The sequence below is a fragment of the Microchirus variegatus genome (genome assembly GCF_963457635.1).
Source record: "Microchirus variegatus genome assembly, chromosome: 20".
NCBI classification, from domain to species: domain Eukaryota; kingdom Metazoa; phylum Chordata; class Actinopteri; order Pleuronectiformes; family Soleidae; genus Microchirus; species Microchirus variegatus.
The window spans coordinates 1,353,840-1,617,285 of record NC_139821.1 but is presented as its reverse complement, the minus strand read 5'-3'; the positions used below and the strand labels follow the sequence as shown (position 1 = coordinate 1,617,285).

The 263,446-nt window shown below is 47.4% G+C and overlaps 4 protein-coding genes across 19 annotated transcripts in view; all 4 read left to right on the top strand.

Moving 5' to 3' along the window:
• LOC310942093 (thrombospondin-type laminin G domain and EAR repeat-containing protein-like) overlaps nucleotides 1-7,682 on the top strand; it is a gene marked incomplete at its 3' end in the record, with an annotated part of 13,390 nt that extends 5,708 nt beyond the window's left edge. The window contains exons 9-15 of the mRNA XM_083907380.1: nucleotides 2,695-2,809; nucleotides 3,429-3,609; nucleotides 3,780-3,838; nucleotides 4,491-4,667; nucleotides 6,318-6,496; nucleotides 7,323-7,424; nucleotides 7,529-7,682. Coding sequence (XP_083763506.1) covers nucleotides 2,695-2,809; nucleotides 3,429-3,609; nucleotides 3,780-3,838; nucleotides 4,491-4,667; nucleotides 6,318-6,496; nucleotides 7,323-7,424; nucleotides 7,529-7,682 — 967 coding nt within the window. The remainder of the gene's footprint in view (nucleotides 1-2,694; nucleotides 2,810-3,428; nucleotides 3,610-3,779; nucleotides 3,839-4,490; nucleotides 4,668-6,317; nucleotides 6,497-7,322; nucleotides 7,425-7,528) is intronic.
• A 12,694-nt stretch (nucleotides 7,683-20,376) lies between these two features.
• LOC310941523 (uncharacterized protein) lies at nucleotides 20,377-34,242 on the top strand (the record flags this gene model as incomplete). Its single annotated transcript, XM_083906710.1, has 23 exons — nucleotides 20,377-20,505; nucleotides 20,590-20,724; nucleotides 21,447-21,524; nucleotides 21,620-21,690; nucleotides 21,760-21,925; nucleotides 22,041-22,147; nucleotides 22,698-22,931; nucleotides 23,010-23,136; nucleotides 23,214-23,330; nucleotides 23,408-23,556; nucleotides 25,310-25,388; nucleotides 25,491-25,568; nucleotides 26,421-26,567; nucleotides 26,655-26,764; nucleotides 27,223-27,312; nucleotides 27,867-27,994; nucleotides 28,758-30,121; nucleotides 30,260-31,957; nucleotides 32,249-32,509; nucleotides 32,579-32,698; nucleotides 32,859-33,011; nucleotides 33,848-33,910; nucleotides 34,018-34,242. The coding sequence occupies 23 exons, from the start codon at nucleotides 20,377-20,379 to the stop codon at nucleotides 34,240-34,242; spliced, it is 5,829 nt and encodes a 1,942-aa protein (XP_083762836.1).
• Nucleotides 34,243-35,764: 1,522 nt separating this feature from the next.
• Nucleotides 35,765-51,479, top strand: ccdc141 (coiled-coil domain containing 141). 2 transcript variants are annotated; one of them, XM_083907162.1, is made up of 26 exons: nucleotides 35,765-35,873; nucleotides 37,180-37,447; nucleotides 38,214-38,336; nucleotides 38,464-38,676; nucleotides 39,957-40,053; nucleotides 40,123-40,259; nucleotides 40,335-40,487; nucleotides 40,573-41,693; nucleotides 41,773-41,875; nucleotides 42,867-42,986; nucleotides 43,071-43,379; nucleotides 43,459-43,611; nucleotides 43,693-43,845; nucleotides 43,918-44,040; nucleotides 44,229-44,429; nucleotides 44,506-44,637; nucleotides 44,818-44,946; nucleotides 46,817-47,146; nucleotides 47,241-47,424; nucleotides 48,026-48,138; nucleotides 48,219-48,350; nucleotides 48,432-48,583; nucleotides 48,666-48,717; nucleotides 48,832-49,121; nucleotides 49,217-50,311; nucleotides 51,087-51,479. In XM_083907162.1, exons 2-26 carry the CDS (start codon nucleotides 37,364-37,366, stop codon nucleotides 51,325-51,327), a joined length of 5,940 nt encoding a protein of 1,979 aa, XP_083763288.1. In that variant the 5' UTR covers nucleotides 35,765-35,873; nucleotides 37,180-37,363; the 3' UTR covers nucleotides 51,328-51,479. The 2 variants fall into 2 exon arrangements, with proteins under 2 accessions (XP_083763288.1, XP_083763287.1); XM_083907161.1 differs by having other exon boundaries at nucleotides 40,123-40,487.
• A 3,790-nt stretch (nucleotides 51,480-55,269) lies between these two features.
• Nucleotides 55,270-235,576, top strand: ttn.2 (titin, tandem duplicate 2). Of its 15 annotated transcripts, none has more exons than XM_083907401.1 (247): nucleotides 55,270-55,516; nucleotides 58,108-58,210; nucleotides 58,347-58,550; nucleotides 59,024-59,311; nucleotides 59,409-59,491; nucleotides 60,539-60,774; nucleotides 60,864-60,939; nucleotides 61,023-61,178; nucleotides 64,032-64,091; nucleotides 64,191-64,449; nucleotides 64,533-64,593; nucleotides 64,682-64,882; nucleotides 65,270-65,412; nucleotides 65,502-65,650; nucleotides 65,732-65,959; nucleotides 66,300-66,541; nucleotides 67,262-67,494; nucleotides 67,580-67,744; nucleotides 67,836-68,004; nucleotides 68,979-70,672; nucleotides 70,758-71,039; nucleotides 71,128-71,394; nucleotides 71,477-71,749; nucleotides 71,826-72,089; nucleotides 72,186-72,446; nucleotides 72,530-72,790; nucleotides 72,889-73,152; nucleotides 73,232-73,492; nucleotides 73,579-73,839; nucleotides 73,959-74,219; nucleotides 74,314-74,458; nucleotides 74,543-74,711; nucleotides 74,798-75,029; nucleotides 75,112-75,396; nucleotides 75,488-75,613; nucleotides 75,692-75,880; nucleotides 75,989-76,369; nucleotides 77,251-77,301; nucleotides 94,980-95,261; nucleotides 95,537-96,100; nucleotides 96,290-96,571; nucleotides 96,668-96,946; nucleotides 97,018-97,299; nucleotides 97,388-97,666; nucleotides 98,577-98,864; nucleotides 98,960-99,238; nucleotides 99,333-99,614; nucleotides 100,354-100,632; nucleotides 100,726-101,004; nucleotides 101,641-101,919; nucleotides 102,009-102,296; nucleotides 102,391-102,669; nucleotides 103,016-103,297; nucleotides 103,376-103,654; nucleotides 103,740-104,018; nucleotides 104,110-104,388; nucleotides 104,681-104,968; nucleotides 105,064-105,342; nucleotides 105,556-105,837; nucleotides 106,898-107,176; nucleotides 107,274-107,555; nucleotides 107,656-107,934; nucleotides 108,409-108,696; nucleotides 109,199-109,477; nucleotides 109,570-109,851; nucleotides 109,978-110,256; nucleotides 110,351-110,638; nucleotides 110,738-111,025; nucleotides 111,120-111,410; nucleotides 111,510-111,797; nucleotides 111,887-111,997; nucleotides 112,424-112,709; nucleotides 112,791-112,977; nucleotides 113,062-113,145; nucleotides 113,916-114,183; nucleotides 115,689-115,724; nucleotides 116,977-117,186; nucleotides 117,295-117,372; nucleotides 117,478-117,504; nucleotides 119,193-119,249; nucleotides 119,423-119,464; nucleotides 120,059-120,097; nucleotides 120,736-120,795; nucleotides 121,933-122,007; nucleotides 122,179-122,250; nucleotides 122,420-122,500; nucleotides 122,595-122,675; nucleotides 122,880-123,068; nucleotides 123,180-123,449; nucleotides 123,648-123,752; nucleotides 123,932-124,030; nucleotides 124,321-124,707; nucleotides 125,863-125,940; nucleotides 135,131-135,202; nucleotides 136,440-136,484; nucleotides 138,785-138,841; nucleotides 138,924-139,319; nucleotides 139,403-139,681; nucleotides 139,782-140,051; nucleotides 140,354-140,493; nucleotides 140,582-140,708; nucleotides 141,275-141,541; nucleotides 141,637-141,903; nucleotides 142,071-142,334; nucleotides 144,024-144,163; nucleotides 144,271-144,397; nucleotides 144,529-144,795; nucleotides 144,968-145,234; nucleotides 145,571-145,837; nucleotides 146,880-147,019; nucleotides 147,113-147,239; nucleotides 149,610-149,752; nucleotides 152,523-152,646; nucleotides 152,742-153,008; nucleotides 153,580-153,677; nucleotides 153,771-153,939; nucleotides 154,028-154,297; nucleotides 154,381-154,647; nucleotides 155,357-155,635; nucleotides 155,748-156,156; nucleotides 156,237-156,361; nucleotides 156,459-156,725; nucleotides 156,824-157,093; nucleotides 157,214-157,513; nucleotides 158,063-158,365; nucleotides 158,447-158,634; nucleotides 159,377-159,491; nucleotides 159,583-159,870; nucleotides 159,963-160,114; nucleotides 160,203-160,350; nucleotides 160,434-160,733; nucleotides 160,809-161,096; nucleotides 161,168-161,464; nucleotides 161,559-161,745; nucleotides 161,829-161,944; nucleotides 162,031-162,330; nucleotides 162,409-162,708; nucleotides 163,253-163,358; nucleotides 163,447-163,643; nucleotides 163,721-164,026; nucleotides 164,115-164,268; nucleotides 164,361-164,485; nucleotides 164,574-164,692; nucleotides 165,479-165,659; nucleotides 165,744-166,046; nucleotides 166,129-166,629; nucleotides 166,718-167,020; nucleotides 167,116-167,272; nucleotides 167,362-167,504; nucleotides 167,623-167,741; nucleotides 167,931-168,108; nucleotides 168,200-168,484; nucleotides 168,564-168,857; nucleotides 168,944-169,243; nucleotides 169,319-169,627; nucleotides 169,715-169,920; nucleotides 170,012-170,326; nucleotides 170,608-170,722; nucleotides 170,810-171,118; nucleotides 171,201-171,382; nucleotides 171,482-171,611; nucleotides 171,703-171,854; nucleotides 172,559-172,706; nucleotides 172,811-173,031; nucleotides 173,113-173,209; nucleotides 173,286-173,582; nucleotides 173,676-173,975; nucleotides 174,053-174,367; nucleotides 174,459-174,679; nucleotides 174,763-174,913; nucleotides 175,001-175,282; nucleotides 175,365-175,667; nucleotides 175,754-176,059; nucleotides 176,141-176,422; nucleotides 176,515-176,702; nucleotides 176,915-177,026; nucleotides 177,121-177,259; nucleotides 177,343-177,506; nucleotides 177,596-177,747; nucleotides 177,838-177,994; nucleotides 178,083-178,364; nucleotides 178,451-178,750; nucleotides 178,839-179,132; nucleotides 179,224-181,225; nucleotides 181,305-181,992; nucleotides 182,091-182,355; nucleotides 182,451-182,777; nucleotides 182,874-183,158; nucleotides 183,236-183,535; nucleotides 183,617-183,919; nucleotides 184,006-184,281; nucleotides 184,375-184,674; nucleotides 184,752-185,054; nucleotides 185,147-185,446; nucleotides 185,535-185,822; nucleotides 185,906-186,208; nucleotides 186,297-186,599; nucleotides 186,689-186,994; nucleotides 187,084-187,371; nucleotides 187,503-187,793; nucleotides 187,882-188,169; nucleotides 188,257-188,844; nucleotides 188,933-189,037; nucleotides 189,143-189,340; nucleotides 189,416-189,712; nucleotides 189,796-190,383; nucleotides 190,465-190,767; nucleotides 190,862-207,955; nucleotides 208,043-208,339; nucleotides 208,454-209,041; nucleotides 209,137-209,439; nucleotides 209,532-209,828; nucleotides 209,966-210,253; nucleotides 210,344-210,643; nucleotides 210,732-210,883; nucleotides 210,975-211,125; nucleotides 211,218-211,517; nucleotides 211,737-213,503; nucleotides 213,612-213,905; nucleotides 213,993-214,280; nucleotides 214,371-214,670; nucleotides 215,385-215,719; nucleotides 215,815-217,546; nucleotides 217,645-217,947; nucleotides 218,087-218,398; nucleotides 218,489-218,779; nucleotides 218,860-219,159; nucleotides 219,271-219,412; nucleotides 219,638-219,801; nucleotides 219,898-220,200; nucleotides 220,289-220,570; nucleotides 220,655-221,248; nucleotides 221,338-221,628; nucleotides 221,714-222,013; nucleotides 222,698-223,000; nucleotides 223,089-223,391; nucleotides 223,487-223,755; nucleotides 223,846-224,161; nucleotides 224,244-224,549; nucleotides 224,642-224,941; nucleotides 225,050-225,625; nucleotides 225,708-226,013; nucleotides 226,107-226,489; nucleotides 226,579-226,789; nucleotides 226,877-232,741; nucleotides 232,827-233,117; nucleotides 234,212-235,576. In XM_083907401.1, exons 2-247 carry the CDS (start codon nucleotides 58,120-58,122, stop codon nucleotides 234,502-234,504), a joined length of 87,879 nt encoding a protein of 29,292 aa, XP_083763527.1. In that variant the 5' UTR covers nucleotides 55,270-55,516; nucleotides 58,108-58,119; the 3' UTR covers nucleotides 234,505-235,576. The 15 variants fall into 15 exon arrangements, with proteins under 15 accessions (XP_083763527.1, XP_083763522.1, XP_083763523.1 ...); XM_083907396.1 differs by having other exon boundaries at nucleotides 115,689-115,949; nucleotides 122,598-122,675; XM_083907397.1 differs by having other exon boundaries at nucleotides 115,689-115,949; nucleotides 123,654-123,752.
• The last annotated feature ends 27,870 nt before the right edge of the window (nucleotides 235,577-263,446 follow it).

Here is a 263,446-nt window from a genome sequence, read left to right as displayed (position 1 = left end):
TCCTCTGTCTCCATGGTGACCCTCCTAATGTCCTCTGTCTCCATGGTGACCCTCCTTGTGTCCTCTGTCTCCATGGTGACCCTCCTCATGTCCTCTGTCTCCATGGTGACCCTCTTCATGTCCTCTGTCTCCATGGTGACCCTCTTCATGTCCTCTGTCTCAATGGTGACCCTCCTTGTGTCCTTTGTCTCCATGGTGACCATCCTCGTGTCTTCCGTCTCCACGGTGACCCTCCTCATGTCCTCTGTCTCCATGGTGACCCTCCTTGTGTCCTCTGTCTCCATGGTGACCCTTCTTGTGTCCTCTGTCTCCATGGTGAACCTCCTTGTGTCCTCTGTGTCTCCATGGTGACCCTCCTCTGTCTCCATGGTGACCCTCCTCTGTGTCTCCATGGTGACCCTCCTCTGTCTCCATGGTGACCCTCCTTATGTCCTCTGTCTCCATGGTGACCCTCCTTATGTCCTCTGTCTCCATGGTGACCCTCCTCATGTCCTCTGTCTCCATGGTGACCCTCCTCGTGTCTTCTGTCTCCATGGTGACCCTCCTCGTGTCTTCTGTCTCCATGGTGACCCTCCTCTGTCTCCATGGTGACCCTCCTAATGTCCTCTGTCTCCATGGTGACCCTCCTTGTGTCCTCTGTCTCCATGGTGACCCTCCTCATGTCCTCTGTCTCCACGGTGACCCTCCTCGTGTCCTCTGTCTCCATGGTGACCCTCCTCATGTCCTCTGTCTCCATGGTGACCCTCCTCGTGTCCTCTGTCTCCATGGTGACCCTCCTTGTGTCCTCTGTCTCCATGGTGACCCTCCTTGTGTCCTCTGTCTCCATGGTGACCCTCCTTATGTCCTCTGTCTCCATGGTGACCCTCCTTATGTCCTCTGTCTCCATGGTGACCCTCCTAATGTCCTCTGTCTCCATGGTGACCCTCCTTGTGTCCTCTGTCTCCATGGTGACCCTCCTCATGTCCTCTGTCTCCATGGTGACCCTCCTCGTGTCCTCTGTCTCCATGGTGACCCTCCTTGTGTCCTCTGTCTCCATGGTGACCCTCCTTGTGTCCTCTGTCTCCATGGTGACCCTCCTCGTGTCCTCTGTCTCCATGGTGACCCTCCTTGTGTCCTCTGTCTCCATGGTGACCCTCCTCATGTCCTCTGTGTCTCCATGGTGACCCTCCTCGTGTCCTCTGTCTCCATGGTGACCCTCCTTGTGTCCTCTGTCTCCATGGTGACCCTCCTCGTGTCCTCTGTCTCCATGGTGACCCTCCTTGTGTCCTCTGTCTCCATGGTGACCCTCCTCATGTCCTCTGTGTCTCCATGGTGACCCTCCTCGTGTCCTCTGTCTCCATGGTGACCCTCCTCATGTCCTCTGTGTCTCCATGGTGACCCTCCTCATGTCCTCTGTCTCCATGGTGACCCTCCTCGTGTCCTCTGTCTCCATGGTGACCCTCCTTGTGTCCTCTGTCTCCATGGTGACCCTCCTCGTGTCCTCTGTCTCCATGGTGACCCTCCTTGTGTCCTCTGTCTCCATGGTGACCCTCCTCGTGTCCTCTGTCTCCATGGTGACCCTCCTTGTGTCCTCTGTCTCCATGGTGACCCTCCTCATGTCCTCTGTCTCCATGGTGACCCTCCTCATGTCCTCTGTCTCCATGGTGACCCTCCTCATGTCCTCTGTCTCCATGGTGACCCTCCTCATGTCCTCTGTCTCCATGGTGACCCTCCTCTGTCTCCATGGTGACCCTCCTCATGTCCTCTGTGTCTCCATGGTGACCCTCCTCATGTCATCTGTCTCCATGGTGACCCTCCTCGTGTCCTCTGTCTCCATGGTGACCCTCCTCGTGTCCTCTGTCTCCATGGTGACCTCCTCGTGTCCTCCGTCTCCATGGTGACCCTCCTCATGTCCTCTCTGTCTCCATGGTGACCCTCCTCGTGTCCTCTGTCTCCATGGTGACCCTCCTCATGTCCTCTCTGTCTCCATGGTGACCCTCCTCGTGTCCTCTGTCTCCATGGTGACCCTCCTCGTGTCCTCTGTCTCCATGGTGACCCTCCTCGTGTCTTCTGTCTCCATGGTGACCCTCCTCGTGTCTTCTGTCTCCATGGTGACCCTCCTCGTGTCCTCTGTCTCCATGGTGACCCTCCTCGTGTCTTCTGTCTCCATGGTGACCCTCCTCGTGTCCTCTGTCTCCATGGTGACCCTCCTCGTGTCTTCTGTCTCCATGGTGACCCTCCTCGTGTCCTCTGTCTCCATGGTGACCCTCCTCGTGTCCTCTGTCTCCATGGTGACCCTCCTCGTGTCTTCTGTCTCCATGGTGACCCTCCTCGTGTCCTCTGTCTCCATGGTGACCCTCCTTGTGTCCTCTGTCTCCATGGTGACCCTTCTTGTGTCCTCTGTCTCCATGGTGACCCTCCTTGTGTCCTCTGTCTCCATGGTGACCCTCCTCATGTCCTCTGTCTCCATGGTGACCCTCCTCATGTCCTCTGTGTCTCCATGGTGACCCTCCTCATGTCCTCTGTCTCCATGGTGACCCTCCTCATGTCCTCTGTGTCTCCATGGTGACCCTCCTCGTGTCCTCTGTCTCCATGGTGACCCTCCTCATGTCCTCTGTGTCTCCATGGTGACCCTCCTTGTGTCCTCTGTCTCCATGGTGACCCTCCTCATGTCCTCTGTGTCTCCATGGTGACCCTCCTCATGTCCTCTCTCAGGGACTCTCTGTCAGGTTCAGGTCTTTACAAGTGGACAAACGGTTCGTTCCGGCTTTACCAGAACATCAGCACTCAGGAGGCTCGAGCCTGGAGACACTTCACCATCGACAAGAAGGTGAGGACCACAAGGTTCCTGACCTTTGACCTTTGAAAAGGAAGGATCTGCTGGTTAGCTAGCTGAAAGTTTGCTAATCTGATTTAACATGTGACCTCTGGTTGACCTGTGAACACGTGACCTCTGGTTGACCTGTGAACATGTGACCTTTGGTTGACCTCTGAACACGTGACCTCTGGTTGACCTGTGAACATGTGACCTTTGGTTGACCTCTGAACATGTGACCTCTGGTTGACCTGTGAACATGTGACCTTTGGTTGACCTCTGAACATGTGACCTCTGGTTGACCTCTGAACATGTGACCTTTGGTTGACCTCTGAACATGTGACCTCTGGTTGACCTCTGAACATGTGACCTCTGGTTGACCTCTGAACACGTGACCTCTGGTTGACCTCTGGGCTGTGGTTGACTTTTAAACTCGTCTCTGAAAGAAGAACAAAGAGTTTGAAGTCTTTTGAGTTCATTGTGTTGGTTTTGTTTGTACAACACACACACACACACACACACACACACACACACACACACACACACACACACACACACACACACACACACACACACACACACACACACACACACAGCTGCATGTATTCACTCTTCTCTGAACTCCTCTGAACAGATTTTCCTGGTGGTGGCTAACTCCAGGGAGGCGGAGCCTGAGCTGTCCGTCATCTATCGCTGGAGTCGTCGCCGGCGGCGTTTCCTGCGTCATCAGAGTCTGGAGACTCATGGAGCTCTGGACTGGGAGGCTTTTCACATACACAACCACAGCTTCCTGGTGGTGGCCAATCACAGACGAGGTAAACGGAACCCTACGATGTCACGTGATCACGTGATCACGTCTACGATGTCACGTGATCACGTCTACGATGTCACGTGATCACGTCTACGATGTCACGTGATCACGTCTACGATGTCACGTGATCACGTCTACGATGTCACGTGTCTTTATCTCTCACTGTTTTCTCAGCTCAAGACTCGAATCACAACATCCAGAGTGTGATCTACAGGTGGAATCATCTGACTAAGGTAAAGATGTCTGTCTGTCCACCTGACTGTCTGTCTGTCTGTCTGTCTGTCTGTCCACCTGTCTGTCTGTCTGTCTGTCCACCTGACTGTCTGTCTGTCTGTCTGTCTGTCTGTCCACCTGTCTGTCTGTCTGTCTGTCCACCTGACTGTCTGTCTGTCTGTCTGTCTGTCTGTCCACCTGTCTGTCTGTCTGTCTGTCCACCTGACTGTCTGTCCACCTGACTTCCTGTCCACCTGTCTGTCTGTCCACCTGTCTGTCTGTCTGTCTGTCTGTCCACCTGTCTGTCTGTCTGTCTGTCCACCTGTCTGTCTGTCTGTCTGTCCACCTGTCTGTCTGTCTGTCTGTCTGTCCACCTGACTGTCTGTCCACCTGACTGTCTGTCCACCTGACTTCCTGTCCACCTGTCTGTCTGTCTGTCTGTCTGTCCACCTGTCTGCTTGTCCACCTGACTTCCTGTCCACCTGACTTCCTGTCCACCTGACTGTCTGTCCACCTGACTTCCTGTCCACCTGACTTCCTGTCCACCCGACCGTCTGTCCACCCGACCATCTGTCCACCTGTCTGTCTGTCTGTCCACCTGACTTCCTGTCCACCTGACTTCCTGTCCACCTGACTGTCTGTCCACCTGTCTGTCCTCTCTTGTCCTATCAGCTGTTTGAGGTCAACCAGACCCTGTTGACGTCCGGAGCGTACGACTGGGAGTCCTTCTCCGTTGGTCCGTACCACTTCTTAGTTGTCGCCAACACCTTTGACGGTCAGAGCACGACCATCAGCTCCACCGTCTACGTTTGGTTGGACGGATGTTTCCAGACCTTCCAGAACATTCCGGTCAGTACGAGAAATGATCCACTGAGATTAAGCTAGCTTTAGCTTTAGCTGAGGCTACTTTTCGTAAATGAATCAAGACACTAAAATATCCACAATTGTTGTCGCAATCCTGTTCACATCCTTCCGTTCACGTCCCGTTCACGTCTTGCTGTTCACGTCTTTCTGTTCACGTTCTCCTGTTCACTTCCTCCCGTTCACGTCCTGTTCACGTCTTTCCGTTCACGTCCTTCCGTTCACGTCCTGTTCACGTCCTGTTCACGTCCTGTTCACGTCCTGTTCTCGTCTTTCCGTTCACGTCCTTCCGTTCACGTCCGTCTGTTCACTTCCTTCTGTTCACTTCCTCCCGTTCACGTCCTGTTCACGTCCTGTTCACGTCCTTCCGTTCACGTCCTGTTCACGTCCTGTTCACGTCCTGTTCACGTCCTGTTCACGTCCTTCCGTTCACGTCCTGTTCACGTCCTGTTCACGTCCTTCCGTTCACGTCCTGTTCACGTCCTGTTCACGTCCTGTTCACGTCCTGTTCACGTCCTTCTGTTCACTTCCTCCCGTTCACGTCCTGTTCACGTCTTTCCGTTCACGTCTTTCCGTTCACGTCCTTCCGTTCACGTCCTGTTCACGTCCTGTTCACGTCCTGTTCACGTCCTGTTCACGTCCTGTTCACGTCCTGTTCACGTCCTGTTCACGTCCTGTTCACGTCCTGTTCACGTCCTTCCGTTCACGTCCTGTTCACGTCCGTCTGTTCACTTCCTTCTGTTCACTTCCTCCCGTTCACGTCCTGTTCACGTCTTTCCGTTCACGTCTTTCCGTTCACGTCTTTCCGTTCACGTCTTTCCGTTCACGTCTTTCCGTTCACGTCCTTCCGTTCACGTCCTGTTCACGTCCTGTTCACGTCCTGTTCACGTCCTGTTCACGTCCTGTTCACGTCCTGTTCACGTCCGTCTGTTCACTTCCTTCTGTTCATGTCTTTCCGTTCACGTCATCCCTTCTTCACTGCGATGTTTTGTCTTGAGCTGGACTCGTCTTGAACTCTGGACTAAGTCTAAACTCCTGCAGCAGAGTCAGTGAACTTCATCTTCGTCATCATCCTCATCATCAGCAGGTGTTCACTCACGTCCTCACAGAGTAAACGTTAATTTGACATGAAAGTAAATCGTGTTTCTGTTTGTGTTTCATCAAAAGTCATCAAACGCTCGAGTAAAGCCTCCAATTAACACGCAGGAAACCAGAGCTGTCATTAGTGTGTGTGTGTGTCTCTGTGGGTGTGTGTGTCTCTGTGTGTGTGTGTGTGTGTGAGGGGTTTTCCAACTGCTGCTGTTTGGACTCGTTGTTCGTGGCAAAGTGAAGACGATTTATTGGATTTAAAAACCACAGAAAACTCATGAAAAACATGTCGACCTTTAATTTAACACACACACACGCACACACACACGCACACACACACACACACACACACACACGCACACACGCACACACACACCTGTTCTCTGATCACTGACTGTAGTTTGTACATTTACAAAACACTGATCTGTTTATGAAGACGATCACTGATGATCAATAACCCTGGCCCCTCCCCTATCCTCTTTCTGGCTCCTCCCCTCTCCTCCCGGTGACTCCTCCCCTCTCATCTGGCCCCTCCCCCTCCCCGTACAGACGGTGGGAGCCACAGACTGGGAGACGTTTGCGATCGACGGCAGGTTCTTCATGGTCGTAGCGAACAGTCAGAGAGTTTCTGTGTCTGACGCTAACGTTTACAGCATCAACTCCACTGTTTATGAGCTCAGTTCACTCACTCACTCATTCATACGCTTCCAGGACATCCTCACTCACAGGTGAGGCTCCGCCCCCTCTCTGCTAGCTTAGGTTAACATGACTGTAGACCAGGTTTATCTGAGGATTAACTAAACCTGACTGTGGACCTGAGGTTTAACATGACTGTAGACCAGGTTTATCTGAGGATTAACTAAACCTGACTGTACCAGGTTTATCTTAGGTTTAACTAAACCTGACTTTAGACCAGGTTTATCTTAGGTTTAACTAAACCTGACTGTACCATGTTTATCTTAGGTTTACCTAAACCTGACTTTAGACCAGGTTTATCTTAGGTTTAACTAAACCTGACTGTACCAGGTTTATCTTAGGTTTAACTAAACCTGACTGTAGACCAGGTTTATCTGAGGTTTAGCTAAACCTGACTTTAGACCTGGTTTATCTTAGGTTTAACGTGACTGTAGACCAGGTTTATCTTAGGTTTAACTAAACCTGACTGTAGACCAGGTTTATCTGAGGTTTAGCTAAACCTGACTTTAGACCTGGTTTATCTTAGGTTTAACGTGACTGTAGACCAGGTTTATCTTAGGTTTAACTAAACCTGACTGTAGACCAGGTTTATCTGAGGTTTAACTAAACCTATCAGGTTAATCTTAGGTTTAACTAAACCCTGCTGTAGATCAGGTTTATCTTAGGTTTAACAAAACCTAACTGTGGACCTGAGGTTTAACATGACTGTAGACCAGGTTTATCTTAGGTTTAACTAAACCTAACTGTGGACCAGGTTTATCTGTTGCTGTTGTTGGTGATGATGATGATGTTGTTGTTGTTGTTGTTGTTGTTGATGATGATGATGATGATGTTGTTGTTGTTGTTGTTGTTGTTCAGTGCGGTGGACTGGGAGTTCTTCACCATCGGAGACGAGAAGTTCCTGGTGGTCGCTAACTCTTACGACGGCAGCTCGTACTCTCTGAACAGCGTCATCTACAGGTCGGTGGTGGATGTTGTTGTCGTTGTTGTCGTTGTTGTCGTTGTTGTCGTTGTTGTTGTCGTTGTTGTCGTCGTCGTCATCATCTCTCTGTGTTGTCGATCAGGTGGCAGGGATACGAGGGCTTCGTTCCGGTCCACAGTTTGCCGACGTTCGGCTGCAGAGACTGGGAACACTTCAGCACCGACGAAGGCTCCTTCCTCGTCTACTCTAGCGCCACCACCAGGCTGAGCAAGGTCTTCAAACTGAGGACCTACTGACTCTGTGTGGAGCTCCGTGCATCTATAAACTTCAATAGTAATATACTTGATTTATTTATTTTCTGAATCATGATAAGCTCTGCTGACACGGACAGCGCCCCCCAGTGGGGGAAGGAAGACATGACGTGTCCCGACTCATCGTCATGTGACTGACAGCTGCTACGTTTGAACTCTTCAAAGACGTCAACACTTGATCCCGCCCCCACGTTCACCTCAGCCAATCAGAGACCAGGACGAGGGTTAACACACACACACACACACACACATAATATAAGAAGATAAAATAAAGTTATTTTAAAATAAATGTAAATGAAGAAAGTGTTGAGTCTTTTTTTTTTTTAGTCCGTGTACAGAAATGATTAGAATGATTATTGTTAGAAGATAAAAGGACGAAAACGTGGATCAAAGAGGATCAAAGCGACTGAATGTGAAGGAGAGAAGAAGAAGGAACGAGCTGCTGTTGACGTCCGACGCTAAGAGCTAACGATGCTGAGGGCGATTAAACGATTTGAGACGACCAAACTCCAGTGGCAGCACAGGTGAGGATCTCACGGGATCTCACGGGATCTCACCGGATCTCACCGGATCTCACCGGATCTCACGGGATCTCACAGAACAAAGAAAATAAAGAAAATCGAAAGAGTTGTGCTACTCGGTGACGTTGCCTCTGAGTTTATCGCGTTTTATTTAAGATGTCGGCAAAACCCACGGATGCAAACAAATTTCCTCCTCGCCACTGTTATTCATTGTCAGCAGTTGTTAGCCACTGTTAGCCATAGTTAGTTGTTAGCCACTGTCATTTATTGGTATCCATTATTATTTATTATTAGCATTTGTTAGCCAGTGTTAGCTATTCTTAACCATTATTATTCATTGTTAGCCATAGTTAGTGTCATTATTAATCAGTGATCGCTATTATTATTAATTGTTAGCCAGTGTTAGCTATTATTAATAAGTGTTAGCATAATTATAAGCCAGCGTTAGCCATTGTTAGTTATTGTTATCGATTATTATTCAGTGTAAGCCAGTGTTAGCTATTATTATTCATTGTTAACCAGTGTTAGCTATTGTTGGCTATTATTATTCAGTGTTAGCCAGTGTTAGTATACTTATTAGCCAGTGTTAGCTGTTGGCCATTGTTAATATCGTTATTAACCAATGTTAGCTATTGTTATCCATGATTATTCAATGTTAACCAGTGTTAGCTATTATTATTCATTATTAACCAGTGTTAGCTATTTTTGGCTATTATTATTATTCAGTGTTAGCCAGTGTTAGTATACCTATTAGCCAATGTTAGCTGTTGTTAGCCAGTGTTATCGATTATTATTCAGTGTTGGCCATTGTTAATATCATTATTAACCAATGTTAGCTATTGCTATCCATGAATATTCAGTATTAGCCAGTGTTAGCTATTGTTATCCATGAATATTCAGTGTTAGCCAGTGTTAGCTATTGTTATTATTATTCAGTCTTAGCCAGTGTTAGCGATAGCCGTCTTGGAAACCCGTTGTTGTTTCCAAGATGGCTGCCACTCACTTCTCTGGAGGTTTTTTTTGTTGTATATCCTGACTCTCGACTCACTTAAAGGGACATGACGTCGTCCTCTGCTCTGCAGGATGGAGACTGAGGTGCTGGTTGACTGGCAGGTGGAGAAGGCGGGGCTTACGCGGGAGGTGTGTCGTCTGCAGGAGGAGCTGGCGGAGAGTCGAGCGGAGAGGGAGGAGCTAGAGTCCAGGGTGAGGACGGGGAGGGAGAAGGAGGCCAGACACTCGCTGATCGTCCACCGACTGCAGAACAAGGTTCAGATTCTGTTTATGACGTCATCTCGTCTTCTTGTGTCTCACCTGGTCTCACCTGGTCTCACCTGGTCTCACCTGGTCTCGTCCCTCTCAGGTGGGGGAGTACAGAGAACGATGTCAGCGTCTGGAGCTTCAGCTTCAGGAGGAAAACACACAACTGATCAACACTGAGGTCACAAACCTCATCAGACTGGAGGAGGAACAGCAGAGGTCAGCACATGTGTATGTATGTCCTCACATGTACAGAGAGACGGGTTTGTGTGTGTGTGTGTCCTCACATGTACAGAGAGAGACAGTTGTGTGTGTGTGTGTGTGTCCTCACATGTACAGAGAGACAGGTGTGTGTGTGTGTCCTCACATGTACAGAGAGACAGATGTGTGTGTGTGTGTGTGTCCTCACAGGTACAGAGAGACAGGTGTGTGTGTATCCTCACATGTACAGAGAGACAGGTGTGTGTGTGTGTCCTCACATGTACAGAGAGACAGATGTGTGTGTGTGTCCTCACATGTACAGAGAGACAGGTGTGTGTGTGTGTCCTCACAGGTACAGAGAGACAGATGTGTGTGTCCTCACATGTACAGAGAGACAGGTGTGTGTGTGTGTGTGTCCTGACATATCACATGTACAGAGAGACAGGTGTGTGTGTGTGTGTCCTCACATATACAGAGTGACGTGTGTGTGTCCTCACATGTACAGAGAGACAGGTGTGTGTGTGTGTCCTCACATGTACATAGAGACAGTTGTGTGTGTGTGTGTGTGTGTGTGTGTGTGTGTGTGTGTGTGTGTGTGTGTGTGTGTGTGTGTGTGTGTGTGTGTGTGTGTGTGTGTGTTCAGGTCTGGTGGTCTAGTGGAGACCAACAGCTTCCTGTGTGAGAAGCTCAGAAGATCAGATCAGAGTAACCAGGTCCTGAGGGAGGAGCTTCAGAAGCTGAAGTCTGTGGAGGAAGTGAAGAACAGAGACTGTGATTGGCTGAGAGAGAAGGAGGTTTGTGATGTCACTGCTGTGAACCAATGTCTGTTCATCTAACTGAATTATATTTGTTATTATTGAATATCATTACATTTCTCTCTCAGCAACAAACTCCATGTTCTGTCTGGAGATCTGAGGTTTCTTTAAAGAGACAATGTTACCCTCACAAGACTGACAGGTAACACTCACTCATTCACTCACATTCATTCACTCACTCACTCACTCATTCACATTCACTCACATTCATTCACCCACTCACTCACTCACTCACTCACTCACTCACTCACTCACATTCACTCACTCACTCACTCACTCACTCACTCACTCACTCACTCACTCACTCACTCACATTCATTCACTCACATTCACTCACTCATTCACTCACTCACTCACATTCTTTCATTCACTCACTCACTCACTCACATTCACTCACTCACTCACTCACTCACTCATTCACTCACTCATTCACATTCACTCACATTCATTCACCCACTCACTCACTCACTCAGTCACATTCACTCACTCACTCACTCACTCACTCATTCACATTCACTCACTCACTCACTCACTCACTCACTCACATTCACTCACTCACTCACTCACTCATTCACTCACTCATTCACATTCACTCACATTCATTCACCCACTCACTCACTCACTCACTCACTCACATTCACTCACTCACTCACTCACTCACTCACTCACTCACTCACATTCATTCACTCACATTCACTCACTCATTCACTCACTCACATTCTTTCATTCACTCACTCACTCACTCACATTCACTCACTCACTCACTCACTCATTCACTCACATTCACTCACTCACATTCATTCACTCACATTCACCCACTCACTCACTCACTCACTCACTCACTCATTCACATTCACTCACTCACTCACTCACTCACTCACTCACTCACTCACTCACTCACTCACTCACATTCATTCACTCACTAACATTCACTCACTCACTCACTCACTCACTCATTCACTCACATTCACTCACTCACTCACTCACTCACATTCATTCACTCACATTCACCGACTCACTCACATTCATTCACTCATTCACATTCACTCACTCACTCACTCACTCACTCACTCACTCACATTCATTCACTCACTAACATTCACTCACTCACTCATTCACATTCACTCACTCACTCACTCACTCACTCACTCACTCACATTCATTCACTCACTAACATTCACTCACTCACTCACTCACTCACTCACTCATTCACTCACATTCACTCACTCACTCACTCACATTCATTCACTCACATTCACCCACTCACTCACTCACTCACTCATTCACATTCACCCACTCACTCACTCACTCACTCATTCACATTCACTCACTCACTCACTCACTCACTCACTCACTCACTCACTCACTCACCCACTCACTCATTCACATTCATTCACTCACTCACATTCACTCACTCATTCATTCATTCACTCACTCACTCACTCGCTCATTCACTCACTCACTCACTCACTCACTCACTCACTCACTCACCCTTTCATCTGGTGTCTCCTCCTCTCTTAGGTTCAGAGCTCTTCCTCCTCCTCCTCTCTGCTCCACGTTGCTCCTCCCTCCTCCTAACTCCCCCTCCTCAGAACACCCCCTCGCCTCCTCCTCCTCCCTGGGAACCTTCTGTGTGGACGACCTTGAGTCCAGGAGGGAGGAGCAGGAGGTGTCTCAGCTGAAGGAGCAGTAAGTTAGTTTCTCCGCTCTGTTGTTTCTGCTGCACCTCCTCCTCCTCCTCCTCCTCCTCCTCACCCTGTCACCTCCCTCTGTCAGGGTCGTGGAGCTCTCTCTCTCCCTGCAGGAGGAGCGCGGTCGGGGGGAGGAGCGAGAGAGAGAGGTGGAGAGACACAGAGACGCAGAGAGAAAGCTGCAGTCTGTGATCAGAGCTGTGATCAGACTGGTGAGGTCATCAATAATCAATAATCAATAATCAATAATCAATGATTGATAATCAATACTGATCTGATATTCACTGTGTGTGTGTGTGTGTGTGTGTGTGTGTGTGTGTGTGTGTGTGTGTGTGTGTAGCTGGAGTGTGAACTGTCTCACAGTCAACCAAAGCTTCATGCTCTGAGGTCAGAGGTCAACTTTCTACAGAATAAGGTCAAGACGTTCAGGTGAGTTCATAAGGAACCAGGAAATGAATTTTTGAAATTCAGGAAATTGTCAATTTCTTCAAAAAAACAAAAAGTATCTCGGAATGACTTGAAATTGTACACGCTAATAGTTGGCATCGCCCTGAACAAGGATGTGTTGAAAATATTTGCAAATCTCTTAAGGAATAATTTTCACGAATTTTTGAAAATCAGGAAATGATCCATTTGCCCTGATGCACTTTGACAGTGAGCTGAGTTTCTTCAAAAAAACAAAAAGTATCTCAGAATTACTTGAAATTTACCATCATAATAGTCGACATCGCTCTGAACAAGGATCTGTTAAAAATATTTGCATATCTCTTAAGGAATAATTGTAATGATTTTTTGAAAATCAGGAAATTAGTCATTTGCACTGATGCACTTTGACAGTGAGCTGACTTTAAAAAAAAAAAAAAAAAGTATCTCGGAATGACTTGAAATTCACCATCATAATAGTCGGCATCACCCTGAACAAGGATCTGTTGAAAATATTTGCAAATCTCTTAAGGAATAATTTTAATGAATTTTTGAAAATCATGAAATGATCCATTTGCCCTGATGCACTTTGACAGTGAGCTGACTTTCCAAAAAAAAAAAAAAAGTATCTCGGAATGACTTTAAATTTACCATCATAATAGTTGGTATCGCCCTGAACAAGGATCCGTTGAAAATATTTGTAAACCTCTTAAGGAATATTTTTAATGAATTTTTGAAATTCTTGAAATGATCGATTTGCCCTGATACACTTTGACAGTGAGCTGACTTAAAAAAAAAAAAAAAAAAAAGTATCTCGGAATGACTTGAAATTCACCATCATAATAGTCGGCATCGCCCTGAACAAGTATCCGGTGAAAATATTTGCAAAACTCTTAAGGAATATTTTTCATGATTTTTTGAAAATCAGGAAATTAGTCATTTGCCCTGATGCACTTTGACAGTGAGCTGACTTTCTTCAAAAAAACAAAAAGTATCTCAGAATGACTTGAAATTCACCATCATAATAGTCGGCATCGCCCTGAACAAGGATCCGTTGAAAATATTTGCAAATCTCTTAAGGAATAATTTTAATGAATTTTTGAAAATCATGAAATGATCCATTTGCCCTGATGCACTTTGACAGTGAGCTGAGTTTCTTCTCAAAAACAAAAAGTATCTCAGAATGACTTGAAATTTACCATCATAATAGTCATTATCGCCCTGAACAAGGATCCGTTAAAAAATATTTGCAAAACTCTTAAGGAATATTTTTAATGAATTTTTGAAAATCAGGAAATGAAAATACTCTAATCCTGGATTTAACGTCTTTAATCCTGACTTTCAGAGAACATGAGATGGAGGCGTCGTTGTCCTCCTCACAGGAGCAGAGACAGAGAGGAGGACGTCAGGAGGAGGACAAGAGAGTGAGTGACATGTGATCATGTTTACATTTAAATATGTGAATGAATGAATGATGTCATGGTGATGTCATCACTGTCTCCTCAGTGTGAAGCTGCTGCACGTGAGGAGCTGGAGAAGGTGAGGAGGAGGAAGGAGGAGGAGCAAAGGACGGAGCAAAGAGAAGAGGAGGAGGGCCAGAGGGAGCAACACAGAGAAGAGCAAAGGGAGGAAGAGGAGGAGGAAGAGCAGGAGCTGGAGGAGGTGAGGAGGAGCGAGAGGCAACAGAGGAGGAGCAAGATGCTGCTGAAGGAGGAGAAGAGGAGGAAGAAGCAGCACAGGGAGAGCAGGAGGCAGAAGGTCGAGCATCAGAGGCAAGAGCAGCAGCAGAGGGAGGAACAGGAGGTGAAGATGGAGGAGGAGACGCAGAAGGACAGAGAGAGGGAGGCGCTCTGTGAGAGGATGGAGAGATTAGAAAGATCGAAAAAGCAGACGGAGGAGGAGGTGGAGAGATGGAGAACCAGAGCGGAGGAGGTGGAGAAGGAGAAGGAGGAGCAGAGGAAACAGAACGAGAGACTGCAGGAGGAAAAGGAGGAGGTTGTAGGGCAAATCGAGGAGGTGGAGAAGGAGAAGGTGCAGGAGGTGGAGAGATGGAGAACCAGAGTGGAGGAGGTGGAGAAGGAGAAGGAGGAGCAGAGGAAACAGAACGAGAGACTGCAGGAGGAAAAGGAGGAGATTGTAGGACACATGGAGGAGGTGGACAAGGAGAAGGTGCAGGAGGTGGAGAAATGGAGAACCAGAGTGGAGGAGGTGGAGAAGGAGAAGGAGGAGCACAGGAGACAGAAAGAGAGACTGCAGGAGGAAAAGGAGGAGGCTGTAGGACAAATGGAGGAGGTGAAGGAGAAGGTGCAGGAGGTGGAGAGATGGAAAACCAGAGTGGAGGAGGTGGAGAAGGAGAAGGTGCAGGAGGTGGAGCTCCTGATGGTGAGGCTGAACGTGGCACAGGAGCAGTGTGAGGAGATGAAGGAGGAGGTGCAGCAGAAGGAGCACAGCCTGGAGCATCAGATGAGCGCTGTGAGGGAGAGGGAGGAGCAGGTGGAGGAGCTGAAGGAGCATCTGAGGCTGGTGGAGGAGCAGGAAGCTGAAGGAGTATGGGAGGTCCAGGAGGTGAAGGAGAAACTGAAGCAGACAGAGGAGAGGGAGGAGCAGCTGGAGGAGCTGCTGAGGGAAACCCAGGGTCTCCTGGAGAAAGAGAGGAGCGAGGGAGGCGACAAAGACCAGAACATCTCCAGACTGACCAGGGAGCTGCAGGAGGAGCAGACTGAGAGTGAGGAGGTGAGGAGGAGAGCCCAGCAGAATGAGGAGGACAACAACAGGCTGAAGGAGGAGGTGAAGGAGTGGCAGGAAAACGTGGAGCTCGGCACAAAAGAAGGGACCAAGCTCAGTCGTCTCCTGAAGGAGCGAGAGGAGGAGGTGCAACAGCTGAAAGACTTGTTAGAGAGAGAGGAGGAGAAGAGGCAGGAGGCGGAGGAGCTGAGGAGAATGGAGGAGGACAGGAGGAAGAAGCTCGATGTCAAACTGATGGAGGTGAAGGAGCAAAATGAAATGCTGGAGGAGAAAGTGAGGGAGGTACAGGAGGAGCTGAAAGTTTTTGAAGAGGAGAAAGAAGGAGAGGAGGAGGAGCTTAGAAGGATGAGGGAGGAGAAGAGGAGGCTGGAGAGTGAGCTGACAGAGAAGGTCAAAGAAATAGAGGAGCAGAAGGAGGTGCTGAGGAGCAAAGAGGAGGAGGAGAGGAAACTAGAAGATGAACTGAGGAAGGCCAAAGAGGAGCGAGAGGAGTTAATGATGACCCAGAGAGAGCAGCACCTCCTGGGGGAGGAGAGAGGGAGGGCCAGGGAGAGAGAGCTGGAGGAGGAGAAGGAGGGACTCCTGGTGGAGCAGAGGAGCAGAGAGCAGGAGGTGACATCTCTGAGGGAGGAGCTGCAAAGAGGGAGAGATGAGGTACAGGAGGAGCAGAGAAGGAGAGAGCAGGAGGTGACGTCTCTGAGGGAGGAGCTTCAAAGAGAGAGGGATGAGGTACAGGAGGAGCAGAGGAGGAGAGAGCAGGAGGTGACATCTCTGAGGGAGGAGCTGCAAAGAGGGAGAGATGAGACACAGGAGGAGCAGAGGAGGAGAGAGCAGGAGGTGACATCTCTGAGGGAGGAGCTGCAAAAAGGGAGAGATGAGGTAAAGGAGGAGCAGAGGAGGAGAGAGCAGGAGGTGTCGTCTCTGAGGGAGGAGGTGCAAAGAGGGAGAGAGGAGGTACAGGAGGAGCAGAGGAGGAGAGAGCAGGAGGTGACGTCTCTGAGGGAGGTGCTTCAAAGAGATAGGGATGAGGTACAGGAGGAGCAGAGGAGGAGAGAGCAGGAGTTGGCGTCTCTGAGGGAGGAGCTGCAAAAAGGGAAAGATGAGTTACAGGAGGAGCAGAGGAGCAGCAGAGATGAGTTAACAAAGGAAACAACAGCTAAAGAGGAGGTGCAGGAGAAGCTGAGGAGGACTGAGGAGGAGGTGACAAATCTTAAGCAGGAGATCCAGACGGAGCAAACGAGGAACGAGGAGGTTCAGCTAGAGCTGAAGATGGAGGTGTCTGCTCTCAGAGAGGAGGTACAGAAGGAGCAAAGGGAGAAGAAGGAGGTCCAGGAACAGCTGGAGACGATCAAGGAGGAGGTAAAGGTCATGACAGAGGAGGTGCAGAAGGAGCAAAGGGAGAAGGAGCAGATGCAGGAAGAACTGCAGAAGGAATATGGGAGGACTAAGGAGGAGGCCCTGAAGAAGGAGGACCAGAGGCAGCCGAGGAGGAGCAGGGAGGTTCAGATGGAGCTGAAGATAAAGGAGGAGGAGCAGAGTGAGGAGGTGCAGAGTCAGGTATGAACAATCGCCCCCTACAGGCAAAACTGAGTCATTACACAATTCCAAAAAATGATGTTTATTGTCCGACAAACTATGCTAACGTTTTTAGCTTTATAGCCTAGGTTTTTTAAGCTAAAATTAGCTAAGCTAGCTTACTTCCTCTTTTTTAAACGTTATGTTGTTTAAAAAAGTTTCTTTATAGATTAGTCTCACAAATGTAAGCTAGCTTGTTCTTTATGCTAACCGTTAGCTGGAGCTAATGTTCCTTCTTTGTTTAAAGCTAAGCTAACCAGCGGTTCTTATGCTAACCACATTAGCATGTTGTCGTGTCATTCAGGAGAGCGTTCTGGAGGAGGAGGTGCAGCGCGTCAGAGGGGAGAAACAGAGGAGGAGGAGGGAGGAGGTGCTGCGACAGAGAGGAGACGTGGAGGAGGAGGAGGAGGAGGAGGAGGAGGAGGGGAGAAAGGAGGCGAAGCTGAACATCGTGTTGGGAGAAAACCGGACGCTGGAGGAGATGAGGAGGTCCGGAGTGAACGAGGCGAGGAGGGAGGTGAAGGAGAGCAGGGAGGAGATCAGAGTCACGGTGGCCATGTTGGAGGAGCAGAAAACACAGATGGTCTATGTGCAGGAGGAGAACGAGGAGATGAGGAGGCAGGTGAGACCAGAGTGTGTGTGTGTGTGTGTGTGTTCTTGTCTGTGTGTCTTTGTGAGGACCAATGGAACATAAACAGGTGGTGAGGACATTTTTGTTCGGAAAATGTACGTTTTCAGTTCAGGATTAAGATTAGGATTAAGTGTGCGTGTGTGTGTGTGTGTGTGTGTGTGTGTGTGTGTGTGTGTGTGTGTGTGTGTGTGTGTCCAGGTGTTTGCTCTCACTCAGAGGACAGAGGAACTGGAAGGCGACAGGAATCGGGTTCGATTGGCTCTGGAGAGAACTGAGGCCATGTTAGTCGGCCACGAGGGGAGAACCAGCCAATGGGAGCAGAGCGCGGGGGCGGAGTCTAATCCCGAGGAGGTGCATGTGTCACACAGACTGACTTCTCTTCATCATCACGTCGCTGAACTGGAGCTGGAGAAAACTCAACAGAGCAAGAAGATCTGTAATCTGGAAAATCAGAGAGAGAAACTGAAGAGAGAGAGGAAGACGCTGAGAGACACACTGAGAGAGGTACACACACACACACACACACACACACACACACACACACACACACACACACACACACACACACACTCACACACACACACACACACACACACTCACAGTTGATGATGTTTCAGGTGGAGAAGGAGCGGCTGAAGCTCAGGCAGCAGATGATGGACAGCAGCAGATCTCTGGTCAGATTTTAAATTCAACGTGTCGATGATGATGATGATGATGATGATGAAGATGATGAAGATGGACGTCATGAGTGTGTGTGTGTGTGCAGGTGCTGATGGACACCACAGAAGAAGAACACCTGAGGAGCAGAGTGATGGAGCTAGAGGACCAGGTGAGCTTTAGCACTCAGGAAACAGCCTGAGGTGTTTTTTTGAGTTGCCATGGCGACACTGACGATGCTGTTGTCTCCGCCCCCCCCCCCCTCCCCCTCAGGTCAGTCAGCTGCATCTCTTATTGGCCGTGGACCAGCAGCAGAGGGCGGAGTTTATCCACAAGTTGGTCGGGAACAGCGAGTGGCTGCTGTCGCTCCGGCACGAGCTCAGCGATTCGCTGGCCGTCGTCTCTCACCGTCCAATCGCGTCCGTCCTGGAGGCGGAGGCGGGGCGACTGGACCGCAGCCTGAGGGAGGAGGAGCTAAGGCTGACCCTCATCAAAAAATAACAGCTGGAGTAAAGTTCACAGAATATGAGCCTGGATGGAGATGTTTACATCATCTCCACACTGTTCATCTCAACACCTTCTCCAGAGGAACCTGTGGAGGTTTCATCACGTCCTGGTTCAGGATAACTGTGACTGAGACCTTCAAACAGTAGAGGGCAGCATTGCACTTCTGAGTGCGGAGCTTCAGCTGCACAACAAACATCTGAATGAGACTCAATATGATGGATCAGCTCGTGTCGGAGTTCTCTACCTCCAGAAGGTGGCAGTAATGAGACCTCATGGTTTGTTTGTAATTATATATTTTTTTATAAAATTTAACAAAACTGAAGAAATGACGATAAAAGTCTTTATTTTTCTATCTTTTGTTCATATTTATTATTTTATAATGTCAATGTTTCCCCAACACTAATGAAAATGGAACAAAAAAACGGTTTATTTTTGCAAATAAAAGTTAACGAACCAATTATTTCGGTGCTGTTTGATGTTAAAGTTGCGTTAAAAGTCATTTACGTTTTAAATTCAGTGTTTAATGTTCAGGACACTAGTGTTTATTTGGTTTCCACAGTGACAGTGTTGCACCGAGCACCTCCGGCCGACAGGCGTCGCTGTGTGGACTGTGAGCACTGCAGCGTCGTGTGTTTCCGGGGTCATAGCTCAGGTGTCCCGGTTTGAAATCGCGGACTCGCTCGTCTCTGGTGTAAACGCTGCTCTGAAGTTTGGTCTCAAACTGTGTTTTTATTCGTTTTATTCGTGTTTTTCGTTCCGCCGGTGACGTCATCACTGGCGCTCGCGCTGCAGCTTCAGGTAAACACAATGTTCACGTCGCCGTTTCCCCTGTTAGCGTGCTAACGGGTTAGCCTCTCAGTGTTGTTTATGTTGTTGTTGCTGCTGCTGCGGATTAACAGCGGGATTAACAGTGGGGATTACAGCGGCTCGTGTGTTAATTAACCCGGGTCACTTTCAGCGGGTCAGCCACTGAAAGTGACCCGGGTTAAATCACAGCGTTAGCAGAAGAGTTAGCAACTGAAGACGCAGACATAAACAGAAAGTTTGTTGATGAACTCCGCGGCTTCCGTACTTTTCTGTTCTTCACTTTCTCACATTAGTCTTTATTTAATTTTCATATTATCATATTTGTATATATATATATGTTCATATTCTTTCGTATATATTTGTTTGTAACTACACTTTAATGTTTATTTACCGCAAATATTTACATAGTTTTTGCTCTTGTTTTTTTTTTTTTACTTTGAAACTACTGATTCAGAGATGACTGTGGTTCATTGCAAATGCTGAGTCAGCATATTATTATTGTTAATTATTATTATTATTATTTTCTCTTCTCATTATTACAGTACAATAAAAAAAAAAGACAGTGTGTGATTGTTGTCTCCAATTTCTTATGTTGGCTTCTTCCTTTAGGGGGCGCCACAGCCGATCATCTGCCCAGGCTGTTGGTGGATGTTATTAAGCATAGCTCACTATTTGGCAGCCAGTCTCTTCCTCCTTCTGTCACAGCAGAGCAGCCATGTTGTTGTCCTCTTTCTGTCCATCACTACTCTGTCTCTCCATCATCCACAGATCAAAATGTTTGTCTTTTTCAGGACTTCAATCCATGACTCGGCGTCTCGGGGGACATGACGACGTCCTCTGCTCTGCAGGATGGACGCTGAGCCGCGGGACCAGAGGGCGGGGCTTATGAGGGAGGTGTGTCGTCTGCAGGAGGAGCTGGCGCAGAGTCGAGCCGAGAGGGAGGAGCTAGAGTCCAGGAACAGAGCTCTGAATGACAGGGTGAGGAGGAGGAGGAGGAGGAGGAGGAGGAGGAGGGTCATGTGACCGTCAGACTGAATCACAGCTCTCTCTCTCTTTCTGCAGCTGTGTCGGTCAGTTTGTCCCTCGGCCACACTCTCTTTACACGAGGAGGAGCAGAGGGAGTGGAGGAGGCGCCTGAGGGAGGGGAGAGAGAGGGAGGCCAGACAGTCTCTGCTCGTCCACCGACTGCAGAACAAGGTGTGTGTGTGTGGTCTCACCTGGTTTTACCTGTTCTCACCTGGTTTTACCTGTTCTCACCTGGTCTCACCTGGTTTTACCTGTTCTCACCTGGTCTCACCTGGTTTTACCTGTTCTCACCTGGTTTTACCTGTTCTCACCTGGTCTCACCTGGTTTTACCTGTTCTCACCTGGTCTCACCTGGTTTTACCTGTTCTCACCTGGTCTCACCTGGTTTTACCTGTTCTCACCTGGTCTCACCTGGTCTCATATGGTCTCACCTGGTCTCACCTTGTCTTACCTGGTCTCACCTGGTCTCACCTGTCTCACTTGTCTCACTTGGTCTTACCTGGTCTCACCTGGCCTCACCTGGCCTTACCTGGTCTCACCTGGCCTTACCTGGTCTCATCTGGTCTCATATGGTCTCATATGGTCTCACCTGGTCTCACCTGGTGTCCTACCTGGTTGTACCCTGTCTTACCTGGTCTTACCTGGTCTTACCTGGTCTCACCTGGTCTCACCTGGTCTCACCTGGTCTCACCTGGTCTTACCTGGGGTCTTACCTGGTTGTACCCTGTCTCACCTGGTCTCACCTGGTCTCACCTGGTCTCACCGGTCTCACCTGGTGTCTTACCTGGTTGTACCCTGTCTCACCTGGTCTCACCTGGTCTCACCTGGTCTCACCTGGTCTCACCTGGTCTCGTCCGGTCTCACCTGGTCTCACCTGGTCTCGTCCCTCTCAGGTGGTGGAGTACAGAGAACGATGTCAGCGTCTGGAGCTTCAGCTTCAGGAGGAAAACACACAACTGATCAATACTGAGGTCACAAACTACTACTACTACACACACTCACTCTGTAGTATTACTGCAGTAGTACACAGTTTAAAGTACTCGCCATGCGTTTGGTGTCTTTGCAGCAGAGGATCAGAGGCGAGTGCAGCGACTCCCTGGAGAGCGCCCTCATCAGGCTGGAGGAGGAACAGCAGAGGTACACGCCCATTAACACCTGACCGTGTCATGTGACCACACGTGTCTTCACGTGTGTGTGTGTGTGCAGGTCCGTTGGTTTAGTGGAGACCAACACGTTCTTGCGGGACCAGCTCGTCCAATCGGATCAGACCAACCACTTCCTGGGGGAGGAGCTCCAGAAGCTGAAAGCTGATTGGCTGAAGTATGTGGAGGAAATGAAGGACAGAGAGTGTGATTGGCTGAGAGAGAAGGAGGTTTGTAGACTTCACTGTTCTGAATTATTCTCTGTTCTTTTCACTGAGAGACTTAATTCTGTCTCTGTCCATCTGTCCTCTTTGTCCTCTGTGTCCTCTCTATCTCTGTCTCTAGTGTAGCTCAGGAGTTGTGGGTCAACACCAGACTCAGTTGTGGTCTCTGTGGAGATCTGTTGTGTCTCTGCAGACACACTGTCACTCTGTGAGGACTGCAGCTGACAGGTGACACACGCACACACACACACACACACACACACACACACACACACACACACACACACACACACACACACACACACACACAGAGAGACACACACAGGTCACACACACACACATAGACACACACACAGGTGATACACACACACAGAGACACGCACACAGGTCACACACACACACACACACACACACACACAGGTGATACACACACACACACACACACACACACACACACACACATACATACCTACAGGAGACACACACACACAGAGACAGAGGTGACACACACACACACACAAAGGTCACACACACACACACACACACACACACACACATACCTACAGGAGACACACACACAGACACACAGAGACAGAGGTGACACACACACACAGGTCACACACACACACACACACAGGTCACACACACACATACATGCCTACAGGAGACACACACAGAGACACAGGACACACACACACACAGACAAAGGACACACACAGAGAGAGAGAGACACACACATGTAACGCTCCTCTTTGTGTGTGTGTGTGTGTGTTTGTAGGGACCTGTTGCAGTTGAGGACGGACTTTTCCCGTTTCTCCTCCTCGCTCCTCTCCAGCTGTGTCTCCGTCTCCTCCTCCCTCAGGCTGAGTACTGCTGCTGCACCTCCTCCTCCTCCTCTGACCTCCCTTCCCTCAGAACACCCCCTCACCTCCTCCTCCTCCCTGGGAACCTTCTGTGTGGACGACCTTGAGTCCAGGAGGGAGGAGCAGGAGGTGTCTCAGCTGAAGGAGCAGTAAGTTAGTTTCTCCTGTCTGTTGTTTCTGTTGCACCTCCTCCTCCTCCTCCTCACCCTGTCACCTCCCTCTGTCAGGGTCGTGGAGCTCTCTCTCTCCCTGCAGGAGGAGCGCGGTCGGGGGGAGGAGCGAGAGAGAGAGGTGGAGAGACACAGAGACGCAGAGAGAAAGCTGCAGTCTGTGATCAGAGCTGTGATCAGACTGGTGAGGTCATCGTCATTCGTGGACTTTGGTGTGGGAGAGTGAGTGAGTGCTTCACCAAAGTCTGTCTTTGTCTTCAGTCCAGAGTCCTGAGCAGCGGTGGACTCTCTGTGTGCGTCTCCTCAGACCTGTCCTCCCTGCTGTCTGTCCTGTCTCAGTCCGAGAGCGCCCTCCAGAGGAGACACGAGGAGCTGCAGGTCGGCCTCAGCCACACTGAACCGCAGAGTTCAAAGGTCATTTATGAAGTGCTGATCAGTGTGTCTGTGTGTTAAAGGGGGCGGAGCTATCGTTGCGACGCCTCGGCGAGGAGAAGGCGGAGCTACAGCTGCGGCTGAAGCAGCTGGAGGACGACGTGCAGCGGCTGCACGCGCACACGCAACACACACAGCAGGAGCTCACGCACGCCGTGGACTCGCTGAGCAGGTACACGCCCACACACACCTGAGCAGGTACACGCCCACAAACACTTGAGCAGGTACACGCCCACAAACACCTGAGCAGGTACACGCCCACAAACACTTGAGCAGGTACACGCCCACAAACACCTGAGCGGGTGCACGCCCACAAACACCTGAGCGGGTACACGCCCACAAACACCTGAGCAGGTACACACGCCCACAAACACCTGAGCAGGTACACGCCCACAAACACCTGAGCAGGTACACGCCCACAAACACATGAGCGGGTACACGCCCACACACACCTGAGCAGGTACATGCCCACAAACACCTGAGCAGGTACACGCCCACAAACACCTGAGCGGGTACACGCCCACAAACACCTGAGCGGGTACACGCCCACAAACACCTGAGCGGGTACACGCCCGCAAACACCTGAGCAGGTACACACGCCCACAAACACCTGAGCAGGTACACGCCCACAAACACCTGAGCAGGTACACGCCCACAAACACCTGAGCGGGTACACGCCCACAAACACCTGAGCGGGTACACGCCCGCAAACACCTGAGCAGGTACACGCCCACAAACACCTGAGCGGGTACACACGCCCACAAACACCTGAGCAGGTACACGCCTACAATCACCTGAGCGGGTACACACCCACAAACACCTGAGCAGGTACACGCCCACAAACGCCTTAGCTGGTACAAGCCCACAAACACCTGAGCAGGTACACGCCCACACACGCCTGAGCAGGTACACGCCTACAAACACCTGAGCAGGTACACGCCCACAAACACATGAGCGGGTACACGCCCACACACACCTGAGCAGGTACACGCCCACAAACACCTGAGCAGGTACACGCCCACAAACACCTGAGCGGGTACACGCCCACAAACACCTGAGCGGGTACACGCCCACAAACACCTGAGCGGGTACACGCCCACAAACACCTGAGCAGGTACACGCCTACAAACACCTGAGCAGGTACACGCCTACAATCACCTGAGCGGGTACACACCCACAAACACCTGAGCAGGTACACGCCCACAAACACTTGAGCAGGTGCACGCCCACAAACACTTGAGCGGGTCATGTGACCGCAGTACCTGTGTGACACCTGTGTGTGTGTGTGTGTGTGTGTGTGTGTGTGTGTGTGTGTGTGTGTGTGTGTGCGTGCAGGGAGAGAGAGGCGGCGTCCTCGCTGCGTCTGCAGGTGGACGAGGTGAAGAGAGACAACGACAGACTGAGGAGAGAGAGGGAAAGACGGGAGGACAGGGAGAGACAGCTGGAGACGGAGACACACAGACGGTACTTTACTGTGTCCTTCTACGTCCTATTGTGTCCTATCGAGTCCTACTGCGTCTTTCTGTGTCCTACTGTTTCCTACTGCGTCCTACTGTGTCCTACTGTGTCCTACTGAGTCCTTCTGTGTCCTACTGCGCCTACTGTGTCCTACTGCGTCCTACTGAGTCCTTCTGTGTCCTACTGTGTCCTACTGTTTCCTACTGCGTTCTCCTGTGTTCTACTGAGTCCTACTGCGTCCTACTGTGTCTTACTGTGTCCTACTGCGTCCTACTGTGTCTTACTGTGTCCTACTGCGTCCTACTGTGTCTTACTGTGTCCTACTGCGTCCTACTGAGTCCTTCTGTGTCCTACTGTGTCCTACTGTTTACTACTGTGTCCTTCTGTTTACTACTGTGTCCTACACACACATGACGTAAACATGTCGCACACAGACGTCGTAGCTAACTAGCGTTGTGTTGTTACAGAGTGGAGACGGAGCTGCTGGAGAACGTTCAGCTGACAGAGAGAGACGTCCTGCATCGTCTGGAGATTCACTCTCTGAAGGTGATGAATGGACGAACTTCACTGTCGCACTGTATCTGTAGCTTTGTTTACCTGTGTGTGTGTGTGTGTGTGTGTGTGTGCTGTTCCCCTGTTGGCCTGCAGGTGGCGTTAGAGAGAGAGCAGCTGGACAGACAGAGAGCAGAAGAAGAAGCTGCAGACGCCAGAGACGCTCTGCAGAAGGTTTGTCCTCTCACTGATTCAGAGACGTCTGTGGCTGAATCAGATGTTCTCTCCATGTTCTTCATCGTCATGTTCTCTTCACGTTCTCTTCACTTTCTCTTCATCTTCTCTTCACGTTCTCTTCACGTTCTCTTCACGTTCTCTTCATGTTCTCGTCTTGTTCTCTTCGCGTTCTCTTCCTGTTCTCTTCACGTTCTCTTCACCTTCTCTTCATGTTCCCTTCACCTTTTCTTCACGTTCTCTTCATGTTCTCTTCATCTTCTCTTCACGTTCTCTTCATCTTTTCTTCACGTTCTCTTCACCTTTTCTTCACGTTCTCTTCATGTTCTCTTCATCTCGTCATCTTCTCTTCACGTTCTCTTCACGTTCTCTTCATCTCGTCATCTTCTCTTCACGTTCTCTTCATTTTCTCTTAACGTTCTCTTCACGTTCTCTTCATCTTCTCGTCATGTTCTCGTCTCGTTCTCTTCACGTTCTCTTCAAGTTCTCTTCATCTTCTCGTCATGTTCTCGTCTTGTTCTCTCCATCCTCTCTTCACTTTCTCTTCACGTTCTCTTCATGTTCTCTTCACAGTCTCTTCAAGTTCTCTTCACGTTCTCTTCATCTTCTCGTTCTCTTCATCTTCTTGTCATCTTCTCCTCATGTTCTCTTCATGTTCTTGTCATCTTCTCCTCATGTTCTCTTCATGTTCTTGTCACCTTCTCCTCATGTTCTCTTCATGTTCTTGTCATCTTCTCATCATGTTCTCTTCATATTCTCTTCACGTTCTCTTCCCGTTCTCTTCATCTTCTCATCATGTTCTCTTCATGTTCTCTTCACGTTCTCTTCACGTTCTCTTCACGTTCTCTTCAGTCCAGAGAGAGTGTTCTGCGTCTCTCGTCCTCTGAGTGTTCTCTGAAGCGCGACCTGGACGAGGGGCGGGACTCTCTGCTCAAAATGGCCGCCCTGAACTCAGCGGTGTCTTCGGACAAGAGAGAACTGAACAATCAGCTGCTGCAGGTAAAACTATCGTCATGACACTTTAAATATAAACAATAATAAACACAACAGATCCTTTAATAACTCTGTGTGTGTGTGTGTGTGCAGCTGGACTGTGAGCTGTCAAACAGCCAATCACAGCTGCAGGCTCTGAGGTCAGAGGTCACCTCTCTGCAGCGTCAGGTTAAGACACTCAGCGCTGACTGTGACCAGCTCAGGTGAGTTTCTACCTGAAGTTAAGCTCCGCCCCCTAAATCCTTCAGTATTAACGGTTTTATTTAGGTGACAACATTCGTCTGAATAACCGTAATCCTGACTGTAATCCCTGTAATCCCTATTATCAACCGAATTAAATCTTAAATCCTAAATGTGAACCCCTTAATTCCAAACCCTTTACTGAATCAGAACTCTTAAATTCTTAATGTAATCCCTTTAATCCTGACTTTAATCCCTTTAATCCTGACTGTAATCCCTTTAGTTAACTGAATTAAATCTTAAATCCTAAATCCTAAATTTGAATCCTTTAATCCTGATTCAAACCCTTTACTGAATTAGAACTATTAAATTCTTCATGTCATCCCCGTAATCCTGACTTTAATCCTGACAGTAATCCCTTTAATCCCGACCGCAATCCCTTTAATCCTGACTGTAATCCCTTTAATCCCTCCCTGCTCAGAGCTCAGAGGGAGGTGGAGGCCACCGTCGTCCACCAGCTGAGAGAACGAGAGCGAGAGATGGAGAGAACGATGGAGGAGAAGGAGAGAGAGTTGACCTCTGTGGAGGAGGAGAGAGAGAGAGCTGAACGACAGCAGGAGGAGGTAGAGAGAGAGAGAGGGAGGGGGCGTGGCCTGTGGTCATGTGACCACACCTTCACCTATACGCTCACACACTCACACGGTGTTTTCTCCTCAGCTGTTTTCGCAGTGTGCAGCAGCTCGTGAGGAGCTGCAGGAGGTCAGGAGGCACCAGGAGGAGCAGGAGGAGGAGCAGAAGAAGACCAGGAGGCAGGAGGAGAAGGAGAAGGAGCTGGAACAGCAGCTGGAGGAGGAGCAGGAGAACAGCCAGAGGCAGGAGGAGCAGCAGTTGGAGGAGCTGGAGGAGGCGAGGAGGAGAGAGAGGCAGCAGGAGGAGGAGGAGGAGGAGGAGGAGCTGCACCAGCTCAGGTACTGGACTCACCTGAGATCTTTATTTAAGTTTGATGATCAACATTGAACATTAAGTTGACGCCTCTGTCTGTCTGTCTGTCTGTCTGTCTCACTCTCTCCCTGCCTGTCTGTCTCTCTCTCGCTGTCTCTCTCTCTCTGTCTGTCTGTCTCTCAGGTGTCTGTCTGTCTCCCTGCAGCATCAGTTGTCTCATCAGAACAGACAGTTGTCTCAGACTGAGGTGGACAGATGTCAGCTGATCACACACATACACACTCTACAGCAGGCCAAGCTCACCTTACACGGTCAGTGTGTGTGTGTGTGTGTGTGTGTGTGTGAGAATTTAATCCTGAATTTCAAACCTTAATCCTGAATTTCAACCCTTAATCCTAAATGTCAACTCTTAATCCCGAATTTCAACTCTTCATCCTGAAATTAATCCTGAATTTTAACCCTTATTCCCAAATTTAATCCCAAATTTCAACCCTTAATCCTGAATTTAATCCCGAATTTCAACCCTTAACCCTGAATTTAATCCTGAATGTCAACCCTTAAACCTGAATTTAATCCTGAATTTCAAACCTTAATCCCGAATTTCAGCCCTTAATCCTTAATGTCAACCCTTAATCCTGAAGTTAATCCTCAATTTCAACCCTTAATCCTGAAATTTACCCTGAATTTCAACCCTTAATCCTGAATTTAAATAATTTAAACCCTTAATCCTGAATTTAACCCTGAATTTCAACCCTTAATCCTGAATTTAATCCTTAATTTCAACCCTCAATCCTGAATTTAACCCTGAATTTCAAGCCTTAAACCTGAATTTAATCCTTAATTTTACCCTGAATTTCAAACCTTAGTGCCAGAATTGAACCCTGAATTTCAACCCTTAATCCTGATTTTTTTAATCCCTTAATGTTTGATGTGAATTTAGAAGTAGAGAAAATCCTCATGCAGGAGAAGAGGAGGTGCAGAGAAGTAAACCTGGAGGAGGAGGAGGAGGAGGAGGAGGAGGAGGAAAGATGGTTAGAAGAAGGAGAATAACTTGTTTTTTTGGTTTTTTTCTAGGAGAAATCGAGTGTCTGAAAGAGGAGGTGGAGCAAGTGACCACCAGGAGTGAGGAGGAGAGGGAGGTGCTGAAAGAGCAGCTGGAGATGTTGACCACAGAGGTGGAGGAGCTGAGGACGACGAGGAGGGAGGAGCAGGAGGAGAGGAAGAAGGAGAAAGAAGCCTGGCAAAGAGAGAGGGAGGCTCTGAGCGAGGAGCTGGGGGTGAGGGACGGAGAGGTGGAAGTCCTGAGGAGGCGCAAAGAAGGACTGACTGAGGAGATGGAGGAGAGACAGAGGGAGGTGGAGAGACTGAGGGTGGAGCTGACGGAGGAGGAGGTGCACATCAGCCTCGTGATGGAGAGATTCAAGCATTTGGAAGGAGAGAAGGAGAAGCTGGAAGATGAGGTGAAGAGGGCGGCGCTCAGGTCGAGAGAGGAGGAGGTGAAGATGGAGGAAAGGAGGGAGGAGGAGAGGCAGAGGGACAGGGAGACGGAGGCGCTCTGTGACCGGATGGAGAGATTAGAAAGGGAGAAAAAGGAGAGGGAGGAGGAGGTGGAGAAGGAGTTCAACAGACTGACAAATAATATCTCTCAACTGGAGGAGGAGGTGAAGGAGGTGGAGCAACTGAGGGGAGCAGCAAGGACGGCTGAGGAGGAGGTGGAGAGATGGAGAGCCAGACTGGAGGAGGTGAAGGAGGAGCAGAGGAGACATAAAGAGAGACTGCAGGAGGAAAAGGAGGAGATGAAGAAGGAGAAGGTGCAGGAGGTGGAGCTCCTGATGGTGAGGCTGAATGTGGCACAGGAGCAGTGTGAGGAGATGAAGGAGGAGGTGCAGCAGAAGGAGCGCAGCCTGGAGCATCAGATGAGCGCTGTGAGGGAGAGAGAGGAGCAGGTGGAGGAGCTGAAGGAGCGCCTGAGGCTGGTGGAGGAGCAGGAAGATGATGCAACAAGGGAGGTCCAGGAGGTGAAGGAGAAACTGAAGCAGACAGAGGAGAGGGAGGAGCAGCTGGAGGAGCTGCTGAGGGAAACCCAGGGTCTCCTGGAGAAAGAGAGGAGCGAGGGAGGAGACAAAGACCAGAACATCTCCAGACTGACCAGGGAGCTGCAGGAGGAGCAGACTGAGAGTGAGGAGGTGAGGAGGAGAGCCCAGCAGAATGAGGAGGACAACAACAGGCTGAAGGAGGAGGTGAAGGAGTGGCAGGAAAACGTGGAGCTCGGCACAAAAGAAGGGACCAAGCTCAGTCGTCTCCTGAAGGAGCGCGAGGAGGAGGTGCAACAGCTGAAAGACTTGTTAGAGAGAGAGGAGGAGAAGAGGCAGGAGGCGGAGGAGCTGAGGAGAATGGAGGAGGACAGGAGGAAGAGGCTCGACGTCAAACTGATGGAGGTGAAGGAGCAAAATAGAAGGCTGGAGGAGAAAGAGAGGGAGTCACAGGAGGAGCTGGAGGAAGAGAGGGAGGTGCTCAGGAGGACAAAGGAGGAGAAGAGGAGACTGGAGAACAAACTGAAAGTTCTGGATGAGAAGAGAAAAGGAGAGGAGGAGGAGCTTAGAGGAGTGACGGAGGAGAAGAGGAGGCTGGAGAGTGAGCTGACAGAGAAGGTCAAAGAAATGGAGGCACAGAAGGAGGTGCTGAGGAGCAAAGAGGAGGAGGAGAGGAAACTCGAAGATGAACTGAGGAAGGCCAAAGAGGAGCGTGAAAAAATAACAAATATACAGAGACATCAGCACCTCCTGGGGGAGGAGAGAGGGAGGGCCAGGGAGAGAGAGCTGGAGGAGGAGAAGGTGGGACTCCTGGTGGAGCTGAGAAGGAGACAGCAGGAGGTGACGTCTCTGAGGGAGGAGCTGCAAAGAAGGAGAGATGAGGTACAGGAGGAGCAAAGGAGGAGCGAGAAGGAGGTGACATCTCTGAGGGAGGAGCTACAAAGAAGAAAAGATGAGGTACAGGAGGAGCAAAGGAGGAGAGAGCAGGAGGTTACGTCTCTGAGGGAGGAGCTACAAAGAAGGAGAGATGAGGTACAGGAGGAGCAAAGAAGGAGCGTGAAAGAGGTGACATCTCTGAGGGAGGAGCTACAAAGAGAGAGAGATGAGGAGCAGAGGAGGAGAGAGCAGGAGGTGACATCTTTGAAGGAGGAGCTACAAAGAGGGAAAGATGAGGTACAGGAGGAGCAAAGGAGGAGAGAGAAGGAGGCGACATCTCTGAGGGATGAGCTGCAAAGAGAGAGAGATGAGGTACAGGAGGAGCAAAGGAGGAGTAGAGATGAGGTAACAACAGCTAAGGAGGAGATCCAGGAGAAGCTGAGGAGGACTGAGGAGGAGTTGACCACTCTTAGGCAGGAGATCCAGATGGAGCAAAGGAGGAGGGAGCAGGTAAAGATGGAGATATCTGCTCTCAGAGAGGAGGTGCAGGAGGAACAAAGGGAGAAGAAGGAGGTGCAGAAGCGGCTGGAGAAGATCAAGGAGGAAGCAACGGCGATTACAGAGGAGGTGCACAAGGAACGAAGAGCGAAGAAGCAGATGCAGGAGGAGGTAGTGAAGATGAAGGAGGAGCGTGGGAAGAGGGAGGAGGTGCAGGTGGAGGTGTCTGCTCTCAGAGAGGAGGTGCACAAGGAACAAAGGGAGAAGGAGGAGGTTCAGGAGCAGCTGGAGAAGATCAAGGAGAAAGCAACGGCCATTACAGAGGAGGTGCACAAGGAACGAATAGAGAAGGAGGAGGTTCAGGAGCAGCTGGTGAGGAGCAAGAAGGAGGTGATGGTCATCACAGACAAGGGTCGCAGGGAGAAGGAGCAGTTGCAGGAGGAGGTAGTGAAGATGAAGGAGGAGCGTGGGAAGAGGGAGGAGGTGCAGGTGGAGCTGAAGATGGAGGTGTCTGCTCTCAAAGAGGAGGTGCACAAGGAACAAAGGGAGAAGGAGGAGGTGCAGAAGCGGCTAGAGAAGATCAAGGAGAAAGCAACGGCCATGACAGAGGAGGTGCACAAGGAACGAAGAGAGAAGGAGGAGGTTCAGGAGCAGCTGGTGAGGAGCAAGGAGGAGGTGATGGTCATCACAGACAAGGGTCGCAGGGAGAAGGAGCAGTTGCAGGGGGAGCTCGTGAAAATGAAGGCGGAGCTTCAGAAGGAGCTGAGAAGAGAGGAGCAGATTGAGGAGGCGCAGGAGAAGCAGCAGATGAAGCAGGGACTGAGGGCTGCACTGGAGGAGATGACCAACCTCAAAGTCCTCCTGCAGGTACAGCACCTCCTGCTGGACACCAAGCAGTTCAGTCCTTATCCTCTGTTTACAGGCTTTATGCTAAGCTAACATCACAGTTCCCTGGGTTAATGGTGTTAATGTTTCCAGTCATGATGCTAAGCTCAGCTAGCCTTTTTTGTTCTGCTAAGCTAATGTATACTTTTTATACTAAGATCGGCCAAGTTATGCCACGCTAACACTAGCTGTTTGTAGCCTTTGAGCTAATGTACGTATAGCTAATGTAACAGTTTTTATGCTAACTCATTAGCATGTTGTTGTGTCGTTCAGGAGAGCCACACAGAGGGGGAGCGTCTCAGGAGCATTCTGACGGAGAAGAAGGGGGAGGTGCAGCAGGTCAGAGAGGAGAACCAGAGGAGCGTCGGGGAGGAGGTGCTGCAATGGAGAGGAGAAGTGGAGGAGCTGAGAGCGAGGGTGACTGTCCTGGAGAGGAGGAAACAGCAGGTGCTGGAGGAGCTGGAGGAGGCGCGACGCGAGGAGGCGACTGCAGAGGAGCAAAGAAGGGAGGCCGAGGAGCAGTGGAGGAGCAGAGTGGAGAAGATGGAGGAGGAGCAGGAGGCGAAGCTGAGCGCTCTGCTGGGAGAAAACCTGACACTGAAGGAGGAGCTGGAGGAGGCGCAGAGGGCGGTGAAGGAGATCGGAGATACGGCGGCCATGTTGGAGGAGCAGAAAACACAGATGGTCTCTGTGCAGGAGGAGAAGGAGGAGCTGAGGAGGGAGGTGAGACCAGAGTGTGTGAGAGTTCTTGTTTGTGTGTCTTTGTGAGGACCAAAGGAACATAAACAGGAAGTGAGGACATTTTGGGTTGGGATTATGTTAGGTTAGGGTTCAGGATTAAGATTAGGATTAAGAGCGTGTGTGTGTGTGTGTGTGTGTCCAGGTGTTTGCTCTCACTCAGAGGACAGAGGAACTGGAAGGCGACAGGAATCGGGTTCGATTGGCTCTGGAGAGAACTGAGGCCACCATCATTGGCTACGAGGGGAGAACCAGCCAATGGGAGCAGAGCACGGGGGCGGAGTCTAATCCCGAGGAGGTGCATGTGTCACACAGACTGACTTCTCTTCATCATCACGTCGCTGAACTGGAGCTGGAGAAAACTCAACAGAGCAAGAAGATCTGTAATCTGGAAAATCAGAGAGAGAAACTGAAGAGAGAGAGGAAGACGCTGAGAGACACACTGAGAGAGGTACACACACACACACACACACACACTGAGAGAGGTACACACAGAGACACACAGAGACACACACACACACAGTCAATCACACACACACGCATACTCTCACACTCACACGCATTCTCACACACACTCTCACACACACTCACACACACACTCACACACACACACACATACAATCACACTCACACACACATACACACACACACACTCTCACACACAGTCACACACACACACACACACATACACACATACAATCACACACACTCACACACACATACACACTCTCACACACACTCACACACACACACACACTCACACACACACACACATACACACACACACGCACTCTCACACACACACACACTCACACATACACACATACAATCACACACACTCACACACACACACACTCACACTCTCACACACTCTCACACACTCTCACACTCACACACACACACATACAATCACACACACACACACACACACACACACACACTCACAGTTGATGATGTTTCAGGTGGAGAAGGAGCGGCTGAAGCTCAGGCAGCAGATGATGGACAGCAGCAGATCTCTGGTCAGATTTTAAATTCAACGCGTTGATGATGATGATGATGATGATGATGATGATGAAGATGAAGATGGACGTCATGAGAGTGTGTGTGTGTGTGTGTGTGTGTGTGTGTGTGCAGGTGCTGATGGACACCACAGAAGAAGAACACCTGAGGAGCAGAGTGATGGAGCTGGAGGACCAGGTGAGCTTCAACACTCAGGAAACAGTCTGAGGTGTTTTTTTTAGTTGCCATGGTGACGATGACAATGACGATGCTGATGTTGTCTCCGCCCCCCTCCTCCTCCTCAGGTCAGTCAGCTGCGACTCCTATTGGCTGCAGACCAGCAGCAGAGGGCGGAGTTTATCGAGCAGTCGACCAGGAACAGCGAGCGGCTGCTGTCGCTCCGACACGAGCTCAGAGATTCGCTGGCCGTCGTCTCTCACCGTCCAATCCCGTCCGTCCTGGAGGCGGAGGCGGGGCGACTGGACCGCAGCCTGAGGGAGGAGGAGCTAAGGATGTCCCTCAGCCAATAGTAACGTCTTAGGTAAAGCTTCGAACCAACAGACACTTTTGGTCACTTTTGTTATTTATTGGTTCACAAACATGAATTCACTCATCTGTTACTGATGTTATTTATATTTCTCTCTTTATTGTTGACGTGCAAATATGTTTCCCATGATCCTTCAGTCTGAGAGAAGACTCACAGGTCACACGTGCGTTTGTGTAAATTTTAATAAAGTATTTTTTTATTCAAAATCACTTTTTGTTTGTCGCTTTTTGGGTGTAATACCACCTGTGGCCTGTGGGAGGGGGGTCACTAATCACGAGTTCAAGTCGAGTGACGGAGATTAAAAACTGAGATGATGCTCGTCCTCGCTAACGTCGGTCTGTAAACACCTTTGTTAAGCTAACATGCTAAATTAGCCTGAGTAGCTAGTTCAGAAGTCAGTTAGCAAATTAAAATGTTTATTAGCTAACAAATATGTCATGTGACGTCTTTTTTCGCCACCCATCTGGACTGGTCTGTACTGGTCTGAACCAATTTGAACCAGTCTGAACTGATCTGGACTGGACTGAACCAATCTGGATTGGTCTGAATCAATTTATTTGAACCAATCTGAACTGGTCTGAACCAATCTGGACTGGTCTGAACCAGTCTGAACTGGTCTGAACCAATCTGGACTGGTCTGAATCTATCTGAACCGATCTGGACTGGCCTGAACCAATCTGGACTGGCCTGAACCAATCTGGACTGGTCTGAACCAATCTGGACTGGTCTGAATCTATCTGAACCGATCTGGACTGGCCTGAACCAATCTGGACTGGCCTGAACCAATCTGGACTGGTCTGAACCAATCTGGACTGGTCTGAATCTATCTGAACCAATCTGAACTGGTCTGAACCAATCTGGACTGGTCTGATTCTATCTGAACCAATCTGAACCAATCTGAACTGGTCTGAACCATTCTGAACCAATCTGGACTGGTCTGAACCAATCTGCTGTGCTGAACTGGTCTACACCAGTTTGGACCAGTTGAAACTGGTGTGAACTGGTCTTAGCTGGTCTTTATCAGTCTGCATTCTAGTTCTAGAAGTCGGAGAAAAAAAACAAGTGTACGCAAATTAACCTTAGGGGCTAGCTAGCGTTAGCAATAGCTAACGTGTTCTACGCGGTATTTCACTCACAAACATCGTAGAAACATGTCCGTGGTTAAAACTCGGGACAGTTCTACATGTACGAAGAATTTCGACTACAAATGCAACGCAACGATGAGGAGGACGTCGTGCAGGCGTCGTGTTCTTCACGCTTTAAAGGTACAGTACGTCAAATTCAAGCTAATGTGAAACGTGTTCTTTTTGTGTATAATATGAATAATACCGTGAATAATACTGCGTTATCGCCGCTTGTTGCCGTTGTTTGCGTGCGACGGATGTTTCCGTTTGTTCACCTGTGTTTTGTCGATAAAGTTGTGACACACACCCACACACACACACACACACACAGAGAGAGAGAGAGTGTTTGTTTACGGACGACAGCTTCAGCTGACTGATAATCTCACTGGAAACATGTCGTCTATTTTTACCTCCTCTCCGTCAGCTCTGCTCTCTGTCGGCTTCAGACGCAGCAGCAGAAACTCTGTGATCGACTGAAACTCCGGCTCAGGTAAAATAAACTCTTCTTTACTCTCTGCACACACTCTGATATTTATTTAAATCACTGATTCGTGTTAAAGGGACAGTTCAGGGTCTTTTTTAGACTGTAAAAACAAACATGCTCAGTGAAAACAGCAGGAAAAACAGATTTTAACAAAAGCTAACGTTAGCTTAAGTTTCTACGTCACTTAATATCAACTTGTACTGAGTTTAGAGCTGAAACTTCATGTTTAAAACACGATTTCTGACTGTTTTAGCTTCTTAAAGGTGAATTAGACTCAGGAATAATGTTCATATAACAAACTGAACTCAGCAACAACAACAGTACGAACAAAATATTTGCGTTTAAATCAATATATTTTTGCAGACTGCAAATCATGTTTATGTTTTGAAATCGTGTTTTTGGCGTCAGGTGGCGCCACCTACCGCCGTCTACCGATCATTGCAGCCGGTAGAGTCTCAGCTGCCGAGCAACCACGGGTTGAACCAGTTTACGTCAGAAAACGAAAACCTGAAAAGACCGCGGTGTTTTGAATTTGAGTGTAGTAACCGTTTTTGGCCACATTCTTACATATGGCGCCTTTAAATGCGAATATTTAACAAATAAATCGTTAAAACGGAATCATTTTTGTTTTTTTTCATCATTTTATGGAACAAACGATTCATCGATTGCAAAAATAATCCTTAGTTGCAGCTCCGAATGAGTTATTTACGTATGTTTTTATGCTCCGCGCTCGACGAGCGACGCGGAGCATATGGCGTTCGTTGAATTTTTCGTGATTTTTACGCGTGTTTTTTTTGCGGCGGAACTGTGAGAAACGTGTAAACGGCACTTTACGAACTTCTCGAAGCGATAACTTGACAAATATTCGACATGTTGATGTCAAACTGCCACTGTCCACGCCTCTTACAAGTATCTTGGATAAATTCGACGATGGGTGACCTTGACCTACTTTCCAAGGTCACCGCTGCCTTCATTGCCTATGCAAATTTTGCTTTAAAATTGGCATAAAAATGTGGCCGCATGGAGCATTAGTAGTCGTCGACTATCACCCCTCTAGTTTATTACTATATTAAATTTGCATCATAAATACGTTTATATAGTCAACTTTTTTTCCCCGTTCCATGTCAAAACGATCACTTTTAATGTGAAATTATGGGAAATAGCATCATAAATATGATTATTTACACGTCTTTTTCCTCAAAAGTTAGTTTAAGAGCCCTGTTTTACGTCATGGTGGTTTTTCAAACTTGGTTTTAAAAGACTAGAACAGTGTTTTGATGTTGTCTTCATGTGTCGTCCTGATGTTCTGCAGAGGAGGTGGAGCCGTCACGTGGACTCACCTGGAAACTAAACCCTGAAACGCTAATAAAATAAAGAGCAATATAAGAAGAAACTGCAGGATTGTTGTCATAAACAACAACAACAACAACAACAACAATAGAAGAAGAACATCGGGGTCATGAGAGGACGCTGACGAGAAGAAGAAGAAGAACAACATGAAGTGTCCTCCATCTTTCACCACCATCAGCACCATCGCCGTCCAGGCCGGCCAATCACAGCTGGTCGTCTCTGTCCTGCAGGTACGTCAACAACAGACACTGATGACTGTGCTGAGAGCGCCCCCTGCAGCTGAGAACCAGCCCGAGACACGGAGAACGCAAGTTAAAAGCTGATTTTAGCCGTTTAACGAAAGACTTGTGTCATTAAATCTACGTCAGTTTAAGTCTACGACGTCTTAAGAACACGATCACGTCTTTATTTCACTGTTAGACAGACTTTAACAACAGGAAACTGAAGTTTGTAAACCACTCACTCTCCCACACCAAACCCCATAGAGAAAATCATTTTCCTGTTGTTAAAGTCTGTCTAACAGTGAAATAAAGACGTAAACATGTTCTTAAGACGTCGTAGACTTAAACTGACATATATTTTATGAGCTAATTCTTTAATTAAGTGGCTAAAATTAGGTTTCTTTTCCCCCTCGTGTCCCTGCTAAAATTAGCGTTAGCCTCTGCGTCCATCTTTAACTTGTGTTAATGAGGTGTTAGCCGCTAACATCTCACTAAACCTGAAGCTAAGGCACAGTTAGCATCTTTGAGTTGTGTTTTCTTTTTATGTTTGTTGTGTTTGTTTTTGCTAGCTGCGTTAGCTTTGACACTTTAGAAAAGGCTGAGACTGTGTGTGTGTGTGTGTGTGTGTGTGTGTGTGTGTTTGTGTGTGTGTGTGTGTGTGTGAGTGTGTGTGACATGTCACAGATACAGTATCTTGCTGAGGAATGTTGCCTCACATGTGCAGATACATGCAGTCACTGTGTGTGTGTGTGTGTGTGTGTGTGTGTGTGTGCAGAGCGGCTCTCTGGTCCACCTCCAGCTGGTCCAGGTCCAGCCCGGTCTCTGTGAGGTGGGTTCAGACCAGGACCAGAACCGGACCCTGATCCAGGAGCTGCAGCAGCTGAAGGACAAACTCCAGGTCGATCACATGACCACACACACACACACACACACACACACACACAAGCACACACACACACACACTGAGTGAGTGACCTCTGGAGGTCAACATGAAACACTGCGTTTACACTGTGTGTGTGTTGCAGAAACATGAGAGGGAGGTGCTGGCGGTGGTGGAAAATGGCCGACTGACGGAGCAGAGGAGGAGGAGGTGCAGGAAGGAGGAGCAGGAGAAGGAGGAGGTGCACAAAGCCATGAAAGCTTCTCTGGCTGAAGGATGGTCTCTGCTCCTTCATCTGCTCCACAGACGACAGGAAGTCCTCATGTTAGCTTCAGACTTTTACTGCAGAGCTCTGGAGGTACTTTACTGTGTTTATTGTGATTTAACCTGGGTTTAACCAACTTAAACTGGTTTAAACTGGGTTTATAGTGATTTAACCTGGGTTTAACCAACTTAAACTGGTTTAAACTGTGTTTACAGTGATTTAACCCGGGTTTAAACCAACTTAAACTGGTTTAAACTGGGTTTACAGTGATTTAACCTGGGTTTATAGTGATTTAACCTGGGTTTAAACCAACTTAAACTGGTTTAAACTGGGTTTACAGTGATTTAACCTGGGTTTACAGTGATTTAACCTGGGTTTATAGTGATTTAACCTGGGATTATAGTGATTTAAACTGGTTAAAACTGGGGTTATAGTGATTTAACCTGGGTTTAAACCAAATTAAACTGGTTTAAACTGGGGTTATAGTGATTTAACCTGGGTTTAAACCAACAAACTGGTTAAAACTGGGGTTATAGTGATTTGACCTGAGTTTAAATCAACTTAAACTGGTTAAAATGGGTTTATAGTGATTTAACCTGGGTTTAAACTAACTTAAACTGGTTAAAACTGGGTTTATATTGATTTAACCTGGGTTTAAACCAACTTAAACTGGGGTTATAGTGATTTAACCTGAGTTTAAACCAACAAACTGGTTAAAACTGGGGTTATAGTGATTTGACCTGAGTTTAAATCAACTTAAACTGGTTAAAATGGGTTTATAGTGATTTAACCTGGGTTTAAACTAACTTAAACTGGTTAAAACTGGGTTTATATTGATTTAACCTGGGTTTAAACCAACTTAAACTGGGGTTATAGTGATTTAACCTGGGTTTAAACCAACTTAAACTGGGGTTATAGTGATTTAACCTGGGTTTAAACCAACTTAAACTGGTTTAAACTGGGGTTATAGTGATTTAACCTCGGTTTAAACCAACAAACTGGTTAAAACTGGGGTTATAGTGATTTAACCTGGGTTTAAACCAACTTAAACTGGGGTTATAGTGATTTAACCTGGGTTTAAACCAACTTAAACTGGGGTTATAGTGATTTAACCTGGGTTTAAACCAACTTAAACTGGTTTAAACTGGGTTTATTTACAGTTTATAACAAGCCAAACCAGTAAATTTAAACTGGGTTTTTGACTCTGACAAAGATTGTGTGAGCGAACAGACGTCTCACTCTTCTTTCCCTTCTTCTGTGCTCATGTGGACTTTGGCGCCACCTGCTGCTTCTCTTATTAAACTCAGTCCCACAGGTTAACCAGATTAACTGCTGCAGGTTAATCTGATCTCGTTAACTCTGTGTGTCTGCAGTTTGTCGTCAGTTTGGACGGAGCAGAGAGTTTTCACATCAGCGCAGACGCCGACAGACTGACTGAGCTGCAGCTCACCAGCGCCACCATGAGGAGAGGTGAGGTAACAGCTTCATTGTGTGATTTAAACCAGGCTGATGTCACGTTAACGACGTGTTTGTGTCCAGATCTTCTGCTTAAATCCATGAAGGTTCTGAGCAGCAGCAGCGTCCTGCTGCAGAAGCTCCGGCAGCTGCAGAGGACAGAGGCCCTCCAGAGGAGAGGGGAGGTACTGCAGGACCAGGACTGGGAACCTGAAGACGAGGTGAAACAGACTCAACGTCGAAACATAAACCAGGACCTAGCGCGGTTTAAACGTCTCGCTGCGTCGTCTTCCCAGAGTTCCCAGGGCAGTCGGGGGGCGGTGCTTAAGCTGGAGGAGCTGGTGGAGACGCTGCAGGACCGGAGGAGGACCCTGGACCAGGTCTTCAGACTGAAGCTCCAACAGCTGCAGGACCAGGTCCTGAAGGAAGACCACGAGTCCAGACCTGAGGTAAGAGAATCTGGTTCTGGAGCTTCAGCACACAGAGGATGGATGGTTAAGTTCTTCCTGAAACCTTTTAACTCCCTCAACCCAGGTCTGGACCCCCATCCTGGACCAGAACCTGTCACCTGAGTCCACATCGAGTGTTGACCTGCAGTCAGATTCCAAAACTGAAAAACCCAGGGACCTTGGATCTGGATCCAGAGCAGATGTGAGGCCTGGACCTGTCGTACAGAAGACGACAGTAAAACCCAACGTGAAGTCCGGATCTAGATCACAGCAAACCAGAGACCTGAATCCTGAATCCAGAACAGACGTTCCATCTGGATTTAAGACAGTGAAGTTCAGAAACCTGCAGTCCAGGTTCAGATTAGACCTGAATTCAGATTCCAAATCATTGCAGACCTGTGACGGTCAGTCTGCATCCATTTCAGGTCTGAGACCTGGTTCCTCATCAGATATGAAATCCGAGTCCAGAAACAGGCAGACAGAATCCAGATTGAACCAGAAAAGCAAAGACCTGCAGTCTGAACCCAGTTTAGAAGAGAGTCTGGAGCTCCATTTAGGGTCCGAGTCAGATCCAGACCCTGAATCTAAGTCAGATATGAAACCTGGATCCTTCTCAAAAAAGTCCACGGATCAGCAGCCTGGATCCAGATCAGAGAGGATCAGAAACCTGCAATCCAGATTAAGATTAAACCAGACATCTCAATTTAGACCCACTTCCGGTTTGATGCCTGGTTCCAGACCACAGGAGACCAGTTACCTGCAGCCTGAGTCCACATCGGATACGAAGTCTGAATCTGGAACAGAGCAGTCCAGAAACATGGAGCCAGAATCTGGATTAGACCAGATGCCCAGACCGAGACCACAACAAACCAAAGATGTCGAGATCAGATCAATATCTGCGAAAAACAAAGACCAAGAGTCTGAATCCAGTTCAGAGGAGATTGTGCAGGTCCACGATTGTGGTGATCCTCCTGAATCCAGGTCAGATACGAATCCTGGATCCGCATCAGGAAAGCTCAGAAACCTGCTGTCTGGATCCAGGTCAGACCTGCAGACTAGAGCCACTTCAGAGGAGACCAGAACCTTTGAGTCCAGACCCAGATCTGAGAGGATGACAGAGCGCAAAGACCTGCTGTCTGAAACTGATCTAAAGCCTGGATCTGGATCAGGATCAGGATCAGGATCTGGATCAGACAGAACCACCAGGTAGGCCGACGCCCTACTGTCACACATGTTTAAACGTGGGGAGGAGCCACAGTTTCTGTCTCTTCTTCTTCTTTGGTAGATTAAAGGTGCAGGAGGCGTTTGATGGAGAAAGCCACGCCCACAAAGTCCTCCCGGCCAATCAGCAGCAGCTGTTGACCTCCTGTGAACTCCTCATAGACAAGGTGACGTTTTTCATTTTTTAATTCTTATAAATGACGTAAAAAGAAGAAGCTGGTACACACTCACCGTGTGTGTGTGTGCGTGTGCATACTGGGGACCAGTATGAGTGATTGGACCATCATTTTTTTTTCATATTTTGGACCCAATTTTGGACCCAATTTTTTTTTTTCAAATTTTGGATCAATTTTTTTTTTTCAAATTTTGGAGCAAATTTTTTTTTTCAAATTTTGCACCAAAATTATTTTTTTAAATTTTGGACCAAATTTTTTTTTTTTCAAATTTTGGACCAAATTTTTTTTTTCAAATCTTGGACCAAAAGTATTTTTTTAAATTTTGGACCAAATTTTTTTTTTTTCAAATTTTGGACCAAATTTTTTTTTTCAAATTTTGGACCAAAATTATTTTTTTACATTTTGGACCAAATTTTTTTTTTTTCAAATTTTGGACCAAATTTTTTTTTTCAAATTTTGGACCAAAAATTTTTTTTTAAATTTTGGACCAAAATAATTTTTTTGAATTTTGGACCAAATTTTTTTTTTCAAATTTTGGACCAAAAATTTTGGGTCAAATTTTTTTCTCAAGTTTTGGACGACATAGTATAGAATGACGTTTTTGTCAAATGTTGGACCAAATATTTTGGATCAAATTTTTTTTTTCAAATTTTGGTTAAAAAAATTGTTACAAATTTTGGGTCAATTTTCTTTTTTAAATTTTGGGTCAAATTTTTTTTCGAATTTTGGAAGACATAGTATAGTATGACGTTTTTGTAAAATGTTGGACCAAAAATTTAAAAAGTAAAATAAAATCGAAAAAGTTTTCCAGCCCTTTTTGCTCTGGGGCTCCACCTGCAGACATTTTATGGTACTGCAAACCGTAGTTCTTTGTAGATGTCATTCATGAAGTAGATATTTGTAATTGTGTTGATTTATAAAGTGGAAATGCTGGTCCTCAGTATGCAGCAAGTACAAGAATGTGTGTGTGTGTGTGTTGCAGGTGTGTAGCTGTGTGCAGCAGAGCAGCAGTGTGTTGTCGAACTGTTCAGACGCAGGACGACGACTCTGTGACGCAGAAGACGCTTTGAACACACACATGAAGCTGTGCACACAGGCTGAGGTACACACACACACACACACACACACACACCCACACACACACACCTCGTCGTCTCTGGATCTGTGTTTTCTCTCGTGTCTCCAGTCCGCTCGTCATGACGCAGAGACCCTGAAGCAGATCCTGGATCAGGTCGGAGCTCCACCCACAGGCCTGTCCTCCAGACCTGGTCCCTGTCCTCACAGTGACGTGGACAGTGGACCGCCGTCCGTCCTGAAGACCCTGACTTGGCAGCTGAAGACGGGTGGAACGGCAGAACCAACTAGAACTCTGAGTCCTGACCTGGCCGCTCGAGCTGATGTGGTTCTGAAGGATCTGGAGAGTCTGGACCAGAAGATCGAGTCCAACCTGCGGCTGCTGCGGCCGTATGTCTCCTTCCTCAGGACGGTCCGGCAGGTCAGGTTCTCCTCAGGTCTCTGAAGTTCAACATCTCAAATTTCTCAGATTCAATCCTGGCGGTGCTGTTGTTTTCCAGGTGGACGAGGAGATGGAGGAACTGAGAGGGAGCTTCAGGAGGAGGAGGAGGAGGTCAGAGGAGAACATCAAGGAGGAGCACGTTGACATCATGCTCCAGAAGCTCCTCACTGCTCAGGAACTGGGAAACAACTGCGTCCAAACCATCGTCACGGTAACATCAGGAGTCCATGTTTATGATGTGATGAGAAGAAGCTGAGATCTTTGGACGATCGAAGGTCACTGTGTGTTTCAGGTGCTGGGATCAGGTCTGGACCTGCAGTCTCTGGTGTCCGTGGTCCAGCAGACGATGGACAAGCTCAACAGAACCGAACAGGAAGTGAAGGAGCTGTGGAGGCACCAGGAGGACGTGAAGGTCTACAGGAGGTTCCAGGACAGACTGCTCAAGGTTAGCAGCTGCACTGAGGACAACAGTGTCCTCCTGAACCACATGACCACTGACTGGACTCTGTGTCTTCAGAACCTGCAGGACTTGTCCTCTGTCTCTGAGCTGCTGGACTCGTGCACCTCGGTGGACCTGGGTTCAGACGTTCAGACCTCCAGGCTGATGGAGCGCTTCAAACTGGCCAGACCTCATTTCACTGTGAGTCCAGATCTTTGGGTCTACTGGGGATTATGACGGTCAGAATCGTTGGGTTTTATGGGAAAACAGGGGACTGTGAGGATTCCTGGTTTGGACTTCAGGGTCTGGGACTATGAAGTGGTCTTCACTTGATGTTTGTCAGGACTTTTTCTCCACAATGATCAGATCCACTGTCTTCTTCTGTCCAGCAACTGGACACAGAGGTGGACGACATGAAGAAGAGCTGGGAGACTGTGAGAGTGGAGGTGGAGGTGGAGGAGGAGGTGAAGGAGGAGGTGAAGGAGGAGGTGGAGGAGCTGCTGAAGCTCCATGAGAAGGTGAAGAAGAAGATCGAGCAGAGTGAGCTGATCCTGGACCTGACGAGCAGCTTCCACCTCGCCGTCCAACAGGTCGGTCCACTTCAGTCTGACGGGTATGAAGAAAGGTGGGGGCGGAGTCACTGACGCTGTTTCCCTCTGTGTCCAGCTGGAGGCGCTGTTACGCTCTCAGCCGGCAGCCGAGCTGAGTCGAGTCAGCGGAGAACAAGAGCTGATCCAGAGTCTGTTTGAGAAGGTTTCAACGCTGAAGACGGACATCTGTGCTGCTGCTGCACACACTGTATGTACACACACAAACACACACACACACACACACACACACACACACACACACACACACACACACACACACACACACACACACACACACACACTGTAGGTACACACACACACACACACACACACACTGTATGTACACACACACACACACACACTGTATCAGTCCTGGTTCTGGTCTCAGGTGTCAGGTTTCAGCGTGGACCTGCTGCAGCGCCGCCTTGTGTCTCTCGAGTGCGACTGCGCGTCGTGGCTGAACGAAGCCGCTCGTCGCGAGGAGATGCTCCGCCTCCTCAACGATGACATCATCCAGGTGAGGTCACACGAGCTAACGTGATGTTGCTAACAACTGGAAAACAACAACGTTAGCTGTTAGCTTAGCAACAACAGATTTATAATGTTTCTGTTGTTTAATTTAATTTGTTATATAGTTTATTATTTTCTGCTCCGGTCAAAGATGTCGTGTGATAAGACGTTAGCGCCCCCTGCAGGTGAAAGTGTGTCGTCACTGGTTTCTGTGCTGAGTCACTGAACTGCAGCAGCTGCTGCAGAGGCTAAATAAAGGTGGTGGGTATTTCCCATCATGCACCTGGTGCTGCGTGTCAACAGCATATGAAAATCCTGGACTTCAGAGACTCACACATCCAGCTCTGAAGAAAAAGCAGCCATTTTGTTTTAACTTAGCATCACGATAATCTGGATTAATTTAGATTTTATAGCTGTAGATTTCTGCTTTTTGTCAAACGCTGATCAATATTTTTACACGTTTTCTGCGCTCGTCCAGGGCCTGAGGATCATGGTGACCTTTGACCCTCACAGCTGCTGCAGCAGTAGATTCAGTGTCGGGTGTTTGTTGTTCGTCAGGACGACTCAGGATCTTCACAGACGTGAACAGGGATTAAGGATTAACTGTTCCTGCTCACAGGAGCGTGTTTGTGCTGAGTCACCGGACCGTTTAAGACCTGACCTGATGTCAGGATCTGGTTCTGATCGTCAGATCATCATCATCCAGCAGCTGAACTCCACTGAGTCTGTAAACAAAACACTCAGACCACCACAGTTATCTTTATTCTACTCCTGAAAGAGTTCTTCAGACGTTCCTGTCTCTGCAGGGTTCTTCTGAGGTCTTTCTCAATCATCTTCTGTACTTCCTGTCATAGGGTGTCCCTACTTCCTGTTTTACCCTGCTACATTTGGGTAACCTTTGCTACTTTCACTATCCTCTTTCTCTCTGGCCCCTTGTCCCGGGTTTCCCCCCGACGACCCGGGGGTCTGAGGCCCCGCCTCCTCTGAGGTGAGGCCCCGCCCCCTCTGACCTCACACCCCACTGTGTCTGCCTGCGTCTCTCAGCTGTCTTTAGCTGACAGATCAGTCACCTGACACCGTCCACAAATGTCCCACTGGATTTAGAACCTCCTGCTCTAAATATAACTCCCTCTGCAGAGACCACATGCAGCTGCGCCGACGCCGTGCTGAAGCTCGGCTAATGATCAGCTAAAACTTAGCTAAAGTTCAGTTGAAGCTCGGCTAAAACTTAACTAAAGATCGGTTGAAGCTAGGCTAAAGCTCGGCTAAAGATCGGCTAAAGATCAGCTAAAGTTCAGCTGAAGCTTGGCAAAAGATCAGCTAAAGTTAGGCTAAAGATCAGCTAAAGTTCGGCTAAAGTTCAGCTGAAGCTCGGCTAAAGATCAGCTAAAGATCAGCTGAAGCTCGGCTAATAATCAGCTAAAGTTCAGCTGAAGCTCGGCTAATAATCAGCTAAAGTTCAGCTGAAGCTCAGCTAAAGCTTGGCTAAAGTTCGGCTAAAGTTCAGCTAAAGCTCCGCTGAAGCTCGGCTAAAGATAAGCTAAAGTTCGGCTAAAGATCAGCTAAAGATCAGCTAACACAGCTCTGACCTAAGATGTAAATAAGATGAATAATGGTTTCAATGGTGTTGGTAGCATTAGCATGGCTTTAGTGCTGGAATCTGATGACCATGAGCTAGCGCTGAGCTAATTTGATACTTTCCAAAAAATCACTTCATACAACTTTATGACCAGAGAAATGTTAAATTTACAACATGTCTGCCACGCCAAAAATCAGTCGGGTCCATCCTCTGTGGACCCTGAACCTTCTTCTTCTTTTTCTTCTTCTGTGTTTTCCAGTTCTCCGCTGACTGACTTCCTGTTTGGTCTCTTTCTCAGCTGCGCGACTCCTTTAAGGAGCTGAAGAAGAGGTTCAGCAACCTGAAGTTTAACTACCTGAAGAGGAACGACCGAGGCAGGAACCTGAAGGCCGCGAGGAACCAGCTGCAGCAGGTGGAGATGAACGAGGACAAGCTGCAGGTTCTCAGGAAGCGACTTCAGGGCGTGATGGCGCGGCTGGGGTCGGAGGTCAAGGAGGGGGGCGTGGCCCGGGAGGTGGACGACGCGGTGAACCAGCTGCAGAGGCAGATGGCCGAGTTTGAGCGAAGCGTCCGCGAACACCAGAAAACCCTGGACATGAGCTGCAGGCTGCAGGAGGCCATGGAGGAGGTGAGCTGTCGCTCCACGCCGTCAGTTCACGCGTGATCACGTCGGAGGTCGTCACGTTCACGCGGCGCTTCCTTCTTCTTCTTCCCGTCCACAGTATCAGTTCTGGTGCGAGGAGGCGAGCGCCACCATCGCTCGCGTGGGCAAGTTCTCGTCCGAGTGTCGCAGCACGGAGGCGGTGGCCGTTCTTTACCGACAGTTTGAGAAGTTTGTGTGGCCCACGGTTCCTCAGCAGGAGGAGAGGATCGGTCAGATGACGGAGCTCGCCGTCCGGCTGCACGGTGGGCGGAGTTTCAGCAGATTTAGCCGCTAGCTAGGGGACTGTAACCTATGTTCCCCGGGTCCTATGTACCCCGATCGGGGAGGAAAATCGGACCCTTTTTTCTTTTAAAAAAAAGGTCAGATGTTCCCCGTTTTTCCCAAAAAAGGTCCTATGTTCCCAACTTTGTGGAAGCCTGGGTGTGCAGCTCCAGGTGAGGGTTAGGGTTAGGGTTAGGGTCCTATGTTCCCCGGGTCCTTTTGGGTGAAAACCGGGAACCCTTTTTTAGAGAAAGGGTCCTATGTTCCCTGGTCACATACAAAGAGGGGAACATAGTACCCGGTGAACATAGGACCCAGGGAACATAGGACCCGGGGAACATAGGACCCGGGGAACATAGGATCCTAACCCTAACCCTAATCCGCTTCCATAGAAAGCGGGGAACATAGGACCCGGAGAACATAAGACCCTAACACTAACCCTAGCCCTAGCCCGATCGGGGAACATAGGACTCGGGGAACATAGGACCCAGGGAACATAGGACCCGCGGAACATAGGTACGACCCCTTAGCTAGCTAGCTACACACATCTGTATGTAATGTGTGTGTGTGTGTGTGTTTCAGGGGCGGAGGAGGGGCGGAGGTTCACGGAGAAGACGGTCAGCAAACACTCAGAGATGGTGGCGTCCATCAAAGAGCTGAGCGACGACCTGATGAAGCTGGAGGTCAAACTGAAGGTGAACGTGAACCCGCCTCTCGCAGGTCCTCGAAATCCTGGAAAGTTTGCGAACGTTCTGCTCCTCGTTGTGTTTTTCAGTTACAAAACGACGCGGAGAAAGACGTAAACGCGGAGAAAGAGAACAAGATGAAGGAAAACAGGAAGAAGAAGAAGAAGGAGGAGGAGGAGGAGCAGAGTGAGAACATCAGCTCACAGGAGGCTGTCGACATGGTAACGGTCATCACATCATGTGTGGATTAACATGAAAAACTAAAATGAGGTGACGTTTCTCTTACTCCTCTGCTCCCTCAGCATGAACTGAAGGAGACAGGCCACACCCCCGAGCTGACCGCCGAGCATGATGGGAGGGAGGTTCCCGTGAAGAGGCCGACCAATCGGAAGCCTCCGCTCCAGAAGAGCCGCAGTCGGGAGTTTGACCGAGAGACGCCGGTGTCAGGGAACAGGTTGTTAAATCTCTCTGGACTTTGGTGCGGGAGAGTGAGTGGTTTGCAAACTCCTCCTAACAGGGATTCGATCTGGTTTCAGGTTCACCTCCTCCTGCAGCGCCTCCTTCCCCCTGGTGGACACAGACAGAACGGTCAGTTCGTCCTCTGACCCTCAGAGACACAATCAGGCCAAGGAAATCTACGAGACTCTGGTAGTGATCACTTCAGCGTCTCTTATTTATTTACTTATTTATTATTTTACCCAGGTTGCATCAGGAGGCGACCCGTTGGAGGCGGAGCTTTGTTTGTCAGAGGATTTGTTCTTCGCCGACGAGTACGAGTGCCCGTCGCCCGACGACATCTCGCTGCCGCCGCTGGCGGAGACGCCAGAGTCCGGGACGATCCAGTCGGACGTCGAGGACGGCTTTTGTTTTAGTTTCCACGGCAACCGACAGAACCAGGTCCAGTCGGAGCCGGGCGGGTCTGGTTCTGCTGCTGCTGTCCAACAACACGGAGAGTCCTGCTGGACGGAGGGTCGTCCAACTCCACCTGTCAGGTCTGTTCAGGACCGTGAAGATCCCTCATCAGGGATGTGGCTCCAGGTTTGTCCGTGGATTTCAGACTAGTTCTTTCCTGTCTTGTGTGTTCCAGGTTCAGATCAGAGTCCAGTTCGGCCGACCGATCCCTGACCGGCGCTGAACCAGACCCACTTCGCAAGGCTAACGCTACAGGTCGCAGTTCCAACAAAGACCAGGTTTTGCCGGAAACGGAGCCTGAGATGATTCAAGGTAACCAGGCTAATGGCGCCATGAAGGTCTCCATCGAAGCACTCGGTCAGATCCACATCCCTCCCAGGTCCACTCATGGTCTAGTCCAAACCTTAAAGGCCCCATCACAAACCTTGACTGTTTGTCAAGACCAAAGATTCTGCAGTCCAGACACCCATCAGACCTTTAAGGTTCAAACCTCCCCATCAGACCATGAAAGACCTTCATCCCAGACTAAGACTTTTGTAAAGACCAGAGGATCTGCTCCCCACAACGTTGTCAATCTTCTGCAAGATTCTGGGCTCCTCGTGTCCTTGAAAACCAGCACAACCCTGACTCAAGACGGTCAGTCCTTCACCGACTGTAGGAGTGGTCTTGATCAGAGAGAACCTTCTTCATGGACCAGCGAGGACACACCCACAGTGGACCACCTGTCCTCGTCTTCAGAGAACATGAGGAACCCTCCACAGAGTAGCGTATCTTCTCGATCCATCTCCTGTGGTGGCAGCATCCACGGCCAAGATCCTCCAGAACCGAGCAGCGTCAGAAGAACCATCACCAGCAGTGAACAGATCCACCAGACCCTTCACTCCCATCATGATCCTGTGACCTCCACCTGTGTGCATGACCCTGGCATGACCTCCGAGGCCTCGGAGCACACCAACGCTTTAGCTCAGCAAGCTAACCCGCATGTCACAACCCCTCCCCCTCCCTCTCCATCTCCATCTCCATCTCCATCTCATCTACTAACTTCAGACCAAGACCCAGACATTTGTTTGCCCCTGTCCATCCGAGAGGAGATCAGACTCACTCCTCAGATCCAAGGGCCTCCCATTCCTGCGCCTCCTCCCCAGGGAAACGCCTCTAAAGCCGGCCCCTCTTGCTTCACCAGGCCCCTGTCGAGAGCCACCGTCATGGAGGGCTCTCCGGTGACGCTAGAGGTGGAGGTGACGAGACACCCAGAGCCCACGCTCACCTGGTGGGTAGCATACAACCAGCTCCACGCTAACACACACTAGCTCCATGCTAACACACACCAGTTCCACGCTAACACACAACCAGCTCCACGCTAACACACAACCAGCTCCACGCTAACGCACACCAGCTCCACGCTAACGCACACCAGCTCCACGCTAACACACACTAGCTCCATGCTAACACACACCAGTTCCACGCTAACACACAACCAGCTCCACGCTAACACACAACCAGCTCCACGCTAACGCACACCAGTTCCACGCTAACACACACCAGTTCCACGCTAACACACAACCAGCTCCACGCTAACACACAACCAGCTCCACGCTAACACACAACCAGCTCCACGCTAACACACACTAGCTCCATGCTAACACACACCAGTTCCACGCTAACACACAACCAGCTCCACGCTAACACACAACCAGCTCCACGCTAACGCACACCAGTTCCACGCTAACGCACACCAGCTCCACGCTAACACACACTAGTTCCACGCTAACACACACCGTTTATGAGATTATTTAAGAGTTTCAGTCAGTCATCATGCTAACAAGCTAACGTCACGTTAGATCGTTAGCTGCTACTAATGTTAGCTTGTCACGTTATCATTAGCATTTATTTTTAAGTTGTGTTAAGTAGCGTTAATGTTGTGTTGCTAACACTCTGCTGCCCCCTACCTTCACGTTCATTCATTAACATTGAGTTCTGGTTCTGGTTCTGGTTCTGACTGTGGCTCTGTGACCTCTGACCTCCTGTCATCGTGGTTGCTCCAGGTGTAAAGACGGAGGCCCGGGCCGAGCTCTGCTCTGCGAGGACGGGAAACACTTCCTGTTCCTCGCGGGGGCGTCGCGCTCGGGGGGCGGGGCCGGCGAGAAGGGGGCGGAGACTCGGCGAGAGTCGTCAGGCGACAGGTGGCCGCTGTCGGACGTGTTTGACGTGATGAGCGAGGACTGGACGACGTGGTTCGGGTCACTGTGCGTCCTCCTGTGGCTCCTGGTCCTCGTCCTTCTCTAGTGGCTCACATTCACCACAAGGACCGGAACCTGGAGTCCAAAACCTGGAGCGGAACGAGTCCAAAACCTGGACCTTTTAATCTGGAGAAAGTGAAGTTTGTGGGTCGTTTGGACACACACACACACACACACACACACACACACACACACACTTCTTCCATTACATTATAGCATATATATATATGTATGTATATGTGTATATATATATATGTATGTATATATATATGTGTATATATATGTATGTATATATATATGTATATGTGTATATATATATATATGTATATGTATATGTATGTATATGTGTGTATATATATGTATATATGTATATATATGTATATGTATATATATGTATAAATATGTATATATATGTATATGTATATATATGTATAAATATGTATATATATATATGTATGTATATATATGTATATGTATATATATATATGTATATATATGTATATATATATGTATATGTATATATATATGTATATGTATATATGTATATATGTATGTATATATGTATGTATATGTATATGTATATGTATGTATATATATATGTATATGTATATATATATGTATATGTATGTATATATATGTATATATACACATATATATACGTATATACATATAAATGTATGCATGAATATATATATATACGTACATACATAAATGTATATGTATATATATATATATGTATATATATATATATGTATATGTATATATATACATACATACATACATAGAGACATATACATATATACATATGTTTATATACACATATACGTACATACATATACATACATGTATATATATATATATATATATATAAACATATATATATATTTATATATTCCTGAGTGTTGATTATGTGAATAAAAAGTTTAAAGATAAAAAATTGTGTTTTTTTTTTCTTTTCTTTACATTTTAAAGTGATTTAAATTCATTTTTTTCATTATTTCAGTGTTAAAGTCACTTTTAAATCGTTCACTAAAATTCCAGAGGGTTTGGTGTTAATTGTGTGTTTTGTTGTGTTATTTTAACACAAAAAAACCACACACACAAGTCCTGGAATGATGATTGTTTTGTCTAAAGAGGCAGAATTTGAACATTAAAAACATTTAAAGTGTGTTTAAATAAACTATAACAGTGAAGCAGTTAATGTTAAATCTACATCAGTTAGTTCATGTGTGAGTGAACGTGACCTCGATGACCTCAGGAAACACCTGATGACGCTCTGAAGACGAAGATGGTGAGTTTATGAAATCACGTTTTTATGAGACTCACGTTCGTTCTGTTAAAGCTCCACTACGTAATTACTGTATTTAAGTGATTTAAACAAGAACAAATGTATAAAATGTGTTTTATTTCACTTTAACAACAGGAAACTGACGTTTGTAAAACCACTCACTCTCCCAGACCAAAGCCCATAGAGAAAACCAGTGATTTTAGCTCACGGTGGACACAGGAGCTGCTGGTCTACTGCTGCCTCGTGTGGTCACTTTGTGTCACTGATTTAAGTCTAAATGAAATATTTCTAAAGCCGAATTCACTAAAATCAGTCATTGTAAGTTAGTGATGGAGGCAGCAGTGGATCAACAACTCCTGTGAACTCCTGTGTCTCTGTGATGTTAAAATCACTGGTTTTCTCTATGGACTTTGGTGTGGGAGAGTGAGTTGTTTACAAACTGCAGTTTCCTGAGGTTTTACTTTGCTGAATCTAAGTCAATTCAAGTCTACGACGTCTTAAGAACATGTTTCACGTCTTTATGTCACTTTAACAACAGGAAACAGATGTTTGTAAACCACTCACTCTCCCACACCAAAGCCCATAGAGAAAACCAGTGATTTTAGCTCACGGTGGACACAGGAGCTGCTGGTCTACTGCTGCCTCGTGTGGTCACTTTGCGTCACTATAGTACATCCAAATTAAAGATTTTAAAAGCCGAATTCATTAAAATCAGTCATTGTAAGTTAGTGATGGAGGCAGCAGTGGATCAACAACTCCTGTGAACTCCTGTGTCTCTGTGATGTTAAAATGACTGGTTTTCTCTATGGGCTTTGGTGTGGGAGAGTGAGTGACTTTGGTGTGGGAGAGTGAGTGACTTTGGTGTGGGAGAGTGAGTCGTTTACAAACGTCAGTTTCCTGAGGTTTTACTTTGCTGAATCCAAGTCAATTTAAGTCCACGATGTCTTAAGAACACGTTTCACGTCTTTATGTCACTTTAACAACAGGAAACAGATGTTTGTAAAACCACTCACTCTCCCACACCAAAGCCCATAGAGAAAATCAGTGATTTTAGCTCACGGTGGACACAGGAGCTGCTGGTCCTCTGCTGCCTCATGTGGTCACTTTGTGTCACTGATTTAAGTCTAAATTAAATACTTTTAAAGCCGAATTCATTAAAATAAGTCATAAGTTAGTGATGGAGGCAGCAGTGGATCAACAACTCCTGTGTCTCTGTGATGTTAAAATCACTGGTTTACTCTATGGACTTTGGTGTGGGAGAGTGAGTGGTTTACAAACTTCTGTTTCCTGTTGGAAAAGTCTGTCTAACAGTGAAATAAAGTGACAAACAATGTTTTTTTTAAGACATTTAAGAACATATATCTTTGTTTTTTTTAACTGATAACAAGTTTGTAAACCACTCACTCTCCCACACCAAACCCCATAGAGAAAACCAGTGATTTTAGCTCACGGTGGACACAGGAGCTGCTGGTCTACTGCTGCCTCGTGTGGTCACTTTGTGACACTACATTACATCCAAATGAAGGAATTTAAAAGCCGAATTCATTAAAATCAGTCATTGTAAGTTAGTGATGGAGGCAGCAGTGGATCAACAACTCCTGTGAACTCCTGTGTCTCTGTGATGTTAAAATCACTGGTTTTCTCTATGGACTTTGGTGTGGGAGAGTGAGTTGTTTACAAACTGCAGTTTCCTGAGGTTTTACTTTGCTGAATCTAAGTCAATTCAAGTCTACGACGTCTTAAGAACATGTTTCACGTCTTTATGTCACTTTAACAACAGGAAACAGATGTTTGTAAACCACTCACTCTCCCACACCAAAGCCCATAGAGAAAACCAGTGATTTTAGCTCACAGGGACACAGGAGCTGCTGGTCTACTGCTGCCTCATGTGGTCACTTTGTGTCACTGATTTAAGTCTAAATTAAATACTTTTAAAGCCGAATTCATTAAAATAAGTCATAAGTTAGTGATGGAGGCAGCAGTGGATCAACAACTCCTGTGAACTCCTGTGTCTCTGTGATGTTAAAATCACTGGTTTTCTCTATGGACTTTGGTGTGGGAGAGTGAGTGGTTTTACAAACGTCAGTTTCCTGTTGGAAAAGTCTGTCCAACAGTGAAATAAAGTGACACACAATGTTTTTCAAGACTTTTAAGAACATATATCTTTGTTTTTTATCTGAAAACTGAAGTGCTGGTCCTCTGCTGCCTCGTGTGGTCACTTTGTGTCACTGATTTAAGTCTAAATTAAATATTTTAAAAGCCGAATTTTACAGAATAAGTCATTGTAAGTTAGTGATGGAGGCAGCAGTGGATCAACAACTCCTGTGAACTCCTGTGTCTCTGTGATGTTAAAATCACTGGTTTACTCTATGGACTTTGGTGTGGGAGAGTGAGTGGTTTTAACAAACGTCAGTTTCCTGACGAACAAACAAACTTAAACGTCTTAAATGATGTGTCTCTCGTTGACAGGGTGGTGTGGGGGGGGGGGGGGGGGGACCGGGGGACGTAAAATGGCTGCCCTCCTCTCCCATGGTGCCCTGCTGGCCCCTCCTCCCACACAGGAGCGACCCCCCCCCCCCCCCCCCCCCCCGGGCCAATGGCGCGGCCCGTGGCCCCGTGACATCACAGCGCGGTATAAAGCCCCCCTGCGAGCAGCTGCCGTCTCTGAGCAGAGTCAGCGTTCCCGGGCCTGGACGCCTCGGCTGGTGGAACTGCTGCTGTCTGTCAGGTGGAGCAACTACTGCAACAAAACCACGGCTGGTAGTTTTGTTTTTCCCCTGCTGCTGCTGCTGCGCGTCAGTTCCCCCCCCCCCCCCCCGGGGCTCGGCTCTTTCTCCTCTTTGGATTTTGTCAAAAAACTTTTTTTTTTCCGGGTGGACTCGGAGGCGAGGTGTGTCAGCTGACGCCCGCCCTCGCCGGGGCAGCACGGGCATCACTGCTCTGACAAGTGAGTGAGCGTCTCCTCATTTAAAGGTTATTTTTTAGCGCTCGGGTGATTGACAGCTGCAGCTGATGCTGCTTTATGTCTGTATCCTCACTCTGTGGAAGTGTTGGTTAGATGTTGGTTAGGTTTTGGTTAGATTTTGGTTGTGTTGTGTGGAGCTGAAGGTTAGCGGCGGCGGCGGCGTCCCAGAATAGCCCGTGATAGCATCAGAGCGGCCGATGGCTTTTTAAGGGAATCGGCAGCACTGATATCAGTTGCTCCTCCAGTTATGTGACACATGGTGGCTGTCAATCAAACTGAGGTGTGTGTGTGTGTGTGTGTGTGTGTTATTTTTAGGTGTCAGATAAGCCCCTCCCCCCTCCCCTCCCCTGAGGAAGTGTCTCACAGGAGAGACTTTTATTTTACAGCTGTTGCTTTACTTTGAAGGCGTGACCTCATCGTTCATCCATGTTTGTTTGACTTCTTATATCTAATATATATATATTATATATTAGATATAAGATTCTGTTCAAAAGTTATTTTTATTTACATTTTAAAGTGATTTAAATCCATTTGTTTGAATTATTTCAGTATTGAAGTCACTTTTAAACTAAACTCTGAAACTGTTTTAAAATTTTAAAATCTATTGACTTGATTTAAACATCGTTTCACAGGGTTTTGTGTTAAATTGTGTGTTTTTTTGTGTGTTATTTTTTACTTAAAGTACTTCACCCTTTAAACGTGACGCTGAGTCAGCACTTTTAATTTAACACAGCAACAAAACATGCCTTAAATAACAGACAAAAGGCCTTAATTATGAATAAATATACCTTAAATTGCAAAAGTATTTCAATGTTAACAAAGTTAAAAAAAAACACCCTTAAATGACAAAAGGCCTTTAAATACTAATACCTTAAATTAAAGTAATGAAAATGTAAAACTCCTTAAATCAAAAATACCTTAAATTATGAAAGCAGTTATATGTAAAATGTGATTTAATGACAAATAATTCCTTAAATTAAGTCCTTTAATGATAAAATAAAAAAATAAAAAAACACCTTAAAAAAGACATTCAGTGTCCTGAGAAGTCCTTAAATAAAAAAAGGTCCTTAAATAAAAAAGTCCTTAAATTAAAAAAGTCCTTAAACAAAAAAAAGGTCCTTAAATTTAAAAACTCTTTAAATAAAAAAGTCCTTAAATTAAAAGTCATTAAATTAAAAAAGTCCTTAAAAAAAGTAATACAATTAAAAAAGTCCTTAAATAAAAAAGTCCTTAAATAAAAAAAGTCCTTAAATAAAAAAAAATCCTTAAACAAAAAAGTCCTTAAATAAAAAAGTCCTTAAATAAAAAAGTCCTTAAACATAGTCAGAGTCTGAACCAGGACTGGAGACAAATTGAGACACTTGAGGACAAAAAACCCTTCACTTCACTCCAGTGTAACGAGGTCAAAGGTCAAACCATAAAATCAGCTCATTACTGTCTCCTAGTGGACAAAGTGAAAACTGGTCTCTGATCAGCTGTTGATCAACTTTCTACTTCATTAAAGGAAACTGAAGCTGGTTCTGGATCAGGTTCTGGTTCAGTGTTTGATCTGAAGATGAAACTGTTTGTTTTTGTGATTATTTATGTCATCTGTGTTTGTTTGTTGTTGTTTTTAAACTGATACAGTTTATCATCTGACACTGATACTACAATAAATAAACCATATTTCATATTTTCTGTGCAAACTAAATAATTATAATTAATAATAAACGTTTAAATCATTGTCATTTATTAGAATCTTATTATACAATATATAAATAAACAAATAAAAACTAAATTAAAAAAAGTTATCAGTTACTGGATCAGCCTAAAAATAGACCCCGCCCCTTTTAGTCACATGTGACGTCAGACAGGAAGTAAAACTGTTTATTCTGTCGTTTAAATAAATGATTTGTCAAAAAATGATGATATAAATATATGATAAATATGAAAATAAGAAAATATAATATATGACATTTGAACATTTACTTGTTTTTGTGATTCTTGAAAAACATTTAAATATTTGAACTAAATTTAAAATATTCATGAATGCATTTAAAAAAAAATTATATTTGTTATATGAAATATTTCAAACGTCTAGAAATTATTCAAATAATGTATCTTCGTAGTCTAATAAATATGTATTTTAACATTTTAAAATATATTTCTTTAATTTTCTTTCTTTCTTTCTTTCTTTCTTCATAAATCACATGACAAACCTCTCAACATCTGAGCTACTGCTACTGCTAGCATGCTAATGGCTGTCGCTAATAAACGGAAACGACGGCACGTTAGCGTTTGCTTCCAGTTTCTACCGAACAAAAGTCGCGTAATGTCGGTTAATGTGAGCGTAAGCGAGGTTTTGCTAACTAGCATGCTAATTTCAGGCAGATTTCACTGCATTGTTGATGTTGGTGGCAGCCATTTTGAAGTGTGAACTCTGGGCAGGAGGAGTTTGAAAGGGTTGATGAGCTTGGATCACAGCTAGCAAATTAGCACCAGAACAACTAGCTAACTATGTTTCGTGTCGACGTGTTATTTACGTGATTTGTTTTTTGTTTTTTTGACCGAGTTTCTTGTCTCCGCCCCCACAGGGTGCCGACACCATGTCAACACAAGCGCCCACATTCACACAGCCGCTGCAGAGCGTCGTGGCACTTGAGGGTAGTGCCGCGACGTTCCAGGCTCAAGTTAGTGGTAAGAGAACCTCGACGTTTCCTCTCAAATTTTTCTGACAAAGCTACGCTAGCTCTTGCTAAGCTAGGCTACGTCCTAGTCCTGGATTTAATCACCGACGTTGCACGTTGACCGTCTCCTCTGGTTCCTCCCGCAGGTTCTCCAGCTCCTGAGGTGAGCTGGTTCCGTGATGGTCAGGTTCTCTCCGCCGCCGCTTTGCCCGGCGCTCAGATCTCGTTCAGCGATGGCCGCGCTGTTCTGAAGATCGCCGCCGCGAGCGCCGCGCACAGCGGGAGGTTTTCCATCAGAGCCACCAACGGTGCCGGACAAGCCACGAGCACCGCTGAGCTCCTCGTTACAGGTGAGACTCAGGTGGACCTGGACCTGGTCCTGGACCTGGACCTGGTCCTGGTGTTGTGTCGCAGTTTAATATCAATGCTAACTTCCGGTCAGATGAAGTCCTGACCGGTGTTTGGCCGCAGTCAGGTTATATTTATCTCCGTCAGCTGTTACTTCACAGATTAAACTCTTATAGAAGCAGCTGCTGCGGCATAACTTCCCTAAATAGGACCTCAGGATTATCAGAACCTGGTCCAGGGAGGATCTGGTGTCAGAGTCCGCGGTTACCAACATTCACAAGGGACCAGAATGTGTGTGTGTGTGTTGTGGTAGAAATGGTGGACTTTACACAAACGTCTCACGTTCACCTTTAATGTTCGTCTGTTTGCTGACGACATGATTCCCTCAGATTTTAACTCTCTTTAAACTTGACAGAGCATTAGCATTAGCATGCTACACAGTGACAACGAGCTTCGTTTTCTCTTCTGTCCACAGTGGAGACAGCGCCCCCTAACTTCGTACAGAGACTACAGAGTTCCACGGTGAGACAGGGCAGCCAGGTGAGGCTGGACGTGCGCGTCGCAGGAATCCCGACACCCGTGGTCAAGTTCTACAGAGAAGGAGCTGAGATCCAGAGCTCGGCCGACTTCAGGATCCTGCAGGAGGGCGACCTCTACAGTCTGCTGATCGCCGAGGCCTTCCCAGAGGATTCTGGGACATATTCTGTGACCGCCACCAACAGCAGCGGACGGGCCACGTCCACCGCCGAGCTGCTGGTCCAGGGTGAGGACGTAGGACTCGCGACGGGGTTCTGTTTTAAGGTCGCGCGTCGATCTTGGTTTGGTATCTAAACTAAATCACGTGGTGTGTTTGTGCTCAGGTGAAGAAGCTGTTCCTGCTAAGAAGACCAAGACCATCGTGTCCACGTCACAGATCACGTCTTCTCAGGCTAAAGTGCAGAGGGTGAGACAGACCATAATATAGATGAATGAGTTTAGTTTAGTCCACATGAGTTCTGGATCTGGGAACCTGAGCTTCTCTTGGAGAACCAGTCCAGCTACACTCTTAGAAGTAAGGGTTCCAAAAGTGTTCTTCTACAAGGGCTGAGGAAGAAAGACCCGAAGAAAGGGTTTTTCAAGGGTTCTTGGTGGAACCCTCCAAAAGGGTTCTAAGTAGAACCTTTTTTATAAAGGTTCCACCTGGAACAAAAAGGGTTCTCCTATGAGGACAAGCAGAAGAACCTTATATGGTTAGGGTTAGGAAAGACAATCTCCAGAAGATTCCAGCTCCACCCATCCACTGTACACTCTTAGAAATAAGGGTTCCAAAAGGGTTCTTCTACAAGGGCTGAGGTTCTACCTGGAACCATTTGCTTCTGAAAAACCCTTTCCCGAAGAAAGGGTTCTTGGTAACACTAATGGTTCCAGTAAGAACCATTTTGATCCAAAGAACCCTTTCCTGAATAAAGGGTTTTAAAAGGGTTCTTGGTGGAACCTTTATAAAAAGCTTCTACCTGGAGCCAAAAAGGGTTCTCCTATGAGGACAAGCCGAAGAACCTTATATGGTTCTACCTAGCACTTTTATTTCTAAGAGTGTATTTAGTCATACACTCTTAGAAATAAGGGTTCCAAAAGGGTTCTTCAAAAGGGCTGAGGCTCTACCTGGAACCTTTTGCTTCTGAAAAACCCTTTCCCAAAGATTCCACCAAAGGTTCTTGGTGGAACCCTCCAAAAGGAGGTTCTACTTTCTAAGAGTGTATCGGTGGTAACAAGGTTATGGATCACATGGTCTTTCAAGATAACTCACCTTGGAACCCGACACCAATGATTCAATCCGAAATAAAACGAGGGTCCACAGTGGTTTGTGTACCTGATCCTGCATTCCATTAAACTCCATACCAGTAGGGGGCAGTGGTGGCACAATATCAGGTTGTTCCCAATGTGGGAAGCATTTACCAGCTTTTAGATTCTCTTAAAACCTAACGATGAAGTTCTGATGTTTCCTGGTCAGAGGGTGGAGTCGGGCTTCCAGGCCACCACCATGATGGAGATGCACATGGAGGGCGGAGTGATGACTCAGCACGGCGTGATGACTCAGCACGCCGTGGCTCACAAGACTCCGCCCCGGATTCCCCCGAAGCCGGCGTCCAAGTCCCCGCCCTCCTTTGTGTCCAAAGTGGCGGGCGGACGCCAACAGTCGCCTTCGCCCGTCAGACACGTCAAAGGGCCGACGCCCGCAGCCGTCAGGTACGAACGCCGCCGCCGAGTCGGCGAGTCGCTAGCGGTCAAAGCTAGCGATTAGCGAGTTGATCGGCGTTTTTTTTAAATGTCCGCAGATCGGTGTCTCCGTCCACCAGACTGTCCGTGTCGCCCATCAGACCCGTCAAGTCGCCCATCATGAGCCGCAAACAGGTGAGGACTCGACAATAATGTGAACACAAATCGAGCGCAGCTCCACCTGGTGGTCGTCGCTAACCCCTCGCGTGGTCTCGCAGTTGTCCGGCGGCGCTGAAGTCCTTCCGCCCTGGAAACAGGGCGACTACGTGGCCGAGGCCGGTTACACCACCATGACGACCATGACCAGAGTCAGCGGCGCCACACAGATGCACGTGGAGAAGCACTGGGAGCAGCAGGTGACCGCCACCAGAGAGGTGAGGGGGCGGAGCCAAAGTGACCACTTATATCACCTGTGTGTGTGTGTGTGTGAATGGATGAATATATTGATTTACATGTTTGTTTATGTTTGAGTTCTGCTCCTCAGAGGATGAACCTCCTGCACTCACCTCCACATTTCTTCTTCTTCTTCTTCTTTCCCACGGTCCTTGAACGGATCACGTGTGATGTCACTTCCTCCGCGATTAGCGTCTCATTCAAGAGTTACAATGTGTGAAAATATGTGAAGCACCGCGGCTAAACTAGCAACAAGTTGATAAACAAAGAAAAAATGTTTGTAAGATGCGGCTATGCTAGCTGACGTTATGCTAATGCGTTAGCATAAAAGTTAGCAGACTTTGTCGCAAACATTCATAAGTATTGCTACTTAGCATGCTAACACTAATTACTGTGGTATTTTCTGCATAAATTATATGCTAAAGATAGCATTTCTGCTAAAGTCGGGAGTGGAAATGACTTTGGAAGCTATTAGTCCCATTGGTCACTGGTTAGTCAATGGTTGACTTTAGCATTAGAGCTACGTTTGCTACTTAGCATGCTAACACATTACTGTGGTATTTTCTGCATAAAAGTGTCGTGGCAAAAATGTACAGCTTTCACTCTGTTGATGTCCGGAGCGCCTGCCATCTTGAATTGTCTTCCTGGCGCCTTGTCAGTTCTTCAGAGTGATGCTAATAGCGCCATATGTTTGCAGCCACACATTTAGCCGCAACGACTGCTAACCTGTAGTCACCAAGGACGCTACATGTTACGTTAGCAGCAGAAGCTAACGAACGTTTCAAGACTTTTCTATTCACTTCACTTCTATCTACAGTTTTACACTTTCTTCAATCTTTCCCACCTTTGACGTCTGGAGAGTGAACACCGCATCGCTAAGTCAAGTTAGCCGCGCTAACTGCATACGTTGCATACGTCCACCATCGATATATTTTGCTGCTTGTGTTTCCAGGAGGAGGGAGGTAAAAGAGCAGGGGCGGTGGCCACGGTGGTGGCCGCTGTCGACCTCGCTCGCGTCCGTCAGCCGGTGCATGCGGACGGTGGGCGGGCTGAAGAGGAGGAGCCTGTAGAGGTGGAGGAGGAGCCTGTAGAGGTGGAGGTGAAGCAGCAGCAGGTGGTGGTGGTTTCTGCTGCTGCTGAAGCCGAAGCTGAAACTGAAACTGAAACTGAAGCTGCTGCGTCTGCGTCTGCGACGTCAGAGCAGCACAGAGTCCAGGTGTCCCGGGTGTCCCAGGTGTCCCGGGTGTCCCAGGTGTCCCAGGTGTCCCAGGTGTCCCAGGTGTCCCAGGTGTGAGGCGTTCGCTGACACTTTGACCTCTGATAACTGTTAGCGCAGTAATAACACGATCACTGTTGGTTGCTCCAGATTCAGAGAACGACAGAAATCTCCGCCCTCGTGGACGCCGGCGTCTCCTCGTCCACAGTTCCACATTTCACTGTTTCTAAAGTTTCTGTCCCCAAACATGAACCTAGTCACGAGGTAAGGACAGCGGCCGAAAACCCCCCCCACCCACCCCGAAAACCTCCATCACCATCTTTAACTCACACACATGTTAACACACACTTTGTGTTGTGGTGTGATTCACCATTTTCACCCGATTTAACGTCAAATCTGAGAAAATAAAGAAGCGTGGTTGTAATAACCTCACCGTGACCTCACCGTGACCTCTAACTCATCGTGAATTCCCACCTCTAACACCATGACGCCCGTGGAGGAGGGGGGCGGAGCTTTGTTTGCCGCCCGTCCAGCTAACGCTAATGCTCTCATTGGCTCGGTCAGGTGTCCATCGCCGGCTCGGCCATCGCGACTCTGCAGAAAGAGTTGCGCTCGCCCGTCGCCCCCCGACACGTCGTCATCAAGCCCGTCAAGTCGCCCAGCCCGGCTCGCAGGGCGGTGGCGCTGTCGACGCCGGAGCCCCTCCCACCGCCGTTCAAAGACGCCAGATATCAGAGTCGCGTTGACTTTAAGGCGGGCGGGGCTTACGCGGCCAGTGAGGAGGAGTTTGAGGACTGGGAGCCTCAGGTTGGTCCGACGCCCCCCGTCATTGCCGTCATCCTCACTTACCCCCCCCCCCCCCTCCCAAGTAAATGTAAACTTAACAAAGGTAGAGGCGGCTATGCTAGCGGACGTTATGCTAAGGTGTTTTGCCGTGGCTAGCCACATATTAAAACATGAAAATATGAAAAGATGACTCACAAAGATGTTACATCGTCATGTTGGTTGACTTTAGCATTAGAGCTAAGTTTGCTACTTAGCATGCTAACACATTACTGTGGTATTTTCTGCATAAAGCTGTCGTAGCAAAAACTACAGCTTTCCCTCTGTTGATGTCCGGAGCGGCTGCCATCTTGAATTGTTTTCCTGACGCTTTGGGATCCCTGAAGGGGGCGCTACAATTGAAATTGCGACAGTAACACACTGTCAGAAGTTCTTCAGAATGATGCTAACTGTGTCATGCGTTTGTAGCCACACATTTAGCCATAACGAGTGCTAACCTGTAGTCACCAAGGACGCTACATGTTACGTTAGCAGCAGAAGCTAACAAACTTCTACAGCTTTACACTTACAAAGTAAGCCCAATCGTTCCCACCTTGATGTCTGGAGAGTGAACAATGCAGTGCTAAGTCAAGTTAGCAGCGCTAAGTCAAGTTTTAACCCCGCCTCCTTACTGCAGCCAATCACACGCTGACCTCCTGAAGAACCTTCTTCTTCTTCCTGTCTTCACCTTGTGACCCTTCCATCTTCTCTGCAGGGTTTTAACTCCTCCCCCCCCTCCATTATCGCAGATCGCCTCAGCTGTGTTTGACTTGTTGTGTTGTTGTCTGTCCACCAGGAGGCGGCAGCAGTGGCCACAGTTGCCCGCGAACCTGTCGTTCCTCCCGCTCTCGTCGCCGTAAGTTCTTCTTCATTCTCGTTGGTTCTCGTTGTTCTTCGGTAAAACGCCGCGCTGGTGTCTGAAGGTCGTTGTTGTTGTTGTTGTTGTGTCGAGCAGGGCCTGAAGAACGTGACGGTGACGGAGGGCGAGTCGGTGACCCTGGAGTGTCAGATCGGCGGTCAGCCCGCCCCCACCGTCATGTGGTTCAGAGAGGACTACAGGATCGAGAGCTCCATCGACTTCCAGCTCGGCTACGAGGGCGGGTTCGCCCGCATGGTGATCCGCGAGGCGTTCGCCGAAGACAGCGGCCGCTTCACGTGCACCGCCACCAACGAGGCGGGGACCGTTAGCACGTCGTGCTACCTGCTCGTCAAAGGTAACGGCCCGAGTCCGCAGGTAAACGTTGTTGAGAGATGTTTCTCCAGAGAACAATCCTGTTGATTCCCTTGTGTGTTGCAGTGTCCGAGGAGATCGAGAGCAGAGAGGAAATCACCGAAGTCGGTGTCGCGCAAGAGACAACGTAAGTGAAAAGTTGAAACGTGAACTATATTGATAAGTCGCGCGGCGAAGTCCACGCGTGAGTTTGATCGAATTCCTCGCTTCTTCAGCGTCTCCGTGGAGATGAAGGGTCAGGTGGTGACGACGGAGGTGACCACGGGAGAGGCCGTCGCTCCCTTCTTCGTCAAGAAACCCAGCGTCCAGAAGCTGGTGGAGGGAGGCAGCGTGGTCTTCGAATGTCAGGTCGGAGGAAACCCCAAACCCCACGTGGTCTGGAAGAAGAGCGGCGTGCCGCTAATGACTGGATACAGGTACGTTAGCATTAGCATGTACAGTACACCTGTGGGGGGGTCGTACCTATGTTCCCCGGGTCCTATGTTCCCCCGTTTTTACCAAAAAAGGTCCTATGTTCCCCACTTTGTGGAAGCCTGGGTGTGGAGCTCCAGGGTAAAGGGTTGGGGTTGAGGTTGGGGTTGGGGTTGGGGTTAGGGTTGGGGTTGGGGTTGGGTTTGGGTTTGGGGTTAGGGTTTGGGTTGGGGTTTGGATTGGGGTTGGGGTAGGGTCCTATGTTCCCCGGGTTCTTTTGGGTGAAAGCGGGGACATAGGACCTGGGGAACATAGATACGTTCCCCTCCTGTGACTCTGTAAGGTTAAAAATCACAACTATAATAAGTATCGTGTGTTTTCCCCCCCGTCAGATACAAAGTCTCCTACAAGAAGGAGACCGGAGAATGCAGGCTGGAGATCTCCATGACCTTCGCCGACGACGCCGGAGAATACGCCGTCTTTGTGAAGAATTCTCACGGTGAAGCCTCGGCCTCGGCCGGTCTGCTGGAGGAAGGTAAGTCGACGCTTCCTTTGGTACGTTCCTCAGAGGACGCGTGAGCAGAAGAAGAAGTTCACCGTGTTCCCGTGTGTCCGTGTTCACAGAGGCTTACGACGCTTACATGAAGCAGTTTGACGTGACGTATAAAACCGAAGTGACCACGAAGGTGATTCAGGAGCCGTCGGTGGTCGTGACTCAGTACGAGCTGGAGCACAGGAGGGTGACCACGCCCATGAGCTACGTCTCAGAAACCGTACGTTTCCTCCCTAAAGATCTGAGCGAACGTGACAAACAGTCAAAGTGATTCCATGTTGATGTTTGCGTTTTCTTTCAGGAATTCTTCATTTCAGCTTTTGAAGAGCGAATCATACACGAGATCGAAATCCGCATCATGAGAATCACGTACAGCGAGCTGGTGATGCAGGACGCAGAGACGATGGTGACTGTGGCCGAGGATGAGGCCGTGCAGCCGGCCTTCGACACGCCGGTCAAAAACTACAGGATCGTGGACGGAATGGGAGTCACCTTCCACTGCAAGATGTCCGGACACCCACTACCAAAGGTACAGAGCTGGAAAATGGGATTTTTCCAGGTTTGTTTATTATAGATTTGGGAACAAATGGGATTTTTCATCCTTAAAGATCACATAGAGTGGTCACATATATGTTAGTTATGGAGGTCTACTTACATATATTAACTTGTTTTTATGGTCAAAAACCTACTAGAGATACACACTAGAAAACAGCCTTAATTGGAACTTCCGTTCTAGGTCCGCTTTAAATTTATCAACCGCCCCCATCTGCCCTCAGTTTTGGGGTCTTGAACCTTAAAGAAATCCCTCTGGTTCCTCTAAGTTATTCTCAGATGCCGCTAAACCAAAGGATCTTCTGTCTGATTGTCAGATTGCTTGGTACAAAGACGGCCAGCGCATCAGACCCGGCGGCCGTTACCACATGGAGATTCTCCAGGACGGACGAGCCACCCTGCGCCTGGCCGTGGTCCAGCCGGAGGACGAGGGCGTGTACACCGCCTTCGCCAGCAACATGAAAGGAAACTGCGTCAGCTCCGGGAAACTCTACATCGAGCCGTCCGGAGTCGTGACGCCGCAGAGACACACACCGCAGCCGTCACCGCAGAGGTTCAGGTGAGACTTTGCGTCCTCGTATTTCATGTTAACCTCTTCTTCGCGGTTGCCCCCCGGGGACCGGTGGGCAGCGTTGGGAACAAATCCCGGTCTGATTGATCTAATGAAGTGATTCTCACGCATTTGGAGACCGGGGTCAGATTCTACCGGTTTAGAGTTTTAAAACGAGGTGTCAATCACCCTAATTGTCCAACGTAAGCCAGAGCTATGGCGCTGCGTGACTGAAGACGTTGCAGAGTCACAGAGTTGTTATTACGCACCGCACAGGGAGCATCCCTTTACAGCCAGTTATCATACTTTCTTTCTTTTTAGATCTGTAGTGACATGTAAATAAAATTAAATGGGTTTTTAATAATTTGGTACCTAAGAAATCTCAAATGGCACAGATGGTGCCAAGCTGTGCCAAACTGTGCCAAACGTGAGAACGCCTAGCCATCTCTTTACTAAAACCTCTGTAATTTCACTCTGCTTCACTTCAGCAGCATCAGACTTTGCACAGCTCATGTCCACATGTTGTTACATGACCTCCATGTGTTTTTAAGCTCCTACTGCATATTTTAAAGGTGACATTTGCTTTAAAATGCACTTTTTTTAGGCGAGAGAAAAAAAAATCCTTCAGTTATGTTGTGTTCCATGCAAAAAGAGGGTCAGGGAAGAAGTGGTTAATACACAACCACGACCATATCTCCTTGACACTAATAACCAAACTCCTCGTTTCAGATCCACCTCTCCTCGCTCCGTGAGCCGCTCGCCCGCTCGCTCACCCAGTCGCTCTCCCGGACGTTCGCCCGCCCGCCGCCTCGAAGAGACCGACGAGGCTCAGCTGGAAAGACTCTACAAACCCGTGTTTGTCCTGAAACCCTCGTCCATCAAATGCTCTGAGGGCCAAACGGCCCGGTTCGACCTGAAGGTCGTGGGGAGACCCATGCCGGACACTTACTGGTTCCACAACGGTGAGTGTTTCAGCGTCTTCCACGGATGTAAATCTCACCCGTCGATCGTCCACCTTTTGATAAACACGTTCGTCCTTTTCTTCAGAACGGCAAGTCGTCAACGACTACACCCACAAGATCGTGATTAAAGAGGACGGAGTTCAGTCCCTGATCATCGTCCCAGCTTTGCCACAGGACTCTGGAGAGTGGACGGTGATCGCTCAGAACAGAGCCGGACGCACTTCTGTTTCTGTAACTCTCACCGTGGAAGGTAAGAGTTCACCGGACACCAGAGACGAGACGACGTTCGTTCACTTTGCAGCTGTTTTTAAACCCTTTACTGTCTTTTTTGTCACCTGCAGCTCGGGAAAGCGTCGCGAGGCCTCAGTTTGTGGAGAAGCTGAGGAACCTGACTGTGAAGCAGGGCACTCTGGTTGAACTGGCCGTCAGAGCCATTGGAAATCCTCTGCCTGACATTGTGTGGCTGAGAAACAGCGACATCATCACGCCACAAAAACACCCACAGATCAAGTAAGTCGACGATTCTCTCAAGTAAAACCTTAAAATCTTAACCCTCAATCTTAACTGGTCCTCAAAACCAAGTGTTGAGGGTTATTTTGTCCCTTAGAAATGGGACACCCCTTAAATGCAGATACGTCTTCAGACTGTAGGGGGCAGAATAACGTGAAAGCTGCGTCCAGTCTGTCAACTCCAAAAAAGAAGAAGAAGAAGAACACATTTACGTTTGTCAGTCGAGTTATTAGGTTGATAATACGATGGTTTTCATCATTTTTATATCTCTGTTACCAAAGAAAATACTACAATGCATTCTGGGTAGCCCTTGCTCCCAAGGGTGGTCTCGGAAAATCTCAATATTGAGGGCGATACAGCCCTTAAACTTGGGACAGCACTTGCACTAGAGCATTGGTTCTCAAAGTGCGGCCCGGGGGCCAATGGCGGCCCGCAGAAACATTTCTGGCGGCCCCGAAGTGAATTACAGTTGATAGTTTTAATCCAGGAGCGACTAAGCTTGTTAAATGTTTATTGGACATTACTGGATACAGACCAATATGTGTAAACAAAAATACTGGGTATTTACCTGTGTAATATTGGGTTATAAGCTGGTAATAAGCAGGTAGCTACAGCCCCCAATTAGCTATTTACCCAGTAAATATATGGTAACAGAAATGTGCTACTTGGTATTAACCTGTAATTAGAAGGTAAGAACAATGGCCAAAATATATTATATGTTATATTACTTAACGCTAAACTGTAGAACTGCAATCTAGTCATTAAAATTATTACAAATGGGATTTCTTTGTGGGTTTTTTTTAATTTTTTTCCTTTGGCGGCCCTCAGTCCAATGTTGGGTTCCTAAATTGGCCCTCAGGTATCAAAACTTTGAGAACCCCTGCACTAGAGGGAGCGCACATTTTTGAGATTGAGGGTTAAGCAAGGAATTGAAATTCACCCTTAACGTCCTTTCAATGCCGACTTGTTTTCAGGATCGAAGGCACAAAAGGAGAGGCCAAATTCCACATCCCGTCTGCTTCAGGCTCAGACAGCGCCTGGTACACCGCGACAGCCATCAACAAGGCCGGTAGAGACACCACCCGCTGCAGGGTCAACGTCGAGGTGGACTTCATGGCCCCTCAGGCCGAGAGGAAGCTCATCATTCCCAAAGGAACCTACAAGGCCAAAGAGATCGCTGCTCCAGAGCTGGAGCCGCTTCACATGCGCTACGGTCAGGAGCAGTGGGAGGAGGGCGACCTTTACGACAAGGAGAAGCAGCAGAAACCGCTGTTCAAGAAGAAGCTGACGTCCATCAGAATGAAGCGCTTCGGTCCGGCTCACTTTGAGTGCCGACTGACTCCCATCGGCGACCCCACCATGGCGGTGGAGTGGCTGCACGACGGCAAACCGCTAGCAGCCGCTAACAGGCTGCGCATGGTCCACGAGTTTGGCTACTGCAGCCTTGACTATGAAGTGGCCTACGCCAGAGACAGCGGCGTCATCACCTGCAGAGCCGCCAACAAGTTCGGAGTTGACCAGACCTCGGCCACCCTGATCGTCAAGGATGAGAAAGGCCTTGTGGAGGAATCGCAGCTTCCTGAAGGCAGGAAGGGGATTCACAGAATGGAGGAGATTGAGCGCATGGCTCACGAAGGTCCTACAGGAGTCACTGTTGACGACGAAATCGAAAAGTCCAAACCTGAAATCGTCCTCGTTCCCGAACCGGCCAGAGCGCTGGAGGGCGACATTGCCCGATTCCGCTGCAGAGTCACCGGTTACCCAGCACCGAAGGTTAACTGGTACCTCAATGGACAACTTATCCGCAAGAGCAAGAGATACAGACTGAGATACGATGGTATTTACTACTTGGAAATCGTAGACGTCAAGTCGTACGACTCGGGAGAGGTGAGGCTGGTTGCGGACAATCCTCTGGGCACGACGGAGCACACGGTGAAGCTGGAGATCCAACAGAGAGAGGACTTCAGATCGGTCCTGCGCCGCGCTCCAGATTCAAAGGCCGCAGAGGCCGCACACGAAACCGGCAGAATCGGATTCGACGTCGTGAAAGTCGACCGACCCAGCGACGCCGCACAGGACAGAGAAGTTGTCAGACTTCGCAAGGCCCCGAGAATCGTCCACGAGAAAACGTCCGAGGAGTCGGACGAGCTGAAGAGCAAGTTCAAGCGTAGGACGGAGGAAGGATTCTACGAGTCCATCTCCGCCGTGGAGTTCAAGTCTCGCAGGAGGGACGAGTCTTACGAGGATCTTCTGAAGAAGACCAAGGAGGACCTGCTTCATCACCTGAAGGAGAAAGAGGAGGCCGAGCGGCGGAGGCTGGAGGAACAGGGTCAGGTCACCATCCCCACATTCAAACCAGACAGGATCCAGCTGTCCCCCAGCATGGAAGCACCCAAGGTCCTGGAACGCATCACCAGCCAGACCGTCGTGCCGATGGACGAGGTCCGCTTCAGGATCAGAGTCGTGGGCAGACCTGAGCCAGAGTGCCAGTGGTTCAAGAACGGGGTTCTGCTGGAGAAGTCCGACCGTATCTACTGGTTCTGGCCCGAGGACAACGTGTGCGAGCTGGTGATCAGAGACGTCATGGTAGAGGATTCCGCTAGCATCATGGTGAAAGCCATGAACGTCGCCGGGGAAGCTTCGAGCCACGCCTTCCTGCTCGTGCAAGGTATCAGCGCTTTCACGTCCTTTAACGTCATTGTGTTGTCTTTGTCTGAGTTTAAAGTCTCACCTCGTATTTTTTGTCGTTGCAGCCAAGGTGGCGATTAACTTCACCCAGAACCTGGAGGACGCCACGGCCAACGAGAAGGACACCATGGTGACCTTTGAGTGCGAGACCAACGAGCCTTTCGTCAAAGTCAAGTGGCTGAAGAACAACATGGAGATCTTCTCCGGAGACAAATACAGAATGCACTCGGACAGAAAGGTCCACTTCCTGTCCGTGCTGGTGATCGAGATGTCCGACGACGCCGAGTACACGTGCGCGCTCATAGACGACGAGAACATCAGGACGACCTCGAGGCTCCACGTGGAAGGTAATCCTGGTCGACTCCAATAATCCCATATAATCTGAGTTGCGTAGGTTGGTTTATAACGCGGTTCATGACGTTGTTCTTTATCCAGGTGCTCCTCTGGAGATCATCACGCACATGGAGAACATCGAGGTGCCAGAGTCCTACTCCGGAGAGTTCGAGGTGGAGCTGTCTCGCGAGGACGCTGAAGGCAGCTGGTTCTTTGGAGGCAAGGAGCTCTCGCCCGGCAGCAAATACCTCATGGGTTCCCGCCGCGGGAGGCACACCCTGTCCGTGAAGGACGTCCGTAAAGAAGACATGGGCAAATACACGTTTGTGTGCGGAGATCTGAAGAGCAGCGCCTCGCTGAAGATGAAACGTAAGCATCTGTAACTCGCAGAGCAACTGCATCGTCGTACGAATCTTCTCGTTTGTAATCACGAGCTTTCTCTTGTCTCCAGTGAGGCCCGTGACTCTGATGCAGCCTCTGGCCGATCTCACCGTCTGCGAGGGCGACATCGCTCAGCTCGAGGTCAAGTTCTCCCAGGAGAACGTCGAGGGAACCTGGATGAAGAACGGCCAGGCCGTCTCCGCCTCGGACCGCGTCCACATCGTCATCGACAAAGTGGTCCACAAACTGCTGGTGGAGAACGTCAGCAGAGAAGATGCTGCTTCCTACTCTTTCGTGGTTCCTGCCCAGGAGATCTCCACGTCGTGCAAACTCAGCGTACAAAGTAAGGTCTTGAATTAAAGAGTAATAAACCACGTCGCGTTAGAACGTCTCTGATCGTGTGATGTTTTTCCTCACAGCTATTGACATCACGGTGCCTCTGAAGGACGTGTCCTCGGTTGAGGGCACCAAAGCCGTTCTCGAGGCCAAGATCTCGGCTCAAGACGTCAGTTCGGTCAAATGGTACCAAAACGACAAACTGGTGACGCCCAGTGACCGAATCCAGATGGTGGCTAAGGGAACCAAGCAGCGTTTGGTCTTCACCAGGACCTACGCTTCTGACGAAGGACGCTACAAACTGGTGGTCGGCAAGGTCGACACCAGCTGCAACCTGACTGTGGAGCGTAAGACTGAGTTCATTCTCCCGCGATCCTGGTTTTAGTTTCCACGCGTTTCATTGTTCTAACACCAGACTGTTGTTGTTGTTGTTGTTGTTACAGAGGTCCACATCGTGAAGCACATGCAGGACAAGGTGTGCTCCGAGTCCCAGAACGTCACCTTCAACGTTGAGGTTTCTCACTCTGGCATCGACCCGGTCTGGATGTTCCGGAACCAGCAGCTGAAACCTGGACCCAAATACAAGTTGGAGACTAAGGACAAGGCTCACTCTCTGACGGTCCTGGACACTATGAAGGACGAGGAGGGCCAGTACGCGTTCCACGCCGGCGAGAAGACATCCAGCGCCACGCTCTCCGTCTCCGGTATGTCTTTGTCCCCTTTGTCTTGGATGACCAGCGTCCTCCATGGTGCAAAAACTCAATAAATTCCTTCGTTTCACCACCAGGCGGCGCCATCACACGCCCGCTGCACGACGTGACCGTGGCGGAGTCTCAGACGGCCGAGCTGGAGTGTGAAGTGGCCAACGCCGAGGCCGAGGGGAGGTGGCTGAAGGACGGCCAACACGTGGACTTCAGCGAGAACGTGGTGAGCGAGGTGAACGGAGCCGTCCGGCGCCTCGTCATCGCCATCACCAGACCACAAGACATCGGAGAGTACACCTACCAGGTGGCCAACTCCAAGACCTCCGCTAACCTCCGAGTGGAAGGTAAACACGGACTCCGCGCCGTACGTACTCTGTGACCCTGTGGTGTTGGGTCCAAACAGCCGCGTTGACCGTTGTGTTTGCTTTGTTTTTGTTCGCAGCGGTGAAGATCAAGAAGACTCTCAGAAACCAGACGGTGACGGAAACCCAGGAGGCGGTGTTCTCGCTGGAGCTCACCCACCCCGACGTGAAGGGGTCCCAGTGGATCAAGAACGGCGTGGAGCTGGAGAGCAGCGACAAGTACGAGATCACCCGAGAGGGAACGGTCCAGACGCTGAAGGTCAAAGACTGCAACACGCAGGACGAGTGCGTTTACTCCTTCAAACTGGGGAAGCTGTCGGCCAACGCCAGACTCAACGTGGAGAGTGAGTCCTTCAAACTGTGCATTTAATCTTTTCAAACGTAGCTTTTATTAACTTTTACTCGTCCGTTTGTTTTCCGCAGCGATCAAGATCGTGAAGAAGATGAAGGACGTGACATCGCTGGTGGAGAGCACCGCCTCCTTCGAGATGAGCCTGTCGCACGACAACATCCCCGTCAGGTGGATGTTCAAAGGGGCGGAGCTGAAGCCCAGCGACAAGTGCAAGATTCTGGCGGAGAGGAAAGCTCACAAGCTGATCCTGCAGAACATCGAGAGCGGCGACGCCGGCGAGTACACGGCCGTGGTCGGACACCTGCAGTGCAGCGGCGTCCTCACCGTGGAGGGTACGTGGATTGAAACTAGAACTAGATTTATGGTTTTTGCACATGTTTGATAATTCCCTAACTCTTCTAATGTTCGTGCACTCCAGCTCTGAAAGTCACCAAACCCATGAAGAACGTGACGGTGCCCGAGACTCAGGCGGCCTCGTTCGAGTGCGAAGTCTCTCACTTCAACGTCCCGGCCACGTGGCTCAAGGACGGCGTGGAGATCGAGATGAGCGAGAAGTTCCGCATCGTGGTCCAGGGGAAACTGCACCAGCTGAAGATCATGAACACGAGCAGGAGCGACTCGGCGGAGTACACCTTCATCTGCGGCAACGACCGCGTCTCTGCCACGCTCACCGTCAGCCGTAAGATCGCCGCTCGTTTCGTGAATATTGATCCCCAGACTTCCTGTTTGGTCAGAGTTGCAGGCTAAATAGTGGACACAGGAAGTGTTTGACGTGGCGTGTGTGTTCTTCCTCCACAGCCGTCCTGATCACGTCCATGCTGAAGGACCTGAACGCTCAGGAGCGAGACACCATCACCTTCGAGGTCACCGTCAACCACGAGGGCATCACGTACAAGTGGCTGAAGAACGGCGTGGAGATCAAGTCGTCGGAAAGGTGTCAGGTTCGCAGCCGGCAGCTCACGCACTCGCTCACCATACGAAACGTTCACTTCGGCGACGGAGGAGAATACCAGTTTGTGGCCGGGTCGGCCGCCTCCGCCGCTAACCTGTTTGTGGAAGGTAAACGCGCGAGTTTAATGTAATTAAAGAAGTAAAAAAAAAACAGCAAAAAAGAGGCGGAGAAAACTTGATTGTTTTTTTTGTCGTTTTTCAGCTCGCGTGGTCGAGTTCACAAAGAAAATCAAGGACATAAAGATCACAGAGAAGAAGAAGGCCATTTTCGAGTGCGAGGTTTCTGAGCCGAACATCCAGGTGATGTGGATGAAGGACGGACAGGAGTTGGACATGTCTGAGGAACGGTACGCCAGGCTCCGCCTCCAACTGTAACATGTGACCTTGTCGCTCTTTCCGATGCTAAACGCTAATTTCTTCTTTCTCCTCAGGTACACGGTGACGGCTGAGAAGTACGTTCACCGCCTGATGATCCAGACCGTACGCATGTCCGACGCTGGCGAGTACTCGGTGGTGGCCGGATCCAGCGTCTCCAAGGCCCAGCTGACGGTGGAGGGTCGCGACATCCGCATCTCGGAACCCGCCGAGAGGACAATTGTGGTAAGTTTAGCTCCGAAGAAAATGTATGAACTCGTGAGAAAACAAAACATTGGATTTGAGATTCACGCCGGAATCCGATCGCAAAGGTTCTGGAGAAACACCGAGCGACCTTCGAGTTCGAGGTGAACGAGGACGACGTGGAGGGCCGCTGGCTGAGGAACGGGGTGGAGATCCAGTTCTCGGTGGAGGAGCGATTCAACTACGTGGCCATCAGGAAGATTCACCGTCTCACCATCTCGGAGACGTACAGGAGCGACGCCGGCGAGTACACCTTCATCGCCGGGAAGAACCGGAGCACCATGCACCTGCGGGTCAACAGTAAGTCCAGCTGCCGTGAGACGTTTGTGTGGCGCAGATTTTACCATGTCCCACACATTACAACCATGTGTTTTCCCTTCAGTCCCAGAACCTCCTCAGATCCTCCGCCACATGGAGCCTCAGTCGGTGGAGTCCGGTAAACCGGCCCGCTTCTCGGTGCAGGTGAGCGGCGTCCCGCAGCCTCAGGTCTTCTGGTACAAGAACTCCCAGGCTCTGTCTCCGGGATTCAAGTGCAAGTTCCTGCACGACGCCCACGAACACACACTGCTGCTGATCGAAGTCTTCCCCGAGGACGCCGCCGTCTACAACTGCGAGGCCAAGAACGACTACGGCACCGCCACGAGCACCGCGTCGCTCAACGTTGAAGGTACGTCGGCGAACGACCGCCGCTCGACAATCACGAGCAGGGGGAAAAAGGAGCAGAGTCTTGATGGGTGGGTTTTGTTTTTGTGTCGTAGTCTCAGAGGTGGTTTCTCCAGAATCTGCTGCTGCCGTTGCTCCTCCTGTCGTCATCTCACCCATCGCCAGCATCACCGTCCGCGAGGGAGAACCTGCTCGCTTCTTGGGCAGAGTCCGCGGAGACGGTAAGAAAATCTTGAGAAGCCCTCGTTAATGTTAATGTTTTCTCCTCCGCCGCTAACGCTCCTCTGTCCTCCGTCCAGACGTGACCATCAGCTGGTTCCACAAGGACAAGGAGATCAAGCAGTCGGACTTCTTCAGGATGTCTCAGTTTGACGACAGCTGTCAGCTGGAGATCTCCAGGGTTTACTCGGAGGACCAGGGCGAGTACTCGTGCGTGGCCACCAACAGCGCCGGCACCGCGTCCTGCTCTGCAACGCTATCACTGGACGGTAAGTTGGTGTCCTCTTTGTGTGCTTCAACTCTCTCCCAGGAGAACCAGGTGGTTCCACTCTGTCCAAACACGAGACAAATGTGTCAACACGGACGCTTCGTTTCAGGTCAAAAGCAAACCCCGGATCGTCCTGCCGAGACACGCGTCTCCACCAGCATCACCGCTCTTAAGAAGCCGTCCCTCGGCCGAAAGCCGGTTTTCGTCCGGCCGATCGCGAGCTGCGCGGTGTCTCACGGCGAGGTGGCTCGCTTCCACGCCTACGTGTCCGGCACGCCCAGACCGGAGATCAGCTGGCTGCACAACCGTCAGCCGGTCCGACCCACCAAGAACCTGGTGTTCCACTTTGACGAGGCGACCAACGTGGCCACGCTCATCATCGTCGACGCCTTCGCCGAGCACGCCGGGCAGTACACCTGCAGGGCGGCGAATAGCGCCGGAGAGGCCACGTGCACAGCCACCCTGACCATCAACACAGTAGAAGAAGAAGGTAACGTCCGGGTCCGTCGACCGTCATCTCCTGAGATTCACTCCCTCCTCCTCACAACGTCTTTATTCACCTAATACGAAAATGAGTAGAAACAAGAAAACATCCCTCAGCCTCACCTCCAGACCTGACTAACTCCACCTCTCCAAGAGATGAACCACCTCATTCCTTCCTTCTTTCATTCATTCATTCATTCATTCATGAATGGCTCTTCACTCATCACTCTTCACTCTTCACAGGAACAAACTCCTCACCCTCTTATCACCTTCCTTCCTTCCTCTTTGTCGTAGCTCCTCCCTCCTGGAAACCTAAACCCTCTGATTTGTCGTTTCTGTAACCTCAAAAACGAATGATTTAAAGTTAAATGAACTTGTGTTGTTGGATCTGATCCGTGTGTTGACCTTGTGTTGACTATGCATTGACCTTGTGTTGACTGTGCGTCGAACGTGCGTTGACCGTGCGTTGACCTTGTGTTGTCTATGCATTGACCTTGTGTTGACTGTGCGTCGAACGTGCGTTGACCTTGTGTTGACCGTGTGTTGACTATGCATTGACCTTGTGTTGACCGTGTGTTGACCTTGTGTTGACTATGCATTGACCTTGTGTTGACCTTGCGTTGTTCTTGTGTTGACTGTGTGTTGACCTTGTGTTGACCTTGTGCTGACCGTGTGTTGACCTTGTGTTGACTATGCATTGACCTTGTGTTGACTGTGCGTTGACCTTGTGTTGACTGTGTGTTGACCTTGTGTTGACTGTGCGTTGACTGTGTGTTGATCTTGCGTTTATTGTGCGTTGACTGTGTTGACCTTGCGTTGATCATGCGTTGATCATGCGTTGATCATGTGTTGACCTTGCGTTGACCGTGTGTTCTCTCTCGTTCACAGTGACTCACGTGACGGAGCAGATCGAGACCAAGGTGGAGGAAGAAGTCAAAGGTAAGGTCACCTGACCCCTCCTGACCTCTCACGTATCAGCAGGTTTCTCGTGGTCATGTGATGGCGTTAAAGGGACAGTTTGACCGGCGTCTTTTTGTCCTGTGTCCACGGCCCGACTTTGATCCCTGCTGTGACTCGGGGAACAAACAGAGTGGTGTTTGAGTGCATGTGTTGTGGATTATTTGGATCACAGTTGGCTCGCGCACACTTTAAACTACAATGTCATGATGTTGAACTGTCCCTTTCTAAGTTGGTCCTTGATGTTCCACAGTTGCATGTTATCCAGACAGACAAAGTTCTTCTTCTCCACTGTGGTCCTCTTCTGGTCCTCTGGGTTTTTTTGACACTAGCGGTTTGCATCCGAGCGTTCGTTTCTCTTTGGCATGACGGTTCCTCTGATCGGTTGCAGGATGTGTATCTTTTAAAGCTCCCAATGGACTTGAACTGCCCTTTAAAAGATATGGAGCTTTCACTGCATCTGGAACTGATTCTTTTCCTCCTGCCAAACATTTCTTAGCCTGGCTTGCAGATAGTGGGATGTGATTCCTGTGGCTTGCGTTCCAAATAACAAACTATATTAGTTCGAATAAACGCCTTCTCACCCAATTTTACAGCTTCATTTGGTTAAGTTTTGGATTAGAAATTTGCTTCTCATTTGTACTTGAGCATCATTTATTTCCTCTTAAGCTTAAGGATTAGAAAGGGCGTTTATTCTCCTGTCTGCAAGTCAGGTAAGGAATGTTCTAGTCTGAAGCCAAAGCAATTATCAATAAAATAATCCAGCGAATGTAAAGCAGCACATCTTGGAAATATGCATTCTCTTTAATATTGATAAAATAATTTATGTTTTGAAGAAATTTCCACAGACGAAGGATCAAAACTTCCTGCAGGTTTCTAATAAACAGAATCAAGTCTTGCGTTTATTCGAACAAATATGGTGAGTGAAACTATTTCTTATGGCATTGTGACTCCCAGCATGCATTTAATATTTCCATTAATGATTCATTCATATTTTTCTCCCTCTTTACCACTGGGGGCAGATGAGTTCTGACAGGTTTCTCTCTTCTTGCAGAGACCTTTCGTGACGTCGGCGGCGTCCGACAGCTCAGAGGAGCCTTCTCCGACACCGAGGACTTCCTGGATCACGGCCTGGTGTCGGCCAATCGCTGCTCCAGCAGAACCTCGTCCATCAGCTCGTGGACCGACAACATTAAACCTTCTTTCACTAAGAAACTCAAGTTCCAGTCGGTCGTGGAGGGCGAGCCGGTCGAGTTAAAGTGTAAACTAGTTGCTCACCCTCCACCAAACATCCTGTGGTTTCACAACAACAGATCTATCCCCAAAGAGCGTAGACGTAAGATCCGCACTGACGGTAAAACGCACGTGCACACCAGCAGCCTCACTATCGACTGCATCAAAGACAGAGACTCGGGCAGCTACAAGGTCATGGCGATAAACTCGGAGGGTTCCGCCGAATCCACGGCGTCACTTTTGGTGTCGCTGAGGGAAGAGCAGTCCGCGAATTACCTGGGCTTCGTTCGCCGCTCGGCCAAAGCCCACGAGAGCGTAGACAGGATGGCAGAGCAGCGTAAAGAGAAGAAGATCAGGGTGGAGCTCAGGTGCGTCGGCTCTCCGTTTGACAAGATGTCCAAAGTCCATCAGGGACGGTCGCGATCTAAGAGCTCGCTGGTGCGTACCGTTTATTTCCGCTCCGGTTCTCATTCGAAAGAAAAAGAGCCGGAGAAAGAGTCTAAGCGTCTGGAAACGGCCTCCGAGCGCGCCCCGTCACCTCCCCCCATGTTCGACAGGTCTGAGCGTTTCAACGACAGATACAGCGACATCTACTGCGACCGGCGCACGGGCGCCAGGTTCAGCGACAAGTTCAGCGACCGCTGCAGCGACCGGTACAGCGAGAGGTTCAGCGACACCGAGAGCCTTCACAGCGAGGTAAGAACCAAACTGGCCACGCTCCAGAAAGCCGTCAAGCAGAAGAAGAGACTCTCCATCTCCACCATGTCGTCCTCCGAGTTCGAGTTAGAATCCGTCACCAGCGAGCCGAGCTACGCCGATTACGTCGAGAGGCTGCGGGTGAAGCCGGCCTCGCTGCCCGACGTCCAGAACTTTAACCGACCCTTCGATCAGGGCGAGAGTCAAGGTAAGATCTCAGGCGGCGACTCGTCTCACCGTCGCGCGAGGCATTTGTTTGAGCCTCAGTCCAGAACCAGAGCGATTCAGATCATGAGAGGTGAGCTGGTCGATACGCTGGTGTCTCACGCTGAAGGGAAATCGGACGAAATGTATTCGCAGACTCTGGAGGATACAAATATTTATGGTTTTGCTGATTCTCAGGCAGATGTCGGCATGGAGATGATGGTCAGTGATGCAAAGATAGAGCGTACTGAAAACAGAGAGTCTGCTGAGGAGCAGATGTTCCTCACAGAGTCCAGCAGACCGAAGCTCTTCACATCGACCAGGGAGAGAGTCCTTGGGATGTCTGAAAACATAGCAGCAACTGGAAAAGGTGAAGCACATGAAGAGGATGAGGCTCTGAGGGCTCTGGAGTCTGAACAGATGCAGCGTGAGGAGAATCTCCAGGATCTGCAGATCAGGAAGTGGGCGCGAGATGGTAGCACGTCAGAGATGGAGATCTTTCATCCTGAAACCGATCTGCCCATGACGGCACAGACTCACTACATGGAGCCTGAGGGTCACATTTACACCCAACAGAAGTCGCCCAGGATGAAGGGAAGGTTAATGGATCAAAAGGTTGCAATTCAGTATCTTCCCAGATCACATACGGTAAAAAAGAGAAGTGAAGAAGTGGAAACATCTGCCTCCTCGCGTCAAATGTCAGGTGCAATGGAAGTGGGGTTAAATGTGGAAAGTGCAGCTCCTGTCGCACAGAAATCCCCCAGAACTAAAGCAAGAGCTGAAGCAGAACCGTCACCTGGTGTGAAAGTCAGAGCAGAGGCCGGACCTGGACACTCACCCAGACGAAGATCTGTCAAAGACCGGGAAGCTGTGACGCCGTACGACAAAGCAGCAGAAACATCTGAGCCACATGAAAAGGATTCTTTGAGAGCTCAGTATGAGAAAGATCTGGAGGCTGAACGGATGGAGTGTGAAGAGAAACTCCTGGCCTTGCGGATCAGGAAGTGGCAGCAAGGCATGCCGATGGGAGGAGAGGAGCAATTCCACCCTGAAACTGATCCTCCTATTGTTTCAAAGGAACAATACATGGATCCTAAAGGGCATATTTACACCCAGCAGGAGGAGGAGATGATGGCGAAAGAAGCAATTGCCGAGATGGAGGCCATGCCCCCGCCATTCCCTAAATCACCCAGGATGAAGGAAAGGGTGGTTGATAAAGAGGTTGTAACAGAGGCACAAAGATCATCTACGGTAAGAGCCAGAAGTGAAGAAGTGGAAGCATCTGCATCATCACATGAGAAGTCAGTTGCAAGAGGAGGTGCATCACCAGGCACACTTGTACAACAATCCCCAAGAAGTAAAGCAAGAACTGCAGAAGTGGAACTGTCACCCGGAACAAGGCCTAGACCTACAGAAGACAGACTCGGACAGTCACCAAGACCAAGACGTGACAGATCTGTCAAAGATAGGTTCACTGGTGAAGCTGTAACACCACACAGCAAATCAACAGAAGCTGCTGAACCACATGAAGAGGATTATGCAAGGGAGTCTTTGAGAGCTCAGTACGAGAAAGATCTGGAAGCTGAACGGATGGAGTGTGAAGAGAAACTCCTGGCCCTGAGGATCAGGAAGTGGCAACAAGGCATGCAGATGGGAGAGGAGGAGCAATTCCACCCTGAAACTGATCTTCCTACGCTTTCAAAGGAACAGCACGTGGAGTCTAAAGAGCATATTTACGCCCAGGAGGAGCTGACGGAGAAGAAAGCAACTGCAGAAATGGAGGCCATGCCCCCTTTGTTCCATAAATCACCCAGGATGAAGGAAATGGTTGTAGATCTAGATGTTGCAACAGAATCACAACCAAGATCACCTACAGTAAGAGCCAGAAGTGAAGACCTGGAAACATCTGCCTCCTCACCTGAGAAGTCGGTAGCAAGAGGAGTGAGATCAGAAATGGAAAGTGCATCATCAGACACACTCGCACAAAAATCAGCAAGAACTGCAGAAGTGGAACTGGCACCCGGAACAAGGCCTCGACCTACAGAAGACAGACTTGGACAGTCACCAAGACCAAGACATGACAGATCTGTCAAAGACAGGTTCACCGGTGAAGCTGTAACACCACACATCAAAGCAACAGAAGCTGCTGAACCACATGAAGTGGATTATGCAAGGGAGTCTTTGAGAGCTCAGTATGAGAAAGACTTGGAGGCTGAACGATTGGAGTGTGAAGAGAAACTCCTGGCCCTGCGGATCAGGAAATGGCAACAAGGCATGCCGACATCAGATGTGGAGCAATTCCACCCTGAAACTGACCTCCCAATGCTGTCAAAGGAACAGCACATGGAGCCTAAAGAGCATATTTACGCCCAGGAGGAGCTGACGGAGAAGAAAGCAACTGCAGAAATGGAGGCCATGCCCCCTTTGTTCCATAAATCATCCAGGATGAAGGAAATGGTTGTCGATCTAGATGTTGCAACAGAATCACAACCAAGATCAACTACAGTAAGAGCCAGAAGTGAAGATGTGGAAACATCTGCCTCCTCACATGAGAAGTCACTGACAAGAGGAGCGAGATCAGAAATGGAAAGTGCATCACCAGACACACTCGCACAAAAATCAGCAAGAACTCCAGAAGTGGAACTGGCACCCGGAACAAGGCCTCGACCTACAGAAGACAGACTTGGACAGTCACCAAGACCAAGACATGACAGATCTGTCAAAGACAGGTTCACCGCTGAAGCTGTAACACCACACAGCAAAGCAACAGAAGCTGCTGAACCACATGAAGTGGATTATGCAAGGGAGTCTTTGAGAGCTCAGTATGAGAAAGACTTGGAGGCTGAACGATTGGAGTGTGAAGAGAAACTCCTGGCCCTGAGAATCAGGAAATGGCAACAAGGCATGCAGACATCAGATGTGGAGCAATTCCACCCTGAAACTGATCTTCCTACGCTTTCAAAGGATCAGTACATGAATCCTAAAGGGCATATTTACGCCCAGGAGGAGCTGACAGAGAAGAAAGCAACTGCAGAAATGGAGGCCATACCCCCTTCGTTCCATAAATCACCCAGGATGAAGGGAATGGTTGTAGATCTAGATGTTGCAACAGAATCACAACCAAGATCACCTACAGTAAGAGCCAGAAGTGAAGACCTGGAAACATCTGCCTCCTCACATGAGAAGTCGGTGGCAAGAGGAGTGAGATTAGAAATGGTAAGTGCATCACCAGACACACTCGCACAAAAATCAGCAAGAACTGCAGAAGTGGAACTGTCACCCGGAACAAGGCCTAGACCTACAGAAGACAGACTCGGACATTCACCAAGACCAAGACATGACAGATCTGTCAAAGACGGGTTCACCGGTGAAGCTGTAACACCACACAGCAAAGCAACAGAAGCTGCTGAACCACATGAAGAGGATTATGCAAGGGAGTCTTTGAGAGCTCAGTACGAGAAAGATCTGGAAGCTGAACGATTGGAGTGTGAAGAGAAACTCCTGGCCCTGAGGATCAGGAAATGGCAACAAGGCATGCCGACATCAGATGTGGAGCAATTCCACCCTGAAACTGATCTCCCAATGCTGTCAAAGGAACAGTACGTGGAGCCTAAAGAGCATATTTACACCCAGCAGGAGGTGATGGAGGGAAGAGCAACTGCAGGCCATGCCATGCCAACGCCTCAGCCACCTACAGTACCAGCCCGAGTGGAACAGGGTGAAACCTGTCCACCTGTTCCTAAAGCCAGAACAAAAGCCCGACAAGCAGAACTGCAAACAGAGTCATCAGCTCAAAAATCACCCAAAATAAAAGGAAAATCCGGAGAGGTGGAAGCTGAATCAGTGCTTAGAGCAAAATCCAGACCAGAAAAGATGTTGTTTGAGAAGACGAGTGAAGAACGTGAGCTGACGCTGTCCAGGGAGAACATCTCTGAACTGAAGACCGAGAGCGAGAGGTTTGCCAACGAAGAGGAGGCCTTGGCTCAGAGGATCATGAAATGGCAACAGGGAATTCTGATGGAACAAGAACAAGGTGGGAAACTAGATTCTGACTGGGTGGAGGGTTACTCATCACTCCAGGCAAAGGAGACCACTGAGGTCAGGAAAACTGAGGCAGAGGCTTCTGCTTCACAATCAAGTCCACAACCTGATGTGGTCCGCAGCAAAGAAACTCCCTCAGTACAAACAACCAAAGAGAAATCCCTTCTGAGTGAGTCAGTTCCTGCTGGTTCTCAACAACAGCAGAGCTCACAGTGGCCCCCTGCTGGTGATCTGCCCCCAGAGGGCCGCGAGACCAGGTTACAAAGAGACAGTGAGTACTTTGTCAGCGAGGAGGAAGCGCTGGCTCAGCGCATCCTGAAATGGCAACAGGACGCTGTTGAACAAGAGGAAGTCGCTGAACTGGAGACTGAGTGGACTTTGGACGGTCAGGGCAAACCATCTGCCTCCAGGCTGCCGTTTGACTCCATCGTCCCACCAATAGATGACAAACTACAGAAAGGTGGCAACCCTCACGGAAGCGATCCCTCCGACCGTCCGTCTCAAAGTGCAACCTCATATCAACGTGCCGCTGGATATGAACGAGCTCCCCTCCCAGATCCTGGTTTACCACATCATGCAGCCGTGGGTTTTGAAGGTTCACTGGATTCAAGGACTTCTGCTCCACAGAAAACAGTGGATCACAGAGTCCCACTGGTTCATGGATCTCAACCTTCTAATGTGCCTCCTGAGAGTCGTAAACTTGCTCCTCAACACTCCCCGAGACGCTCACCATCCCAGAGTCCACAGGAGTCTCTGGTAAAAGAACCAGAGACGAGGAGGAGGAGCAGGAGCAGGGAGGAGGAGTCTGTTACGACGGTTTCCAGCAATCCTCACATCCAGCCAGGAACAAGAGAAGAGAGGGTGATGAGAGAGGAACAAGGAACTGTGAGTGAGAGCGGTGAGAGAAGACAACCCAAAAGTTTGGTAGGTGTGAAGACAGAAGGTAGAAGTGAAGATGTGACCGGATCGAAGCAGCGAAGTGAAATAAGAGCAGAACTCCTCGATCCTGTAGCAGCGAAGAAGGACGAGTCACGAGAGTTTGAAACGTTAAAGGAAGTCGATGCAAAATCAGGAGGTTCTTGTCCAGTATTTGTGAAAGAAATCGCTTCAGTCAAAGTAAAAATAGGCGAGATGTCGGAGTTTACCTGCCACTTCAGTGGCGACCCTCTACCCACGGTCACCTGGCTTAAAGATGGCCACCCGTTAGCCCATAACCCCGACTACGATATCGTCAGCAAATCTGACAAATCGCAGCTCACCATCTACTATCCTACGACGCACCACCAGGGCACGTATGATTGTGTCGTCGCTAACAAGCTCGGCAAAGCTATCTGCAGCGCCACCCTCGAGATATCGGACAAGAAGGTGTCGAGAACGTCGGGCGGCGCCAAGAAGGTGGTCGTCGCAGAGGAACCAGAGAACAGAGAAGGAAACCAGGAAGAGGAGCTTCAGACATGCGTGGGTTCAGGAAAGGCAACGCTGCAGGTGCCTGAAGCTGTGGTCCACAGACGCCACCGCTCAGAAGAACCTCTCAGCTCCTCACCAGTGGAAATCCGGATCACTGCTGCCACTCCAGTCCCTGAGATGATGGAGGAAATCGGCCAGACGACCAAAGCTCGGGTTTATACGGAGAAAACATCAGACGAGCAACCAAACGATGAGGCAGCACTCAAACACAAGTTCACCTTCTCCTTTGATGCTGCTGCTGAAGCTCCTAGCGAAGCTCCTCGTGAAGCTCCTCGAGTCATCACGGAGTTGGAGAACATCTCCTGTCCTGAAGGCGTCTGTGACGTGTCGTTTAAAGTCGCAGAGCTAAAGGGTGGTGACGCTGCAGAGGAGGATGGTTTTACTCCGTCTGGGAGAGCGTGGACATCTCCCGTTAGCTCTGCCGAGGACGATAAGAAACCTAGCATTAGCCACGGTGATGACCGTAGCATTCATACAAAATATATGAGCTCCAAAGCTCCATCGGTACCGACTAAATCCCCCAAATCCCGATCTGGAGTCTCAAGGGAGCCTGCAGCTATATCTGGGTGTGGTCTTCAGGCGTCTGCTGCTGTGATCAAAGTATCTCAGATTAAACAAGCTTTTGAGTCAGACTCTCCTGTTATGTCAATGACTCCGCCCTCTCCTGGCGAGCAGAGGCAAGAAACCATCTTCCCCGAAGAGTTTATTCCCCCAGTGGCAATTCCCCCTGAACAACAGGAAGCGGTCACTGCACCTAAACCTGACTCCACCCGTGCTGAAGGTGGCAGTGTTGCTGAGCCGTGGTCTCCCAAACCCGTCTCTTCTGTCGTCACGCAGGCCACTTCCTTCCTGGAGGAAGAAGAAGAAGACGTGGGTGGAGCAGTTTTAAAACACATTTGTGCACTTAAGGAGTTTGTAGAGGAAGTCCAGGAGTCTCCGGAATTGGTGAGGCCAAAGCCGCAGAGACCGGTTTGTCTTCCTGCACAAATAGAGGCCGGTAAAGCGGAGATCCCGAGGGAGGACGCTGTGCATACGTTTGACCGAACAGGAAGCTTCTTTCCTTTCCAGTCTGAAAGAGTTCCTGCCGTCAAACGTTCAGTCAGGACGTCGACTCTGTCCGAAGACGCCGTTAAGCCCAAAAGAGTCGCTGAGCTGGTCAAACCTGAGCGACAAAGTGCAGCTGCAGGGTCTTTACACGAGAAGGCTGAAGTAAGTGAGACGGGTTTGGCTGAAGTGGAACAACCAGAAGTTAAAGGAAGTACTGAGGGACGAGCTCTCATGGTAAAGCCTGTAGGTGAGGATGAGGAACTTGTTGAGGAACTCAGTTCAGTCCTGGAACCGTCTGTTGACAAACACGTCGGCAGTGAACTGGTTTCCGTTCCAGAGCCTTCTATGGACAGCGGTGTCTTCCTCAGTTTGACCGACTCTCACACGGATGAAGCAGAGGAAATGGTGGACGAGTTTCATGCACCCGTCTGTGGCAAAACTGAGAACGTTGTTGTCCATGGGACAGCAGAACCCAACCCACATACTGTCCAGCCTGACATGGAGAGCAGAGTTAAACCACTCGGCCTCCCTGTGGTCGCTCCTGCACAGGGTCAGGACAGAAGTCCTTCAGATGGAGCCTTGGCACCTGATCTTGGTGGACCAGGACCAGGAGCAGCAGCAGCAGCAGTTGTTGGCTCCATGGAGGAAGAGGAGGTGACCTTTGGGGCTGTTTACGACTACTATAACCCCCCTACAGACTGGGGAAGACCACTGTCTCCTGAGTCTGAAATGTCCATCGAGATCGGCAGCACTGTGAGCGAGGAGATACCCGATGTCGCCGAGAGGTTCTACACTCCAGGATCATCTACTGAAGTCTCTCAGCCCATCGCAGAATCGCCCAAGTCTCCCATGTCCTTCCATACACCCAGTTCTGGTACAGTAGGCGGGTTCATGACCCCTCAGGAATATCCCTTCTCCCCTGAGGGACATCACAGACCCTCAACAGGAGGCTGCAGCGAGAGGTTCTTTTCACCGCTGCAGTTCCTGAGCTCTCCTGCGGATGACGGCGTTAAAACGAGGCCTCCTGGTGTTGAAAATGTTGATGAAAATCAGTTTGTCGGCGGAGGCGGAGCCTCTTTGGGTCTGGCAACCCTTCAGGAGAAAGTACAGGGGATCCCCCCCGCCTTCCTCAAACCTCTCATCAAGAAAAGAGTGTTTGAAAACGAGGCGCTGACATTCAGCGCCGAGGTGTTCGGGCTGCCCTCTCCTGACGTCAAGTGGTTCTGCAACAAAACCCTGCTCGTAGCGGACGACAGGGTCAAAACGGAGAGAGACGGCGATAGCATTTCGCTAACGATACTCGGCGTGACTAAAGCAGACCAGGGCGAGTACATCTGCGAGGCGGTGAACTACGTGGGCGAAGCCAGGAGTGTCGCTTTGGTGGTGGTCGTATCGCAGGAAGTGAGGTTCATGCCCGCGCCGCCCGCCGTCACTCACCAGCACGTGATGGAGTTCGACGTGGAGAAAGACGACGACTCGTCTCGTTCGCCGTCGCCTCAGGAGATCCTGCTCGAGGTGGAGCTGGACGAGGACCAGCTGAAGGAGTTCGAGAAGCAGGTGAAGATCATCACCATTCCCGAGTACACGGCCGACAACAAGAGCATGATCATATCGCTGGACGTGTTGCCGAGCATCTACGAGGAGAGCGCGGTGGACTTCGTCACGCAGGAGCACGACGGCTTGAAAATAGCCTTCGAAGTCACCGAAATGCCGCCGAGGTTCATCAACCCCATCTGCGACATGGAAACTCCCGAAGGAACCACGGTCATGTTTGAGTGTTCGCTGATGGGAATTCCGTCTCCCATCGTGTCCTGGTTCAAAGGCGACAACAAGATCCCTCACGACGCCAAAAAATACTCGCACTCGTCTGACGGAGACAACCACTTCCTGAAGATCTGCAAAGTGTCGTCTCAGGATAGCGGGGTGTACATGTGCAGGGCCATCAACGTTGTCGGGGAGACGCTGTGTCGAGCGTCTCTGGTTGTGATTAACGCTAAGGTTTTCTTGGGGAAGACCAGAGGCCGCGAGCTAACCGCGGTGTCTCTCGGCAGCGCAAAAGTCCAACCGCAGAAGTTCGACCTGGTGGTCGGCAACACGTCGTTCGACGGCGAGCAGGTGTCGGAAATAGAGCTCGAGTTTGAGTTTGAGCGAGAGGTCGACGAATCGCAGCGGGCGGTGCGGCTCGTGGCTAACACCGACAACGAACTGAGCGAACGGGGAGAGAAATACGTCAGCATCAACTTCGACGTGTTCGCCGAGCCGGCGAAAGACGACAAGGTCGAGTTCAGGGGGAAGTCGTCGGACGTTTGCAGCTTCCGCTTCCAGGTTACCGAGACGGCGCCCAAATGCGTCATCCCGCTAACGGACGTCACCGCGGCGCTGGGGACGCCCGTCATCCTCCAGTGTCTGGTCAGCGGCAAACCCAACCCCAGCGCCGCGTGGTTCAAAGACGGAGACCCCGTCGCCGACGGCCGCTGTATCATCCAGGAGAAAACCGCCGGTCATTTCAATCTGCTCATCACCAACGTGACGGCGAGCGACGCGGGCGAATACAAGTGCGTGATCCGAAACGTCGTGGGCGCTATCGAAACCTCGGCGCTGCTGAAAGTGTTTTAGAGGTTAGACGTTCTGAGGCGCGAGAGTTCTGTTTTACGATCCGTTTCTCGCGTAAATCGGTCGCGAAGAAGTGTGCGAAACAAAACAGAAGTTGTTTTTTTTCCAGTTTCTTTTTACAATAGCTGGGGTTTATGGGGTTTTATTCGGAGTTAATTTTATATTTGTTAGTCATTATTTGCGTTTTTGAGTTTTTTTCTAAATATATTGCTAATTATTTACACAAATTGAACATTAAAAATCCCCACGACCGATGTTGAGAACCACAGCTCGGAATTACGTCGTCAGTGCTGCTGTAGAAAACGTTAATTTACGCTAATTTACACTAATTCACGTTAATTTACGCCAATTTACGTCAATTTACGTCAGAAATGAGTGTGTAAAAACACACAGGGTTTGGGTTAGTGTTCAGTTTTTATTTATTTATTGTCAGTTGTGTAAAATGTCACACAGACACTGATTTGTTTGATTTTTTTTTCGGTAGAAAAAGGGTTTTGTGTTTTTTTTTTTTTAAATACAGTGACAACATTTTAAAGTCACGTCTTTACAATTTAAGGAAAGTAAACTAATCTCTATTTTAATAAATTTAAACTACAACTACATCATAATGATTCTAATCAGTAAGTTAAACCCGTCAGTGTTGGGTACGAACATTTGGAATAAATTAAAACATCATCAACAAAGAAAATGGCTTCTCAATATTTGTGAGATCTTATTTTGAAGAGTTGTTCATTGAAAATGTTCAAAAACTATTTAAATTTAAACATTAAATAAAAATATTTTTAGGATCGTAGAGATTTTTTTTTCAGGATAAAACTGTGAAACTTTTTTTTTTAACTCTAAATCATAGTTTTGATGTTTTGTAAATATGTGTAATTTTAGGTCACGTATGAGTAGATTGTGTTGTTAAAAAGTCAAAAAAACAGATTATTTGTACAGTCAGGATTTTGCTTTGATTGTATAATAAAAGAATTGATGATCTAACGTCAGACGTCTGAGTTTGGTTTTTGTTTCAAAGTTTTTAGAGTCATGTGACCGGCGTGTGTCACGGGTTTAAACACAACCTGCTACTACTCACCGAGGGCTAATGCTAAAGCTAAAGCTAACTATGTTGATCGTAAAGTGTTGACCAACAGCATGAAGTTTTTGTTTGGATTTGTTCTCATAAATTGTCTCTTGTGTAAACAGATTTTAACTTTTGCAGTTGCAGCGCCCCCTCAAGGTGTAATTCCAACTCCTGCCCTGAGTTCACAATTCAAAATGTCCACTCCCTCCGAGCATTAGCGATGTCCAAGTTTTTTTTATCTCTTTTTTTTAATCTCTTTTTTGTGGGCAGCCCATGGCCTAGTAGTGTAAAGGGAACTTGGCTTGTAACCAGAGGGTTGCTGGTTCGAATCCCAACAGGCAATTCCATTGCTCCCCATGCTAAGTGCTAAGCCCGGATAAATGGGAGGGATTTCTCAGGAAGAGAATCGGTTCGCTCTTTTTTTTTTAGCGCACAGTTTTTATGTATGCGTTTACTAAATGGACAAGATTAGCTCGTTAGCTGTTAGCATAACAACACGCGTACAATTACATGGTCTCTTTTTTTTAGCACACCGTTTTTATGTATGCGTTTTTACTAAAAGGCCGAGATTAGCTCATTAGCTGTTAGCATAGCAACACGCGTACAATTACATGGTCTCTTTTTTTTTAGCGCACAGTTTTTTTGTATGCGTTTACTAAAAGGACAAGATTAGCTCATTAGCTTTTAGCATAACAACACGCGTACAATTACATGGTCTCTTTTTTTCCAACGCTATAACTTCCTGTTTCCTGCCTGTTGAATATGATTTCAGATTCTTTGCTTTACATTCACTAATATCTTAGCATTTGTGTTGTGGATATTGTTTTCCTCACAGAACGTTCTAGCACCACCATCACCACAGTGGAGGAACAAGAGGAAACCTACTACACTGGTGTCCAATTACCACAGAAAACCAAAACACTTGAACTCAAGCCAGAATCCAAACGTTACTCTTCCACTTTAGAGAAGAAAAAAGAAAAGCCAGTTTTCCTCAGCCAACTTTCCCCGGCCGCTGTAACCAGCGGCGAAACGGCCACGTTCACCATCAGAGTGTCGGGCTTTCCGAAGCCGACGGTGCAGTGGTCGCATAACGGGACGGTGATCAAGAGCTCGTCCGTATACAAGCTGATAGAGGAGAGGGAGGAGTACTCATTAATTATCACCAAAGTCACCTCTGAATATGAGGGCGAGTACTCGTGCACGGCCACCAACAGGTTTGGAAAAACCACGAGCACCGCGTACCTCGAGGTGAAAACGCCCGACGTTAGCCAAGCTGAGAAGTGGGTGGAGAAGATGTTTAAGGTCACAGGTCAACCTCCCACTTTTACCGTTCTGATCCAACCGGTGAGGTGTTCAGAGGGAGGAGAGGTTCAGTTTAACTACAAGGCCCGTGGTGACCCACAGCCTGACGTGAAGTGGTTTAAAGGCGCTTTTCAGGTCCAGTCCAGCAGGAACTGCGTCATTACAGCTAATCCGGACGGATCGGGCTCCGTCAACATTAAGAGCGTCAAACAGGAAGACGGCGGCTTGTACTCGTGCAAAGCCTCCAACGTCTTCGGCGAAGCGTCGTGCAGCGCCGAGCTCGTGGTTTTCAGAGAATCGGTGTCTCACAAACAGGAGCAGCTTACGGTGGTTCAGAAGAAAGGTTATAAGGTCTCAGTGACAGAGCAGGCAACCGAGTCCCGTTTGTACCAGGTCAGCCTCCCGGGTCAGGACAGAACCAGGTCAGATCAGATGATTTACACCATCGGCACCGAAGACCGGCAGATCATCCCCAGCGAGCAGGTGGCCTCTCTTAGAGAGCTGGACATCTCTGCGGCGACCGTTCACCGCGAGCAGCTGACCCACCGGGCAGCGGTGCTTCAGTCTCATGAGGTCGAGGAGAGGGTGTCCGTGGTTCCCACTCCCCCGCCGCGGGTTTCCGCCGTCACCGCGAAACAGCTTCACACGGCAAAGTTCACGTCGTCCGTCGAAGAGAGTCAAGACTTCACGGAGCAGCACTGCGATCGCATTCAGAGCCCCGAGGTTATCGAGCTCCAGGCAGCTCAAGAGAAGAGGACGAAGCTGATGACGGCCGTCGCCGAGGAGCTCAACCCGCTCCAGACTGTTGGCACGGGGCCTCTCGCCGATAGGAAGTCTGCGACGGTCAAGCCCACCGCAGAACCCAAACACCTGGTCAGCGGTCATCAGGTGGAGTCGCAACTGTCCATCCTGAAAGAGCAGTCTCAGGTCATCCCCCCACCACAGCCGGAGAAGGGTTACAAGGTCAAGGAAGGTGTTAAGATCTTATACACGGCCCAGACGGCGGAAGAACGGGTTCTCGCAGAGGGCCACACAACCGAGCTAGCAACAGCAGATTCTGCTCTTAAGTCCTCTAGTAGTAAAGAACAGGCCCGGCCTGTCCTGGCTTCAATCAGTGAGTCCAAACACACCCTGTCCAAGGAGACTGAGTTGTCCATGCAGAGGCCTGCAGAGGAGACGGCTCAGCGCTCCAAGGACAAAGTCATGAAGGCAGCGCTAACGACGGAAGAGAAGCGTCTGCTGCAGGCCGAGTCCACGCAGCATCTGCCGAGTCTGTCGAGCGCCATGTCCATTCAGTCGCAGGTGGAGGGTGAGCAGCTGCTACACTTGCAGGTTATCACAGACCAGGACCTCCTTCCCTCTGAGGGGAGCTTCACCTGTGAGAGACCAGAACCAGAGCAGGCCGAGACCAGGAAGAGTCCAACTCTGCTGCACACGGTCAGTCAGGACGAGCAGAGGACGGTGGTCTGCGAGGACACGTCCGAGTTCGAGTCCAAGACCACCACTACTACCGTTCAGCCCCAAAAACAGGCCCCAGCTCTGCTGCATCTCCAGTCAACGCAGCCCGTCGAGGTGCTGCCCAAAGAGGGCATCCTCGTAATCGAGAAGCCGAGCCAGCAGGTGGCGGCGCAGAAACAAGAAAAGACGAGACGGCACGCGGCCACTTCGGAGGAGAGACGGGAGCTCACGGCGAATTATCACACAGAGTTAGATCTGTCTGTGGCCGGAGTTCAGGGTCAGCTCCGCACGGAGCCCAGGCCTCAGAACGTCCTCCAGCTCTCCTACCAACCCCTGCAGCTGCCCAAAGAGACGCCCGTCACCAGCGACGTCAAGCAGCAGAGGGCTCTGGTGCAGAGGGAGGATCGCTGGAACGTGATTCACGTCACCAGCGTGGCGGACAGTCAGGCCTTAGAGGAGGGTCACACCGACGCTCTGACGGCGGTCGATAAATTCACCTGTCAAACGGCTCTGGAGCCGAAACTCCCAACCGAGCCGGTTCAGGTCGAGGAGAAGGAGATCTCCACGGAGAGCAGCGTCCTTCTGGACGCAGCAGAACAGGACTTTGCAGTCCAGATCCAGGAGGGCCAGTCGGTCAGGCAGTCCATCGTGATGGACGAGAAGCAAGTGCTGACGGGTGAGCTTTCTCAGGAGATCACCAAGTCGGCGTCTTCTAAGGTAGCCGTCACCACGCAGCCCAGACTGTCCCTGATGGCGTCCGAGTCCAAAGACACCACGCCTCTTCCTAAGGAGATGACGTTTGTCATTCAGGTCCCAAAACCGTCCAGCGTGAATATACGGCGTCAGCTCCGAGACGCCCTTCAGTCCGCTGTGGCCAGTGAACAGCCCGTGTTGCTGGCTGATGTCGTAGACCGGCTACAGCCTGTAGAAGTGCAGGAAGTCAAGGTTCAGAGGGAACCCAAACGGGCCATGTTCACTTACCTTATAACAACAGCCGGTGCTCCCATGGAGATCACTCTGGCTTTTGAGGGTAAATACCCGCAGTCCGCTGACCTGAGGACTGAGCTCCAGGCGGCGCTCCACTCCATCGTGTCCCAGGAAGCCCATGTTCTGACTTCAGAGCAGCCGGGCACCATGAGGCTAGACAAACCTCAGAGGGCACAGGTCACCTCGGCTAGGTCTAAGCAAGTAATGTCGTCCACCGTAGAGACGGTGAGCGTGGCAGAGAGCGCGGTGGGTTTCACTGCCGTCAAATCTCAGGCCGCTTTACTCAAGACCGAGTCTAAAATGGCGGTGGAGTGCACTGCGGCCGAGCAGCGGCTGGTGATGCACGAATCCAAGGCCGCAAAGATGGAGCAGTTCACGTCGAAGCAGGTCGAGATCTCCACCGAGACTCACGTGGCCTTCGAGCAGTCGGTGCAGGTGTCGAGGCAGGAAGTGAGGTCAGTGGAGCGGAGAAGCCGAGAAAGAGATGTAGGCGCCGCGATCGTGACCTCTGAACTTCCTCCCACTCCCGTCCCCACTGAGCTGGTGTTAGACGCCGGCGTTCAGAGGGAGCACAGGGAGGAGGTCTTCACCGAGGAGGTCACAGTGTCCAGGCCAGAGCAGAGAGAATACCCCGAAATAATCACCTCCCTCCACGACCTATCTATCGACGAAGACTGCGAGGTCTCGTTTAGCGCCACCATTAAATACGTGACAAAGGTGAACTGGTTTTTCAACGGCGATTTGGTGAAATCTGGCAAAGAGTTCAAGTGTTCGACAGACCGCGACACACACACACTGGTTATCACCAAGGTTGTCAAGGAGAGACACCAAGGAGAATATGTTTGCGAGGCCGAGAACGAAGCCGGCCGGACGACCACGTCTTCACGACTCACGGTGGTCGCAAGAGGTTTGACGCCAGGAAAAAAGTCAATGTTACCATTCATTCACCCATTCACTCATTTTCCCCTCAGAACAAACTAATTCATCCACTCAAACTGGTTCATTCAAAACCCTTTTGTCTTCATATCAAACGATGTATTTTGTTTTCATTCGTGGCTCAGCATGAGCTCTGGTCACTGGATGGTCACTAACTCACCACGTCATCTTTGTTCCATGTGTCACGGCCTCAAGACCAGAACCAGCACAGTCATGCAAATCCAGCTAAAGCCTCGGGGTTAGGGTTAGCCTAAACCTAACCCTGTAGATGAGGAGCAACTTTAAAGGCTGTCGTGACTCTGGTCTTCAGGCAACTTTCCATGTTCACTCCGGCATGTCATTAGCTACAGGTTCCCGTGTGTCACGTATGTTTTGGTTCCTTCCTTCTTTTCCTCTGCATGCATTCAGGACTTCACCTTTTCTGCATTTCTTCATCTTCCTCCAATCCTCTTGTTTTGAACAATAGCCCCATGAGAACCATCTTTGGGGTTAATGTTCTCACCGTTTTTTTTCCTCCTCATCCACAGTCACTTCATTTTCATTCCACCTGTCAGTTTTCCAATCGGGTGACTCCGCCGCACGTCTAACTTCCTTCTTCTCTTGGCCACAGCGCCACCTGTCTTCAGGCAGAAAATCGTACCCCTGGAGATCAACGTGGGCGACCGCGACGCCAAGCTGGAGTGCGAGGTGGAGGACGCGCCGAGCGTCACCTTCAAATGGTTCAGGTCCGGCATCGAGATCCGACAGAGCGAGAAGTATCGGATCGTCAGCAGCCACGTCGCTTCCTCCATGGAGCTCCTGAACCCGGTCAAAGTGGACAGCGGTGAATACACCTGCAAAGCCTCCAACCAGCACGGCTCCGACAGCTGCACGGCCGCACTCATCGTCACCGGTAAGACCCCAGTGGGGCCTTTTTATTTATCAAAGCAACAGCGTTCTCATGTTTGTGTTTGAGAGAGAGAGAGAGAATTATAATCACATGTTTTACCCTGATCATCATGTGACTTGTGATTTGTTTAAAACCCGGATCTGGAGTCACGTTTAGCAATGATGATGATGTTGAGGAGCATATGTGTTTTTAAATCAACTGTGATCATCAGCAGGTTTGGGATCTTAGCTTTATCCTTTGTTTTTAAATGTCTTGTATGTTCTACCTGCTCTCCATAGAGATGTACCCGCCGGTATTTGTTTCAAAACCAGAACCAATGACTTTATTTGTGGGCAAACAAGCTGCGTTCCAGTGCTCGCTCACTGGCTCCTCGCCCATGGAAGTTGTCTGGCACAAGGACAACATAGCCGTCTCGTCCGAAGGCAACTATGTCACGAAATGTGAAAAGAACAAATATTCCCTTCACATTAAAACTCTTGAGCTGACCGACCAGGGAGTGTACCTGTGCAAGGCCTCCAACAGCGTCGGCACCGCCACCGTCACCGCAGAACTCAAGGTCGTCAACAAGCCCAGCTTTGTTAAGACCTTTGATTCGGTGTCGGCCGCCGTCAACGACCCGCTGAGGCTGGAGTGCCAGGTGGACGAGGACACTGGCGTGACCGTCACCTGGACCAGGGACGGCAAAAAAGTCCACCAGAGCATGGAGTCCAAACTGTCTTTTGAGGACAAGGTGGCGGTTCTTGAGATACCCAAGTCTAAAGTGAAGGACTCTGGGAAATATGTGTGCTCAGCTGCTAACGAGGCTGGCAGCTCGTCATGCGAGGCTGTGGTGACAGTTCAAGGTAAGATCTTAACGACGATCTTTCCGTTAGCTTTGACGCTAAAGGTTTGCGGGTGGTTATTGCTGACCCCTGCAGGCTGATACTAACACTGTGCACTTGTTGTCCTGTTGTCTTTGTTTTTACTGTGATTTTCAATTGACAATGTTTTGAAAATCTTGGTGTTTTGTCAACTAAAAAAACTCCTTTCAGAGCCGCCTACTTTTGTCAAGAAAATGGAATCTAAGTTTACGTGGAAACAGGGTATCGCCGCTCGGCTTCAGTGCTCGGTTAAAGGATCGCCCGAGCTTCACATCCACTGGTTCTGGAACGAGCGAGAGCTCAGTGACGGAGACAAATATAAAATCTCTTTAAAGAATGGCGTCGCCATTTTAGAGATAACAAACGTTCTGGTCACAGACAGTGGCAGTTACACCTGTGAGGTGTCGAACAATGCCGGCAGCGAGAGCTGCAACACCCTGGTATCTGTCAAAGGTTTGTTCAATCTTGCATTTCCTTGTTCACTCACTGTTCCGTGCAGAAAAAACATTTGCTGTTAACTCCTGCTGTACTTACTCCTTTGACTCTCAGAGCCGCCTTCCGTTAGAAAAGAGCTGCAGACGCTCGAGGCGGTGAAGGGAGCTCCGGCTCAGCTGGAGTGCGAGGTCACGGGAACGGCTCCGTTTGAAATCACCTGGTTGAAAAATAGGAAAACCATCAGCGGCGATCAGAAGCATAAAATCGTTTCACAGGATTCAATTTCGAGGCTTGAAATCCAGACATTTGAGAGCGCAGATATCGGAGATTATCAGTGCGTCATCTCCAATGATGTGGGCAAAGTCACCACTAAGGCTGTAGCTAAACTTAAAGGTTAGTAAATCTGGGGTTTGATAAAACGTGTCTTTGATCGAGGTCCAGTTTTAACCCGTGATGTTTTGCAGAGCCTCCGATCTTCTTGAAAAGAGTTGAGAGTGCGACCGCAGTGTTGGGAAATGCCCTCAAACTCCAGGGCACGGTTAAGGGCTCGGCCCCCATCGCCGTCAAATGGACGAAAGACTCTGAAATACTGAGAGACGACGATCCGAACATCAAGACCGTGTTTGAGAATAACGTCGTGAGTTTGACCATAACCACGGTCGCCATCGCCCACGGTGGCAAGTACACGTGTCAGGCCGAGAACGAGGCCGGGCAACAGAAGTGCGAAGCCACCCTGACTGTGCAAGGTCAGACCACGTCAGGCGCGCGGTAGATTCTGAAGCTCCGATTATATTCTTTGTTCTCTCAATAACAAACGAGTTTGTTTTGTCCCAGAGCCGGCCAGAATCGTAGAACCCGCAGAGTCCATTAGCGTGACCGCGGGGGATTCGGCCACGCTGGAGTGCAAGGTCTCCGGAAGCCCTGAGCTGAAAGTGAAGTGGCTCAAAGACGGCAAAGAGATGACCAGTGGGCGGAAATATAAGATGACGCTGAAGGACAACGTCGCCACCATGAAGATCCTCGTGGCCGAGAAAGGAGACACTTCGGAGTACAAGATGGAAGTGTCCAATAAAGTCGGGAAAGATCAGTGCAACTGTTCAGTCACCGTCTTAGGTCAGGACATCAGTCTGCTCTGAAAACAAACCCTGCTCTTCATACGTTAACGAGGGTTTGAGGTGTGGTTGTACGAGGTATTCTTACACTGAAGTGATGAACTTAACCACTTCTTCCTTGACCCTCTTTTTGGAGTCCCTGCTCGAAAATGACATGCCCAAACTAAATAGAGTAAACCTCTGCAGTTACAAGCTCTATGTGGATTATCTTGGTATCAAACTACAGATAACACGTGAGATTCCACCAGAGGTGTAAGTTTCACTGTCGATGCCACTGTATCAGAGTAAATGTACATGGAACACAGCATAACTGAAGGATTTTTTTTTTTCTCTCGCCTAAAAAAATATTGCATTTTAAAGCATATATCACCTTTAAAATATGCAGTAGGAGCTTAAAAACACATGGAGGTCATGTAACAATATGTGGACATGAGCTGTGCAAAGTCTGATGCTGCTGAAATGAAGCAGAGTGAAATTACAGAGGTTTTAGTAAAGAGATGTCTGGGCGTTCTCTCTGTTGGCACAGTTTGGCACCATCTGTGCCATTTGAGATTTCTTAGATACCAAATTATTAAAAACACATGTCACTATTGGTCTAAAAATAACTTGTTTAAAAAAAATAAAATAAAAAAAATAAGTAAGATAACTGACTGTAAATCGATGCTCCCTGTGCGGTGCGTAATAACAACTCTGTGACTCTGCAGCGTCTTCAGTTACGCAGCGACATAGTTCTGGCTTACCTTGGTCAATTAGGGTGATTGACAGATCGTTTTCAACCTCTAAGAAGAAGAGGTTTATCTAACTCAGACTATGGCAGCAGCTGCAGTACCTCATTCAACCACACTTCAAAAACCTACAACTAAGGTTGTCAAAGAAACTGTATAAAACGGTTTGTAATGTCTTTCCTTCAGATCGGATTATGCCTCCGACGTTCACCAAGACCCTGAAAAGAGTCGACGGTAATTTCGCTAACGACGTCACCATGGAGTGTAAAGTGTCCGGGTCTCAGCCCATGACCATCGTCTGGTTCAAAGACGATCAGGAGGTCACGCCCGGCTCTAAGATCCAGCCGGTGTTCAAAGACGGCTCTGCGACGCTGAAAATCACGCGTCTGGAAAAAGCCGACTCTGGAGTTTACAAATGCAGAGCCACCAACTCGGCGGGATTTAAGGAAACCAGCGGCACGCTCTATGTCAAAGGTCATCAACGCTCTTTATTCTCTGTGTGTGTGTGTGTGTGTGTGCAATCCTTGAACGAGATCATGCTAACATGAACTTCTGTTCACGGCCTCCAGAGCCCCCGGTGTTCACTGCGACACCAGACAACCAGGAAGTTATACCGGGCACCACCGTGTCCCTCAGAGCTGCCTTCACTGGAACAGCTCCTCTGGCCGTGAAGTGGTTCAGAGAGGATAAGGAGCTCGTGAGTGGAGGCACATGTTTCATAAAGAAAGATTCCACCTCCAGCTCTTTGGAGCTCAACTCTGTGAAACCCAGCGATTCCGATAAATACACGTGTCAAGTGTCCAACGACGCCGGGAAGGTGGACTGCACCGCCGTCCTCTTCGTCAAAGGTGCCGTCTTTAACGTCGCCCCCGACTTGGAAAACGTTTACTAACGTGATTTTTTTTCCCGTCCTGTAACGAGTGTTTTGACCTCTTCTCTCAGAACCTCCCGCGTTTGTGACCAAGCTCGAGACGACCAAGCTGGTCACCAGCGGCGACACCTGCAGGCTGGAGTGCAAAGCGACGGGCAGCCCCGTTATCGCGTTCAAGTGGTTCAAAGACGAGATGGAGATCGGCTCCGGCCCTAAGTACGCGATGGCCGCGACGGACTCGGCGGCGTCCGTGGAAATGCTCCGTTGTACCGTAGAGGACAGCGGCGAGTATTTGTGCGTGGCGTCCAGCGAGGCCGGCAGTGACCGCTGCAGCAGCACGGTCACGGTCAAAGGTCGGTTTTTACTCCAAAACTTTAGCTTTTCCTCAGTTCAAATGACGGATGAGTCAATCGCAGAATTCTTTATCCACAATTTCCCGAAATGTACGTCATCTTAACTGAAGAAGCGTTCAGAAAAAGCACGTAGGGCCAATTCCAATTCCTATCTTAACCCTCAAGCTCAACCCTTAATCTTAACTGGCCTCAAAACCACCAAGTGTTGAGGGTTATTTTGTCACTAAGAAATGGGAGACCCCTTAAATGCAGATACGTCTTCAGACTGTAGGGGGCAGAATAACGGCAAAGCTGCGTCCAGTCTGTCAACTCCAAAAAAGAAGAAGAAGAAGAACAGATTTACGTCAGGATTATTTATTACGATCCGTTTGTCGGTCAAGTTTTTATATATGTCGGTTTTATATCTCTATTAACAAAGAAAATACTTCATTTGTATCGTACTCATTTCGCTGCTTTCGGCGCCATCTTTGTTATGTGAAAACACGCAATGCATTCTGGGTAGCCCTTGCTCCCAAGGATGGTCTCGGAAAATCTCAATATTGAGGGCGATACAGCCCTTAAACTTGCCCCTCAACTTAATTTTTCTGAGAATCGGGACGGAACTTGGACTAGAGGGAGTGTGGATTTTTGAGAATGAGGGTTAAGCAAGGAATTGGAATTCCCCCGTAGACTCCAGTCAACTCTTTCTTTATTTCGCCGTTTCACCTTCATCACCCTCGTCTCTGCTGTTTCCTCCCAGAACCGCCGTTGTTTGTCCGTAGCTTGGAGCCCAAAGACGTGGTGAAAGGGTCCGAGCTGACGCTGGAAGCACAAGTGTCCGGCTCCGCCCCGTTCACCGTGTCCTTCTATAAAAACACAAAGCCCGTCAGGAACGACAAGAGACACAGGATCACGGTGAAAGACGAGCAGGTGGCGCTGCAGGTGCACTCGGTGGAGGCCGGCGACGTCGGCTCGTACCAGTGCGTCGTCGAGAACGAAGTGGGCAGGGCTTCCTGCGACAGTCAGGTTACGCTCAAAGGTCGGTTTGGATTCGTGGAGGGCGAACCGTACGAGGCTAACGCAGAGGCTAACGCTTCATCAGTAACGTGAATCTGATTTTTCTTCCTCGCAGAACCGCCGTCATTTGTGCGAAAGCTGGAGAACCTCAGCTCGCTGGTGGGCGACGAGGTTTCTCTGACGTGCACCCTGAAGGGCTCCGAGCCCATGACCGTGACCTGGCTCAAAGACAACCATGAGCTCAAGGAGGCGGAGAACGTTCAGATTACGCACGAGAACCAAACGGCCGCGCTGCACATCAGCAACTTACAGAGCACGCACGGCGGCAAATACTCCTGCCAGGCTCAGAATCAGGCCGGCAGCCAAACGTGCTCCGCCGTGTTGACAGTTAAAGGTTTGTTTGAATACGATACGGTCTTTATCAAATCATAAAGTCACGCATTTCTACCAAACTTTGGATTTAAGGTCCAATATGCAACGAGTGTGATGTTGACCGCTAACGCCTGTAAGCTAACACGGCGGTTCAAGCTGCTCACCCATGAAAACAGACTTGTAATTTTAGCTAGCTCCTGTCGCAGCTCTTCATCGCAGAAAAGACCAATTTTAACCCTGGTCTTATCTCTCGAGTTGTTTGACGCATTTTAGCCAAAGACGTAACTTTCTTTGAGAGTAAATCCAGAGATTAAAAGCCAGATTCTCTTCCTGGCCACTAGGAGTCCAATTACTGAATCAATGTGGTTTGATGGGGATTGGGTACCTTGCTTAGAAGTACCCTCGGCCCTCGACTGTCCAGGATTCAAACCGGCAATCCTCTGGTTACAAGCTAATTTCCCTATTTGACCAGTGGCCGTACTTTTCTGTATATTTGATGCATATTGGACCTTTGAACCTTTCATTGAATCATAGAAATCCAGATCCATCAAAACCATGGATTTCGATCACATGTTGAATTTTATGACGTTGATAAAGACCAAACTCCTCAAGGTTTGCCCCCGAGATTATTCGCTAATGGTTTCATTTGACGTCTCAGAGCCAGCTAAGGTCACAGAGGAGCCCAAGTCCATCAGTGTGACTCAGGGGGATCCGGCCACGCTGGAGGCCAGGTTCTCTGGCACCAAACCCCTGAAAGCCAAATGGCTGAAGGCGGGAAAGGAGATCGCGTCAGGCCTGAGATATAAAGTCCAGAGCACGGACACCAGCTCCGTGCTCAAGATTAACAAAACGGACAAAGGCGACGGCGGCGAATACGTCTTTGAAGTTTCAAACGACGTCGGCAGAGGTTCTAGCGAGGCCTCGCTCACCATCCTCGGTCAGTTCTCGTCGTCTGCATCGTAGAATATATAGTTTGCTTTGAACGTTGTTTTACGACTTTTCCCCCCCCTCTTCTACCAACGTCAGATCAAATCATTCCGCCTTCGTTCACGAGAAAACTGAAGCGAACGGAAGGAATCAAAGGTTCCTTCGCTCACCTGGAGTGCCTCGTCTCTGGCTCGCTGCCCATAACCATACAGTGGTACAAAGACGAGAAAGAGGTCCAGACCGACGACAAACGCAAATGCACCTTCTTTGAGAACGTGGCTTTTCTGGAAATCTCCGATCTGGACGGCAAAGACGGCGGCAGCTACACCTGCATCGCCAAAAACAAGGCGGGGACGGTGCAGTGCTCGGCCATTCTGTTCGTTAAAGGTTTGAGTCCAGTTTATTTTTGTAGAGTTAGAAAGTGGACTGGTCTGCAGCCGGTGCAGCTTTCACAGGCTTTTGGTTTGTCTTTCTTTTTCAGAACCACCGTTTATTCTTGAAAAACCCGAATCCATGAACGTTCTGCCTGGATCGAAGGTCCAGTTTAACGTCCTGGTCTCTGGCACGCCGCCGCTGACCATCAAATGGTTCAAAAACCAGAAAGAGATCGTGTCCAGCACCGACTGCTCGGTGGTCAAAGACAACACGTCCAGCTCGCTGCAGCTCTTCTTTGCCAAAACCACAGATTCTGGAGACTACGTCTGCGAAATACACAACGACGTGGGCTCCACTTCCTGTCAGACGACGCTCTTCGTCAAAGGTTTTTGAGGAGTTGATTTGTTTGTTTCCATCCATCTGCTCTCGTATCTGCCGTCGTCAGGATCTTTATTCAAACTCAAAATTAAAACTCAGGATCTTTCCACCTTTAAAAGGCTCCGCCCACATTTACTTTAGACTCCCGTTGGTTTTTTTACGGTTGTTTTGGATGTTTGGTAGATCAGCCACCAGGAGGCGCCCTCTATCTCGAAACAGCAAATACAAACTCGTCAATTATGGGTTATTTTATCTTCAGAAAAAACGACTTTTGGATGGAAACAAACTGCGCAGATAAAAAGTTTCCCTCTCGTCTCGTGGTCAAATCTGAGCTTGTTCATTTCATTCCTCAGAACCTCCGAAGTTCACGCGAACTCCGGCCCGTTTGTCCGTGGTCCGTCCCGGTCAGAGCAAAGTGTTTGAGTGTCACGTGACCGGAACACCCGAGATTGACATCTACTGGTTTAAAGAAGGCTCAGAGATCGTAAACAGCGATCGCCATAAGGTGGCGTTTGTTAGCTCCGTGGCTACGCTGGAGCTCTGTGGGCCCGACACCAAAGACAGCGGCATTTATTACTGCGAGGCTCGCAATGAAGCCGGCAGTGAGAGCTGCAGTATGGAGCTCAAGGTCAAAGGTCAGTGATCTACTCCGGGAGGCCACCGACGGGTTCGGCTTTGTGATTCGTCGTTAATCTGTTTTCTTTTTATCTCAGAACCTCCGTTATTTATCCGAGAGTTGGCTCCGGCCGACGTGGTTAAAGGCTCCAGTGCCGGTTTGGAGGCTCAGGTGTCTGGCACGGGTCCGTTTGAAATAACATGGCACAAAGACGCTAAAGAGCTCAAACCCAGTGCTAAACACAGCTTCTCGCAGACGAGCGGAACTGTGGGCCTGGACGTGAACAAATGTGACAACGTTGACGTCGGTGAATATCAGTGTACCGTTGCTAACGAGGTGGGCAGCTGCACGTGTAAGGCGATGCTAAACCTCAAAGGTCAGTCTCATCAGAATCACAAAAACACGGTTTCTATCTTGTTGATCGACGTCGGCGTAAACATTTCACTGGGTTTCTCCATCAGAACCTCCCACGTTTACCAGGAAGCTGGAGAACACGGTCACTGTTCTGGGCAAAATGGCCGAGTTTCAGTGCGTTGTCCAGGGTTCTCCCACTCTCTCTGTGCAATGGCAAAAAGATGACCACTGGATTTTGGAGGATGCAAAGATTGAGAGAACGTTTGAGAACAACGTGGCCTCTCTCAGGATTCCTGCATGTGAGGTGACACACGGTGGAAAATACACCTGCCAGGTGGCAAACGAGGCCGGGCAGCAGAAATGCTTTGCTAGCCTCACAGTGCAAGGTACAACTGTTCATAACCATAACCAATGAAATCTCTCCCTAACCACGAAAAAGACTCTTTATGAACGTTTGACTTTGCTCTGCGTTCGTAGAACCTCCTCAGATCACTGAGAAACCCAAGGTGATAAAAGTCACGGCTGGAGATCCGGTCAGTCTTGAATGTAAGGTCACGGGTTCTCCCGAGCTCAAGGTCAAGTGGATGAAAGACGGCAAAGAGCTGCAGTCCATCAGGCAGCACAAGCTGATCTTTGAGAACAACACCAGCAGCTTAAAGGTTCAGTCTGCTCAGAGAGAGGACGAAGGAGAGTACGTCTTTGAGGTGGCAAACCACATCAGCAGCTGCACCTGCAGAGTCAAAGTGGTCGTACTAGGTTTGTGTGAAAGCTCATGAACTTCCTGTGGTACCAGTCGTCCTCGGAGGTCATAATTTACCCTGAGAACTCCAAAGATCTCTTTGTACGCAGATGATTTGTTACTATATCTTGACGAATTCTCAATTGGTTTCGATTCTCAACTCTAAACTATAGACTTGGCTAACAATGCCAACATGAACTTGTTGACTTACCTCAGGTGTCCAAATTATGACTTCCGTGGCGACTGAAATGCTCTCTCAGGGCCGTGTCGAACACAGTTTTCACCATGTCATTATTCCCCTGATAACAGAACAAGTCATTCCTCCGAGTTTCATCAAACCACTTGTAGACATGCAGGAGATTTTGGGCTCCTTTGTTCAAATCTGTTGCAAAATCTCCGGTTCCCTCCCCATCGGTGTGGAGTGGCAAAAAGACGGAGGCAAAATCTCTAGTGGTGTAAAACACAAACTCATCCAGCAGGACAACGCTGTGTTTATTGAGATCGAGCACCTCGAGGTGTCCGACGCAGGAGCCTACTCTTGCAAACTGACCAATCCCGCGGGGACTTGTCAATGCAGTGGATCCCTGATGGTCAAAGGTCAGACGGTCTCTTAAGTGTGACTGACTCAGGTAAACCCTAAACAAACACAGGTGAGTTGTTCTTTAACCTGGTTCCGTTCTTGTTCTCTTCAGAACCTCCAAGTTTTGTGACCGTGCCCGAGTCACAGGTGGCTCTGCCCAACGCCACCGTTCGGTACAAAAGCTCATTTAACGGAACCCCACCGTTCATGGTGAAATGGTTCAAGGACAACACGGAGCTCATGACCGGGCCCACTTGTTTCACGGGGCTCGAGGGGCAGTCGTGCTTCTTAGAGCTCTATTCAGTGGGCGTCACCAACAGTGGAGTTTACTCTTGCCAAGTCAGCAATGACGCTGGCTCTGTACGCTGCAGTGCAGACTTGACGGTCAAAGGTTTGACATTTTGTCTTTTAACGTCACTCTTGTTTGTGTCGCTGTTCAAAGCTGTTGTCTCTCTGTGATGTATCTGTGTTTTCTTTCTCTGCCTCTGCTGCTGCTAACTCCTACGCTTTATTCCACGTGCTCCGCCTCTTCATAACCTGTCTGTTTGTGGCGTCTACTTCCTAGCTTCCCGTTGGCTAACGCGTCTGTGTTTTGGCTTTCCAGAACCACCCGAGTTTGTGCTGAAACTCCCTGCCACTAAGTTTGTGAAGCAGGGAGCTGCGCTCCGTCTGGAGTGTAAAGTCAGTGGCACGGCTCCTCTGAAAGTGACCTGGTACAAACAGGATACCAAGGTCACGGACGAGGGCAACTACAGGACGTCCTTTGTTGACTCAGTAGCAGTCCTGGAACTGCTCTCCGCCAGCTTTGATGATGATGGAGTTTTCACCTGTGAAGCTCAGAATGATGCTGGCAGCGTGAGCTGCAGCAGCACACTTTCTGTCAAAGGTTAGCTTCTCCTTGATTTCATCATTCCATCATGTTTGGTCTTTGAAGCGCTGGCTTCTCAGTGTGTGGTTGAGGTTCTGGTTCTGCTTAAAGCTGGTGTCCGTAACATTTCTTTTAAAAGGCGAGTATCTTAACATGCTCAAACTGATTCCTTAACATATTAACAGCTCCACTTACTTTGTATGCAAAACAAAAACTGACTTTAAAAAACTGACTTTACCATCATCCTTCAACGACTTCATCTCATCAGTAGTAAACTTAACAAGTCCCATAACTCATTAATCCTAAATCTAATTCCATCTACTACTTCTCCACCATTCTTTTCCAACAAACAGCTTCTTCCCAAACAAAAACCCTGTTGTTCCAACAACTGCCCACAACTTCACCACGTTAGAAAATCATACAACCATCCATTTAACTGTTAGTACCAACGAACACTAGGTAGAAATACATTGCCCTTCCACATCTGGTTGTTGTGGGAATTCTCTGCTGCTGGTGAAGATCTTCACAGGAGTGAATCCTAGCTGGAGAAAGACCCAGAGCAAAGTGAGCCCTCCACATTTATACCTGAGCAACTCCCCTTTTGTAATCCTCCAATAGACAAAGTGTCTGCCATTCAAGGCGGTGTTTTCCCAGGACCTGGTAGTCTGTACTGGGCAGGTATAGGGTGAGAAATTGAATTTACCATTACCCTACCATTAGGAAAAACCTCCGGCAGAGCCAAAGATTAATCCCTCTTCCAGGACAATCACAGGTTTGGCAGATTACCGATAACATCAAATTTACAAAGAGTAGAAACGTATAAATCACAGAAATGTAGAACAGTTCCAAACATCTTTCACAACAAGTCCACGACTGTAGGTCAAGGTACCGCCGCCATTTTAGCTCCACTTCCAACAACTGCCAACAAAACTTAATTTGACGTCGTCAAACTCTCCATCGTACATTTGGTCCTTTGGTCACTGAACTGTGACAGTGTTACGGGTCTCAGCTTTAAGACTTTACCATGGCGTCCTCTCCACGTGTTCCGTCATTAACAGTCGTCCCGATCTCTTTGTAGAGCCCCCGTCGTTTGTCAAAGTGCCTCAGCCTGTTGAGGCGCTGAAGGGCAAGGACGCGAGTCTGTACTGCGAGATGAGCGGTACGGCTCCGTTCCAGATCACCTGGTTTAAAGACAAGAAGCCGTTGATGGAGAGCAGGAAGTATAAGATGGTGAGCGAGGGCAGCTCGGCGACGCTGCACGTCATTGGGATAGAAGCTTTGGACGCCGGCGAGTACGAGTGCAAGGCGTCAAACAGTGTAGGAAGTGACGCCTGCCAGACGCCGGTTAAACTCAGAGGTCAGTAGTAGAAATTGCGCTAGTTTCAAATGAAAATCATTAGTATGAGATTTTCTTTTGCCAACCCTGCTGAATTTGCGCTTTCTCCTCTCTTCAGAGCCACCGTCGTTTGTGAAGAAACTGTCAAACGCGACAGTGATACTGGGAGAGGAAGTGACCCTAGTGGCCACTGTTAAAGGCTCTGAACCCATTACTGTGTCCTGGGTTCAAGACAAGGATCACATTCTCAGGGACGGTGACAACTGGAAAATCACCTTTGAGAACAACCAGGTCGCTCTTAAGGTCTTTAAGGCCGACGCAACCACGGCGGGCAAATACACGTGCCAACTCAGAAACGATGCCGGGAGCGTGGAGTGTTTCGCTAACGTGACTGTTCTAGGTTCGTAAAAAAATAAATAATTCTCTCTTTCTCTTGCCGCCGTTGCCGCCTGCATGTGTGAGTAAAAACAATGTTCTGCTCCGTCTCTGTTTTGTTCCAGAACCGGCAAAGATCATAGACAAGCCGGATTCTCTGAGCGTGACGGCGGGCGACATCGCCGCCCTGGAGGTCAAAGTGTGCGGAACGCCGGAACTCGTGCCCAAGTGGTTCAAGGACGGCATGGAGCTCACCTCTGGAAGAAAGTACAAGATCTCGTTTTCCCGCATGATTTCCAGCCTGAACGTTCTCTCCGCGGAGAAAGTGGACTCTGGAGAGTACACCTTCCAGGTCATGAACGAGGTCGGGAAGGACCTGAGCAAAATCAACCTCACCGTCTTAGGTTGGTGTCTTCTCTGCACGTGGTTGGGTCATTAGTAGAAGTAGTAACAAAGACAGGTTTTCTAAATGATTTGATGATTCAGGTCTTAACCAGATTTCAGTTCAGAGCTTCTCCAGAGCTTGTTCAGAGGGAGAAGTTCCTCAGGACATTCTCCAGAGATTCTCCTGCCAGCTTCCAAAGTGAGCTCATGTGAAAATGCATGAATGTCCTGCCTTCTGAATCAAGCCAGGCTCCGCCCCCAGCATAGATCTTCTGAAGGTCCTTTGGTTGCAGTGCACATTCACTGAATCTCTTGCGATTGTCAAATGCAAACTCTTGAAAATATCTGGACCAAATGATGCTCACATTATTCTAGTTCAGGTCATTTTAGTCAAGAGACCAGATATTTAATGTGAGTTTGTCCATTTTAAACCTCATCCTGATATGTTCTCGTCACATTTGTCCTCCTATCACCTGCTTCCCCATCCACATCAGATAAGATCGTACCTCCGAGCTTCACCAGGAAGCTGAAGGACTGTAACACGGTCGTTAGCGAAGCCGGCGAGATGGAGTGCAAAGTCTCGGGCTCGCCGCCTTTCACCGTCTCGTGGTTCCACGACGGGGAGGAGATCCAGAGCGGCCCCAATTACGAGATTTCCTTCAGCGAGAACAGCTGCGCGCTCAAGGTGCCCACGCTGAAGCTGACGGACTCCGGGGTCTACAAATGCAGAGCTGCCAACAAGGCGGGATCCAGCGAAACCACGGCCGCCCTGGTGGTCAAAGGTCAGTGACGGATGGAGGTCGCTCGTGTGATTTAAATGTATGAATGTTTGGATATTTAGCTGCGATGATGATACGATACTGAACGAGTCAACAGGTCCATTTCAGCTCCTCCTCACAACTTAGACCAAGTCTGACGACATGGTATTAGTCCACTTAGAGCACCACCTAGTGGATGTAATTGGGTAACCAAGTCAAGGACGTCATACTAGGTCATTTGGAACATCTGGAACCTCCAATGGCATCTAAACAGAAGCTAGGATGAGTTAGGGTTTAGGGTTTTGCATTCGATCACTCCCTAACCCTAACCCAGACCAAGAAAGAATACTTATTTAAAAAAATACATGTCCTTGGTGTTGTTGTAACACATTAGTCCTTGGCGTGCAATGGAAACATCCACTTGTTGGATCCTTCATTGGTCTGAAATGGAAGGGGTAGGAGCTTTTAGAATGGTACAGCCGAGTCATGGCTCAGGGAGAATTCACGGTGTTTGATCTCCACCCAGAACCTCCATCGTTCGTGGTGCCACCGCAGCCCGTGGACGCCATGCCCGGCTCCAACGTGACTTTCTCGGCGATGGTGAAAGGCAGCTCGCCTCTGAAGCTCAAGTGGTTCAGAGGAGCCAAGGAGATCGTGGCGGGACGCGACTGCGTCTTCGCCCTAAAGGAGAACCAGGTCACGCTGGAGCTCTTCAACGTGGACAGATCTCACGCCGGAGAGTACACGTGTCAGATCAGCAACGATGCAGGGAAGGAAAGTTGTCCTGTTCTTCTCACTGTCAAAGGTCAGTTTTTTAAATTAGCTGTGACACACACACACATACCTACTGAGTAATATGTCGATCTAACTGGACGTTGTGTTTGATGCGTCCCTCAGAACCTGCTGCCTTCTCCAAGAAGCTGAAGGACGTCTCGGTGGAGAAAGGGAAACCGTTGACTCTGGAGTGCACGTACACGGGAACGCCAAAGATCACCGTGAGCTGGTACAAGGACGGCCAGCAGATCTTTGCGTCTTATAAATACAACATCACCACGACCGAGAGCTCCTGCATCCTGGAGTGTCTCAGCACGGACGACAAGGAGGCCGCGGGACAATACAGCTGCCAGGTGTCCAACGACGCTGGACAGGACACGTGCAAGGCAGCCGTGTCCATCCTGGGTCAGTTCCACAAACTAAGCTAGGCTAATCACAACGGATGTCATAGAGATGCAGTAAAAGAGCTAAGCTAGGCTAACTTTGAAATACTTTAGATGTTTTGACATCTTACTGGTTTTGTCACCGCAGAGCCACCGTACTTCGTGGAGCCTCTGGAGCCCATGGAGGTGACCACCGGAGACGCCGTGTGCCTGAAGTGTCAGGTCGCAGGAACCCCTGAGATCAAAGTGTCCTGGTACAAAGGGGAAGGCAAAGTGCGCTCCAGCCCCACCTGCAGGCTGGAGTTCTCTAAAGGTGTCGCCTGCCTGAAGCTCAGCAAAGCCACAAAGGCCGACATCGGGGAGTACAGCTGCAAGGCGGAGAACCGCATTGGCTCCGCCTCGTCCACCGGCAAACTCAACGTGCTGGGTAAGAACGCCGAGTCTTTTCGATAAAGTACTTATACTGCACTGCAGTACTCGTGTAGTACTTCATTTCACGTTCCTGTCTCAATCCTCCGCAGAGGCCAAAACGCCTCCGACCTTCCCCAAGAAAATCACCAGCCTGCAGCAGACCGAGGGTCAGGCGGTCAGGTTCGAGTGCCGCGTCGCCGGCTCCTCGCCGATCGAGGTGTCGTGGATGAAAGACGGCGAGACGCTCAGAGACGGAGACGAGTTCTCCACGCTGTACGACGACAACACCGCCGTGCTGCAGATCGGCCGCGGCGAGATGAGGCACTCGGGCGAGTACACGTGCGTGGCCACCAACAGCGTGGGCTCGGCCTCCTGCAGAGCCAAGCTCACTCTACAAGGTGCGTGAAGTCCGTGTGTTTGAAGCAGATTTTCTCAACTTTCTTCATTCACATTAATTCTTCTAAACGTCTGTTTGTCGTCGTCGTCTTCTTCTGCAGAACCGCGGTACCCTCCGGTGTTTGACAGGAAGTTGTCGCCGCAGGACGTGACGGTGGGCGACAGCGTCGAGCTGGAATGTCACATGACCGGCTCCGCCCCCATCAAAGTCACGTGGTCCAAAGACCACAAAGACATCCGCTCGGGCGGGAATTATAAGATGACCTGTGTGGAGAACACGCCCCACCTGACCATCGTGAAGGCCGATAAAGCCGACACCGGCAGATATTTCTGCCACGCCTCTAACGACATGGGGAAGGACTCGTGTTCCTCTGACGTCACGGTCAAAGGTATTTTAACCGGGGCCACGCCCCCCCCCCCCCCACACACCGTTGAATCCTCAGCTTCCTCTTCTCACCGCTGCCCCCCCGTCTGCTTTTTCAGAGCGCAAAAACCCGCCGATGTTCACCAAGAAGCCGTCGGAGAACATCGAGGACACCGAGGGCAAACTGGTGAAGGTGGAGGGCCGACTGAGCGGCTCGCAGCCCATGTCCATCAGCTGGTTCAAGGACGACGCCGAGATCCTCGGCTCCGACAAGTACGACATCAGCTTCAAGAGCAACGTGGCCGTGCTGTGCATCAAGAGCTGCCGCCTGGACGACAGCGGCAGGTACACGTGCCACGCCTCCAACGAAGCTGGAAAAACGTCCTGCGACGTCACCGTGGGAATCTCAGGTGGGCGTCGACGAGGTGAAAATTCATCCACGGATGAAGATACAGTTTTTGATCCATGATGTTGTGCTTTGCCCCTCCCCCCCTCTTTCTCTTCTGCAGAAGCTAAGAAACCGCCGGTCTTCGACGTTCCGCTCAAACCGCTGACGGTGGACGAGGGCGAGAAGCTGAGCCTCAGGTGTCACGTCTGTGGCTCCGCCCCTCTGAAGATCCAGTGGATGAAAGACAGGAAGGACCTGACGTCGGCCGGCAGCACCAGGATCAGCTTCTCCGACGGTACCGCCTGCCTGGAGATTAGCCCCGCCTCCAGACACGACGCCGGCGATTATCTCTGCAAGGCCACCAACGACATGGGCAGCGAGTTCTGCAAAGCCAAAGTCACGGTGAAAGGTGAGGAAACGTCACGAGTCACTTTGAAGGTTCCCGGGTCTTCAGATCAGAGCAGTTTGTCAGTGATCGCATGATATTTGTGTTTACAGCGAAACCAGGAGCGGCTCCGCCTCCCGCCGAGGCTCCGGCAGCAGCTCCAGCCAAAAAACTGGACAACCTGTTCTTCATCGAGGAGCCAAAACCTGCACACGTCACTGAGAGTGAGACAACACACACAACTCACACATCACACCAGAGCCGTGCTATATGCGGCTGCATAGGGCCCCACAGCCACCAGGGGGCCCCCAAGCTGCAAGTTCAGACTCATATTTTATAATATTTTTGAGAATTAAAAGTACATGCTACATGCTTGTTATGCCACCTTGTTATGCTACCTTGTTATGCTACCTTATGCTACCTTGTTATGCTACCTTGTTATGCTACCTTGTTACCTGCTGCATCATCACAGGATATATGAAAAAGTTAGGAATCTTTACCTGGAGTTTGAAAAAATAGGGGCCCCCAAATAGTATCTCGCATAGGGCCCCCAAACAGCTAGAAACGGCCCTGCATCACACACTCACACCACATACACTTTACTCTGTAACGCTCTCACCTGAACCCTCCTCCACCTGTTCCTCCTCCAGAGGGAACCGCCACCTTCATCGCCAAAGTGGGCGGCGACCCCATCCCGAACGTGAAGTGGATGAAGGGGAAGTGGAGGCAGATCACGCACGGCGGCCGGATCTCCATCGAGCAGAAGGGTCAGGAGGCCAAGCTGGAGATCAGGGAGGTCACCAAGTCGGACTCGGGTCAGTACAGGTGCGTCGCCTCCAACAAGCACGGGGAGATCGAGTCCAGCGCCGACATGAACGTGGACGAAAAGAAAGGGGCGGCGCTTCTGGAGGGCGACCTGCGCGCCAAACTGAAGAAGTGAGTCCACCTGACGACGTTGATGCGAACGCTGACACAGTCACACGAGGTCCGATCCCTTAACTTTGCTTTCGTCCTCAGAACCCCATCGAAGCAGAAGAGTCCAAAGGAGGAGAAGGACATCGACATCGTCGAGCTGTTGAGGAACGTGGACCCCAAAGAGTACGAGAAGTACGCCCGCATGTACGGCATCACGGACTACCGCGGCCTGCTGCAGGCCATCGAGCAGCTGAAGAAGGAGAAAGCCGAAGAAAGTGGAGCGAGACCGGTAAAGTTCTTTCTGCGCGGTCTGAAACTCTCTGCTGTGTTTGTCTGCGGACGTTGTTCTCAACGAAAATGTTGTCGTCGACAGGAACTGGAACGTGGAGACAGAGAGTCGGACGAGGACATGGCCCGACTGGTGGCCGACCTGCAGAAGAGGATGGAGCGCACAGAGGTCAGGAGGCTTTTCTCTGAGGGCTTATGTGTATCTGCGTCATTACCTTGTTTACGAAGCCCTGAAGGTTCTAAACAAACAGTTCAGCCACTGCTGAGAACTTTGTGTTTTATTGTAATCTCGGGCTCAGCGAGATCTCTGAAAAAACCCGGTCCGGTTACGTAAACAGCGGTTCTCCTGAACAGCAACATCCTCCTGCTCCGGGCACTAGTCCGGGCACATCCGGTTGCGTACATTGAACCGCAGAAGAAGAATAACGTCCGTTGTGGAGGTGTTTCACGAGGGACAGTGTCTTCTGACTCTGGGTCTGACTCCGGGTCAAAGGTCGTCAAAGGGACTGCGGCGGGGAGTCGTGAAGAAGCTATTTTTAAACACTGTTAAAACAATGTTTTGATAATGAGGAGCAGTGCATCCACCGTTCCAGCGCTTCTGAGAGCGGCTGTGCTGATTATGTCACTTCCGGGTACTGGCCAATCACAAGACAGTCTGTCTTATGGGGGTGAGATTTATGTCTGAAATATCGCAGCTGGGGAACAGTGTCAGAAAAGAGGATTTTTACAGCAACTAGGAGGTTTTTGAGCATAAAAACAAGTTAATGTATGTAAGTAGACCTCCATGACTAACATATATGTGCAACAGGACCACTCTATGTGACCTTTAAACTTTGGCACCACAAACTTAGTGTAATACGCGTTCCGTACCTCGCCCTACAGCGTGAATCTGAAAGCTCTGCTGCATCCGTCGCTAACCGTCTTCGTTTGTTCCCGCAGCCCGTCACGGTGGTGAAGGACATCGCCGATCAGACCGTCTTCGCCGACAAGGACGTGACGTTTGAGTGCGAGGTCAAGATCAACTACCCGGAGATCACGCTGTCCTGGTACAAGGGCACGCAGAAGCTGGACACCAGCGACAAGTACGACATCAGCATCAGCGGCGACCGACACCTGCTCAAGATCAGGAAGTGCAAGTCGTCCGATCAGGGCAACTACCGGGTGGTCTGTGGGCCGCACATCTCCAGTGCCAAGCTCACCGTCATGGGTCAGTACCAAAACACGGTCACATGGTGGCGACAGTGGGTTTTAAACAGTGTGCGAAATACCCATTAATAATCGGGGGGGGGGGTCCCATCTCCCATTTGTTGCGCAATGCTGTTTCACCAGCCCAGGTGCCACCCTGCAGTATTGGCTATTTTCCCTGTCAGATGTGGGCTTGTGTGTCGGCCTTTTCCACAGCGACATTTGGAAAGCAATTCATTAAAACATTAAAAATACAAAATTACAAATACAGTTTTACATTTTAAAATTGACATTTTGTCTGGTTATAAGGGATAAGAAAGCATGCAAAGTGTATTATGTATGTAGATCATATGTAAAACTGAAATGACAAAGATCTTTAGGGAAAAAAACATGTTTTGCAATGACACTGTAACATGTTTAAACTCGGGCTGGACCATTATCGCAAAAAATATTCTATATATATATTTTTTTTTTAAATGTAGAGTTTCAAAGTCGAGATCTCGAGTTTCCAAAAAAATATGAATTTTTTTTTTCGAGTTTCCTAAAAATTAAGATTTTTTTTTTTCAACATTTTTTATTTTTCATATTTTTTTGGAAAATCGAGATCTCGACTTTCCAAAATAATATGTAATTTTTTTTTTTTTTTTTTTTTTTTTTAAATCTTAATTTTTAGGAAACTCGAGATCTCGACTTTCCCCCCAAAAAAAACAAACATTTTTTTTGAAAAAAAAAAATCATAATTTTTAGGAAACTCGAGATCTCGACTTTCCCAAAAAAAAAAGAAAAACATTTTTTTTGAAAAAAAAAAATCATAATTTTTAGGAAACTCGAGATCTCGACTTTCCAAAAAAATATGAAAAATAAAAAATTTTGAAAAAAAAAAATCATAATTTTTAGGAAGCTCGAGATCTCGACTTTCCAAAAAAAAAGAAAAACATTTTTTTTTGGAAAAAAAAAAAATCATAATTTTTAGGAAACTCGAGATCTCGACTTTCCAAAAAAATATGAAAAATAAAAAATTTTGAAAAAAAAAAAATCATAATTTTTAGGAAGCTCGAGATCTCTACTTTCCAAAAAAAAAAAAAATCATAATTTTTAGGAAACTCGAGATCTCGACTTTCCCAAAATATATGAAAAAAAAAATTCATATAATTTTTTTTTCACACGCCTGCTGCAGCTGCACGTAACACGGGTTGCATTCAAGGTGTTTTTCGAGCATAGGAATTTACATACACGCCGCACCGTGCGGCGCATTAATCGTTTTTCTCCGATATAATGTTCTTATGATCGTGAGAAGCCAAAATCAAAGTCATGAATTAAATTCAATTAATCGTCCAGCCCTAGTTTAGACCCCCCTCAAATTTTGCTTTTGAGGCTTTCAGGGGGTCTCGAGTGTTAATCAGGGGGGTCTAACCCCCCCAGACCCCCCTGTATTTCGCACAGTGGGTTTAAAACCCCACTGAGGATCGTCATCCGTGGAGCTGGTGAACTAACCGTTGTGTCCTTGTTGTTGTTGTTGTCTTCCAGAGGTGGAGGTTGAAAAGCACCTGGAGGAAACATCGGGTAAGGAAGGCCAGACGTCTGCTCTGTCTTGTCAGTTGTCCATCCCTAACGTAGAGGCTCAGTGGTTTAAAAACGGCCAGCGGTTAGAGATGAAGGGCAGGTACACGTCCGAGGTCAAACACAAGGTTCAGAAGCTCCTGATCAGAGACCTGAAGCAGGAAGACCAGGGCAGATACACCTGCAGGTACCAGCACCTGGAGTCCACGGCCGACCTCTGGGTGGAAGGTTTGTACCCCAGGGAACCTTCCTGCTACTTTCTAGACGTGGTGGATGTTCTACCTGCTCACTAACCTCTTTACGTGTCAACTCATCAAAGTCTCAAACTAACGTCGAAAGAGTTGGATTGATCCTCTTTTTTCCCGCTTCTTTCTTCTGGGATTTTTCCTCCTCTGTCTTAAAGGGATAGTTCGGAATTTTGGACGTAAGACCTATTTTCCAACTCAGCCGGTGTGATGGAGACGTCTGGAGACGTTTTTTCAAGAAATTTCATTCAGTTCTTCTGGTCGCCGAGTTCGCTGATGCTATGGCTAGCGCGAGTCAATGATACAAGTTAGCACGGCATTAAAAACACTCATACCGACTCCACAGTGCACCAGAGGCAAATCGATTGTAACGGCAGACTATTGATGTACATATCTGTGTTGATAGAATGTTTGAAATAAAACCAACCTTGCAATTTGAAGGATTTATGTCTCAGCAGCAGCAGCAGCGCGTCATACGGAATCAGTCCGCCGCTGCCGGAAGTATAGTGCTAAGAAAGTAGTCCCTCAAAAATCCATGCGATGCGACGTTAGTTTTGTTTCAAATATCGTTCTATCAACACAGATATGTACATCGATAGTCTGCACTCTGGTGCACTGTGGAGTCGGTATGAGTGTTTCTAATGCCATGCTAACTTGTATCATTGACTTGCGCTAGCCATAGCATCGGCGAACTCGGCAAACTAGAAGAACTGAATGAAATTTCTTGAAAAACGTCTCCAGACGTCTCCATCACACCGGCCGAGTTGGAAAATAGGTCTTACGTCCAAAATTCCGAACTATCCCTTTTTAACATCCTTCACTCGTGGATCGTCTCGTAGAAACGTCTCGTTTGTTGTCCTCTCACATCCTGTCTTCCCAACAATCCAAATTAACCGCCCCCCCAAAAACATCATCATCATTCCTAACCGTGTTGTCGGTTGAAAAGCTAGCAGTTGTGATGCCGGAAAAACGTACGTTTTTACCCCATTCACGTCTTTGTCTGTTTTTAGCCGAGCAAATTCATTTCACCAAACGCATCCACAATGTGGAAGTCAACGAGCGGCAGTCGGCCACCTTTGAGTGCGAGGTGTCCTTTGACAACGCTATCGTGTCGTGGTACAAAGACACCTGGGAACTGAAAGAAAGCACCAAGTACAGCTTCACGAGCGACGGCCGAAGACATTTCATGGTCATCCGAAACGTGACCGTGGAAGACGAAGGTGTGTAGATGCGCCGTCCAGAGGCCCAAAGGCAGAGACCTGTAGATTCTTTCTCTTCTGACTGTTTTTTTGTGTGTGTTAAACGTCTTCATTACTAATCCCATGTAGGCGTGTACTCAGTGATTGTGAGGTTGGAGCCCAGAGGAGAGGCTAAGAGCACAGCTGAGCTTTATTTGTCTGGCAAAGGTACAGTTCTTAGTCAGACGCCACCTTTTATGTTCTGCGCTGTTTCTGTGCTGTTTTTTTGCGTCGTTAACCTCTTTGTTCACTCTCTCCCTTTTGTCTCCACAGAGATCGAGTTAGCGATGGTGCCAATGGGTGAGTTTTCAGCTCAGACTTCCTGCAAAATCCTCTTGTTCTCTGGAAAGATTCCATTTTGTCAAACAATAAGATCAAAATCACCCGCAATCGGTTTATTGGAGGGAATTCAGGTTATTTTGAAAATCCTGTAACGTTTTGAAAACGTTTGAAAAGATTATTGCACACTCTTAGAAATAAGGGTTCTTCTACAAGGGCTGAGGTTCTACCTGGAACCATTTGCTTCTGAAAAACCCTTTTCCCGAAGAAAGGGTTTTTTCAAGGGTTCTTGGTGACACTAATGGTTCCAGTAAGAACCATTTTGATCCAGAGAACCCTTTAAAACCCCTTTCCCGAAAAAAGGGTTTTAAAGGGGTTCTTGGTGGAACCCTCCAAAAGGGTTCCAGGTGGAACCTTTATCAAAAGGTTCTACCTGGAGCCAAAAAGGGTTCTCCTATGAGGACAAGCCGAAGAACCTTATATGGTTAGGGGGTTAGGTTAGGGTTAGGAAAAACGATCTCCAAAAGATTCCAGCCCCACCCATCCATTGTACACTCTTAGAAATAAGGGTTCCAAAAGGGTTCTTCTACAACGGCTGAGGTTCTACCTGGAACCTTTTGCTTCTGAAAACCCCTTTCCCGTAGAAAGGGTTTTAAAAGGGTTCCAGGTGGAACCTTTATTAAAAGGTTCTACCTGGAGCCAAAAAGGGTTCTCCTATGAGGACAAGCCGAAGAACCTTATATGGTTCTACTTACCACTTTTATTTCTAAGAGTGTATTTAGTCATACACTCTTAGAAATAAGGGTTCCAAAGGGGTCCTTCTACAAGGGCTGAGGTTCTACCTGGAACCATTTGCTTCTGAAAAAACTTTTCCTGAAGAAAGGGTTCTTGGTAACACTAATGGTTCCAGTAAGAACCGTTTTGATCCAGAGAACCCTTTAGGGTTTTAAAAGGGTTCTTGGTGGAACCCTCCAAGAGGTTTCTCCTATGAGGACAAGCCGAAGAACCTTCTGTGGTTCTACTTTATTCCTAAGAGTGTACAATGCAGAGTTTAAATAATTTTTTCCCAATTATTGCAATAATATGGTTTAATATATTGTTTTTGTCAGCGTAGTTAGCTTAGCTTAGCACAGAGAGCGCTAAATGTTGGTCAATGTACCAACAGACGCCTAGCGTTATGATATAAAAGCATAATTAAGTGTTAAAAACTGTGGATAAATGATGCTAGCTGTTAGCAGTTAAGATAAAAGACATCTTTTTGTAGGTTGTATGTTTTTATCACTGACAAAGCATCATATTCATCACATAGCATCATATTAGCGAGACATTTATAGGCATATGTAGCATAAATGCTAGTTTTACATATGTAGCTAGTTTGTGTGTTTGGCTAAAGTCACTGTTCAGTTATGAAAGGTCATGCTAACAGAGGCTAGAGTTTAGCATCAGTTTTGAATGTTTAACAGTTAAAGTCGCGAGAAAATCATCGCTAAAGGCAGCAGCAACGCAAGCTAGCAGGTGGGTTAACGTTAGCATAACCCAGGGAAATAGACTGTAGAGGCGGCTAACAGACTCACAGCCATTGGCTCCTCTTTTATTTTATACCGTGGGATTTTCTTAAAGCTGCAGAACAAGAGGATTTTCCAAAAAGTCAACAGTTTTTATAAAAGTGTTAAAGACTCTGTGACCTGAGTATTTTTCATTTGCTCCAGATGTTCCAGACTCGTCCATCCAGAGGCCTGACGTGCCCTCGTCCATGGCTATTCAAGGTAAAACCAACGAAAAGCTCATTATATTACATTAATTAAACTATTGTGGGTTTAGGCCACGAATTAAACTGTGTTTTATTCATCGAAATCTTTAGAAATCTAAATAATACACTTTATAATAATCACATATTAGACTTTATCCTAAAACCAATCTGTTATTTTGTCTTTTAAAGAATCTGCCGAGTTCTATTACGAAGAAAAAGCCGAACAAAGAGGTACTTGTCGTGTTTGTGACGCTTCATAAAGGGATAGTGACTGTGCTGTGAGCGCCCCCTGCTGCTCAGAAGCAGCATAAGACGCAGAAAGTCCAGGAAACTGAAGTTCACTCTCCTACACCAAAGCCCATAGAGAAAACCAGGGATTTTAGCTCACAGTGGACACAGGAGCTGCTGGTCTACTGCTGCCTCGTGTGGTCACTTTGTGTCACTGAATTATGTCCAAATGAAATATTTTTAATGCCGAATTTAACAAAATCAGTTATTGTAAGTTAGTGATGGAGGCAGCAGTGGATCAACAACTCCTGTGAACTCCTGTGTCTCTGTGATGTTAAAATGACTGGTTTTCTCTATGGGCTTTGGTGTGGGAGAGTGAGTGGTTTACAAACTTCAGTTTCCTGTTGGAAAAGTATTGGAAAAGACGTGAACATGTGGTTCTCAGCAGCAGGGGGCGCTCACAGCACAGTCAGCTCGATGATGTATAATTATATGTAAAGTGATGTGTGTGTTTGTGTGTGTGTGTGTGTGTCCTTGTTCTTTACGATGGAAACAAAAACAAAGTCTTCTTCTTCTTCTTTTTTTAAAAAACTTCAGCCGAGTTCTCGTACGAGGAGCTGGAGGTGGAGCAGCGAGGTACAGATGTTCCTCCTCTTCTTCTTCTTCTTCTTCTTCTTCTTCTTCTTCTTCTCGTTCTCTCCATCATCAAAACCATCTTTGAGCAGATCTGGGTCAAACTTAGTGAAACATAAACAAAAACATACATTACAATTCGAAAAAATGTTCCTTTTTTTTGCAACAGTAACACAGATTAGAGGACTTTTGACCTTGCAGATTATTATTTTTTGACCATCAGAATCTGCCTTCATGCTTTCACCTTCACCCTGTCACTTCCTGTTTGTTTGTTTGTTTGTTTGTAAGTAAACATTCCTCTTTTTTCCCTCTTAATAATAAATTGTTGCTTAGTTTCTTTTACATAAACTCAGGAAACATTAAAGGTCCAATATATGCAACACCGCTGAGCTCCACTGGTCGTCACTGTTGAGCACACACTGATTATACACAGTGATATTCTGCCCCCTGGTGGTCACACTCAGTCGCTGCAGTCTGTTGTTGCATATTAGACCTTTAATTATTTATTTTTTTTACACATGAACGTGTTTCTTTTTTCTACATCTTTTCTTTCTTCAGCTCTTGTTGTTGTTGTTGTTGTTGTTGTTGTTGTTGTTTAAATCTTCACGGCGAAGCCTCTTTTTTGTTTTTTTTGATCACAGTCGAGTTTCAGAGCTGGACTGAAGAAACTAAACAAACTCAACAGGTTCTCAAAGCTAAAGGTATCACAGCTGTGTGTAAGGGTGTGTGTGTGTGTGTGTGTGTGTGTGTGTGTGTGTGTGTGCGTGTGTGTGTGTGTGTGTGTGTGAGAGCCGCTCATAATCTAGGCTCTGTCTTCATGTTTGTGATTATTTGTCCGATTATTATATCTATTTACAGATTACACCCTTCAGATTACCATTTTTAGTTTTACGGATGAAAATGCACATGACATCATGGATTACGGTGCAAGTTTCACCTCAGATTATTCTATAATACGCAGTAGAAAACAGATTATACTGCAGATTACATTTGATTGCACATCCAGTAATCGATTGCACTGTAGATGATTGCAGAGTACACTGTAGGTTACAGATTAAAATGTACATTACAGATTATGGATGAAACTGCAGGTTACACAACATATTACAGATTACGCTAGAGGTTTCACTGCAGATTACACAACGGATTACAGTATATATTACAGATTACATTAAATATAATTATACTGCAGATTACACAACAGATTACACTGCAATTTATAGATGAAAGTGCAGATTACCCTATATATTACAGATTACATTAAATATACTGCAGATTACACAGCAGATTACACAACAGGTTACACTGCAGAATATAGATGAAACTGCAGATTACACAACAGATTACACTGCAGAATATAGATGAAACTGCAGATTACACTATATATTACAGATTACATTAAATATAAGGCAGATTATAGATGAAACTGGAGATTACACAACAGATTACACTGTAGAATATAGATGAAAGTGCAGATTACACTATATATTACATTATAAAAACTGCAGATTACAGATTAAACTGCAGATTACACAGTAGATTATAGATGAAACTGCATATTACACAACAGATTACCCTACAGATTAAAGATTACATTAAATATACGGATGAAACTGCAGATTACATAATAGAAACTGCAGATTACAGATTAAACCTCAGATTACACAGTGTCTGTACCTGTTTGTGTCATGTTGTTGTGTTTTAATGTGAGTTCTTCAGCAGCTCTGAGCAGTAGCTCAGTTTCAGTGTGTTAGAATGAACTGATGAAGATGATGATGATGATGATGATGATGATGACGATGAAGACGATGATCCTCTGTGTGTGTTTTTAATCCCAGGCGCTGAGCGTGTGGTCGTTGAGGAGAAGGTGGAGACGCGTAGTGTTGAAGTGAGAGAGGAAACACCGACTAAAGGTGAGAAGCTGCTTCTTCTTCTTCTTCAGATGTTTGTCCTAAAAAAAACACACTAAAATCTTTGCTCTCAGCAGTTGATTTTCTGCGCTTCTTTGCTACACACACACACACACACACACACACACACACACGCGCGCACGACGTTAACACACACTCGTGTTTTTCCTAAAGTTCCTAAAGTTGACGAGAAAAAGCCTGAAGAGAAGCTGAAAGCAGCCGTGAAGGAGCCGACGCCACGAGAAGGTACTGATGATAATCTCATCACTCTTTGTGTGTGTGTGTGTGTGTGAGAGAGTGAGTGTGTGTGTGTGTGTGTGTGTGTGTGTGTGTGTGTGACCTTTAATCCTCAATCTGAATTCTGAAACAAACAAACCCTGAACTGTCTCTTTAATGTTTTAATGAAAATGTGAAGAAGTGATGAAAAAGCCGGTGGAGGAGAAGGTTCCTGTGGTTTCAGTCCCAGAGAAGAAGAAAGAGGCGCCTGCCGTCACAGGTAGACATCTCAATCCTCTCAATCCTCTCCATCTTAATCTTCTTCTTCTCTTTCACGCCTTGACTTCACTGAGTGTTTGAATGTGTCTTCAAAGAAGCAGAGGAGGTGAAGAAGAAGCCGACGCCCGCCGCTCCGTCTCTGCCCGACAAAAAGCCCGCCGGAGCGCCGCAGAAAGGTTAGCGTGTGTTAGCTCGCCGCTGCTACGTAGCCTCTCACCTCTTCCTGTTTGTCACATTTCCGTTTTTTTCCGTTGGGTTGTGTCCGTTAAATCCTCTCCACGTCAGTTCAGCATCGCTTCCCCGCTCTCTCCTGAACGCCTCTTTTTGCTTCCGCACTTCACGCTAACGTTAGCCACTTTGTCTGTCTTACCCACTCGAAGATGAGGCCAAACCTCAGGTGCCGGCAGAGCCCAAAAAGGTGGCGCCTGCAGCCAAACCAGAACCTGAAGCAAAGCCCAAGATCTCCGCAGCTCCCAAAGCAGAACCCGAACCCAAACCAGCGAAGAAGGAGCTGGAGCCCGAAGCTAAGCCGGCACCGGTCAAGAAGCCGACCGCGCCCCCGACTAAAGGTATTTCCTGCTTGGTTTGTGTCTGTGTTTTTATTTTCACGTCTTTGCTGTCGAAAGCTTCAAACACAGAAGCGAATCTTTGACTCTTTGTCTGTGTGTCTGACTTTAAAGTCGCCGAAGAAGCCGCGAAACCAAAGCTGGCAAAGGTCGAGCCCGAACCGGCGGTGACCGAGCCAGAACCAGAGAAACTGAAACCTAAAGCGGCGGCACCGGCGGCGGCGGTGCCTAAACCCGAGCCGGCTAAAGCGAAAAAGCCGGAACCCGTCGCGGTTCCCAAACCTGAGCCCGTGGTGAAGAAACCCGAGGCGCCAAAACCAGAACCTGCAAAGGCCAAACCGGAGCCGATGCCGGCGCCCGCCGCGAAGGAACCCGCGAAGAAAGGTACAGCAGCTGCGGTGGAGACGCAGCGCAGGAGTCTGTCTTTACTTGTTAGCTTAGCGTTAGCTTAGCACATTCTTCTGTCTGTCTGTCTGTCTGTCTGAACGTTGTCTTCTTCTTGTTGTTGAACGTTGTCTTCTTCTGGCTTTGAGCTGCGAAAAACAGCAGCAACTGTCTCACGAGTGACGTGTTCTCTTCAAGAACCAGAACCTCCAGCTCAGAAGAAGGTGGCCCCGCAGAAGGTCCAGAGAGAAGAAGAAGAAGAAGAACCACAGAAGAAGAAGAAGCCCGTGGTGGCAGCTAAAGGTACCTGTGGATCATCATCATCATCACCGCTGCTCACACTAAAACTCTTAAACCTTCATCGCTAACGTCTTCTGTGTCGCGTCGCTAACGTCTAATCACGCGCTCGTTCAGAGTGCTGCTAGCTCCTCCTCCTCTTCTTCTTCTTCTTCTTCTGAGCTTCTAACGTTTGTTCTTTAAAGTTCCCGCCGAGGAGAAAGTGTCCAAGCGTCCGGAAGCTGCCGCCGAGAAACCGGAGGTCGCCGTCGCCGCCAAAGACGAAGCGCCGAAGAAAGACAAAGGTAACGATAAACAGGGCGACGTCGCTCAAATGACTGTTTTTAACAAATCCAGCAACTGACGCTAATCAGGAAGTGGCTCCGCCAAATCGTTCAAATGTTATAATTCGACCATTCCACTTCCTGCACTTTGCTGGACTCTTGTTGCTGTAGCGCCACCTTCGGGACAGATCATTTGAGTGGGTTCTTCCCTGCGGTGTTGAGTGTTCCTCGTCTTTTCGTGCGTTAGCACTTCTTCTTCTTCTTCTTCACGTGTCCTGTTGCATGTTTCTTTGTGTCAAACCCTCTTAAAGCTCCGACGCTCAAACCTAAACCGGTTCCCGAGGAGGCGCCGGGCCAAAAGGTTCCTCGTGTCGCCGAAGAGGTCCCCGCCGCCGCCGCGCCGAAGAGGGCGCCTGAAAAGGTACCCGAGACGGAAGCGAAGAAGCCCGAGGTGAAGGTCAGAGCCCCCGAGAGGGTTCCGGAGAAGGAACCGGCACCTGAGAGGAAAGCGGACGAGGTTCCGAAGAAGGTGCCGGAAAAACGTCCCGAGGAAAAAGTCGTTCCCGAGAAGAAACCCGTGAAGGTTCCTCCCAGAGAAGAGAGGAAACCGGAGGAGGAAGTGAAACCACGGAAACTGGAGAAGGAGCCGGAAGCTAAAGCTAAAGCTAAACGCGAGGTGGCAGAACCTCCTCTTAAAGGTACAGCGCAGACAAGAACTCATCTCTTTGGGCCGGTGCGGAACACGTGAGCAACAGTTCAGTCACGTAGAATTTAAATTGTGACGATCCAAAGCTAACGTATCTGACAGTACAGTACACTCTTAGAAATAAAAGTGCTAAGTAGAACAAGATAAGGTTCTTCGGCTTGTCCTCATAGGAGAACCCTTTTTGGCTCCAGGTAGAACCTTTCTGGAACCCTTTGGAGGGTTCCACCAAGAACGCTGGAAAAATCCTTCCTTCGGGAAGCAAAAGGTTCCAGGTAGAACCTCAGCCCTTGTAGAAGAACCATTTTGGAACCCTTATTTCTAAGAGTGTATGACTAAACAACTCTTGGAAATAAAAGTGCTAAGTAGAACCATATAAGGTTCTTCGGCTTGTCCTCATAGGAGAACCCTTTTTGGCTCCAGGTAGAACCTTTTTATAAAGGTTCCACCAAGAACCCTTTTGACACCCTTTATTCAAGAAAGGGGTTTTAAAGGGTTCTCTGGATCAAAATGGTTCTTACTGGAACCATTAGTGTTACCAAGAACCCCTGAAAAACGCTTTCTTCAGGAAAAGGGGTTTTCAGAAGCAAACGGTTACAGGTAGAACCTCAGCCCTTGTAGAAGAACCCTTTTGGAACCCTTATTTCTAAGAGTGTACCGTGAATGGGTGGAGCTGGAATCTTTTGGAGATAGTCTTTCCTAATCCTAACCTCACCCCCTAACCATGTAAGGTTCTTCGGCTTGTCCTCATAGGAGAACCCTTTTTGGCACATTTGGAGGGTTCCACCAAGAAACCTTGAAAAACCCTGTCTTCAGGAAAGGGTTTTTCAGAAGCAAATGGTTCCAGGTAGAACCTCTGCCCTTGTAGAAGAACCATTTTGGACGAAAATTCTACATCGCATTGTTTGATTCAGGCTAAATTTGACGTAACTAAAGAAATTATTTGAACGTCAACGTAAAGATCGGACGTTTATTTTCGATGTCACTGAGCTGTTGCCACGCCCACACAGGCTTTCCTAACGTCTTCTGCTCCTCTTGTGTTGTGTTTTCTGTTGTTTTTTTTTGTGTGTCTGTGTTTTTGTCGGAATTCTCTTCTTTGAAAAACAATCTTGGATTAAATTTCAAAAACCCCCGTTTCATCTTTCAAAAGATAAAGAACCCGCGAAGCCCGAGAAGATTCGTCCCGCTGAGGTCGAGCCGGAGAGAAAAGTCTCTGCTCCTGAAAAAGGTACAAACGTCCGAAAACACCGAGACGTTCTTTAACCACGATAATGATGATAATCCACAGCAGGTGGATTATCAGCCTCTTAATCTCTTAATCTGTGTGTCTAACATCACTGACCGACTCTGTGTTTTGTTGTCACTTCTTGGCGCCGCCACATGACGCCCGTCCTTCAACGACACTCTTTTAAAAAAAAAAAACAGCTAAGATCAGCAGGAAACAGGAAGTGCACTACGTGGCACAGGAAGTGGCTTCCGCGGAGGAGGCGTGGGAGCACGAAGACGCCGCGGTGGAACACGCCCACGTGTCCTACGAGGACAAAGTGTCTCCTCTGAGCGAGACCGTTGTCGCCGTGTCAAAAGTCAAAGTCTTAAGTCGGCGAGAAAAGCCGCCGCCGCCGCCGCCGCCGCCGCCGCCGCCTGAGCTGAAGAGCGAGACGTCCGTTACTGACGCTTTAAAGACGACGACGCGCGAACAAACTGTCGCTGTAATCCAGCAGATTAGATCCGTCACGGCGGATGAAACCGAGGGCGAGTTCGTCAGGACGGTAGAGGCGGCGACGAAAGACGAGGTTTCGCAGCGAGAAATTAGCGTCGTCGCCAAAAAAGGACGCGAGCTAACCGTAAAAACAGAGACGCGCAAAAGAGACGGAGCAGACCAACCGACTTTGACCGAAGACACCGAGCTGGAAACGGTTGGAACCAAACCGTCTCCGTCTCTTTTAATCAGCGCGGAATCGAGGAAACGAAGCGAAACTTTGACGGAAGTCGAGATTAAAAAGCCGGAAGAAAAAGGCGGGAAAACCGAGAAAGTCAGACAAGCTAAAGTGGAGCGGACGGAAGTCCAGATTAGCCGAAAAGACAGAGAACAGAAACCCGACGAGACGACAGAGATTAAAATAAAAGCTAAAGCGTCAGTAACGGACGTCGAGCTTAAGATCGAGCGGCAGACTGAGTTTGAATCAGTCGCGGCAAAATCCGAACCAGAACTCCAGAAAGTTCACAAAGACGTCAAACCTTCAGAACCAGAACCACAAAGAGGTACGAAGAGAACGTCTTTTTTGTGATATTATGAATATTTTTTTATCTTTTCTTCTGAAGGGGAATCTTTTTTCTCTTTTTTTACCCCTCTGTGATTTAAATCTTTCTTCTTCTGTTTTTTTAACCATCCACTGATTCTCTTTTAAGCAACAGAAGCCGAGGCGGTGACCACGCCCACTTCTCTTCCCGAAAAACGAGCGGAGATCAAAGCGAAGACGCCCGAAAAAGGTACAACGAAAACGTCTTTCCGTCCTCGGCGGACGTCTTCTTTTTTTATCGTCTCTGTTCGTTTCCTCTAACTCCAAACGTTTGTCTGTCTTTGTGTCGTCGTCGTCGTCGTCTTCTAACGTCTTGGCACCGACACATGGTGCCTTTTCTTTACCTCTTAAACTCTTCCGTCCTCAAGGGGGCAGCAGCGCCGGGCTTTTAAGGGACGAGAAAAGAGCCGGAGCTCGGGAGATCGCAGTCGTTCTCCCGTCAGGGGGCGTGTCCTCGGGAGAAGACGAAGAAAATGATCGAATTAATGTCAAAGACAAAGACGAACTCTTGGGCCGAAGCTTGAAATCTCAGACGAGCGATGGCGACCGATCTGTTACTGATGGTTCAAAGACACGAGGACTTCAAACCGGACGAGTTCCTAAAACTAAAGAAAAGGTCGTGAGGACAGGAAGTGAAGCTTCAGAGTTCCCCGTCCCAGAGACAGAATCTCAAAAAGCTAGCGCTGAAATAATCTGCGTTAAAAAAGAAACTTCTCAAACTCGTGAACTGATAAAAGCTCAAGGACCTGGATTATTAGTTACAAAACCAGACTTAACCGACGAAAAAGACCGAAAAGGTCGTCCTAAAGAGATTAAACGAGAGGAACCACTAGAGGGCGTAACCTCTGAAAACACCGCAGAGATACAACAGTCTTATTCTTCTGAGCTTCATAAACCGCTAGAAAAACCAAGAATAAAAGAGTCGGAAGAAAATCTTGGAAAAACGTTTTCCAAGAAACGAGTCGGACAAGAGAAAGATTCTCCGTCTGAGGAGAAACCTCCAGGACACGCGTCTCGTCCTGAAATTCAAAAAGACTCAAAAACTGTTTTGTCCAAAGACGAGTTAGTCGAAGTCCGTCCTTTAGAAGGAATGACTGAGATCAAACCTGCTGACGTCAAACGTCCAGATTCACCGACACTAAACCAAACCATCACTGACGACTTCTCTGAGGAACAAGATCAAAGCTTCAGGGTTAGCATTAAAGACAGAATGCAGAAACACAAACCTGAAGAACCTTCTGAGATCAAAGAATCTGTCTTCACTCCAACTGATAAAGATCTAACTCCAAAGAAATCAAAATCTGTGAAGGAGACGAGACAAGAACCTGATGTAGACCAACAAATCCTTCAAAGGTCTGTTAGCGTTCAGGATAAAACCAAAATAGTGAGTTTAGCTAAAGATGGTTCATCTGAAAAAGACGTTGAAACAGTTTCTCCTGAAGAACCTCAAGAGAAACTGACCAAAATGACAGTAGAACAAGACCAAGTGAAGGTCAGTACAGTTAAAGATAGAACATCTAAAGTTGCTCCTCTAAAAGAACCAAAAGCAACTCCAGAAAAATGTCTGAGAAACGTTTTAGTTACACCTTTGACAGAAGAAACTTCAAAAGAATCAGAACTAGCACCTGAAGAACCTTCTGACATTGAAGATGATGTCTTCACTCCAACTGATAAAGATGTAGCTCCAAAGAAATCAAAATCTGTGAAGGAGAGAAGACAAGAACCTGATGTAGACAAACAAATCCTTCAAACGTTTGTGAGAGTTCAGGATAAAACCAAAAAAGTGAGTTTAGTTAAAGATGGTTCATCTGAAAAAGATGTTGAAACCGTTTCTCCTGAAGAACCTCAAGAGAAACTGACCAAAATGACAGTAGAACAAGACCAATTGAAGGTCAGAACAGTTAGAGATAAAACATCTAAAGTTGCTCCTCTTAAAGAACCAAAAGCAACTCCAGAAAAATGTCTGAGAAATGTGTCGATTACACCTTTGACAGAAGAAACTTCAAAAGAATCAGAACTAGCACCTGAAGAACCTTCTGAGATTGAAGATGACGTCTTCATTCCAACTGATAAAGATGTAGCTCCAAAGAAATCAAAATCTGTGAAGGACAGACGACAAGAACCTGATGTAGACCAACAAATCCTTCAAACGTCTGTTAGCGTTCAGGATAAAACCAAAAAAATGATTTTAGCTGAAGATGGTTCATCTGAAAAAGATGTTGAAACCGTTTCTCCTGAAGAACCTTTTGATCTCAAAGACAATGTCTTGGTTCCAAAAGATGTAGCTCCAAAGAAATCAAAATCTGTGAAGGAGAGAAGACAAAAACCGGAAGAGGATGTAGACAAACAAATCCTTCAAAGGTCTGTTACCATCGAGGATAAAACCAAAAAAGTGCGTTTAGCTAAAGATGGTTCATCTGAAAAAGACGTTGAAACAGTTTCTCCTGAAGAACCTCAAGAGAAACTGACCAAAGTGACAGTAGAACAAGACCAAGTGAAGGTCAGTACAGTTAAAGATAGAACATCTAAAGTTGCTCCTCTAAAAGAACCAAAAGCAACTCCAGAAAAATGTCTGAGAAATGTGTCGATTACACCTTTGACAGAAGAAACTTCAAAAGAATCAGAACTAGCACTTGAAGAACCTTCTGAAATCAAAGACACAGAATTGGTTCCAAAAGATGTAGCTCCAAAGAAATCACAAACTGTAGACGAGAGAAGACAAACACCTGAAGAGGATGTAGCCCAACAAATCCTTCAAAGATCTGTTAGCGTTAAGGATAAAACCAAAAAGGTGATTTTAGTTAAAGATGGTTCATCTGAAAAAGACGTTGAAACAGTTTCTCCTGAAGAACCTCCTGAAATTAAAGACAATGTCTTGGTTCCAAAAGATGTAGCTCCAGAGAAATCTAAATCTGTGAAGGATAGAAGACAAAAACCTGATGTAGACAAACAAATCCTTCAAACATCTGTTAGCATTCAGGATAAAACCAAAAAAGTGAGTTTAGCTAAAGATGGGTCATCTGAAAAAGACGTTGAAACAGTTTCTCCTGAAGAACCTCAAGAGAAACTGACCAAAGTGACAGTAGAACAAGACCAAGTGAAGGTCAGTACAGTTAAAGATAAAACTTCTAAAGTTGCTCCTCTTAAAGAACCAAAAGCAACTCCAGAAAAATGTCTCAGAAACGTTTTAGTTACCCCTTTGACAGAAGAAACTTCAAAAGAATCAGAACTAGCACCTGAAGAACCTTCTGAGCTCAAAGAATCTGTCTTGGTTCCAAAAGATGTAGCTCCAAAGAAATCAAAATCTGTAGAGAGGCGAAGACAAATACCTGATGTAGACAAACAAATCCTTCCAGCTTCTGTTAGCGTTCAGGATAAAACCAAAAAAGTGATTTTAGCTGAAGATGTTTCATCTGAAAAAGATGTTGTCAGTGAACTTAAAACAGGCGAAGTTATGACTAAGAGTAAATCATTTTCTCCTGAAGAACCTCAAGAGAAACTGACCAAAATGACAGTAGAACAAGACCAAGTGAAGGTCAGTACAGTTAAAGATAAAACATCTAAAGTTGCTCCTCTTAAAGAACCAAAAGCAACTCCAGAAAAATGTCTGAGAAACGTTTCTGTTACACCTTTGACAGAAGAAACTTCAAAAGAATCAGAACTAGCACCTGAAGAACCTTCTGAAATCAAAGAATCTGTCTTCACTCCAACTGATAAAGATGTAGCTCCAAAGAAATCAAAAATTGTAGACAAGCGAAGACAAAAACCTGATGTAGACAAACAAATCCTTCAAACGTCTGTTAGTGTTCAGGATAAAACCAAAAAAGTAAGTTTAGTTAAAGATGGTTCATCTGAAAAAGATGTTGAAACCGTTACTCCTGAAGAACCTCAAGAGAAACTGACCAAAGTGACAGTAGAACAAGACCAAGTGAAGGTCAGTACAGTTAGAGATAAAACATCTAAAGTTGCTCCTCTTAAAGAACCAAAAGCAACTCCAGAAAAATGTCTGAGAAACGTTTCTGTTACACCTTTGACAGAAGAAACTTCAAAAGAATCAGAACTAGCACCTGAAGAACCTTCTGAAATCAAAGAATCTGTCTTCACTCCAACTGATAAAGATGTAGCTCCAAATAAATCAAAAATTGTATACAAGCGAAGACAAAAACCTGATGTAGACAAACAAATCCTTCAAACGTCTGTTAGTGTTCAGGATAAAACCAAAAAAGTAAGTTTAGTTAAAGATGGTTCATCTGAAAAAGATGTTGAAACCGTTACTCCTGAAGAACCTCAAGAGAAACTGACCAAAATGACAGTAGAACAAGACCAAGTGAAGGTCAGTACAGTTAGAGATAAAACATCTAAAGTTGCTCCTCTTAAAGAACCAAAAGCAACTCCAGAAACATGTCTGAGAAACGTGTCAGTTACACCTTTGAAGGAAGAAACTTCAAAAGAATCAGAACTAGCACCTGAAGAACCTTCTGAGATCAAAGATGATGTCTTGGTTCAAAAAGATGTAGCTCCAAAGAAATCAATAATTGTAGACGAGCTAAGACAAAAACCTGATGTAGACAAACAAATCCTTCAAACGTCTGTTAGCGTTCAAGATAAAACCAAAAAGGTGAGTTTAGCTAAACATGGTTCATCTAAAAAAGATGTTGAAACTGTTTCTCTTGAAGAACCTCAAGAGAAACTGACCAAAGTGACAGTAGAACAAGACCAAGTGAAGGTCAGTACAGTTAAAGATAAAACTTCTAAAGTTGCTCCTCTTAAAGAACCAAAAGCAACTCCAGAAAAATGTCTGAGAAACGTGTTGATTACACCTTTGACAGAAGAAACTTCAAAAGAATCAGAACTAGCACCTGAAGAACCTTCTGACATCGAAGATGATGTCTTCACTCCGACTGATAAAGATGTGACAACAAAAACTGAAGCTATTGACGATACAAAATCTGGTTTTCCACAAACAGTCATCAGTGATGATGAGGTCAAAGACATTACTTCCAGAGACGAAAAAGACATTGAAGTTGAAGACGTTACGTCCAAAATAATCCCAGGTTCTGTCGTTGAAAAGAAGACGCTAAAAAGACAGCAAAAAGTTGAGAAAATGTTCTCAGACACAGATTCTGACGTGATCACGAGTCGGTCTGAAATTATTCCTAAAAATAAAGACGTCTCGGCGTTAGAAACAACAAAAGACCAAAAAATAAAACGTGTTCCTCAAAAAACGAGTCAGAAACAAACTCAACCAAAGTCAGAAGGTGACGGTTCTGTAGAAAAGGACCAGAAATTAACTGAAACTGTGACAGAAATCAAAGATGAAACTTCAATCCAGTCTAAGACAGTGACGGTCAAACATGAATTAGATTCTGTGACACCGCTAACGGAAACAGAACAGGAACAGGTCCAAAGAACCGTTTCAGTGGAACCTTCACTAGAAGACGTATCTTTGAAATCTCAGATGGTTAAAGACTCTGAAACGATCCGCGTTAAAGAAGAACCAGAACAAACAGGAGCAGACAAACGGGTTAAAAGCAGACAGAAGCAAAGTCAACCAGAGGCGCCTGTTTCTTCTGAGATGATTCAAGATGTTAGACCTGAGGAAACTAATGAAGACGTCGAGGCAAAGAAACCAAAAACCCCAAAAGTTAAATCGCTAAAAGCTAAACAAAAGTCTTCAGCTTCAGTCCAAGCAGAGACGACCGTCGTCCGACACAAATATGGCAGCGTTTCTCCATTTGAAGCAAAACAGGAACAAGTTGAAAACAGGTCTTCAGTGGCGCCCGTGATGGACGTCGCATCTGAACGATCTTTGATCGCGACCGACGTAGATGTTAAATCTGAGAGGCTGCAGCCGTTTGTGGCTTCTGAGGAGCTGGTGAAAGTCACCACAGCAGTTATTGCAGGAGACTTTTACCAGATGGACGATGTCCTTCTGAAGGGAAGTGAAGAGGACAGAAGAGACGAGAAGGTCTTCAGACATCAGGAACAGGGAGAACGTGAAAGTCCAAGCGCTTTGGTAGAAAAGAAAGCTCCAGAAAAGCAATCGTCGGAAAGCGATGAACTTCAGTCGCAGGTCGTCGTCATGAAACGTGAACGTTTGACTGTTTCTCCGTTTGATTTAACAGAATCCGAACACGTTGAAAGCGGCTTCTCCGCGGCTCGTGTGACGAAAGTCGCATCTGAACGAGCTCTGATCGCGCAAGACGGAGATGCGAAGTCCGACACCGTGCGGCGGATCGTCGCCGCCGATGCGACGTTGAAAGATGTCGCGTCGGTTCAAAGAGACGTTCGCGAGCTCGGTGAGTCTTTAAAGAAGGCAACGGGCGGAAGTAGAGTCGAGGAAGTGGAGTCGAGAGTAGATCGAGTTCAGGATAAAACTGAGAAGGTTCAACACACGTCAGAAACAATGAAAAGACAAAAGCAAATCAAAACAAAGACGTCCGTTACTCCAGAGTCGAACAAAGATAAAAGCGTTTCATGTGAAGAAGTTCAGTCCAAAACCGTTTTACTAGAACATAAATATGAAACCGAACGTCCATTTGTATCAGACGTCAAACAGGAACAGGAAGTCCAGAAGACAAGTTCGGAAAAACATCTCATTGTTAAAGATGGAGATTTGAGATCGGATGTTCTTCAGGGTTTCACTGAACCTGACGAGCTGGTCCAACAAGCAGCATCGAGACGGTTAGAGGGTTCTTCAAGAGGTCCAGAGTCCGTCCGAGGACTCTTAGACGAGACTGTTCGGTCCGAACAAGTCTCAAAAGTTCAGTTTGAAGACGACGCAACAGCAACGGAGACGACGAGGACTCGAGGTCCTCGGCAACAGGAGAAAGAAGACGCGGGTTATCGTAGTTCAAGACGAGAAGAAGACCCGATGCCGCCTGACGTTACGTCGACGAGCGCAGCGTCGGGTCGAACCAAAGACGTAACGCTCGATGACAAACGCGCAAACGTTACGTCAGTTAAAAGTCAAAGAGCGGCAGAGACCGCCGACGAAAAAGCAACCAGAGCCAGAGAAGTCGTTTCAAAACAGAGTTTGCGCGAAAACGACGGAGTTCAGTCAAAGGTCGTCGGAGTCGGCGCCGAAACAGAATCAGTCCGTTCCGCTCGGGAACCAAAGAAGCTCGAGCAAATCGAACGCAAAACTGAGACGAGCTTCGCAGAATCGCTCGCGACAGACGTGAGGCGAAGTACGCGAGGTCAAGCCCTTCAGGAGGCAACCGCGACAAAACAAAGCGTCAGAACAAGTACGTCGACCGCGCTAGAAGACGATAAATCGCTGAAAATAGACAGAGCTGAAGTTATTTTCCCAGAGGGAACAAAAGAGACGACAACCAAAAAGTCTTTAGTTGAAGCAGAAGCTGTGGAAAAACAACGGGAACCGAATAAAGTCAAAGAAAATGAGACAGAGATAGCGACGGGGAAATCCAAAATAATCAAAGCGTTTAAAGAAAGAACAAAATCAGACAAAGAGCAGGAACAAATCCAGTCCACGGTCCGAGAACCTTCAGTAACAGACGGAACCAGAGCAGAGATCGCTGTGAAGAAGACTTCTTCAGAACCTTCTTGTCAGGAAGCAGATCTTCAACATCTGCCTCCTCAGAAGGTTCCGACCAAACGCAGACGGGAGGCAGACGCTCACAGAGGTACACCAGGAAACTGTCCGTCACTGTCACCGAGCACGTGTTGTGATCTGAGCACCTCTGTGATGTTCACCTTCATCACCATCATCATCATCCTCGTCCTCTTCAGGATCGCTCAGATCCTCTGTGTCAGGAGGACGTCCATGTCATGTCACCCATCGTGTTTTGGGCACAGACTTGTGTTTTGTCCACTGAGACGTTTCGTCTCCCAAACCCAACGTGTTTCCTGTCGTTTGTTGTTTTTTTTTTTTCTATTTGTGGTGTTTGTCCGTTTTGTGTGTAACCGCACCTCCGAGTGTCCGGAGAACGTCTTTTCTTTTCAGGCCCTTCGAGGACAGGTGAGATGATTGGTCTTTGAGCCGCTCGTCCCACACATCACGGCAGCGTCTTTATCTCCGTGTCTCTGCATGGTTTTCGGCGCTCGCCGCGTCTGGTCTTTGTCTGGTTCTCACTGTCGTTTTGGTTTGATTTCAAGTTGCCGTGAAGAAGGAGGCGTCGCCGCCACAAGACAGAGAAGCAGCGGTGAAGCCGGCTGCTCCTCAACCAGGTACTGACCTCTCTGGTCCTTCTGAAGTGTTGTTGGTCTGTGTCTCTGTGTTGAAGGTTCTTCTGTAGACATTTGTGAAAGAATGTCGCTCTTGAATCTTGAAACCACGAATTGACCGACTGTGGAACCACGAGAGTTTAGTTTCCGCAGATCCAGCGAAGGTTTTTCTAGACGCTTTTTGTGTTGAACTCTCTTCATACAGAGAGCAAACTGCCGGCCGCCGAAAAAGTTCAAGAAGCTGCCAAGAAGCCCGAAGTCGCCGATAAAGCCAAGAAGTTGGAGAAGAGAGTTTCTCCTCCAGAAGAAGCTAAACCAGGTATCTGCACGACTAAAACTTGGTGTTTTGAGGAAGTCGATGTTTTCTGCTGAAGCTTCTTTTTCTTAGTTCCTTCTTTTTTTATTTATATATTTGAAGTCTTGAAGCCAAAGCCTGAAGAACCAGCCAAGAAACCTGCGGAAGACAAACCGGTCACGGTAGAACCAGTAGCTCCCCCTGCAGGTAGAGCAGACTTTGACAGAAACATTTTCTTTTTTTTTTACTACTTATTCGTTTCTCTTCTTTCATCCACGTTGACGAAGTTTAACCTCCCATGTGACTTCATTGTGTGCTTATATTTCTTTTTTACGTGTTGTGTCCAATATTAGCATTAGCAATATTAGCATGACACATTCATCTCAGCCTAACTTCATCATTTAAAGTGATAGTTCTGAATTTTGGACATAAGACCTATTTTCCAACTCAGCCGGTGTGATGGAGACGTCTGGAGACGTTTTCAAGAAATTTCATTCAGTTCTTCTAGTTGCCGAGTTCGCTGATGCTATGGCTAGCGCAAGTCAATGATACAAGTTAGCATGGCATCAAAAACAAAGATATGTACATCGTTAGTCTGCCGTTACAATCGATTTGCCTCGGGTGCACTGTGGAATCGGTATGAGTGTTTTTAATGCCATGCTAACTTGTATCATTGACTTGCGCTAGCCATAGCATCAGCGAACTCGGCAACTAGAAGAACTGAATGAAATTTCTTGAAAACGTCTCCATCACACCGGCTGAGTTGGAAAATAGGTCTTATGTCCAAAATTCCGCACTATCCCTTTAACTTCATCAGGTGACACTGGTTTACTACAGTCACCGTCACAAATACCAACATTTTAAAGTTTTAAAGCCATGAAATCGCTGTTTCTGCATCGATGACGCTGATAATGATCGATTGTTTGAACTTTACGTCTGTGTTAGATGAAGCCAAGGGACCAGTGGAAGCACCAGGAGGAGTCAAGAAAGGTACGAGAACCGATCACCGCTCACTTCACCTCAGTGCACACGGAATACGGCGGCGTTTACTGCATCATCTGAACACGTTAACGAGCCCTAAAGCTAAAAGCACAGTCGTCTGTGAATGTTTGTTCCGTCTTTATCGTTGTATTTACTTTGCAAAAGAATCCAAAAGTTGTGTTTGTTCAAGTCATATTGTCGTACGTGTGTTTGCGTGTGTGTGTCAATAAGTAACGTCAAACTTTTGCCGCCTCAGAAACGGTTCTGGCCAAAAAAGGTAAAATTCAGGCGGAGGAGGTCGGAACGTTTGAGATTCCCACCTTGAAGAAAGCGACCAGAGTCGTGAGGGAAGTGGAGCAGGAACTGGAAACGGTCAAACTCAAGAAGGTTCCCTCGATCGCACCCAAAGACGCGGAAGAAGAAGAAAAACCTCAGAGGGTAACAAAGACCACCGTGTTGGACGTCGACGAGATGGCTCACAAACTAGAGCCTGTTGAGATGTCCATCGCCACCAGGAGGCCTGCGGAGGAGAAGAAGCCCCGAGAGAAAGCGGAGGTGGTGAAGAAGCCGGAGGTTTCCAAACCGAAAGAGAAGGAACCGACAGAGGCTCCTAAAGACGCGTGGACGCGCAAGAAACCCGCCGCAAAAGACGAAAAACCAGAGGAAAAGATCGCTATTAAGAAAACACCCAAGGCACCAAAGGAAGAGGAATCTGCTCCGCCTCCTGCAGCCTTGAAGAAAGTGAAAAAATTGCCTTCAGATGAAGTTGAACCAGAGGTAATCAAGCTAAAACCGTTTGAGAAGCCTGCTAAAACAGCAGAGGAGCCAGAGAAAGATAAAAAAGAGAAGCCTGACAGAGTCATAGAGCCTTTCCAGAAAGGAGAGAGGGTTCCCAGAGAGGTGGAACCCAAAGAACCTCCCAAGAAACCAGAGAGAGAACCTGCAGAGGTTACTGAGCCACTAGCTAAGGTGCCAAAGCCATTGGTCAAAAAGAAAACTCCAGAGAAGGAACCAGAGGAGGTCAAAGCGCCGACCAGGGTGAAGAAAATCCCGACAAAGGAACAAGAGGTCGAAAGCGTCAAACTAAAACCTTTTTCCAGACCTTCCAAAGACGCTGCAGAACCTGAGAAGAAACCCGAAGAAGAGAAAGAGAGGAAACCGATCGATGACCTGCGCCAACGTCGCAAAAGTCCTGATGAGAAACCCAAAGAACGAGAACCAGAAGCCAGACCGAAGAAACCTGAGACCCCAGAAATCCCAGAGAAGAAACCAGAGAAACCAAAAGAGGTGGAGGCTGTTCCAGTGGAGAAGAAGGCGTCTCCAGCACCAGCTCCTGTTAAGAAACCTGACAAGGTTCCTGAGGAACCCAAACCTCTGCAGCTGAAGAAGGTTGTAACGCCCAAGGTGCAGCAGGACAAAGAAGAAGTTGCTCTTAAACCTTTGGAGCAGCTCAAGAAGGTAGAGCTGAGAAAGACACCTTCTCCTAAAGTCGACAAACTCAAAGAAGCAGAGCCAGTCCCTGTTCAGAAGATCCCCAGTGTTGATAAGCTCAAACGGGTTCCTAAAGCGGTTTCTCCAAAAGAGTCTATTGAAGCTGTGACTCTGAAGAAGGTCCCCAAGAAGCCTTCGCCTGAAGAGGCCACAGAACCAGCAAAACCTGGAAAGATTCCCTTGGTGAAGGAGATCTCTCCTGGAGCCGTGCAGATGACGAAGATCGACACCCAGCCAGAGGAGGAGGTGTTCGAAGAGGAGTTTGAAGCAGAGGTAGAGGAAGGCGAGGAGGAGGAGGAGGAGGTCTGGGGCTGGGAGCTGGTTCCTCGGGACAGCGCCGACTCTGAGGACTGGGAAGGTGAAGCGGAAGAAGGTGCTCTAGAGGTTCCAGGGGCGGCCAGGAGAGGTGAGACGGTGGTTGCCCCACCTCACCAAGACAAACCCCGCCCTTCATGCCGTGAAATAATCTCTACCCATTCCCACCATCATGCCTCCATCTAAAACCATCTCTACCTCACCTTATCTTTCGTGTGACTCGATCTGACGTCACACGTCTTCTTGTATTTGTGTCCATCACGTCTGGTCATGTCCATCACTCTCTTTCACTTCCTGTCATGTCATATGTCATGTCATCTTCATGTTTTTGTTTCCGTCTCATTCATCGTCTGTCGGCTAAAAAACGTAGAAGCCATTATTCCATAAACTCACCATCATAATCAGCTCATATTTCCCTATCGTACGCTTTTTCTGCCACGACATTTGCATGAATACACGGTCAAGTGATCAGCGGCTAATTCACTGTCATTGGTTCTGAGCAGAAGGACAACCGGCAGCAGCAGGAGACGCGCCAGCCGGCAGAGGACGAGGCCTGAGGCGTAAGTTTACCTTCTTCATCCACATGGTGGCGCCAGACATTTTAGGCCTGAACTGACCGTTTGTGCTCAAACTGAATTTCAGCTAAACAGACCCCGTCCCCTGGAGAAGGCAGGGGGCGCGGCCTGAAGCCCGGCGGACGAGGTCCCCCGCCTCCGGACGAGCCCTTCGCGGGGTTCAAGCTCAAAGCCGTCCCCCTGAAGTTCATCAAGAAGCTCCAGAACATCGTGCTGCAGGAAGCCGAGTCCATCGGCTCGTCGGCCGTGTTCGAGTGCGAGGTGTCGCCGTCCACCGCCATCACATCGTGGATGAAGGACGACTGCAACCTGCGCGAGAGCCCCAAGCACAAGTTCACGTCTGACGGCAAAGATCGCAAACTGCACATCATTGACGTTCAGCTGTCCGACACCGGTGAATACACCTGTGTGGCCAAAAACGCCGGCAAGGAGATATCGTGCATGGCCAAGCTCGTCGTGGAAGGTAAAGGTTTAAATTTCTCACCAGATGACGTGATGTGTTAGAATCAGGGAGAGAGTAACCGTCTTATTTCATTGCCGTCGCAGAGCTGCCGACGAAATGGGTGAAAGAGCTGGAGGAGGACACGTCGTGCCTGAAGGGTCAGCCTCTGTACCTGACCTGTGAGCTCAACAAGGAGAAGGAAGTGGTCTGGAGGAAGAACGGCAAGATCCTGAAGCCAAAGGCCAACAAGATCCAGATCAACATTATCGGTCTGCAGCACGCCGTGACGCTGCTGAACAGCGCGGACGACGACACCGGCCCCTACACGTGCGAAGTGTCGGGTCAAGAGGACATCAAGACCACCACCAACGTCAGAGTGATCGGTAAGAGTTACTGCGTTTTCGTCACGGTATGGTTTGGTTTCGACTCGATGGCCTTTGCTCATTCCATCGCTAACGTTTTGCGATGTTTTCGTTTCACCAGAAATCATCAAAGACTGGATCGTGAAGCCGCTGAGGGACCAGCACGTCAAACCGAAGGCCTCGGCTACGTTCAAATGCGAACTGTTCCGCGACACGCCCAACTGGAAGTGGCTCAAGGGCGAGAACGAGATCGTGCCGTCCGACAAGATCGAGATGAAGAAGGACGGGAAGGAGCTGACGATCACCATCAAGAACTGTCAGCCCGAGGACGTCGCGGAATACGCCCTGGAAGTGGAAGGACGCACCTACACCGCTAAGCTAACGCTCGGAGGTTTTTCTATCCACATATTTTACTTTCCTTTTAAACCGGACTTCAGGCGACAGGAGCTTTGAAACCTGACTGCTTTTAGAACATTAGAGGATCATATTATGGAATTTCAGGGTGATCAGTTCAGGAGGTTTAAGAGATTATCTTTACCCACTGATATTTGCCGATTTGGGACCAACATTCACACAAAATCCTCAGGGATTGAATTGGCCTAAAGGTTCCTGTAGTCTGAGTCTGGCTTAAAACTGGATTCTTTCTGTCTTTTATTTGACGTTTGCTGGTACTGACGGATCCTTTCTCCTCAGAGCGTGAGGCCGAGATCCTGAGGCCACTGGCCAGCGTCGAGGTAACCGAGAAGGAAGACGCCACGTTTGAGACGGAGATTTCTGAGGACGACGTTCCAGGAGAGTGGAAGCTCAAAGGAGAAGTTCTGACCAGATCCCCGGTAAGTCTGGACGCAACACTTACACCGCTCACACTGAACAATTCTGTCTTTTTACTTATACGTAATCTGACCGTCGTGTGTTCGTCAGACATGCGACATCCAAATGGAGGGCACCGTGCGTCGGCTAACGCTGAAAAACTGCCAGCTGGATCAGGCCGGAGAAGTCTCGTACCAGGCTCTGAACGCCGTCACCAACGCGATGCTCAATGTCAAAGGTAAGAGGTCTTCCCTGGATCGCAGGGTACGAAGTGGTGCGCCCTTGGTTTCGTGGATCTTAGCTGTGAAAATAAAGGTGCTAAGGTCCGTGGACTTTCCAATAAAGCCGTAGAGCACACGAGAGCGGACCTTAGATCTTTATTCAACAGCTTTGAGGAAGCGGATTCATTTTTCACGACGCTCGGATGAAAGAAGACGTCGCGGGATTTTTACGTGGAGTTCCAGTGGTCGGTATTTGTTGTGTTTGTCCTGAATGTGTCTGTGGTTAAATGTTCTCCGTGACCTGTTGTGTCCAGTTTATCAGCTACACCAGTAATTCTGATGTGTTAGCGAAGTAGCACGTAGCTACAAAACAGGTCAGAAGAATCCTCTGCAGGATGGAGATGCTTGTAAAGATGGCCGACTGATCCAAAATCATGTGACCAAGAAGCGGTTTTTCACACATAGAAACACTTGTAGACTCTTGTTGTTGTTTTGTTGTTTTGTTGTGTTGTTGTGTTGTTGTGTTGTTGTGTTGTTGTGTTGTTGTTGATGTCCTGTACCCCGTGTTGCCTTCTGACCGCAGAAATTGAGATGGACTTTGTTGTCCCGCTGAGAGACGTCAGCGTTCCTGAAAAGAAACAGGCTAAGTTTGAATGCACCATCACCAAGGATGTCTCTAAGGTCATGTGGTACCGAGGAACCGACATCATCACCTCAGACCAAAAATATGACATCATCGATGATGGAAAAAAGCACATGCTGGTTATAAATTGCTGCGAGTTTGACGACGAGGACGAATACACCATCGAGGTTTTGGGAAAGACCTCGACCGCCCGACTCACGGTGGAGGGTAAGTCCCCCGGAATGCACGATTCATTGAGTCGTTTGCGTCCTCTCGCAAGCTAGCTCTCACGCGAACAATGCTTTATATCGACACGACTGTAGGTATCAGGCTCAAATTTATCTCGCCGCTGAAGGACCAAACCGTAAAGGAAGGCAGAACGGCTCGGTTCGAGCTGGAGCTGTCCCACGAAAACATCCCCGTCGTCTGGTACAAGAACGACGTTAAAATCCACCCGAGCAGAACGGTGGTCGCGCGTGTCGACGGGAAGAAACACGTGCTCGAAATCAGGGAAGTGACTCTGGACGATACGTGTCAGATTAAAGCCGAGGCCAAAGGAATTCCTTCCATGGCCAACCTGACAGTCATAGGTAAAGGACGAGAACCCGCCCGTCCTCCGTCTTTCATGTTTGTGTCAAAAACCATCTTCACTTTGTGTCTGTGAGATGTTTCTTCCGTGTCACATCTGTGTTGTTGTTGTCCTTTTTTTTTTTGTCTCGAATCTTTTACGACGTTACACGAAAATGTTCCGTTCCAGAGGGCGACGCGTATTTCACGGTCAAGCTGCAGGACTTCACCGCGGTGGAGAAGGACGAGGTGCTCCTCGACTGCGAGCTCAACAAAGACGTCGACGTGGTGTGGTACCACGACGAGGCCGAGGTCAAGGCCTCCAAGATGGTGGCCGTCAAGGCCGAGGACAAACGCAGAACCCTGGTAATCAAGAGGATCGGAGACGGGGACAAAGGACAGTATGTTTGTGACTGCGGGACGGACAAAACCACTGCGACTCTGCACATCGAAGGTAAACACAGAGTTTGTTTTAGGGTTGTGGTTCTAACTTCTCTTTAACCACCTCGTAACCTCACTCCATCACGTCATCGCTTCAGTGTCATCTCAGTATCTGCACTCGCAGACCCTTCTTTTTCCCTCTTACCACTGCTGATCACCTGAATGTGGTTTCGCTCTTCCTCATCTTCACCTTCACCTTCACGAATCATCACCATCATCAGAATCACACAACGAGCGTGATTTGTGTTTCTAACTGTTTGCGCTTGTGTTTGTTTGTCTTTACGAAACTCCTTTATTGTTCTTCAGTGTATTGGTGAACCATGTAAGGTTCTTTGGCATGTCCTCATAGGAGAACCCTTTTGGAGGGTTCCACCAAGATCCCTTTTAAAACCCTTTGTTCAGGAAAGTGGTTTTAAAGGGTTCTCTGGATCAAAATGGTTCTTACTGGAACCATTAGTTACCAAGAACCCTTGGTTCTTGAAAGGTTACAGGAAAGCGAAAAGTTGGACTACCTAAGTCAAACCATATAAGATTCTTCGGCTTGTCCTCATAGGAGAAACCTTTTTGCCTTGAGGTAGGACCTTTTTAATAAAGGTTCCACCTGGAACCCTTTTGGAGGGTTCCAACAAGAACTCCTTTAAAACCCTTTATTCATGAAAGGGGTTTTAAAGGGTTCTCTGGATCAAAATAGTGTTACCGAGAACCCTTGAAAAGTCCTTTTTTCGGGAAAGGGTTTTTCAGAAGAAAATGGTTCCAGGTAGAACCTCAGCCCTTGTAGAAGAACCCTTTTGGAACCCTTATTTCTAAGAGTGTAGAGGCTTTGAGCGAACCTGTGGCTTTGCTTTACCTGCACTGCCACTTAGGAAGTTGACCGTCCAACCTTTTGCTGCAAAACTGTTGGACAGAGTTCCCCGAGTAACGGCCAGAACCACATTGAATTAAGCTAGCAGTTACCACACTCTTAGAAATAAGGGTTGCAAAATGGTCCTTCTACAAGGGCTGAGGTTCTACCTGGAACCATTTGCTCCTTAAAAACCCTTTCCCAAAAACCCTAACCCTGAAAAAAATTGTTTTTGTCAGCTTAATTAGCTTAGCTTAGCACAGAGAGCACTAAATGTTGGTCAATGTACCTACAGACACCTAGCATTATAATATAATAGCATAATTAAGTGTAAAAAACTGTGGATAAATGATGCTAGCTGTTAGCAGTTAACATAAAACCTACATCTTTTTGTAGGTTTTATGTTTGTATCACTGACAAAATTAAGCATCATATTAGTTAGACATTTACATATGTAGCATGAATGCTAGGTTTGTGTTTTTGGCTAAAGTCACTGTTCAAGTATAAAAGGTCATGCTAACAGAGGCTAGAATTTAGCATCAGTTATGAAGTTGTGAGAAAATCATCATTAAAGGCAGCAGCAACGCAAGCTAGCAGGTGGGTTAACGTTAGCATAACCCAGGGAAATAGACTGAAGAGGCCACTAACAGCCATTGGCTCCTCTATTATTTTATATGTTGGGATATGTTAAGAGTGCAGGTAGTCCAACTTCCTCGCTTTCCCCGGGAACCTTTTGGTTCCGTGTTGTTGTCGGAAAGGTTCGCCGAAGCACAATGAAGGAGTTACCGTGTTTGTATGTTTGTGTGTATCTACGCGTTTACGTGTCCGTGTTAAACTTTTGTTCCCTCTCTTGAACGCCAGCCCGACACATTAAGGTGGTTCGGCCTTTGTACGGCGTTGAAGTGTTTGACGGTGAGACGGCTCGCTTTGAGGTGGAGCTCAGCGAGGACGACGTCCACGGCCAGTGGAAACTGAACGGAGAAGTCCTCAGTCCGTCTGCTGTACGTCCCACTGAAACACATTCATTTGCATTTAGCGTTTCATTCTCGCCACATACTCGTCTTTGAGCTTTTTTTTCTCGCTGACTTGCTTGTTGACCGTCTTGCAGGACGTTGAGATTGTGGAGGACGGCGCCAAACACACTCTGGTCATTTACAACTGCAGAGTTCCTCTGACGGGCGAGCTGGTGTTTACCGCCGCTAACGCCAAGTGTTCCGCTAACCTGAAAGTGAAGGGTGAGCGTTCACGTCCTCACGCTTCCCCTCTTGTGCAGAATCCCGTTCCGGACGCCAAGTCCAGTGCCCGGGTTTGTCTTTGACGGGTTGGCGTCTTTCAGAGTCTAAACTCTGTTTGTCTGAACCTACAGATGTTCCCGTCTCGTTCGTTACGCCTCTGTCTGACGTGCACGTGTACGAAAAAGAGGAGGCTAAGTTTGAGCTGGAGATATCTCGAGAGCCGAAAAGCTTCCGTTGGCTGAAGGGAACTCAGGAGCTGGCCAACGACGATAAGTTTGAGCTGTCGGTCGACGGAAAGCGACACGGCCTCGTTATCAAATCTGCCAAATACGAAGATGAAGCCAAGTACATGTTTGAGGCCGAAGATAAGAGGACGTCTGGAAAGTTGATCATCAAAGGTAAACGGAAGCCGCAGAGGAGCTAACTGCACATTAGCGTCTTTTAGTTACGGCGACCACCCTCGCCTTCCTCCGGCCTCCAGGGGGCACAAGCACGACTTGTGCCCAACGCGTTTTACTTCCTGTCACTTTAATTGTTTCCTGATTCACCTTCACCATCTCTGTTTGTCAGGTATCCGCCTCGAATTTATCAAACCCATTAAAGACGTGACGGTGAAGGAGCGGGAAACGGCGGAGTTCAGCGTCGAACTCTCCCACGACAAAATCCCCGTGGTGTGGTACAAAAACGACGTCCGCCTGCACCCGAGCAAGGCGGTGCACATGACGGACGACGGCAAAGTCCACACGCTGGCCTTCAGGGAGGTCACCCTGGACGACACGTCCATGATCAAGGTGGACGCCACGGGCAAGACGTCCAAGGCCATGCTCACCGTCCTCGGTTAGTGCCAAAAGAGGCAAAATGGTAGAAGTGATTTAAAAAAACCCTCAGCACTTCCTGTTTTTCATCAACAGCCACTTCCTGTTTCAGATGTTTTCTGTTCCTCGCGTTCCTCTGTTGTTCCAGCTAACCTCACTTCCTGTCTGCGCTCCATTAGCGCTGTTGTCTATTTATGTTAGCTTTAGCGACAGGAAGTGAAGAGGAACAAGAGCTCACAATAAAACAGGAAGTGACACTATCATGAGCAGGAAACAGTATGACGCTAACATTCGTTCGTCTGTAACAACAATAAGAGTCTGTGTTTTAACCGTTGCTGTTGCCGGTGTCGTCCCGCAGAGGGCGACTTATACTTCACAGCTAAGCTGCAGAACTACACGGCCGTCGAGAAGGACCAGGTGATTTTCTCCTGCGAGCTCAGCAAAGCCGCCGGCGAGGTCAAGTGGTACAAGGACGGCGTCGAAATCTTTCCCTCCAAGAACGTCCTCGTCCAATCGGACGGCAAGAAGCGCACGCTGGTCATCAGGAAGACGGCGAAGAGCAGCAAGGGGGCGTACACCTGCGACTGCGGCACCGACAAGACCGCGGCCGACCTGAACATCGAAGGTAATAGCTGCCGTGAACCAGGAAGTGCCGAGTCAGGCCCCGCCCCACCGCCGTTCATCGAAGCCCCGCCTCTGTTTGGGGCCGCCATTCTTCTCCACGCTGTCATTTCCCATCACTTGTACTGTTTCATGTTGGGTAAAACGATGATCCTGACGATAATCCTGACGCTCTGTAACGCAGATTACAGATTATTTGAAGAGTCGTCTAATCTGGTGATAAATCTTAAATCATAGATCATTTCCTTCACGCCCTTTAAAGCTTTTAAATAAAAACAACTAGACTAATGAAAGGCTAACTAGCTAACGTTAGGAAAAGGACAAGACGGCTGAATTAGTATTTACTTAGCAAGTGTTAGCCATGAGGGCAATTGTTTTCTGACGGTGAAACGTTATGATAGCTAGTTAGTATATCAAACTGAGCGTGCACTTAATATGCTAACTAGCTAAAATTAGCTAAAGAGCAAGAGGGCTGAATAAGCATTTACTTAGCAAGTGTTAGCATGAAGGCAATTGTTTTGTGACGGTGAAACGTTATGATAGCTAGTTAGCATATTAAACTGAGCATGCCGTTAATATGCCAAGTAGCTAACATTAGCTAAAGAACAAGACGGCTGAATTAGCATTTACTTAGCAAGTGTTAGCCATGAGGGCAATTGTTTTCTGACGGTGAAACGTTATGATGGCTAGTTAGCATATCAAACTGAGCGTGCAGTTGATACGCTAACTAGCCGATGTTAGCTGAACAGGTTTACTACAGCACTTGACACGTTTAGCTAACATAGCTGAAGTCACTTAGCTGGTATCTTCTTTAGGTTACAGAAACATTATGACGCTAACATTGTCCACAGTTAGCTAATGGCGACTAATGGATTATCGTCTGGATTATCGTCAACGTTTTTCTGCTTCTGCACAAACTGTAAGTCGCTCTGACTGAGAGCGACGGCCGCTGCACGTTTCCACCCTCTGTTCCCTGTACCTGTTGACTCCGCCCCCCCCTCCTCGCCTCGGCTCCGCCTTTAACGTTATCTTCCCCCCCTCTGCAGAGCGCGACATCAAGGTGCTCCGCCCCCTCTACAGCGTGGAGGTCACCGAGACGGAGACGGCCACGTTTGAGACGGAGATCTCGGAGGCGGAGCTTCACGGCACCTGGAAGCTGAAGGGCGAGGCGCTCGTCCCGTCTGATGTAAGACCCCGCCCCCTCCGATGACATCACATTGATGTTCTTCTCTTGTTCTTGGTTTTTAATTCCGTCCCCACGTGGACGTCTTCTCCTCAGGACGTGGAGATCAAGATGGAGGGAGCGCGACACGTGTTGATCCTGCACAACTGCAAAGTGGACACGGCCGGAAACGTGGAATTCACCGCGGCAAACGCCAAGTCCTCGGCTCAGCTCAGGGTCAAAGGTGAGCGAACGAACTCCTGATCGTCATCGTCGTATCAGACGTTATATATTTACAGGACAGACAAGAATGTGTGAATCTGCAGTCAGAGTCAGAGATAATCTGAGATTATCTGCAGGGAAACTGATAACGGCATGTTGTGTTTAGTGTCACTGGGTTTTATCAGAGACAAAAATTTAGTTTGTTGTGATCTGTTAATCCTGAGTCAGAGTTTGTTGTGATCCTTTAATCCTGGATCAGAGTTTGCTGTGATCTGTAAATCCCGGATCAGAGTTTGTTGTGATCTGTTAATCCCGGATCAGAGTTTGTTGTGATCTGTTAATCCTGAGTCAGAGTTTGCTGTGATCTGTTAATCCTGAGTCAGAGTTTGTTGTGATCCTTTAATCCTGGATCAGAGTTTGTTGCGATCTGTTAATCCTGAGTCAGAGTTTGCTCTGATCTGTTAATCCTGAGTCAGATTTTGTCGTGATCTGTTAATCCTGAATCAGAGTTTGTTGCGATCTGTTAATCCTGAGTCAGATTTTGTCGTGATCTGTTAATCCTGGATCAGAGTTTGTTGCGATCTGTTAATCCTGAATCAGAGTTTGTTGCGATCTGTTAATCCTGAGTCAGAGTTTGCTCTGATCTGTTAATCCTGGATCAGAGTTTGTTGCGATCTGTTAATCCTGAGTCAGATTTTGTCGCGATCTGTTAATCCTGAATCAGAGTTTGTTGCGATCTGTTAATCCTGAGTCAGATTTTGTCGTGATCTGTTAATCCTGGATCAGAGTTTGTTGCGATCTGTTAATCCTGAGTCAGATTTTGTCGCGATCTGTTAATCCTGAATCAGAGTTTGTTGCGATCTGTTAATCCTGAGTCAGATTTTGTCGTGATCTGTTAATCCTGGATCAGAGTTTGTTGCGATCTGTTAATCCTGAATCAGAGTTTGTTGTGATCTGTTAATCCTGAGTCAGATTTTGTCGTGATCTGTTAATCCTGGATCAGAGTTTGTTGCGATCTGTTAATCCTGAGTCAGATTTTGTCGCGATCTGTTAATCCTGAATCAGAGTTTGTTGCGATCTGTTAATCCTGAGTCAGATTTTGTCGTGATCTGTTAATCCTGGATCAGAGTTTGTTGCGATCTGTTAATCCCGGATCAGAGTTTGTTGCGATCTGTTAATCCTGAATCAGAGTTTGTTGCGATCTGTTAATCCCGAATCAGAGTTTGTTGTGATCTGTTTATCCTGGATCAGAGTTTGTTGCGATCTGTTAATCCTGAATCAGAGTTTGTCGTGATCTGTTAATCCCGGATCAGAGTTTGTTGCGATCTGTTAATCCTGAATCAGAGTTTGTTGCGATCTGTTTATCCTGGATCAGAGTTTGTTGCGATCTGTTAATCCTGAATCAGAGTTTGTCGTGATCTGTTAATCCCGGATCAGAGTTTGTTGCGATCTGTTAATCCTGAATCAGAGTTTGTTGTGATTTGTTAATCCTGGATCAGAGTTTTGTTGCGATCTGTTAATCCTGAGTCAGAGTTTGTTGCGATCTGTTAATCCTGAGTCAGAGTTTGCTGTGATCTGTTAATCCTGGATCAGAGTTTGTTGCGATCTGTTAATCTTGAGTCAGATTTTGTCGTGATCTGTTAATCCTGAGTCAGAGTTTGTTGTGATCTGGAGTTTGTTGTGATCTGTTAATCCTGAGTCAGAGTTTGCTGTGATCTGTTAATCCTGGATCAGAGTTTGTTGTGATCTGTTAATCCTGAATCAGAGGTTGTAGCGATCTGTTAATCCTGAATCAGAGTTTGTTGTGATCTGTTAATCCTGAATCAGAGGTTGTAGCGATCTGTTAATCCTGAATCAGAGTTTGTTGTGATCTGTAAATCCTGAATCAGAGTTTGTCCTGCGTCACTCTCACCCTGACGTTTCGGTAACTCCGCGTTCTCCTTTTTCCTGGGAAAAATCCTGGGGGTCGTCGTTGATTGACAGGAGCAGATTGACTTCCCCCCGATGGGGCTTGGGCTCTCGGCCAATCGGGCCCCTCGGTTTTTTTTAGACGCCGCATGCCTTATCTAGAGCAGGTCGGCAGTGATTGGCAGGACCCGGGATTTGACCCCAGCCCTCTCTGGTTTGCGGACGGCCATACAGATCCGACGGCGGGTCGTATGCTAATGAGCCCGGCCCCCAGAGCTGGGTCGGCGGGCGTCGGGCGTTCAGTTGTCCTGAGGGCGTCCGGTGGCCGTCAGCTCCTCCGCACCATGAGGGCTTAGCCGCTGAGGACTAGCCGCTAAGGATTAGCCGCTTCTCTGCGGGGGTTTTTTTTTGTTTGTTTTTAGGATCTACTGACCTGGACTAACCATGTCTTCTTCTTCTTCTTCTTCTTCTCCTGAACCCAAAGCCCGGGTCATCAGCGCGGTGAAGCCGCTGAAGGACGTGACGGTGACGGCGGGCGACAGCGCCACCTTCGAGTGCGAGCTGTCGTACGAAGGCATCGCCGTCGAGTGGTTCCTGGAGGGAGCGAAGGTGGAGCCCAGCGACAGAGTAAGTCCACCTGAAACACTCGCTTCCTGGAACATTTTGTCGACGTTCTGGAGGTTCTGGTGCTGAGGCACCGGAAACCACAGGCTTCATATAAGGGCCTCCTCCTCCTCCTCTTCCTCCTCTTCCTCCTCCTCCTCCTCCTCCTTCTACAGCCGAGCATTCGATCCTGGTTTTCAGAGACTTTTCTGCCCTGCAAGCGTTTCAGCGGGGGTTATTTTTAACGGTGGAGATCGCGGGGCAGCAGGTGGCAGCAGGAGACGTTTGTGTTTGTCAGCTCATCTTCTCACGCTCGGGTTCTGGAGACGTTTTTGCTGCTTTCGGGGTCAAAATAAGAGTTGGAAACAATGTGTACGCGTGTGTGTGTGTGTGTGTGTACGCGTGTGAACACGGTCCTGAAACCACATCCAGATCTTCTGCAGTAAACACTGGATTAACTCGATTATGGGATGTAACGCGAGACGTGAGGTCTCCACACAGACATCTGATCCCTCTCTCTCTCTCTGGCTTGAGCAACAGTCACAGAACTTAAACTTTGACAACTACACCGTTAATATAGTGTTAATCTAGTGTTAATCCAGTGTTACGACAGTGTAAATAACAAGTGATAAATCATCAATAATTGTCGGAAGTAAAGAATAAAAAAATGATGTAGTCAAATTAGTTTTCACCCTGTTTAGCTTAGTTTAGTCAAAAACAAACACACAATCCATAAAACTGCTAAGCCCCGCCCCCTTCCTCGCAATCACAAACAAACAAAAACAGATAATGTTTCTGTCGTCTTTAAAACAAACTTTTAAAACAGATTTTTTACTTAATTTAAGAAGAAAACTCACAAAACAAATGATTCATTAATTGTCTTTGATATAGAAATACTGAGCCGCTGAACTGAACCCTGATTTAATCTCAGTGACGTTGGATTATCGCGTTTTTGACGTTGAAGACGTGACGAAGGTTTCGTAACTCGTGTTCAGCTGTGCTGTTAAATCCAGACTCAGGTGTCAGAGGTCGAGCGGTTTTAAAATCAGGGGGAAGGAAAGAAGCAGCTGTCGCGAATCAGCTGACTGAGGAAAAAGGCTGCAGGAACCTTACAGTCATGACTGAGGGCTACAGGAACCTTACAGTCACAACTGAGGGCTAAAGAAACCTTACAGTCACTACTGAGGGCTAAAGAAACCTTACAGTCACTACTGAGGGCTAAAGAAACCTTACAGTCACAACTGAGGGCTAAAGAAACCTTACAGTCACTACTGAGGGCTAAAGAAACCTTACAGTCACTACTGAGGGCTGAGGAAAACCCCCCCAAAAAAACCACGTAGAACCTCAGGTTCTGCAGTTAAAAGTCTTTAAAAGTGACTAAAACAAGGATTTTAAAGGCTCGTGGAGTCACAGCAGTTTGAAGCATGTAAAAAAACAATAAATCAATTGTAATAACAATAACCTAATGAGCCTCGATCACCACAAGGTGGCAGCAGCAGCAGCAGCAGCAGCAGCAGCAGCAGCAGCAGCAGCAGCAGCAGGCATTTAGTAAAAAAAATAATGGACTTTACGAGGTTCCTTGACGGCATCTCGTAGCTGTTTGTTTTCTTGGAGAAATTCCTTTTTATGTCGAATGAGGTCGAGCGGTTTTTAAACCGGGGGGAAGGAAAGAAGCAGCTGTCACGAATCAGCTGACTGAGGAAACTGCTGCAGGAACCTTACAGTCACAACTGAGGGCTGAGGAAAACCCCTCCCTAAAAAACCACGTCCTGAGGAACCTCGGGTTCTACGATAAACTGAGGTTAAGTGTTTAAAACGTACTAAAACAAGGATTTTAAAGGCTCATGGAGTCACAGCAGCATAACAATAACCTAATGAGCCTCCATCACCACAAGGTGGCAGCAGCAGCAGCATCAGCATCAGGCATTTAGTGAAAAATAATGGACTTTACGAGGTTCCTTGACGGCATCTCGTAGTCAGAGGTGCAGCTTGTGAACGGGCAGGGCAGGCAACTGCTTGGGGCCCCGAGCTGATAGGGGCCCCCGACATTCGGACCCTGTTTTTACTGAAATGTGCAGTGAGCAGCCGCCTCCCCGTCCCCCTTAAACAACAATGACATCTCAGTAGGAACCCCCCCCCTAAAGGGGAGGATCTCACTTGCAAGATCCTCTTGCAAGTGAGGTGGGATATGCACCTACACTGTAGGATATGCATTACACTGTAAATAATCCTTATTTACAGTGTAATGCATATCTTTTTTTACAGCGTTTATTTACAGTTTATATATGTTTTTTTCAGGTATTTACAGTATTTTATTGTTCTATATATTTATATTGTTTCATAATGTGGGTTCTTTACAGTGTAATGTATTTTTTTTACATTTTAAGTTTATATAGTTTTTTAAAAGCTTTTCATATTTTTCAAATACTTTTTAATGACAAGGTTTTTCCATGTTATTTCATTCATTTTGAAAAAAAAATATTTTGAAGTCATACGTTTTTCGTTGGTATTATTTAAAACATAACGGTGATGAACACTGTTTGGAGGGAAGGGCCCCCTGGGAATTTTTGCCTCGGGCCCCTACAGACTCTAGAATCGCCTCTGCTCGTAGCTGTTTTTTTTCCTGGAGAAATTCCCGTCTAAGTCTAATGTTTATAATTTAGTAGAAAATCACATAAAAACAGCATCTTTTAAATGAGCAAATGTAGCCGTCGCTCCATACTCTCTGTTAGCCGTGCTACTAGCCCGTAGCATCCGTGTCTGTGGAGGCTAAACCCTGCGTCGTGTCTGACAGGTGGTGCTGAAGACAGAGGGTAACGTCCACAGCTTTACCCTGCGAGACGTCCAGCTGCACGAAGCCGGGAAGGTCAAACTCACGGCCAAAGACTTCCAGACCGAGGCCAACCTCATCGTCGGAGGTAAGACGTCCACGTCTGCTGGATCTCCTCAGGAGAGAAGGTCTCCTGAAGCCGCTCCTCCTCATGTTGTGTTGTTTTTTTTTTTTTACGTCCAGAGCAACCGGTGGAGTTCACAAAGCCCCTGGAGGACCAGACGGTGGAGGAGGAGGCGACGGCCACGCTCGAGTGCGAAGTCTCGCGGGAGAACGCGGAGGTGCAGTGGTTCAGGGACGACCAGGAGATCAGGAAGAACAAGAAGTACGAGGCGATCGTCGACGGACGCAAGCGAGCGCTGCTCATCCACGACTGCACCAAGGACGACGCCAAAACGTACACCTGTGACTCCAAAGACTTCAAGACCTCCTGCTTCCTCAGTGTTGAGCGTGAGTAAAGTTGTTTTGTAGAAGCTGAAAGAATAATTCAGGTTATTAAAGTGTGGGAGTGTGAGTGGTTTACAAACATCAGTTTCCTGTTGATAAAGTCTGTCTAACAGTGAGATAAAGAAATCCAAAATTTGACAAAAACTTTATTCTATACTATGTTGTCCAAAAAAAATTTAAAACATTTTTTTGGAAAAAGATTTTCAATTTTTTGGGGGGGGGAAAATCAAAATTTTCAAAAAAAAAGAATTGAAAAATATTTTGGAATACACTTTAAAATAAAATTTTTGAAAAAAAACATTTGAAAAAAAAAATTTGTAAAACATTTTTGGGAAAAAAAGTTTTTGAAAAAGATTTTTTGAAAACATTTTCAAAAACTTTTTTGGAACAAACAATTAGAAAAAAATTTTTGATTTTTTTTTGGGAAATTCTTTTGATAATGATTTTATGAAAAAGAGATTCAAAAGATTTTTAATTTTTTTTTAATTTTTGAAAAAAAAAATTTTTGGTCCAAAATTTGACAAAAACGTCATACTATACTATGTCATACTATACTTGCTTGTGTCTGTTTTAGCTCCACATGTCGAGTTCTCGACGCCGCTCCACGACGTCGAGGTCAAAGAGAAGGAAACTGCCAAGTTTGAGTGTGAAGTCTCCAGAGAGGACGTTAAGGTGAGTGTCCAGGTCCAGACCAGGCGTCCGTTAAAGGTCTGTACGTCTCTTGTGTCCCTCTGATATCCGGTCTCTTTCTGTGGCGTCTCGCAGGTCCGCTGGTTTAAAGACGGAAGTGAAATCAGAAAGGGGAAGAAGTACGAAATTATCGCTGAAGGACGCAAACACACCCTCGTTATCCACAAGTCTGCGTTTGATGACGAGGCCGAGTATGAATGTGACGCGAGGACCTCCAAATCCTCCGGCATGCTCACCGTCATCGGTGAGAAAAACAACAACATTAGACACTCACACACACACTGAGCGCTTCTGCCTTTGCTTCACCGCTGATTTTCTTCTGTTGACCACAGAGGAGGAGGCGAGGTTCATCAAGAACCTGTCCAACGTGGAGGGAACGGAGACCGACAGCGTGAAACTCATCTGCGAGGTCTCCAAACCCGACGCCGACGTCATCTGGTACAAAGGAGACGAGGAGCTGCCGGAGGGCGGCCGCTACGATCACATCGTCGACGGCAAGAGGAGGATCCTCCTCATCCAGGACCTGAAGATGGCCGACGCTGGAGAGTACAACTGCAGACTGAGTCCCAGCATCAAGACGTCTGGAGACCTCAAGATCAACGGTAAGAACAGAAAATACATTCGTACAGGCGATAATTCAGGTCCTTTCAACAAGAGACTCATGCTTGAACGTCTGTTTCCACAGAACTGGCGGCCGAGTTCCTCTCCAGGCCTAAGGGTCAGGAGGTGGTGGAGGGCGAGAAGGTGGAGTTTACCTGCACGGTGTCCAAGGACACACACGAGGTCAAATGGCTGAAAGGCGACAAAGAGCTGGAGGCGGGAGACAAATACCAGATGATCAGTGACGGCAAGAAGCGAACGCTGGTCATCAAGGACAGCGAGATGAAGGACGAGGGCGGATACGTGGTGATGATCGGAGAGACCAGAGCCAGCGCTGACCTCACTGTGCTCGGTAAGACTTCAACTGTTTACAGAGAACTCATTAAACATCAACACATCCATCAAGAAGATGACGTAAATGACATACTATACTATGTCGTCCGAAATTTGACAAAAACGTCAAACTATACTATGTCGTCCAAAATTTTTAGAAAAATTTTTTTAAAAAAATTTGGTCCAAAATTTGACAAAAACGTCATACTATACTATGTCGTCCAAAAATGTGTGAAAACATTTGTTTGGTAAAAAAAAAAAATTTCAAAATGAAATTTTGAAAAAAAAAATTCCAAATTTTTTTTCAAAATATTTTTTTTTTTTCAAAACTATATTGTGCCGTCCAAAATTTGACAAAAACGTCATACTATACTATGTCGTCTCTAACCCTTATTTTGGGGGAAAAAAATTTGAAAAACATTTTGGAAAAAAAAAATTTAAAACATTTTTTTGAAAAAAATCTGAAAAAGGTTTTTCGGGAAAAAAAATTTGAAAAAGATTTTTGGAAAAAAATTTGAAAATGATTTCTGGAGAAAAAATTGAAAAAGATTTTTGGAGAAAAAATTGAAAAAGATTTTTGGAGAAAAAATTGAAAAAGATTTTTGGAGAAAAAATTGAAAAAGATTTTTGGAGAAAAAATTGAAAATGATTTTTGGAGAAAAAATTGAAAATGATTTTTTCGTCCAAAATTTGAACTTTTTTTGGGGGAAAATGTTTCTGTCCTGCAGAGAAACTGAAGATCATCACACCGCTGAAGGACACGGAGGCCCAAGAAGGTAAAGAGGTGGTGCTAAACTGTGAGGTGAACCAGGAGGGAGCCAAGGCTAAGTGGCTGAAGAACGAGGAGTCGCTGTTCGAGAGCAGCAAGTACATGATGGTCCAGAGAGACAACGTCTTCTCCCTGAGGGTCCTCGGGGCCCAGAAGGGAGACGAAGCTAACTACAGCATCAGCCTGACCAATCACAGAGGAGAGCAGGTCAAGAGCTCCGGCAGCCTCACCGTCAGAGGTCAGAGTCGAACATAGTCTGAAGATATCATAGATTCAAACAGATTTGTGTATTTCTTTTACTTTAGTCCATTGTTCAATCAATAAAACAAACCTGTTGTTGTTGTGTTCAGAGGAGAGTCTGAAGATCGTGGTTCCTCTGGACGACATCGACACCCAGGAGCAGAAGACGGTGAGCTTCTCCTGCAAGGTCAACCTGCTCAACGCCAAAGTGAAGTGGATGAAGGCCGGCGAGGAGATCCCCCTGAGCAAGCGCGTCGTCTACAAAGTGGACAAGGACAAGCACACGCTGATCGTCAAAGACTGCACGCTGGCCGACGAAGGCGAGTACACGGCCGTGGCCGGAGACGACAAATCCACGGCCGAGCTGATCATCAGCGAGGCGCCGACCGACTTCAGCGCGCACCTGAAGGACCAGACCATCACGGAGTTCGACGACGCCGAGTTCTCCTGCAGGCTGACCAAAGAGAAGGCGGAAGTCAAGTGGTACAGGAACGGACGCGAGATCCGCGAAGGACCCAGGTACGCCGTTCACTCGCCGACCCGTTTATTTATTCTTTACTGTGAGTTTGCTCTTTATTTAGTTACCGTTTGCTTTTCAGATACACGTTTGAAAAAGACGGAAAGGTTTGCATCCTCCGTATCAAGGAGTGCCGACCTGACGACGAGTGCGAGTACGCCTGTGGCGTCGACGATAAGAGATCCCACGCCCGGCTCTTCGTTGAAGGTGAGATTTCACGACTTAAAGATCAACCTAAACACTGTTGTTGTGTTCCTGCTCTGACTGACTCCTCCTCCTCCTCCTCCTCCTCCTCCTCCTGCAGAGATCCCGGTGGAGATCATCAGACCACCGCAGGACGTGTTCGAAGCACCAGGCTCGGACGTGGTGTTTGAGGTGGAGCTCAACAAGGACAGAGTGGAGGTGAAGTGGCTGAGGAACAACATGACGGTCGTCCAGGGCGACAAGTACCAGATGATGAGCGAGGGCAAGGTCCACCGGCTGCAGGTGTGCGAGATCAGGCCGCGAGACCAGGGCGAGTACAGGGTCATCGCCAAGGACAAGGACGCCAAGGCCAAGCTGGAGCTGGCAGGTGAGCGTTGGCGCGGAGACCAAACGCGGCTGCAATCCACGTCGATTTGATTCCGTTTTTTGGTCCCTTTTTAAAAATAAACTTCCCTTTTTTTCCAGCTGTACCTCAGATAAAAACCACAGACCAGGACTACGTCACGGACGCCGGGAAGCCCGTCGTCATGGCGGTGCCCTACAGCGCCTACCCACAGGCCGAGGCCGACTGGCTGTACGACGGCGTCAGTCTGCCCAAGGACAACGTCCACACGTCGGCCGACCGCACCGAGTACCGGCTGAAGGACCCGAAGAAGAACGACGAGGGCCGCTACAAGATCGTGATCAAGAACAAACACGGCGAGGGAGAAGCCTTCATCAACCTGAGAGTCATCGGTGAGGTCACACGACCCACAAGTCATTGCTTCAGATTAATGCGCCTTCTCTTTTAATTGTCCTGATGATTTGATGTCGTTTCTGTCCTGCCGAGAAACTGACATTCTTCTTGGTCCTCAGATGTCCCCGGTCCTGTCAGGAACTTCCAGGTGGTCGACACCGCCGACGGCGAGGTCAGCCTGGCGTGGGAGGAGCCTGAGAACGACGGCGGCAGTCAGGTCATCGCCTACGTGATGGAGAGACGCGACGTGAAGCGAAAGACCTGGACGCTGGCCTCGGAGCGCGTGGTCGGAACCGAGTACACGGTCAACGGCCTCCAGAAAGACTCCATGTACCTGTTCAGGGTCTGCGCCCGCAACCGCGTGGGCAGTGGACCGATTATTGAGACGGACAAACCTGTGCAGGCCAAGAACAAGTTTGGTAAGAACGAGATGAGATTTTAGACTCGATCTTTGAGGATTTAATGAGATGCGATGAAGTTGTCGGGTACAATTGTTCCTCTTTTACAAATTTTTACAAAAACGTCATACTATGCTATGTCGTCCAAAATTCTTTTGAAAAAATGTTTAAGTCCAAAATTTGACAAAAACGCCATACTGTACTGTCGTCCAAAAGTTTGGAAGAAAATGTTCAAAAAATGTTCAAAAAGAATGTTGGTCCAAAATTTGACAAAACATCAACAAAAAAAAACAAACAAAAAATTTGAAAAACGTTTTGGAAAAAAAAATTGAAAAACTTTTTGGAAAAAAAAAATTGAAAAACTTTTTGGAAAAAAAAAAATTGAAAAACTTTTTGGAAAAAAAAATTTTTTGGTCATTTTTTTTTTTTAAAGATTTTGGCAAAAAAAATTCTGGCCCAAAATTTGACAACATCATACTAAAAAAAATTTTTGGTCCAATTTGTCGAAACTATATACTATACTGTGCCATCCAAACATTTAAAAATACATTTCTGTCCTCTTTTTTCCAGACGTTCCCGAAGCTCCTCTGAACGTGATCGTCGGAAACGTCAACAAGTTCGGCTGCAGCCTCTCGTGGGAGCCTCCCGAGTCAGACGGAGGCTCGCCCATCACCGGCTACGTCATCGAGCTGCGCGACCGCACGTCGGTGAAGTGGTCGCCCGTCCAGACGACCAAGGCCGACGAGCTGAGCGCCATCGTCAACGACGTCATCGAGAACAAAGAGTACATCTTCAGAGTCAGAGCCGAGAACAAGGCCGGCGTCGGCAAACCCAGCGCCGCGACTCACCCCGTCAAGATCATGGATCCCATCGGTGAGTTTGACATGTGATTCAAAGACAGCTGATCACTTTGTTGTTTACCCCCCCCTGACCTGAGTCCTATTTGTCCCACAGAACGTCCCAGTCCCCCTCTGAACCTGTCCTGGCAGAACCAGAACAAGAGCTCAGTGCAGCTCGCCTGGGAGACGCCGCTGAGAAACGGCGGCAGCATGATCACCGGGTACATCATCGAACGCTGCGAGGAGGGCACCGACAAGTGGCTGCGCTGCAACGCCCGCCTCTGCCCCGACCTCTTCTACAAGGTGACGACGACGTCACCATATCGTCATTATCTCACCGTTAGACAGACTTTTCCTTGTGTAAACCACTCACTCTCCCACACCAAAGTCACTCACTCTCCCACACCAAAGCCCATAGAGAAAACCAGTGATTTTAACATCACAGCACACAGGAGTTCACAGGAGTTGTTGGACCAAAAAATGTTTTGCAGAACTTTTTGGACAACATGACGTTTTCAACAAATTTTGGACCAACATTTTTTTCTAATTCTTTTTAAAACATTTTTTTTCAAAAAAATTTGGACAACATAGTATAGTATGATATTTTTGTCAAATTTTGAACCAAAAAAGGTTTGCTACATTTTTGGGATGACATAGTGTATAGTATGACGTTTTGTCAAATTTTGGACCAAAACATTTTTTCAAAAAAAAAAAGATTTCTAAATTAAAAAAAAAATGTTTTTCTAATTTTTAGAAAATGTCTCTAAAAAAATTTTGAATTTTTTTTTGTTAAAATGTTTTGAATTTTTTTTGGATGACATAATATAGTATGATGTTTTAAAATCAGTGACACAAAGTGACCACACGAGGCAGCATTAGACCAGCAGCTCCTGTGTCCCTGTGAGCTAAAATCACTGATTTTCTCTATGGGCTTTGGTGTGGGAGAGGGTTAGGGTTACTGTATCTGATAATAAAAAAAACTGGATTATAATCCAGCAAAAATGATTAGATAATCTCTCTAAAGACTGTTTTTCTTTAACTTCAGGTGTCTGGTCTGAAATACGGAGCTAAGTACAACTACAGAGTGATCGCTGAAAACGCCGCCGGACTCTCAGACCCGTCCAATATCATCGGCCCTCTGCTGGCCGACGACCCACACGGTGAGATTACAATCCAGTAAAAGACTAGAATGCGCATTCGCCTTAGAGCTTCCCATCATGCCTTTCTCTTTCTTTCTACCGCCTTCTCCAGTTGGTCCAAGCTTTGACCTGAGTGGTTTCAAAGACGGCCTGGAGGTGATCGTCCCTCAGCCTCTCACCATCAGAGTGCCCATCGGCGGGTATCCCACCCCCGTGGCCAAGTGGACGTTTGGCGAGAAGGAGCTGACCACCGCGGACGAGCGCGTCTCCATGATGACCAAGTCCACCTTCACGGAGCTGGTCGTCGCGCCGAGCGTCCGCCCGGACAAAGGCATCTACGTCCTGCACCTGGAGAACGACGTCACGTCGGTGTCTGGGGAGATCGAGGTCAACGTCATCGGTAGGAGATCTTCGATTTTATCAAATCGAAACGAATCGACTCCAGAAAAAGATCTGATCTCATTTCACTGTTTCCCTGTTTGTGTTCTTCAGCTGCACCCAGTGCTCCAAAGGACTTCAAGGTCCTGGAAGTGACCCGGCAGCACGTCCACCTGAGCTGGGAGGCTCCGGAGCATGATGGTGGAAGTCCTTTGACGGGTTACCAGGTGGAGAAACGGGACGCAGCCCGCAAGACCTGGGTCAAGGTGTGTTTTATCATCTGACTTTGTTTTACCTAAAGCACCTAAAGAGATGAAATATCAAGCATAAACTTATATATGAATCCCATCCCAGGTGGCATCAGGGGTCCTGGATCAGGAGTTCACCGTCACCGACGTGGTTGAAGGGAAGGAGTATTACTTCAGAGTCACTGCCTGTAACAAGTGTGGACCAGGAGAGCCGGCGTACATCGACGAGCCCGTCAACATCTCCTCTCCTGCCAGTGAGTGCACAGTTCCCACGTCTCGACAGTTAAAACCGTAAGCAAACAACGTTTCTAATCCCCGCGTCTCGTTTCTCCGCCAGCCGTCCCCGACCCTCCGGAGAACCTGAAGTGGAGAGACAAGTCCGCCAGTGGCATCTTCCTCAGCTGGGAGCCGCCAAAGTACGACGGCGGAACCGGCCTCCGAGGCTACAACGTGGAGCGATGCATGAGAGGCAGCGACAAGTGGGAGCCCTGCGGAGACATGGTGCCCGACCTGAAATGCGAGGTGACGGGTCTGATGGAGGGCCAGTGGTACGCCTACAGAGTCCGAGCCCTGAACCGACTTGGAGCCAGTCGGCCCTGCAAGGCCACTGATGAGATCCAGGCCGTCGATCCTAAAGGTACAGGAAGCGTTTTTGTCTTTAAGATTCTCACTTAAACCAAATGCTAAAACCTTCTTCCCCGTGTCCACACAGAACCTCCGGAGATCATTCTGGATGCTAAGCTGCTGGCTGGTCTGACGGCCAAGGGCGGCAGCAAGATTGAGCTTCCTGCCGAGGTGAAGGGTAAACCCGAACCTCGAGTCCAGTGGACCAAGGCCGACCTGGTGCTCAAACCTGACGACAGGGTGTCCATCGACACCAAGACCGGACACTCCACCGTGACTATCGCTAAGACCAAGAGAGACGACAGCTCCACCTACATCATCGAGGCCACCAACAGCAGTGGCCGAGCCACAGCCACCGTGGAAGTCAACATCCTCGGTAAGATTATTAAACGAGGGGCAAAAAGAGTTTCCAGCGGTGTGTCGCTAACTTTCAAATGTGTCTCACAGATAAGCCAGGTCCTCCCGCCGCCTTTGACATCTCCGAGATCACCAACGAGACCTGCCTGCTGGCGTGGAACCCTCCGCGCGACGACGGCGGCTCCAGAGTGACCAACTACATCGTGGAGCGCCGCGCCACCGACAGCGAGATCTGGCACAGGCTGTCGTCCACCATCAAGCAGACCACGTACAGAGCCGCGGGTCTGATCAAGTTCAAGGAGTACATCTTCAGAGTGTTCGCAGAGAACCAGTTTGGGATCGGTCCACCAGCTGAGCACCCCTCCATCATCGCCAGATACCCCTTTGGTAGGAAAAAGTTCGATGTTCTGGAATTAAACGATAAATGTTTCTTCAGCTGAAGACGAGAAAGAAACTGATCGGTTCTCTGTGTTGTTTGCAGACACTCCCGGAGCGCCGTATAAGCTGGAGGCCTCAGACATCGCCAAAGACTCGGTGACTCTGAACTGGTACGAGCCGGATGAAGACGGTGGAAGCCCCATCACAGGATACTGGGTGGAGCGATATGAGCCGGACCACGACAGGTGGCTCAGATGCAACAAGCTGCCCATCAAAGACACCAACTACAGGTGAGTTTCACACCGTTTTTCTTCTGTCCGGTGTCTCAAATGAGTCCAGTAAAGATCACCGTGTTGATTTTTTTCTTCTGCAGGGTCAAAGGTCTTCCCACCAGGAAGAAGTACAAGTTCAGGGTTCTGGCTGAGAATCTGGCAGGACCTGGAAAACCCAGCAAGGAGACCGACCCGATCCTCGTCAAAAGTCCAATCGGTACAGACTCCAGTCTTCAGTTTGACATTTGCGTTCTACAATCCTGTCAGAGCCGTTTTAAAGAGCGTCGTCTGTTCCTCCTCCAGATCCTCCGTGGCCTCCTGGCAAACCAACGGTGAAAGACGTGGCCAAGACCTCCTGCTTCCTGATGTGGACCCGACCGGAGCACGACGGCGGTGCCAAGATCGACGGCTACGTCATCGAGATGCTCAAGAGCGGAACCACGGACTGGATCCGCGTCGCCGACGACATCGTCAACCTGGAGTACTTCCTGAAAGGCCTGATGGAGAAGCAGGAGTACTCGTTCAGGGTGCGCGCCGTGAACGCCGCCGGAGAGAGTGAACCGAGCGAGCCCAGCGACCCAGTGCTCTGCAAGGAGAGACTCAGTAAGAAAAGACACTCAACACCGTCATGTTTTTGACGGTAAACGATCGGGAGCCTGATCTCTCTCTGACTCTCCTCAGGTCCGCCCTTGGCTCCTCGCTGGTTGAACGTGGTCAGCATATGCAGGAACAGCGCCGACCTGAAGTGGACGGCCCCGGAGCGCGACGGCGGCTCGCGCATCACCAACTACGTGGTGGAGAAGCGAGACGTCAGGCGCAAAGGCTGGCAGGCGGTGGACACCACCGTCAAGGAGCTGAAGCACACGGTGACGCCGCTCAACGAGGGCTCGCTGTACGTGTTCCGCGTCGCTGCGGAGAACGCCGTCGGCGTCGGACCCTTCTGCGAGCTGGAGGACTCGGTGCTGGCCAAAGACACTTTCAGTAAGTCAGAGTCTAGTTTGAGTGAATAAAGAAAGGGCCAATTCCAATTCCTATCTTAACCCTTAATCTTAACTGGCCTCAAAACCAAGTGTTGAGGGTTATTTTGTCTGAAGATACATCTTCAGACTGTAGGGGGCAGAATAACGCGAAAGCTGCGTCCAGTCTGTCAACTCCAAAAAAGTAGAAGAAGAAGAAAACTAAACTAAGATAATACGATGGTTTTCATCATTTTTATATCTCTATTAACGAAGAAAATACTTACATTTGTAGCTTACTCGTTTCGCTGCTTTCGGCGCCATCTTTGTTACGTCAAAACACGCAATGCATTCTGGGTAGCCCTTGCTCCCAAGGGTGGTCTCGGAAAATCTCAATATTGAGGGCGATACAGCCCTTAAACTTGGCCCTCAACTTAATTTTTTCTGAGAATCAGGACAGCACTTGCACTAGCGGGAGTGCGCATTTTTGAGATTGAGGGTTAAGATAATAATTGGAATTCACCCAAAGTCTTAGCGGTCACTAACATGTCATCTGTGATTGTCCACAGCCACTCCCGGGCCACCGTACGCCCTGACTGTCAACGCCGTGACCAGCAGATACGTGGACCTTCAGTGGGAGGCGCCGAAAAACGACGGCGGCCGACCCATTCTGAAGTAAGTCCCTTCAAATCAAGTTTGCGATAAAGACGTAAAAAGACGTGTCGGTGACGTTGACTAATCCGTGGCTCCGCCCCCCTTCCAGGTACGTCATTGAGAAGAAGGAGAAGCTCGGCACTCGCTGGGTTAAATGCGGCAAGACCTCGGGTCCGGACTCCAAGTACAGAGTCACCGATGTCATCGAAGGAACAGAGGTCCAGTTCCAGGTGTGCGCGGAGAACGAAGCTGGCGTCGGACATCCCAGCGAACCCACGGAGATCCTCCTGATTGAAGACCCCACAGGTCAGTGACGCCTTCAAGAACCTCAGAGCAGTTAAAGGCACACAAGTGTCTAAATCCGTCCGTCTCCCCCCGTCCAGGTGTCCCGTCCCCACCGGTAGAGCTCCATGTGACCGGAGCCAGCCGAGACTTCCTGTCCATCGCCTGGAAAGCGCCGCTGAGGGACGGCGGCTGCCCCATCTCCGGCTACCACATCGAGATGTGCGAGGCCGGGACGGAGAAGTGGATGAGGGTCAACTCTCGTCCGGTGAAGGAAATGAAGTACCGCGTGGTGGAAGGTCTGGTCCCCGAGAAGGAGTACATCCTGAGAGTGAGGGCCATCAACTCGGTCGGAGTCAGCGATCCCTCCGACATTTCCGAGGACGTCTTCGCCAAAGACTCCGACTGTAAGATCGTTCGCGGTCCAGGAACATCATCAAAACGCAAACAAAGTCAATCGAATATAACACACGATTCTTTTTTTCTTGTTTCCAGGCAACCCGACCATCGACTTCCAGACTCTGGACCTGGTCGTCGTGGAGACGGAGAAGCTGCACATCCCGGTTCCCTTCAGAGCTGTCCCCTCGCCCAAAATCACCTGGCACAAAGACGGCAAGGAGATGAAGGCCGACGACCGCGTGGGCTTCAGGTCGGCGCCCCCCCCGTCCACCGCGTCTTTACTCACGTCCGCTCGCTCCGATGGATGCAGCAACTCACGGGATTTGTTTTTGTGTTGGACAGGAAGGAGTACACTTCCTGTCACCTGGAGATCGACAGCAGCGTCCATCCTGACGCCGGCGTCTACAAAGTGACTCTGGAGAACAAACTGGGAGCCGGCAGCGCCACCATTAACGTCAAAGTCATCGGTACGGAGTCTTTACTTTACTTTACTTTACACGGAAGAATCTGGACATCTGGACGTCATTGACGCGTCTTCTGTGTCTCTGTTTTCAGGTCTTCCTGGACCCTGTAAAGACATCGTGGCCTCTGAGATCACAAAGAGCTCCTGTAAGGTGACCTGGGATCCTCCAGACTACGACGGCGGAAGCCCGATCCTTCACTACGTTCTGCAGGTTGGAGTCAAACGTGTTATATCCAGTGTGCGAAATACCCATTAATAACCAGGGGGGTCCCATCTCCCATTTGTTGCTATTTACACTGTCAGATGTGGGCTTGTTTGGGCCTTTTTCACAGCGCCATTTGGAAAGCAATTCATTAAACATTAAAAATACAAAATTACAAATAAAATATTTTACATTTTGTCTGGTTATAAATTACAAAAAAACATGTATTTCAATGACACTGTAACATGTTTTTAACACGGGCTGGACCATTATGGCAAAAAATATTATTATTAAAATGATATTGAAATCATGATTAATAGACACGATATTCATTGATTTCAAAACTTGAGTATTTATTGAACCACCAAAACTCAACTTTAAATATCATTTAAAAGAACAGCCATAAATTACGGACATGAGAAAAAAAAGACATTTTTTTTTTTTTTTTTTTTATCTCGTGTTTCAAAGTCGAGATCTCGAGTTTCCCAAAAAAATATGAAAAAAAATAAATTGAAAAAAAAAAATTTCCTCACACGCTTGCTGCAGCTGCACGTAACACGGGTGCATTCAAGGTGTTTTTCTAGCATAGGAATTTACATACACGCCGCGCGCCGCATGAGTCGTTTTTTCTTCGATTATAATGTTTTTATGATCGTGAGAAACCAAAATCGAAATCATGAATAAAATTCAATTAATCTTCCAGCCCTAGTTTAGTCCCCCCTCAAATTTCGCCTTTGAGGCTTTCAGGGGGTCTCGAGTGTTAATCAGCTGATGTGTTTGTGTGTGTGTGTGCAGCGGCGTGAGGCCGGCAGGAGGACGTACGTCAACATGATGTCCGGAGAGAACAAGGTCTGCTGGAACGTCAAAGACCTGGTCCCTAACGCAGAGTACTACTTCAGAGTCCAGGCCGTGAACAAGATCGGAGGAGGGGAGTTCATCGAGCTCCGTAACCCTGTCCTCGCCCAGGACCAAAAACGTAAGAGAAAAATGTGTTTTAGATGTTTGAACGTTGACGTCTTAAATGTTGGATTTGGAACTGACGTCCCTTGTCCTGTCGCAGATCCTCCTGACCCCCCCGTGGACTTGGAGACCCACAACCCCACGTCCAGCACCATCACGCTGACCTGGAAGCCGCCCATGTACGACGGCGGCGGCAAGATCATGGGCTACGTCCTGGAGAAGCAGCTGAAGGGCGAGGACAAGTGGGAGCGCTGCAACGACTTCCTGGTCCCCGTCCTGTCGTACACCGTCAGGGATCTGACCGAGGGCAAGAGCTACGCTTTCAGGGCGAGAGCCGAAAACGCGGCCGGGGTCAGCGAGCCATCGCGGGCCACGCTGTTCGTCAAGGCCTTGGAAGCCATCGGTAAATGTGACGTCATAAATCTAAAATAAAACCACTGCAGATTTACAAATGATGATTATAACGGGATGTTTGCGCTTCTCAGATTCTCCAAAGGTTTTCCTGAGCGGCAGCCTTCAGTCCGGTCTGGACGTGAAGCGCGGCTTGGAGATCTGCCTGGACGCCAACATCTCCGGGTCGCCGTACCCCGAGATCACCTGGTACTGGAACAACCGCGCCATCGAGCCCGAGCCGCTGCGCAAGAGGCCGGAGAGGCCCCTGAAGAAGAAGGTGGAGAAGAAGGAGGAGAAGAAGAAGGAGGAGGACGTGGAGAAGAAGGAGGAGGAGGGCGAAGCGAAGGAGGGAGAGGAGAAGAAAGAAGGAGAGGAGAAGAAGAAGGAGGAGGAAGCGGCCGCAGTGCCGGAGGAGGAGGAGGAGGAGCCCGACTACCCGACCATCAACGAGCGTTTGGTCATCGACAACCACCGCAGAGGCACCTCCTCCATCGTGGTCCGCGACTCGGTCCGTCCTGACCACGGCGTCTACATGGTGAAGGTGAAGAACAGCACGGGCTTCGCCACTGCTTCGTGCCAGGTCAACGTGCTCGGTGAGGATTCCGTTCCCTCTGATTTAATCGTTTTGAAAGGCTCACGTTGACGGGTCAATGAAATTAACTGACGGTGGTCTTTCCTCAGACACTCCCGGGCCTCCCGTGAACTTCAGGTTCGAGGAGGTGAGGAAGAACTCGGTGGTCTGCAGGTGGGATCCCCCCGCGGACGACGGCGGCAGCGAGATCCTCAACTACATCCTGGAGAAGAAGGACAACTCCAGGGTGGAGTTCGGCTGGAGCGGCGTCACCACCACGCTGAGAGGGTGCCGCTTCCTGGTGCCCAAACTCCTGGAGAAGAAAGAGTACATCTTCAGGGTGGCGGCTGAGAACAAGCACGGTGCAGGTCCTCACTGCGTCTCCAAACCGGTCATCGCCAAGAATCCTTTCGGTACGACACCGCAGATGATAGTCCTGGGGTCTAACGGACTCGTTTATATTCTTTGCTTAATAGCTGAATTTACCCTGTGATCTGTAAACCCTCAGATCCTCCCGAGGCTCCCGAGAAGCCAAAGGTGGAGGACGTCACGTCCCACACGATGCTGATCAAGTGGAACGAGCCCAACGACAACGGCAGCCCCATCTTAGGATACTGGGTGGAGCGTCGTGAAATCAACAGCTCGCACTGGGCTCGAATTAACAGGTGAGGACGATCAGGAACACGCGTGACGTAGTGAGGAAACGTTAAAGCTGCATTTTCTGACTCTGTCGTCTTTCCGTCCTGGTCCACAGGAGCCTCGTTCCTGCTACTGAGCTGACCGCCGAGGGTCTGATGGAGGGCATGACTTATATCTTTAGAGTGGCAGCTGAAAACCAGGCCGGCCCAGGAAAGTTCAGTGTCCCCTCTGAACCCACACTCGCCCAGCCTTCGATATGTACGTAAATCTGTTTATGAATTACTGTACTTTTTGGTTCCCGTATGCGTCAAGATGCAGGACAAATATCTCTATCCAAGAATCACGACACGAGTGTTGTTCTTCTGAAACCCCGCAGTACCTCCTGGACCGCCGGTCGCCCGAGTTGTGGCGACCACGGGCGGTTCCATCGACGTGGAGTGGGATCCACCCGCCGACGACGGTGGAGGAGAGATCCTGGGATACCAGGTGGACAAGGTCAGAGTCGCTTCTCTTAGCTGCAGATCTGAGTACTCTTTACTAAAACCTCTGTAATTTCACTCTGCTTCATTTCATCAACATCAGATTTACTCTATTTAGTTTGGGCATGTCATTTTCGAGCAGGGACTCCAAAAAGAGGGTCAGAGAAAGAAGTGGTTAAGATAGGCTCTTGTTTCTGCTCTTCAGGCCCTGGTCAACACCAAGGAGTGGTCCAGGTGCACAGAACACGTCTGGAGACAACGCGAGCTAACGGTCTACGGCGTCCGTGAAGGAGCCAAGTACACAGTCAGAGTCATCGCCTGCAACGCTGCAGGAGAAGGACCGCCGGGATACACCGAGTCTGTGTTTGTCAAGAATCCTGCAGGTCAGAAGACGACGCGGCAAAAAACAACAGAAGGGAAAAGTCTGATCCACGTCAGCGCTGATGTTAATCTCTTTTTTGGTTTCCTCCGCAGAGTTGCCGATCATTGACATGGACGTGTCCATCAAGAACGGCATGGTGGTCAGAGCCGGAACGACGCTCCGCATACCTGCCACCGTCAAAGGGAAACCCTATCCCTGCATCACCTGGACCAAGGACGACAGCAAACCTGAAAAAGACCGCGTGGAGATTCTCACGGAGGGCGAAGACAGCGTCGTTTCCATCGCCAACTGCCAGAGGAAAGACTGCGGCAAATACATGATCTCTGCCATGAACCCCAGTGGCAAAAAGAACGCTTGGACCAGAGTGGAGGTCGTAGGTGAGTTTGAATTCCAGGAAAGAAAAAATGAAAACTTGACTTGTTTTCTTGAAATTGATGAACACTGTTTGGTCTCCAGACGTCCCTGGGCCCGTCACGGACCTGAAGCCCGTCGTCGTCACTCGTAAGATGATCTTCCTGAACTGGGACGACCCCAAGGACGACGGCGGCGGCGACTTGACCGGCTTCATCGTGGAGCGGTTCGACAGCAAGACGCAGACGTGGAAGCAGCCGGTGGAAACCATCTCGTCAAAGTGCGAGTGCACGGGCATCGAGGAAGGAGAAGTGTACGTGTTCCGCGTCATGGCGAAGAACAAGTACGGCCCCGGCACACCCGTCGTCATGGATCCCATCCTGGCTGTGGACGCCCTGGGTGAGTCCAAGAAATCTGTTCATATTTAGAAAGAAAAACCGCTCAAAACACGAAGCTTTGTCCTTAATCTGCTGGTGATTCTTCAGCTCCACCGTCGTACCCCGAGAAGTTCCATTACACCGAGCGCACGAAGGACTCCGTCACCTTGACCTGGAAGCCGCCTCGCAACGACGGCGGCAGCCCCGTCCTCGGCTACATCCTGGAGAAGAAGCGGCAGGACCAGCAAGAGTTCGAGCCCTGCAACACAGAGCTCCACCCGGACCTGAGCATGACCGTGACCGGCCTGGAAGACGCCTGGATGTACGAGTTCAGGATCAAGTGCGCTAACGTGATTGGCGTGAGCGAGCCGTCCAACCCTCTGGCTGTGGTTGTCCAGGACGACGAAGGTAACTCTCGTTCTTTTTCAAAAACCTCGACTGTTGTTTTGTGTTTTTCTCACTCGCCGTCCTGTTTCCTCTCAGTGTCTCCCGAGGTTCACATGCTGAAGGTCTTCAAGGGCGACACCATCACTGTGAAGAAGGGCGAACCCATCGACATGCCCGCCGACGTCCTGGGACTCCCCATCCCCAATATCGAGTGGACCAAGGACGACGTGCTGATCCCCAAATCCACTGAGAATCTGCTGATTGAGACCGAAGTCACCGGCAGGCTCAACGAAAAGACCACGCTGACCATCCCGTCGGCCGTCAGGTCGGACCGCGGCACCTACACCGTAACCGCCAGCAACAACGCGGGCACAGCCAGGCACAACATCTACGTCATGGTGCTGGGTGAGTTCACGGCCGAAGACGCAAAGACTTAAGTCTTGCGTTTTGAACGTGTTTGAATAACCGGCTGACTCCACGTTCCTCCCTCAGACCGACCACTCCCACCCAGGAATTTGACCATCTCCAATATCAAGTCCGAGTTCTGCCGCCTCCAGTGGGAGCCGCCGCTCGACAACGGCGGCAGTGAGCTGACCAACTACATCCTTGAGAAGAAGAAAACGACAGGGGAACTCGAGGAGGGACAGGAAGCTCAGTGGGAGGAGGTTAGCAACTGCGTCGTGGACAAGAAATTTGGGGTAAGTCCTGGCAAAAAAGCGAAAGCAATTTGTTTCTACGACGAATCTCTTTGGGCGAATCTTAACTGAACCGATCTTTTATCCGCTGCAGGTGTGGAACTTGGAAAACGAGCACTCTTACATGTTCCGCGTCAGGGCCGAGAACCGCTACGGCAAATCCGACCCTTGCGTCTCAGAGGAAGTCAAGATTATCGACCCGCTCGGCCTGCCGGGTCCGCCGGAGAAACCGGCCATCGCGGATTACTCCAAGACCACCATGACCGTGACCTGGGAGCCTCCCAGGGAAACCGGCGGCTCCGCCATTACCGGATATTGGGTGGAGAAGAGGGAGAAAGGCACCGACTACTGGGGCAAAGTCAACAAGGTGCCGGTCACCAAGAGGGGCCCGAAAGGCTGGGAGTGCCAGGTGAGCTGCTGGATCTTCTAAGTTGTACCAGAGAAGGAGTTTAATTTAAACCCCAAAACACCTGTAGACCTTTTGGAAGTACTGTCAGTCTGCCGTAATCCTGAAAGATGGCCCACTTAGGACTGTTCTGATCTACCACAGAGTGTTGAGTTACTTCATCTTTGAGCTTTAGATTGAAAAACCTTCATCCTGGTCCATTGTAGAGCTATGATTCCGTTGCAGACCTGAAAATGTCTCGACAGATCAGTCCTTTTTAGAGCTTGTGTGTCTTTGTCCCTCAGGCGACTCGTCTATTTGAGGGAACAGAGTACGAGTTCAGGGTCGCTGCCTGCAATTCTGCCGGAACTGGACCATTCAGCGGAACATCTGACTCTGCCTTTGCCGTCGATCGTCTTAGTGAGTTCACAAACAGATTTAAACCATCAGTGTTTAACCGTAAAAGAGAGAGTAAAACATGCTCCTTTCTGCTCCTTCCCTCTCCAGCTCCTCCCAGCATGCCCGCTGCACCCGTGGTGGCCGATAAGACGAAGCACAACGTCTCGCTGGCGTGGGAACCGCCCGAGAGCGACGGAGGAAGCCCCATCCAGGGCTACCTCATCCAGATCCAGGACGAAGGCTCGTCCAAGTGGATGCAAGTCAACGAGCCGGGCACCGTTCACCCCAGCACGGAGTACACCGTGCCCACGCTCCGCGAGCGCAAACGCTACCGCTTCAGGATCATCGCCGTCAACGCCGTCGGCGAGTCCGACCCCAGCCCTCGCACCGGCGAGGTTCTGATCGAGGACGTCCAGCGTAAGTCCTGAAACAACATTGCTTTTGTCTCTGTGTGCGTTTGAGACTGTCCTTCACCAGCTTCTTCCGACGTCTCTTACAGTCGCCCCGGTCATCTCCATCGACATGTTGGTGGACGACCTGCTCTACATCCGCGCCGGAGAGCCCATCAAGATCCCCGCCACCATTCTGGGTCGCCCCGTTCCCAAGGTGACCTGGGACTTTGACGGGAAAGCCAAGACGCACAAGAAGAACAAGCTGCACACGCTGCCCGTGGATTCAGAGGTGAGTGGACGACATAAAGACAACCTAACCCTAAGCAAGCTAATCTGTATTGTAGCCTTGGTGATAGCTAACAGGTAACTCGACTAACGTGTTTTTCAGGTGGAGTCCACAGACACCACGTCTGTCGTGTCCATCCCCGTGAGCCTGAGGACGCACTCCGGACGCTACACCATCACCGCCAAGAACAAGAGTGGACAGAAACATGTCAACGTCAGGGTCAAGGTCCTCGGTAAGTCTGCCTTTGTTTGTAACATGGACTCGAATCCTTAGTCTCTGCGCCCTTGTGTCCGTTGCTGATGTCTCGTCTTCGTGTTTCACAGATGTCCCTGGACCTCCGAAGGAGCTGAGGGTTACAGACGTCACCCGGGCGACGATGAGGCTGATCTGGAAACTGCCCGACAACGACGGAGGAGAGAGAATTAAGAGCTACTTCATTGAGAAGAAGAGTCTCACTGACAAGGCCTGGACCACGGTAAACTCGACACCTCCTCCTCCTCTGCACAGTTACTAACGGCCAATTCCAATTCCTATCTTAACCCTTAATCTTAACTGGCCCTCAAAACCAAGTGTTGAGGGTTATTTTGTCACTGAGAAATGGGACACCCCTTAAATGCAGATACGTCTTCAGACTGTAGGGGGCAGAATAACGCCAAAGCTGCGTCCAGTCTGTCAACTCCAAAAAAAGAGAAAAAGTTATGGAGTTATAAGATGATACTCGTACAAATATTCAGCTGACAGTTACCACACACCACGGCTTATTGAAAAGTAAACCAAACCGGCCGACTATTGACAAAAGATCGTAAAATAAAAATAAATGTTACGTCAACAATGACGTCAGTAATCCATAATCTGGGCCTAAACTAAGATCATTTTTATATCTCTATTAACAAAGAAAACACTTCATTTGTAGCGTACTCGTTTCGCTGCTTTCGACGCCATCTTTGTTATGTGAAACCACGCAATGCATTCTGGGTAGCCCTTGCTCCCAAGGGTGGTCTCTGGAAAAAATCTCGATATTGAGGGCGATACAGCCCTTAAACTTGACCCTCAACTTAATTTTTCTGAGAATCGGGACAGAACTTGGACTAGAGGGAGAGCATTTTTGAGATTGAGGGTTAAGCAAGGAATTGGAATTCACCCTAACGGTGGTTAACTAACTGGTCGGTCTGTTTTCAGGTTCATGCAGCCTGTGCCATCCAGGCCTACGTGGTCCCGGGTCTCCTGGAGGGTCAGGATTACCTGTTCAGAGTACGAGCCGAGAACAGACTTGGATTCGGTCCGTTCACCGTCACGACCGACCCCATTCGGGCCAGAGACCCCATCTGTAAGTACACACACACACACACACACACACACACACACACACACACACACACAGCTGCTGCACTGTTTCAAACGTTTCTAACGCAACCGTCGGCTTTCCTTCAGTCCCGCCCGACCCCCCCACCAAGCTGAAGGTCAACCTGGTGACAAAGAACACCGTCACTCTGAGCTGGGAGCCGCCCAAGAACAACGGCGGCGCTCCGGTGAAGCACTACGTCATCGAGCGTCTGAGCTGGGACACCAGCGGCAAGGAGAAGGAGACGTGGAAACAGTGCAACAAGAGAGACGTGGAGGAGCTGAACTTTGTGGTGGAGGACCTGAAAGAGGTCGGTCCACGTCCTCGGCTCCGGGTTCCGACTCTGAAACATGTTTTTTCCCACTGACACTGACACTGTTTCCCTCTGCAGGGCGGAGAGTACGAGTTCAGGGTCAAAGCGGTGAACGAAGCCGGCCCCGGCCGACCCTCGGCCACCATCGGACCCATGTTCATTAAAGATCAGACCTGTGAGTGTTCGTCTGACCTCCGTTTGACCTCGTCCCGCAAAGACTCATTTCGCTAATCCTCTCTTTTGTCCTTCAGTCGCTCCGACCATCCAGCTGCGCGAGGCCATGGAAGGCGAGGAGGACACCGACGTCAGCATCGTGGCCAAGGTGAGCGGCTGCCCGTTCCCCTCTCTCACCTGGAAGAAGGCCAGCCTGGCCAAACCCGAGGAGAAGGCCGCCGTCCACTACGACCAGCACATGAACAAGCTGGTGACGCACGACAAGTGCACGCTGCTGATCCAGCAGGCCAACAGGAGAGACAGCGCCATCTACAGCCTGACAGCCACCAACAGCCTGGGCACGGTCACCAAGGACATCAAGCTCGCCGTGCTGGGTGAGAAACTCAAATCCAGAAAGAGAATGCGTACGTGAGTGATTTACACTGAATGTAAACAAACTGCTCCTCCCCCCCCTTCCCCCCCTGCAGGACCGCCCAGCGCCCCCGTTGGACCGGTCAAGTTCACCGAGGTGTTTGCGGAGAGGATCGGTCTGGCCTGGCTCCCGCCCACTGACGACGGCGGATCCAAGATCACCAACTACGTGGTGGAGAAGCGCGAGGACAACAGGAAGTCCTGGGTCCACGTGTCCAGCGACCCCAAGGAGTGCGCGTACGTGGTGACGCGTCTGACGGAGAACCACGAGTACGAGTTCAGGATCAAGGCCCAGAACAAGTTTGGCGCGGGGCCGCCGCTCGACAGCGAGCCGGAGAAGGCCAGGAACCTTTTCAGTGAGTCCAGAAGTGTTCTCAGTCGTCCATCTTAGACGCGATTATCATCGGTTACTGACCCTCTTGTCCTCTCACAGCTGTTCCGGGTCAGTGCGACAAACCCACCATCACCGACGTCTGCCTGGAGTCGATGGGCGTCAACTGGGAGGAGCCCAAGTACGACGGCGGCTCCCCCGTCACGGGCTACATCGTCGAGAGGAAGGAGACCACCGCCAAGCGCTGGGCCCGCGTCACGCGAGACCCGATCCGAGCGCTGCCGCTGGGCAACAACTGGTACGTGACTGGACTGCTGGAAGGAGCCATGTACCAGTTCAGGATCATCGCTGTCAACGCGGCCGGCTGCGGTCTGCCCAGCATGCCCTCTGACCCCGTACTCTGCAGAGACCCCATCAGTAAGACCTGTTTCCGCCATGTGTTTCCACGGTGAACTCGGACCCCAGTGACTCACACTTTTATACAAAACCTCTGATCGTTTCTCCGCAGAGCCCCCGGGACCTCCCACTCCAAAGGTGACGGACTGGACCAAATCCACGGTGGATCTCGAGTGGATCCCGCCCGTGGTGGACGGTGGGTCAAAGGTCACGGGTTACATCGTTGAGTTAAAGGAGGTGAACAAGGAGGAGGAGGAGAAGAAAGCGAAGAGGAAGCTGCTGCTCAGCACCGACGACGAGAAGGAGCCTGAGGGCGACGAGGGCTGGAGCAAGGTAAAGGAAAAACAACTTTACCATAACAGGCTCCGCAGAGTTTCAGTTTCAGTTTCAGTTAAAAATCTGTCCCATGTCTCCAGGCAAAGGACACAGAGATCAGAGGAACCAGGTTTGTGGTGACCGGCCTGAAAGAAGGCGGTCTCTACCTCTTCAGAGTCCGAGCTGTGAACGCCGCTGGTGTGGGAGAACCCGGGCTGGTGACGGAGCTGATCGAGGTCAAGGACAGAACAAGTAAGACCGATCGGGATCAGACAAAGATCCTCGCCTCACAGGTGAGCGATTGTGATCCGCTAACTTCTTTCTCCCTTTCTCGTCCAGTTCCACCCGAGATGGACCTGGACGCCTCGGTGAAGGAGAAGATTGTGGTCCACGCCGGCGGCACCATCCGCATCATCGCCTACGTGTCGGGCAAACCCGCGCCGCAGATCACCTGGAGCAGAGACGACGGCGAGGTGCCGAAGGAGGCCGCGGTGGAGACCACGGGCATCTCCAACTCGCTGGTCATCAAGAACTGCAAGCGCCAGCACCAGGGCATGTACACGCTGTGCGCCAAGAACGAGGGCGGAGAGAGGAGGAAGGGGGTGATCGTCGAGGTCCTGGGTGAGTCAGAGCTCTCGGTTCACAGCTGATCCAGAAACTCTCCCTGTGCTTCGTTTCACTCTGATTTCCCCTCTCACTCCAGACGTTCCCGGACCCGTTGGTCTTCCCTTCGCTGGCGAGAATCTCACCAACGACTCGTGTAAGTTGATGTGGTGCACGCCCGAGGACAACGGCGGCTCCGCCATCACCAACTACATCATCGAGAAGAGGGAGTCCGACCGCATGGGCTGGACCTCGGTGTCCTACACGGTGACGAGGAACAACGCCGTGGTTCAGGGACTCCTCGAAGGCAAAGGCTACTTCTTCAGGATCGCGGCGGAGAACATCATCGGCATGGGACCGTTCATCCAGACCGACAAGATGGTTCTCATTCAGAACCCCCTCTGTGCGTCATCCACCACAATCTTTAAAAGTGTTGTTAACGTTAACGCTGAAATGTCTCTAACCGTCACATGTTCGCGTCTCCTCCAGCCGTCCCGGAGCGTCCGGACGACTTGATCATCACCGCCGTTACCAAGGACTCCATCTCTGTCACCTGGAGGCCGCCCAAGTACGACGGCGGCACGGAGGTGACCGAGTACGTCCTGGAGACGCGCATGGTCGGCCGCGACTCCTTCACGCGCATCGGCGGCGACACCAAGCTGATGGACAGGAAGTTCACGCTGACCGGGCTGAAGGACGGCTCGTCCCACGAGTTCAGGGTGTCCGCCGTCAACCAGGTGGGACGAGGGAAAGCGTCGTTCGCCACCAAGCCGGTGCAGTGCAAGGACGAGCTCCGTGAGTGAAGCGACACGACCCACGCTGATGATCAATGACCTCAGGCTTAAAGATCTAAAATGTCTCTCCTCTGTCCCTCAGAGCCTCCCACTCTGGACCTGGACTTCAGGGACAAGATGATGGTGAAGGTAGGAGACAGCTGCACGCTGTCGGGACGCTACGGCGGCAAACCGGCTCCCGCCGTCACCTGGAAGAAGAACGACGAGGAGCTGAAGGCGAACGAGGAGATCAACCTCCACAGCACCGCCCGCCACCTCAGCCTCAGCATCGGCAAAGCCAAGCGAGAGCACAGCGGCTGCTACTGCGTCAGCGTGGACAACGCCGCTGGAGCGCGCACGGGGATCTGCACCGTCACGGTGGTCGGTGAGTCACGGGGAAGGAGAAGGGACGTCGTTGAACGAGGGTCCTTATCGAGTCTGATATTCACACCTTGTTTGAACTCTTTCTCCTGTCAGACCGTCCTCAGCCACCAGAGGGCCCCGTGGTTTTCGACGAGGTCTACAGGAACTACTTGGTGATCTCCTGGAAGCCTCCTCTGGATGATGGCGGCTGCGCCGTCTCCAACTACATCGTGGAGAAGAGAGACACCAACAGGGACTTGTGGATGCCCGTGACCTCGTCCTGCACCAGGACGAGCTGCAGGGTGAGTAAAGAACCGAAGAACGAGACATCGAGTCCAGTTTTTGTTGCACCAGTTTCATAATAATGGAGCTAACTTCTCTGAATGCTCTGCTGCCCCCTCTAGGTTCAAGACTAGATTGCTCGCGCTCACTTTCCAGTGTTTTTAATCATCATTGTTCTATGCAGATGATTCCCTTCGGAAAATAAAACTCTGATGGTTCTTTGTTTCCTCAGGTGCCGAAGCTGATTGAGGGTCGCGATTACATCGTCAGGATCATGGCTCAGAACATCTACGGCATCAGCGACCCTCTGCTGTCTGCGGAGAAGAAGGCCAGAGACATCTTCAGTAAGATCTCCTGAAACCGCAAAAACCTGCCGACTGCTGCGTAGGCGACACCGTGATTGCAGCGTCTCACTGTGTTTTGTTGTTTTCATCGCAGAGGTTCCCGACGCTCCCAAACAGCCCACAGTGAAGGAGGTGTTCCAGGACTCCGCCCTCATCAGCTGGGAGCCGCCGGCGGACGGAGGAAAACCTATCACGGGCTACATCGTGGAGAGGAAGGAGACGATGGCGAACAGGTACGTGACAGGCGTGGACCAGAAAATAAATTGGAACATGTCATAATTGTCTTGTGTAAACTTATTCATTTGTGTCTTTCCAGGTGGGTTCGTTGCAACACAGAGAGAATCCACCCGCAGGTTGAGTATTGTGTGACGGAGCTGCTGAAAGGCTGCGAGTACGAGTTCAGAGTCAGCGCTGAGAACGAGGTGGGTGCCGGAGACCCGAGCCCGCCGTCCAAACCAGTCTTTGCCAAAGATCCCATCGGTAAGGACACCTCTTACTCTACGCTACTCACACGCTTTGTTGTTTTTAAGCCATCTTCATAAACTCACCTTCCTGTTTTGCTGCCGCAGTGAAACCCAGTCCTCCAGTGAACCTCGAGGTCGTCGACTTCACCAAGGACTCCGTGACGCTGTCCTGGGAGCCTCCTGTCGACACCGGCAGAGGAAAGCTCTTTGGATACCTGCTGGAGTTCCAGAAGTCTGGAGAGGAGGAGTGGCAGAAGGTGAGGCACTGGTTTCCCTTGAGTTGCCCTCTGACCTTTGGATCTCCACGGATCCTCGTTCGAGTTCTTGATCGTTTCTGCTCTTCTCAGGTCAACCACACTCCAGACTCTTGCCAGGAGACCAAGTTCAAGGTGACCGGCCTGGTCGACGGTGCTCTGTACCGCCTCAGAGTCATGGCCGTGAACGCCGCAGGAGAGTCTGACCCAGCAGAGCTGATGGAGCCGGTCAAAGTCCAGGAGAGACTCGGTAAGTTCTGGTTTCGGCGTCAAACGGAATCACCTCCCAACTTGAATGTAAGCCCATTAAATGTGATGCGTTTCCTTCACCTCGTCAGAACCCCCGGATCTGATTCTGGATGCCGCCATGACCCGAGAGGTGAAGGCCCTGGCCGGCACTCACATCACGCTCATGGCTGCGATCAAAGGCGTCCCGTTCCCCACGGTGACCTGGAAGAAGAACGACGCCGACGTTCCCACCAGGGCTGACATCTACACCAACTATGTAGACACTAAGCTGGAGATGAGGTTCTGTACCAGAGGTGACTGTGGAGACTACACACTGACCGTGGAGAACTCTGTCGGATCCAAGACCGTCACCTGCACCGTGCTGGTCTTTGGTACGAATTACACAGAGTTGAATGTTTGGTCCAACCTGCCACAGACTCGGCAGTCCTGTGACTTACGTTTGTTGTGTTTTCTTCAGACAAACCCGGACCCATCCAGCAACTGCGGGTGTCTGACGTCCGGAGCGACTCTGCGTACCTGTCCTGGAAGGATCCCGAGGACAGCGGCGGCACTCGCATCACCAACTTTGTGGTGGAGAAGAAGGACACGGCGTCCACTCAGTGGATCCCCATCTGCTCCACGTCCAAGAAACGCAGCATGATGGTGAAGCACCTGATGGAGGGCACGTCCTATACGTTCAGAGTGGCTGCTGAGAACCAGTACGGCCGCAGCGAATTTGTGGAGATGCCAAAGCCCATTAAGGCCATGAACCCACTGTGTGAGTAACAACGCTGTCAAGCCACGATTAACATCTTGATTTGAAATGTCGGAGCTCAGTCGTTCATACTCTTAAATATGTGTTCCAGTCCCTCCTGGACCTCCCAGAGACCTGCACCACTCTGACGTGGACAAGACTGAGGTGTCGTTGGTCTGGAACTGGCCCGACCGCAACGGAGGCAGCGAGATCACTGGCTTCCTCGTGGAGTATCAAGAGGAAGGAGAGAGGGAGTGGGACGAGTGGAAGGTCGTCAGCATCCCCGAAACCCACGTTACCGGCCTCGAGGAAGGAAAGACCTACCGCTTCAGAGTCAGGGCCGAGAATGCCATCGGCCTCAGCAGACCCGACACAACGGTGCCCATCCTCTGCCAGGAGAAACTGAGTGAGGAACTCTTGACTTTTGACTACAAATAGAACTCATCATTAGCTGTACTTTATTTATTTAATTGTGTGATCTCCGTCTGTGTCCACAGTGGCCCCGTTCGTCGAGGTGGACGTTAAATACACTGAAGGCATCATCGTGAAGGCCGGCACCACCATCAGGCTGCCGGCCATCATGAGAGGAATGCCCGTTCCCTCTGCCAAGTGGTGCGTCGAAGGAGACGAGATCTTCAGCAAAGGCAACGTCAAGATCGACACCGACGACTTCTCCACCGTGCTCAGCATCAACGAGTGCACGAGGAACCACACCGGCACCTACCTGCTCACCGTCTCCAACGCTGCTGGGAGCAAGACCGTGGCCTTGCACGTCACCGTCCTGGACGTCCCAGCCGCGCCCATCGGACCTGCCAACATCCTGGAGGTCACACCCGACTCCATGACAATCGAGTGGCGCCCTCCCAAGGACGACGGCGGCAGCCCAGTCACCAACTACGTCGTGGAGAAACGGGAATCCAACAAGGAGAGCTGGGGAGGTGTGAGCTCCGTCGGCCTCATCACCGAGCTCAGGATCCCACGTTTGCAGAGGGGAGTGGAGTATGTGGTTCGCATTCGTGCTCAGAACAGGATGGGCGTCGGCGCTGCTCTGGAGAGCAAACCCACTGTCGCCGAGCACTCCTTCATGGCACCCAGCGCACCTGGAAAACCACAGATCTCTGACATCTCGGATGATGCCGTCACAGTTGGATGGACCATGCCGCTTGCAGATGGCGGCAGCCACATCACCGGCTACATCATTGAACGCAGACATAAGGGAGGCAAATGGATCCGGGTCAATAAGATCCCATGCAGGGACCTGAGGTACAGGGTCTTGGGTCTTTTTGAGGGCAGCGAGTATGAGTTCAGAGTGTTCGCAGAGAACATCGTCGGCTACAGTGGCCCCTCTCCCATCTCTGACCCCTGCAAACCCTGCAGGCCCGTCACCGTGCCCAGTCCTCCCGTGAACCCCCGAGTTAAAGATTACAGCAAGAACTCTGCCGACCTGGTGTGGCTCAAATCCAGTAAAGACGGCGGGAGCCCTATCCTTGGCTACACTGTGGAAATGAAGAAAGAAGGAACTGAGGAATGGAAGAAAGTCGACCTGGACGACTTGATCAAGCAGTGTGCTTACAGGGTGAAGGGTCTGGAGGAGGGCGTGACCTACAGATTCAGAGTGTTTGCCACAAACATGATCGGAGATGGACAGTCCAGAGAAGTCCCAGACTCCATAACCACGCAAGACATCCTCATCCCTCCGGAGATCGAGATGGACGCCACCTGCCGCGATCGCGTTACCGTGCGCGTCGGGCACAACATCAACATCACCGGTTACGTCAAGGCCCGTCCTGACCCTGAGGTGCTCTGGTCAAAGGAGGAGACGGTTCTGGAGAACAACAAACGGGTTACCGTCACGCAGAACCTCCCAGTGGTCCACCTGAGGATCAAGGAGGCCACGAGAGCGGACCACGGCAAATACATACTCAAAGCTTCAAATGTGGGCGGGGAGGCCTCCTGCGCCATCACTGTCAATGTGCTGGACAGACCCAGCCACTGCCAGAATCTATGCGTTACCTATGCAACCAAGAACTCATGCATCGTCAACTGGGACGCCCCCGACGACAACGGTGGATCTGAGATAACCAACTACGTCGTGGAGTGCCGTGAGCCCAACGTTAGCTTGTGGTCTATGATCTCCTCCAACTGCACCAATCGCAAGATCAAGGCCAAACTGATGGAGGGCCACGAGTACTTCTTCCGTGTCAGTGCCGTGAACAAGCTCGGATCTGGACCCACTGTAGAGACCAAGACCCCCGTGTTGGCCATCGATCCCATCGAGAAGCCTGGCGAGCCTGAGAAATTCCAAGCCACCGACATTGGTAAGAACTACGTCTACCTGAGATGGAGGAGGCCCGACTATGACGGCGGAAGCCTCAACCTCTGCTACAACCTGGAGTTCAAAGCCAAAGACGCCGAGGCGTGGGAGAAACTCAACAAAGGAACTCTCCATGACACGTTCTTCATGGCTTCATGTGTGGAGAATCAGACGTACACTTTCAGGTATGTAGTGTTTGTTTTTGTATTTCCCGATCATGTGACAATAACATGAAAATAATAACTCTCATCATTTCTTTTCCAGGGTGCAGACCGTCAATGAAGGAGGTGAAAGTGGCTGGGTGAACCTTCCCGATATTGTGGTGAAGGAGGACATCCAGAAGCCCGTCCTTGACCTGAAGTTGGCCGGGACGCTGACAGTGATGGTGGGAGAGTCGGTGAGGATGGAGGCCGGCCTGAGAGGGAAGCCCCAGCCTGAGGTCAAATGGATAAAAGACAAGGCTGATGGAGACAACCCGAGGATCAGCTACGAGACCGGTCCAGACTACTCCAAGTTCCTTCTGACGAAGTCCAGACGCACTGACACTGGGAAGTACATCATCACCGCCACCAACTGTGCCGGCACCTTCACGGCGTACGCTAACGTCAATGTCCTGGACGTCCCCGGGCCAGTGAGAAACCTCAGAATCACCGGCATCGGAGCCGACAAGTGCAGAGTGGTGTGGGACGCGCCAGACGATGATGGCGGTTGCGAGGTGGACAGCTACATCCTGGAGAAGTGCGAGACCAGGAGGATGGTCTGGTCCACATACAATGACTGTGTTTACACGCCCTACTGCAACATCTCCCGTCTCGTGGAGGGCAATGAGTACATCTTCAGAGTGAGGGCCGAGAACAAGATGGGAACTGGCCCCGCCATGGAGAGCAAGTCTGTCACCGTCAAGACTCAGTTCAACCGACCTGGTCCTCCTGAAGCGCCAGAGGTCACCAAGGTAAGACAAAGCAATCCTTCTTTATAGAATCCCCTTCATGAGAGAGAAGTTCCTCTGTAAGTCATGCTCCTCCTCCTCCTCATACCTTTGCGACGCAGGTGAGTAAAGATGAGATGACGGTGGTCTGGGCTCCTCCTGAGAACGACGGAGGAAAGTCCATCACTGGCTACATCCTGGAGAGGAAAGAGAAGAGGGCGGTGCGCTGGGTGCCGTGCACCAAGAGCCCCATCACTGAGAGACGCATGAAGGTGACCAACCTGATTCCAAACCACGAGTACCAGTTCAGGGTGAAGGCTGAGAACGAGGTGGGTCTGGGCGATCCCAGCAAACCCTGCAGACCTGTGGCAGCCAAAGATCCAATTGGTGAGTTTTTCCAGGTTGTAACCTCTCAGTTTATACCGTATTCAGATGTCGGCCAGATAACGTGGGGGTTCTAAATATGTGTCTTCTCCTCGCAGAGCCCCCTGGCCCCCCTGGTGGACTGAAGGTGTCTGACAGCACCAAGACCTCGATCACACTCTCCTGGTCTAAACCTGTGTATGACGGCGGTGCCCCCATCATTGGCTACAGCCTGGCCATGAGGCTGAAGAGCGAGGCCGACCCCGAGAAGCCCACAGAGGGCTGGAAGAACATCGACACTCGCGGACCCCTTGTGCTGAAAGAGTTCACCATCGTCCAGCTGGATGAGAAGCAGGAGTACGAGTTCAAGGTGTCAGCCCAAAACCAAGTGGGCTGGGGACGCCACGCCTATCTGAAGGAGGCCGTCTACCCCAAGGAGGTTCTGGGTATGAATATCATTTTATTTTTCAAATACTTTTATCTAACGTGAATCTGAAAAATTCACACATATAATGTTGTTGATGTCGTTTCCACGACAACAGAGGCACCAGAGATCGAGCTGGACGTGAGTCTGAGGAAAGGCCTGTCCGTCAGAGCCGGCTGTCCCATTAGGCTCTTTGCTGTGATCAGAGGAAGGCCCGCCCCCTCGGTCACATGGAAGCGCGTAGGCGTGGACAACGTGCTCCGCCGAGGCCACGTTGACCAGGTGGACAGCATGTCCTTCTTGGTCATTCCTGAGAGCACCAGAGAGGATTCTGGGAGATACTCATTGACTCTGTCCAACTCCGCCGGGGAGAAAGCGGTCTACGTCCGTGTCAAAGTTCTCGGTAAGAATCTGAAAGTAAATGGTCCAGCGTTAAAAAAAAGTGTGCAGTCATGTGACTCTTTCACTGGTCCTTTGCAGACACTCCTGGTCCCGTCGGAGAGCTGGATGCAACCAACGTCACAAAGACGTCGGCTCAACTGTCCTGGCTGCCTCCAGAGAACGATGGCGGCAGCCCCATCCTCACCTACACCGTGGAGAAACGGGAGGTGGACAGGAAGACCTGGTCCAAGTGCACGGAGGAACTGAAGAAAACGAGCTTCAAGGTCACCAACATGACCCCTGGCATCGAGTACTACTTCAGAGTCATGGCCTCTAACAAGTACGGCCTCGGCGCTCCTCAGGACTCGCCCAGGTCTTACCTGGCCGTCGATCCCATCAGTGAGTATCGTCACACGGTAGAAATGAGATTCAATAAATCCACGCCATTCTCCTCTTAACACCTTGTTGCGTTGCGCCCAGGCGAGCCGGACCCTCCGAAGAAGATGGACGTGCTGGAGATCACCAAGAACAGCGCGACGGTCGGCTGGCTCAAACCTCTCAGAGACGGCGGAGCCAAGATCAACGGTTATGTGGTCGACTACCAAGAGGAAGGGGCACCCGAAGACAAATGGACGCCGTACTCTGTGGTCAAAGACCTGACCATCGTCGTGGTTGGTCTTAAGGAAGGAAAGAAGTACAGGTTCAGAGTGGCGGCCAGGAACTCAGTGGGGGCCAGTCTGCCCCGAGAGGCTGAGGGAGTGTTTGAGGTCAAGGAGCAGCTCAGTGAGTAGACACATAATATAATATCTATTTGTATTTTTGACTTTAAATTCAGAAAAGTAAACCCTCTGTTTTTCTTCTTCCCCCAGTGGCTCCTAAGATCATCTTGCCCGACACCATGACAGTCAGAGCTGGATCCAAGATGGTGATCGAGGCCATTGTCGCCGGCAAACCCGCTCCCATCTGCAAGTGGAAGCAGGGCAACGAGGACGTGCTGACGTCTGACCGCCTGTCGCTGGTGAAGACGCTGACCACCTGCATGCTGATCATCAAGAACGTGAGGAGGAACGACAGCGGCTACTATAGTCTGTCCGCCGAGAACAGCACTGCCAAGGTCAACCACATCCTGAAGGTCACCGTCATGGGTCAGTTTGAGCTCTGTTGACAATTCACAGTGTGTGTGTGTGTGTGTGCGTGCACACCTATTTTTCTCACCAGTGAACTTTGTGTCTCCTCAGACATTCCCGGACCTCCTGAAGCTCCTCTGGAGATCACAGAGCAGGACACCGACTCCTGCACGCTGCTGTGGAACTCGCCGCAGGAGGACGGCGGCAGCAACATCACCAACTACATCGTGGAGAGGTGCGACATCAGCCAGGGCGACTGGATCACCGCGTCCTCGTCCTGCACCAAGACCATGTTCAGAATGCCCAAACTGGTAACCGGCAAAGAGTACAGCTTCAGAGTCCGCGCCGAGAACAGGTTTGGTGTCTCGGAACCCATCTACTCTGAGAGGATGATCGCCAGATATCCATTTGGTGAGCGTGACACACAAACTGAACGCATAATATAAACGTAATACGCCGTGTACTGACTCTGGCTTCTCTCATTGCAGATCCTCCCAGTGAGCCCAGAAACCTGAAGGTCGACAAGTTCAACAAGGACTCTGTCCTCCTGTCGTGGGAGCCTCCCAGCAGCGACGGCGGCAGCCCTGTCATTGGATACTGCATTGAAAAGAAGGAGAGGAACAGCCTTCTGTGGTCGATGGCCGAGGACCAGTTGGTCAAAGCCACTCACCACATCTGCACCAACCTGATCGAGGGCCTGGAGTACACGTTCAGGGTGTCGGCGCTCAACACAGCTGGGCAAGGAAAACCTTCCAAGCAGACGGACTTCTTCACTGCCAGGAATGCTGTTGGTATGGAAATGTCCTTCAGAATTGTCTTATTTTAACACCGTCTGATTCCATCTTCCGTAACTGAGTCTATAAACTTTTTTTTCTTAATCCAGACCAACCCGGCAAACCTGAACCGATGGATGTGACCAAGCACTCGGTGTCTCTGGTCTGGAGCCGTCCCAAGCAAGACGGCGGCAGCAAACTCATCGGCTACTACATGGAATACACAAAGGTCCCGGAGGACAAGTGGGTCCGCTGCAACGCCAACTGCATCGACATCCAGAAGGAGGACTACGTGGTCAGCGGCCTGGAGGAGTTCCAGGTTTACCAGTTCAGAGTCATCGCCAAAACAGCCGTGAACATCAGCCAACCGTCGGAGCCGTCCGACCCCATCACCATCATCGCGGAAAATGGTAAAACTATACAACACAAACAACAAAAACTGGGATACGATGAACACGTTATTGAGAAGTCATGATTATTCTGTCTTCTGTCGAGCAGTTGCTCCCCGCGTGGAGCTGGGCGTCGACATGAAGAACCTGATCGTGGTGAAGGCCGGAGAAAACGTCCTCCTCGACGCCGAGGTGTTTGGAAAGCCGCTGCCCAAGGTGAGCTGGAAGAGAGACGGCGTGCCGCTGGTCCTGACCGAGGGAATCAAGATGTCCCAGAAGAAGCACGTCCACCTGCTGGAGCTCTACTTGGTCAGCAGGAAGGAATCTGGAGACTACACGATCACGGCCGAGAACGTCAACGGCAGCAAGTACGCCACCATCAAGCTCAAGGTTCTCGGTAAGTTACATTTAGGTTTCTTTATAGTGTATGAGTGTATTTAAATGACGTTAGAGTCTAATCTCCCTCCGTGTCTGCTGCAGACAAACCAGGGCCTCCTCACTCTGTGAAAATTAGCAAAGTGTTTGCCGACCGCGTGAAGCTGCGATGGGAACCCCCGCTTGCGGACGGCGGCTCTGAGGTCACGAACTACATCATTGAGAAGCGCGAGACCAGCAGACCCAACTGGGCTCTGGTCACCGCCAACATCCACGGACACCACACCGACTGCTCGGTGGAGAAGCTCATCGAAGGACACGAGTACCAGTTCAGAGTCAGCGCTGAGAACCAGTACGGTGTGGGAGACGCCCGCATGACCGACTCCGTCATGGTCAAGAATCCATACGGTACGGTCTGAGCTCCTTTATCGTCCGCTACACTGGGACATTTGTAACTGTACTCGCGATATAATGGGATTATTGTATTTGTCCTCAGATGTTCCAGGACCCAGCGAGCCACCGGTCATCACCAACATCACCAAAAACTCCATGACAGTTAGCTGGAAGGCTCCGGCTAACGACGGCAGGTCTCCTATCCTGGGCTACATGGTGGAGAAGCGTGAGGCCACCGAGCTGACCTGGGCGAAGGTCAACCGCCGGCCGGTCATTGACAGGACCATCAAGGCCGTTCAGCTGACAGAGGAATCCGAGTACGAGTTCAGAGTTATCGCTCTCAACAAGGCCGGTCTGGGCAAACCTAGCGACGCATCCAACGCTGCACTGGCTGTGGATCCTGTCTGTGAGTATCCAGACAACAAAAACACCTCAAACAGATGGGGCTGATATTATAACACATTAGAAATAACAAAATGTGGCGCTGTTCTCCAGATCCCCCCGGCCCACCTGCCTTCCCCAAGGTGGTGGACTCCACTAAGAGCTCCGTCAGCCTCAGGTGGACCAAACCTGCGTACGACGGCGGCTGTGAAATCATTGGCTACCTGGTGGAATGCAAGCGAGCGGACTCTGAGAACTGGACCAAATGCAACGTCCCGAAAAAGCTCCAGGCCACCAAATTCCTGATGACCGGTCTGATGGAAGACACAGAGTACCAGTTCAGAGTCTACGCCGTCAACAAGATCGGCTACAGTGAGCCCAGTGAAGTCCCTGGGAACCACATGCCCAAAGAAATCCTGAGTACGTTTTTAACTTGAACAGTCACTCATTTTCACGACCCGTGTTCTTCTTCGTATATTTAAAATGTGTATTATCCGTCTGCACATCAGTCGCTCCTGAAGCTGAGCTGGACGCCGACCTGAGGAAAACTTTGGTTCTTCGCGCCGGTGTCACCATGAGGCTCTACGTCCCGCTGAGAGGACGCCCACCGCCGAAGGTGACGTGGTCCAAGGTCGACGCCAACCTGAAGGAGAGGCAGGGTCTTCTGATCAAGACGTCCGAGTGGGACACGCTGCTGATGATCGAGGGCGTCAACAGATACGACGCCGGCAAATATGTCCTGACGCTGGAGAACAGCAGTGGCACCAAGAGCTACACCATCGTGGTCAAGGTCCTTGGTAAGAAGAATGTCAGGGATGAGGAGTTCACGGTTCAAGATCTTGAAACGTTTTCTTCATTCTTTTCAATTTGCTATGTGTTATCTAAACAGTAGAACAGTTGAAGAGTCTTCTTGTCGTCTTGTCCTCAGATTCTCCTGGACCACCTGTGAACCTGACGGTGAAGGAGACCTCAAAGAGCCACGCCTGGATCACCTGGGAGCCCCCGCTGATCGACGGCGGCAGCCTGGTGAAGAACTACATTGTGGAGAAACACGAGGCAGAGAGGAAGGCCTGGACCTGCGTGTCCACCAAGTGCAACAAGACCTCGTTCCGGATCACCAACCTGGAGGCGGGACAGGCCTACTGTTTCCGAGTCTTGGCAGAAAATGCATATGGCATCGGAGAAGGCTGCGAGACGCCCGGCAGCGTCAGAGCCTCAGGTAGCTACGCGTTGTTGTTGTTTTTTTAAACTGCAGCACTCTTAACACTTCATGTTCACTCTTAACCAAACTCTCGTCATCTTTTTAGAGCGACCTGGTCCAGTGATGGACTTCAAAGCGGTGAAGACCACCAAGAACTCCATTACCTTGGGCTGGAAGAAGCCCTTCAATGACGGCGGAAGCTTCATTACCGGTTACGTCCTAGAGCAGAGTGAAGGTCCGGACAAGTGGAGGCAGATCATGAAGGGCAAGACCACCTCACACACCATTGCTGAGCTGACTGAAGGCAAGGAGTACTTGTTCAGCGTCAAGGCACTCAATGAGTCCGGGGAGGGACCACCCACCGAGCTCACTGTCGTTGCCAAGGATCAGTTTGGTAAGAAATCACCAGGATGTCATTAGTTGTTGTTATTTTTGCTGGAATATAAAAGTTTTCTCATCATTTACTTCCTTTGGGTTCCAGTGCTCCCCGACTGCAACCTGAGCAACGTTCCCGACGGCTGCGTCGTGGTAAAGGAGGGCAGCACCAAACGCATTAACGTCCCCCTCATCGGAATCCCCTACCCTGTTTCCACCTGGACGAAGGGCGAAGTGGTAGTCGGAGACACCGGTCGCATGTGCGTGGAGGCGTCTGACGGCGTCAGCACCCTGCTGATCAGAGACTGCCAGAGAGGAGACGCCGACAACTACACCATCAACGTCAAGAACAGCGCCGGCTCCAAGGACTGCAAGATACAGGTGAAGGTGGTCGGCAAACCGGGCATCTGCACCGGACCGATTACCTTCGACGAGATCACTGCCGACGGCATCACTCTGGAGTGGGGAGAACCCAAAGACGACGGCGGCGCGGAAGTGTCCAACTACATCGTAGAGAAGAGGAGGACCACGGACAACAAGTGGGCCACGGTGGCTTCAGCCCTCCAGAAAACCACAATGAGAGTGATCAGGCTTCACGATGGAGAAGAGTACGTGTTTAGAGTGTTTGCTGAGAACAAATATGGAGTTGGAGAGTATCTCAGGTCCGACCCGGTCATCGCCCAGCACCCGTTCAGTGAGTGATGTGATCGATCACACGCGGTCATTTCCGTTCCTTATTCCCTCCCCTGTCGTAACGCTCTCGTCTTCTCTGCTTCTTCTAGACGTGCCAGAGGCTCCGGCTGCTCCAGAGATCATGAGCATCCGTCACGAGTCTGCCATCTTGACGTGGGTCGATCCACTTGACAACGGTGGCTCCCCAATCACTGGTAATTGAGATTTTGATCTGATTTTGGATCTGAAATGAGTTCACAGTTGTGCTGGAGCGTGTAGAAATCAATGATCATGACCCAGTGAATTTGTATCACGTGTAGGATATCATGTGGAGTTCAAGGAGAGGAACAGTCTGATGTGGAAACGAGCCACAAAGACTCCGATAAGAGTGAAGGAGTGCAGAGTCACGGGCCTGATAGAGGGACTGGAGTACGAGTTCAGGGTGATGGCCATGAACGTGGCCGGCCTTGGAAAGGCAAGCAAAGTCACAGAGGCCGTGGTCGCCTTGGATCCTGTTGGTGAGTTTGCAACCCTTCAGTTCTTTAAAGATATGTCTACTGTTTTCCACCTGTTTAACCTGTGTCTTCTGTTAGATCCTCCTGGCAAACCCGAGGTGATTAACGTCACAAGGAACACGGTCACTCTGATGTGGACCGCTCCCAAATACGACGGCGGCTACAAACTGATTGGCTACATGGTGGAGAAGCTGGAGTCCGGAGGCAAGACCTGGATGAAGGCCAACCACATCAACGTCCAGAGCTGTGCCTTCACCGTCCCCGATCTGACCGAGGGATCTCAGTATCAGTTCAGGATCAGGGCCAAGAATGGAGCTGGTGCTGTCAGTCTCCCCTCAGAGACCACTGACCTTCTGACCTGCAAGGACGAGTATGGTAAGCTGGACGTCCAGCCTTAAAAGTGTTGTGTTGTCATGTGTTGATGGTTATAAAGCAATGTTCTTCCGTGGTCTTTGCAGAACCCCCGTCCATCACGATTGACCCCGACATGAAGGACGGTGTATCAGTCCGGGCTGGAGACACCATTGTTGTCTCCGCCTCCAAGATTATGGGTAAACCTCCGCCTACGTCTGTGTGGTCCAAGGGCGGCCGCGAGATCAAACACTCCGACATCATCACTGTTACCAGCACCCCCACCTCCTCTACGCTGTCCATCAAGTACGCGAGCAGGAAGAACACTGGAGAGTACACCATCACCGCCAGCAATCCGTTTGGCATCAAAGAAGAACACGTGAAGGTGAAGGTCTTGGATGTGCCAGGACCTCCAGGCCCCATCGAGGCCAGCAACGTCTCGGCCGAGAAGTGCACTCTGACCTGGCTGCCGCCAGAGGAGGACGGAGGCTGCGCTATCAAGTCCTACGTCTTGGAGAAGAGGGAGACCAGTCGCCTGCAGTGGACCAAGGTGTCAGAAAACATCATGGACTGCAGATACATCGCCAGCAAACTGATCAAGGGCAACGAGTACATCTTCAGAGTGTCTGCTGTGAACCAGTACGGCATCGGAGACTCGAGCCAGTCTAGTCCAGTCAAAATGGTTGACAGTTACAGTAAGTTTAACTACGTTTATATTGTAAGTGTAAATCACTTTAGCGTATAACTGACCAAAATGCATTTCCTTCTCTGTCCAGGTCCACCAGGCCCACCATCAGTGCCCCAGATCGATAACGTCAGCAGGACCGCTGTCACCATTTCGTGGAAGAGACCAGTGCAGGACGGTGGAAGTGACATCAGCGGATATTGCGTGGAGAGGAAAGAGAGGAGGGGAATGAGATGGGTGAGAGCCAGTAAGAGGACGGTCCCTGACCTTCGCTTTAAGGTGCAAGGCCTCAGCGAGGGAGTCGAGTACGAGTTTAGAGTCACTGCTGAGAACAAAGCTGGATTTGGGGAGCCGAGTGAACCGTCATGCCCTGTGCTGACCAAGGACATCGTTTGTGAGTAAAACTCTCACTAAATTATATTTTTGCTGAAAAGAAAATTTTAAAAAGGTCTAAAATAACTGGTCTTTTTTTTGTTTATTTTCATCAGATCCACCTGGTCCTCCTTCCAATCCCCTCATTGCCGACACGACAAAAACTTCAGCCACCTTCACCTGGGGCCGACCCCATTATGACGGAGGTCTGCCAGTAGATGGATATATTGTTGAGTACAAGAAGGAAGGCCACGATGACTGGGAGACAGAAACACAGTACCCATGGAAGTCTACTGAATATGTCATCACTAAACTCCAAAAAGGTGCTAAATACCACTTCAGAGTCAGTGCTGTGAACTCGGAGGGAGTCGGCGAGCCTGCAGATGTCGAGAAAGTGATTGAACTCGTGGACCAGGAGACGCTGCCAGACTTTGAGCTCGACGCTGAACTCAGGAGAACCCTCGTGGTCAGGGCCCGTGGTTCCATTCGTATGTTTGTTCCCATCAGGGGGCGCCCTGCTCCGGAAGTAACCTGGAGCAAAGACGACACCAACCTGAAACTACGAGCAAACATCGGCAGCACAGAGTCTTATACCCTGCTGGTTATTCCCGAGTGCACCAGATATGATGCTGGAAAGTATAACCTGTGCCTGGCCAACGTTGCAGGAAAGAAAACAGGGTTCATTAATGTGAAGGTTTTGGACACTCCAGGACCACCACTCTACCTCAAACCTAGAGAAATCACCAGGAACAGCATCACCATGCAGTGGGAAATCCCCATAATTGACGGTGGCTCAAAGATTCGTAACTACATTATTGAAAAGAGAAAGGCCACCAAAAAGGCCTACACAGTGTTGAGCACCACATGGCAGAAGTGTACCTTCAAGTTTGCAGACCTCGAGGAAGGCGCTTACTACTACTTCCGTATCTCTGCTGAGAATGACCTGGGTGTCGGTGAGTCGGCTGAAACCTCAGAACCAATCAGGGTTTCCCAAGCCCCCTCAGCACCAGAGAACCTGTACGTCACAGATGTCACCGCTGACAGTGCCAGCCTCGCGTGGGTCAAGCCGCTGCACGACGGTGGCAGCTTGATCACCGGGTACGTTATTGAGGCTCAGAAGAAGGGTTCTGACCAGTGGGTTCATGTGGCCACAATTAAAGCACTGGACTACACCGTGACAGATCTGACTGAAGGGGCGGAGTACACCTTCCGCATAATGGCTGTCAATGCATCGGGCAGGAGTGACCCACGTGAGAGCAGGCCGGCCATCATCAAAGAGCAGACCTCCGCTCCCTCCTTCGACCTGCGCGGAGTCTACCAGAAGACCGTCATCGCTAAGGCAGGGGACCGCGTTAAGGTGGAGATTCCAGTGCTTGGCAAACCCAGACCCGTGGTTTCCTGGAAGAAGGGAGACGCTGCGCTCAAGGAGACGCAAAGAATTAACACTGAAGTCACAGCAATGTCAACTATCCTCAACATCAATGAGATCAGGAGGACCGATGGAGGTCAGTTTTCAATGACTGGAAAGAACATGCTGGGTACAGTGACAGAGACCATCACCGTCCTAGTCCACGATATTCCTGGTCCTCCCACTGGTCCCATTAAGCTGGATGAGGTCTCGTGTGATTATGTTCTGATGTCCTGGGAGCCACCAGAGAACGACGGAGGCGTTCCTATCAACAACTACATTGTTGAGATGCGGGAGACAACAGGCACTTCATGGATGGAGTTGGCCGCCACTGTGATCCGCACCACGTTTAAGGCAGCGAAGCTCAACACTGGAACCCAGTATCAGTTCCGTGTCAAAGCCCAGAACAGATATGGTGTTGGACCAAGCATCATCTCTGAGTCGGTGATCGCTGCCTATCCATTTGATGTGCCAGCCCAGCCAGGCACTCCTGTGGTCACGTCCTTCAACAAGGATGCCATGACTGTGAGTTGGAACGAGCCGTCCTCTGATGGAGGCAGTCCTATTCTGGGATATCATGTCGAAAGGAAAGAGAAAAACAGCATTCTGTGGCAGAGGATCAGCAAATCTCTGGTTGTCGGAAATATCTTCAAATCAACAGGACTTGTTGACGGAATCGGGTACGAACACCGTGTTACAGCTGAAAACATGGCTGGACTCAGCAAACCAAGCAAACCATCCGAGGCTGCGTATGCGCTGGACCCGGTCGACCAACCAGGCAGACCTGTAGCCCTTAACGTCACCAGACATGAGGTGACCGTGTCCTGGACCAAACCACAGGGAGATGGTGGCTTTTCCATCACTGGATACACAGTGGAGAGGAGAGAGATGCCCAACGGACGCTGGCTCAAAGCAAACTTCAACAATATCCTTGAGACCATTTATACAGTGAGCGGTCTGATTGAAGACTCAACTTATGAATTCCGTGTGCTAGCTAGAAACTCAGCTGGTGCTGTTAGCGCTCCATCTCTGGCGTCAGAGGCAATCACCTGCAGAGACGACGTTGAAGAACCCAAGCTTGATGTTGAGGCATCTTATAGCAGTACTGTTGTCGTCATGGCAGGAGAGGTATTTAAGCTGGAGGCAAACGTTATCGGCAGACCGATCCCATCTGTGGTATGGACCAAGGAAGGAAAGGAGCTGGAGGACACAGGCAAGCTAGAGATCAAGTCATCTGACTTCCACACAACTCTAATCAACAAAGATTCCCTGAGAAGAGATGGTGGTGCTTTCACTCTTACTGCCAGCAATCCTGGTGGTTTTGCCAAGTTCACGTTCAACGTCAAGGTACTGGACAGACCTGGACCACCGGACTCTCTCACTGTAACCGACGTCACTGCTGAGAAATGTATTCTCAACTGGCTGCATCCGACACATGATGGTGGCGCCAAGATTGAGTACTTTATCATCCAGAAGCGTGAGACCAGTAGGTTGGCGTGGACAAACGTGGCCACAGAACTTCAGGTGAACAGATTCAAGGTCACCAAACTTTTGAAGGGCAACGAATACATCTTTAGAGTCATGGCCGTCAACAAGTATGGTGTTGGCGAACCCCTGGAGTCTGAAGCTGTCATGTGTGCCAACCCCTATGTTCCCAGTGATCCGCCACAGCAGCCTGAAGTCACCATTATTACCAAAGACTCGATGGTTGTCTGTTGGGAGCGCCCTGAACACGATGGAGGAAGCAGAATAAACACCTACGTTGTTGAAAGAAGGGATAAAACTGGTCTCCGTTGGGTGAAGTGCAACAAGAGGACCGTAACAGACCTGCGATTCAAAGCCTCTGGCCTCACACCAGGACATGAATATGAATTCAGAATCTTTGCTGAGAACAATGCTGGTCTAAGCAAACCTAGTCCTTCCAGTCCATTCTACAAAGCTATAGACACTATCTTCCAGCCTGGACCTCCAGGGAACCCCAGAGTGCTGGACACCACCAAGACATCGATTACCCTTGCCTGGAACAAGCCTGTCTATGACGGTGGTTCTGAAATCACTGGCTACATTGTAGAGACTTGTCTGCCCGAGGAGGATGAATGGACAATTCAGACTCCCAAGAAGGGATGGACAGCAACTTCCTTCACCATCACCAGCTTGAAGGAAAACCAAGAGTACAAGATTAACATCTGTGCCATTAACTGTGAAGGAGTAGGAGAACCTGCTGCTGTTCCTGGAACCCCCAAGGCTGAGGACAGACTGCTTCCTCCAGAGATTGAGCTTGGAGCAGAGCTACGTAAGGTGGTCAGCATCAGAGCCTGCAGCACACTGAGGCTCTTTGTCCCCGTAAAGGGTCGACCGGCACCTGAAGTGAAATGGTCACGAGAACATGGAGAATCCCTGGACAAAGCTAACATTGAAATCACCTCATCATTCACCACACTCCAGGTTGACAACGTTGACCGCTTTGATGGAGGAAAATACATGGTGACCGTGGAGAACGCTTCAGGAAGCAAGACTGCCTATGTCAATGTCAGGGTGCTGGATACTCCCGGAGCACCCCAGAACCTAACCATCAAGGAGGTCAATAGAGAATCTGTCTATCTTGTTTGGGATGCACCACTCATAGATGGCGGCTCCAGGGTCCGCAGCTACATTGTGGAGAAGCGTGAGTCGACAAGAAAGGCCTACTCTACTGTCTGTGCAAGCTGCCACAAATCAAGCTGGAAAGTTGGAGAGCTAGAGGAAGGAAAGTTGTACTTCTTTAGAATCCTGGCTGAGAATGAATTTGGTATTGGTCTCCCAGTAGAGACCGTTGAACCAGTTAAAGCATCAGAGAAGCCGCTACCACCAGGCAAAGTGTCCCTTCGTGAAGTCACCAGCAAGAGTGTCACACTCACTTGGGAAAAGCCTGACCACGATGGCGGCAGTAGAATCACAGGCTATATTGTTGAAATGCAAGCTAAAGACGGGGAGAAGTGGATCCAGGTGATGGTGGTAAAGACCAGTGAGGCACATGTCACTGGTCTCACACAGGGAGAGGAGTACATGTTCCGCATCTCAGCTGCCAATGAAAAGGGAGTTAGTGACCCTCGTCCACTCAGTATGCCTGTGGTGGCAAAAGACCTTGTCATCCCACCAACATTCAAACAGATTTTTTCAACGTACAGTGTGATGGAAGGCGATGATCTGAAGATCGATGTACCATACGCAGCCTGTCCCAAGGCCACGGCAACTTGGCTCAAGGACGGCGTCGCTCTCAAAGAGACAACAAGAGTCAATGCTGAAGCCACAGATAAAAACCTTTTCCTGGTCGTGAAGGAAGCTTGCAGAGATGATGTGGGCACATACACTATTAAATTGGTCAACACAGCCGGAGAGGCATCCACAGACATCAGTGTGCTGGTTCTAGATAAACCTGGACCTCCCACTGGCCCCATTAAATTGGACGATGTCACTGCTGACAGCGTGGTCTTGTCCTGGAATCCGCCAGAATATGACGGGGGTTGCGCCATCAATAATTACGTTGTTGAGAAGAGGGACACATCTACCACCAACTGGCAGATTGTGTCAGCTACAGTGGCCAGAACCACTATCAAGGCTACCCGTCTGAAGACAGGACTGGAGTACCAGTTTAGGATCGCTGCAGAGAATAGATATGGCAAGTCATCTGCCCTACTGTCTGAAAACATCATCGCTCAATATCCGTTTGAGGTGCCAAGCAATCCACGTTCTGCTGTGGTCCAGTCGGCTACCAAGGAAAGCATGGTCGTCGTATGGGAGACACCCAGCAATGACGGTGGAAGTAAAATTCTCGGCTATCACTTAGAGCTGAAAGAGCGAAACAGTTTACTGTGGGTAAAGCAAAACAAACAACTAATCCCAGATACTAGATTCAAGGCTCAAGGCCTTGAGGAGGGCATTGAATACGAGTTCAGAGTCTATGCTGAAAATATTGTTGGCCTCAGCAAACCCAGCAAAGTTACTGAAATGCAAGTGGCCAGAGATCCTTGTGGCATTCCAGGAAAACCTGAGGCTGTCATTGTGACAAGACACCAAGTGACCCTCAGATGGGCCAAACCCGTGTATGACGGCGGCATCAAGATCATAGGTTACGCCGTCGAGAAGAAGGAGGCATCAGGGCGCTGGATGAAGGCCAGTTTCACCAACGTACTGAGTACTGAATTTGTTGTCACGGGATTAACTGAAGATCACATATATGAGTTCCGTGTCATTGCAAAGAATGCAGCAGGTGTCTCCAGTCTGCCATCTGACTCCACCGGAGCCATCACTGCAAAGGATGAGGTGGTTCCACCCCAGATTGACTTGGACGCCAAGTACTCTCAGGTTGTGGTAGTAAATGCTGGGGACACATTCCAGCTTGAGGCCGGTGTGTCTGGTAAACCCGTGCCTACAGTACACTGGCGAAAGGAGGGTCAGGAGATTTCTGAAGCAGCTCGTCTGGAGATCAAGAACACCGACTTCACAGCTTGTATTGTTGTAAAAGAAGCCATTCGTGTCGATGGAGGTCAATACACATTGCTTGTAAAGAATGTGGGAGGAGAGAAATCTATGAACATTAATGTCAAGGTCCTGGACAGACCAGGTCCTCCTGAAGGTCCTATAACTATCTATGGGGTCACTAAAGAGAAATGCTCCATTTCCTGGAAACCTCCCTTGCAAGATGGAGGTAGTGATATTTCTCATTACATTATTGAGAGGAGGGAAACCAGCAGACTGGTTTGGACTGTCGTTGAATCAAAGGTTCAGACGCTGAGCCTAAAGATCACCAAACTTTTGCCTGGCAATGAATACATCTTCAGAGTCATTCCAGTCAACAAGTACGGAGTTGGTGAACCACTGGAATCTGAGCCAATGATTGCCAGGAATCCATTTGTCACTCCCAGCCCACCAACAGAGGTAGAAGTCAGCACAATCACCAAAGACTCCATGGTGGTGACCTGGGAGAGACCAACTAGTGATGGTGGCAACCCCATCCAGGGATACATTGTCGAGAAACGTGACAAAGATGGCGTAAGATGGACCAGGTGCAACAAGAGGACAGTGAGTGAGCTCCGCTTTAGAGTGACAGGCCTCATGGAAAATCACAGCTATGAATTCAGAGTTGCTGCTGAAAATGCAGGAGGCGTTGGCACTCCCAGTGAACCAGCAGTTTACTACAAAGCACGGGACCCCATCTTCAAACCAGGTCCACCAAATAATCCCAAAGTGGTCGACACATCTCGGTCCACTGTTTCCCTGACATGGGGCAAGCCCATTTACGACGGTGGATGTGAGATTCAAGCTTACATTGTGGAGGCCTGTAATACGGCATCTGATGAGTGGTTCATGTGCACTCCACCTACTGGTATCACGGACACAAAGTTCACCGTGAAAAAGCTTCTGGAGAAGCACGAGTACCAGTTCAGAGTGTGTGCCATCAACAAAGTTGGTCTCGGTGAGCACGCTGACGTTCCTGGAAAGATTCTTCTGGAGGAAAAACTTGAGGCTCCCGATCTCGACCTGGATGCTGATATGAGAAAGATGATCAACATTCGGGCGGCAGGCACTCTCAGGCTGTTTGTTCCTGTTAGAGGTCGTCCAGCCCCTGAGTTGAAATGGGGTAAGACTGAGGGCGAAATTAATGAGCTTGCCCAGATTGACACCACCGGCACTTATGCTTCGCTCGTCATTGAAAATGTCGACAGATTTGACAGTGGCAAGTACACCCTGACTGCAGAGAACGCCAGTGGAGTGAAGTCTGTCTTTATCAGTGTCAGAGTCTTGGACACACCGAGTCCACCAACTAACTTAATAGTGAAAGAGATTACCAAAAATTCTGTCTCACTCACATGGGAGCCTCCACTTCTGGATGGCGGTTCAAAGATTAAGCACTATATTGTTGAGAAGCGTGAGAGCACCAGGAAGGTTTACTCTCCTGTCACCACCTGCAACAAGATGTCATGGAAAATCGAGCCTCTTCCAGAGGGTGGAATCTTCTTCTTCAGAGTCCTGGCTGAGAATGAATATGGTATTGGCCTCCAAGCTAAAACTCCAGAACCAATCAAGATTTCTGAGAAGCCTCAACCACCTGGAAAAGTCAGTGTTGTTGATGTTACGAGCAGCACTGTAACTCTCTCCTGGGAAAAGCCCCAACATGATGGAGGCAGTAGGATCAGCCATTATGACGTTGAACTGGCACCTAAGGACAGTGAGGTTTGGTCGTTATGTGCAAGCGTGAAGGCCCTGGAGACTGTTGTGACAAACCTACTCAAGGGTGAGGAATATAATTTCAGAGTTGTTGCTGTAAATGACAAGGGCAAAAGTGACCCAAGACAACTGGTTCAACCAGTTGTAGCAAAAGATCTTGTGATTGAGCCCTCTGTTAGACCCAAACTCAGCACCTACCAGGTCCAGGTGGGGTACGACCTCAAAATAGAGGTCCCAGTTGCTGGTCATCCAAAGCCGGCCATCACCTGGACCAAGGATGGTGCTGCTCTGAAGCAGACTACCAGAGTCAACGTGACTGACTCAGGAAATTGTACCACCCTCACCATAAAGGATGCCACTAAAGAGGATGGAGGCATGTACAGCATCAATGTCTCCAATGCTCTGGGTTCGAAAGATGTTTCCATTGAGGTGATCACTTTGGACAGACCAGGTCCACCAACTGGGCCCATCAAGTTTGAGGATATCAGTGCTGAGAGTATGACGCTCAACTGGGAACCTCCTACATACACAGGTGGCTGCCCAATCTCAAACTATGTGGTGGAAAAGAGAGACACTACTACAACCAACTGGGTGGTTGTATCTGCCACCGTGGCCAGAACCACTCTGAAAGTGGCCAATCTGAGGACAGGAGCAGAATATCAGTTCAGAATTTGTGCTGAGAATAGATACGGGAAGAGTTACGCAATTGATTCAGAGCCTGTTCTGGCACAGTATCCATTCCAAGAGCCTGGCCCTCCAGGAACACCATTTGTGTCTTCATACTCCAAAGACTATATGGTGGTTGAGTGGCACAAACCCCCATCTGATGGAGGCAGCGCTATCCTGGGCTACCATCTGGAGAGGAAAGAGAAGAACAGCATTCTATGGACCAAGATCAACAAAATGCTCATCCAAGATTGCAGGTTCAAATCCACTCCTCTTGAGGAAGGCATCGAGTATGAGTACAGGGTTTATGCAGAGAACATTGTTGGCATTGGAAAATGCAGCAAAGTTTCTGAAGTCTATGTAGCCCGTGACCCATGTGATCCTCCCGGTCATCCCGAGGCTGTGATTGTGACCAGGCACTCCGTGAAACTGAGGTGGACTCCTCCAGTGTATGATGGCGGAAGTTTAGTTACTGGCTATTTGGTGGAGAAACGTGACCTTCCTGAAGGGAAGTGGATGAAGGCTAGCTTTGCAAACATCATTGAACATGAATTTACAATTACTGGCCTGACAGAAGAGAGTAAATATGACTTCAGAGTAATCGCGAGGAACGCAGCCGGAGCTGTCAGCAAGCCATCTGAGTCCACAGGATCCATCACAGCCAAGGATGAAGTTGACACACCAAAGTGTGAGACAGATCCTATATACAACCAGACGATTGTCATCAATGCTGGAGAGACCTTCAACCTGGAGGCAACGGTGGAAGGGAAACCCATTCCTACAGCTCAGTGGTTCAAGGGAACCGTTGAAGTTGAAAACTCTGCAAGGGCTGAGATCAAAAACACTGACTTTAAGGCTCTGCTCGTTGTGAAGGATGCCATCAGAGTGGATGGTGGGCAGTACACTCTGGTTCTGACTAATGTTGCTGGAACTAAGACTGTCCCATTTAGTGTGAAGGTTCTGGACAGACCCGGCCCCTCAGAGGGACCTCTTAAAATCAGCAATGTCACTGAGGAAAAGTGCTCACTGTCATGGCTGCCACCCAAACATGATGGAGGAGCTAGCATTTCTCACTACGTCATTCAGAAGCGGGAAACCAGCCGCCTGGCTTGGACTATGGTCTCCGGTGACTGTGTAGCTTCCATGATCAAGGTTACCAAACTTTTGAAGGGCAATGAGTACGTTTTCAGAGTTATGGCAGTCAACAAATATGGTGAGGGTGAGCCTCTCGAGTCGGAGCCAGTCATCATGAGAAATCCATTTGTTCCTCCTGGCCCACCTCAGGAGCTTGAGATCACTAACATTACCAGGGATTCCATGACCGTCTGCTGGAACCGCCCTGAGAGCACAGGAGGCAGCGAGATCGTCGGTTACATCATTGAGAAAAGAGACAGAGCTGGAATCAGATGGACCAAGTGCAACAAACGCAGAGTGACAGACCTGCGCTTCAGAGTAACAGCGCTAACTGAAGATCATGAATATGAATTCAGAGTGTCTGCAGAAAATGCTGCTGGAGTGGGTCAACCAAGCCCAGCTACCCTTTACACAAAAGCCTGTGATCCTACCTTTGAACCAGGCTGCCCCACCAATGCTCATGTGGTGGACACAGCTAAAAACTCTGTCACTCTGGCCTGGCATAGGCCTTTCTATGATGGTGGTTGTGAGATTCAAGGCTACTCAGTTGAAATTACCAAGGCTGATGAGGAGGAGTGGACCATTTGCACACCGTCCTTTGGAGTGAATGCTACCAAATTTACTATTACCAAATTGATCGAGCACCAGGAATACAAGGTGCGCATCTGTGCCATCAATAAGCTTGGTGTTGGTGAGCCCACCGAGGTCCCGGGAGTTGTGAAGCCTATGGATAAGATTGATCCACCGGAGATGATTCTCAATTCAGAACTCAGAAAGGGAATCGTTGTCCGTGCAGGTGGAGCCATGAGAATCTGCATTCCATTTAAAGGCCGTCCTACTCCTGAGATCAGCTGGGCCAAGGAGGATTGTGAATTGTCCAGTAAAGTTCTGATAGAGTCTGCGGAGGGTTACACACAGCTCTCCATTGACATCTGTGACAAGTACGATGCTGGAAAATATGTAGTGAAGATGGAAAATGCCGCAGGCAGCAAATCAGCCTTTGTCTCTGTTAAGGTCCTGGACACCCCTGGAGCCCCTCAGAATTTAATGGTGAAAGACATCAAGAGAGAAAGTGTTACCTTGACCTGGGAGCCTCCTCTTATCGATGGTGGTTCAAGGATTAAGAATTACCTGGTTGAAAAGCGCGAGTCCACCCGGAATGTTTATTCTAACGTTGACAACAAGTGCACAAAGACGAGTTATCGCATCACTGGCCTCACTGAAGGAACTATCTACTATTTCAGAGTCTTGGCTGAGAATGAATTTGGTGTGGGACAATCAGTTGAGACGGAGGATTCAGTCAGGACATCTGAGCCTCCTCTGTCCGTGGGCAAGGTCACTTTGACTGATGTTACCAAAACCACTGCCACACTCTCTTGGGAGAAGCCAGACCACGATGGAGGCAGCAGGATCCTGGGCTACTACATTGAGATGCAGCCTACGGGTGAAGAGGAATGGGTGGTGGCCACCACATCCAAAACATGTGAGGGTACCGTCTCAGGCCTCAGTACAGGTCACGAGTACATGTTCAGAGTAACAGCTTTCAATGAGAAGGGCAAGAGTGACCCCAGGCCTTTGGCTGCACCAGTCACTGCTAAAGATGTAACTATCTTACCCGGATTCAAGATTGCAAGCAGCACCTACAGTTTACAGAATGGTGAGGATCTAAAGATTGAGATTCCAGTTCTAGGACGCCCTATTCCAAAGGTTGAGTGGAAAAAGGATGGTCATGTTCTCAAGGAGACAACCAGACTAAACGTGTCTTCTACGCCGTCGTCTACTAAGCTGTGCATCAAGGATGCAAACAGAGAAGACTCTGGTAAATACACGATCACAGCCACCAGCAGCATTGGAACAGCTACAGAGGAGATTACTGTTATAATTCTCGATAAGCCCGGTCCACCCACCGGCCCTGTGAAGATTGAAGAGGTGAGCTCTAATTATGCCACACTCTCCTGGGAGCCACCGGCATACACCGGAGGCTGTCAGATCAACAACTACATTGTGGAGAAGAGAGACACGACCACAACAACATGGCAAATGGTGTCTGCTACTATTGCCAGAACGACCATCAAAGTCACCAATTTGAGGACTGGAGTTGAGTATCAGTTCAGAGTGGCTGCTGAGAATAGGTATGGAAAGAGTTCTGCTATCCTCTCCCCTAACGTCATTGCTCAGTATCCATTCAGTGAGCCTGCTGCCCCGGGAATGCCAGTCATTTCTGCTGTAACCAAGGATAATATGGTTGTTGAGTGGAAGCCTCCCACCAACAATGGAGGCAGCGCCATCCTAGGTTATCACCTTGAGAGGAAGGAGAAGAACAGCCTCTTATGGACAAAACTCAACAAGCTCCTAATCCCTGACACGCGTTTCAGGACGATCGAGTTGGAGGAAGGTATCGAGTACGAATTCCGAGTTTATGCAGAGAACATTGCTGGAGTCAGCCCAGCTAGCAAAGTCTCTGAGAGCACAGTTGCCAGGGACCCCTGCGACCCACCTGGCACTCCAGAGGCTATTGAAATCACCAGAAACCACGTGACACTCCAGTGGGCCAGGCCTCAGTATGATGGAGGCAGTGTAATCACTGGCTATTTGATCGAGAGAAAGAAGCACCCAGATACTCGCTGGATGAAGGCCAGCTTCACCAACATCATTGACACCCAGTTCACAATCACTGGCCTAACTGAGGATTGTGTGTATGAGTTCAGAGTCATCGCCAGGAACGCTGCTGGCATCTCGAGCCGTCCTTCTCAGGGCACAGGACAAATCACTGCCAAAGATGAGATTGAGGCTCCAGGAGCCACCCTGGATCCAAAGTTCAAGGACCTGACTGTTGTTCATGCTGGTGAAACCTTTGTCATTGATGCTGACTACACCGGCAAGCCCCTACCTACTGTCACCTGGTTAAAGGATGGAAAGGAGATTGACAGTGCCACGCCAAGAATGGAGATCAAGACCACAATGACACGTACCATCCTGACAGCCAAGGACTGCATCAGAGTTGATGGAGGCCACTTTGTCCTCAAACTTGTCAATGTGGGAGGAATCAAGATGGTTCCAGTTAATGTCAAAGTCCTGGATAGACCTGGTCCTCCAGACGGCCCATTAGAAGTCAAAGGGGTCACCTCAGAGAAATGTTATCTTCATTGGAACCATCCTTCCCATGATGGTGGAGCGGGCATCTCCCACTACATCGTTGAAAAGAGAGAGACCAGTCGTTTGTCATGGACAGTGGTGGAGCCCAAGATCCAGGCCATCAGTCACAAAATCACAAAACTGCTGCCTGGCAATGAATACATCTTCAGGGTCACTGCTGTGAATAAATATGGTGTCGGTGAGCCTTTGGAATCTGACCCTGTTGTTGCTCGTAACCCCTTCACCACTCCCAGTGCTCCCTCCACACCAGAGCCCAGTGCTGTCACTCGTGACTCTATTGTGCTTACCTGGGAGAGACCAGAGGATGATGGAGGAGCTGCGATTGAAGGCTATGTCCTTGAAAAACGTGACAAAGATGGCATCAGATGGACAAAGTGCAACAAGAAGAGATTGTCTGACCTGAGATTCAGATGCTCTGGCCTCACAGAAGGTCACTCCTATGAATTCAGGATCTCAGCTGAAAATGCTGCTGGTGTGGGAAAAGCAAGTGCACCAAGTGAATACATCAAGGCCTGCGATGCAGTTTATCCACCAGGACCTCCAAATAACCCAAAAGTTACAGACCATTCGAGCACCACAGTCTCCCTGTCCTGGTCCAGGCCAATCTATGATGGTGGAGCAGAGGTCAGTGGGTACGTTGTTGAAACAAAAGAGGTAACAGATGACGAGTGGGTCATCTGCACACCACACACTGGTGTCCAGGCTACTCGTTACACTGTAAAGAAACTGAAGGAGAATGCAGAGTACAACTTCCGCATCTGTGCTGTGAACTGTGAGGGAGTCGGAGAGCCCGTTGACCTTCCTGTGTCTGTGATTGCCGCAGAGAAGCTGGAAGCTCCTGAAATTGAACTTGATGCTGACCTTAGAAAGATGGTCAATGTCCGTGCCACCGCAACCCTACGTCTGTTTGTGCCGATCAAGGGCAAACCTGAGCCTGAGGTCAAATGGTCAAAGTCTGATGGCACTTTGAATGAACGCACCCAGATTGAAGTCACAAGCTCTTACACGATGTTGGTGATTGAGAATGTCGACAGATTTGACACTGGCAAATACAACCTCACCCTTGAGAACCTCAGTGGGTCTAAATCAGCCTTCATCAACGTGAGAGTTCTCGACTCGCCGAGTGCTCCTACCAACCTACAGGTCAAGGACGTAAAGAGAAATTCTGCCTCTATCTCCTGGGAGCCTCCTTTGATCGACGGTGGGGCTAAAATATCTCATTATATCGTTGAGAAGAGAGAGCAGAAGAGGATGGCGTTCGCCAGCGTTTGCACCAACTGTGTGAGGAACTCTTACCTGATTTCTGACCTGCAGGAGGGAGGCCGTTACTATTTCCGCGTGTTGGCTGTCAACGAGCATGGAGTAGGTCTGCCTGCCTTCACAGATCAAGTCAAGGTCTCTGAAGCTCCTTTGCCTCCTGGTAAGATTGCCCTGGTCGACGTGACCCGTCATACCGTCACCCTTTCATGGGAGAAACCTGATCACGATGGAGGCAGCAAGATTACCAACTATATTGTGGAGATGCAGCCAAAGGGAGATGATAAATGGACCGTATGCAGTGAAGTCAAAGCACTAGAAGCTAAAATTACTGGTCTGGTCACTGGAGAGGAATACTCTTTCAGGGTGATTGCTGTGAATGACAAGGGGAAGAGTGATGCCAAACCACTGGCTGCCCCTGTGTTGGTTAAGGACATTACAATGGAGCCCACCATTAACCTGTTATTTAACACATACAGCGTTAAGGCAGGAGATGACTTGAAAATTGAAGTTCCCTTCAAAGGCAGACCTCAGCCAGAGGTGTCCTGGAAGAAGGATGGCCAATGGCTGAAGCAGACAACCAGGGTCAATGTCATCAACACCAAGACCTCATCCAAGATCACCATCAAAGATGCAACCAAGGAGGATATAGGAAAATATGAAATTATTTTGACCAACTGTTTTGGAACCAAGACAGCTGAAGTCTCTGTCGTCATCTTGGACAAACCCGGCCCTCCCAGCAACATCAAGGTGGATGAAGTGAGCGCCGACTTTGTCTGTCTGTCTTGGGATCCTCCTTCATATGACGGCGGGTGCCAGATTAACAACTATGTGGTAGAGAAGAGAGATACCACCACAACCACGTGGCACATTGTCTCAGCCACGGTAGCAAGGACATCCATCAAGGTGACTCGTCTCAATCAGGGAACCGAGTACCAGTTCCGCATTGCAGCTGAGAACCGTTACGGTAAGAGTCACGCCATCGACTCTGCTCCTGTTGTTGCTCAGTATCCCTTCGAGCCTCCAGGCTCTCCAACTAATGTCCAAGTTTCCAATGCCACCAAGTATGGCATGCTTGTTGTGTGGGGCAGACCTGCCAGTGATGGTGGGAGCCCTGTTATTGGCTATCACATCGAATGCAAAGAACAAAGTAGCATTCTGTGGTCCAAGGTCAACAGAGGACTGCTGGCTGAGAGCCAATTTAAGATGACAGGTATTGAAGAGGGCCTGCTCTACCAGTTCAGAGTTTATGCCGAGAATGTTGCTGGCATCGGTCCATGCTCTAAGGCCAGTGAGCCGGTGGCAGCCAGAGATCCATGCGAAAGTCCACGTAACCTTCGAATCACCAACATCACCAGGAACTCAGTTTCTCTCTTCTGGGAAAGGCCAGAATATGACATCGGAGCCAAGATCACTGGCTACATCGTTGAGCGAAAAGAACTTCCCAAAGGTCGCTGGCTGAAATGCAACTTCACCAACCTGCAGGATACTTACTTTGATGTCACAGGCCTCACAGAAGATGTCCAGTATGAATTCCACGTCGTTGCTAAGAATTCTGCGGAGCAGCTGAGCGCTCCGTCTGAGAGCACTGGTCCTGTCACAGTCAAGGACGATGTTGACCCTCCCACTATCATCATCGAGGACAAGTTGCGACAGCTGGTTGTCATTAAAGCTGGCGAGATGATTAAAATAGATGCTGAAATCACAGGCCGTCCACTTCCAGTTGTCTCGTGGACAAAGGATGGAAAGGAGATTGTTGCCAAGGCCAGGTGTGAAATCACCTCCACCAATTTTGCCACCACCCTGATCGTCACAGATGCTATCAGACGGGACTCTGGCCAGTATGTCCTGACCCTGCACAACGTGGCAGGAACCAGGTCGGTTGCTATCAACTGCAAAGTTCTGGATAGACCTGGACCATCTTCGGGTCCTTTGGCGATCACTGGGCTCACAGCAGAGAAATGCACCCTCACATGGGGACCCCCGCAGGAAAATGGTGGCGCTGACGTTATGCACTACATCGTGGAGAAACGCGAGACGAGTCGCCTTGCTTGGACCCTCGTCTACGGAGACATGAAGGCATCTACCTGTAAGGTGACAAAGCTGCTCAGAGGAAACGAGTACATCTTCAGAGTCAGGGGAGTCAACAAATACGGGGAGGGTGAGGCCCTGGAGAGTGAAGCAGTAAAGGCCTTGGATCCATTTACTGTGCCTGCAGCTCCCACTGATGTCCAGGTCACCGCAGTTACCAGTGAGGCAATGACCATCTGTTGGGACAGACCCGTTTCTGACGGTGGCAGCAGTATCGCTGGCTATGTCATTGAAAGACGGGAGAAGACCGGTCTTCGCTGGTGCCGCGTAAACAAGAAACCTGTTTACGACCTTAGAGTCAAAGCCTCTCACCTTCGCCAGGGCTGCGAGTACGAGTACAGAGTGTTTGCTGAGAATTCTGCCGGCCTCAGTGCTCCCAGCACCCCTTGCCCACTCACAAAGGCTGAAGACCCACAGTTCCTGCCTTCACCTCCTGCTAAGCCCAAGATCATTGACTCAACAAAGACCACGGTCACCCTGTCATGGAATAAGCCACTGTTTGATGGCGGAGCGCCTGTGACTGGCTACAGAGTAGAATACAGGAACACTTCAGATGACGAATGGTTCGTCGGAGTGCACAACACAAAGAACACAGAGTTTACGGTGGTGGGGTTGACGCCCGGGGCCGAGTACGCGTTTGTCGTCAAGTCCATTAACAAGATTGGTCCCAGTGAACCGAGTTCCGAGTCGGACAAACAGGTGGCCAAAGAAAGAGAGGAGGAGCCGGTCTTTGAGATCAGCAACGAGATGAGGAAGACTCTTATTGTGAAGGATGGAAGTTCGTTCACAATGACCGTGCCCTTCAGAGGCAAACCTATCCCCAGCGTTGCGTGGTCGAAACCTGACATTGACCTCAGAGTGCGCGCCGTCATCGACACCACAGACACGTTCACTTCCATCACTTTGGAGAAAGCAACTCGCGACGACTCCGGCAAATACACGGTGACCTTGTCCAGTGTGGCAGGAACCGCCTCCTTAACGCTCAATGTGAGAGTCCTGGACTCTCCTGGACCTCCGGCCCATGTCGACGTCAAGGACGTGACAAAGACGTCTGCTACAGTGACGTGGGACACTCCTGAAAACGAAGGAGGAGGACCAGTCAAGAAGTACATCGTCGATTTCCGCGAGGCCAGCAAGAAAGGCTGGACCAGGTTAACGGACACATGCCACAGACTGACGTACAAGGTGATGGACCTGCAGGAAGGAGAAGTTTACTACTTCAGAGTGGCAGGCCAGAACGAGTACGGTGCTGGTGTTCCTGCTGAGACCAAAGAGGGAACCAAGATCACAGGTATTTAATTTTACAGTTCTTCACGTCACTTATTATTGTAGAAAAGATAATTACTGATTATTTGAATTTGTGTCCTCTTCTCCACAGAAAAACCAACCCCACCTCCGAAGCTTGGTGTGACTGAGGTGACGAAGGAGAGCGTGTCCCTGGCCTGGGCCAAACCAGACCACGACGGCGGCAGCAGGATCACTGGCTACCTGGTGGAAACTCAGGAGAAGGGCCAGGAGAAGTGGGTGAAGTGCGCCGTAACCAAGTTCACTCACCTCACCGTGTCTGGTCTGAGGGAGAATTCAGAATATTTCTTCAGAGTCCGAGCTGAGAACCAGGCAGGATTCAGCGATGTGAAGGAAATGGTCAACCCTGTGGTGGTCAAAGACCAGCTTGGTAAGTGACAGACTGATCACTAGAATCATCAGAAGAAAATAAAACCAGTGTTTTGTGAAATGATTCACAGATGTCCTTGGTTGTAACGCTTTTGATTTGTCACTTGTGCTTCAGAACCTCCAGAGATCAACATGAACGACTTCCCTCACAACATTGTGTACGTCAGAGCCGGCTCCACCCTCAAGTGTGAGATTCCGCTGACGGGCCGACCTTTGCCCAAAGTCACCCTGGTCAAGGACAACGTGCTGATGAAGTCGACGATGAGGTTCAACTCTGAGGTCACTCCTGACAGCATCAAGATCGAGTTGCGCGAGAGCATCGCTGCAGACCGCGGACGCTACGACATCACCGCCTCAAACTCCAGCGGAACCACCAAGTCCTTCATCAAGATCGTGGTTCTGGATCGCCCCAGCGCCCCACTCGGCCCGGTGGAGCTGTCTGACGTCACAGAGGACAGCGTTAACCTGATGTGGCTCCCGCCGGCATACGACGGTGGCAGCCCCATCACCAACTACATCATCCAGAAGAGGGAGACAACCACAGCCCACTGGGTGGACGTCTCCTCTGCTGTGGCCCGCTGCAGCATGAAGATCATGAAGCTGACCACTGGTTTGGAGTACCAGTTCAGGATCAGGGCGGAGAACAGATATGGAGTCAGCGAGCACGTCGACTCCCCAACTGTCACCGTCAGCCTTCCTTACAGTAAGCATTCTTAGCTTTATTAGCTTTAATCATTCTTTATTTCTTTACTGTGTTTTAAAAATAAAAACCCACCTCCTCTGCTTCTTCCCTGCCAGCTATTCCTGAAGCTCCATCCACTCCAGAGATCACTGCAGTCACCAGAGAGACCATCACTGTGGCCTGGAAGGAGCCCAAGTCAGACGGTGGTAGCCATGTGTTTGGCTACCATCTCCAGATGAAAGACAAAAACAGCATCCTCTGGCAGAGAGTCAACAAAATGGTCATCCGGGCCACGCACTACAAGATCTCCAACATCAACGCCGGACTTATTTATGAGTTCAAGGTGGCGGCAGAGAACGCCGCTGGAATCAGTGACTTTAGCAAGGTCTCTGATGCAGTGCTGGCTATCGACGCCTGTGGTGAGTAGAAGCTCAAAGATAAATCTTCTAAATCTAAAGGCAACGCACGTTCATGTCCACATTTTGTCTCATAAACGACTGTTTTCCCGCAGAACCACCTGTAAACCTGCGCATTAGCGACATCACCAAGAACAGCATCAGCCTGGCCTGGCACAAACCCAACTTTGACGGCGGATCCACCGTCACCGGCTACGTGGTTGAGAAGAGACAGGTCCCCGGCGTCAAGTGGCTCAAGGCCAACATCACCAACGTCACAGAGACCCGCTTCACCGTGACCGGCCTGACCCAGGAGGAGACCTACGTGTTCAGAGTCATGGCCCGGAACGCAGTCGGCTCAGTGAGCAACCCGTCCGTGACCGCTGGACCAGCCACATGCGTGGACACCTACGGTAGGTCTCTAGTTGATCGCCTATTAGCCCAAAAATCACCTGAAATGACCTCAACGGCCAACCGGGGTCCATGACCCACACTTTGGCTGCCTTAGAAAATTAACCCCTAACCCCTTTCTTCTTTGTTTCTGATGCAGGTGCCCCAGAGATCGATATACCTCAGGAATACTTCAGCGAGGTCAAATACGCAGCCGAGTCCAACGTGGAGCTCAAGTTTGACATCAAAGCCAAACCCACCCCCACCATCGAGTGGTTTAAGGACGGCAGAGAGTTGGAGGCCAACAATCAGCTTTCGTTCCAGCACACGTTCGAGTCCACCAGTGTGTTCCTGAAGGAAACCACTCGCCTGAACTCTGGGACCTATGAGGTCCGCGTGAAGAACTCCCTGGGATCTGCGTGTGCTGTTGTCAGGCTGCTCATCCTCGGTATTTAAGTCTTATTTTAAAATAAATGCTCTTTAATTTCATCATGTTTTTTAAGATAAACCCTGACATTTGTGTCTCTCTCTTCTGCAGACAAGCCAGGGCCGCCTGATGGAGAGATCCAGTTCAAGAAGGTGACCGCTGACAAGATCACCATCATGTGGTCTCCGCCCGCCGATGAGGGCGGAGCCATGGTGACCCATTACATCGTGGAGAAGAGGGAGACCAGCAGGATCATGTGGTCCATCGTCTCGGAGAAGCTCGTCGAATGCATCATTAACGTGCCCAGACTCATCCACGGCAACGAGTACATCTTCAGAGTCCGCGGAGTCAACAAGTACGGCGTCGGAGAGCCGCTGGAGTCTCAGCCTATGGTCGCAAGGAATGCCTTTGGTAAGGAAGCTAGTCGCCGATTTGTGAACTCAGGATATTTGATTGTTTTTAAGGCTTCATCTAACCTGCTCGTTATTGCTTTCCGCAGTTCCTCCGAGTGAGCCGTCCAAACCTCAGGTGTCCATGATCACCAAGTCCACCATGACAGTGATCTGGGAAAGACCAACAGTAGATGGAGGCAGCAACATCGACGGCTACTACCTGGAAAAGAGGGAGAAGAAGAGTCTGCAGTGGTTCAAGGTTTGTTTGTTTCTTTCACTCATCCTCACAGATTTGGTCTCACAACCAAGGCTTTTGAGTGTGATTGCGTGACGTTGATGTCTTTGTCCAGGTGGTGAAGGGAACAATCAGAGACACCAGGCAGAAAGTCACCAGCCTGGTGGAGAACAGCGAGTACCAGTACAGAGTCTGTGCCGTCAACAAGGCCGGAGCAGGAAACTACTCTGAGGCCTCTGAACTCTACAAGGCCTACGACCCCATTGGTACGATTCCAGATCACACAAAAAGGATCAGGACGGCCTTGTTTTCTCCACTGTCGGTGTCTTCACGCTGAACCCTTTTTTCTCTTGTCCAGATCTGCCCGGAGAGCCGTCCAAGCTGCACGTAGTCGACTCCACGAAGACGTCCATCACCATCGGCTGGGAGAAACCCGTCTACGACGGAGGCAGCGAAATCACTCATTACATTTTGGACCAGATGAATTCCGAGGACAAGGAATGGGTGACCATCAACCCGCAGGTCAAAACCTGTGAATACGTCGCGTCGCTCCTCAAACCTGGAACCTACTACTTCTTCAGAGTCTCTGCGGTCAACTGCAAGGGCAAAGGAGAGGACATCAAAATGTACCAACCTGTGCAGGCCAAAGATATCCTGGGTTTGTATTCATATGAACTACACACAACTACTTACATGGGGCCAATGCTACGGCTAATTATGTTTCAAGTGCTACCACACACAGATGTTTAGAATTTACTAAGGTTTAGGGTTGTTCCAACCGTTCATCATGTCATTCCTGATGTTTTTGAGGTGGCAAAGAGAGCAAATCTGAAACCAAAATCTAATTCCTCTTCCTTCTACCACTTCTTTCCAACAGAGGAGGCTGATCTGGACTTGGATGTTCCCATGACGACCCAGTACACAGCCAGGGCCGGCCGCGACGTGACCGTGTTCATCCCGCTGAAAGGACGTCCTGCCCCCAACGTCACCTGGCGCCGCAGCGACCGCATCATGGCCGGGGACAACCGCTACACCATCACCAGCAGCGAGCGAGCCACCACTCTGCTCATACCAAAGGTCACCCGCGACGACTGCGGCAAGTACCTGCTGGAGATCGAGAATGGCGTGGGAGAGCCCAAGATAATCACCGTTTCCATGAAGGTTCTGGACAGTCCGTCCATGTGCCAGAAAATGATGATCAAGAACGTAACGAGAGGAAAGTTGACCCTGAGCTGGGAAGCTCCCGTCGTCGACGGAGGTTCTCCGGTCACTAATTACATCGTCGAGAAGAAAGCCTCCACCATGAAGGCCTATCAGGTGATCACAGCTGAGTGTGCCAACACATCTTATAAGGTCTCCGGTCTGGAGGAGGACGTCGCTTACTTCTTCTGCGTTTCTGCTGAAAATGAGTACGGCGTCGGCGACATCTGTGAAACCACCGAGCCCGTCAGACCCACAGAAACTCCAGGACCTGTGAAGGACCTGGTGATGGTAGACTCCACAAAGACCTCCGTTACCCTGCAGTGGACCAGACCAGACCATGACGGTGGCAGCCATATCTCTGACTACATCATCGAGAAGAGGTTCAGAGAAGATCCCACCTGGACGCCGGGCGCTACGTGCAAGCGCTGCAGCTGCGAGGTCACGGGACTCAAAGAAGACTCAGACATGTATTTCAGAGTGTTCGCCAAGAACGAGAAGGGTCTCAGCGACTTCTCCCAGATCGGTCCGATCACAGTGATCGACTTCATCATCCCGCCTGAGGCCAATCTCAGCGATTACCCCAACGGAGAGCTCGCCGTTCGTATTGATCAGAACATCCACATCGAACTGCCCTTCAAGGGTAAACCGAGACCTGCGATTAGCTGGCTGAAGGACAACTTCCCTCTGAAGGAAAGCGATAATGTACGCTTCAGGACCACCGACAACAAGACTTCAGTCACAGTTAGAGGAGTCAAGAAAGAGAACGCTGGCCAGTACACCTTGGTACTGGACAACAGAACCATCAAGAACTACTTTGACATCAATGTGATCACTCTGGGACCCCCGTCTGTGCCTGTTGGTCCGCTCCGCTTCGATGAGATCAAAGCTCAGAGTGTCATCATCTCCTGGGATGAGCCAAAGGAGGACGGAGGTGGAGAGATCACCTGCTACAGTGTGGAGAAACGCGAGACCTCCCATGCAAACTGGAAGATGGTCTGCTCCAGTGTCGTCAGAACCTCTTTCAAGATTCCAAACCTGGTCATGGGAAACTCATACCAGTTCAGAGTCCGCGCAGAGAACAAGTACGGAGTCAGCGAAGCACTGAACTCCTCGGAGGTTGTCGCGGAGCATCAGTTCAAACCTCCAGGTCCTCCAGCAAAACCAGTGACTTTCAACGTCACCAGCGACGGTATGACCATCAAGTGGGAGGCGCCTAGTTTTGATGGCGGATCCCCGATTTTGGGCTATCACGTGGAGAAGAAGGACAGGAACAGCCTCCTGTGGCAGAAAGTCAACTCCAACATCATCTCCAACAGAGAGTACAGAATCAATGGTCTCATCGAGGGTCTGGAGTACTCCTTCAGAGTCTACGCAGAGAATAATGCTGGACTTGGTTCTGTTAGCGAACAGAGCAAACACGCTCTCGCTATCTCCCCCGTTGGTAAGTTCAAAATAGCTTTAAATTAGTATCTTTATGATGTATGATTCTTTTCTGCCCTCTGTGTGTCATTTCTCTCTGGATAAAATGCTTCTTTCCCCCTGACCTTAGATCCACCGGGAACTCCCGTTTGCATCGATGTCACCAGAGACTCAGTCACTTTGCAGTGGGATGTCCCCAAGAAAGACGGCGGCAGCAGAATTGTGGCCTACAGTGTGGAGAGACGCCAAGGCAGAGGCAAATGGCTGCGCTGCAACTTCACCGACATCAGCGAGACCCAGTTCACGGTGACTGGTCTTTCTCCTGGAGACAGATTTGAGTTCAGAGTGATTGCCCGGAACGCCGTGGGCACCGTGAGTCCACCATCGAATTCCTCTGCATACATCATGACCAAGGACGAGAGCAGTGAGTACATTCAACGTTAATATAACCATTAATAATCTGTGTGATTCTAGCCAATCCCTAAAACGTTCGTTCTTTTTGCTTCTCCAGTTGCTCCTGAGATCACTTGGTCACCAGACCAGGTCGCCAGTCTGAAGGCTGGGGAGAACGTGAAGCTCGGCTGCAGCATCACCGGACGTCCTGTGCCGCAGGTCGTCTGGTTCAAGGACGGCAAAGAGATCGACAAGAGGATCATGATCGACATCGACATCACCATCGGCATCGGCACCAGCAGCCTGTTCATTCGCGACGCTGACAGGAACCACCGCGGCATCTACACGGTGGAGGCCAAGAACAGCTCAGGCAGCAAGAGAGCCGACGTCAACGTCAGAGTTCACGGTTGGTAGAAACTTGTGTTTACGTTTCAATGATTCATATTCTACGAGACGAACATTTTATTCAACACTTGCGCGTTCTCGCTCTCCTCAGATACACCTGGACCCGTTGAAGGACCGATACGTTTCACTGGCATCACCGCGGACAAGTGCACCGTGTGGTGGAACCCGCCTGAGAACGACGGCTGCGCCGCCATCACTCACTACGTGGTGGAGAAGAGGGAGACGTCCAGGATCTCCTGGGCCTTGATCAACTCCAAGGTCGAAGCCTGTTCCTTCAATGCGACCAACCTCATCAAGGGCAACGAGTACCAGTTCAGGATCTCTGCTGTCAACAAGTTTGGTGTCGGAAAACCACTGGACTCTGAGCCCTTCATAGCACAGATGCAATACAGTAAGTTAAGACTTATTATAAACAATGGGACAGCAAATCGTGACTCTTTAAACCACTTCTTCCGTGACCCTCATTTTGGAGTCCCTGCTCGAAAATGACATGCCCAAACTAAATAGAGTAAATCTCTGCAGTTACAAACTCTATGTGGATTATCTTGGTATCAAAATAAAGATAACACTTGTGAGATTCCACCAGAGGTGTAAGTTTCACTGTCGTGCCACTGTGTCAGAGTAAATGTACCTTGAACACAGCATAACTGAAGGATTTGTTTCTCTCGCCTTTAAAAAAATATTGCATTATATTGCAAATATCACCTTTAACATGTGCAGTAGGAGCTTAAAAACACATGGAGGTCATGTAACAACATGTGGACATGAGCTGTGCAAAGTCTAGTGCTGCTGAAATGAAGCAGAGTGAAATTACAGAGGTTTTAGTAAAGAGATGTCTAGGCGTTCACTGTGCCATTTGAGATGTCTTAGGTACCAAATTATTAAAAACCCTCCTGCTGGTTTGATCCGTCGGTGTTTTAACTCTATTTCGTGAACATAAGAATGGTTTATATGAGCTTTTAGCCAAGTTTCTGACCTTTCTGTGGGTATGCAGCATGTCTGTGTTTATTAAAGTTAGATATGGTTTTATGACGCTTTTGTCGCGGTTGCCCCCGTGAAGAAGAGGTTAACTTGTTTAACAATCTTATTTTCTGCTCTCTTTCAGCCGTGCCCGATGCCCCCGGTACTCCAGATGCCACTCACGTGACTGGAGACAGCATCACCCTGTGCTGGACCAGGCCCAGAACAGACGGAGGCAACGAGATCAAGCACTACATCCTGGAGAGGAGGGAGAAGAAGAGTCTACAGTGGTTGAAGGTTTCCGCCAAGAGGCCGATCACAGAGCTGAGGCACCGCGTCACCCACCTCACCGAGGGCTACGAGTACGAGTTCCGTGTCATGGCTGAAAATGGCGCCGGCGTGGGTCCGGCCAGCAGCACCTCCAGGCTCTTCAAATGCAGAGAGCCTACAAGTGCTCCTAGCGCTCCCACAGTGATCAAGGTAGGATGAGCATTTCGTCTCACTTTTAATGTGTTTTATGTTATTTTGAATCATCAGAACAGAGACATTAACTCTTCTCGTTTCTTCACGATCAGGTCATTGACTCCACTAAATCCTCTGTCACCCTGGAATGGACCAAGCCGGTCTTTGACGGCGGCATGGAAATCATCGGGTACAACATCGACATGTGCAAGGCCAGCCTCGAGGAGTGGCACAGAGTCAACCACCAAATCTGCATCCACACCAGATACACAGCCAAGGGCTTAGTGCCCGGAGAGCTCTATAAGTTCAGGGTCAGCGCTGTGAATGGAACCGGACAAGGCGAAGCCTCTGTGATTCCCAACCCCGTTCAGGCTCTGGACAGATTGACGTCTCCCGAGATTGACATTGACGCCAAATTCAAGCAAACTCACATTGTGAAAAACGGCGGCACGGTCACCCTCCACATCACCTTCTGCGGCAAACCGGCTCCTCTCGCGACCTGGTCCAAGGTGGACGGCGAGCTGCCCGTCATGGCTGACGTCAACACCACCGAGTCGTTCTCCACTCTGACCATCGAGGCTTGCACGAGGTACGAGGCTGGCAAATACACCCTGTCTCTGGAGAACAACAGTGGACGCAAGTCCATCACCTTCACTGTCAAAGTGCTGGACACACCCGGACCTCCCGGAGCCATCACTTTCAAAGACGTTACCCGGGGAGCCCTGACGCTGATGTGGGACGCCCCCACCACTGATGGTGGAGCCAGAATCCACCACTACATCGTGGACAAGCGTGAGGCCAGCCGTCTGGCCTGGCAGGAGGTCAGTAACAAGAGCTCTCGTCAAATGATCCGAGTCACTGGTATGGATATCGGTGTGCCGTATCTGTTCAGAGTGATTGCCGTCAACCATTATGGCCAAGGAGAACCTCACGAGATGACCGAGCCTGTCATAGCCACAGAAGAACCTGCGCCGCCCAAGAGGCTGGATGTCGTCGACACCACCAACTCCACAGCCTCTCTGGTGTGGCTGAAGCCCGAGCATGACGGCGGCAGCCGCATCAGAGGCTACATCGTGGAGTTCAGAGCCAGAGGCAGTGACCACTGGGTGCTTTACGGAGAGACCAAATCGCGGAAGATGCTGGTCGAAGGTCTGATCGAGAACACGGATTATGACTTCAGGGTCAAAGCCCAAAACGATGCCGGCATCAGTGATCCTCAGGCAACATTGAGCTCCGTGGTCATTAAAGAGCCTCGCATCGAACCCACTGCTGACCTCAGCAGCATTACCAACCAGCTCATCACTTGCAAGATCTCCAACACCTTCACCATTGACATCCCTATCAGCGGCAGACCTGCACCTAAGGTCACCTGGAAGCTGGAGGAGATGAAGCTGAAGGAGACCGACAGACTTTCCATCGTGACCACAAAGGAGAGAACCACCCTGGTGGTGAAAGATAGCAAGAGAAGCGACAGTGGCAAATACTATCTGGTCCTGGAAAACGTTGCTGGTGTGAAGACATTCGCAGTCACCGTGGTTGTTGTTGGTCGCCCATCTCCACCCACAGGCCCCGTGGAGATTTCCGGAGTTTCCTCAGAATCCTGCTCCCTGTCCTGGTCTGAGCCATCCGACGACGGCGGCTCCGACATCGCCAACTACATTGTGGAGAAACGGGAGTCCGGCTCCGCCTCTTGGCAAGTGGTGAACTCCAGCGTGATGAGAACCACCATCAAGGTGACGCATCTGACCAAGTACATGGAGTACACCTTCAGGGTGTGCGCCGAGAACAAGTTTGGCGTCAGCAAGTCCATCGAGTCTGCTGCTGTGGTCATCGAGCATCCATACAGTAAGACACGTTCAAATCCTACGTTCAGATAACGATAAAGTGCCTATATTTTCAGTACGAATGCCTGAGTTTGATGCATTTTTTGAATATATTTACAGTTGCTCCAAGTCCTCCAAGCCGTCCAGATGTGGTATCTGTGTCTGCAAACGCCATCAGCATCAAGTGGGATCTGCCATACGCAGACGGTGGCAGCCAAGTGACAGGCTACTGGATCGAGAAGAAGGAACGCAACACCATCCTGTGGGTGAGGGAGAACAAGCTGCCCTGCCTGGAGTGCCATTACAAGATCTCCAACCTGATCGAGGGCCTGGAGTACCAGTTCAGGGCGTACGCCATGAACATTGCCGGACTCAGCAAGGCCAGCGAGGCCTCCAGACCTGTGGTGGCGCTCAATCCTGTCGGTGAGGAGAAACATTCACGTCTTATTTACAGACCTTAAACCTATGCGGTGAAGGTGGAACCAAATTGGACACCCAAGAGTTCATCTTTAATTTGCTAATGTCACGGAGTAAAACACGGTGTTTTTCTTCCTCTCCTCAGATCCTCCGGGTAAACCTGAGGTGACGGACATCAGCCGCACCTCCGTGTCCATCTGCTGGACCGTGCCGTTCAACGACGGCGGCAGCAAGATCGTGGGCTACGTGGTGGAGAGGAAAGTCTACAGCACGGACGAGTGGGACGACAACCGCTGGCTCAAGTGCAACTACACCACCATCACTGAGAACTACTTCACCGTGTCCAACCTGGGAGAGGGCGAGACTTACGAATATCACGTCATCGCCAAGAACGCCGCCGGAGTCCACAGTGCGCCGTCGCAGTCGACCGGACCCGTCACATGCAAGGACGAATACTGTAAGTTTGATGGTTATTTAATCGCTGACTAAGTCTTAGTTCTGTTATATTGCGTCACTTATAATATTGCGTAACCTTTTGTTGCTGCAGCTCCTCCCAGAGCCGAACTGGACAGCAGCCTGGTGGGCGAGGTGGTCGTCGTCACCGCCGGCTCCGACCTCGTCCTGGACGGCGCCGTCGGTGGTAAACCCGAACCCACCGTGTACTGGTCCAAGGGCGACAAGATGTTGGAGCTCGGGGAGAAGCACTCCCTGACCTACACGGCCACCAGGGCCATGGCTGTCATTAAGAACTGCGACAGGTTTGACTCGGGCAGATACGTCCTGACCGTCAAGAACGCCAGCGGAACCAAGACGGCCTCCGTCAGCGTCAAAGTTCTAGGTGATTATTACTATGACGACAACGTCGATGAATTTAGTAGACGTGTGGCAGGATTTCTGATTCTGGTTCTCGTCTTTCAGACACACCGGGACCTCCGGCCGATAAGATCGTCATCAGCAGAGTGACGGAGGAGAAGTGCACGGTGTCCTGGAAGATCCCGACGGAGGACGGCGGCGACCGCGTCACCCATTACATCGTGGAGCGCCGCGAGACCAGCCGCCTCAACTGGGTCGCCATGGAGACCGAGTGCAAAACGCTGTCGTGCGTCAGCTCCAGGCTGATCAAGAACAACGAGTACAACTTCAGAGTCAGAGGAGTCAACAAGTATGGACCCGGAGTTCCTCTGGAGTCTGAAGCCGTCGTCGCCAGGAACGCCTACAGTGAGCTTCAACTTTTATTCATTATTCATTCAAGGGCAGTTCAGTTCAAAACAAGTTGAAGTGACATTCACCTGATTCTGACCATCTTAACCCCCTTCTTCCGTCTCGCAGCTGTGCCGTCACAGCCCGGGACACCAGAAACCACCGCGGTCGGCAAGGAGCACGTCATCATCGAGTGGCTGAAGCCTGAGAGCGACGGAGGCAGCGAGATCAAGACCTACATCGTGGAGAAACGAGAGAAGAACAGCACCAGGTGAGACCGGCACCTCGTGGCCTTCCAGTTGTGAGGTTTCAGTCGTAGCGCCCGCTAATTTGAACTCACTTATGTCAGTCACTGCCCCCTATTGTTGTTACTGTGGTTTAATATATGAATTATCATGCTAGTTAGCAAACCCGACCAAAGTTGTGGAAACTGGAAAGCACTTATTAAAGGCTTCCACCTTGTCGCTCATCACTGGACGCCTTGTTTTGGACACAGGTGGACTCGGGTGAACAAGACTTACACCATCTACGACACTCGTCTGAAGATCACAGGCCTCCTGGAGGGAAGCGACTACATGTTCAGGGTCACGGCGGTCAACGCCGCAGGAGACAGCGTGCCAAGCGATGCCTCGCCCTACATCCTCTGCAAAGACCCCACATGTAAGAAGAGTTTACCTCCGACAGTCTTTTTCGGTCCTTAACTAGTGCTGAGATTTAAAGAACTTCATTTATCATATTCATTTCATCTACTCTCAGATACACCTGCTCCTCCGTCGACGCCGCGCATCACCGACACAACCAAGCGTAGCATTAGCATGACCTGGACCAGGCCCATGTACGACGGCGGCTCCGACGTCACAGGCTACGTGATGGAGATCCTGGAGGAGGGCTCCGAGCAGTGGTACCGCGCCACCGCCAAGGCCCTCAAAACCACGGAGTACGTGGCCGCAGGGCTGACGGCCAATAAGAAGTACCGGTTCAGAGTAGCCGCCATCAACAGCAATGGCACCGGCGAGTTCAGCGAACCTAGTGCTGAGGTGGAGCCACTGGAGAGAATTGGTGAGTGGTTTCAACTAAAACGATTGAATATTTTCATGATAACCAATGACAAATAAGACATTTAACGCAGCTCATTTCACCCTCTCAGAAATGCCTGACCTGGAGTTGGATGACGACCTTAAGAAAACGTTGTGTCTGCGCGCCGGAGGATCCCTGCGACTGTTTGTGACTTTCACCGGACGGCCGCTACCAGTGGTGTCCTGGAGGAAGACCGGCGTGGAGCTGCAAAGCCGCGGCTTCATTGAAACCACCGATAGCTACACGATGCTAATAGTGGAGAAGATTAACCGCTACGACTCCGGGAAATACGTTGTCGAAGCGGAGAATCCGTCTGGCAAGAAGACTGCCACAATCCTGGTGAAGGTTTATGGTGAGTCGTTAAAAAGTTTGCACAACTTAACGTTCGTGGATATATGAAATATGCATACTAAGATCTTTTCTTTCGCCACACCAGACACTCCTGGTCCTCCAGGCTGTGTGAATGTGAAGGACTACACCAAGGAGTCTGTCGTCATCACCTGGGACGTCCCGAGCATCGACGGCGGCGCTCACGTCAGCAACTACATCATCGAGAAGCGCGACGCCAACATGAAATCATACAAGACCGTCACCACCGAGTGCAGAAAGACCCTGTACAGGATCACTGGTCTGGAGGATGGCGTGCACTACTTCTTCAGAGTCCTGCCAGAGAACATCTACGGTGTCGGCGAGCCCTGCGAGACGGCTGAGGCCGTGCTGGTGTGCGAGGTGCCATCGGTGCCCCTCAATCTCCAGGTCGTCGATGTCACCAAGTCCTCAGTCACCCTGCACTGGGAGAGGCCGATCCACGACGGCGGCAGCAGACTGACCGGCTACAACATCGAGGCCTGCAAAGTGGGCTCGGACCGCTGGGCTTCTGTGGCGACGGTCAAGGCCTCCGTGACCAAGCACACCATCCAGTCTCTGATGGAGAACGACCAGTATCTGTTCAGAGTCCGAGCCACGAACAGCAGAGGAGCCGGCGAGCACATGGACATGGTGACTCCGGTCACGGTCCAGGAGATTAAGGGTAAGAAAACACGTCCATTGTACCCTAGATATATACATGATGAAAATGTTCTCTGAAGTCCCTTAAATAAAATCTCTTGTGTGTTCCAGTGATGCCCAAGATTGACTTGACCAACATCCCTCAGAAGATTGTCCACGTGAATCGCGGCAGACCCATCGACCTCAACATCCCGATACAAGCCAAACCTCAGCCTGAGGTCCTCTGGTTCTTTGGCGGCGTCCAGCTCAAGGACAGCCTGGACCGCATCAAGATCGAAAGCAACGGCAAATACACCCACCTGGTCATACGCGAGACCACAATCAACGACACGGGAGACTACACGATACAAGTAAAGAATGCCATCGGCATGGCGACCGAGGTCATCAAAGTCATCATCCTCGGTGAGGGAAAACGCAAACATTAACAGTAATTAGTACAAAGAAACGATGTAAGATACTAACTCACCGCATCCTCCTGTCCATCCAGACAAACCTGGCATCCCGATCGGTCCAATGAGGATCGAGGAGACCGACGGTCTGTCCGTGACGGTCAGCTGGATGCCTCCGGAGAAGGACGGCGGCGCCAATGTCAGCGGCTACGTGGTGGAGCAGCGCGATGCCCACAGGCCCGGCTGGATGACCGTCTCAGAGTCTGTGACCCGACCCTGCTTCAAGTTCTCCAGACTTTCAGAGGGAACCGAGTATGTGTTCCGGGTCGCTGCCATGAATCGCTTTGGCATCGGCCTCTTCCTGCAGTCTGAGGTGGTGGAGTGCAAGACCATCAAGAGTAAGTTATCATTAGGGCCCGAGCACCTGGCACAAAGTGCGAGTAACCTATTGTTCCTGTTGAGATTTTTATTTTATTTTTTCTCCGACGTTGCGGTCAATTTTGAGGGGGTTAACATGCATGAATTCTCTTGAAATTTGGCATGGAGGTCGGGTAGGCAAAAAATGCAATAGTGGCATAGGGCACTAACCCGTGACGAGCCCCAAGGCTCAACAGCGCCCCCAGAAGTCGGGTTGGGATGACACAAAAGTAGTCCGATCTGGATGAAATTTGGTGAGTGTGTTGAGCATAGTCCAAATTTTCTCGAGGATTTTTTTGGGATCTTTTGACGCGAGATAAAGTGGTCAAATTTGCATAAACTGCTACATTTTTTATTTTTTCTTTTGTGTCTAAATCACACATAGTTGTTCCAATTTGAACCAAACTTGGTACAGTTGTTGCTCTTATGATTCCAAACAAATGTCTAATGTAATTAGACAATTAGACATTTTAGCTCCGCCCACCCAGAAGTCGGCCATTTTGGAAAAACGAAAATGACTAGTCTTTACTTTTGAACGAACTCGTACTAGCACGTTTAAGCTAGCCCCGCCGAAATGAGTACATATGTTCTAGTTTTATTTGTTAGCAGTATCAGACTGAAAAGTACTTTTCCTCACAGTGAGTTATGTTGCTCTCCCCGCGCAGCTATCCCTGGACCTCCAAACAGGCCAGAGATCGTCGACGTCACCCATGAGGGCATGACCGTTACCTGGCAACCACCAGAGGACAACGGTGGCTCCACCATTGCTGGTTACCTCATTGAACGTAAGGAGGCCCATTCCGACAGGTGGTTGAGGATTAACAAGAACCCCGTCACCATGACCAGGTACCGCTCTTCTGGTCTTATCGAGGGCTTGGAGTACGAATACCGCATCACTGCCATCAACTCGAGAGGAGCAGGCAAACCCAGCGAGAGCTCTGCCATCACCGTCGCCATGGATCCCATTGGTACCTGACTAAACTACTATTTTGCTTTTAATACTAATAACTCTGATGTCAGTGTTTTGACCAGATGTCTAAACCCTAACCCGAACAGAACCTCCAGGACCTCCAATGAATCCCAGGGTCACAGACACAACAAGGACCTCAGTCTCTCTGGCCTGGTCGCCACCCGAAGAGGAGGGCGGCGCCGTCATCACCGGTTACTTTGTCGAGATGCAGAAGGTGGACCAGGTGGAATGGACACTGTGCAACACCACGCCCACCAAGATGTGCGAGTACATCCTCACCCACATGCCTCAGGGCGCCGAGTACAAGTTCAGGATCAGCGCCTGCAACGCCGGTGGTTCTGGAGAGCCCGCTGAGATTCCCGGAGTGGTTAAAGTCCAGGAGATGCTGTGTAGGAGAAATTTTTACCATCTAATAAACATCACGCTCTCTATTCTACTCTCCTACCTCCAACCGAATTAACAAACATGTCATCTCTATCCTCAGTTTATCCCGACTACGTGCTGGATCGCAAATACGAAGAGGGCTATGTGGTGCGCCAGGGTGGAGTCATTCACCTGTCTGTGCCCATCAAGGGCAAACCCATCCCCATCTGCAAGTGGACCAAAGATGGCCGCGACATCTCGCACCGCGCTATGATCGCCACCTACGACGACATTACTGAGCTGGTCATCAAAGAGGCGCACAAAGACGACACTGGTACTTACGACCTGCTGCTGGAGAACAAGTGTGGCAGGAAGGCCGTGTACATCAAGGTAACTTCAGCAAGATGAAATCTCACTTCATAATCCAATAGATTTTCTTGATATATTTGGAGTTGAATTTCTATGCGTTTGAATCTCCAGGTGAAGGTGATCGGTCGCCCCGATGCCCCAGAAGGCCCTCTGGAGTTCGATGACATTCAAGCCAGATCGGTCCGCGTCAGCTGGAGACCGCCTTCCGACGACGGCGGCTGCGACATCATGGGATACATCCTGGAGAGACGGGAGGTTCCCAAGGCTGCCTGGTACACCGTGGGCGCTCGGGTCACCGAGACCTCTCTGACCGTGAAGGGCCTGAAGGAGAACGTCGAGTATCACTTTAGAGTTTTTGCTGAGAACCAGTTTGGCGTCAGCAGATCTCTGAAGTCTGACGAGTCCGTCACACCGAAGACGCCGCTCTGTGAGTACCGATACTTACCTTTTTTTTCCCCCCCCTCATTGCGATCCTGTAAGATTTCACTGACGACTCGCTTCACCTCCAGGCCCACCAGAACCTCCCAGCAACCCACCAGAGATCATGGAAGTGACCAAGTCCACAGTGTCTCTGTCCTGGGCCCGTCCTCGCGACGACGGCGGCTCCCGCGTTACAGGATATTACGTGGAAAGGAGGGAGGTGTCCACGGAGAAGTGGGTCCGCCACAACAAGACCCACATCACCACCACGATGTACAACGTCACTGGTCTGATCCCCGATGCAGAGTACATGTTCAGGGTGGTGGCTCAGAATGAAATCGGGCAGAGCGAAGCCGGTCCCGTTTCAGAGTCCGTCATCTGCAAAGATCCCTTTGGTGAGCGGTGATTTTTTAAGGGCGCCAGATCGTGCACGGAGAAAAAATATTGCAGGAGGGTTAACGCTCAGGTTTTATCTATCTCTGTTTAGACAAACCCAGCCAACCTGGAGAGATCGACATCGTCTCCATCACCAAAGACAGCATCACCATCCACTGGCTCAGACCAGAGCATGACGGCGGCAAGGAGATCTTGGGCTACTGGCTCGAGTTCAGGCAGTCCGGGGAGAGCGCTTGGAAGAAATGCAATAAGGAGCGCTCTAAGGATCGTCAGTTCACTATGGGCGGCTTGATGGAGGCGACCGAGTACGAGTTCAGGATCTTTGCCGAGAACGAGACCGGACTCAGCCGACCTCGTCGTACACCCATGGGCATCAAGACCAAACTGAGCGGTGAGAATCTCCATCCATCCATTTTCTACAGCTTTATCCTCCACACGAGGGTCACGAGGGCGCTGTAAATATTATGATGTTAATGAAACTTTACTGATGTATCTACAGTTGGCGAGGCTCCAGTGTTGAAGGAAGAGATCGAGGACGTAACCACCAAGCTCGGCGAGTCGGGCACTCTGACCTGCGGCATCATTGGCAGACCTCTGCCCGACATCAAGTGGTACCGCTTCGGCAAGGAACTGATCCAGAGCCGCAAGTACAAGATGAGCTCGGACGGCCGCAACCACTCACTCAGCGTGCTGACGGACGAGCAGGAAGACGAGGGTCTGTACACCTGCCGGGCCCTCAACGAGGCCGGCGAGATCGAAACCAGTGGCAAACTACGCCTTCAAGCACCTCCGCAGTTCCACCCCGGCTTCCCTCTGAAGGAGAAATACTACGCCGGGGCCGGCACCAGCCTGCGCCTGCATGTCGTCTACATCGGGCGTCCCATCCCCCAGATCATGTGGTTCTATGGCAAGAAGCCCCTGAACGCGTCAGAGAACGTGATCATTGAGAACACAGAGAGCTACACCCACCTGGTGGTGAGGAACGCCCAGAGAAAGACCAACGCTGGCCGCTACAAGGTGCAGCTCAGCAACGTGTACGGAACCATTGAGACCGTGTTACGCGTGGAAATCCAAGGTAAAATCTGAAGCCTAAACAGGTCTAAACACAGTTAATAAAAGAAGTTCTGGTTGCTGATCACGTGTGTTGGTTTCTACAGATAAACCCTCCATCCCTGAGGGTCCCATGGTTGTTGAAGGTCTGCTGAAGAGCTCAGTCGTCATCAGCTGGAAGGTTCCGAAGGACGACGGCGGCTCCATGATCACAAACTACATCGTGGAGAAGCGTGAGGCCAAAGAAGGCGAGCAGTGGCACCTGGTGTCCTCCTCCATCTCTGGCACCACCTGCCGCGTTCCCAACCTGACCGAGAGCGCCGGCTACTACTTCAGAGTCTCTGCTCAGAACCAGTACGGAGTCAGTGAGTCTCTGGAGATCCCATCCGTGGTGATCATCAAGAGTCCTTTCGGTAAGTGCCCCCTTGTTGTTTTTATTTAGCCAGTTTTAGCGTTAGCTCAGTGATGTAGAGCGTACAGTAACGACGGCCTTTTTTGTTTTTCAGAAAAACCGGGCATCCCACAGCGGCCGTTCATCATCAGCTCCACCAAAGACTCCTGCGTGGTCTGCTGGAAGCCTCCGAGCAGCGACGGCGGTGCCAAGATCACAAACTACTACCTGGAGAAACGCGAGAAGAAGCAGAACAAGTGGATGTCTGTGACCTCGAGGAAGGTCGTTGAAACGAGTTTCGAGGTCACGGCCTTGATCGAGAGCTTCGAGTACGAGTTCCGCGTCAAGTGTGAGAACGCCGGCGGTGAGAGCGACTGGAGCGAGATCTCTGAGCCCATCATCCCCAAGTCAGACCAGGCTCCACGAGCTCCTGCCTTCAGAGAGGAGATCAGGGACATGACCGTCAAATACCAAGCCAGCGCCACCTTTGTCACCAAGGTAATTCAGATGTTTGCACCTACATCTGTGAAGATATTTGTCCAGTCCATTCTTTTCTTCCCTAACCTGATTATTTTCCCTATAACAAGGTGTTGGGACATCCAAATCCTGTGGTGAAGTGGTACCGCAGTGGAAAAGAAGTCCTGGCAGACGGAACCAAGATCAAAGCCCTGGAGTTCAAGGGAGGTTACTACCAGCTTGTTATCACATCTGCAAATGAGAACGATGCTACGGTTTACCAAGTCAGAGCAACCAACCCATCAGGATCCATCTCGGCAACTGCCAACCTGGAGGTGGAAGGTAAAGACTTTATCCTTTGTCTCCACTGAGTAGTTCTCGCTCGATGAATGGATTCTAATTTCTAACTAATTGTCATTTCATTTCCAGTTCCCGCTAAGATCCACCTGCCCAAAGAGCTCCAGGGAATGGGAGCAGTTCACGCTGTCCGTGGAGATAATATCACAATCAAGATCCCCATCTCTGGAAAGCCTGAGCCGGCGATCACTTGGCAGAAGGGTCAGGAGATCCTGTCCAACTCTGTCTACTACCAAGTTATCACCACGAGATCTTTCACCTCCCTGGTCTTCCAGAAGGGGGTGCAGAGGAAGGATACCGGCTACTATGCCATTACTGCAAAGAACAGGTTTGGAACAGACAAGCAAACCATTGAGGTGAACGTGGTGGACATACCCGAAGCTCCTAAAGGACTCGTGGTCAGCGACATTACGAGGGACTCCATCACCCTGACCTGGGAGCCGCCAGCCAGCGACGGCGGAAGTGACATCATTAACTACATTGTTGAGAAGTGTCCAACCAGTGGTGACAGGTGGATCCGTGCCGGACAGACCTGCGACTGCAGCATCACCATCATCAACGTGTTCGGAAAGGCCAAGTACCAGTTCCGCGTCCTTGCGGAGAACGAGTTTGGCTTGAGTCCTCCCTCTCAGCCAACAGAGCCAGTCACGACAAAGGAAGATAAGTCTGTGATCAGGAACTATGACGAGGAAGTGGACGAAGCCAGAGAGTCCATCAAAGGAGAAGCTCCGTTCTACAAGGTGAAGGAGCTGTCCTCCAAGTACATCATCTCTGAGGAGCTCGCTCGCTGCCAGTTTGGAGCGGTCTACCGCTGCATGGAGATCGCCACCAAGAAGACTTTCATGGCCAAGTTCATCAAGGTCAGAGGAACCGACCGAGAGTTGGTTCTCAGGGAGATTGAGGCCCTGAACGTAGCGAGGCACAAGAACGTCATTTACCTGCACGAATACTTTGAAAGTATGGAGGAGATTGTGCTGATCTTTGAGTTTATATCTGGAGTCGACATCTTTGAACGCCTGGGAACCAGCAACTTTGAGTTAACGGAGCAGGAGATTGTCCGTTACCTGAGACAAGTCTGCTCTGCCCTGAAGGTCTTGCACAGCCACAACTACGGTCACTTTGAAATTCGTCCAGACAACATCGTCTACACCACCAGGAGGAGCACCGTCATTAAGATTTTGGAGATGGGCCAGGCGAGGCAGCTGGTGCCCGGAGAGAACATCAGAATGCTCTTCTCGGCTCCTGAGTACTGCGCCCCTGAGGTTCACCGCCACGATCTAATCACAACTGCCACTGATATGTGGTCTGTCGGTGTCATCGCCTACATTCTGCTCAGCGGCCTCAATCCATTCGCCGCAGAGTCCACGACAAAGATGATTGAGAACATCTCCAGCTGTGAGTACGTCTTTGACAGTGAAGCGTTTAAGGACATCAGCCTGGAGGCCATGGACTTTGTGGACAGACTTCTCGTCAAGGACAGGAAGCTACGTATGACTGCCCATGAGGCTCTGGAGCACCCGTGGCTCAGGATGAAGATTGAGCAGGTCAGCAGCAAGACCATCAGGACCCTGAAGCACAGGAGGTACTACCAGACGCTTGTGAAAAAGACAGACACTATTGTATCTGCGGCTCGCGTCGCCTACGGCGGTGCCTTCAAGAACCAGAGAGGACTGGCTGTGGGCAAAGTCAAGATCGGAACCGAGTGCCACGGCCTTCGCTCTGGCCCAGTCATGCATGGCTCGGCTGAAGTCGGCGGCTACGTCAAATTCACTTGCGTCATTTCCAGCTACGACAAGAGCACACAGGTCTCGTGGTACTTCGGCAACCGTCAGCTCCACCCAAGCCCCAAGTACGAGATGACGTACAGCAACGGCTTTGCCAGCATCTACGTGAAGGACGTGGAGGATAGCGACGATGGCGTGTACAGATGCAAGGTGGTGAGCGACGAAGGGGAAGACAGCGCTTACGGAGAACTCTTTGTCGAGACGGTGAGAAGCATCAGAGAGTTTTACGTCAGCCGCTCCATCAGGAAACTGAGGCGCAGAGTCGACCGGGTTAAACTCCTGCAGAGACCACCCGAGTTCACGCTGCCGCTCTACAACACCACCGCCTACATTGGCGAGGACGTTCGCTTTGGCGTCACCATTACTGTGCACCCGGATCCTCAAGTGACCTGGCTTAAGAACGGAGAGAGAATCAAACCGGGCGACGACGACGGAAAGTACACGTTCGCGACCGACAAGGGCTTGTACCAGATGATCATCCACAACCTGGACATGAGCGACGACGCCGAGTACACGGTCATGGCCCACAACAAGTTTGGAGACGACAGCTGCCAAGCCCACCTCACCGTGACCCCTCACCCCGTGTCAGCCGATACCATGAGGCCCATGTTCAAACGCCTGCTGGCTAATGTCGAGTGCAATGAAGGCGACAGCGTCCGCTTCGAACTCAAGGTCACCGGAGTCCCAACCCCTGCTCTGAAATGGGAGAAGGACGGCAAACCCCTGGAGTTTGGTCCCAAGGTGGTTGTCATTCAGCAGAATGTCGATTACCACGTCCTGCACATCAGAGAGACTCTGCTGGAGGATGCTGGTGTGTACAAGGTTACGGCAGCCAACTGCGCAGGCTCTGTGAGCTGCCAGGCTACGCTGAAGGTCGACCGCCTGACCTACACCAGGAGACAGTACAAGAGCGAGGAGGAGAAACACCTGCACGTTCAGATGCAAATCGAAAAGACAAACAAGATGGCCCAGCAGATCGCCGCAACCGAGGAGCTGGTGCCGTTCAACCCCACCGCGCAGGAGGCTCTCAAGTTTGCTGCGGACCTGTACAAACCTGCAGTGAGCACCAAGAACGTGGAAGGGGAGTTCGACATCACAGTTGTGAAGTCCGACACCAAGAAGCTGGAGGAGGAGAGGAGAATCTTCATGCCGTATGAGATACCCGAGCCTCTGGTTCACGATCCAAGAGATCTGGACGAAGACAAGGGCATCAAGCAGTTTGTGCCTCTCTCGGAAATGAAGTGGTACAAGAAGCTGAGAGTCCAGTATGAGCTTCCCGAGAGGATGGACAGGGTCGTGCAGAAGAGGCAGAGGCGCATTCGTCTGTCCAGGTGGGAACAGTTCTACGTCATGCCTCTTCCCAGAATCACCGACCAGTACCGGCCAAGGTGGCGTATTCCAAAACTCAGCCTGGACGATCTGGAGACAGTCAGGCCCGCGCGCCGCTCGCCCTCTCTTGAATCCGAGGTGTCCTTCCGATCCAGGAGGAGATCTCTCGGAGACCTGAGCGATGACGAATACGTTTCCAGGAGGAGGACAGAGGAGGAGAGGATGAGGCTGGAGGATGAGCTGGAGCTCGGCTTTTCTGCCTCGCCTCCTCGGAGCCCGTGCACATGTCTGGAAGATGAGATGGTGCAGGAGGTCAGGCAGCAGGAGGTCAGGCAGCAGGTGGTGGAAGTTGCCGAGACGAAGAAGAAACGCACAGTTTCTCAGTACATGAGAAGGAGGAGGTCATTGTCTCCCACGTACATCGAGCTGATGCGTCCAGTTTCAGAGCTGATCAGACAACCGCGGGTCAGACTCGTGGAGGTGGAGGGAGAGATGGTGGAAAGGAGGTCTCCCACACCAGAGAGGACTCGCCCACGCTCACCCAGTCCCGTCAGATCAGTTGAGAGGTCTTCTCGTTCCTCGTCCCGCTTCGAACGCTCCGCCCGCTTTGACATCATGTCCCGCTACGAGGCAAGAAAAGCTGCCCTGAAGGCGGAAAGGAAATACCAGGTGGTCAGCCAGACGCCGTTCAGCCTCGACCACGCTCCTCGCGTGACGGTCAGGATGCGCTCCCATCGCATTCCCATCGGCCACGACACCAAATTCACTCTGAACGTCCAGGCTAAGCCCGAGGCGGAAATCCAGTGGTTCCACAACGGAACCGCGATCTTCGAAACCAGCGAGAAGTACGTCTTCTCCAACATGAGCGGAGTCTTGTCCATCGCTATCCTGAACTGCCAGGACGAGGACAGCGGTACATATCGCTGCGTCTGCTCCAACTCAAAGGGCGAGGCTTCCGACTACGCCACCCTGGACGTGACGGGGGGTTGCTACACCTCCTTCTCCTCTCGCCGCAGAGACGAGGAAGTTCCCAAAGCGTACGTGCCCGACGTGACTCGAGTCGACCACTATCACACCACCCACTTCAAAGCCGGCTACGCCACCGAGAGCCACTTTGCGGTGGAGGAGAGCAAGTCCAAGTACACCGAGACGCGAGAGGTTGTTGAACGCGAGCGATACGCTGCCTCCTCAGAGAGGTTCTCCTCTGCTGAGAGGTTCTCCTCTGCCGAGAGGTTCTCCTCTGCCGAGAGGTTCTCCTCTGCTGAAAGGTTCTCCTCTGCTGAGAGGTACGATTCATCGGTCAAATTTGCCTCGGCAGATTACCTGTCATCTGACTCCTCCTCAGACCAGTATTCTCTAACCAGGAAGCTCGCCACAACTGAAGCTAAAGTCAAGTCATCTTCTGCCGTTTCCGCCGTTTCCGCCGTTTCTGCCGTTTCTGCCGTTTCTGCCGCTGAAGTGGTTTCTGTTGAAAAGACGAAGCCTTCCCTTCCGGCCAGAATCCTCACCAAACCTCAGTCTGTGACCATCGCGGAGGGAGAAACGGCCAGATTCTTCTGCGATATCGACGGCGACCCCGCGCCCACCGTGACGTGGATTCGCGAGAGCAGAACTCTGGTCTCGTCTCATAACGTCCAGGTCACGTCCACTCAGTACAAATCCAGTTTGGAGATTTCCTCTGTGACCGTGTCCGATGAGGGCAGTTACACGGTGGTGGTGGAGAACTCGGCAGGCAGACAGGAGGCTCACTTCACGCTGACCGTCCGCAGAGCAGCTGTTAAAGAAGAAGTCAAGGTCGTCAAATCCCCTGAACCGGCAATGAAGTCTCCAGAGCCTTCGGCCCCATCCCCTGCTCCCTCCATAACTTCCCCTGTTCCAAGTGTAAAGTCCCCGGAACCCAGCGTCAAGTCCCCGGAACCTTCAGTCAAATCACCTGAACCTTCAGTCAAATCACCTGAACCTTCAGTCAAATCACCTGAACCAAGTGTAACTTCTCCTGCTCCGAGTGTGAAGTCACCCACGCCGACTGTGAAGTCCCCTGAACCCGAGGGAGTGAAAACCCCTCGAGGCGTCAAGTCCCCTGCTCCGTCTGCAGCCTCTCCAGCGCCCGGCGTGAAATCACCAGCTCCCGGCGTCAAATCTCCAGAACCTGAGGGAGTCAAGTCTCTTCGGGGCTTGAAATCCCCAGAACCCAGACTTAAGTCACCGACAACTATCAAGTCACCTGAACCCGAGGAGGCGAAATCTCCTCGTGGCATCAAATCTCCTGAGCCCACGGGACTCAAGACACTGAGAGGGTTGAAGTCTCCAGAACCTGCTGGACTCAAAACACCAAAGGGCATCAAGTCACCAGAGCCGTTAGGGGTCAGATCCCCCAGGACCCTGAAGTCCCCTGAGCCCGAGGGACTCAAATCACCTCCGAGGATGAAGTCTCCTCCTCCAACGAAGAGGGTCGTGTCTCCGCCCGCGGTCAAATCCCCAACTCCGAAACCTCCCAAGATCCTCAGCGCGCTCGCGGCCGAGGCCTGCGAGGGTTCGGTGAGGATGTCGTGCGTCTGCGAGAGCAGCGTCAGGGAGGTGGTGTGGTACGTCAGCGGGAGGAGGCTCTCGCAGAGCAGTCGCTTTGAAATGAAACAGTCGGAAGGCTCCTGCAGCCTCTTAATCCACGATCTGACGGACAGCGATCAGGGAGAGTACGTCTGTGAGATGACCTCAGAGGGAGGCGTCGCCAAATCCTCCTTCTCCTTCACCGGACAGGTGTTCCAGTCCATACGCATGAAGGTCACCGCTTACCGTGAGCAGCAGCAACAACTGGCACTGAAAGGTGAGTGCGTCGTTCCAGTGGTTTTTAGCTTTTAACGTTAGCTTGGATTTGTCTGATCGATTGTCTCCGTTTTGACCCCGAACAGGATCAGTGATGATGAGCCACAAAGAATCGTCATCGTCGTCGTCGGCCGCAAGCTCGTCCATGATGATGAGGAAGGAGGTCCGCAGCACCATGGAGGAGTCGTCCTCCTTCTCCTCCTCCTCCTCCTCCTCGCAGCAGGCCATGATGTCGTCCATGATGGAGTCCAGCGCCTTCAGCAGCAGCAGCATGGCGGCTGAGATGAAGCTGGAGACCATGTCCACGTCCAGCGCGTCCTCGTACGGCATGAGCTCCAGCAGCCTCACCGAGATGGGATCTTCGTTCAGAGCCATCGGTAAGAGGACGTCTTCAATCTATCTTCGAGGGGTTTGGACTCGGGCTGTGAGCGCCCCCTGCTGCTGAGAACTCAGCCAGCTCACGCTCAGTGAAAACGAGGATCATTTTCGTTGTATAATATATTTTCGCAAATAAGCGCGTTACAATGTCGAATTGTGTTGGAATATGTTGGTTTAATACACATCCAAAGGACTGTTGAGCTTTGAACACTAATGTCAGAAAATTAGTGACGATTTATGAAACCAGCTAGCTAACTAGCTAGCGAGCGGCTACCCGCCGAGCGCCACCGAGAGAGTAGGATGTTCTCTGAGCACCCGGCAAACAGCCGCTAGCTAGCTCTGCTACATCTGGGTAGTTTTATCAGTGTTTTGGATGTGTGTAGCGGCGTTCACTTGAACACGAATACCCTGGACATGTCAGATTTCAATCACATTCCGGAGAAAAACAATAGAAGATTTTGTCAACATGAGACGTAGCACGTTAGCACGTTCGTTACGTTCGCTACGCTAATTTGCATGTAGGGATGTCCCAATAGTACTTCCCTCAACGAGGGGAATTTACGGTTGAGGTTACTCAAAACCAAGGGGAAATATTAAGAGGGAGGTGTTGGGACGGAGCCTGAGTCTACGGAAACTGGAGTTTGTAAAACCACTCACTCTCCCACACCAAAGCCCATGGAGAAAATCAGTGATTTCACAGGAGTTGTTGATCCACTGCTGCCTCCATCACTAACTTACAATGTCTTATTTTGTCACTTCTGCTTTTGAAAAATCTTCATTCGGATTAAAATCAGTGACACAAAGTGACCACACGAGGCAGCAGAGGACCAGCAGCTCCTGTGTCCACTTTGAGCTAAAATCACCGGTTTTCTCTATGGGGTTTGGTGTGGGAGAGTGAGTGGTTTACAAACTCCAGTTTACACAAGGAAAAGTCTGTCCAACAGTGAGATAAAGACGTGATTGTAGTTATCGTAGATACTTTTAAGAAAGTTACTTCCTGTCCAGAAACAGTTCCCATATTTCGTACACTTGTGGTTCTCTCGTTCTCGGTCTACTTTAACCTGTGCTCCCTGTTCCCGCTGTGGTTCTCCAGGTTCTGCTCCCAGGATCGAGGCTCTGCCGGAGGACATCAGCATGGAGGTGGGCAAAGTCCTCACGCTCTCCTGCGCCTTCTCCGGCGACGCCAAGAACATCGAGTGGTCGCGCGGCGGCCGAACCGTGGCGGTGACGGCGGGCGGACGCTTCCACGTGGAGACCCAGGAGGACTTGACCACGCTCATCATCACCGGCGTCAGAGAGGAAGACGCCGGCACGTACACCCTCAAACTGTCCAACGAGCTCGGATCCGACTCGGCGCGCGTTCACATTAGCATCCGATCGGCGTAAGGAAAAAAAAAAAAAAAAAACCCCGAAACAAACGCTCACCTTCCCCTTTTCCTCGACTTCTTCCACGTCTTTTTATTTATAAATTTAGCGAAAACGCACCGAAACCTGATAAAAGAAATTTCTCTTCTTGTAAATATGAACTATTTTTGTACCAAACGTGACATTAATTTATGCCAAACTGGACTCGCGGAAGTCTGACGTTGTTATAAAATGTGCCATAGTGGATGAATATGACGTTGACATAATGTACATAATGTATATAGCCGAATTGAACGGTTATGTGGGGAATGTATGCATTGTTATTTATGACAATAATATGAACTGAAACAGAAACTGAACGCGGTCGAAACGGGAGAAAGTTCCCCCCCGAGGGACCGAATACCCTGTTCCGACCCAGAAACTAAACTCTGTGCCTCAACCGTACCGTTGAAGACTAAGATTGCCTCGGCAGGTAGAGAGGCTCCCTGCCGACGTTTCCTCGATCAGAGACGCGATTAGAACGCGGCGCTCGAGGTCCCCCGAGCGCCGTTTGCCGCTTAACCCTCGCGAGCACGCGGCGCGACCGGAACCTCGAGGCCGCGACTGATGATGTCAGAACCGCCGTTTTTTCTCACGACCTGCTCACAGTGCGAGCGGCCTGCACTCCCTGAGCGCCCGTGTGTGGTTTTTTTTGTTCGTTTTGTGCTCCGCCTCTGGCCAACGACCGCGCTTCACTGTGGCTCCGCCCACCGACCCCCCCCTCCACGAAGAAGGAAACGAAACCAAAAGCAAAAGGGGAAAAAGGGGGCGGAGTCCGTGGCGCGCTCCTTGGCAGAGGCGGAGCTTCCTCCCGGAGGCTGCAGCGTGTTTGTGTGTTAGTTTGTAGAGAGGTCCACCTGACAGGCAGGGGGCGCCGCAGAGCAGGAGAGCTGCATTAGAAGAGGAGGCGTGGTCTGGCGTGATCTGGTGAAGTCGCCCCCCGCAGCGGTTTTGGTTTTGATTGAAGTTAGAAGTTTGTAGCGTTGAATTATTTCGCAGCCTCCTCGAGTTTTTCTCCGATGATTGATTTAATAAAGCATGAATCAGCACAACATCACCGTGTTTGACTGGTTATTTACGTTTTATTGTCAACAATAACGCATTTATTTATGTTTTATTATCAACAAAAAACTCATTTATTTATGTTTTATTATCAACAAAAACACATTTATTTATGTTTTATTATTAAAAAAAAATAAAAAATTTGACAATAAACAAAATAGAATAAATTGAACAGTTTTATATGTAGAAAATATAAAATGCATGGACGTATGAACCTTTCTCCTCTTGTTGCAGTTCGTGCCGGTGGCCACTGGGGGGCAGTGTCACCATTCTCAGAAAACAGTTCATGAACAGGACAAAAAAAAGGATGTGAAATATTTTAAACAAAAGCTTCAGAGCTTTATTTGAAGCAGAATTTTTCTTGATTCTGATATTTTTCATTTTTAACCGTTGATATTTTAACGCCTGATTTTCCTGTGAGGACTTGGCGTAGGTTAGCGTAGCGTCAGCGCTCTTTTCCTTAACAGCAAGAAGACCTGGGTCCGAGGCCCGGTTGGAACAAGAGTGAAGAACTGCCCGATGTCAGCTGAGATTGATGCAGCGCCCCCCGGTGGAGGATAAAGCTGCAGACGATGGACGGACTTTTCGACGTCAGTGAAAAACAGAAACGATGTTAAATCACTACGATTCCTTCTTTTCATTTCAAATTCTTTCTTTTGTCGACACATCGAGAACGTCGTCGTCGTCACGGTGGAGTCAGACACGCCTCCTCTGGGTCAAAGGTCATCAGATCTCTCTGTTCTGCTGCCTCCAACACTGACCAGACTCTGGTTGCTAAGCAACTGCTGTGCAGAGATGATGTGATGTTGACGTGACCTTTTATTTACATTTGATCGTCCAAAATTTGAAAAGTCTAAAAAAATGTGTCCACAATTCCTCCAAAGCGACATACTATTTGAAATTTTTTTGTAAAAATATATATATATTTTTTAAATTTTAGTCCAAAATTTGACAAAAACGTCATTATATACTATGTCGTCCAAAATTTGACCATCTATCTATAAAGCAAGTTGCGTCCATCATAGTATGTACCATCATAATAGTCGGCGTCGCCCTGAACAAGGATCCGTTGAAAATATTTGCATTTTTTGAAAATCAGGAAATGATCCATTTGCCCTGATGCACTTTGACAGTGAGCTGAGTTTAGTCTCAAAACAAAAAGTATCTAGAAATGACTGGAAATTCATCATCATAATAGTTGGCATCGACTTTGACAAAAACGACATACTATACAATGTCTCCAAAATGTGACAATTTTTAGAAAAAAAAGATTTTGGTCCAAAATTTGACAAAAACGTCATACTATACTATGTCGTCCAAAATCTGACAATTTTTTTAAAACATTTTTTTGGTCCAAAACTTGACAAAAACGTCCTACTATACTATGTCTCCAAAATGTGACAATTTTTAGAAAAAAAAAGATTTTGGTCCAAAATTTGACAAAAACGTCATACTATACTATGTCGTCCAAAATCTGACAATTTTTTTGAAAACCATTTTTTGGTCCAAAACTTAACAAAAACGTCATACTATACTATGTAGTACGTCAGGGTTAAAGGGTGATTTCATGTTTTTGTGATAGGAGGAGAAAAGTGAGCGCCCCCTGCTGCTGAGAACTGGCACAAGACAAATTTGACAAAAAACATCACACAATACTATGTCATCCAAAAAAAATTTTTTGGTAATTTTTTGTCCAAAATTTGACAAACTATACTATGTCTTCCAAAATTTTTACCAACATTTTTTTTGGTCCAAAATGTTTCCCAAAAATTTTTTGGGTCCAAATTTTTTTTACATTTTTTTTTTTGGTCCAAAATTTTTTTTACATTTTTTTTGGTCCAACATTTTTTGAAAATATTTTTTTGGTCCAAAATTTGACCAAAACGACATACTATACTATGTCGTCCAAAATCTGACAATTTTTTAAAAAACATTTTTTTGGTCCAAAACTTGACAAAAACGTCATACTATACTATGTAGTACGTCAGGGTTAAAGGGTGATTTCATGTTTTTGTGATAGGAGGAGAAAAGTGAGCGCCCCCTGCCGCTGAGAACTGGCACAAGACAAATTTGACAAAAAACATCACACAATACTATGTCGTCCAAATTTCTTTTTTTTAAAATTGTTTTTGGTCCAAAATTTTTTGAAAATATTTTTTTGGTCCAAAATTTTTTGAAAATATTTTTTTGGTCCAAAATTGGACAAAAACGACATACTATACTATGTCGTCCAAAATCTGACAATTTTTTAAAAAACATTTTTTTGGTCCAAAACTTGACAAAAACGTCATACTATACTATGTAGTACGTCAGGGTTAAAGGGTGATTTCATGTTTTTGTGATAGGAGGAGAAAAGTGAGCGCCCCCTGCCGCTGAGAACTGGCACAAGACAAATTTGACAAAAAACATCACACAATACTATGTCGTCCAAATTTCTTTTTTTTTAAATTGTTTTTGGTCCAAAATTTTTTGAAAATATTTTTTTGGTCCAAAATTTTTTGAAAATATTTTTTTGGTCCAAAATTGGACAAAAACGACATACTATACTATGTCTTCCAAAATTTTTACAAACATTTTTTTTGGTCCAAAATGTTTCCCAAAAATTTTTTGGGTCCAAATTTTTTTTACATTTTTTTTTTGGTCCAAATTTTTTTTTACATTTTTTTTGGTCCAACATTTTTTGAAAATATTTTTTTGGTCCAAAATTTGACCAAAACGACATACTATACTATGTCGTCCAAAATCTGACAATTTTTTTAAAAACATAGTTTTGGTCCAAAACTTGACAAAAACGTCCTACTATACTATGTAGTACGTCAGGGTTAAAGGGTGATTTCATGTTTTTGTGATAGGAGGAGAAAAGTGAGCGCCCCCTGCTGCTGAGAACTGGCACAAGACAAATTTGACAAAAAACATCATACAATACTATGTCGTCCAAAAATTAAAAAAAAAAACATTTTTGTCCAAAATTTGACATACTTTACTATGTCGTCCAAATTTATTTTTTTTACATTTTTTTTGGTCCAACATTTTTTGAAAATATTTTTTTGGTCCAAAATTTGACCAAAACGACATACTATACTATGTCGTCCAAAATCTGACAATTTTTTAAAAAACATTTTTTTGGTCCAAAACTTGACAAAAACGTCATACTATACTATGTAGTACGTCAGGGTTAAAGGGTGATTTCATGTTTTTGTGATAGGAGGAGAAAAGTGAGCGCCCCCTGCCGCTGAGAACTGGCACAAGACAAATTTGACAAAAAACATCACACAATACTATGTCGTCCAAATTTCTTTTTTTTAAAATTGTTTTTGGTCCAAAATTTTTTGAAAATATTTTTTTGGTCCAAAATTTTTTGAAAATATTTTTTTGGTCCAAAATTGGACAAAAACGACATACTATACTATGTCGTCCAAAATCTGACAATTTTTTAAAAAACATTTTTTTGGTCCAAAACTTGACAAAAACGTCATACTATACTATGTAGTACGTCAGGGTTAAAGGGTGATTTCATGTTTTTGTGATAGGAGGAGAAAAGTGAGCGCCCCCTGCCGCTGAGAACTGGCACAAGACAAATTTGACAAAAAACATCACACAATACTATGTCGTCCAAATTTCTTTTTTTTAAAATTGTTTTTGGTCCAAAATTTTTTGAAAATATTTTTTTGGTCCAAAATTTTTTGAAAATATTTTTTTGGTCCAAAATTGGACAAAAACGACATACTATACTATGTCTTCCAAAATTTTAACAAACATTTTTTTTGGTCCAAAATGTTTCCCAAAAATTTTTTGGGTCCAAATTTTTTTTACATTTTTTTTTTGGTCCAAATTTTTTTTTACATTTTTTTTGGTCCAACATTTTTTGAAAATATTTTTTTGGTCCAAAATTTGACCAAAACGACATACTATACTATGTCGTCCAAAATCTGACAATTTTTTTAAAAACATAGTTTTGGTCCAAAACTTGACAAAAACGTCCTACTATACTATGTAGTACGTCAGGGTTAAAGGGTGATTTCATGTTTTTGTGATAGGAGGAGAAAAGTGAGCGCCCCCTGCTGCTGAGAACTGGCACAAGACAAATTTGACAAAAAACATCATACAATACTATGTCGTCCAAAAATTAAAAAAAAAAACATTTTTGTCCAAAATTTGACATACTTTACTATGTCGTCCAAATTTATTTTTTTTTAAATTGTTTTTGGTCCAAAATTTTTTGAAAATATTTTTTTGGTCCAAAATTGGACAAAAACGACATACTATACTATGTCTTCCAAAATTTTTACAAACATTTTTTTTGGTCCAAAATGTTTCCCAAAATTTTTTTACATTTTTTTTTTTGGTCCAAAATTTGACCAAAACGACATACTATACTATGTCGTCCAAAATCTGACAATTTTTTAAAAAACATTTTTTTGGTCCAAAACTTGACAAAAACGTCATACTATACTATGTAGTACGTCAGGGTTAAAGGGTGATTTCATGTTTTTGTGATAGGAGGAGAAAAGTGAGCGCCCCCTGCTGCTGAGAACTGGCACAAGACAAATTTGACAAAAAACATCATACAATACTATGTCGTCCAAAAATTAAAATAAAAAAAAATTTTGTCCAAAATTTGACATACTATACTATGTCGTCCAAATGTATTTTTTTTAAAATTGTTTTCGGTCCAAAATTTTTTGAAAATATTTTTTTTGTCCAAAATTGGACAAAAACGACATACTATACTATGTCTTCCAAAATTTTTACCAACATTTTTTTTGGTCCAAAATGTTTCCCAAAAATGTTTTGGGTCCAAATTTTTTTTACATTTTTTTTTTGGTCCAACATTTTTTTTACAATTTTTTTTGGTCCAACATTTTTTGAAAATATTTTTTGGGTCCAAAATTTGACCAAAACGACATACTATACTATGTCGTCCAAAATCTGACAATTTTTTTAAAAACATTTTTTTGGTCCAAAACTTGACAAAAACGTCATACTATACTATGTAGTACGTCAGGGTTAAAGGGTGATTTCATGTTTTTGTGATAGGAGGAGAAAAGTGAGCGCCCCCTGCTGCTGAGAACTGGCACAAGACAAATTTGACAAAAAACATCACACAATACTATGTCGTCCAAATTTCTTTTTTTTTAAATTGTTTTTGGTCCAAAATTTTTTGAAAATATTTTTTTGGTCCAAAATTGGACAAAAACGACATACTATACTATGTCTTCCAAAATTTTTACAAACATTTTTTTTGGTCCAAAATGTTTCCCAAAAATTTTTTGGGTCCAAATTTTTTTTACATTTTTTTTTTTGGTCCAAAATTTTTTTTACATTTTTTTTGGTCCAACATTTTTTGAAAATATTTTTTTGGTCCAAAATTTGACCAAAACGACATACTATACTATGTCGTCCAAAATCTGACAATTTTTTTAAAAACATTTTTTTGGTCCAAAACTTGACAAAAACGTCATACTATACTATGTAGTACGTCAGGGTTAAAGGGTGATTTCATGTTTTTGTGATAGGAGGAGAAAAGTGAGCGCCCCCTGCTGCTGAGAACTGGCACAAGACAAATTTGACAAAAAACATAATACAATACTATGTCGTCCAAAAAATTAAAAAAAAAACATTTTTGTCCAAAATTTGACATACTATACTATGTCGTCCAAATTTTTTTTTTTTTAAATTGTTTTCGGTCCAAAATTTTTTGAAAATATTTTTTTTGTCCAAAATTGGACAAAAACGACCTACTATACTATGTCTTCCAAAATTTTTACAAACATTTTTTTTGGTCCAAAATGTTTCCCAAAAATTTTTTGGGTCCAAATTTTATTTACATTTTTTTTTTGGTCCAAAATTTTTTTTACATTTTTTTTGGTCCAACATTTTTTGAAAATATTTTTTTGGTCCAAAATTTGACCAAAACGACATACTATACTATGTCGTCCAAAATCTGACAATTTTTTTAAAAACATTTTTTTGGTCCAAAACTTGACAAAAACGTCCTACTATACTATGTAGTACGTCAGGGTTAAAGGGTGATTTCATGTTTTTGTGATAGGAGGAGAAAAGTGAGCGCCCCCTGCTGCTGAGAACTGGCACAAGACAAATTTGACAAAAAACATCACACAATACTATGTCTTACAAATTTCTTTTTTTTAAAATTGTTTTTGGTACAAAATTTTTTGAAAATATTTTTTTGTTCCAAAATTGGACAAAAACGACATACTATACTATGTCTTCCAAAATTTTTACAAACATTTTTTTTGGTCCAAAATGTTTCCCAAAAATTTTTTGGGTCCAAATTTTTTTTACATTTTTTTTTTTGGTCCAAAATTTTTTTTACATTTTTTTTGGTCCAACATTTTTTGAAAATATTTTTTTGGTCCAAAATTTGACCAAAACGACATACTATACTATGTCGTCCAAAATCTGACAATTTTTTTAAAAACATTTTTTTGGTCCAAAACTTGACAAAAACGTCATACTATACTATGTAGTACGTCAGGGTTAAAGGGTGATTTCATGTTTTTGTGATAGGAGGAGAAAAGTGAGCGCCCCCTGCTGCTGAGAACTGGCACAAGACAAATTTGACAAAAAACATAATACAATACTATGTCGTCCAAAAAATTAAAAAAAAAACATTTTTGTCCAAAATTTGACATACTATACTATGTCGTCCAAATTTTTTTTTTTTTAAATTGTTTTCGGTCCAAAATTTTTTGAAAATATTTTTTTTGTCCAAAATTGGACAAAAACGACCTACTATACTATGTCTTCCAAAATTTTTACAAACATTTTTTTTGGTCCAAAATGTTTCCCAAAAATTTTTTGGGTCCAAATTTTATTTACATTTTTTTTTTTGGTCCAAAATTTTTTTTACATTTTTTTTGGTCCAACATTTTTTGAAAATATTTTTTTGGTCCAAAATTTGACCAAAACGACATACTATACTATGTCGTCCAAAATCTGACAATTTTTTTAAAAACATTTTTTTGGTCCAAAACTTGACAAAAACGTCCTACTATACTATGTAGTACGTCAGGGTTAAAGGGTGATTTCATGTTTTTGTGATAGGAGGAGAAAAGTGAGCGCCCCCTGCTGCTGAGAACTGGCACAAGACAAATTTGACAAAAAACATCACACAATACTATGTCTTACAAATTTCTTTTTTTTAAAATTGTTTTTGGTACAAAATTTTTTGAAAATATTTTTTTGTTCCAAAATTGGACAAAAACGACATACTATACTATGTCTTCCAAAATTTTTACAAACATTTTTTTTGGTCCAAAATGTTTCCCAAAAATTTTTTGGGTCCAAATTTTTTTTACATTTTTTTTTTGGCCCAAAATTTTTTTTACTTTTTTTTTTTGGTCCAAAATTTTTTGAAAATATTTTTTTGGTCCAAAATTGGACAAAAACGACATACTATACTATGTCTTCCAAAATTTTTACAAACATTTTTTTTGGTCCAAAATGTTTCCCAAAAAATTTTTGGGTCCAAATTTTATTTACATTTTATTTTTTTGGTCCAAAATTTTTTTTACATTTTTTTTGGTCCAACATTTTTTGAAAATATTTTTTTGGTCCAAAATTTGACAAAAACGACATACTATACTATGTCTTCCAAAATTTTTACAAACATTTTTTTTGGTCCAAAATGTTTCCCAAAAAATTTTTGGGTCCAAATTTTATTTACATTTTATTTTTTTGGTCCAAAATTTTTTTTACATTTTTTTTGGTCCAACATTTTTTGAAAATATTTTTTTGGTCCAAAATTTGACCAAAACGACATACTATACTATGTCGTCCAAATTCTGACAAATTTTTTGAAAACCATTTTTTGGTCCAAAACTTGACAAAAACGTCATACTAAACTATGTCGTCCAAAATCTGACAATTTTTTTAAAAACATTTTTTTGGTCCAAAACTTGACAAAAACGTCATACTATACTATGTCGTCCAAAATCTGACAATTTTTTTAAAAACATTTTTTTGGTCCAAAACTTGACAAAAACGTCATACTATACTATGTAGTACGTCAGGGTTAAAGGGTGATTTCATGTTTTTGTGATAGGAGGAGAAAAGTGAGCGCCCCCTGCTGCTGAGAACTGGCACAAGACAAATTTGACAAAAAACATCATACAATACTATGTCGTCCAAAAATTTAAAAAAAAAACATTTTTGTCCAAAATTTGACATACTATACTATGTCGTCCAAATTTATTTATTTTTTTAAATTGTTTTCGGTCCAAAATTTTTTGAAAATATTTTTTTTGTCCAAAATTGGACAAAAACGACATACTATACTATGTCTTCCAAAATTTTACCAACATTTTTTTTTGTCCAAAATGTTTCCCAAAAAAAATTTTGGGTCCAAATTTTATTTACATTTTATTTTTTTGGTACAAAATTTTTTTTACATTTTTTTTGTTCCAACATTTTTTGAAAATATTTTTTTGGTCCAAAATTTGACCAAAACGTCATACTATACTATGTCGTCCAAAATCTGACAATTTTTTTAAAAACATTTTTTTGGTCCAAAACTTGACAAAAACGTCATACTATACTATGTAGTACGTCAGGGTTAAAGTGTGATTTCATGTTTTTGTGATAGGAGGAGAAAAGTGAGCGCCCCCTGCTGCTGAGAACTGGCACAAGATAAATTTGACAAAAAACATCACGCAATACTATGTCGTCCAAAAATTAGAAAAAAAAAACATTTTTGTCCAAAATTTGACATACTATACTATGTCGTCCAAATTTATTTTTTTTAAATTGTTTTCGGTCCAAAATTTTTTGAAAATATTGTTTTTGTCCAAAATTGGACAAAAACGACATACTATACTATGTCTTCCAAAATTTTTACCAACATTTTTTTTGGTCCAAAATGTTTCCCAAAAAATTTTTGGGTCCAAATTTTATTTACATTTTTTTTTGGTCCAAATTTTTTTTTACAATTTTTTTTGGTCCAACATTTTTTGAAAATATTTTTTTGGTCCAAAAATTGACCAAAAATTTGTCCTCGTGTCCTTCCTGTTCCTCACAATCCAAAAGAGCTTCTGATTTGAGCTAATCTGCAAGACTTTGGTCTTTAAATACTAGTGCTGTAGGCTAACACCTGAAGATGTCACTTTTAAATGTCTTCCATTGTGCCCTTGCTAAATTAGGAGTATCTGAATAACCTACATGTAGAGCTGAAACGATTAATCGCCAACTACTTGATGATTAAAACAAGATTTGTGATTGTTTCAACTCTTTAGTGTTGGAGCGACTCATGTTGTGTCTAAAATACTATAGTCCACGTGTCCTTCATGTTAGCCACAATACAAACAAGCTGTTAGCTTTGAGTGATGCAACAAGCTGCTAGTACTTGTGCTAATGTTGTTGGCTAACGTCTGAAGAAAGTCAAATGTGTTTGAATGCAGACTTATTGTGAACACTCAGCCTTATGTTGACTGTCATTGTCTCACATGGACAATCTTTATTGGTGTTCTGCTAAACAAGGGTCCATTTGTCTCCTGCAGGGGTGCTGTTGAGATGATGCTCCACTTGGCTGAAGAACCAGAAGAAGACAACTGTGCACCATGATGTGAGTCTGTTGTGTTGAAGTTGTTGTTCTTTGTCTTCCAGAATGAAGATGGACTCTTGCAAGAATAGTTTCCTCCAAACTGTGCTACAAAATAGTAAGAGATGTGGCCCCACCCCCTCTTTCGCTCCCTAGTTTAGTTAGTCTGCACCAGTGTTTGTGTTTAAAGTTAAATAAAAAGTCAAAAGAAGTTGAGATTTGTCTGTCTTTATTTGCTGCTTTTGTCAAAACTGGTGAAGAAGAAGAAGAAGAAGAAGAAGAAGAAGAAGAAGAAGAAGAAGAAGAACCCCTCGAGCGTTTTTCACTCATTGTCTGGAGACAAACGTGTTTAGATTGGTCCAAAATTTGACAAAAACGACATACTATGCTATGTTGTCCAAAATCTGAAAAAAATTTGTAAAACGTTTTTTTGGTCCAAAACTTGATAAAAACCTCATACTATACTATGTAGTACGTCATACTATATACTATGTCTCCAAAATGTGACCATTTTTGGAGAAAAAAATTTTGGTCCAAAATTGGACAAAAACGACATACTATACTATGTCGTCAAAAATCTGACAACTTTTTTGAAAACAATTTTTTTGGTCCAAAACTTGACAAAGACGTCATACTATACTATGTAGTACGTCATACTATACTATGTCGTCCAAAATGAGAGAATTTTTTGAAAAAAAAGACTTGGTCCAAAATTGAACAAAAACGTCATACTATACTATGTCTCCAAAATGTGAAAATTTATTGAAAAAAAAATGTGGTCCAAAATGTGACAACTTTTTTGAAAACAATTTTTTTGGTCCAAAACTTGACAAAAACGTCATACTATACTATGTAGTACGTCATACTATACTATGTTGTCCAAAATGAGAGAATTTTTTGAAAAAAAAAATTTGGTCCAAAATGTGACAAAAACGACATACTATACTATGTCGTTTTTGATTCTGACAATTTTTTGGAAAACGTTTTTTTGGTCCAAAACTTGACAAAAACGTCACACTATACTATGTAGTACGTCATACTATACTATATCTCCAAAATGTGACCATTTTTGGAGAAAAAAAATTTGGTCCAAAATTGGACAAAAACGACATACTATACTATGTCGTTTTTGATTCTGACAATTTTTTTGAAAAACGTTTTTTTGGTCCAAAACTTGACAAAAACGTCACACTATACTATGTAGTACGTCATACTATACTATATCTCCAAAATGTGACCATTTTTGGAGAAAAAAAAAGTTTGGTCCAAAATTGGACAAAAACGACATGCTATACTATGTCGTTTTTGATTCTGACAATTTTTAAAAAAAACGTTTTTTTGGTCCAAAACTTGACAAAAACGTCACACTATACTATGTAGTACGTCATACTATACTATATCTCCAAAATGTGACCATTTTTGGAGAAAAAAAATTTGGTCCAAAATTGGACAAAAACGACATACTATACTATGTCGTTTTTGATTCTGACAATTTTTTTGAAAAACGTTTTTTTGGTCCAAAACTTGACAAAAACGTCACACTATACTATGTAGTACGTCATACTATACTATATCTCCAAAATGTGACCATTTTTGGAGAAAAAAAATTTGGTCCAAAATTGGACAAAAACGACATGCTATACTATGTCGTTTTTGATTCTGACAATTTTTTTGAAAAACGTTATTTTGGTCCAAAACTTGACAAAAACGTCACACTGTACTATGGAGTACGTCATACTATACTATATCTCCAAAATGTGACCATTTTTGGAGAAAAAAAATTTGGTCCAAAATTGGACAAAAACGACATACTATACTATGTCGTTTTTGATTCTGACAATTTTTAAAAAAAACGTTTTTTTGGTCCAAAACTTGACAAAAACGTCACACTATACTATGTAGTACGTCATACTATACTATATCTCCAAAATGTGACCATTTTTGGAGAAAAAAAATTTGGTCCAAAATTGGACAAAAACGACATACTATACTATGTCGTTTTTGATTCTGACAATTTTTTTGAAAAACGTTTTTTTGGTCCAAAACTTGACAAAAACGTCACACTATACTATGTAGTACGTCATACTATACTATATCTCCAAAATGTGACCATTTTTGGAGAAAAAAAATTTGGTCCAAAATTGGACAAAAACGACATACTATACTATGTCGTTTTTGATTCTGACAATTTTTTTGAAAAACGTTTTTTTGGTCCAAAACTTGACAAAAACGTCACACTATACTATGTAGTACGTCATACTATACTATATCTCCAAAATGTGACCATTTTTGGAGAAAAATTTTTTGGTCCAAAATTTGACAAAAACGACATACTATACTATGTCGTCCAAAATCTGACAACTTTTTAGAGAACAATTTTTTTGGTCCAAAACTTGACAAAAACGACATACTATACTATGTCGTCCAAATTCTGACAAATTTTTTGAAAACCATTTTTTGGTCCAAAACTTGACAAAAACGTCACACTATACTATGTAGTACGTCATACTATACTATATCTCCAAAATGTGACCATTTTTGGAGAAAAAAAAAGTTTGGTCCAAAATTGGACAAAAACGACATGCAATACTATGTCGTTTTTGATTCTGACAATTTTTAAAAAAAACGTTTTTTTGGTCCAAAACTTGACAAAAACGTCACACTATACTATGTAGTACGTCATACTATACTATATCTCCAAAATGTGACCATTTTTGGAGAAAAAAAATTTGGTCCAAAATTGGACAAAAACGACATACTATACTATGTCGTTTTTGATTCTGACAATTTTTTTGAAAAACGTTTTTTTGGTCCAAAACTTGACAAAAACGTCACACTATACTATGTAGTACGTCATACTATACTATATCTCCAAAATGTGACCATTTTTGGAGAAAAAAAATTTGGTCCAAAATTGGACAAAAACGACATACTATACTATGTCGTTTTTGATTCTGACAATTTTTTTGAAAAACGTTTTTTTGGTCCAAAACTTGACAAAAACGTCACACTATACTATGTAGTACGTCATACTATACTATATCTCCAAAATGTGACCATTTTTGGAGAAAAAAAATTTGGTCCAAAATTGGACAAAAACGACATACTATACTATGTCGTTTTTGATTCTGACAATTTTTTTGAAAAACGTTTTTTTGGTCCAAAACATGACAAAAACGTCACACTATACTATGGAGTACGTCATACTATACTATATCTCCAAAATGTGACCATTTTTGGAGAAAAAAAATTTGGTCCAAAATTGGACAAAAACGACATACTATACTATGTCGTTTTTGATTCTGACAATTTTTTTGAAAAACGTTTTTTTGGTCCAAAACTTGACAAAAACGTCACACTATACTATGTAGTACGTCATACTATACTTTATCTCCAAAATGTGACCATTTTTGGAGAAAAAAAAAGTTTGGTCCAAAATTGGACAAAAACGACATGCTATACTATGTCGTTTTTGATTCTGACAATTTTTAAAAAAAACGTTTTTTTGGTCCAAAACTTGACAAAAACGTCACACTATACTATGTAGTACGTCATACTATGCTATATCTCCAAAATGTGACAATTTTTGGAGAAAAAAAATTTGGTCCAAAATTGGACAAAAACGACATACTATACTATGTCGTTTTTGATTCTGACAATTTTTTTGAAAAACGTTTTTTTTGGTCCAAAACTTGACAAAAACGTCACACTATACTATGTAGTACGTCATACTATACTATATCTCCAAAATGTGACCATTTTTGGAGAAAAAAAATTTGGTCCAAAATTGGACAAAAACGACATGCTATACTATGTCGTTTTTGATTCTGACAATTTTTAAAAAAAACGTTTTTTTGGTCCAAAACTTGACAAAAACGTCACACTATACTATGTAGTACGTCATACTATACTATATCTCCAAAATGTGACCATTTTTGGAGAAAAAAAATTTGGTCCAAAATTGGACAAAAACGACATACTATACTATGTCGTTTTTGATTCTGACAATTTTAAAAAAAAAACGTTTTTTTGGTCCAAAACTTGACAAAAACGTCACACTATACTATGTAGTACGTCATACTATACTATATCTCCAAAATGTGACCATTTTTGGAGAAAAAAAATTTGGTCCAAAATTGGACAAAAACGACATACTATACTATGTCGTTTTTGATTCTGAAAATTTTTTTGAAAAACGTTTTTTTGGTCCAAAACTTGGGAAAAACGTCATACTATACAATGTAGTACGTCATACGATACCTTGTCTCCAAAATGTGACCATTTTGGGAGAAAAAAAATTTGGTCCAAAATTGGACAAAAACGACATACTATACTATGTCGTTTTTGATTCTGACAATTTTTAAAAAAAACGTTTTTTTGGTCCAAAACTTGACAAAAACGTCACACTATACTATGTAGTACGTCATACTATACTATATCTCCAAAATGTGACCATTTTTGGAGAAAAAAAATTTGGTCCAAAATTGGACAAAAACGACATACTATACTATGTCGTTTTTGATTCTGACAATTTTTTTGAAAAACTTTTTTTGGTCCAAAACTTGACAAAAACGTCACACTGTACTATGTAGTACGTCATACTATACTATATCTCCAAAATGTGACCATTTTTGGAGAAAAAAAATTTGGTCCAAAATTGGACAAAAACGACATACTATACTATGTCGTTTTTGATTCTGACAATTTTTAAAAAAAACGTTTTTTTGGTCCAAAACTTGACAAAAACGTCACACTATACTATGCAGTACGTCATACTATACCTTGTCTCCAAAATGTGACCATTTTTGGAGAAAAAAAATTTGGTCCAAAATTGGACAAAAACGACATACTATACTATGTCGTTTTTGATTCTGACAATTTTTTTGAAAAACGTTTTTTTGGTCCAAAACTTGACAAAACGTCACACTATACTATGTAGTACGTCATACTATACTATATCTCCAAAATGTGACCATTTTTGGAGAAAAAAAATTTGGTCCAAAATTGGACAAAAACGACATGCTATACTATGTCGTTTTTGATTCTGACAATTTTTAAAAAAAACGTTTTTTTGGTCCAAAACTTGACAAAAACGTCACACTATACTATGTAGTACGTCATACTATACTATATCTCCAAAATGTGACCATTTTTGGAGAAAAAAAATTTGGTCCAAAATTGGACAAAAACGACATACTATACTATGTCGTTTTTGATTCTGACAATTTTAAAAAAAAACGTTTTTTTGGTCCAAAACTTGACAAAAACGTCACACTATACTATGTAGTACGTCATACTATACTATATCTCCAAAATGTGACCATTTTTGGAGAAAAAAAATTTGGTCCAAAATTGGACAAAAACGACATACTATACTATGTCGTTTTTGATTCTGACAATTTTTTTGAAAAACTTTTTTTGGTCCAAAACTTGACAAAAACGTCACACTATACTATGTAGTACGTCATACTATACTATATCTCCAAAATGTGACCATTTTTGGAGAAAAAAAATTTGGTCCAAAATTGGACAAAAACGACATACTATACTATGTCGTTTTTGATTCTGACAATTTTTAAAAAAAACGTTTTTTTGGTCCAAAACTTGACAAAAACGTCACACTATACTATGCAGTACGTCATACTATACCTTGTCTCCAAAATGTGACCATTTTTGGAGAAAAAAAATTTGGTCCAAAATTGGACAAAAACGACATACTATACTATGTCGTTTTTGATTCTGACAATTTTTTTGAAAAACGTTTTTTTGGTCCAAAACTTGACAAAACGTCACACTATACTATGTAGTACGTCATACTATACTATATCTCCAAAATGTGACCATTTTTGGAGAAAAAAAATTTGGTCCAAAATTGGACAAAAACGACATGCTATACTATGTCGTTTTTGATTCTGACAATTTTTAAAAAAAACGTTTTTTTGGTCCAAAACTTGACAAAAACGTCACACTATACCAAGCAGTACGTCATACTATACCTTGTCTCCAAAATGTGACCATTTTGGGAGAAAAAAATTTTGGTCCAAAATTGGACAAAAACGACATACTATACTATGTCGTTTTTGATTCTGAAATTTTTTTTGAAAAACGTTTTTTTGGTCCAAAACTTGGGAAAAACGTCATACTATACAATGTAGTACGTCATACGATACCTTGTCTCCAAAATGTGACCATTTTGGGAGAAAAAAAATTTGGTCCAAAATTGGACAAAAACGACATACTATACTATGTCGTTTTTGATTCTGACAATTTTTTTGAAAAACGTTTTTTTGGTCCAAAACTTGACAAAAACGTCACACTATACTATGTAGTACGTCATACTATACTATATCTCCAAAATGTGACCATTTTTGGAGAAAAAAAATTTGGTCCAAAATTGGACAAAAACGACATGCTATACTATGTCGTTTTTGATTCTGACAATTTTTTAAAAAAACGTTTTTTTGGTCCAAAACTTGACAAAAACGTCACACTATACTATGGAGTACGTCATACTATACTATATCTCCAAAATGTGACCATTTTTGGAGAAAAAAAATTTGGTCCAAAATTGGACAAAAACGACATACTATACTATGTCGTTTTTGATTCTGACAATTTTTTTGAAAAACGTTTTTTTGGTCCAAAACTTGACAAAAACGTCACACTATACTATGTAGTACGTCATACTATACTATATCTCCAAAATGTGACCATTTTTGGAGAAAAAAAATTTGGTCCAAAATTGGACAAAAACGACATGCTATACTATGTCGTTTTTGATTCTGACAATTTTTAAAAAAAACGTTTTTTTGGTCCAAAACTTGACAAAAACGTCACACTATACTATGGAGTACGTCATACTATACTATATCTCCAAAATGTGACCATTTTTGGAGAAAAAAAATTTGGTCCAAAATTGGACAAAAACGACATACTATACTATGTCGTTTTTGATTCTGAAAATTTTTTTGAAAAACTTTTTTTGGTCCAAAACTTGACAAAAACGTCACACTATACTATGTAGTACGTCATACGATACCTTGTCTCCAAAATGTGACCATTTTGGGAGAAAAAAAATTTGGTCCAAAATTGGACAAAAACGACATACTATACTATGTCGTTTTTGATTCTGACAATTTTTTTGAAAAACGTTTTTTTGGTCCAAAACTTGACAAAAACGTCACACTATACTATGTAGTACGTCATACTATACTATATCTCCAAAATGTGACCATTTTTGGAGAAAAAAAATTTGGTCCAAAATTGGACAAAAACGACATGCTATACTATGTCGTTTTTGATTCTGACAATTTTTAAAAAAAACGTTTTTTTGGTCCAAAACTTGACAAAAACGTCACACTATACTATGGAGTACGTCATACTATACTATATCTCCAAAATGTGACCATTTTTGGAGAAAAAAAATTTGGTCCAAAATTGGACAAAAACGACATACTATACTATGTCGTTTTTGATTCTGACAATTTTTTTGAAAAACGTTTTTTTGGTCCAAAACTTGACAAAAACGTCACACTATACTATGTAGTACGTCATACTATACTATATCTCCAAAATGTGACCATTTTTGGAGAAAAAAAATTTGGTCCAAAATTGGACAAAAACGACATGCTATACTATGTCGTTTTTGATTCTGACAATTTTTTTGAAAAACGTTTTTTTGGTCCAAAACTTGACAAAAACGTCACACTATACTATGTAGTACGTCATACTATACTATATCTCCAAAATGTGACCATTTTTGGAGAAAAAAAATTTGGTCCAAAATTGGACAAAAACGACATACTATACTATGTCGTTTTTGATTCTGACAATTTTTAAAAAAAACGTTTTTTTGGTCCAAAACTTGACAAAAACGTCACACTATACTATGGAGTACGTCATACTATACTATATCTCCAAAATGTGACCATTTTTGGAGAAAAAAAATTTGGTCCAAAATTGGACAAAAACGACATACTATACTATGTCGTTTTTGATTCTGACAATTTTTTTGAAAAACGTTTTTTTGGTCCAAAACTTGACAAAAACGTCACACTATACTATGTAGTACGTCATACTATACTATATCTCCAAAATGTGACCATTTTTGGAGAAAAAAAATTTGGTCCAAAATTGGACAAAAACGACATGCTATACTATGTCGTTTTTGATTCTGACAATTTTTAAAAAAAACGTTTTTTTGGTCCAAAACTTGACAAAAACGTCACACTATACTATGTAGTACGTCATACTATGCTATATCTCCAAAATGTGACAATTTTTGGAGAAAAAAATTTTGGTCCAAAATTGGACAAAAACGACATACTATACTATGTCGTTTTTGATTCTGACAATTTTTTTGAAAAACGTTATTTTGGTCCAAAACTTGACAAAAACGTCACACTATACTATGTAGTACGTCATACTATACTATATCTCCAAAATGTGACCATTTTTGGAGAAAAAAAATTTGGTCCAAAATTGGACAAAAACGACATACTATACTATGTCGTTTTTGATTCTGACAATTTTTTTGAAAAACTTTTTTTGGTCCAAAACTTGACAAAAACGTCACACTATACTATGTAGTACGTCATACTATACCTTGTCTCCAAAATGTGACCATTTTTGGAGAAAAAAAATTTGGTCCAAAATTGGACAAAAACGACATACTATACTATGTCGTTTTTGATTCTGACAATTTTTTTGAAAAACGTTTTTTTGGTCCAAAACTTGACAAAAACGTCACACTATACTATGTAGTACGTCATACTATACTATATCTCCAAAATGTGACCATTTTTGGAGAAAAAAAATTTGGTCCAAAATTGGACAAAAACGACATACTATACTATGTCGTTTTTGATTCTGACAATTTTTTTGAAAAACGTTTTTTTGGTCCAAAACTTGACAAAAACGTCACACTATACTATGTAGTACGTCATACTATACTATATCTCCAAAATGTGACCATTTTTGGAGAAAAAAAATTTGGTCCAAAATTGGACAAAAACGACATACTATACTATGTCGTTTTTGATTCTGACAATTTTTTTGAAAAACGTTTTTTTGGTCCAAAACTTGACAAAAACGTCACACTATACTATGTAGTACGTCATACTATGCTATATCTCCAAAATGTGACAATTTTTGGAGAAAAAAAGATTTGGTCCAAAATTGGACAAAAACGACATACTATACTATGTCGTTTTTGATTCTGACAATTTTTAAAAAAAACGTTTTTTTGGTCCAAAACTTGACAAAAACGTCACACTATACTATGTAGTACGTCATACTATGCTATATCTCCAAAATGTGACAATTTTTGGAGAAAAAAAATTTGGTCCAAAATTGGACAAAAACGACATACTATACTATGTTGTTTTTGATTCTGACAATTTTTTTGAAAAACTTTTTTTGGTCCAAAACTTGACAAAAACGTCACACTATACTATGTAGTACGTCATACTATACTATATCTCCAAAATGTGACCATTTTTGGAGAAAAAAAATTTGGTCCAAAATTGGACAAAAACGACATACTATACTATGTCGTTTTTGATTCTGACAATTTTTAAAAAAAACGTTTTTTTGGTCCAAAACTTGACAAAAACGTCACACTATACTATGCAGTACGTCATACTATACCTTGTCTCCAAAATGTGACCATTTTTGGAGAAAAAAAATTTGGTCCAAAATTGGACAAAAACGACATACTATACTATGTCGTTTTTGATTCTGACAATTTTTTTGAAAAACGTTATTTTGGTCCAAAACTTGACAAAAAACGTCACACTATACTATGTAGTACGTCATACGATACTATATCTCCAAAATGTGACCATTTTTGGAGAAAAAAAATTTGGTCCAAAATTGGACAAAAACGACATACTATACTATGTCGTTTTTGATTCTGAAAATTTTTTTGAAAAACGTTTTTTTGGTCCAAAACTTGGGAAAAACGTCATACTATACAATGTAGTACGTCATACGATACCTTGTCTCCAAAATGTGACCATTTTGGGAGAAAAAAAATTTCGTCCAAAATTGGACAAAAACGACATACTATACTATGTCGTTTTTGATTCTGACAATTTTTTTGAAAAACGTTTTTTTGGTCCAAAACTTGACAAAAACGTCACACTATACTATGTAGTACGTCATACTATACTATATCTCCAAAATGTGACCATTTTTGGAGAAAAAAAATTTGGTCCAAAATTGGACAAAAACGACATGCTATACTATGTCGTTTTTGATTCTGACAATTTTTAAAAAAAACGTTTTTTTGGTCCAAAACTTGACAAAAACGTCACACTATACTATGGAGTACGTCATACTATACTATATCTCCAAAATGTGACCATTTTTGGAGAAAAAAAATTTGGTCCAAAATTGGACAAAAACGACATACTATACTATGTCGTTTTTGATTCTGACAATTTTTTGAAAAACGTTTTTTTGGTCCAAAACTTGACAAAAACGTCACACTATACTATGTAGTACGTCATACTATACTATATCTCCAAAATGTGACAATTTTTGGAGAAAAAAAATTTGGTCCAAAATTGGACAAAAACGACATACTATACTATGTCGTTTTTGATTCTGACAATTTTTTTGAAAAACGTTTTTTTGGTCCAAAACTTGACAAAAACGTCACACTATACTATGTAGTACGTCATACTATACTATATCTCCAAAATGTGACCATTTTTGGAGAAAAAAAATTTGGTCCAAAATTGGACAAAAACGACATGCTATACTATGTCGTTTTTGATTCTGACAATTTTTGAAAAAAAACGTTTTTTTGGTCCAAAACTTGACAAAAACGTCACACTATACTATGTAGTACGTCATACTATGCTATATCTCCAAAATGTGACAATTTTTGGAGAAAAAAAATTTGGTCCAAAATTGGACAAAAACGACATACTATACTATGTCGTTTTTGATTCTGACAATTTTTTTGAAAAACGTTTTTTTGGTCCAAAACTTGACAAAAACGTCACACTATACTATGTAGTACGTCATACTATACTATATCTCCAAAATGTGACCATTTTTGGAGAAAAAAAATTTGGTCCAAAATTGGACAAAAACGACATACTATACTATGTCGTTTTTGATTCTGACAATTTTTTTGAAAAACGTTTTTTTGGTCCAAAACTTGACAAAAACGTCACACTATACTATGTAGTACGTCATACTATGCTATATCTCCAAAATGTGACAATTTTTGGAGAAAAAAAATTTGGTCCAAAATTGGACAAAAACGACATACTATACTATGTCGTTTTTGATTCTGACAATTTTTTTGAAAAACGTTTTTTTGGTCCAAAACTTGACAAAAACGTCACACTATACTATGTAGTACGTCATACTATACTATATCTCCAAAATGTGACCATTTTTGGAGAAAAAAAATTTGGTCCAAAATTGGACAAAAACGACATGCTATACTATGTCGTTTTTGATTCTGACAATTTTTAAAAAAAACGTTTTTTTGGTCCAAAACTTGACAAAAACGTCACACTATACTATGTAGTACGTCATACTATGCTATATCTCCAAAATGTGACAATTTTTGGAGAAAAAAAATTTGGTCCAAAATTGGACAAAAACGACATACTATACTATGTTGTTTTTGATTCTGACAATTTTTTTGAAAAACGTTTTTTTGGTCCAAAACTTGACAAAAACGTCACACTATACTATGCAGTACGTCATACTATACCTTGTCTCCAAAATGTGACAATTTTTGGAGAAAAAAAATTTGGTCCAAAATTGGACAAAAACGACATACTATACTATGTCGTTTTTGATTCTGACAATTTTTTTGAAAAACGTTATTTTGGTCCAAAACTTGACAAAAAACGTCACACTATACTATGTAGTACGTCATACGATACTATATCTCCAAAATGTGACCATTTTTGGAGAAAAAAAATTTGGTCCAAAATTGGACAAAAACGACATACTATACTATGTCGTTTTTGATTCTGACAATTTTTTTGAAAAACGTTTTTTTGGTCCAAAACTTGACAAAAACGTCACACTATACTATGTAGTACGTCATACTATACTATATCTCCAAAATGTGACCATTTTTGGAGAAAAAAAACTTTGGTCCAAAATTGGACAAAAACGACATGCTATACTATGTCGTTTTTGATTCTGACAATTTTTAAAAAAAACGTTTTTTTGGTCCAAAACTTGACAAAAACGTCACACTATACTATGTAGTACGTCATACTATGCTATATCTCCAAAATGTGACAATTTTTGGAGAAAAAAAATTTGGTCCAAAATTGGACAAAAACGACATACTATACTATGTTGTTTTTGATTCTGACAATTTTTTTGAAAAACTTTTTTTGGTCCAAAACTTGACAAAAACGTCACACTATACTATGTAGTACGTCATACTATACTATATCTCCAAAATGTGACCATTTTTGGAGAAAAAAAATTTGGTCCAAAATTGGACAAAAACGACATACTATACTATGTCATTTTTGATTCTGACAATTTTAAAAAAAAACGTTTTTTTGGTCCAAAACTTGACAAAAACGTCACACTATACTATGCAGTACGTCATACTATACCTTGTCTCCAAAATGTGACCATTTTTGGAGAAAAAAAATTTGGTCCAAAATTGGACAAAAACGACATACTATACTATGTCGTTTTTGATTCTGACAATTTTTTTGAAAAACGTTATTTTGGTCCAAAACTTGACAAAAAACGTCACACTATACTATGTAGTACGTCATACGATACTATATCTCCAAAATGTGACCATTTTTGGAGAAAAAAAATTTGGTCCAAAATTGGACAAAAACGACATACTATACTATGTCGTTTTTGATTCTGACAATTTTTTTGAAAAACGTTTTTTTGGTCTAAAACTTGACAAAAACGTCACACTATACTATGTAGTACGTCATACTATACTATATCTCCAAAATGTGACCATTTTTGGAGAAAAAAAATTTGGTCCAAAATTGGACAAAAACGACATACTATACTATGTCGTTTTTGATTCTGAAATTTTTTTTGAAAAACGTTTTTTTGGTCCAAAACTTGGGAAAAACGTCATACTATACAATGTAGTACGTCATACGATACCTTGTCTCCAAAATGTGACCATTTTGGGAGAAAAAAAATTTGGTCCAAAATTGGACAAAAACGACATACTATACTATGTCGTTTTTGATTCTGACAATTTTTTTGAAAAACGTTTTTTTGGTCCAAAACTTGACAAAAACGTCACACTATACTATGTAGTACGTCATACTTTACTATATCTCCAAAATGTGACCATTTTTGGAGAAAAAAAATTTGGTCCAAAATTGGACAAAAACGACATGCTATACTATGTCGTTTTTGATTCTGACAATTTTTTAAAAAAACGTTTTTTTGGTCCAAAACTTGACAAAAACGTCACACTATACTATGGAGTACGTCATACTTTACTATATCTCCAAAATGTGACCATTTTTGGAGAAAAAAAATTTGGTCCAAAATTGGACAAAAACGACATACTATACTATGTCGTTTTTGATTCTGACAATTTTTTTGAAAAACGTTTTTTTTGGTCCAAAACTTGACAAAAACGTCACACTATACTATGTAGTACGTCATACTATGCTATATCTCCAAAATGTGACAATTTTTGGAGAAAAAAAAATTTGGTCCAAAATTGGACAAAAACGACATACTATACTATGTCGTTTTTGATTCTGACAATTTTTTTGAAAAACGTTTTTTTGGTCCAAAACTTGACAAAAACGTCACACTATACTATGTAGTACGTCATACTATACTATATCTCCAAAATGTGACCATTTTTGGAGAAAAAAAATTTGGTCCAAAATTGGACAAAAACGACATGCTATACTATGTCCTTTTTGATTCTGACAATTTTTTTGAAAAACGTTTTTTTGGTCCAAAACTTGACAAAAACGTCACACTATACTATGCAGTACGTCATACTATACCTTGTCTCCAAAATGTGACCATTTTTGGAGAAAAAAAATTTGGTCCAAAATTGGACAAAAACGACATGCTATACTATGTCGTTTTTGATTCTGACAATTTTTAAAAAAAACGTTTTTTTGGTCCAAAACTTGACAAAAACGTCACACTATACTATGTAGTACGTCATACTATGCTATATCTCCAAAATGTGACAATTTTTGGAGAAAAAAAATTTGGTCCAAAATTGGACAAAAACGACATACTATACTATGTTGTTTTTGATTCTGACAATTTTTTTGAAAAACGTTTTTTTGGTCCAAAACTTGACAAAAACGTCACACTATACTATGTAGTACGTCATACTATACTATATCTCCAAAATGTGACCATTTTTGGAGAAAAAAAATTTGGTCCAAAATTGGACAAAAACGACATACTATACTATGTCATTTTTGATTCTGACAATTTTTAAAAAAAACGTTTTTTTGGTCCAAAACTTGACAAAAACGTCACACTATACTATGTTGTACGTCATACTATGCTATATCTCCAAAATGTGACAATTTTTGGAGAAAAAAAATTTGGTCCAAAATTGGACAAAAACGACATACTATACTATGTTGTTTTTGATTCTGACAATTTTTTTGAAAAACGTTTTTTTGGTCCAAAACTTGACAAAAACGTCACACTATACTATGTAGTACGTCATACTATACTATATCTCCAAAATGTGACCATTTTTGGAGAAAAAAAATTTGGTCCAAAATTGGACAAAAACGACATACTATACTATGTCGTTTTTGATTCTGACAATTTTTTTGAAAAACGTTATTTTGGTCCAAAACTTGACAAAAAACGTCACACTATACTATGTAGTACGTCATACGATACTATATCTCCAAAATGTGACCATTTTTGGAGAAAAAAAATTTGGTCCAAAATTGGACAAAAACGACATACTATACTATGTCGTTTTTGATTCTGACAATTTTTTTGAAAAACGTTTTTTTGGTCCAAAACTTGACAAAAACGTCACACTATACTATGTAGTACGTCATACTATACTATATCTCCAAAATGTGACCATTTTTGGAGAAAAAAAATTTGGTCCAAAATTGGACAAAAACGACATGCTATACTATGTCGTTTTTGATTCTGACAATTTTTAAAAAAAACGTTTTTTTGGTCCAAAACTTGACAAAAACGTCACACTATACTATGTAGTACGTCATACTATGCTATATCTCCAAAATGTGACAATTTTTGGAGAAAAAAAATTTGGTCCAAAATTGGACAAAAACTACATACTATACTATGTTGTTTTTGATTCTGACAATTTTTTTGAAAAACTTTTTTTGGTCCAAAACTTGACAAAAACGTCACACTATACTATGCAGTACGTCATACTATACCTTGTCTCCAAAATGTGACCATTTTTGGAGAAAAAAAATTTGGTCCAAAATTGGACAAAAACGACATACTATACTATGTCGTTTTTGATTCTGACAATTTTTTTGAAAAACGTTATTTTGGTCCAAAACTTGACAAAAAACGTCACACTATACTATGTAGTACGTCATACGATACTATATCTCCAAAATGTGACCATTTTTGGAGAAAAAAAATTTGGTCCAAAATTGGACAAAAACGACATACTATACTATGTCGTTTTTGATTCTGACAATTTTTTTGAAAAACGTTTTTTTGGTCTAAAACTTGACAAAAACGTCACACTATACTATGTAGTACGTCATACTATACTATATCTCCAAAATGTGACCATTTTTGGAGAAAAAAAATTTGGTCCAAAATTGGACAAAAACGACATACTATACTATGTCGTTTTTGATTCTGAAATTTTTTTTGAAAAACGTTTTTTTGGTCCAAAACTTGGGAAAAACGTCATACTATACAATGTAGTACGTCATACGATACCTTGTCTCCAAAATGTGACCATTTTGGGAGAAAAAAAATTTGGTCCAAAATTGGACAAAAACGACATACTATACTATGTCGTTTTTGATTCTGACAATTTTTTTGAAAAACGTTTTTTTGGTCCAAAACTTGACAAAAACGTCACACTATACTATGTAGTACGTCATACTATGCTATATCTCCAAAATGTGACAATTTTTGGAGAAAAAAAATTTGGTCCAAAATTGGACAAAAACGACATACTATACTATGTCGTTTTTGATTCTGACAATTTTTTTGAAAAACGTTTTTTTGGTCCAAAACTTGACAAAAACGTCACACTATACTATGTAGTACGTCATACTATACTATATCTCCAAAATGTGACCATTTTTGGAGAAAAAAAATTTGGTCCAAAATTGGACAAAAACGACATGCCATACTATGTCCTTTTTGATTCTGACAATTTTTAAAAAAAACGTTTTTTTGGTCCAAAACTTGACAAAAACGTCACACTATACTATGTAGTACGTCATACTATACTATATCTCCAAAATGTGACCATTTTTGGAGAAAAAAAATTTGGTCCAAAATTGGACAAAAACGACATGCTATACTATGTCGTTTTTGATTCTGACAATTTTTTTGAAAAACGTTTTTTTGGTCCAAAACTTGACAAAAACGTCACACTATACTATGTAGTACGTCATACTATACTATATCTCCAAAATGTGACCATTTTTGGAGAAAAAAAATTTGGTCCAAAATTGGACAAAAACGACATACTATACTATGTCGTTTTTGATTCTGACAATTTTTAAAAAAAACGTTTTTTTGGTCCAAAACTTGACAAAAACGTCACACTATACTATGGAGTACGTCATACTATACTATATCTCCAAAATGTGACAATTTTTGGAGAAAAAAAATTTGGTCCAAAATTGGACAAAAACGACATACTATACTATGTCGTTTTTGATTCTGACAATTTTTTTGAAAAACGTTTTTTTGGTCCAAAACTTGACAAAAACGTCACACTATACTATGTAGTACGTCATACTATACTATATCTCCAAAATGTGACCATTTTTGGAGAAAAAAAATTTGGTCCAAAATTGGACAAAAACGACATGCTATACTATGTCGTTTTTGATTCTGACAATTTTTGAAAAAAAACGTTTTTTTGGTCCAAAACTTGACAAAAACGTCACACTATACTATGTAGTACGTCATACTATGCTATATCTCCAAAATGTGACAATTTTTGGAGAAAAAAAATTTGGTCCAAAATTGGACAAAAACGACATACTATACTATGTCGTTTTTGATTCTGACAATTTTTTTGAAAAACGTTTTTTTGGTCCAAAACTTGACAAAAACGTCACACTATACTATGTAGTACGTCATACTATACTATATCTCCAAAATGTGACCATTTTTGGAGAAAAAAAATTTGGTCCAAAATTGGACAAAAACGACATACTATACTATGTCGTTTTTGATTCTGACAATTTTTTTGAAAAACGTTTTTTTGGTCCAAAACTTGACAAAAACGTCACACTATACTATGTAGTACGTCATACTATGCTATATCTCCAAAATGTGACAATTTTTGGAGAAAAAAAATTTGGTCCAAAATTGGACAAAAACGACATACTATACTATGTCGTTTTTGATTCTGACAATTTTTTTGAAAAACGTTTTTTTGGTCCAAAACTTGACAAAAACGTCACACTATACTATGTAGTACGTCATACTATACTATATCTCCAAAATGTGACCATTTTTGGAGAAAAAAAATTTGGTCCAAAATTGGACAAAAACGACATGCTATACTATGTCGTTTTTGATTCTGACAATTTTTAAAAAAAACGTTTTTTTGGTCCAAAACTTGACAAAAACGTCACACTATACTATGTAGTACGTCATACTATGCTATATCTCCAAAATGTGACCATTTTTGGAGAAAAAAAATTTGGTCCAAAATTGGACAAAAACGACATACTATACTATGTTGTTTTTGATTCTGACAATTTTTTTGAAAAACGTTTTTTTGGTCCAAAACTTGACAAAAACGTCACACTATACTATGCAGTACGTCATACTATACCTTGTCTCCAAAATGTGACCATTTTTGGAGAAAAAAAATTTGGTCCAAAATTGGACAAAAACGACATACTATACTATGTCGTTTTTGATTCTGACAATTTTTTTGAAAAACGTTATTTTGGTCCAAAACTTGACAAAAAACGTCACACTATACTATGTAGTACGTCATACGATACTATATCTCCAAAATGTGACCATTTTTGGAGAAAAAAAATTTGGTCCAAAATTGGACAAAAACGACATACTATACTATGTCGTTTTTGATTCTGACAATTTTTTTGAAAAACGTTTTTTTGG

Excerpts from the sequence above, each read along its gene's own strand:
- ttn.2 (XM_083907389.1), top strand. The coding sequence starts at position 58,120 with ATGTCAACACAAGCGCCCACATTCACACAGCCGCTGCAGAGCGTCGTG. Across the intron at positions 119,465-120,058 it reads AGAAAAAGCCGAACAAAGAG|CCGAGTTCTCGTACGAGGAG; the intron begins GTACTTGTCGTG and ends AAAAAACTTCAG. Across the intron at positions 223,392-223,486 it reads TAAAGTCCAGGAGATGCTGT|TTTATCCCGACTACGTGCTG; the intron begins GTAGGAGAAATT and ends CTCTATCCTCAG.
- ccdc141 (XM_083907161.1), top strand. The coding sequence starts at position 37,364 with ATGAAGTGTCCTCCATCTTTCACCACCATCAGCACCATCGCCGTCCAG. Across the intron at positions 38,677-39,956 it reads TTTACTGCAGAGCTCTGGAG|TTTGTCGTCAGTTTGGACGG; the intron begins GTACTTTACTGT and ends GTGTGTCTGCAG. Across the intron at positions 41,694-41,772 it reads GGATCAGACAGAACCACCAG|ATTAAAGGTGCAGGAGGCGT; the intron begins GTAGGCCGACGC and ends CTTCTTTGGTAG.